Source organism: Prionailurus viverrinus, chromosome B2, assembly GCF_022837055.1.
Source record: "Prionailurus viverrinus isolate Anna chromosome B2, UM_Priviv_1.0, whole genome shotgun sequence".
NCBI classification, from domain to species: Eukaryota; Metazoa; Chordata; class Mammalia; order Carnivora; family Felidae; genus Prionailurus; species Prionailurus viverrinus.
Genome location: NC_062565.1, coordinates 75,749,732 through 76,038,089, shown reverse-complemented (window position 1 = coordinate 76,038,089; position 288,358 = coordinate 75,749,732). Strand labels below are relative to the sequence as shown.

At 38.9% G+C, this 288,358-nt stretch overlaps 2 protein-coding genes and 1 pseudogene across 9 annotated transcripts; 1 reads left to right on the top strand and 2 right to left on the bottom strand.

Annotated features, from left to right (window-relative positions):
* Positions 1-10,117: 10,117 nt before the first annotated feature.
* LOC125166466 (putative teratocarcinoma-derived growth factor 3) lies at positions 10,118-49,223 on the bottom strand (annotated as a pseudogene).
* Positions 49,224-75,579: 26,356 nt separating this feature from the next.
* Positions 75,580-192,847, top strand: CEP162 (centrosomal protein 162). Of its 5 annotated transcripts, none has more exons than XM_047860648.1 (28): positions 75,580-75,816; positions 76,860-76,975; positions 88,865-88,979; positions 91,947-92,093; positions 92,424-92,607; positions 94,991-95,055; positions 101,719-101,834; positions 104,028-104,058; positions 115,616-115,729; positions 120,191-120,382; positions 120,970-121,051; positions 125,748-126,030; positions 126,907-127,168; positions 134,653-134,786; positions 135,042-135,269; positions 135,800-135,940; positions 137,700-137,812; positions 139,440-139,545; positions 146,260-146,386; positions 147,591-147,754; positions 148,733-148,837; positions 156,512-156,724; positions 160,276-160,726; positions 160,811-160,928; positions 164,240-164,381; positions 166,659-166,757; positions 175,639-175,773; positions 191,237-192,847. In XM_047860648.1, the coding sequence occupies exons 2-28, from the start codon at positions 76,919-76,921 to the stop codon at positions 191,444-191,446; spliced, it is 4,134 nt and encodes a 1,377-aa protein (XP_047716604.1). In that variant the 5' UTR covers positions 75,580-75,816; positions 76,860-76,918; the 3' UTR covers positions 191,447-192,847. The 5 variants fall into 5 exon arrangements, with proteins under 5 accessions (XP_047716604.1, XP_047716606.1, XP_047716602.1 ...); XM_047860650.1 differs by having other exon boundaries at positions 75,581-75,816; positions 160,276-160,501; XM_047860646.1 differs by having other exon boundaries at positions 75,581-75,816; positions 160,276-160,928.
* Positions 192,848-210,974: 18,127 nt separating this feature from the next.
* Positions 210,975-266,535, bottom strand: MRAP2 (melanocortin 2 receptor accessory protein 2). Of its 4 annotated transcripts, none has more exons than XM_047860656.1 (4): positions 266,447-266,535; positions 241,956-242,089; positions 229,124-229,223; positions 210,975-212,511 (listed from the first exon to the last, which is right to left on the bottom strand). In XM_047860656.1, exons 2-4 carry the CDS (start codon positions 242,080-242,082, stop codon positions 212,118-212,120), a joined length of 621 nt encoding a protein of 206 aa, XP_047716612.1. In that variant the 5' UTR covers positions 242,083-242,089; positions 266,447-266,535; the 3' UTR covers positions 210,975-212,117. The 4 variants fall into 4 exon arrangements, with proteins under 4 accessions (XP_047716612.1, XP_047716610.1, XP_047716611.1 ...); XM_047860654.1 differs by lacking the exon at positions 266,447-266,535 and adding an exon at positions 266,032-266,106; XM_047860655.1 differs by lacking the exon at positions 266,447-266,535 and adding an exon at positions 252,952-253,116.
* Between the last annotated feature and the right edge of the window lie 21,823 nt (positions 266,536-288,358).

Sequence of the window (288,358 nt, the reverse complement as noted above, 5' to 3'; positions counted from 1 at the left end):
CCATTTTCTTCTCCCCCTCCCCCTCCCCCTCCCCATCCCTATCTCTGTGCCTCCATTCATGACTTCACAGTAGTTCATACAAGAGGTGATGACCATGAAGATGGTTTTGGGCAGGCTTTCCTGGCAAGGTGAGGAGGGGCAAAATAATTTAGCCATTGATGTCAAAGGAAGACAGGAGTTAGGAATGACTCCGGTAAAAATTGAAGGAATTTAAGATTTTCATCTCAGTCTCGTAATTTGGGGGTAAACTTCCTCAATCCACAATGAAGTCCTATTTCTTGCCAGTTATTAAAGTTTTTTGCCCTGTCAATCAACGTCACTTTGGTTGAATGTAAGCCATGTGGATTTCATCAGGACCTCTATTTTAAACAGGATCTCAAGGAAACTTCTGTTTGGGTTTTGAACATAGACCCTGTACGCTCTCACAAAGAGTAAGCCTAAGATAGAGGCTTGTTTTATAAGAAGGAAAATTTGTGTTATGATCTCTAGATCTTCCAAATTGTTAAAATAAAATGGTGTGACCGCAGTGATAAAGCTTATGCTTAATTAAAAGTGATTTCTGACTGCGATGTTCCTTTCACACCACAGAGACAGAGGCCACAATGGGCACAGTCCAGAAGAAGAAGATTGTGTTATGTTTCCCCTTGAAGTAGATTTGTTTCTAGTGAGAAGTTAATGAATTTTACTCTATTTAGTTTTGAGATTCTTTCCTTGATGGGTGAAGTGCCAGGATGCCTTCCCTCCACCCTTCAGCAGCGTGAAACCCCAGTGAACATCTCCTAAGAGAGGGCACTAATTCAGCCTTCAGCGAGTCTTCACATAATTCTGAGGTGAAAAACACTAATTTTTAAAAATTTTTTTAATGTTCATTCATTTTTTGAGATAGAGCGTGCACAGGTTAGGGGCAGACAGACAGGGAGACACAGAATCCGAAGCAGATTCCAGGCTCTGAGCTGTCAGCAGAGAGCCCCGCATGGGACTCATGAGATCATGACCTGAGCCGAACTCGGACACTTAATGGACTGAGCCCCCCAGGTGTCCCAAACACTTCCTAATTGAACGGAATTACTTGCATGTCTAGATAAATTGAGACTAACCAGCAGTTTGTTAGCATAAACATACACATTTATTTGTTTGTCCTCTATTTCCAGAACTGATTTAAGGCAGCTTAAAATAAAAAGAACAGAAAACATTGTGACATTGGCCTTGGTATTCCTCTGGTGCACTTTTTTTTCTTTAATTTTCTGAAACTTTTTTTGAAGTAAACTTCACACCCAGTGCAGGGCTTGAATGCCCAACCCTGAGATCAAGAGTCTCATGGTGTACCATCTGAGCCAGTCAAATGCCCCTCAGGTGTACTTTTATTCCATCCATGGTACTTGACTTCATAGAATGAAGAGTTTCCTTTTTTCTAGGTGATGTTATTTTTTTCTCTCAAATTCAATTTATGTACTTAATTTATTGAATGTGTATTACCCTGACATCTTCCGGAAATAAAATGAACAATAAGAAGTCACGCAAGGAAAATCTATCTCCTACCCACCCCTGTCCTGTAATCACCTAGTTCCCTCCTGCCATTCTCAAGCCATCCTAACCAGAAACGCTCTTAAGAATTTTCTTAGGTATCCTTTGTGATTTTTTTAATGCATATTCAATATGCATGTATATGTACACATGTATATGTGTGCACACATATACATACATACATAAAATATTTTTTACACTATGCACCTGGTTTCATGCCTTGTGTTGTTTTCACATAAGGATCTTGGAGGTCTTCCTTCAGAACATAAGAGTGAAGTCATTCTTTTTTAAGTTGGGTAGTGTCCCACTATATACATATACTCTAACATGGGTATACCCTGATATGGGTATAGTCTCTTTTAAATGAACATTGGGTTACCATGTCAATGTCCATAACTTTATATTTTTCATGTATTTTATATAATCGTTGCATGTATAATTTTGGCAACTTTTGCTGAGTTGTTTTCTGTAAATGGTTGTCAGTCTACACTCCAGCCAATATGAGTGAGCCTGCCTGTTTCCTCACAGCCTCACCAAAAACTTCGTGTCAATCTTCTATTGGATTGTTAGTCTAGGGCTTTTTCTTGATAATTTCTAGGAACTCTTGGTATGATCTTCCATTGTTAAAATCCATTGTTAAAAAAGTGAAATGGTTGAACTGCAGTGATGAACTTTATATAAGGAGATCAGCTTTTTATTCCGTGATTATAATTGTGTGGGTTTTCCCCCTATTTTGTTATATTTTACTTTGCAGAAGGGATTATTTTTACTTGTTTTTTTTTTCTCTCCGCCATGCAGAAATCTTTTTTTTTTTTTAATTTTTGAATATGGTCTGATTACTTATCAATCTTTCTTTTATGGCTTATAGATCCTAACATAGTTACAAAGATCACAAGATCACAAATGAATGTTGCTATTTTTTTCTATTACATTTATGGTTCCACTTCTACACTTAAATTTCCTATATCCATTTTGTAGTGTATACTGATGTACATGACATGAGGTACAGTTTCTTTTTTTTTTAATTTTTTTTTCAACGTTTATTTATTTTTGGGACAGAGAGAGACAGAGCATGAATGGGGGAGGGGCAGAGAGAGAGGGAGACACAGAATCGGAAACAGGCTCCAGGCTCTGAGCCATCAGCCCAGAGCCCGACGCGGGGCTCGAACTCACGGACCGCGAGATCGTGACCTGGCTGAAGTCGGACGCTTAACCGACTGCGCCACCCAGGCGCCCCTGAGGTACAGTTTCAACTTTATTTTTTTCCAGATGGTTATTCAGATGCTCCAACATCATTTAATGAAAAATTCATTGTTTATCATTAATTTGTGATGCAACTTCAGCTTTTTCCTCTATCCTATTGTTCTACCTGTTCCTGTGCCAGCACCAGAATTTAATTATTAACGTTTTCATGATACATTACCTGGGAGGTATAATCCCTCCTTATTGCTGTTTTAAAATTTTCCTGGCCCTTCTTTTTTTGTATTGCTTTCATTCAAACATTAGAAGTTTCAAGTTTAAAAAAAGATCTATTGGCATAGGGGTGCCTGGGTGACTCAGTCAATAAAACATTCGACTTTGGCTCAGGTCATGATTTCATGGCTCGTGAGTTCGAGCCCCACGTCGGGTTCTGTGCTGACAGCTCAGAGCCTGGACCCCACTTCGGATTCTCTTCTCTCTGCCCCTCCTCTGCTCACTCTCTCTCTCTTCTTCAAAATAAACATTAAGAAAAATCCATTGGTACAGTTTGGAGAACATAATCATCATGTAAGTTAATTCAGTGTGTGTCAACCTCTTTGTGGTAATTGAGGTTTCCTATCTAAGAACATGATATGACTTTGCATTTATTTATATCTTCTTTGTACCCTTCAGAAGTATTTTAAAGTTTTCTTTATGTGTTTTGCATATTTATTGTCATATTTATACCTCTGGATGTTTCTTTGCATTGTTTCTATAGGAAATGGGATCTTCTATAGTAGCTTCTAAATTTGCTGATCACTTATTGTTTGTCAGGTATAGTAATAAGCACTGGAGTATAGCACCAAACAAAACCAACAAGATCCCTGCCCTTGTGAAGCCTTACAGTAAACAAATAATCACACCAGTAGTCATATGATTATCATCATAGTGATAAAGCCCACAAGAGGGAACTACTGTGGCTGAGTTTAAATAGGAATATAATCTAGACTAGAAATTCAGATAAGATTTCCCTGAAGACACGTTACTTTAGTGGTCAAAGAGAGGTGGTCCAACCTGTGTAATTAGGAAATCTTGAATAACTTCTTGTGATCCATTTGTGCTCCGTTTGTGTATACCTTTTATATTTGAGACTTAGTCCTTGAAATACTGAGATATTCAGAGAAGAAAAATCCTTGTATTGTCAGCGTTCGTCAGTTTGCCAGGTTCCAGAAACGGTTGTGTCAAGGCAAAGCACCTCAACTCCTACTAGAGTTGCCAGATAAAATACATACTTACGCAGAAATAAGTTGTACCTGGCAATCATTCTCATGTACTATTAGAGATATTTATAAAGAAGATTTCAGGGGCACCTGGGTGGCTCAGTCGGTTAAGTAGCCGACTTCAGCTTACGTCATGATCACCTGGTCGGTGGGTTTGAGTCCTGCATTGGGCTCTGTACTGACAGCTGGAAGCCAGGATACTGTGTCTCCCTCTCCCTATGCCCCTCCCCGGCTCACACTCTGTCTCTGTCTCTCTCTCTCTCTCAAAAATAAATAAACATTTAAAAAAAATTATGAGGATTTCACTAGGAGCATCTGGGTAGCTCAGTCAGTTGAGTGTTCGACTCCTGATTTTGGCTCAGGTCATGATCCCTGGATCCTGGGATAGACCTCCATGTTCCACTAGGTGCTAAGCCTGGAGCCTGCTTGAGGTTCTCTCCCTCTCTCTCTGCCCGTCTCCCCCACCCACTCTCTCTCTTTCTCTCTCTCTCTCTAAAAAAAATTAAAAAAGGAAAAAACAGAGTATTTACTTAAAAAAAGAAAATTCACTAGTAACTAACAACTTTAAAAGAAGATCCCTAAGGTTGTTTTGTTGTTGTTGTTGTTGTTGTTGTTGCTGCTGGTTGCTCAGTGAAATTACCAAGACTGGGGAGAAATATACCATAAGGAAAGTGAGAAGAAATTTCAGAATAAACAAATAAAAACATGCCTAAGTGATAAATCTGCTTTAAATGTTCTATATTGAAACCTCACTATTGAGTTCAGGCTCGTGAACAAGACTGGGCTGCCCTTGTGGGAGACAACACTGAGGGAAAGACATGAAAGTGAGGTATTTCAGGCTGTATGAATTAAGGGCACAGTTTCTCCTTGATGCCACTACAGGTATCCTAGGAAACGAAGCCAAGGATCAGGAGCTTGAAGGAAGTCAATGTTCTGTTTGCAAAAGAGAGGACATGGAAGAGGTGAGACAAAGATTCTGATAAGTGTAGAAGATGAAGAGGGGAGCAGAAGGGAACTAGGTACCAGCTGTATGAGGAAGGGGGTCAGTAATCAGGCCAGTCAACACAAGAGTCTATGGGGTAGGAGGTTACCTATTTTCTGCTAAGTCCAGAGTGAGCCCTTTAGATCTCTCCTAGGAAAAACAAATTCAGAACAATTGGGTGAAGACTAGCCCTGGTTATGGAAAAGTCTACATTAGAGAACATTTTATTATTTTTTTTTGAAACGTTTGTTTATTTTTGAGAGAGAGAAAGTGTGCATGAGCAGAGGAGGAGCAGGGAGAGGAGACACAGAATCTGAAGTAGGACCGGGCTCTGAGCTGTCAGCACAGAGCCCGAAGCCAGACTGAAACTCACAAACCTCGAGATCATGACCTGAGTCCAAGTCAGTCACTTAACTGACTGAGCCATCCAGTTGTCCCAGAGAACATTTTAAATAAAACACAGTTTTTATATTCTCAAGTTTATTCAACAGCATGTGTTTTTCTAAATGTGTAAAACAATCTGTTCTCTTATACAACATAATCTTATTTACCCTCCTAATTTACCCTACATTCTTCATAGATAGGACAAAAATTAACTGTAGTCCCTGGCTTATTTAAATGAGCAAAAGTATTTTATTGATGAAGTGCAGTTCATGAGGTTTTCCATGCTGTCTAGCTGCCTCAATCTCCCTCTTTTCATTCTGACAGACAGCTATAGTCTGTTTTGCTAATTCTAAGCCTACCATTGTCTTCCATAAACTCAGGTTTTGTAGTAGGGGCATCCTGGGTTATATCTGAGTCCTTTAAAGAATGGAGATAAATGATGCTCAGTTAAACAAGAAATCACAGCAGGCTGTAAGACCAGTATTTATGAGACTCTCTTGCTGGTTGTCTCCTCCCAGCTTCTTGGAATTGAAATTCCCTATGGCTGGAAATGACTTCCCAGATGTTATTCTTCCAGAATCCCTAAAGCCAGGTGCTTCTTTGATTCAGGGAGCTCTGGAAATAAATATTTTTGAAGCACCTTCCAGCAAGGGGATTCCTGTTTCTCTCCTTCCACCCAGGAGAGCTAGAGTAGGCAGCTGGGCTGAGGCTGACCAGAAACACTGGGGCCAAGGGCTGGCAAAGAAGAGTGCTTTTTTTTAATGTTTTTTATGTTTATTTATTTATTTTTGAGAGAAAGAGAAAGCGCACAAGCAGGGAAGAGCTGAGAGAGAGGGAGAGAGCAAATCCGAAGTTGGCTCCAGGCTCTGAGCTGTCAGCGCAGAGCCCAACATGGGGCCAGAACCCACAAACCGTGAGATCCTGACCTGAGCCAAAGTCAGATATTTAACCGACTGAGCCACCCAGAGGCCCCAAGAAGAGTCCTTTTGTATACCAGCTCTGATTGGTCATAGTGGTCTGGAGCACGCCACTGGAAGATTGTGAAGCACACTCAAAATCTGTGGGGAGGTGTGCCACAGTGGATAAGTAACATCTGCCACGGACATTGAGGAGAAGTGGCAGAATATGGGCTAGTAACATGCCATTACAAGTCAAAATTGCCCCACAGATTACCTTCTGAAAAATTCTTCATGAGCATCTGGGACTCTCCTGGATAGAATTCACACAGAAACAGGAAATAATAAGGAGCTATATCCTATGGGGAAGATATCTTCCCACTTGAGAAGATTTTGACGGCCCTGATTTTGAGGAAAAACACTTTGTGAATTGTAACAAACCTAGAGAGGAACGTTTGATTAAAGAGGGGAAAAAGGGGCACCTGGGTGGCTCAGTAGTTAAGGATCTGACTTCGGCTCAGGTCATGATCTCTCAGCTCTAAGTTCGAGCCTCGCATTGGGCTCTGTGCTGATGGCTCAGAGCCTGGAGCCTGCTTCAGATTCTGTGTCTCCGTCTCTCTCTCTGCCCCTCCCCCACTCATGCTTGCACAGGCTCTCTCTCTCTCTGTCTCAAAAGTAAATATATAAATATTAAATATTTTTTTAAATGAGAGAGGGAAAAAAAGGGGGCACTGGATGGCTCAGTGGGTGGAGTGTGTGACTCTTGACCTGTGGGTTGTAAATTCCAGTCCCAGGTTGGGTATAGAAATCAGTTAAAAATAAAATCTTTAAAAAAAAAGGTAGAGAGGAAAATCTTGTTTATAACTTTTGGTGCAAAGAGGAAGAAAATAAAATAAAGGCAAGTGTGATGTTTTTTATTTGCTAAAATCAGGGAAGCTTGCAGCACACCAAAACATTTAATCCTACAGCAGTTTATGCTAATTTATGTGGAAAAGTCCCCAGAGAAAAAAACAAGGAACTGCTTCGTGTCATTCCGTGCCTCCCTCCCCGCTTTGCCACCATTTGAGGAACGGCACAAACGTTTACTGATTGGTTTGTTCATTTCTGCAGTGTTTCCATTTTCTCCTGGTGCTGCTCCTGCTTAACACAATCCATATTACTTAATAAAAGAATGAATAAAAATACTGAGATTTTTTTGAAAACTGGAAAACCTAGACAAAGACTTGCACTTCATCAATGAGTGCTGCAAAGCTTTTAAATTAGGAAGTAGACTTCCAGGTTGTGAATGCGCAGTACTTAAGTACTGCCCCACTCCTCTGACACCAAGCTGCCGCACAGACCCAGTTGGTGTGGACGGCGTGCCAGCAACAGCCCCGGACTACTGGCCACTTGGCCCAAATGTTCCTCCACATGGCATCAGTAGCAAGCAGCAGTTCTCTTGGCCGGTTGGGGTGTCTGACACATCACTGGATGTTTTTTCCACACACAGCGCCAAACAGTGTGCTCAGCTACTCAGAATACATGTGTGTTTCAACACACGGTATTACGAAAGAAAAACAAAGTATTATCAAGTGTCTTTTTTCATTTTAAGTTCTCATTTGTTCTTCTGCATTCTTTTAGCATTTCAACATGTTTTGGAGGGTGCAGCAGGACAGGGAAAGAAGCGAGAGGAAGGAGGTAGAGATTTCCCCTGCAGGCTGGAATCCATTATTGCTGAGTCATCTGCCTGATGCCCAAAGTGGGTCAAACCCATCACGGTGTGGGACATGAGCGCCAGGACTGAGCATGAAGACCCAGAAGGTGGTAATACAAGACTCACTGCAAAGTGGAGGGCTCTCCTTTGACATTCAGAGAGCGTGTTTGAGAGAGATGAGAGGAAACCTTACAAGGTAAAAAGGAAGGATAAATGGGAGGTATGGTCACAAATCCTGAAGTGTGTGTTTTACTGGGATGTTCCAGGTGTGTTGAGTGATTCCAGGTGTTTGGGTTTTGCTAATTATGTCTAACTTTTTGCCTGTATCTGGCAAGTTGAAAGCACAACCTTTCAAGTTTACAGGGGAAAAAAATGCTTCAATACTTGATATCCTTGTGAACTCTACATTTCTGTAGGCTCCTAAACTAAATGTCTAATAGTGTCAAATGCTGCTTCTCTATCAAAAAGCATGGGGGAGTTACGCTAACATCTATCACCCTCTTCACAGCCAAACCCCTATGTGTGTGCTGTCGTATTTGATTCACCAACTACTGCCCAGACCTTCAAGCCAGATACATAATCCTGAACTTGATTGACCTCACAGAACATGAAACTTGTTGGCAGGTTCCAAGATTTATCAGATTTTACTCAACCCCTTGTTTCAGATTTCACTTGCAAATTTAGAGAGTATATTGCATATCTCCATTCCAGAGTAAGAAGGTACGTATCATAGCATCTGCCCATAAGGGTTGCTAAATACATCTGTTATAGTATTAATTACCATAATGCCGATTATTTTGTGAAAATGCTGGTCTAGCTTGACAAGTAACCAATACGTCAGTTTCTTAATTTGAGACTGGAGGGTTTTTATTTCTTTATTTTTTTGGTTTTGTCTTTTATTTTAAGCAGTCTGTCACTCTCAAAAGACCTGGCCCCAAACCAAATATCAGCCTACATGGCAGGCTGACCCATTCAATGCTCTTCAGCCTCAGCAATCTAAATACACACCACATCGTAGCCGTTGGCTGATCCCACTGAACCAGAGTCAGGGTTTGAAAATGGCAGTGATAAGGACCACACCAGCCCCACCCCCAGTGGCTCTCTTTCCTAACTAACTATAACAGAATGAGGTACCTCCTGGGATAAAACACAAAATAAATAGAACAGTGTCAGTGACTGCATCCATGCAGACATGTCAGCTGAATTTGGAAGACCAAATGAGAGCCAAATAAAACCAGAGATGGGATAGTTGGGATACCTAAGAGTTGTCTCCTTACAGTGGAAGGAAACTGGTGCATGAACTATCCTGCTGTGGAGCCCAGAGAAGACAGGCAGAGGGTTCCCAGGTGTAGAACCTGGCTTAGGTTCTCCAAAGACAGGTGAATGTGGCCACTGAAAGGGTGGTTTCCACTCTATTTAGTCACAGCTTGGGGCTCAAGGAGCCTTGCTTTGAAACTTCTAAATGAAAACACAGATTGGAGTATGTTCTCTCTTCATGTTCAGCAACCTCACAGAGCAATCAGACCACTTCTCACAGACAATGGCTCCCCTGCCAACGGATTTCAGGCTTAACTCACAGTGAGAGCAGCAGAGCCTCCCTGAGCCACTGCCAATATCGCAACAAAGAGGGACAACCCAGACCAGCTCTAGAGGCACTTAAGGATCCCTCTTGGGGCTCCTAAAAATACTCTGGGGAAAACTCTTTAAGAGGGCATTACATTATTCTCATTTAATAAGATCTTTGGGATTGCAAGTGATGGAAAAACAACTCAAATTGGTTTAAACAAAAGATTTATTAGCTTACATTATGAGTAATCAAAGGGGATGGTACTGGCTTCAAATATTGCTGGATGCAGCCTCTCTGTCTCTATCTCTCTGGCTCTGTCTCTGTACCTCTCTGGCTCTGTCTCCCTATCTCTGTCTCTTTACCTCTATCTCTCTGTCTCTCTCTTTCTCCCCTCTCAGTTTTGCTTTCCATCAATAAGTCCTTCCATATCAACAATACATCCACCAGGCTTACATCATCTTTGTAGCCAGTGTTCCTAAAAAGGAGTGCAACCTGCCAGTGTTCACATCAGTTTTCAGAAGGGCTTGGAAATGCCTGGATTGTGTAACTTGCTCATCCCAGAATCAATTATTAAGGCCAAGGTTTTGAAGTCCTGCAATGCTCCAGCCTGATTCAGATGTCTACTCCAGGGTTAGAAGTAGTCAATGCCTGTTGATTGACAATGCCTGAAATGGGAAAGACATCCTAAAAAGGAAGAAGCAAAAAAAGGAGGCCCAAAAAGTTACAAAGAACCTAATATTGTATAAGCAGACTGGGGCTTAGAGCGAAAATATTTTGAGATTAACTACGAACATAGAATCAATAACACAAATACCATTTCCCCCCTAAAGTGTGTGGATTTACCAAAGCACACTTGGGGTGAATGCACATATCTATTTTCCTGTTTTGATTATAAGAAATGAAACAGTAAGCGGACCTCTTTGCTGATCTTTAACATGAAAAGCAGCTTCTGCCTCAGGGCCTTTGCATCAGCTGCTCCCTCTTATGGGATCACTCTTCCCCCAAATATCCATATGGTTAACTCCCCCATCTCTTCAAGTCTTTGCTCATCCTGACCATTCTGTATAAAATTATAAGCTACTATCTTCACCCCCACCTACTCCCATGCTTTTGCTCTGCTCTTCCTTTTTTTCAATGGCACTTATTACTTTATAAATCATTATTTATTTATTTATTTTTAAATGTTTATTTATGTATTTTGAAAGAGAGAACAAGCAAGCAGGGGAGGTGCAGAGAGAGGAAGAGAGAGAGAACCTAGGCATCTTTGCACTGTCAGCATGGAACCTGATGCGGGGCTTAAACCCAAGAACAGTGAGATCATGACCTGAACCGAAACCAAGAGTGGGACACTTAACCACTTAACCAGGTGCCCCTATAAAACATAATTTAAATAACATATTTATTATTTTTCTCTTATAGTCTTTGATCCTTATTCAAATGCATGCTCCAAAGAGCAGGGATCTCTGTTGTATCCCAAGCACTCGGAATGGTACCTGGCACAAAGTAGATGCCCAGTAAATATCCATTAAATGAATACACTTCCCCAAAGTATCAAAGGCATAAGAAGACTGTTAAGATTTGGAGAATTTTAGCATAATACAAATAGCAATGTCTAATTAAATATTATATATATGTTCTAAGAACTCATTAAACAATTCTTGGCTGCAAGGAATTTCTCTCCTATACCCCAGTTTATTGCCCTCATCATAGACTTCTTTTTTCTAAGCCTTTTTTTCTCTCTCCTTCTTCTCTGCTTTAGGACAACCCCTGGAGAACTACACATTTTCCTCTTTATTAGGTAGAACAATTCAGTTATTTCTTTTCTCACTTATTCAAATATGATACACCCGAGAAACCTCATCAAGAAACATGATGGTGTTAATAAAAGTATTCCCTATCTCTGAAATGGCACTGCCCCTCCCCAAACTGTGGACTGAGTAGTAAGGTTTTTGCTCTAAAGCTCTTTTCTGCTACTTAAGTCAGTATGTCAGAAAATGCCAATGTCAAGACACTAACCTCAATATAGAAGACTTAATGGTGATTTTTGCTTTCTTCTTTTTGCTTATTTTCTACTTTTTCTGAAATAAATATGTAGTACTTGTGTAGTAAGGAAACCATTAAAAAATTATTCTGCTATTATGAGTATGTACATGTAGTAAGTAAGCAAGCAGCTTTCAAGACATCTGAGTCACAGATAAGGTAAGTAGAGCATGTGTGTGCTGAGCATAGGTAGGAAAGGGTGAAAGGAGCAAATAGCCACCCAAGATTAATGAGGCAACTACCACTTCTGGTTAAAAGGAAGGAACAGAGACTTCTCTCTTTAAACAATTAAAAAACTGAACAAAACACATGAATTAATGGTTTTCAGACACTGGACAACAGGCAGCACAGGGCAGTGATCCCTGGGGAAAAGAAAACAAATGTGGTGAGCCTTACACAGATGGGAATAACAGGAGACTGGAAGGGAATCTATAGAGAGAGTTTTGAGGCCACAGAGTAGGGAGGGAAGATTCAGAGAGAGCCCATCGGCTTCCCTGAGTTGAAGATAAAGACTTAAGAATTCAGGGAGACCATGGCAGCTGGAATTTGGAGGGTAGAGAACTAGAGAAGAATTGCTTCATGAGGAGGAATGAGTTCTGTGGAAAGGAGAGAGCTTCACGGGAGACAGCCAGAGAATTTCACAAAGTCCCCCTGGGTATTCAGCTGAATTCTGGTCAGCACATGTGAGAAAACTGCCTCATTCTGGGGAATGAACTGTAGAGAAGAAGCAGGCAGAATACTAGAGCTCATATAAGATTGAGAAGAGTTTGTATTATCATCAACCATTAAAAAAAAAATACTCCACAATAGACAAGAAATCAGATACAGTGCTCAGAAAGGTACTGATTGCCTCAGTGGGTCAAAATTAGCTCTAGACAAAAATGGTTTTCTTTTCCCGCCTAATAAAGCATAAAAACATGCCTTGAAAGATCAAACTATGTCCAAGTACTTAACTGTATGCTGGAACAAAGCTCAACAATATTTAAATAAGTAGAAAAATATCTCGAACCCAACAAGTAACATTACAATATCTGACATGCAATTTAACAATTACCCAACAGGCAAAGAAAGAAAAGAAATATAATTCATAACCCAAAGAACAATTGGTCTATAGAAATAGACTTAGAAATTATATGGAAGACAGAATTAGTAGGCAAAGAAATTTAAATAGTTATTATAACTATTTAACATATTCCATATGTTACAGAAGACAGAGAAAAACATGAGCATGATAGAGAGACATGGAAGACCAAAAAAAAAAAAAAAAAGACCAAAATTGATCTTCCAGAGTTGAAAATGACTGGATAAAATTAACAGCAGATTAGATAGTGTAGAAGAAAAGGTTAGTAAATTTGAAGACAGAGCAATAGAATCTATTCAGAATGAAACACACCAAGAAGAGTGACAAAAATGAATAGAGGATCTGGAAATGGTGGGACAGCAACTTCAAGCAGCTTAATATACCTGTAATTGCAGGCCCCAAAGAAAAGGAGAGACAGGAAGATATGGAAATATTTGCAATAGTAATGCCTGAAATATTTCCAAATTTGGCAAGATCTGCAAGTCCACAGATCCAAAAAGCTTAATGAACCCCAAGCATAAGAATAGTGAATAGGAGCACCTGGGTGCCTCAGTCGGTTAAGCATCCAACTTTGGCTCAAGTCATTATCTCATGGTTTGTGAGTTTGAGCCCCATGCCAGGCTCTGTGCAGACAACTTGGAGCCTGGAGCCTGCTTCGGATTCTGTGTCTTCCTCTCTCTGCCCCTCTCCTGCTCATGCTCTGTCTCAAAAATAAATAAACACTAAATTTTTTTTAAATAAGTGAATAAAACTATACTAAGGCAAATAATAATCTCATTGTTTAACTAGTAATAAAGAGAATATCTTAAAAGTATCAGAGGAAGAGATAGATATATTATTACAGAGGAAAAAGGATGATAGCCAAATTCTCGAAGCAATGCAAGCCAAAAAACAGTGAATCAATCTTTCAAGTACTGAAAATAAAAAGTCAACCTAGAATTCTAAGTATATCAAGTATCTTTAAAAAATAAAGGCAAAATAAAGATTTTTTTTCAGATATGCAAGAGCTTATAGAATTCATCAGAAGAATTTAAACACACACACACACACACACACACACACACAAATATGGAAGAGGAAACTGAAATCAAGTAGAAACCTGGGTCTACACAGAAGAAGGAAGAAAATTGGTGGTAGTAAACATGGCAGGAAAAAAAACCTTATGAGATAGCAAATATTTATGACAGTTTAGACTCCTTTCATCAGCCATTGATGACCTCATTTGGCCATGGATTCAAAGGTAAAGGTTGTGTCTGGTCATCAGTTATCAATGAGCTTCTGAACTCAATGAACTCTGAACTTTCTGGCCTTGTGTGCTTTCTCCTGCATCTTTGCAATAGAGCAAGCGTACATTGGTTCTGGGCATCTCCTGTCTTTGGAGCCCCCTGTTCACTCTCAGCTCTGATCCTTGTAACCACTCAGTCAGCAGGGAAGGTTGATGTGGCAAAGAGGATTCAGATAATGATATCCTTCCACCCCCCCTGGGTTCTATCCTAAGTGTGTTAATCTACCCCATCTTTCCCCCTTGTTTCTGGCTAGAGGTTTTAAATTGACTCAATATATCATGTGATTCATGCATCTAAACTTGGCTGGTGAGTCTTTGTGTGTCTGGTCAATGAGGCTACTGTAACACCACAGTATTTTCCACTGCAATATACTAAGAGGTTTATTTGAGGGGGAACATTTACCCCTGTATTAATTCATATTGACTGTGACCCACTGAGCATTATTTTTTTTTTGTCAAAGTAGTCAGCTTCTTTCCAAAGATATTCTATGTGCTTTGTCAGATGAACTCCTTACTAGGAAATTTTTTTTCTGTAATGAACTGCATTTTCATGGGCTATACGTAGATCATTGGTCTTAAGAACAGAATTCTGGGTTCAAATCTTACCCTGTTCTCTTGCTTCAATTACAAGGGTTCTCCAAAACTCATTATCTGGAAATCTATTAGAAATCTAGATTTCTCAGATATGGAGATGTATGGAGTGGGAATCAAAATTCCCTTTCTTGTCAAGTTGTTGTAATGATTAAACGGCTTAACACTTTTCTAGTGCCTGGTATGAAGCTTAACACATAATAAGTAACCAACAAATACGTTCACTCTATTTTTCTTCTTTCCTTTCCCCCTGCCTTTGCAACATTTCTGCTGAGCAGCTATCCTCACCCTTTCATTTCAGCTCCAGAAATGGGGCATAGCAATCCCTGCCTGCATGCCATCTGCATCACCTTCTGTCTCCAGTTAGCTTCCTCCTCCACTCTGAGACACTTCCATTTGGGGGCTCCACCCTCTACAGCCTCTTCCCAGGCTGGAAGCTGTTTTTGTGGTCCACACACTTGTTTATGAAGAGCGCTGAGAAAATGCCAGGGCCCACACTTTCTGTTCTTCAGGGCTTCAGTATCATTGTCTTCTCCCTCTACTACTGAACCAGTTACATCTTTCCTAAGGCAGGAACCAAAGGTCTGCCACAGGCCTAGGCCAGAGGAACAACTGTAGAAAAATACATAATAGTTCAAGACCCTGCAGTCAGCTATTTTAGCATCGCTGGGAGATGATTTTCTCAGAGACTCTCTAAAACTTTGGGTGCCTTGGCCACTCCCACTCAATTTCCATGCTGAGAAAATTACTACCTTGTTTCTACTGAGAAGAAAACTTTATCAGAGATAGTGTTGTAATCCTATCCAAAGAGAAGAAATGGCTTTCAGAAGGTAAGGGCCGTCTTGTGATTCAGTGAACCCAAACTCAATTTCAAGAAGGCTCCCCCATTTCCTAGTTGGGTTTGTCACTGCTAGTATGTCCTTTCTCTCCCCTGGATCTAGACCCAGTCTTGCTCTACCAGACAGATAACTGCCTCCTGTTTTTGAACTTGTTACTCTAGTTCAATGAGGGAAAGAACTCAGTTGAATTGATATTTATGTTGAAGTCCTTCACCTCTATCATTGTACTCACATACTGTTTGTGTTTTATGGGATATTCATCCTTTCTAAGGCAAGCAGACTTATAGTGTGTGACTGTAAAAATGAGAGATAAATACACTGGAGAAGAAGAAGAAAGGAGAAGAGGAGGAGAAGACAAAATAGAAAATACATATGGAGGGAAACAATTTCCTTGGCCAATAAGAAAAGCATATTATCAAATTCCTTGGGCATTTTTGTAAATTCCCGGGTTCCTTCTGGAAATTTAACCCCCCTAAAGCAGTAATTGCACACACAACTAGAAAGCCATTTCCTTACTGTTCGTTTTCATACATTCACTGGACTAGTCACCAGAGCTTCTCAACTCAAAGCAAAAGGTACCAGATCCTCCAGACTTGGCCAATCCATGTTTGTGTATTAGAGCCCCTTGTCCAATTCAATTCAGTTAGAGCCCCTTGGACACACACACATGCATGTGCACACACACACACACACACACACATACATTTTTCTACATGGAAAATGACACGTTCTCCAAATTACCCAGTTACAGATTAAAAATTTGAATACAACTTGAAGCATAAAAAATGACATAGCCTCAACTCTCTAAATGCGCTCCTGACTATATTAATTTATACTGAGGCCAGGAAAATCAAAGAATAAATTATAAAAGAAGTCTGTAAAACCTGAGCTTCATACTTGTAACTTGTTGAGAATAAAGTGGTCTTACTTTTTTTAACCTGAGTCTTCCTTCCAGGTTAACTGTGCAATACCTTTGACAATCAGTTCTCAGATTAGGGAACATATAAACTGAATGACTGAATTTTTCACTCTTTTAATCTTTTTCTTTCTTTTCAAAGTGTTTCTTTTCAAAAACCGCATTTGTAAGCCACATTTCTAGATGGACTAAGTTGCCTCTAGAGTAGGAGTTAGATGAGCAAGGAATCCATTCAGATGTAAAGAGGTCTTCAGGAGATCTTCAATTTAGTATACTGGTGATACAGTGAGGTGGATAATGGGCCTAAATAGAAAGGAAGTTACAGGAACTACATCATCCCCACAGTTCTTATACACCTATCCTGCTCTCTCTGTCCTTCCTTTCCTGAGCAGAGAGGAGGCAGGATCATTGTATGGAAACAAAGATGAGGCAAGCAGGGGACCTCCCACAATTGTCTCTACCTACTCTGATGGAGACATAGGATCTTGGGATTTGAAAGCCAGAATGCATAAACTGGTTGTAGAATCAGTTCATTGTTTTGGCAACTAAATCACTTGAACTCTCACCACCCATTTCAGGGAACCAACTCCAGACCATCCTGGCAATAGTGACATGGTTATCAATCTCATCCCATTAGAATTGGTATCTGTATTTATTTTTTTCAGTAGGAAGTTTTAGTAGGAAGTTTTAAAACTGTTAAAAATTGGTACTCATGATTTTTTTAAGGTGAGGACACAACATCATTGGAAAGATGGGATTAAAGGGTGAAACTTGTTCTGTGAGAGCCTCGTTTGTTTGAGAGCCATGCTAGAAGCCAACTGCATCTAGTTGCCTTTCCTTTCTTTTCCCTGAGGAAAGTGCAGGGAAAGAATAAAGGTTGATAAAGGGAGGTCAATAAAGGGATGCCTGAGAATCACAAGAATTCATTGTTCTAGTTTGTATTATAAGAAGAAAAATGCTAAGAGAGAGAGAACATCTTATACTTGTAAAGCTAAAATAGGATGGAGATTCTTTCTTAATCTCTGAATAAACTCCATTTCCCCACTTTGTACACCTAGAGAAGCTTTCTCTCAGCTTCCAGCAAGTGGAGGACAAGTGGAGAGAGAGGACTATAGACTGGCAACTACGATGAAGGACAATGAAGGGTTTTAAGAGAAAACCGTTGTAAGACAAATGAAAAACTGCAATAAAACTGCAAAAAGTACTTATTTGAATAAGATAATTCAAATATCAAAACATGCATGGCTCAGGGATTTCCTTTTTTTTTCTTTAAAGAAAGTTCATTTTAAAAAATGTCCTTGATATTTGAATAGAATCCTCAAAGCAAAAACAGTCTCCATGGCAGAATCTGGAGAATCGCGTGAAATAAGAGCCTTCTGGCTACTGGGAGGTATTTGATGGAAAGATTAAAAATGTAAGTCTTTATAAGGTACTGATTTTTTCAGAGTGGCTAAAATTAGCAACTCGGGAAACAATAGGTCTTGGCAAGGATGCGGAGAAAAGGGAACCCTCTTGCACCATTGGTGGGAATACAAACTGGTGCAGCCACTCTGGAAAACAGTGTGGAGGTTCCTCAAAAAATTAAAAATAGAGCTACCCTATGACCCAGCAATTGCACTACTAGGTATTTATCCAAAGGATATAGGAGTGCTGATTCAAAGGAGCACATGGCCCCCAATGTTTATAGCAACACTGTCAACAATAGCCAAATTGTGGAAAGATCCCAAATATACATCAACTGATGAATGGATAAAGAAGATGTGGTACATATACAATGAAATACTACTCGGTTATGAAAAAGAATGAAATCTTATCATTTGCAACAATGTGGACAGAACTGGAGGATATTATGTTAAGTGAGTAAATCAGTCAGAAAAGGACATATATATGTTTTCACTCATATGTAGAATTTGATCATAGGCAAAGGGAAGGAAAAATAAGATAAAAACAGAGAGGGAGGCAACCCATAAAGGCTCTTTAATACAGAGAAACTGAGGTTTGATAGGGGTGGGGGTGGGGAGAATGGGCAACAGGCATTAAGGAGGGCGCTTGTTAGGATGCGCACTATTATATGTAAGAGATGAGTCACTGGATTCTACTCCTGACGCCAAGAATACACTGTATGTTTGCTAACTTGTGAATTAATTTTTTAAAAAAGTACTGATTTTTTTATTTAGTATGTTTCTATCTTACTTTTTAACACAAATTAAAGTACTATTATGCTTTTTCTTTTCTTTGAGATAACTGACAATTTTTAACACTTTTAGCTTGCATTTAAGCATATTTTATTTTAAAGTTTTCTTTATACGAGCATTAGAAGTTTTTAAGAGTTTAAACCTTTTAAAGGTGTTCGTTCTTACAAACAATATTGATGAGAAAAGTAATGCTCCTAAAATACAGTTAATCTCGGACTTCCTTTGAGGGCTTGGGAGAAAAACATAATTTTGTAAAACACTTAACAAATTTTATTATTTCTAGCCACATTTTGGGCCTTATACCGCTGGTAGTGTCTATTCCATTTCATTTCAAAAGAGTTTTGATTTGGAATCCAAGACCCATTTCCAGAGGAAAAGGTATCATTTTGATTGACTTTTCTGTACCACACCACACATCTCTTCCCATGACTTTCATCTTATACTTTCCTGGGTGACTTCTCTCTATGGAGAACCACGTCCTGGTAATTCTGATTACTCAGAGTCTCAAATGGCCTTCTTCTAAGAAAATATAACCTTCTTCAAATTGAAAAGAAAACCAAATTCAAGCTTCCAAATTCTATTATGATAATTTATTTTAAAAATAAAACATTCATTTTATTCTTTTTCTTTTAATGAGAAAAAAAATTTTTAAAGCGCTTAACTAGAAGCAAGACAATTAATTATAGCCATTTAAAAACAATAAACTGGGGCGCCTGGGTGGTGCAGTCGGTTAAGCGTCCGACTTCAGCCAGGTCACGATCTCGCGGTCCGTGAGTTCGAGCCCCGTGTCGGGCTCTGGGCTGATGGCTCGGGGCCTGGAGCCTGTTTCCGATTCTGTGTCTCCCTCTCTCTCTGCCCCTCCCTCGTTCATGCTCTGTCTCTCTCTGTCCCAAAAATAAATAAACATTGAAAAAAAAATAAAAATAAAAACAATAAACTGGTTATCTATAACCAACAGATATGTCAGCTACGCTTGTGTGTGTGTGTGGGGGGGGGGTAGATTTTCATTTTTTAACCTAATTCTGATTTCCAAATTGTTTTTAACATGTTTGTATTATTTTTATAATAAAAACACCCATAAATATTTCAAATAAACATTAACTGAATGAGTTAACTGTTAAGTTTCCTCAAGTGTTTGCTATAATTTTTTATTCATAATTCGGATGCAGTAAAGCATGCCAATTTGTATTCACAGGTGTGAAATTCCCTAAATGTCTTTCAGGTATCCTATTCTTCAACTTAGCTAAGACTTTTAAGAGTTAAAAATGGCATTTTACATAAACAGGAACATTAGCTTCTTAACATCGTTGATGAAAAGGAGATCTGTGCTCAGAAGAAAATACCCAGTGGCACCAGAAAAGCAAGAGGTGTGGATACCAGAATTGACTATAGTTTCCATAGGAACTTGTCCTCCCAAGGACGCAGGCTGGATGGGTTGTTATAAGTCATCCTAGTTGCCACCTGACCTTCTATCATTGTTGAAAATATCCGAAGCAGGTCAAGCATTTTTTCCATTCCCCCCAGTGGTCTCCTCTATGGGGAGGAATACATCCCGTTATTCATGAAGTTACATGATCCATGGCTACGGTCTTCTCTAGAGACCAGGAGAGAGCCTGCCATTAGTAGATACTCTATAAATACATGTTGAATGAATATGATATTGACGAAATGTAGTATTTCATTTACCGGTTTTGTGTGTGTGTGTGTGTGTGTGTGTGTGTGTGTTCTGTCATGTTTATGTGTTTTGTTTTGTTATCTATTTGTGCTCATTACAAAAATTAACTTTCTTAGGGGCAAGAACATGATCTTTTTGGCATCTAGTAGAGTATTGGTACCCAATTAATTTTAAGGAAGGTCCAAAGTTTTAAGTTCCAGGATAACACTGTGGAAATAAGCAGGTTAGTATAATGGTTAGATGTTTAGTATAATGGTTAGGGACCCAGACTGTCTGGTTTCAAATCCCAGCTCCATCCTTAGGAGCTGTGTGACCTTTGGGCAGGTAACTTAAATTCTCTTTTAAAGTAGAGATGGTAACAGCACCTACCTCATGTGGTAGTTGCAAGAATTAAATGAGTGAAAACACCAAAAATGCTTAGAAGAAATCAAGCAATAGTAAGTATAACATTCAGCCTACATTTGAAGTCTTCTAATACTAACCTTTAGGTTTTTTTAGTTTACTCTTAGAAAAACACGACTTCCTGTTTCTAAGGAGGGAAAAAGCCTTTTAAAAGTTATAAAAAGACTCAAAGTCTCCTTGGACATCAAATAGCTCTTACAAAACAACATTTTGATGAGTTAAGTGTAAAGGAATCAAAAACATACGGATTAAATTTCCTTTATAATACACATGGGCTTAAAATGAAGAGAAAAGTGCTTAGCAAAACACACTTTGGGTTTGCCAAACCCAAAACATTGAAAAACACTTCAAGACATTCTGCAGGCCCACAACAGAACCAGGTCTTTCCCATCCACAATTAAAATCCTCACTCATCTGGATTCTGAGCTTCAAACTGGGCCACAGCTTGTCATCTTTTGATCCCTCTCCTCAAAGGGTAACCTTCCCCGGATTTATGAGGAAGTATACTGCACCTTGGAGCAGTACATAAGCAGTTTATAAATTAGAAGGCAACAAATAGATTGTCATCTGCATATGATTTTCAGCTTAATATTTTATTGAAGATCTACACTATGCACGTGAATGCAGTAATATGTGTTGCAGATACGGAAACTAAGATGTAAACAAACATAATAGGTTGCCATTATATTGTTCTGTTTGCAACATAACCGTGAGAAAGAGGCAACTTGGACATTTGAAAGTATTATTCAAGATTGAATAATATTCTAAAAATTGTTTTCTGTATAAAATATGCTTTTCTAAAATTATTTTGAATTTGAGAGTCTTGATACTATTCTGTCCACATGTTACAAGGATTGGAAAACATCTAATTGCCTGACCTGGACACTCTTTCTCCCATGTATTAAGCCTATGAAGTGTTCTATAGCTGTAATTTATAAAAGCAAGAAGCTTCAGGTTTTAGATTTCTTATGAAATAGATAATTTTCTACACTGAACTGTTTACAGGCTTTCATAGAGGAGCAAAGAAAAGCAACCTGCAAAACTAACAGATACTCCAGAAAAGCAGACAGGAATCAAAAACCAATGTTAACATTAATGACCGGTTCACATCTAAAAAAGCAGTTTTTTGATAACACAGGCAGATAAAATGAACTATTATTTTTTCCTGCTAAGCCCTGCTATGTTTGATTACTTCCTATAGCAACCTGGATCCAATATCATAAAACTTAATGCATCAGTTAGTAAGTTTCTCTGTAAATAAAATACTAGGGTAAAACAGAAAAGAATATAATGTTTCTGAATATATCTTAAATTGAGACTGACAGTGGCAAAACTAACTTAAAACATTTTTTCTCTATTTTGAAGTGTATTACTTTTAAATTGTTTCTATTTTTTTTCTTAAAACGATATTAGCCTTCAATGTATTTTTCCCTGTTTAAGAGCAATGGGATGACCCCTTCCTTTCAGGACTGTCAGATTCCCTTTGAGTAGGAAGTTCACCACTAAAGATCAATCTTAAGAACAAAATGTTGCTCTGATATGCACTTGTGTCATCTCATTTTTAGAACAGATTAAAAATTTGATGAATATAGACAGTAGTTTACATTTCATTAATTTTGTAGAAATGTCACAGAAGAACTCAGTGCAGGACCTTTTATAATCGCCACCAGTCCCCTACCCAGAGGTGGAGTTTGCCTAGGAACCTTCCTTTTGATGAATTCTTAGTCAGATTTTCTGCAGACAGGTTATCTTGGCTTACAAAGAGACTGATAGGTTCTTGATCAGTCATGGAAAGTGTTTCAGTTACAAAATAAAAATTACCACTTTGAAAGTAATTTTTTTAACTTTTTTTCTTTTTCTTTTCTGCACTTTCTTTTCATTTTGATTTCTCATGATAAAAGGGATAACCTGTCTCTGATTTTTGCCACAGTAAAGTTTGTCACAATTTTCAAACATTTCAGTGTTCAGATAGGAAGACCAGTCAACATTAGTGAAAACCCTGCATTATAGATTATTTTCAAGAAAATGCACTTGAATGAATTTAAATTTTTTAAGTGATTCAAAATAACCTTCTAAAGTTACCTATACTGTAGCAATTGGTTTGACTGTGTTTATGATTATTCATACATAAGTGAGATTTTCTGGAATAATTAATAACAAATAATGCATAATAAATAATAATGCAACTGTTCTTCAATACTATAAACATTTCCCAGAAATCTTTTTTTAAGTTTGTTTATTTATTTTGAGAGAGACAGAGACAGTGCAAGTAGAGGGATGGCAGAGAGAGAGGGACAGAAAGAATCCCAAGCAGGCTCTGTGCTACCAGCACAGAGCCTGAAGCGGGGCTCAAACTCATGAAACCTTGAGATCATGACCTGAGCCAAAACCAAGAGTCGGTCCCTCAACCGACTGAGCCACCAGGCTCCCCTCCCAGAAATCTTGATTAGGACACCTAAGAAAGAGTTAATTAAGGAAGAAATACAGCCCAGCCACTATGTAAACCATCAAAAGCATCAAATAAATGAAAATCAAATGAATGAAGCTTTAATACAATTAACATACATTATATAAAGGAAATGACTACAAGTGCTCACTACTTGACCTGTTTCATATTTCATGAACTGCGTTGACTTAAAATCAATAGCTGTAAGAATATCTGTAGTCTCGGGGCGCCTGGGTGGCTCAGTCGGTTAAGCGTCCGACTTCAGCCAGGTCACGATCTCGCGGTCCGTGAGTTCGAGCCCCGTGTCAGGCTCTGGGCTGATGGCTCTGAGCCTGGAGCCTGTTTCCGATGCTGTGTCTCCCTCTCTCTCTGCCCCTCCCCCGTTCGTGCTCTGTTTCTCTCTGTCCCAAAAATAAAATAAAAAAACAAACAAACAAAAAAAAAACGTTGAAAAAAAAAAAGAATATCTGTAGTCTCTGATTACTTATTGTCACTTAGGTAGACAAGTATAATGGCTATTTGATCATTTAGAGATATTTGAAAAGCATAATGGCACTCATCAAAATAAAATCTATAGGTTTACTATGTCTGTGGACAAAGACTCTAATTAACCTCCCTTTTCTTGTAGAAGCTGGTGAAAAGGACTCTAAGTTCATCAAGCATGTACTAAAGATCCCATTGCTGCTGGCCACTGAGGAATCTAAGACAAATAAGATGTCACAGTTTAATTATAGGTTATTTACTTATTTATTTTTAAATTAAGACTTAAAGCCTGAAAAATTAGAGTCAGAGACCTAAGAGATCAATCTAATCCAACACTCCAGTTTTAAGTTCCAAAACAGTCAAAAGATTTGCCCCAATTCAGGGTCATTTGGTATGTTTAAAAACTTAGAAAAGAATGATACATAATTTATGCTCTTTTGACATGTATGTAAAATCTAGTGAACTAGTTTATGTAGCCAATATTTATTGTTTTATTGCCTCATAGTTGTCTGTGCCATTCTTTGGTTCAAAATAGGTTTGTTTGCGCTTTCCTCTGGGCAAAATCTCTAAACATCGCATTTGGAACAGTGTTAATTAAATCAAGGCTATGTGCTAAATCTTGTTTGAATCAGTTAATTCGGTTATGTGCCAAGGTCTTAAGTCTGACCAAGCATCTCATAAATATGCTTGAGGTAATTTGGGCAAGCTATTACAGCTAAATCAAACAAAATCCATTAGCTTTGCCAGAAAAACTACTGAGCCTAAATATCCTATTGAAAATGAATCTGCAGGCAGAACAGGCCTTGCTGATAGCTAGGTGAAATTACTCATTGACCTTTCAAGAATCATTCAATTTTCTCTCTCTTTCTCTAATTATCTCCCTATCAGCTTGCCTTGCAGGAGCAGCTGAAGTGACATCCATTCTCTGCTCATGTTCAGCTGAGTGTAACTATTTTGAAAAAGACATTGGTCATAGTGACTAGGAGACCCCATTGGTTGGCCTCTCCCTTCTGCGGAATCCCAGTTTTACTCAGATATTCATTATTCAGGGTCCAGTGTAAGCAATCTTGGGTTTCTAGGGACTATCTGAGTTGGAGAGGCCCAGGAAAAGGACTGGATTTCTTGCTAGTCTGGGTAGATGGGGGCTAAACAGTCATTCTGATTTCATCTAAAAATAAATATGATCTTATTTTATAAACCACATTGGTGAAGCAAAACATGTCAAGTATATTACTGTAATCATTTTTTGAAATTTGGAATACTGGGCATTTTTTCCCAAGAACAAAAAGTTATTTGGGCACAAAATATCTTCTTTTTAAGTCAGGTGTAGTTGCATAGGTGGAATAAATCTGGATGCATTATATACCTATTATAAAAAGATTTGGTTAGTGATAAAGAACAAATTAAACTGGGCACTGCTGAATAAATAGCAACCATCTGTAAGAATATTAAAGACTTACAGAATTTTAATGACTATCTTAAAAAACTAACCATACCTACGTGCTCTCAGATAAAATCAAATTAAAGTAAGTCTAATTTACCCACGGTTATTGTTCTGTCAGTTCTATAGTTGTATGCACACAATATTCTTTATCACATACAGAAACATATAAATATTTGGTCAGCTTTCAAGAGATTTAAATTTTAAATCACTTCACTTAGCTTTTAGCAACCATATCCTACAACATGAAGATTAATAGTGACCTTAGATAAGAGTAGTTTCATGGAATGGGAGTATAAGCCTGGTTGGAATGTGTTCAAAATAAATGAAAGATGAAGAAGGCATGATCCTGAGCTGATGAGTGTGAAAGCTTGGTAAAGTATCTTCAACCACAACCTTGGTACTCCTGCCCCTTTCTAATGTTTGGATAAAAGAATATATTTGAATAGAATAGATGTATATGGATTGGATGTATGTATACATACATATACACACATGCACTTCCCCCCACACATCTTAAATGATCATGCATTGCTGTATCTCCTATGATTCACCAAGGGAGATAGTAACTTAAGTTTCTAAGTGATTCCCTCATAGACAGGTTCTAAAGACTTCAGTTAAATAAAAATAGCAGAGGATTTATAAGGAAAAAATAGATTATCGTTAGAATTTTTGACAGCAGCACATTATACCAGGAAAAAAAAAATGAAGTAACACATTGAAGACACTCGAGGGGAGAGAATGAGAGTGTATAAAGGCCATAGACAAACTGTTGTCAACATTGACATATGTCAGAGGGGGGTATGAACAAAATTGAGCAGAAGAGGAACAATAGACACAAAGGAGAGAAGATTTAGATACAGTGTGAGAGAGCAAAAGAGCCAAGAAGCCTCAGAGAGCAAGCCACTGTATTTTTTAATACTACATGAAAACAATAAAAGAGGGTGCCCTTTATTGGGTTTTGTTTATTTATTTATTTTAAGACAGAGAGAGAGAGATCATGGGAGTGTGAGCGGGGGAGGGGCAGAGAGAGACTCCCCAGCAGGCTCCGTGCTGTCAGAACCCAAGGCGATTTGGGGCTTGATCTCACAAACCATGAGATTATGACCTGAGCATCAAGACCCAGGTGTTTAACCGAGGCCTTCTGAGGGTGCCCTTTAAATCTAGAAAATTTTATCTGAGGGGTGCATAGGTGCTCAGTCGGTTAAGCATCTGACTTCGGCTCAGGTCATGATGTCTCAGCTCGTGAGTTCGAGCCCCGTGTAGGGCTCTCTGCTGACAGCTCAGAGTCTGGAGCCTGCTTCAGATTCTGTGTCTCCTTTCCTTTCTGCCTTCCCCTGCTCACGCTCTGTCTGTCTGTCTCTCTCAAAAAATAAACACACACGAAAGAAAGAAAGAAAGAAAGAAAAGAAAGAAAGAAAGAGAAAGAAAGAAGAAAATCTATCTGAACCAAGCCTCCTCCAGAGGTTTTGGAAAACTGAATTCACATTTAAAAAAAAAAAAAAAGCGGGGCGTCTGGGTGGCGCAGTCGGTTAAGCGTCCGACTTCAGCCAGGTCACGATCTCGCGGTCCATGAGTTCGAGCCCCGCGTCGGGCTCTGGGCTGATGGCTCGGAGCCTGGAGCCTGTTTCCGCTTCTGTGTCTCCCTCTCTCTCTGCCCCTCCCCCGTTCATGCTCTGTCTCTCTCTGTCCAAAAAAAAAAAAAAAAAAAGCAACAGGAAACTATGAAGGTCAAATCCCTTAGAAACCATGAAGGTTACTATAAGAAAAAAGAGGAAAAGAGGTAGAATCACAGTCCCATAAATAATTACAGTATTCTATAAACATGCTCGAAAAACAGGTCAGTATATAATGTAGCATTTCCAAATACGCAAAAAGGCATTAAGGAAATGATGACACAAGATGTGCAAAACCAACATAAATCAGATTAAGAAAATTCATAAATGAGGTGACAGATTTAAAGAAAAAATTGAAAATAAAAGAAACATATCATTTTAGAAATGAAGACAAGAGCCAAAGGATCACAAATATAAATAAACACAACAAAAAAGTGCCTAAAGAGATATAAGTGAAGAGAATGAAGCTTTTGAAAATCAGAAGTAAATGGAAAGGGAAAGGGGAAGAATGGGTAGAGAGTTTCAGTTTGAGACCATGCAAGCATTCGAGAGATGGTGGTGATGGTTGCACAACACTGTGAATGTAGTTAATGCTACTGCATTGCACAACTTAGACTAGTTAGATATAGTATATTGAATGCAATGTGTATTTTACCCCAATTTTAAAAAGCAGATTAAGAATGAGATTAAAAAGGGAAAGGGAAAAAAGATATGAATAAATATTGTCGGTAGTCAAAAAGTTTCTGCTAAAGAGAAAAACAAAACAAGAAAATGAATAAACATGAACAGTATAATTCAGGAAAACTTACCTAAAATTAAAACAAAATGAAATTACATATTGGAACACAGGTACTTGAGAATATTGACTCAGAACAACCAATATCTGCACATAATTTAGTGAAACTAATGGACTTTAGAAAACAGGAAAAAATACTTTTTTGCATCTATGTAAAAATAGCAGAGGATTTATAAGGAAAAAATAGATTATCATTAGAATTTTTGACAGCAGCACATTATACCAGGAAAAAAAAAATGAAGTAACACATTGAAGACACTCGAGGGGAGAGAATGAGAGTGTATAAAGGCCATAGACAAACTGTTGTCAACATGTAGGAACTCAAGGAATATTATTCCCATGGATCTTTCTTTGGAATCTATGAGAGAATGAGCTTCAGACATCTAAAACGACGAGGACATTGACATATGTCAGAGGGGGGTATGAGCATTTAATACACCGTTACCTATAGAACTAAGATTTAATGAGAAAGGTATCCTAGAATATAAAGGACATATGACCTGATAATATAGATACAACATAATTACCTTTAAAAAAAAGGTAGGGGAAGAATAGAGACTGCATATGGCAATACATCTAAATGGCTTTACATTATCATAATAGGGACCTTAATATAAATTTTGTTATTCTGAAACTATCCCCTGTGTAACATGGGATAAAGGAACTGAGTACTATCGAATTCTATCATCTCCTCAATCTTTGATAACCAAGATTTTCAGTGTAGACAGAAGAAAATACAGATATAATACAGGAAAGGTAAAGTACAAACCCTGTAGCCCTATATTTGAATTGGAAATATTAGAATGAATTCTCTGAAAGAGCCTAGAAATGATGATAAGCCAGTGAGTGATCCTAGAGCTAAGATTGTGGTTTTTATGTATCATTTCCTATTAAAAGACGTTGGGGCTTCTTGGAGAAATGGCCAATTCCAGGTCAGAAGCATACATAAGATGACCTAAAATATCTTGACATACCAAAGAGCAAAAGAAGACCATTCTATAATATCAGAAGACTTTAGAGCCAATTTGAAAGAAGCTCCCACCGGCCAAATACAGGACAATGAATATCAAGAAGGGTAAAAATGATAATCAGTTAAAACCCATCAAACATATTTATATTTTGTAACAATATTTACAAAAACTAATTGGTCATCTCCTGAGAATAACAGATAACTTCTCCATTATCTAAAAATTGAGTAAATAAAAGAAAACAATCAAACATTTATACTGCCACTCCTTTATGAACTGTATGTACCATTGGGTAGCCATATAGTAGATGAAGAAAGCATTTTCTTACAAAATTATGCCAACCAGTAAATGAAAAAGAAGTAATAGAATTAAATATTACCTTTTTGTAACCCCAATAAAATAATATATCTACGCTTTGAACATCCACTGCTATAAAGATTAAAAAAGAGCAAATAGCAGACGTTATGTGTCTCCTGATGAAAACCATCATATTGCCAAAGGAATTGAACCTGAGTCTCAATAAGTATTTGGATCCAGCTGCCAGTCTGAAAGAGTACAAAAGGACAGAGAAACACGTTGAACAGCACCATGAATATGCATTCAGCAAAATTCAGATTGTTGACTCTGGAAAGGTGAGATGCTCTGGATTCTTCACAGATATATTGTAAGAAATGGCTGAGAATCCTGTAGACTACTGTAGATTAAAAGAGGTGTAGAAGATGTATCAATTGTTTTAAATGGGAAAGACTGTGCCATAGTGTTCAAAGTTGCTCACTTGAGTGTTAAAACCAAAGGAAAACGCAAGGGGGTCTTTACCACACATATCAGGATCCTCATTACTTGTAGAGGGAGGCGGGTGTTATGATTGGGATAGCTCCATGAAAGTTGTTCTGGAGAGGCTGCTGTTGTTAGTCAGGGTTCTCTAGAGAAACAGAACAGGTAGGACATATAGATTATGGATATAGGCATAGGTGGTATAGATACACATGTACATATACATATGCATATGCATACACAGGCTCATGTGATGATGGAGGCTGAGAAGCTTCGCCCATCTGCCTCCTGCAAGCTAGAGTACCCAGGAAAGCTGGTGGTATAATTCAGTCCAGTCAGAAGGATTGAAAACCAGAGGAGCAAATGGTGTAAATCCCAGTCTATGAGTTGGTGAAGATGAGATGTCTCAGCTCCTGTCTCAGCAGGAGAAAAGGGGAAATACTTCCTTCCTCCAGTTTTTGTTTTATTCTGGCCTTCAGTGGATTGGGTGATGCTCACCTACATAGAAGAGGGCGATCTACTTTACTGAGTCCATAGATTCAAATGTAACTATGTCTGGAAGCATCCTCACAGACACACCTCTTAGCAATGTTTAATCTGGGCATCCTGTGGCTGGTCAAGTTAACACATAAAATTAATAATCACAGCTAGTAATATTCTATTTCTTAACATGAGTGGATATTTCAAGCTGTTTGTCTTATAATAATTTTCCAAGCTATACATTTTGTGTGTGTTTTTCTGTACCTGTTTTATTTTACAATAAAAGGAATAAAATAAATAAAATACAAGCATATCAATTATAGTTTATATATCTGCATGAAAGGTACATTTTGTAGGTAGGAATATTTTTTATATTGATCATGTGTAATGTTTCAACCTACTACACAGAGCCCAGGTTCTTAATATAATAGAAAAAAATATAACTAATATTATAATATCTTCAAAAATATAGGCAGCGTCTTAAACATCTTTTATGTTAGCCCATGGACCTAGCATAATGGTAAGACTAGATACCATTATTTTTTATTTTTAGAATAGCTACCATTTACTGAGAGTTCACCATGTGGTAAGCACTATACTAATTGCTTTACATGAATTATTTCACTTAATCCTCCTGCCACCTTAAACGCAGTGATTGTAATATCTTAAAGAATATTCCAGATAAGGTGGTTGAGGCTTATAGAGGTTAAGTCCCATATGTGAGGTACCCCAACTCTACATGAAACAGTTAGAATGAACCCTAGCAGTCTGACTATAGAGCAAGTTGTACCTCCAGAGCAGATGTTCCAAAAATACTTGCAGCATTGAAATTTTTTTATTGAAGTATAATTAACATACAGTGTGATATTAGTTTCAGGTGCAAAATATAATTATTCAACAATTCTACACATTACTCAGTGTCCATCACAATAAGTATACTCTCGATCCCCTTTATCTATTTCACCCCTCTCACCACCCCCTCCTCTCTGGCAAATAACAGTTCTATTTTTTGAGTTCCACATATTAGTGAAATCATCGGATATTGGTCTTTCTCTGGTTAATTTATTCCACTTAGCATTGTACCCTTGAGATTTATCCATGTTATTGCAAATGACAAGATCCCATTTTTTATGGCTGAGTAATATTCCATTATACATATATATATAATTTTTTTATCTGAAACTAGATTACTTTTTAACACCATACACAAAAGTAAACTCAAAATGGATTAACGACTGAATGAAACGTGAGATCTGAAACCATAAAACTCCTAGAAGAAAACATAGGCAGTAATTTCTTTGACATGGGCTATAGAAACATTTTTCTAGATATGTCTCCTGAGGCAAGAGAACCAAAAGCAATATTAAACTATTGGGGCTACACCAAAATAAAAGCTTTTACGCAGCAAAGGAAACCAATAAAACAAAAGAGCAATCTACTGAATAGGAGAAGATATTTGCAAGTGATAAATCCAGTAAAGGGTTAATATCCAAAATATATAAAGAAATTATGCAGGGCAACTTCCAAGGGAAAAAAAAAAATCTGATTCAATGAAATTTTTCTAAAAAGTGAAATTCACTTTGCCTTCCTAATTTCTGTTCATTGCATCATTATAGATATCTAAAAAGTCAATTATAGTTGTGTTTGAGTTGAATATATTATACCAAATAACATAGATAATAAATAATAATGTAAATAGTACATTACATAAAATTAATGAGATACCATATATCAAGAACATATGACAATTTTCACAAAGTATATATAATCCCATGTAAAGTGAGCGTTTGGGCCGGTAGTTTAAAAACAAAAGGAAGAAAAGGACCTATCTTCAGATTTATAATCCTTAAGAAAATCACTTAATCTCCCAGAGCTTACTTCCTCGTTAGCTTCCTTTAATTTCCCAGTGATTTTCTTAATCAACACTAAATGAACAAAGTGAGATGGACCCAAAGGGTACTTAGGAGAATCAATGATCACATTGATCATACTCTCTACTTTTTAAAGTACTTAACATGTTAAAAATAAAATACTGTGGGTTTTGGCTACATTGCATATGCTACATTAGCGTTAGTATGAACCTTTGGTCCAAGTGATTTTCATAGTTTTAACTGTCTATTCAAGCAAATCTAGGCAATCAACATAATACAGAAAAAATGATGCAATTGTTTTTATCAAATTATTAAACATAAAGCTTTTATGTAGGAACACCTTAAAAAGTCGTTCTACTCAAAACAGCATTTATATCACCCAGTTTAACTTTAGGTTTTCTAAGAACAATTCATATAGACTAGATAATTGGATAATGAACTTATCCAGAAGAATGATGACTCTAGAAATACCCTTATTTGCGGTTGTCTGAAGATAAGAAAAGTTAGTAGTATTATTGAAAAAGGTAACCCAAGGACCCATGAATGTAAATACCTGAACTAACCTCCTCAACTAATAGATAGCTGATGCATTATTGAGAGGAAGAGAGAGACGGTAGTGGAAAAAAAATCCATTCAAGCAAGAGTCACAACCGGAATTATGAGTTAGCATTGTGATATCTGAATTTCGGTAGGATATATGATTTTAATAAAATTGTACATGAAACTCTACATTCCCGAACCTTGCTATTATAAGAACACTTTTGGGGTGCCTGGGTGGCGCAGTCGGTTAAGCGTCCGACTTCAGCCAGGTCACGATCTCGCGGTCCGTGAGTTGGAGCCCCGCGTCAGGCTCTGGGCTGATGGCTCGGAGCCTGGAGCCTGTTTCTGATTCTATGTCTCCCTCTCTCTCTGCCCCTCCCCCGTTCATGCTCTGTCTCTCTCTGTCCCAAAAATAAATAAAAAACGTTGAAAAAAAATTTTTTTTAAAAATAAGAACACTTTTACATTATGCAATTAAACTATGGAATCTACACTATCAAAGGGTCTCTTCACTTTACAGTGAGGTTTATGGTTATGTTACATGTTTGCTATTGCAAATATTATTACTAACCTCATTAAAAACAAATTGCTTTCTGGGGCACCTGGGTGGCTCAGTCCGTTGAGCATCTGACTTCAGCTCTGGTCATCATCTCATGGTTCGTGAACCTGAGCCCCATGTCCGGCTCTCTGCTGTCAACATGGAGCCCACTTTGGACCCTCTGTCCCCCTCTCTCCCTGCCCTTGCCCCACTTGCATTCTCTCTCTCTCTCTCTCTCTCTCTCAAAACAAACTTTAAAAATATATTTAAAAAAAGAACAAAATTGCTTTTTGTTGCCATCATTTGTATTGGATCATACCCAGCAATGTTCTGTGTGAATTTTTTTACTGTTGTTATTACCAGATTCTGTATCAGTTTAAAAATTCACTTACCGTCTAATTTTTTTTTAAATATTCATTTATTTTTGGGAGAGTGCAAGTGGGGGAGGGGCAGAGAGACGGGGACAGAGGATCTGAAGCAGGATCTGTGCTGACAAGATGACAGCAGAGAGCCCAGGTGGGGCTTGAACTCACGAACCGTGAGATCATGACCTGGACTGACATTGGACACTCAACCAACTGAGCCACCCAGGTACCCCACCCTCTAATATTAATTTACTACTCCATGACACCTTTTTTTTTCTTTTTTTCTACTTGCCCTCCTTTCCTTCTATCATCCATTGAAGGAATAATTATTGACTGTCTACAGTATACCAAACACTATGTTAGACAACATAGTGTGATCCTGCCTTCATGTTGCTTGACAAGGGGACATAAACAAACACACAGGTAAATATCACCAAATGTGATATTTGCAAAACAGAAATAAACTCTGAATGGTTTGGGAACACAAGGAAGAAGCATTGGGCTCATTGGTAGGGGAAGTGGAGAGTGACACGCTTGTTTCAACATCACCACCATCAGCAGTGAGGGGAACTGTTCCAAAGCTGGTAGATAGAATCAAAAATTTTCCCATAGGATTGTCTGCAACCAGACCCATTTCCTTCCATAGCTCCAGCTCATTGCTCTCCTGAGCTGGTCTCCCCTATTTAAAGCACCACTTAAAAAATGTTGCCCTTAAAGGACTAAGATCAGGAAACTGACAGCTCACAAAGCAGTCTGCTGGCACCAGGGCTCCAAAGAACAGCCTCTAAAAGCAGAGGCTCCACTCGTTAGCCCAAACACAAGTTGTTATAATCCCTTTCTGCCTTCTGTGCTTATATAATACAGGCCTTCTTCGATTACAAGACACTTTGAAGATCTCACCTTCTCCCATTACTTGTCTTCTACATAAAATGCCCACAGATGTGAGTCTGTTAGAATGTGTGAGAACTGCACTTGATAATTTATAAACCAATACTTCCTAAGGTTTGAAATCCGTTAGGATTCAGTGGCATTGAAACAGGGCATGTTGCTGCAGGAGCACCCCCTACTGACCACAAGGAGAGATGTTGTAAAACTGGAGGTAGAAGCTGACAGGTCTGGAAATAATACTTAACTCTTCCCATCTAGTCACAACTAGTTATTAAATAGTATTCTGTGATACAAAAGGACTGAGATTATACACTCAAGTGGCCAAAGCAATCATCTTATTTTTTAAAAAATTTAAAAACTAATACATTTAATAAGTTGACCTCTCCTAGAAAAAGTCACAAAAGAGACATGTGGTTTGGCCAATTTCAAGCATTGTGGAGGTGTTTTATTTTCTTGTTTCTCCTCTAAATGTAGTCTACACCTAAGTAGACCATGTTCTTATACGGGAAGATTCAATAACATGAAATTTCCAATTGGTCCAGATACATCTATAAATTCAACATAATCTTAACCAGAACCTAAATGGGATTCCTTAACAGATATGATAAGTTGATTTTAAAGCTCATCGCTAAAAGAATAGACAAGAGGTTTTTTATTTGATATACAAAATATGAAAACACAATAGAAAGCTACGATAATTAAAACATTATGGTATTGGCAAAGTCAATGCACCAGAAACAAATCCAGGTATTTAGGGGGGAATTAGAATGAGGTAAAAGTATCTTGTAAATTAACTACAAGAGGATTCAATGAATGATGTTGAGACAATTGGATATAATGCCTATCTTAAGAGATGCCCAAGAATATGTTACAGCTGGGTTAACAAACAAAGCAAAAGAATAAAAACAACAGAAGAAAATGTAGGACGACATTTTTATAAAACTAAGAGAACATAGGCTTTCCTAAACCAAACATAAAGTGATCCATAGTTTCTAGCTCTAAGAAATATGTATTATTTTGCACCTTACATAATATTTAACACGTACAGAGTATATTTCCTCTGTTGTGATCTCTTTAGCCTCACTCTTAACACCTGTTTTGTTATTGTTATTGGTCAGGATCTTTTTTCTTGAGATGATAAGATGAGGCAAATGGAAACGACTTAGGCTGGCTAATAAATGTGGGGCCGTGGACATAGTTTCAGGAATTCAGAGACATTACTTATCCTTTCAAACCCTTGGATTTCCTCAAACTAGTTCAAAACTCACATGTGAGCTGGAGTATCTAGGTATCTGGCACGTGCTTTGAATATTCTATTTTTCCCTGAATACTTATATCTCAGTCCAGAAAAACAACCACCAAAAAAGCAAGGAGCAGAGACAACATCCTCTCCATTTCTAGGGAAAGAACAGGTGAGAGGTAAAGAGCTTCAGCTGCCAGAAAACTCACTTTTAAAGCTAATGTGAAGAGGCACGTTAATGACCATACTAATCTGTGGAAGAAGGCCACTTAAAACGCCACTGTCTGAACCGGGTTAGGAATGTGTTGAAGAAGCCACTACCCGCAATTTAGCATTCCAGTAATTGCTCTGTAAAAAGACCCTTGAGCCACTGTGTGAAGGAAATGGTCTAGACAGCCCAGCACCAGGAATGTGCCATTGTGTGTGTAGCAGATTGAGTTTGCACTCTATTCCTGATGCACAAAGGGGGCGAGTGTGCCAGTGGGCCGCGGGCCAGGATGTGGGTGGTTAAATAAGTGTTCTCGGAGGAAGCAATGTTCTTTTGGGATCTGCATCAGCACACCAGCTGATCAACAAATGCAACAGTTTTGAATGAAGTTAGACAAAAAGATAAATTGGACATACTCTTTTCCAATGTGTAAAGAGTGGGTACCCACCAAGTTTCAAAATTTTTACAGATGGTTAAATTGCCAGGTGATTCTGAGTAAGTACCAATGTTTCTCTGCAAAATTCTATGCGGAAGACTTGTCTCTGCCAATTATACATGGGAGTTCTGTGACTATACCTACACTACTATATTTTCTAAACTACCTACGTGATTTGATTGCACTTGCATAACTACATTCACTTTCTACTCACATTCAGACGAGCAGATAAAATGGGGACAGGAAAAAATCTAGCTGTTTCTAGTGGATTGGCAATACATTAGAGAAAAAGAGCTTGCTGCCAGAAACAATTTTTTGTCTTCATTCATTGAGAAGAATCTTAAATCACTTTTAATGTTTATTTATTTTTTAAAGACAGAGACAGAGCATGAGTGGGGGAGGGGCAGAGAGAGAGACACACACACACACAGAATCCAAAGCAGGCTCCGAGCTGCCAGCACAGAGCCCGATGCAGGGCTTGAACCCACGAACCATGAGATCATGAAATGAGCTGAAGTTGGACATTTAACAGACTGAGCTACCCAGGCACCCCTCATTACAAAAGAATCTCAAACCCTACCTCTTTCATGAAGAATGTCGTTGCTTAATGAAAAAGAGTAACTACTCCCAGACCTCAACTTGTTCGAATTGATTTCCCAGGATTATCTATTTACTATTTTGCCTATTATTATTATAATATATAATATATAATATAATATAATATAATATAATATAATATATAATATACTAATTTGCCTATTATTAACATAAATGCTTTTATATTCCAGGTGTTTAATCTCATGATATTGCAATATTCTCATATTGCATCCTGGGTTTTAAAGAAAAAAATAATGGGAAAAAAAGATTTACTTAAAAATTTCCCCACCATTTACTTTTTCCCAGGTTTGGCAGAAACAATACTACCATCATGAAATTCAATTATGCAAACTTCTTTTCCCTATCAGAACAAACACAGGATTTTTAAAAAGATCTTTATTCCAGTGAGATGCAGGGTCAGACATCTAACGTATAGAACTGCAAGAAATTATTTTATGTGACTATGCTTGTGGTAACATGTTACAGTCAACAGTAAATGGATCCAAGGTCCTACAGAAACCCCTCAGTCACAGAGCTAAACACACAGGCCAGGCTCAGGAGACAGAGAAGCTGATGGAAGACCGGGGGAGGCAGAGCAGTTACAGACCCAGCTACTGCTTCATGTCAAGGTGAGTCAGCAGATCAGCAATCACGTGTGTGTGTGCTACAAAATAGCTTCCTTTCCACTTCCAAATCTCTCAAGCATCTCCCCTGTGGCCTATGTCATACAAAGAAGAAGATCTCGGGAAATTCAGTTCAGCCTGGCCAAAATGACATTTTAATTAAAAGCCATTTTATAGGTTTTCCGTGCCATCGACTTCACTGCTGATTTTTTTCTCCTTCCTTCCCCTTGAGAAAACGAGTATCAAACTGACTGATTTTAAGATTTTAATCTGAAAATGTTTAAATGTACCAGGATGTTTTCTTTAAAAATAACAAAGGAGCAAAATAAAATATTCGCCATGACCCTAGGGTACCAGGCATAAATATTATGTTTCATATCCACATTTATTTGTTTCATGACTTGCAGGAGGCAAATTAGGTTCCTAATTGAGATCTGCACAGTTTCATAATGAACATTTTATGAAAAGGCACTCAAATTGTCACTATCATAAAAAAAATTTATTCAAAGATGCAATGCATCTGTATTTTGATGTGGGAAAATGAGTAAAGTTATAAAAGGCAAAAGGTGTATTTATGTTCTAGGCCCCCTCCACTCTGGATTGGGTGGGCTTATAAAAAATCATCTTATTTATTTGATATTTAATTACCTCATCTGTAAAACAGGAATGAGCTCTTTAGCAACCTTCAATTCCAGGAAACTTGTAACTTTGAATTATCTATGATTTTCTAAAGTCCAGAAATGTAATAGGAACAATGGTTCCTATGAGGTGGTTGTCCTGAACAGATTTCCTGTTTGATATAATCAGACTCTACTCAGGCAGAAAACACCAGAAGAGTAACTGGATAGTTAGCAGCCATCAAGACCTGTTTTTTGTTTTTTGTTTTTTGTTTTTTAAGAACTTAACTGAGAAGAACAGTAAAATGCCTGGACATGCTAGGATTATCATCTATTTGGGGAAATCCTAAGCCTTTGAAACACACAGCAAGGAAAAACTGACCTTACCTGAAAAATACCTTACCCTGAAAAATAATGTAGCTGTGTTAAAAGAACGACAGGCATGGAGTAAGTGAATGCTTTGAATCTCTATTGTTTTACAATGAGCCTTAGTGACCTCAATCAGGCTTGTGCTTTTCTGATCCACAACTCTGAAAAAGCAAATTTTGACTGTAAAATGTATTAAGATTTTAACTTATTTGCCATATGTGTTATCTGAAAGAGGGGGAAAAAAAACCCTGCTGTGAAAACCTTTAAAAAAAGTTCGACCACATTAAAAGAGTAAGGCACAAAAGGACAAAAGGATAATGATTTTTTTCCCCCTAAACGCCTGGCCTGAACATAAGTCCTCCAAAAGTCCCCCTTACCAGATGGCTAACCCAGCAAGGGAAGAGAGCCAACTTGATTTCAAATGTGAGAGTGATTTTTTATTTAAATGAAAGATAGAAACTGTCTCAATTTTATTATATCTAAGAGGGGAGCTCAAGTGTTCAGCATGTGGGTCTGGTTTGAGTAAAAGTTTGTCTTTTTTTGAATAGAAATCATATGTAATCCCAGGCAGTGGCCTGAACCATTTGCTAATACTAATTGTTGTTGGTTGAAAGTGGAGTAGGAGATTGTTAAAGTCTTCCCTGGCAGAAACCTGATCTGTGGAAATGTACTTCACAGGAACTGTGATGAGGTTTGCAGCTGGCAGGGGAGTATGACAGTGTGGCCACATACGTCTCCATCTTTCCTTTGGCAACCAAATCGAGACTCACATGAAACAACTCTGGGAGTTAGCTGATGGCCCGAAATGCAGATCTGGCATTCTTTTCCTCCCTACCCCCTTCTCAGCCGGTGATTTGACAACAAAAACTGAAGCGGGTGTATGTCCCATTTCTAAGAACATATATTTTCAAAAAATTATTATTTAATGATGTGGCTATTTTGAACTATGATTAATATAAGTACATTTAAGATATAACATTGGCAAGTTAGAAAACCACCAAGTAAGGCCAGATGTGTAAACTGACTTGATGTTTAAATTTAAAACACCGGCATCAGACTGAAAGGTCTGTTATTCTATGAGTCAAATCACAGAGAATTCATACACAAATTATGCTTACCTGTTATTCCCGGAACCTAGAAAGAATTGCTTTTTAAAGTCATCATTAACTAATCTATCCATCATCAAGATAAGTGGATTTTGTTAAAAATATTGAATTATAGAATGAACTTTAGATTTTATGGTAGTCTTGACAACACTTGAGAATCCAGTTATGTTCTAGAAACTGTACTACAAATTGTGTTATGCTTTAAATTATTGTGAGATATGTAAAATTGTTGCTAAATTACTGTTATATTCTTTCCTTATTTAGCTTTGTTCACTAATACCTAGATATCCTACCCCCATCAATACTGTAGGAACTCTGTAGAACTCTGTCATTTCAGTCATTACCACGACTACTTCCAGATCATGGAGAAAGGAATGAGCAAAGTTCATTAAGGGGAACTAGCACATAATATCAAGTAGATATTCTAAATGCACTTCAGAGAAGAACCACGTTCCCACTACGCATGCACCTACTAGCATTCACTTAATGAGTATAAAAACCTGTGTATGGTCCTTTCACATTTGTTAGAGTTAATAATACTCTATTAATAATAATTAATAATAATACTCTAGCTTTTCAACCATTTACTATCACCATTTCACAGACAAGAAAACACAGTCCCAGGGATCCCGAGCAGACCTGGGGCTCAATACCCACCCCTTTCCAGACACCTACTCATCTAATAACAAGAACAAGTGCAATTACAGATCCTACCTGGGGAAAGGTGTAGAGTAGCCCACCCCATGAAATAAACATAAAATAAAAACATAAAAATAAAAAGAACCCATGGCTTATCATTTATCAGGTATCTTATTATCTTTGGAATATTATAGAATAAAACCCTATCAGAATGCTGCCATTGGCCTATACAATAAAATTTTGTCCTGCTGCCTGGCAAAAGCTCTTCAATTCTAACCATTTAAGAGAAAACTATGTCTTTTACAAGTTAGTGTTCTTTTTTACAGCGTATTTTAAACAAATTATATTATGTAAATTTTATCTAGAAGTGTATTATTCTTTTTAAGCAATTTTATAAAAAGGCTTCTTGAGTTGGTTTTGGGTTTTTGTTTTGTTTTGTTTGTTTATTTGTTTTTAAGTCCTTAGGAGAGCCTGGAGTAGATAAGCAAAAGTAATGGTGTGCTATCCACAAGAATGGTGTCCTAGCTTCTAATCCCCTCCTAAGATAAAATTTTCCTCTAATGAGTCCTTCTAAATGTATGTTCCAGTTTCTTCAGCTACAAAGCATGACTATTATCAGATATTTGCTATGATCTTCTCTTCCTTTCACTGATGCACATTTGAACCAATTTTACCCCCAGTCTATGGCCCTTCACCACCGCCCCCTACCCCCCCATCCTCCAGCCCTGCTAAGCTTAGCCTCTCTCCCAGAGCAATGACACAGTTGAAGCCAGAACCCATGTCTTAGCCCCCAAGACCAAGCACGGTGTCTGGCATGTGATTTAAATGATTAAATCTGAGCTGATTAACTAGAACTTGCTGTTTTCATATAGCAGGTAATCCTATCTAATAGACCAGCGCTTCCCAAATTGTGCTGTGAATTGGAGTCACCTAGGGAGCTTTAAAACATGCTGGTGCCTGGGTCCTACTTCCTGAGATTAATTGGTCAAGGGTATGACCTGAGCATCAGAATGTTTTAAAGTTCCCCAGGTGATTGTACCAAGAAGCCAAGAGTGAGAGTCACTCCAATAGCCAAATGCTTCCCAAGTTGAGAAATGCCCCAAGTGATCCCATGTTTGCAGGGTAACTGCAATGTCTTAGGTTATAACATAGAGCTATTTTCCCTCCCTCAATGGCCTCATTCCCTGTTCTTTGGGAATAAGCAAAGTTACTGCTCTTTAGTCATTGGCTTTCAAACCAGTATTTAGATCAATGCAACAAAAGAAATGCTTCCGAACTTTTAATGAGATGCATTTAGATGGAATTTTAAGTTGGTTTTTGAGCAACTTTTCTTCTAGAAAAGAATATCATTTTACAAACTCAGGCAAAAAGGGACAAAGGGACATACATAATTTGCAACTCTCACTGCCTGTGATACACTGAATTCCATGCCAAGAAAAGTGACTGTGTCTTCACACAGAGCCAATACATTAAAACACCTGACCTTAAATTATATTACTGAGTGTGGCATTATTTTAAACACTTTCTTGGTAGAGGCATTTTAAATGATCATTATCTTTATGTTTTAATTTACTTTGAAAACTGTTTAATATTGATCTGTTTAATCTCTTTTATTTCTGCCAAAGAAGGAAAACTAGAGCACATGTCAAGGTTTACCCCAAAGTGCTGAGGCCATTATCTTACTGGAAATCCTCTAGTGCTCATTCAGCTTGACTCATTTGTTTATCTTGAGTTGCAGTCCTGTGGTTCTTGTTTGTTTACTTATAATTAGTCACTTGCAAACAATTTGTACCAACAAGTAGCTACTTAGCACCCTTACGCCCATCTGCTGCAAAGACTGCTAGCTGACCACTAAAGCTACTTCCTCTTCTTCCCGGACAAGTAACAAGCTACACTTTCCACTCCTTTGCAGTCCCATATGGTCACATGACGTGAGCCAATGCTCTATGAGCAGAAGTGATGGGAGCCCCCTTCCAGGCCTGACCCAATCTCCAATGCACATCCTCCGGTAGCACTTTTGTTTCCCTCTTCCACCAGTGCTAAACTTCTACAGTGTTAAGTGACTGAAGATTCAGGGGTATATCAGTGACAGGGATACTACCCAGCTCAGAGCTGGGTCCCCTTCCTTTTTTTTTTTTTCCTTTTCAAGTCTACTTATTTTGAGAGAGAAAGAGAGTGCAAGTGGGGGAGGGACAAAGAGAGAAAGGGAGTGAGAATCCCAAGCAAGCTAACTCCACACTGTCAGCGCAGAGCCCAATGCAGGGCTCAAACCCACAAATCTTGAGATTATGACCTGAGCCTATGTCCGATGCTTAATCGACTGAGTCACCCAGGTGTCCCGAGCTGGTTCCCCTTCTAAAAGAGCTCCACACAATATTGATGCAGAAATGGCTGTCACAGCTGCCACTAGTGTCTGGGACAATTACCACCCTTGAGTCCTCACTGCTCCCCTTTCGGGAACTGGTTACTCATCAGGGCAACACACCCACAAGAGCCTCTTAGCTCCTAACCCTTGCTCTATAGACCCAGAAGGAGCCCCTTTTTACCCATTTTGCTTCAGAGTTTGGTGGTGGTGGGAATGTGGGGAGGGGGATCCAGAGAACATTTTTGAGTGTCTGCTGTGTGCTCCTTCATTCATTATCACATTTTAGTCATCACAAAGCCCCATGAGGTAGGCATCACTATCCCCACTCTATATAAGGGGAAACTGAACACTCACACAAGGTTACCAGCTGGTGAGTGGAAGGTTCCAGCTACAGACTGGTTCTTCTGACTAGAAAGCCAGGGATGGCGATGCTCATCATGGGCCCTCTTGTGCTGACATATACCCTCTCTACCTCCCTGTCTCAGGGTCTCCCTTGGAGCGGGCGCCTCTGGAAAGGTCAGTGTGGGAGCCTGTCTGTGGAAGCCAAGTCATTTCATGGAGACCAGAGTGGGTGGAGGATGTGTTCCTGGCCTCCTCATTTAAAACTTGGAACACATTTTTCCATGGAAAAAATATTAGGCAGAGAGAATCCATTTTTGTAACGTATGCAAAAGCACTTTGCAAACCATCAAGGAGTATGTAATATGCCTAAAAGGAGTTACTACTCTGCAGTGCATTTGCACTGTAATTCCGACACTTTGTGGATTAAATAGCCTGTTGTGAAGCAGAATTTAACCGCTAACTGTTATGCTGACTGTCTCAAAGGAAAAATACATTCCAACGGCCAAACAACTGACTTACAACAGACATTTGGAACCCAACCCATTCATAAACTGAGAACTGCCTGGATTAACATGAAGAGGACACATCATCACCATCTTCATCAAGTATTATTTATTAAGGGCAGTGCATGGGGTGAAGGCTTCAGCGTAAAGGAAAAAAAGAAGGGAAGTGTTAATCTAATTTTTAATGGCTGCAATTCCACGTCCTGGTTGTGAATGAACTCAAGCTGTTCCAAAACATCCCACTCATCTTTCTTTTTACTTCCTTCCCCTCAATTTAGCACTTATCTTTTACTCTCCTTTCTTTTTATTTTCCCCTTGCCATTCCATTTTTTTTTTGTCTCTCTTCCACATCTATTCAACATTTGTTCTTGCACTAAACAAACTCTTTGCAAGGGCTAACTATATTCTCAGACTCTGTCGTAGAGTCTAGAAACAACCAAGATGAGCAAAATGCAGTTCTCAGCATACTCCTGACCTGACAGTCAGAGAGGGGACCCTGAAAACAAACCAGATTCTGTCCTGAAAAATACAGAGAGACACAGAGTGAGTAGAAAGTGTGTTTTCTAGGCAGAAGTTAAAGGAGCAATGCCATTTTCTTTTTTGCTCATCTCACACCTGCATGCCCTTTTCCTCCCTTTCTTGGTCCACACCAGTGTCCACCTTCATCACTTCTCTTCATTACTTCTCTTTGCTACTACTCTGCAATTGTCCTAACCAGTCTCCTTGCCTCTGTCCCTCCCTACTGTAATCCAACGAATATATTGTTGCCAGATGAATGTTCCTTTGGAATGGCTCCAATTATACAGTGCCCCCTAATTATCTCATTGATACTTCTTGCTCTCAGAATTTTATGATAATTCCTAGCATTGCATTTGGAGGCCTTCCTTGGCCTCATCCCTACACAGAGCTCCCTCATTAGTTAGTCAAGTGGAAATGCATACTATTCCCCAAATCACTTCCTTCCTTAACACTATTCCGTCTTCCTTCCTCTACAGTGCTTCTCATACCACGTAGACTGAAATTCTATGCATCCTATAATACTCCTCTCCAAGGCCATTGGCAGAGCTTTCCTTATACCCCCAGCTGTGGATCTTTTATTGCTTATTTGGAGGAAGGGACCAGTGTTTGCTGAGCATCTTTTATATATCAGGCCCAGTGCTGGGCACTTTTCATGTATTAACCTGTTTACTGTTCATCACATCTCTGTGAAGCCTGTTGGTTTCCCACTTTCAGATAAGGAAACCTAGGTTCTGAGACGTAAAGTGTGCTCTAGGTAAGGAAATGGCAGAGCCAGAATTTGAAGCCATACACCCGTGGACCGTGAAGGCCATGTTTATCTCTTTCCATCAAGCCTCATTGCTTCCTTCATTATTTCTCCTGCAGCAACAGACTTGAAAAGTGGTACGTGCATTCCTCAATACCTCCATAATATTGTGGATACTTTTCTCTCGAAAACATCTTTGCCTATTAGACTGCCTCCCACCATGACTGGAATTGTAGAAACTTTCAAGTAATGTGACATTCATGTGAAAGTGCCGCACTGGCATGACATTGCAGGATTCAGTCAACAAGACATATGCAACTTAACTCATCAGCAAGCAACCAGTAGAATCACATGTCCACAGATATATTAATACAAAGAATCAGATATGGAGTTCTCACTGGTGCAATTCTCTAAAGAGATTCTGAATAGAACAAAACCTAGAGATACTGGCCTTTGGTGTTTGCATCTGGCAAAGTTTGAGGATAGGATAATGAGTGTCAGCAAATACTGAAAATGCTTTGTTTATTTGCTTAGATATTCAAAGTGAGCCATTTGCCAAATTTGTGGACCCAAGGACAAGACTGAGACACAAACAAATGTTTCTTCTCAGCCAGTAATAGCTTCTAATACCATCTGGAAACCTACACCAGTTAAGAAAGAAACAAATATGCCTTTTTTTGCTTTCCTTCTAAGACCTCAAAGCTTGTAAATTTGGGGTCTGTTGGGGAGGGAAAAGAAGAGAGTTCCAAAAATGGAGGCCCTCCAGAAACTCAAGCCCCCTGGCAACCAAGACTTCAGATTGCAGAAGCAATCAGAGAGCATGTTTACGCTGATCTCAGTGGCTCAGGAACAAAATAGAGGTTGCTGCTATCTCTGTTCACACTGAAAGAGCTTCCCTGTGACCCAGTTTAGAGTTTAGTCCAACTCCGTAAATTACTAAGATATTTTTATTGATACCATGAAAGTGCACCCTCATTTCTCTATTGTCACAAAAGCATGTTGTTGAAACACTTAAAATATCTTGGCACACTTTAAAAGTGCTTTTTACAAAAGAGACATGAAATTAATGGTGCATTTCAGTCAACACGTCCTTTGCAGTGCTTTCTTTCCTCTTCCTCAAAGCCACGGAATAAAACAAAGTGGGTCCAAACAAGACCTCTGAACATTTCTGTGATGGGAATAACATCTGGGTAGTCAGGAATGGGAATCGATGTTGCAATCTCCTCTCCTACCCTAATGTACACGTGAACAGCATTAAGCTGGTTTTATCATTAGATTTCACTTTTCAGTGAAGTTTTAATTACCAACCCTTATAATGTCATTTCTGGGAGGGGGTCTTGCAGTTTACCTCCTATTTTCTTGCTTCCCAAATCTTTCTCTTGCTGTGTTCCAGCCTACTCTGTTTCCTGCCCCCATTCAGAAAGCTTCAGATCCAATGTGATTGCTCACCATTCCATCACCATCATTTTTTTTTTTTTTTTTTGAACAGTGTATTATCCTAACCACACAACAGTTTCCAGCCATCAGGCACATAATCTTAGCTGCACATTAGCCTGGAAATGGGCTTTTCCCCCCTTTGGTTATCTTATCCATAACATGTGCAACTATTACCTCATTCACCCTTGTGCTGGTTCCAGAGATTAACCCCAAAACTGTCACGATAAATGCACAATTTAAAAAATAGTCAGTTTCCTCAAACTTCTTGTCAGTCTTGTTTTATATTTCATCCCCTGTTATGACATGGCTACTAGAACTTGCCATCTTTTATACTGTCTGGTTTCCAAACATTAGAGCCAAGTATGATGTCATATGGTCTAGTAGCATAACACTTATCTAAAGGAAAAAGCACATCCAGAGCTTTTCCCAATGTTTTTATTTGTTATAATAACACACAGAGCCCAAGTTAGAAAACATATTTTTAAAGGAAACCAATGAGACAAGCTTTAACCTTTAACCATGAAAAAGATTCCTTAAAATTTCAAAGGAAAGACAAATTCTATCCCTTAGACACATTAGGCTTTGACTGGCAGAGGCTTTTTCATCCGCATTCAATATTAGCAAGATCACTCCGCTAGTCAGCCTGCAATTTTGTCATAAGCACTGTGCAGGCATTATGGAAAATGTTAAGAAGTGTTCATGTCCAAACCAATTTAATATTTATTCTTTTTTAAAAAGGAAAATAAAACAACAACCAAGGTTCTCCCATTTTCTAATTAGCACCAGTGGCGTCATATTTAAATGCCATAAAGGGAAGATGGTGTCATGGGAAACAGAAGGCGCGGACCTAGGAACATGAGATGGGGCAAGTCTCTTATGTTTCCTCATTTATTAGAGATAATCTGTTCTATCTCTAAGTGCTTGAGGAAGAGCAAACAAATAATGCATGCAAACACACTTTAAAACTATAAAGTACTCTACAAACATATGGTGTCATCTCGGTCAATTTTCAGTCCCCACTCTTAATTTTTAAGACTATTGGAGTTGGCGCCCTGCATGCCATTTGCACTATGTACACCCTTCTCTCCGAGCATTGACCACACAGCAGTATGATCATATCTACGTGATTGTTCCCCCTACACGCTTGCAAGCTCCCTCAATTCATCTTTATAGCTCTGCTGCCAAGGGCAACCTTGGGTCATGTCTGTTGATTGATTTACTTGCTAAGTGAGTACCTATATAAGGCCCCCAATTTTTATTAATTCATTTCTCATTTTCTCTGTTTTCATTAAAGCCTGAAGCTCTTGTCTTTGCCTCATTTTTTTTACTGTCTACACAGAATGTTCATTTTTGTTCCACCTCCCCAAACTGCCTCTAGTGTTACTTTTCTGTGGAGGAAGCACGGGGGGGGGGGGGGGGGCGGAAGTAAACCTAAGAACCTGGGGATGAAGAACAAACATCTTCTAGTAGCAAAATTCCAAAATAGGAATCCAAAGTTGCAGACTACAGATACCTAACTTAGAGAGAAGGGAGTGGCTCTGGGGTGTGGACTTCACCGTAGCTGATTACGGGTGTTGATATGGCTGAAGAAAGGATATGTCAGTCAGAAGAAGACAGTTATCACCAATGGATACATGGAAAAGAGAACCAGAAAGATGGATATTGACAGAATGACTACAGCATTGTTGGAGAGAGAGGAAAGATACCCCCCAGTGGAGGGGGCCGCATCACACTTGGGTGAGGCAGTGAGAAGCACAAGAGTGTGAGATCCAAAATCACCTCAGGCTAAATCCCAACTCTATCATTTACCAGCTGTGTGATCTTTAAAAAAATTTTTTTTCAAAATGTTTTCCAGTTTTACTGGGCATATTTACATGCGCAATGTATTTAAACAATGGGTTTTACAATACATAGTTACATCACTTGGTTTACAACCAAATATACTGTGAGTGTTCTCTCTTTTACAACAGTTAAAATACTTGCAAGGTACGGAGAAAACCTAATTTATTAAGCTCCTTTGTTGGGGAAATTTAGATAGAATTTTTTTTTCCAAAGACACTTCAATCTCTTTGCCACGCATTGAGAAGAAAGGGGCGTCCTTGTCTTCTATAGCTTTCTATAGATAGAAACTTGCCTTCCAACTTAGCTTTTCAATTTGCTTCTCAGACCCATCTAATCATCAACCAGGTAATCCATTTGGTTTGCCCAATTTCTTCCCCATTTGCTTCCTCTTTTCTAGTATCCCTGGTACACATGCGCACTTCCAATACTTCAGTGTCCTGTCCCTCACCTCTAATATCTGCCCCCTGCCCTCTCATCTGCTCACTTTACAGAGGCTTCCTTTCCTTTCCTTTTAAAGATGAGTTCTTGATTGATTTTGATCAACTCTCTACCCAAAGCTTTAGCCTCAATTCCATGTTAGGAGCAGCCTTTAATGATCTGAAGATAGAGTTCACTTGTTTAAAGGAAAATAAGAAGAAAAAACCCTTGGTAGAGATACATGTATTAAGAAACATAGAACTTGGTCACAATGTAGAAATGGCTGACTTTTTTTAAAAAAAGTTTTTTGGAGAGGGCAGGCAGAGTTTGTACTTTAAGAAATGTTAGGGAAATGTTAGGGACCATGATGAAAATCTGTCCACTATTGCGAGGCAACTAACAAATGATTATCTCCCAGTTAGGGAATTGGAGTGACAGCCTTTACAAGTTATGAAATTGTATGACAAATATTGCATATGCAAGTGTCCTTTAACAGTAACTTTGAATTTAAAAAAAAATTTTTATGTTTATTTTTTTTTAATTTTTTTTTAACGTTTATTTATTTTTGAGACAGAGAGAGACAGAGCATGAACGGGGGAGGGGCAGAGAGAGAGGGAGACACAGTATCGGAAGCAGGCACCAGGCTCTGAGCCATCAGCCTAGAGCCGGACGCGGGGCTCGAACTCACGAACCGCGAGATCGTGACCTGAGCTGAAGTCAGACGTTTAACCGACTGAGCCACCCAGGCGCCCTTTATGTTTATTTTTGAGAGAGAGACAGACAGAGCACAAGCAGGGGTGGGGCAGAGATAGAGGGAGACACAGAATCTGAAGCAGGCTCCAGGCTCTGAGCTGTCAGCACAGAGCCTGACTCAGGGCTCAAACTTATAAAATGCAAGATCAGAACCTGAGCTGAAGTCGGACGCTTAACCGACTGAGCCACCCAGGCGCCCCAACAGTAACTTTGTATAGCAAGGCAGATGCCAGCTAGCAAAAAAGTGGTGCCCAAGATGCTTATTAATTCTGGAGTCCTGGAAACCAGGAAGTGCTCATCCATCACATGGGCCTCACACCCCGGTAGAAATGTCTGAGGAAAGCAGTGAAGTTGGCCGCACCAGCATTTACACATGGAACGTCTCTTGGAGAGCCAGGTGTCATGGGGCACAGACTCACAGTTGTCTTTGTGTGAATCATGCTCACAGTTCCAGCCATAGAAGGAGGGGGGCAGGCAAAGAAAGACCCCAGCATGTAGGTTCCCCCATTCAGACAGCAGGTTTTCTTTAGCTCTTTACTGTCCTGGATTCCTATGGACAGCACAAACTGGAAAACCAATGATGAATTGAAGGCTCCTCCTGGGACCAATTGCAGTCATCTCTTAAGGCTGGGGTCTCCCTGGAGGGACATGCAAGTTCACAGTGGCTCAATGCAGCAACTAATTCCAGTTCAAATGCTTTGGAAATGGCCATGATGAAAATCACACTGCAAGAGAAATGCTCTTTCTGTGGTCCATGGCTCGCTTTCCCCAGAAGGTCTTAGAGGAAGCAGGAGCCAGGATGTCCAGAGACAGGGGCTTATCACCAAGTTTTGTCCTAAGGAATGCTTTGAACTCAGCCAGGGACTCAGCCTTGCCTGGGACTCTCCTTCTCAACAACTACTACCTGTGTGATCTTATGTAAGTCACCTAACTGCTCTGATCTTTGTATTTTCATATGTAAAATATGAGAAACAGAGTGTTTATATGGGCACAGAGTGTAAGTGTGTTGGTTGTTTGCCCTTGGTGGGAAATGCACCTCACTGCCCCTACTCAGCCTCACGAGAGGATCGTACCACATATCGCCAGCTCAGGAAAAGATCCAAATTCAAAATTCCAAGTAGGTTTTCTACTATATATCATCAGTAGCTATTTATTTATTTATTTATTTATTTATTTAAAGTGTATTTATTTTTGGAGAGATAGAGAGAGCAGGAGCAGGGGAGGGGCAGAGAGAATCCCACGCAGGCTCCGTACTGTCAGTGCAGAGCCCCACACAGGGCTCCAACTTATGAAACTCTGAGATCATGACCTAAGCCAAAATCAAGAGTTGGATGCTCAACTGACTGAGTCACCCAGGCACCCTTCAGTAGCTATTTATAAATGATGTCTGAATCATTCAACATATGTTGTATAGAAACATCAATGAATATGTTTCATTTCCAGCTAAGAAATAGCTGAAGGGTTCTATGCCAGTGATAGACTTACTTTATGTATTATTTGCAGAATTTTTATGTTATGTTTTTTACATGAAAAAGAAGTAGACATCCCCATATTGACACACAAAACCTTCTGCATACAAAAAGAATAATAGCATTATCTGTGAGGAAATATTTATTTATTTATTTATTTATTTATTTATATTTGAGAGACAGAGAGAGAGCAGGGGAAAGGGGCAGAGGGAGAAAGGAAGGGAATACCAAGCAGGCTTCACACTCAGCGTGGCACCCAATGCAAGGCTGGATCCCACAACCAGGTTCAGAATCTGACACAAAATCAAGAGTCAGACAGTCAACTTACTGTGCTACCTGGGCAAGCCAGAGGAAACATTTTTTAAAAAGAAATTATTTATATGCGTTTCTTATTGTTATGTTGTTGCTTTCGTCACCTTGGAATCTGACTGACAGAAAGAAAGGAATGTTAGCGGGATTTTCATGTATCCGTCTCCCACTTTGCGGGCTCTACGCCTTGTGCAGACTCTGGTGAATGCTACAGCCTTTTCTCCCACAATTAACAGACACAAAATTTTGCTTTCAGTTTCATCAGCTTATGGACCTACACACCCAGGGTCAAGAACTCTGGGTCAATCTATAAGATTTCTGGTCATAGTGGGCTCATGATCTTAACTGCAAGGGAGCCAGAGTCACATGACTTAGCTTATTTGCTTTTGCCAGATTTAACTTGTAGATAACTACATTAATCTCCACCTTGTAAAAGAGGGAAAACTAGGCACTCAGTCCATGAGCTGATTCCTCCTAAGAAAGACAGTTGGGAGCACAAACCTTATGGTGCTCACAAAATTGGAAAATTATGTAAACTAGCAAGAGCCATATCAACAGTGTGCACATTTGTATTCACAAAAGAATATAAAGAATACCGCTAATGTATGTTTTATTATATTTGGTCACTTTAATCCTCCAAATTGAGAGAAAGCCCTGTAATATAAAAATAATACTCCTACACGGGCAATTATTGAAATTGTATGTCTATATGACTTGAACATGAAGAGCCTGGGATATGCAGGTTTTTCTCTCCAACCCACTGCCATAGGAACAGTGTGATGCTTTCCACGCTGGTCCCTGCTTGTAGTCTCTTATCTTACAAGTAGCTGAGTCTAAAGAGATAGAGTCAAAACTAGAAAGAAGAATATTTCTGAGAGTATGGATTTTTACTTCCTGCCAAGCATTCTATTCTCATACACCCTTGTGACCCTATGGAAATGGGAACCATAAAAATATTTTCTGGCTTGGAGGTTAATCTGTAGTTCACTTTCTCCAATGTGCTCCACCAAAGACCAGATGGGATACTAAAATGAACTAGGTTCTGACTACAAAGCACCCTTGTAGCCTGAGGCAGGGGAAGGCATTACAAATATGTATGTTATGTGGAAGTCCCAGCGGGATTTCCACAAAGAGCCTGTCTGAAGGCGCATGTCCACTCTGGGAAGCAAACCACTCTGAAATTCCCAATTCATTCTGAGCACTGACCCTGCAGCATGGGTACGGAGGCCAATTGGAACCATGTGTATGGGCTACCGCTCTGGACAGACCGCAGTGCCCTTGCCACACTGACTTCAGATTGTGGCCCCAGAGCCTTCCCAGTCACACAATCATAGGCAAGCTCTCTAAAGGTGTTGATTTAGGCTTCCAGAAAAAGCGTAGCTCTTGTGACGGAGAAGCACAAGCTTTGGCATCATTCAGTCCTGGGCTGAATTCTGGCTCTACCAGCTATAGAGTGCTATATTCTGGGGGAAGCAACTCAGTTGCTGAACTTCCTCTGTCCTCTTGTGTATGCAAAAAGAATAATTATGCCCATCTTGCAGGATATTATAGATATTGAGTAAGAGAATAGAGTAGTATAGGCAAGCAAGCTAGAAACTGCTTAAGAGCTCTAAATTCTGTCTGCTTCAGTTTCTTCCTCTGCAAAGTGAAATAACAAAATACTTACCTAATCAGATTCCGGGTAAGGATTCAGGGAGTTAATATACTTAAAGGGCTTTAGCTAGAGTTTGACACATATTAAATGCCCAATAAATGCTCACATTATTGGATAATGTACATAGAATACTTAGAAGTATGCTATGGTTAGGTGGGAGATCAAAAATGGCAATATTATTATCTTTTTATTTTTCTCCCTAAACATAGTATGAAGGGAAACTAATGTTTATTTCTCTTGTCCTACAGACAAATTCAGTATGTTAAGTGTCCTCAAAACCATCTCTTTTAAAATGCCTAAAACTTTGTATACCATATCCAGATTGTCTCTACCAAACTCAGTCTGTGTCAACTCCCCAAATTTTCTGAGAACATTAAGCATAGGCTAAATTAAATGTATTTGGTGAAAGCTAAAGAAAAATGCACAAGGAGAGAAGGTTGGCCCTGGATTAAAGATGTGTGACAGAAGAATTTGGTAACCTCTACCAAAAATACTATGGTACTTCTTGTAAATCTCAGGAAAAAAAAAATGTTTTCCAAAAAAAAAAAAAAAAAAATCCTTTTTCAAGTGGCCAAACGAAAGATTTGTATAGTACTTACTCAAAACAGCAATTTTCATTCTGCAGCCAGGATACTTTAAAGAGGAGAAAGACCAATTGTATGTACTGCCATGAAAATGATTCCAGGTGCAACGAGCCCTCAAGATTTATATAACTCAGCTCTTAATTTATTTCCTTTAATCCACACAATATTTCCCAGCTTCTCAATTGTCAGCCACATGTTTCTCAATAAAGACCATGGTGGCACCAAACTTCCAAGTTAGATGCTATGATTGTGTTTCCTGAGTGCCCAATATAAAATGTAGTTAGTGTTTTTAATAATCATTTCTCTTATAGTATTTCCAGCAAAAGTCTGTGTGTAATGCCAAACCTTGGTCTTCTGCATGGAACCGGTCAGTCTGAGTGTAGTTTACTAGAAAGCCGGGTTTTCAAACTCTGGTGTTAATTTCAGTCACCATGTTTTAGACCTCAGTAAGGAGCAGGGTTAGAATTGATAAAGAGCTATCTCTTGGGTGTGATGCATGAGGAGAAAGTAGCTAATTAGAATAGAAATCCATTGTAATCTCAAAATAGAGGCTTGCTTTGAAAAAAAATGCAATATAGGCATATTATCCAATAAGCAATGAGCTCCTATTGTCTATCTAAGAAGGAAAAGCAATATAAATCTGTGTAGATAACACAAAAGGTCTGTAATATAATAAGTTTCAGTGAACAAAAATTCAAACTCATTTATCAAAAATTAATTTTTGAGAGAAATAAACTTTTACCTATCTATTTTTACATTTGTCCTGTTTGTCCTTCTTTACATGCAAGAACAATTTCTTGCAGCCAATTAAGTAGAGATGATTATGCAGACAGATAGAAAAATTACTGTTACATTTGTTTTACATTAGATTCATACAAAATAAACTACGTGAAATTGAAAGTTCAACCCTTTCCTCTAAGGGGTCTAAATAAGAATTCATTAGATTGGGAAGGTAATTTATGAAAGTTTTATGTGAACAACAATGACATAAATTCTTTCTTTTAATATTCAACATGAATTTGTAACATCCTTCCTTCCACTAACAAAACCTATTGTACACCATCAGTTACCATTGAAAATTCCAGAAGAAGCCTTTGTTACCTTCTTTGTGGTATTTTAGAGCCTCTGGAAAGATAAGCAGTAGTCATTTCTCATCCTGTGACTTGTGATAATTGATGGAACGTTCAAATGAGCAACTTTTCGTACGCAATGTATACAGTGTTCATGTCAACATCAGGCAGAACAAACATGGCTTATGAACAGAGGTTAAATGACAGATAAATCATTTCATGAGAAACACACATAAAACTCTTGACTCTTCATGTCTATTAGTGCTTTGGTGCTGTCTTTATCTTCACTACAGCCAGCATCCTTCTTTTTCTTTTTAATATGATTCCCAGCGTTTTGATGTCATATGTTTTGTCTTATTCAACCATTTGGAGTACAGGTGTGCCACTGTGTTTTTGATGGAGTGTTGCTATTCCAGAAAGCCCCATCCAAAACACAACCCCACACATGTAATCCAAACCCGAAGATGAGTCAGCCATTGAGACTTTGCTCCAGTTCTTAAGAGAACTCCTCACATAGTTGGACAGAATGTAGAATTAGTAACACACACAATAGTTAGGGAGTAATCCTGAGCTTTAAAAGACCTCAATATTCCTCTATGAATTTTCAAGGGAAAAAAATTTGTTTTCCAGTTCTGTGTCCATGCTACTAGAATTACAGTCAATGTTTTTAGACTGTAGAAGTCTTTCCTTAGCGAGAAAAACCCCATATGCGTGCATTCCTTATACCACCTCAAAAATTCCTTATACCACCACAATACTGATTAAATGATTTTCCGAATCTGAATGAGGAGCTTGAGCTCCACTTGCAGTAAAAACATTTCCTAAAGTGCTGGCCATCAGTCTATTGATCCTGACCAAATTCTGATTTCTTTGAAAATGTTTCAGCTTCTTATCACATTAAGGAAATGAACATTTTTGAAAAGCTTGCAACAACAAAGAGAACAGCCTGGTCTTTAGGCTTAATCTGGGTATTATTTTCAAGACACATTTTGGAGAGAGTCTTTGAGTGTTCTGCCGGAGGCTGGTCTCGGCCAGTGTTTATTTCTTGTACTGATGCAGTTCAGAGGTGATTAGTGAAAAAGATGCTGAAAGAAAGGGAATAAACGAGAGGACAGGTGTCATATTCTTTGTGTTCTCTTTCAGAGCTTGCACAGACGATTCCATGGTGGCAAATTTGGCACTATGTGGGTGGCTGCGTGACTTCAAATGCTCAGCTGCTCCGGCTCCCAGGGCACTGACAGACTGTCTCCTCCACTTTGGAACCCCCAGATGATGAGTCTCTGACCCTTTAAACAAAAAGTCTGAGCACCATATGGTGATTTTTTTTAAGTGCTATCTAAAGATACAAGGACTTTATGAACAGCGTTTGGACATCACTCCACTGCATGGTGTCGGTTCATTCTACTGTTTCTGTTGTTAGAAACCACCTTCCAGTCTTTATCCTATAATAGAAGTATCGCCAGAGACTAACAGAAGTTTAAAGTTGGAACTTATAAACCATCTAGCCTAAACTTCTAGAGGATTAAAGAAAGAACATGTGGAAAACACTTTGCAAACTGAAAAATTCCCCCTAAATGTATTTTGTTTTGAAGATGGGAAAACAAAGGACTAGAAAGTTATGACTTACCTATAATTCCTAAGGCTGAGAGGTAACTGCATAATCAATTTTAACATTGTCATGCGAACTTTTAATACGAAGTTCATATAAAGTTTAAAATTAGGCCATGGGTCCCATGACTTCTTTTTTGAATGTATATTTTAACTGAGAATTCAGGATTTTTTAATGCAAATCTTATAAGCAATACACGAAACTTCAAACAAAGTAGGTGTCAACTGCAGCCAGAACTCTGGTGTATAGGTGAGCATACAATTTGGCCTAAGGAAAGTGCAAACCAGGAACCAATGTTATATGTTTCACAGGGCAGACAGACGCGCTTGGTCAAAGTGTTTTCTTTGGGTAAAAATAAGAGTATGATATAAAAAGTTGTATCATATTTTAATACCAGAAGTCTCCCAATGCCTTAGTGTAGGAGTACTGCAATCCAAAAAGCAGAAAGGTATAGGCGGCCATCTAGAGGGGTCATCAGATCTCCGAGTCTGATGCCAAGGACGCCTAAACTAACAGAGCCACAGTGGGACTGAGAAGCAAGTTCGTACATGGCATCACATAGCGGGGGCACAAGAAAGAGACAGAACTGAGCTCAGACCAAACAGTTGATCTCAGGCCTGGTTCTGGATGCCATGGTGACAGGGAAACCAGGAGGATCTTTACCTCTATGCTTAGGGGCCATCAGTGGGGCTCTCGGGTTTGAAAGAATGGAGTTGAAGTAACAGTTTGTTTACTTCAGGATCCCCCATAGCATCCATTCTGAGGCCATACACAAAAGACCTGCGTGTCCACAGAGAACAGCTTCACAGAGACTTGGCTAAGAGGCAGAATCTGGTGGAATGATGGTCCCTGCTGGGATCTTGGCTGAGCCTACCGTCCTGTTTCCTCATCCTCTCATATAACCCGAATGCCTCCCAGCTCTCTGCACAGACTGTAGGATTCCCTGGCCCAAACGTGCTCCAGTTCCTCCACTAAAACCCCCTTCCACATTTGCCACGCTTCCTTGCAGCTGCCCACACGGTGGCAAAGAAGACTCAGGGTATTGCTGAAGAGAGAGGTTGAGAAATTCAAAGAGGAAAAGGAAGGAAATGTAGCAGGGTTAACTTTACTCATGGCTAAGATTCAAATTAAATGCCTTGTTATAATCTGACCTTTCTTTAGCTTCTTCAGTTTTAACAGGGACGTCAGCAATAGGAGGAAATGTGCAAGAACTGGAGTGATTTTCAAGTTATCAAATGAATGTGACATGCAAGACAATCCCTCCATCTTAAACAGTGAGATTGAAGTACAGGGCACGTTCGTGATTTCCCAAGCCTGAAAGATGCCAGATGTCTACTATCTTGTATTTCAGTACTCAGCCCCTTTTATTTGTTTTCTTTCATGAAGTGGTGACGCTGGGGACGGGGACGCCTAACGTTGCTTATTCAGTAGCCCTGTCAAAGCTACTGATGACAACTGTCAGCACATCGACCCCCCATCCCACCCCTCTCTGGTCAGACTCTGCCTCCTGTTCTCCAGGCTAAAATCTGGCAGACCCAGGAATCCAGTGGTAGAACTGCGATAGACTTTATTTCTCGACTCCCCCCAAGGGAAGAACCTCTACCCACACTTACTCCCGGCATCCGCTTCCATTTTAGTAACTGAGCGAAAGGACCGCATTAAATTACTCCAATATCAAATTCGAAAACTTGAGACAAATATCCACTTTTATAACTAAAATATTGCCCGATTTACCTTCTAAGCTCGTAAGAGGGATGAAAAATGGTTAACATAGAGCACAAACACTACCAGAGAGCGAATATCTCTCTCAGTGTGGTGCTTAGGATAAACATACATTCACATACTGTTTATTATACTTCAAAAATTAAAAAAAAAGTTTAGTGTGGGGAAAATTTTTCTAGCTGTATTTAGAGAGTGACCTGAGATGTGGGAAAGTTGTCTAGTGCTTATGTTATTTTTTTCACCCACTTTTGAATTCTTTGAGGCTACATTTCCCCTGAGTTGAGCAGAGATTGCCACCCACCTTGGCTCTTCCTGCCTCTGCCCTGACAGAACCTCTTTGTTGTTTTATCTAATCAGATTCAGAGGCCCTGCTATGGTTGGCTCGCTTGGGTTTTTCAAGGAGGTTATATTTCTCATTTCCCAGGCTTCAGAAGAACTAAAAATAACTGGGTGAAAATCTGAAAGGCAAAACTGCTCTGTCTGCCAGCATTGTAAGGAGATAGGATCAGCCAGCCTTCACCAAAAGAGAGCATCTCTGTCCTGTGATGATTAAAGAAAACTTCTGTCTCATACCAGTTTGGTAGCTAGAGCCTCCGCTTGGTTTGATGTCTCTATTTCATAAATGTGTTTTTCCTTATTTGCCACCTAAAAATATCCATCTGAACACCTATGCTTCCGTGACCATCTTAAAAGTAAAATTGCTTGGCCTTCACGTTGGTGCATGTAATATTTAAAAACAGAACACAACAAAACAAAACAACTAGTTGAGTAAATTTAAAGTGGCACCAGTAGATGTTTTATCCGAATGGCCGCTCCCACCATTGGTATACTTGCAGCTACTTTCTGAAATTTAGTCTCATGCTAGTTTTTTTTGCCACTCAATGTAGACTTTCCTCCAGCAGCCTGAATAGTATAGGGCCCTATGATTCATTATGAAGGATTTACTAATCAAGACAACTAGTCCTCTCTTTTCAAGAGGCTTTGCTGGCAGCAATATCCATCTCCATGTTTTCAAAAGCCGGATTATGCCCATGAAACATGGGTGAGGGAACATCTGTCATACATGAAAGATAAAATATATCTGGAGTTGCCTTTTCATGTTTTATTTTTTAGAGCCATAAAAAATTAAGAGACTAAGTCAGGGAAAAAGTTCAAAAAAAGGAGTTTGTACCATTAACTCTGCTAGGGCGTCAGAGGAGATATAGGATTTCAGTTCTGAACTTACAAATATGTGAAACTAGAGATTATGAAAATAAATATTTAGCCATATTCCTAGTTGTCTTTTTGTAGAGGTTAACAGTTTCATACTGAATTAAAAGCAAACAAACAGTGGTGAATTAAGAACTTTGTTCAAACTCCTCTCTTTGTCATGTTCGCAGTGATAACTCCTCCTTATAAAGCTAAGCAATAAAAAAAGATAAAGACTTTCTAAGATAACACTAAAAAATGACATTATTATTGGTAAGCATTTCCATGCGACACTGAAATTTTAATAAGTAATTCATCTTAGATATAACACATGAATATATATCACACATAAATGTAAATAACTGAGTTCAATCATCAGGTTTACCAGACAAATTGTTTCATATATCTGAGCCAAGTCCCAGCTAAGAAGTTCGAATAATAAAATTGATTTAAGTGTCAGACCATCAGTCTATGGGAACAGGAAGGGTATCATTCCCAATGTCTTTTGTGTTTTTCCTACTGAATACAAAAATGGTGGGCAGAGATTCTGGGTTCTCTATGTGGTTTTTGCAAAAATTTTTTAAAATTCTGACCACTGTTAAGCCCTGCCAGGGCAAGGATCATCTCTACCTTATTCACAGCTCTTCTGCAGAGCCTATCAGTCACCGGTGCTCACAAAATATTTGTTGAATAAATGAACAAAAGAATGAATGTATGAACTACCTGGATGGAAATGGTCTCATTTCCAGTGATAGATTTTACATGAGGAATATAGGAAACATTCAAAACTTTTTGGAAGCGTAGATGATAACATTTTACCGTCCCTCTCTAAAACATTTTTTCAATCTAAAGCTTTGCAAACAAGGAAATAGAAAACTTAAGCCATTATCTGAAAAAACTGAAGCCTTCTGTTACTAAATAGTTATTCCATGCAAGGCTTTGTTTAAGAGAAAGAAAGGATGAATGGATTAGCAAGGAGCAGGAAATCTCTTTGAGGAAATTTCTGTGTCTGATATAAAATGAGACGAAGAGAAGAACATATGGTGCAAAAAGGTCACAAACAAACTGACAAAATACTATTTTACAAAATGAAAATGGTCAACATCTGCATGATTTTTCCTGTCCAATAGCTCTTGTGCTTATTTTCATTCCAAAATCTTGTTTTGCTGAAAATGCCTTTTTAAAGCATAAAAGTTCATTCCAAACCATGTTGTTCCAACAATCGTGCCTGTTCCAAAAATTTGTTCAGAGTCAAAAGCCACAAATGCTTTGGTACAATATGTCTATAGGTCCACCCTTGCTCACAGATTGTTATTTGGGAATATCTTGAAAATATTTATGCAGTTCAAGTCAATTTGAAGTGGGATCTTGTACACACAAAGTTTAAAAAAAAACCACTTGATCTCCAGAATAAAGAGAAGATATAGTTCCTCATCCATATTAAATGATTTCACATACTTGACATCTGTGTCACCTGTAAGTGCATAGCTCTCCTATAATACACATGTGCACACACGCAGGGAAGGTCAGTTTTGAATGAAAAGGACAAAACAGAACACAGTGGAAGCCCACTTCGAAAGGCATATACTAAGTACACCCATTTTAATTTTCTAGGTAAATAGATCAGACCCATTTTCATAATTATTTGCTAAGCACCTACCAGTGCCAAGTACATTACCAACACCATCTTGTGTCTTAACAACCCAGAGAGATAGGTATGGTGACAAAACCATCGTTCTTTCCCAAACTGTCCAATGATTTTTTAAGCTGTGTTCCATGTGTAGCAGGTCATTTTTGACTGGATATCGACGCATGTAGATACCCTTCACCTTTTCCCCGAACACATATGCATGCATATGCATATACACGCACAAGCACACCTTTACAAATATATGTTTGACTTCATTTATTCGCCTTTTTTTTTTAAATCAGGGTGAGGTTCGGTAAAAGAAGGTATAGATGGAAGGGATGGTATGGTGTCTGTTCCCCTCTGGACTAGTAGACAGGATTTACTCAAAAGGCAATGAGTATAGGCAGATGGAAATGTTCAAATGTGCTTTGGACTGTGGAAAAAGGCATATCAGAGTGTGGGAGAAAGGGCCCTTATATTCACCTGTGTGGGCACCCAACATTGTTCTGGCATCCAGGTTAGGGGGCTTTGAGAGTACCTGAGACTACGTTGGTGTGGACATCAGGTCTTCATGGAGGCAGTGGCAGTGTGTAGCTCCTCCACACGGTATTGCAAGCAGCTACCAGGGCAGCAGAAGAGAAACAAGGCAAATCCACCTTAAGCACAGGTGAGGACTGGCGGACACTTTGGAGGGAGGCTGTGAGTCTTCTGTTATAGCTCCACACATGCATACATACAGATGTATGTTACACCTGGAGCCTTTGGATTCTGAGGAGGTGTCCCAACGCTGTCTTGGGACTTCTGGCCTCTGTGCCTGTTTTGACCAGAGCCTCTTTATCTTCAAATGTTTTATAGATCGGGGTTCTGATCTATAGATCATATAGATGGCATATGTCCTTTGAAAAAGTATTCTGCTGCTTTTAAAATGTAAACTACAAAATTAAACCATAATGTACCTCGTTTCTAACTAAAACTGAGGTTGAACATCTTTCATAAGTTATGCAACAAAAAAGCTTGTCATGGATGAAAGAAGTTGTAAAGTAGCTTTGAGAGTAGTTGCTGTTGATAGTCTGAAGATACTTTCATTAGCCAGCTATTTAGCTATCTGTAACTCTCAAAGTTCCTTTAACTACTCTGAGCACCCAAAAGGTCATTCATACCTTTCCATCCCTCACTTTTCTGCTCCAGTTAAGTTCTGTATGTGCACCTGCCTACTGGGTAACTCCAATTATACCTTAAATTCAGTAATTCGACATAACCAAAACCTCTTTGGTCTACTTAGTCAATGGCCCCATCACCCTTCTATCCATCCATTTTCCCAAGCTAAAAGCCTTAAAGCCTCATCAACTTCTCCCTCTACCCCAAAGTATAAGTCACCCAAACACATACATTTAGCTTCTGGAAAATCTTGCAAATCCTCTTTCCCTCTCTTTTTGTCATTGCACTTTTCTTTTAAAGCCTTCATTATCTCTTGCCTGACCATCACAATAGTTTTCTATCGGAACTCCTATCTCCATTCTTTTCTTTACCAATCACAACATCAGCAACAGAATTATTTTTTAAATGCAAACATGATCATATCATTCCCTTATTTTAAGCCTTTAATATGAAAAATATATTTGGCACAGCAGGAGATCCTTCACACTCTACCCTAACTTTCTCAACTCAAACATGAACACCATTGACCTAAATAGGGTCATTAGTTGCAAGAATTATGGCTGATAAAAAAATTATGACAGGATATATTGAATAGCTCATAGAAACCTTGGGAAGATTAAAGAACCAGACTAGAAAAGGCAGGAAGAAAGAGAGACAAAGCAGAAAAACCACAGCCAAAAGCAGACTACAAAACCGAGGCAGCGGAGACTGTTACTACAGCCACCACAGGACAATGGTCCTGTGCCTTGTACCACTCTCTCTGGACACTGTCTCTGGACAGTGTGTGCGGCACTAGCCCCACAACCACGGCCCCTGGAAATGTCAACCCCGATGATGCTATTAACACCAGAAGGATTGTCCACTCAACGTGTTTTTCTGCTTCCCTTCCTTGCTCCATCTGAGTGGCAGAGCCTAAGTTAGATAGCCATTCCTTGCCAAGAAAGGGGGAGGTGGTAAGGACTGCAAAAACAAGAGTCCGAGTTTTGAGCTTCATAGGGAGAGCCCGGCCATAAAAAGTGAAATTAGATGTTGGAAAACAAAAATCAACAGAGGTACAATCTCTGCTTCAGCTACTCAGGATATGCAACATTTTCCAAAAGAGACAGTGCTGTTCTCAATATTTGAAAGATGGTTCCCTGTTTCTAATAAAGCAGCACGTATCTCCTTTATTAGAAAGGAGTTGGTGCTCCTGTAATTTGAGGTCACTATGCTTTATTGTAGCACTTCCCACAAGGTATTGTAATTATTTTACCACTTCACAAGTCAATGTCCCATGCCAACAGGGAGTTCCTCTTGGCAGGGACTATGTCTCCTATCTCTGTGCCTAGGCATTATGCTCAGGACAAATTATGTCCTCGGTAAAATTTGTTGAATAATTTTTGTGGCTTCCCTAGGAAGAATGTTTGGGGTCTACAGGTGACCCCTAAAAGACCCTGGCCTCCACTGTCAGTAGCAGAGGCACCATCTTCCTCTTGCCCAGTGACAGGAACTTAAAGTTTCTAGAACTTTCTTTACAAGACAATTGCAAGCTGGGAGGCACTCCTGACATGAACAATGGCCATCAGTCTCATAATCAACACCTCTCAACTCTGCTCTCGGTCCTAACGTTTATTATGGTGTAGACTTTGGTATACTGCTAAGGTGTTACATTTGTACTCAAGCTTATTGCAATTGTTTTATTGCCGTTTTAGTTATAAGCTGGATAATATAGCAATCGTGTGAAAAGTCTTCTATTATTTCATAGATGAAAGTTAAAGCAATTTCAAAAGTATTGAAATCCCGTTGGGTAGTACTCATTCACACTAAAATATATGTTGTCTTCTCTGTGCAATGAAGATAGTAAAAAGCCCATTGTCTCTACCTAGATTTCAGATTGCAAATAAGACAAAATTCTTCAAGCTCTTTAATGTCACGCAATATGTCAGCATAACAACATAAACTGATAATTTTCAGCATATCTTTATATGCTTATATTTATTTTTTAAATATATTTTTAAATGTATTTATTTTTTAATGTTTATTTATTTTGAGAGAGGGAGAGAGAGTGAGAAAGAGTGGGGGAGGGGCAGAGAGATACAGGGAATCCCAAGCAGGCTCAGAGCTGTCAGCCCATTGCAGGGCTCAAACCCACAAACCATGAGATCATGACCTGAGCCAAAATCAAGAGTTGGACACTTAACTGACTGAGCCACCCAGGCACCCTTATAGTTATTAAATTTCTAAAGACAATAAATGTCATGCTAAGCATTCAATTTTTTGATCCATAACATAATGGAAGATAGCGTTCTTCATACTATTAGTATTAACTGCGAGGTAAAGTATTTGTGAACAATGTTCATTTGTTTGACAGATGAGATTTTTTACTTGGTATCCACTTAGAGGTTGGCATAAAAGCAACATGATTCTTCAATAAGCACCACTGTTAGTTATCAGCTGGATACCTGTTGGAGGTTCAGAGAACTATTGTCTCCCAGGTATTTAAGAGATAGTGGTCAAAAGACATGGTAATTATTCCTCCAACATGCATCACACTTGCTCAAAGGAAATCAAACTGAAATAGCTAATTGGAAAGAGAAATGATAGAATAGTTAAAATAAAAAAAAATTTGTGTGAGGAATAAATATACATAAATTCCAGGAGAAATGTAATTATTCTCTTGTAAGAGTCATGATATATTGTTTGTAATATATCTAAACATATTTTTTTTCATTGTACAACTTAAAGCTTTCATCAGTGTGCCTGGGAAGGTTGGGCAGTCCAGCCATCCTTTATTTTAATAAAATCTTTCAACTTGGCTTTTTAAAAGAACCTTTCTATTCCATTCAGTCTTGCTTGTTTTCTGTCATATGTTCTGCCAGTTAAGGTGTGAGCAGTATTTTTATTAAGATGTATCTTTGTCCTTTCCTTACTTCTGTCTCTAAATTGCCTTCTCATCTTCACCTTGGGCCCCTGCATTTTGTCCAGTACTCTAAGAAATCAAAGAATATGTGAGTTTCCAGCCTTATGAAGAAAGTATCTAGATTCACTGTGACCTACATAAAGGCACAACGATAGAAAGAAGAAGTTTTGTTACAAGTCTCAATCAGCAGCATATCTATCATTTCTGTTTTAATATTCATTTATTTTATTATTAAGGCATTATTACTTTGGACCCCTTCCACATGAAATCTTAATTATACATGTACAACTTCCTTTATCTTCATGTAAGCTATAAGTGACCTTAAACGTTTGATTATTCAGCATTCTGTGGATTTTTTAAAATAGAAAACTCTCACATTACGAACTGCCCGTGGAATGGGGATAAACATGGGAAGTGGAGGCCTGTCAACAACCGTTTTTCAGAAAGTTAAAGTATTTCCTTTTCTGATTATAAATGTACTTTTAAATAGATATTAAACAGAGAACTTTAGTTTTATCTCTGATAATTTATTTCTATTCCAAAAAATCCCAATCAAAAAGTTTAAAAATATAAATAAAAGTAGTGAATACTTGCATGTTTCATTTATTACTTTGTATTTTCCCTTTTTCAAACTTCAAAAAAAATTGCACTCCCCATGCCTATAATTAGAAAAATGTAATAAGATATAAAGAAAATTAGTCAAATATGTGCCCCAGCCCAGATAACCTTCATGTATAGCCTATGCATTTTTTCTACGATATATATATATATATATACACACACACACACACACACACACACATTTAACAAAATTCAAATTACAAATTCTAAGTTTAATATTTAAAATTCTATCATATACTAAGGTTTCCATCTTTAAAAACCAGACAAGTTTTCAAAAATTAGAAAGAAATAGAAAAGAAAATAGCTTTTTGTTCATGAAGAGTTGTCAGAACTGCAAATGTAAAACAAACTCAGATTAGCAGTATATTCTGGATGTGTTGTCCAGACCTTAAAAGACTATTGATCTGAGCCAAAAGTACACGATTCTCTTCTAATGTTCAGATGTTACTTTCTCGGTAGCCTGTCCCTAACTTGTTTCCATTCCTGTTCCTGCCTACACTGCCAGCACCCCTTCTCCACCAGTGTGATTCACAGGGCTGTGGGTCTGCTGCAGAGGGCCGTGAGTTCTTAGGCTTTCCAACTTAATCTCCGTGATGGTAGACATCTCTGGTCATTGGTCTGCCATGTTCCTAGATGTTTTGCTTCAGAGTATATTTGTGATGGTGACGCTTCTAAGCTCTATAAAGGGTCTGCCTCTCATAGCTGAGACTCTCATGAGAGGCCTTCCCCTGAATCAGCCTATGGCTTTTTCTTAGATTTACATATAAAACATGTTTAAAAACCCAGGGTTAATGTTAATAATGTTAATATGTGACTATATCTTTATTTCTTACAGTGTGTGTTACACATTTTAAAATAAAAAATTCAATTTCAATTAAAATTAAATCAAATTTATCTTCTTTCAAAGAGTATCAAGAACTCAGAAACAACCTTGACATATGGAGGTCATAATGTCATGGATTCTATTCTACTTCTTAAGAAAAACAAAACATTAACACCTTTCTTCCTGGGGAGGAGGGACAGAACGGGGAGTATAGATCCTGCATCTTAACCTAGGTATTACAAGTAGCTTTCAGAGTAGGTGAACAGCCTAAATGTGTTTATTGTTGTAAGAGGAAGGAAATGAAACTGCTGGAGAAAGTTACTTTAAGTTACATTAATTTATGAGAAAAATGTGGCACAAATAGTAGAGCTTCCTGTGGCTTCTCAAAGACATTAGGGCAGGTAACTTATCCAGAAGGTTAGCACCAATGGTCATAGCTGTTCTAACTCTGAGGGACTCTATTCTTGAGCAGTAGGCAATTAATCAAGATTTTTTATTTGTTCTGAGCGCTTCAGAATTAAGATACAAAATGAAAGAATTTCCCAATTGATGCATTATTCGTTCAGATTAAAAGAAGCAACTTAGTCATCCATTCACTAGACCCTGGGAGGGTAGAGCACATACAGATTGGTGCTGAGCAGCTACTGAGCTGATAGAGGGGATTCTACAATTCCCACATCTCATTGTATTAACCCTAGACATGCGGCTACCATTGCTCTCATTGGGATTATAGAGAGTAATAACAGATCACCACATTTATATTGGAATTGTAATTACTCCTGCCTAGAAGTACTATATTTGCCTACGCACAGGCCAAGGACAATCTCTCTACCTAATACCCAAGGATGGGCTAGAAGGTGGGGGGGGGGAGGGCACGGGTAGACCATTAACCCCATCCATGTGACAGCCATAGAAAAGCTTTAAGCGATAACTTAAACCAGCGGATAATAAAATGGGACCAAGAAATAAAGCCAATAGTTTCGATGAGTAGCTATGGAATCTATCTGTGCAAAATATTTGTATAATACAAAAATTAATAATGCAACACCCAACCTCAAGGAGTTTATGATACGCTAAGAGAAAGGAAAAAGAGGAAGAGTAGAAATTCAATAAATCAATTAAAATATAAAAACATAAGAAAAATATTTTCTATTTATGATACAAGCAAAAAAAGAACTCGATTCCAACTTGAAGTATCAGAATGTCACTGAAAGCTTGGCTGTAGGCATGAAATAAATCTTAATTGGATGTCCTTTTGCTCCTTATGCAATTTTCCCAAAGTCAAGTAGATCATTTAATAAGGCATTAGTGTTATAGAGCTATTTCTATTCTCATTGTCCTTGATTATTAAATGTGGAATAATGCAGGTGGTGGATTATTCCGAATTTTTCTTCCTTTGGCTTTTACCATGAGAACCAGTTCATTGCTCATTAAAACCTGCTGCAGAGGCCAAACAAGGGAAGGGATGGAGATGAAATTCATTTTGGAACTTGTTAGAAGCATTGGTGAAAGATTTGGTGGAATTGTAGAAACAGTTTCTTCATATTTTCTTTCTCTTTCAAAGAAACCTTGTTTTCCATCCATGAGATTTATATGGTGACTAGAAAATGGCACGTGCATTTTGACTTTCTGAATAAGGGAGTTCTTCAAAAAAGAACTTCAAGAAAAAAAATCTCTCCCATTTCATATCAACTGTTAATTTATATTTTTCCTTTTAACATTGATTACATAACCAAAAACAAACAAAAATAGAATACGGTATTTCTCAACTAACAGAACACACCAGTATTTACACAAGTACCAGAATGTATTTTCATGTTAAAATTGATGGACCTTAAATTTACTAATGAATCAAGCAAGTGTGAACAACAAAAAGTCTAAAAGTAATATTTGGAAAACCCAAAGAATGACTTTAGAATAGTTATTATTATCAAGAAAGGAGCATGGACTAAAATAATAAAATCTGTGAAGATTGCTGAAGCTCCAGCTTCTAATCAACCTCTCCCAACCACCACACATCATGGTTATTGTATGTAGAGAGTGATTTCACGTAGGAGTAGGCTGCACATGTAACAGTATGGAGGCTTCCAGAACTTGAAAGCCACTGGAAGATTAAAGAGTAAATCCAATAAGACATAACTGACTCTAAAAGGAGAACAGGGCACCTGGGTGTCTCAGTCAGTTAAGCATCTGACTCTTGATTTTGGCTCAGGTCATGATCTCTGGGTTTGGGAGATCAAGCCCCACATCAAGCCCTGTGTCAGTCTCCACGCTCAGCATGGGATTCTCTCTCTCCCTCCCTCCCTGCCCCTCCCGTACCCTCTCTCTCCTTCTCTCTTTCTCTCTAAATAAATAAATAAATAAATAAACATTAAAAAAAAAAGAGGAGAGAAGTGAGGGGAGGGACAACTGTACGGACATTAGTAAAGACTAAGGAGGTTTAGCTATTGACAAAAATAGCCCATGAAAAAGGATTCCTGTATTAGTCACAGAAATGTGTTCTTACTATTTAGAAAGACTTTCTGATAGATGTCATGTGCCTGACATTCCAGGAGATGAACAATACGCTATATTGGAAAAACAGAACAATAATAATACACTATATTGGAAAAACAGAACAATAATAATGGCTATGATAATAGGTATCAAATCATTGTTTACCATATATACACTATGACACCTCACAAATAATACAATAGCTAACATGTATTGAGCGTTATGATACATTAGTCACCATTCAAAATGTTTACATGTTGTAACTCATTTATTCCTCAAAACACTATGATGTAGATCATATTGTTGTACCTGGAATTTTGAAGGGCGGTGTCACATTCAAATCTAAGTTTTTTGTACAAGTCAAATACAATATCTCTCAACCAGGTCCCCACACTGCAGGGGTTCCTTTTGCCCACTGGCATCTCCTTTGGCTGCCCAGACTCAGCTGTTGAGAGGCAGCACAGGTGACTGCAGGTGCTGGTGACATTGGACTCCCAACTTCAGTGGAAAGAATTTTGATTGTCCAATGTCAACTCATGTGCCACAGTATTTTTTATCCCCATTTTTTAAAATTGTGGTAAAATATACATAACATAAAATTTAACACCTTAAATATTTTAAGTGTATAGTTTAGTAGTGTTAAGTTCATTCACGCTGTTCATTCATCTCCAGAACTCTTTAAATCTTGCAACACCGAAACTCCATCCCCATTAAATAACCCCAAGACCCACCATTTTACTTTCTTTCCCTATGAAAATGCCTACTCTAGATACTTCCTAGGGGGAAATCACACAATATTTGTCTTTTTATGTCTCACTTATTTCATGTGCCACAGAATTTTTTGAAACATTTAACACTTTGCTAATGCAAAAATATTAATAATTATTGTATAAGGAGGTTTTATTATTATTACCAAAAAAAGGGCAATGGCAACAGATGATTTGTGTGTTTTCATGACCCAAAAGCAAATTTTGAATTTCTAATTACTTACCCAGAGCAAGAAAAGTTTAGAACCAACACATACTACTAATGATTAAAAAAAGACCTATCAACAGTAGATATTTAAAATAAATTTATTGTCTGTAAGATATTTGAGATATTCTGCATTGCCAGTTTCTCAGATACAAAGTTTCTAACACTTCACTAAGCCATGTTATGAAGTATATGCCATGTTCACTAAAAAATGTATTCCTAGACCTTTCTAAATTTTAATGTTATTTATTTTCTCTTTTTAATAAATTGAACATTTTTGTCAATTATAGGCCCCCCCAAATCCAGTTGAAATTAAATATTACATATTTCCAAGACAAATAGTCATCAATACTTTCCACTTAAATTTTTATTCTTAAACTAAAAATTGAAAGGACTGACGTCAAATAATAGCCTGATGTTCTTGTAACCCATCAGATAATTTTATTCTTCAAAATTATTTTTCTTCCTTTATAAACTACATTGGAATTAAAACCAAAACTTAATAAAACTATAGTACGAGATCATAATTAAATTAAAAAAAACATGATCCGATTGCAATTTTTTCTTTTCTAAAACCCTTAAAGGAATGCTAGTTCAAATTTCAAACTAGTTTATTTTCAACAAAGTTCTAATTTTCTGTTCAACGTTGTCCTTTCATGACCTCTGATGGTGAAAGCATAAACTGACATTACAAATACCAACAGAAATAATGTCACAAAATCCATTTACCTTATTATTGAAGATCCTTTTCCTTTTCATATTTATTTACCTTGAGAATGTAATGGTATCAATTATTCGACAATATAGAAAGTGTTGGACAATTTCATGCTACTTCAAAGCATAAAAAAACCCTTCTTACAGTCTGTAAATGTCTGTGTGTGCACTTTATATAGCAGAATGAATATTTCAATGATACAGCAACTTATTACTGTGACTACTAGCTCTCAAATACAAATTGAATAAAGTTTGATAAGTTGAACCAATTAGGTTAATTTACAAAAACATCACTCTTCCTAAATCTCTGTACATATGAATAATGAAGCATAATTGTATATTAAGACATGAATTATTTGGATGAATTTATTTCAACTTATTTAATAAGATTAATGTCTTAGCCTGAGTTCCTCCTAAAAAGGCTTTCCCACAGGTAATTTATCTGGGAATATGACTCCAGGGAGCAGGAATAACGAACAGGGGAGTAAAAACAAGGAAGAAGGAAAAGCTGGATTAGGGATGCATTATCAAAATGACTATGGCTATGGCCAATCTGTGCTGCACTCCATAGACTTTCTTAGAAACTTTAATGAAATCTATGAAATAAAACAAGAAAGATTTTTCTATGGGCTTCCATCCCCCATGGGTGGAGGTGGCCCCTTGAACTTTGACTACCTACTGCATAACCACTTATAGGTTGCACATGTATGGCATTTCAATGGACATTCCACACTTCTATGTTAGTAAAGTTCCAGGAAAGGAAGCGAGAGGCTCATACCTTGAGCAGAGGTGAGGCTTTCTCAAGTTGCACCTGTAGGAAGCTGGTCAAAACCTATGAGAACTGGTTGTAGCAACAATGACTTCAGTAAAATGTAGGGCTGAGAGGATTTTAAGTGATGCACAAAGTGGCAACTGATGCAGTAAAACCTTTGCACTACTCAGATTCACCCTTTCTCACCATTAACTCCAACCTGTCACCAAGTCTGTTTCAATGTGCTAGCCAGCTACAATTTCTGCAAGTGGCTCTAGGGAATTAGCTACAGTCCCTACTGCCACAGCTGGTTCCAAAGCCTTGTTGATAATCATCTCTCTCCTCCACTGCTGATTTTAAATTTCTCTCACCTTTGGCCAGAAGCTTACTGATCTAGAGTTGCTTGCCCAGTAGAGTGACCCAGACCTTCTTATTTTAGGTTTGGTTTACTTTGCCCTTATCAGTACATAGCTGCTGTAACTGTCCATTCACCATTATCACCTATCACAAAAACATCAGGAGGTGCATCAGTCAAGTCCTTGGATATTTCTCCCTGCCTCCATTATATAACAGTGACCCAGGCTATTTATGTTAATCAGGGCAAATTAATCCTGTAAACATATTGACATATTAATTCCCTTTTGCTTGATGACCCAGGAATGAGGAGCCCAACCATTGGAATGAGGAGCCCCAAATGACCAGGTAATAGTCAAGTTCTGTGGAACTGTTTTACTTTGTCCTCTGGTGAAAGTGTTCTCCTTTCTGGAAGCCAGAATCTCTAATTCAGAAGGGCCTAAGGTTTCAGGTACAGAAGAAATAAACTTGAAAATGGGTCATTAGGAGTAATGGGGACAGGGACCAATTTTATTTCCATCCCTTGCTTCCTGAAGGGACATAGCGCCACATGTTAGCTGTTGATACAGCACATATATCTCATCCTTTCTCCAGCCTGGAACTTTAGCTGAGCCTTCAACAGGTCATTCCACTATTGCATTAGTTCATCTGCTTCTAAGTGACGAGATATATGGTAATCCCAGGGGCTCCTGTGGTCATGCACCCATTGTTTCACCACCTTTGTCAAAAATTAATCCCTTGAACAAAACCAACACTGCAGGGAATGCCATACCATTGAGTAAGGCATTCTGTAAGCCCTGAGTTGGGGCACTTATGAAGGCTTTTCTGGCAGAGAATGAAAATTCATGAGCATAGTAGGTTTAAATTCCAGTAGGGATGAATTGTTGCCATCTCTAGGGTGGAAGGGATCTAATGAAGTTAATCTGATATTAAATGGCTGGCTGGTCATCCTTGAGGGGTGAAATCATATCAAGGACTCAGTTTCAGTCTCTATTGCTGACAAGCTGGGCATTCAGAAAAACGGTAGTAGCTAGATCAGTATTGGTAGTGGGAGCCCATTCTGTTGTGCCCTTAAACAGCCTTCTTTCCAGACACGGTGTAATGTTTATTCATGGACCAGTTGTCCAAACAGTGAAGTCTCTAAAGATTAAGGGGGAGTGTAGCTCATATCCACAGGGCAAACTAACCTATTTGGTTTTTGCCTTCTATGCAGAGAATGCTCTCTGGTGGGCAGTAACATGAGACACAATGATCTGCATGTTATGTGCCCACTCCTCTCATAAATCTATCCACAAGCTTCTTTATCCAGATTTCCTTGCCTCTGTTTTATTGATCTTGGTTTATCAAGGCCTCTGACCAAATGCCCAAGCCATTTGTCACTATCCAGTAGTCTATGTATACCCATACCTCAGGCCACTTCCACCTCCAAATAAAGTAACTGATGAAGTGTTCTGCTTGGGCTCTTCCTACTGGGAGGATTTCCCTTCACCATATTCTTTTAGGGATACCTATGAGTGTGGCAGTAGTGTGACAACAGTCTATTTATGGCTACCATCAATATGCCACCCTAACCTATATGTGAACAAGGCCAGAGTATTTTTCTCTGTCATCCATGGACACAGGTATTTCTAGCCATGATCAGATCCGCTGGGCCCAAGCTTCCAACAAGCTTGTACAACTGCTTGCACATACAACCTATTGCTCTGGGTAACATTCAAGTACAATAAATGGATTGGTGCAATATTCTCCAGTACAATACATGCTGTCTCTAAAATCTAAGCCTACCTAGCACTTCTGATATGTACCGATTTATTCTTTACCTTTATCTTTTTGGTACCAGCATGTCCCAAACAATAGATCAGCTAAAACTTCACCAAAAGGGCAGAACCATAAAGTTTTGTGAGGTTTATCTTCTACTCTCTGGTTTGAATGTGCCTAGGTAGGATAACTTAGAATAATTTCCACTTCCTACTCACCAACTACAGTCAGTATTATGCCATCAATATAGTAAACCATAATGATATTCTGCAAAATGTCAAGACATATTTCCTACACATTACATTCTGATAGAGCACATAAGAGTTAGTTTAGCCAATGGGGAAAACAGTGAATTCAACTGTTGGTCTCCTCAGGTGCATGCCAACTGCTTTCATGCTTTTTCTGAAGGGAATTTAAAAGACCATTTTTTCCAGATAGGTAGTGGCATACCAAGTGCCATGAATTCTGTTGATCTCTTCCAATTAAGCAACTATATCTGACACGGCCACTGTAATTGGTGCTCATACTTGCTAAAGTTTACCGTAGTTCATTGTTATCCAAGATCCATCTGTTTTTCTGCAGGAGCTAAATAGATTGAAGAGCTTTATGCAGGGTTTACTACCCCTGTGTCCTTTAAATCTTTAAGTGGTGGTGCTAATCCCTGCCATTCTTCCTAGGAAGTAGTATTGTTTTGGATTTGTTCATGTGGATGGGGGTGGGGCATTTTCCGGGCTTCCATTTGGTTCTTCCTACCATAATGGCTTCACAGATCAGGGAACCAACACAAGGGTTCTTCCAGTTATAAAGTATACTTGGAGATTTTGTATATCCCAATTACTCATTTGGAGCCTGGGGATGCAATCACAGGGAAGGCCACAGACCCATTGTACCCCTGTGAAACATACTTGGTCTAGAACTATAATTTTTATCTGGCCTCCCTATGCCCCTACTCTAACCGGAAGACCATAATGGCATTTCAGGCTCCCTGGCACCAGTGTCAGCTCACACCCCTTACCCAACAGTCCTTGAAACCAATTTGACAATAAATTTCATATTAAAAAAAAAAGAACTAAAAAAAAAAAGAAACCAATTTGACAATAAATTATATATTTAAAAAAGGGAAAAAAGAAAAGAAAAGCTTAAGAATCCTTCTTTCAAAATTTGTATAAAAAGTGGATCATGCTGGGGCGCCTGGGTGGCTCAGTCGGTTAAGCGTCTGACTTTGGCTCAGGTCATTACCTCACAGTCCGTGAGTTAGAGCACCACGTCAGGCTCTGTGCTGACAACTCAGAGCCTGGAGCCTGCTTTGGCTTCTGTGTCTCCCTCTCTCTCTGCCCCTCCCCTGCTCACACTCTGTCTGTCTCTCTCTCACAAATAAATAAACATTAACAAAAAAAATTTTTTTAAATGCATCATGCCCTCTATCCATTCCAACGCTCTCCAAATACAGAGACAACTATGAATTAGTTAAGAGATTTCAGTTTTTTCTTTGTTTTTTTTTTTAAACGTTTATTTATTTTTGAGACAGAGAGAGACAGAGCATGAATGGGGAAGGGGCAGAGAGAGAGGGAGACACAGAATCGGAAGCAGGCTCCAGGCTCTGAGCCATCAGCCCAGAGCCCGACGCGGGGCTCGAACTCACGGACCGTGAGATCGTGACCTGAGCTGAAGTCGGACGCTTAACCGACTGAGCCACCCAGGCGCCCCTAGGAGATTTCAGTTTTAAACTATACTGGCTAGTTTTAATATCTAGAAATTACTATAAAGTTATGGAATCTAAAATTTGTCTAAGGCAGTAAGAAAAGGGATAGGGATAGAGGTATTCAACACAGCACTATTTTAAAAAAAGTGATCATTAAAAATAACTTCAGGTTTATACTCCAAAAAGTTGAGATGTCTCGGAGAACTGGATATAGTCAAACCTGCTGGGTGATTTTCTTGAGCTATATTCAATGGCTCCAGAGCAGGTGTTTCTTTGGATAGGCATGCTCTAAGTGCTCTGAGGCAAAGCAGTTGAAAGTATTTGCAAAAGGCCTTTGGAAGGATGATAGAATGGACGCTGGATAAGAAAGGAAGTGAAAACAAGTCTTGAATTCTGGTTAGGCATTATTACTTTGAGCAGGTCTTTTAACCTGTCTGCTTCAATTTTCTCGTCTATAAAATGAGGATAATAATTTCATAGTGACCTTGTGCATGTTTTTAAATGGATTCCTTCAGACTGAATACTGCCTCTTTTCACCAACCCTTGCTACCTTCTACTTACCCCTCTGATGGTCTAGGTTTCATTTTAAACTTCCTCTAGAAAGCCTTGTCTAACCTCCCAGGGGGTGAGGAGACCTTTAACATCTTCTAACTGCACCCTATGTCTATCATTGCTGTTGTCATACAGAATTGCAATTGTCTGATCACTTGTCTATCAGCTCCATTAGACCAAAGACTCTATTAGGGCAGGGACTATGATCATTTGTTCATTTAGTACATATTAGAAATAAAAATATAAGCTAAACTGAATTGACTTGGAGAGTATAACGATTAAGTGAAATAATGCTCGTGCAGCTCCTATCAACCTACATGTTCAATAAATAGTAGCTTTAAAAACTCTCTATTATTATTCAAATCTTTATCTGAGGGCACAGCTCCTGGCATGTATACATTTGTATCACAATAAACACTTGCTGAATGAAAAGTTTAGACTGGTGATAATGACATCCTTAGCCTATGTCTGCCAGTGGCAATTCTTTCAACTGTTGTTGATTTTACTTTCACGATCCCAAACGGTCCTCTGAAACTCCAACTTGTGCGTGTACGTGTGTGTGTGTTTTAGAGCAAGAACGGGGCGGGGTGGGGGTGGGGGGTTAAAATCCAAGACAGTAATTGTAAGATGCCACTATAGAGGGGGAATAAGGGAGGGGCAGAGGGACACCACAGAGAGGCTCGGGTTGGGGCGTGTATGTGTATTTTCAATTTCTTGCCCACTAGATGGTGGAACAGAGCCCCTAACCTGATAACCGTATGCTTTCTCACAGATCTGAGTTTCTCTTACAATGCCCACTCAGCAGTTTGCACGTGGAAGAATCCAATAAATTGTTATTATGTTTTTCAAAACTTCCGCTTGGAAAACAGAGCCGAAACCACAAGGGCGGGAAGGTTAGGAAGAGTAGAGACTTGCGGAAATACACGACTAGGGGAGCTAAACTACATTTCCCAGGAAGCCACGGGCTGGGCCTACAACACCCAGCATGCCATTGTTCCGGCTCTCGTGACCTGCTCGTGCCGTCCACTTTCCCAAGGAGCGCAGCAAATCTGTGCATTCTCTGTTGGTGCGGCAACGACGGCTCTTACCTCCGGATTATCCTGAGCCGCAGCAATTCCTACTTTCGCTCGTAGAGCAAAAAAGACACTAACCACTATTCCGTGGAGCCCACAAGCCACGTGACCAGCTCGGGTCATGTGACTCCAGAGCCAGGCGGCAGAAGTGTGTTACCCTGGTAACTGTTGAGCCCCGCAGACCTTCCCGGAAAGCGCGGAATTCAGAGACCGAGGTAGGTGAGGCGTAGACACTTGTTTCCCACTCGGTTGACTCTGACCGAGACTGTCCTCAGACCCCCTCCCCAGGGCTTTAGTTTCCCAGGTCACTCCCCTCCTCCGCCTACACTCTACTTCCAAGTGCGTCTTTGTCTTCTCGCCACTCTGGAACCCGCGCTTCCTGGAGCAGGGCCCCACCGAACGGAGCCGGTTTGAGAGGATCCGTCTCCGACCGAGATCTTGGGGCTAAGACCTTAACCGCACACATCCTCAACTGATCAGAAATGCTAATGAGTCAGGGAGGTGTTATTCTGCAAATTGGGCAAAATATTGTCCAGGGTGTTCACACACAGAGCCCCCCTCCACCGCTTCTGGAAAATGAAGCTGCGGTTTGAGCAGCCTCAAGGAGGCCCCGAAACTGGGACAGATTTGAAAGTTGGTTGGGTTCATTAGAGGGACAGAGAGAGCTTTGCTCCACGAGTCACTATTGTATAGTTTTGTTGGCCTTCCCACGCTCCAAAAGAAACGTAATATGTTCTAATTTGGATACTTCATTAACTTTATCTTAGGTAGATTTGAACCGTAATGAATTGCATTTTGTCTGTATCTGGAAACAGTCTGTCTTGCAAAACTATTACTAGGGACTGATAACTAGCTGAATGACAAGGCAGCACGTACTGTCCTGTGCTTTGCAAAAAAGAAACCGTCTTTTGAATTTGCTCATTTATACTAAATTTTTGAAAGATTCCTTGAGAGGACCTGCTTTGTTTCAGGAATGTTATGTAACACACACACCATAGAGTTAGGAAATATTGTGGTCACCCTTTAACACTTGGATGTTAACAATGAAAATGTAATCTTGGACCCTGAATACAAAGCAAACTGTGAAAGCTGCTTTTCCAAAGCAGTTTTATTCATGAATTTGGAATCTTTTGTCCAGGTTATTGGTCAATAACTGCATATATGCTAAATCGTAAGAGAAATGTCTGAGGTTTAAGTTTGGTTGTTCTTATGATGTGTTGTGAATTTCCTCAAAGAATATTTATCTCTTGTTATTTAGTGTTTCCAGTGTTGTAAATACTTTGGAATGTTTACTTTGGGAAGTGAAAATTATTGATTATGGCTCACTATTCCAAAGAAGAGCTGGATGAAGAGTTTGAAAAGTTCATGAAAGAGGTAAATTTATCATTTTAAAAGCTGTATTGTAAATTTGTGTCACAAGAAATTCATCCTTCAATTCTTTCTCCTCTACTGTGCAGTTTGACCACCTTGAAAATAAAACAGCCAAGTTATTTTACCAGCAAAATGGGTTTATTTTTTAATGGCAGAGGAACTGCATTTCAGACCTTGCAGGCTATGGCAAAACTATAGGCAAGACCTGAGATCAAAGGAGAAGAACTATTACCTTTATAGAGAAAACGAGGAGAAAGGTGGGAGGGGATGCTTTGAATGAAAGTCCATTGGAGGAAAAAAGTAGTCACTGTATTTTCTTGTTGGCTGATCTAATTGCTAGGCCTGGAGAAATTCATTATTCCCCCTGTTGGAAAATGCAAGGTACATTTCTTCCTTTTGGGGTCTGAAATTGATGAGTTGATAGGGCATGAGAGCTCCCCCTTCTGGCCTCCTGACTTTTTAAAATGTAGTTTCCTTTATTTGGTTTCATATTTTTCCCTTTGGATCCAGATCTTTCCTCAAAAGCATCACTGACCAAGAAATACGTCATCTGTGCCTCTCTGTGCCAGGAAGGACCTTTTCTGGGTGTCACGTCCCACCAGAGAGAAAGCGTATGGCAGTTAGAACCCATTTAAGACCATATCTGAATAACAAGCTTAGGAAGGAAAACTCTCAGGCATTTCCCATCCAAAGTCTATATCTATATCTGTATCTTGTTGAGGTAATACATGTTGGAGATCATCTTGAAGTGTTGAGCTAGCATCACCTTATTGGGTACATGGTTTCTACAAAAGTTTGACGACCAACACGTGCAAAACTTAAAAATTACTGTACAAAACGTAACTAAAAGAAACATGACAATTCCAAATTGTGTACTGGTTCTGAACCATGACCCTAGGCCTGAAGGTAGCCAGCTAAATAAAAGATCTTTGAGAATCATGTGAAATTTGTTGTAGTTAATGTGCTTATTCCCTAATTTTGTGCAGTTGGGTTTCTGCTTTTCCAGAGTAGTTTATCCATGTGCAGTAGGTGGTGTCTGTCACACAGACGCATCCTTACTCAGCAGGTAGGTAATGCGAACTCTGTGATTGTCTAAAACTACTTTAGCCAGTGATTTGAATGATCATTGTTGGGCTGCTTCTGCTTTGGCTATAGAACTGACCAGATCTCCTAATTTAAGGAGAGATTTCTAATTGTGTCTTTTAGTACTTGCTCTACTGAAGGGAGAAAGGCTCTCTCTATGGAGGCAAACCTGGAGTTGTGTATGCCTCTTGGAAGTTCTCATTCAAGGTTGCCATGAAGGTTTAGTGAGGTGGACCAGTGGGAAGCTGCTAGTTATGAAGCAAAAGCAGAACAGTGAATATAGCAAGAGCACATTGTCCTTTTATCCTTCAGCTGTCAAGGCGATGAATTGCTCAAGCATCGGGGCCATTACTAAAACCTCCATGTATAGAAGAATAGCCAGGAGCTGCACATGGGGCTCCCTCAGAAGAATTAGCATTTGTGGACCCATTTGTGGGTATAAAGGCATTATTCAACCAAGACTCAATGTTATCACATACTAAAAGTCTTCCTAAATATATAGGTATCACAGCCAGCTTACAAATGGTCCTACTTTGGCTCTTTTACAATGTGTTTTATATATGTATTCACGGGATTTCATTTCTCCTACCCAGGGTTGGGTTAAATTGAGGCAGGGAACAAGTATGTGTGGATTTAATATTCTAACCTATAAAAGGGACCTGGGCAACAGCTTAGGCATGAGTGGCAATTGGGATTCCAGTGAAATTGCTTTTAGGGGGAACTAAGGTATCCCTGTTCCTATGGACTCGATCGAGGTTTCTGGTGACAAATCCAACAACCAGTTATTGGAAAATGTGAATAAGAGCAATATCTGTCCATGGAAGAGGAAAAAATAGAGTAAGAAGTAACAGCGAGAAAAGGTATGCAAGCCTGCTTCAGTCATGTCGGGAAGGTTGTCTTTATCAGATGTCTGCTTTAATTCTTGGAAACTTTACTTGCAGGTCACCAATTGGTATGCAGGTGCAGCCTGGATTTAGTGCTGTCTTTAGATGTGACATGTGAATCAGGAGTCTATTTCTTGAAAGTTGGTGGCACAAGGGTTGGTTAACAGTACCTGATAGGGCCCCTCCAGTGAGGTTGAAGAGAGAACTTTTTGGTGTGTCTTGCAGTAGACAAAATCTCTGGGTTGCGAGTCATGGTGCTTAAGGCTTTGTCTCCTGGGAGTAAGCCATGAGGACAGTTTTACTAAAGCATAATTATTCTCAACAGAAGGAATCAGGCCTTTACAGTATTGGAGTATATCTCCTTTTATCAGCTGTGGATCAGAGGAGGCAGGAGCCAGGTGCATCAGGTGCTCTGTGACTGTCTTAAAGGGTCAGAGTTAATGAGTTACAAAGGGGATGGATCGCAGATTTAGAAAGACCCAATCACAGTGCTTTTGGCCAAGTTAGTTGAAGGGTTTCCACAAATTTTGCTAGTTGAGTCTTAATGGTGCTGTTAGTGCCTTGCACTAGCCCAGAGGATTGAAGGTTGTGAGCATAGATAGTGCTCTAGAACCGGCCAAACAGCGCAGACCTATTGACAAACTTGACCAGTGAAGTAAATGCCTTGATAACTTTGAAGCTTGAGAAGGACTCCTTAGGTGGGAATACTCTTTTCTAATAGGATTTTAGCTACAGAAGGGGCCATACCCTCTCTGCAAGGGAAAGCTTCAGTTCAGTGAGAAAACAAACCATGACCAAAACATTTATATTCATGGGAAAGGAGCTGAACTTCGAATGGTCTATTGGGCAACTTAAAATGCCAGTGGGTGGTGTGGATGGGTTTCCCAGAGTTGTGTTTTGGACAGGTAGAACAAGCAAAGTAGGCACTTTTGTGGGCTTGTTAATATTTCTGTACCAGAATTGATTCATAAAGCCTATCATCTTATCGGGAGAGCAATAATTAATGCTTGTACAATGGTTAGTAAAGAGATTTTGGAGTGTCTGGCAGGACTGGGTTATTATTTGGCTCAAGATAGAGTTCTCTCTTTTTATCAAACCAACAATTACTAGATTTCCAATATAGTTTTTCCCTCTCTGGGGCTAGTTTTTGGATATATCTTGTCAGTTTTTCTAGATTATCATTTGGGGCAACATCTCTTAGGACCAAGACAGAGGATTGGTTATTGGTTCCTTTAAGAGCAGCGTCTTTAATGGAAACATCAGCAAGGTAGTTTCCTTTGGCTTCCAGGGAGTCAAGTCTGGAATGCACAGGAGCCTTAATAGTAGCCAGGGCAGTCGGCAAAAATTTGACATCTAGTAAATTTAGGACATAAGAGCCATTTTTAATTTTATTCCCATTAGAAGTAAGGAAAGTTGGCTGTTTCTATAATATCCCAAAGTCATGGGCTGCCTGAAGGACATATGGTCAATTTAAATATTTTCAGTTTTACCCTTGGCTAAAGTACAAGTCTGAGTAAGAGCATATAATTCAGCCTGTTGGGTGGAAGTAGCCAAAGGTAAAGGTGCTGCCTTGATGATTTCAAAAGGTGTTGCAATTGCATACCCAGGGCAATACCATTTTCATTCTTTAAATAAGACCCATCAGTAAACCATGAAAAATCTGCATTGGTTAGGGTTATCTATTAATTGTCATGGATAGTCAAAAGGTGATCTGCCCACATCAAGTGGTGGTGAGAGGTTTTATCAGAAGGATAAAGGAGTAGAATAGCAGGGTCAAGGTTATTACAGTGAGGAGGAGTTACTGAGGAGCAGTGAGGAGGATTTCATAGGAGGTGAGATAGCTGGCCAAAAGGTGTTGAGTGTGGTAAGGATTCAGAGGGGCTTTTGCATGGGGCACAAGGGTGGTTAAAGGGGTTACCATGATTATTTCTTCAGTGGCCCTATCCAAAAGGGCAGGCTCTGAGGCAAGGGGGTTATCCCCGTGCCACAGTGTCCGGTTGTTGGCTATAATATCCCATGGGTTGATGACAGCTTCCATATTTTGGGGTGAGTACTTCAAAGGCATTCCATTCTCATATGCAAAAAGGAAAAGAGGAGCTGATAATTAGGATGTCCAAGGGCAGAAGGCTTTATTAAGATTTTCTTTAAGGCCCCAAAGGCTATGTAATTCAGATCTTACCAAATAATAGATTCATATTTGTTGTTTTTAAGTAAGATATACAGGGGTTGGACCATAGGAGAAGTTTGGAGCCCAGTTTTTGACAGTAGTCACCTAGCTGGAGAAAACCACATAATTGGCTCTTATTTTTAAGTTTCAGGATACCACAAAGCCTGTCTCGATCTAAATGAACCCCTATTCCAAGATCAGGTGTCTTAAATATCAAACCTGAGTTTGAGCAAACTGCAGTTTTTCCTTGGAGACTTTATGTCCCTTTAAGGCTAAAAGTTTTAACAGCTACATTCTGTCCTCCTGTGAAGAGGCTTGGGAAAGGGAGCAGAGAGGCAACTCCTCTACATTTTGTAACAAGGTAGGTTCTCCAGAAAATTTTATATCATTTAGTCAGCTTTTAAGGTTTGCAAGAAGTAAGACTTTCTATAAAACCCCAGGGCATTACTATCGAAATGTATAGTCTTCCTTCCCAAGTTAAGGCAGAAAGATACTAATTTATCAACTGGAATACTAAAGAATGCACACAGAGATCAATTACAGTGAAAAGTTTGCTTTCAGTAGGACTAGATGCTAGTAGCATATTGGGTTAGGAACAGCAAGGTGCTAAGGGATAATATTTATTGCTGGAGGTCCTGGACAAACCTCCACCCTCAGCCACTGGGTTTTCTTACAGGTAAAATAGGGGTGTTACAAGGACTAGTGCAGGTGATAATGAGTCCCGGGGCCTTATAATCTTCTATTTTGGGCTTGATGCCTTGAAAGGCTTCTTTCTTTATAGGGTATTGATTAATTTGGGGGAGATCTTTTGTGGGGTCTATTTGAGTCTTAGTACGAGGTGCTTTGAGGATTTTACCCATAAGAAGGGTGGTAACTGATCCAATTGGGACAATGGTTAGTGCCCTTAGAATTAGTTCCAATGCTGTCAGAAGTGAAGCAAGTAAAAGATGTTGAAAGGTCACTTGATTCACCAACTTGGCAATCTTGGTTGCTTCTATCAAATTCTAGAATTGCTTACCCCTTTTTGGAAAAAGGAATTCCAGCAAGATACTTTTCTAAGAAATCTCAGCCCAGTAAGTGAATTGGAAGAGAGAATTAAGGAAAAAAGGGTGGGTACCTCTTAAAGGACCTAAACCAGAGGGAATAGATTTATTAGAGGTAGGAACCTCACCGCTTAAACGGTTTTGTTCCTCTGAGGCACGGGCTGCTTTATAGTGGTGGGTTGAGCACCGGGAGTGTAGCTCCAGTGGCAGTGAGTACAGATAGAAATTCATTCCCAGTCTGGAGGGTTGTTTCTCTGAGCCAGTTGAGACAGAGAATTGGGACAAGCCCCTTTTGTTCCTCAGAGCCCAGTGTTTGGGAATTAGGAGAACATTGGAAAGAGTGGTTAGAGGGCTGACAGCATCTGGAGCACTTGAGTTTGTAGCAGCCTTTTTTCCAGTGTCCTGGTTTTTTAAAATAATGGCAGGCATCAGGAGGGTTTTGGTTTTGTTTAGGGGCCTACATTTGTTGGAGATGAAAATTAAGGATTTTAGTGGTCTTCTAGTTGAATCATCTAGAATGCGGGTGAACTGCTAAATTAACTAAATCTAAGGCAGATGTAGTTTCCCATTCCATTCTGGTCATTTTAACTGGAAGGGAAAGATCCGATTTAGCCAGTTAATGAACACAGAATTAAAGGCTACCTGAGTGGACTCAACATCTACAGGAAGACCGAAGTTTTCATTAAAAATAACCTGAAGTCATTTGTAATAATAACAGGTTTATTGAATTTTTGTGCACAAGCCTGAATGATGTTCCAATTAACAAGTTTAGGAAAAGCTTTTGCAATTTTTCTGTGAAGACCTCTAGTGAGTGTCCTGCCAAAAGTCAGAGATCTGTTTTTCTAAATCTCTTTCAGGATTTTTCTATCAGGCCAGTTTCATCCAATGTTAGGCCTGGCCCTCACCGACAAGCGTGTGAACTAATTGATATAACTCTGAGAAACTAAGTTGATAAGTTTGAATATGTATGTTAAATTACTCAGCAAATCTCTGAGGATCCTCAGTAACTTTGGCAAAGTCTTCGACTCTAGCTTGTAGTTCAGCTTTAGTCCAGAGAACATAAGAAACTAGGAGTTTAGCAGTTGGATCCTCAGGGGGCTTAACTTTAAAGGAGGAGGTTCTGCTAGGTTCAGAGGAAGAGAGCAGGGAGAGATAAGGAGGAAAAGGGAAATCCAGAGAGAAGAGTAGAATGAGGAAGGGAAAGGGTATGGAGGGGCTGGTATGCTGCTGCAGGGAAGTAGGAAGATGGCCCCAGAGGAGTGGCCAGAGCACAGGATGACTGCTGTGTGTCTGGAGATGAAGAATCCAGGGAAGGGAAAGAGCACTCAAAAGCCCTTTTGAATTCTCTCAATTGTTTCGTAGCCTCAGTTAATTTAGAAATGGTATTTTGCAAAGGGGTAATTTTAGAGTCAATATGTATGGAAGACTTTGGGTACTAATTAAAACAGGCATTCCATGCAGTTTGTTTAATTTTAGAGCCATGGTCTTCTAATTTGGGTTTGAGAAAATTAAGTTGGAGGAGATCAAAAGTTTCCCCATGACAGTAATTGAACTTCTAAATTTAGTTAAGTTGGTCTATTTTGTTAGCATTGTGCATGCAGGAGGATCATAGTTTTTAAATATAAAGCCAGCCAGGATCCCAGGAGGAGGAGGGCTGTCCTGAGAGAGTTTAGAGGATTATGATCCCATTAGTCAATACCAGAAGTTCAGAAAAACATGAGTACTCACCATATAGGACAAAGCCTTCGTAAAAAAGAAAGAATAAAGCTTTTAAATAGATCCTAAATAAAGTCAGAGAACTCAAAATGCAAAGTGAGCAGAGCTTGGAACCAGGAGACACATACTCTCAGACTCCAGGGTCGGGGAGAAAAGAATGAGCTCATTTGGCTCAGTGGGTACAGGCACCTGTTTGCTCACCAGCCTCGTAGTTGTTGAGAGTCTTCTCTGGATCCCACTTCTGATCACCAAGTAATGTTGACCTCAAGGTTAAAACAGCCCGTTATTTTATCATTTATTTGGGAATGGCAAAGGAACTGCAATTTGGGACATGCAAATGATGGCAAACCCATAAGCAAGACCTGAGATCAAAGGAGAGGGACGTTATTTTCTAGAGAAAAGGAGGAAGTTGGGAGGGGCTGCTTTGAACGAAAGTCCACTGGCGGAAAACAGGAGTTCAGGATGGTGATGGCTTCTCATTGGCAGGGCTGTTGCTGGGCATGAAGAAAAACCTTCCTTCTTCCCACTGGGGTAGTAGAGTAGGCTTTGTTCTGTTAGGAAATGCAAGATACACTTCTTTGTTGGAGTCTGCAATTGATGACAAATTGATGGAGTGTGAGAGCTCCCCCTGCTGACTTCCCCATTGTGTTCTAAATGAGGTGTCCTGCATTCAGCTTCACAAGTCTGTCACCACACTCTGTCAACTCTTCCTCCAGAATATATCTGTCATCTTCCTCATTCTCTCTCCTTTCATCTGCCATCATCCCAATCCATGGTGACATCTTCTCACCTGAGGTACTACAACAGTTCCTACGTACTGTCCCAGCATTCCTTCACCACATTGCAGCCAGTGCCGTCTTTTACGTAAATCAGACTGTTCCTCCTCTTTGTAAAACACTTTATTGGCTTCCCATCACAAATGGAATAAAATCCAAACTCCTTCCCATGGTTTACAGAGCCCTGGGTGATTTTGCTCATGTCCTCCTCACTCGCTTTATACCCCTCTTCTCCCTTATTCACTTATGCTACAGTGAATACAGTGAATTCAGTGAATACAGTGAATACAGAGCTTGTGCTCTGTCTCACCCTGTCTCAAAAATAAATAAACGTTAAATTGTTTTTTATATAGAATTAAAAAAGAATTAACGTTTATTTATTGTTGAGAGAGAGAGAGCAAGAGACAGAGTGAGCAGAGAGGGGCAGAGAGAGACAGGGAGACACAGATTCTGAAGCAGGCTCCAGGCTCTGAGCTGTCAGCACAGAGCCTGATGTTGGGATTGAACTCATGAGCCGTGACATCATCACAAGAGCTGAAGTTGGACGCTCAACCAACTGAGCCACCCAGGTGCCCCCAGGAGAGTCACATTTTAAATGATTATACTAACATTCTTGTTCATAAAGGGAGTTTGATATACGATGTAGTAGAAAACCTCAGTTTAATTAACAGGAAAAATAATGCCTACCTTGTAGGATTGTTGTAAGGTTTAAAAACCGCATTTAAGAATTATCCGAATATAATAGATACTCAGGGTAAGAATCTCACTTCTCATTTGGAAACTGATTTTTTATTTTCAAATATGGGCACATTTTGAAAATTAAGTTTATAGAAAGTGTTTTCACTGTAAAAGATAAAAGCAGTGTAGACCAGTTTTTTTTCCTTTTGCCCTTTATTTGCCATCCCTTCAACACTCTCCCTCCATATCTTTCTCTCATATTCAATCTCAACCCATAAAAGCTTTTATCTCATGTTAGAGATTTGGGTCATTTTTTAATGTCTCACTTTTTAATAATAAAAACCATGATTTTAGAGTCATGGTAACTTCTTTAGTCATTTTGCTAAATTGTTCAGTAGATTGTTCAACGATATGGCTTACATATCTTTATAAGGAGATTGCTAGGACCAGCTTTTTTTATTCTTTTTACAGATTTATTGAGTTGTCATATACCATACAATTCACCCATTTAAAGTGTACAATTCAGTGGTTTTTAGCCTATTCGCAGCTATGCAGCCATCACCACAATCACTTTTAGAACATTTTTATCCTCAAAAGAAACCCTGTACCTGTTAGCAGTTACCCCTTCTCCAGCCTTGCACACCACTATACTTTCTGTCTCTGAACATATGCTTATGTTAGACATTTCACAGAAATGGAATCATACAGTATGTGGTCTTTTGTGACTGGCTTTTTCCACTCAACATAATGTTTTAAAGGTTCATTCATGTTGTACATCTTTCAGTACTTCATTCGTTTTTATAGCTCAATGGCATTCCATTTTTTGGGTTTATCCACATATCAGTTGATGAACATTTGAGTTCTTTCCACTTTTTGGCATTTATAAATAATATTGCTATGAACAATCATGTACAAGTTTTTGTGTGGGTGTGTGTTTTCATTACTGTTGTGTGTATACCTAATAGTGGAAATGGTGGGTCGTATGGTAACTCTGTGTTAAACCTTTTGAGGAATGGCCAGATTGTTTTCTAAACTAGCTGTGCCGCTTTATGTTCCCACCAGCCATGTTTTAGTATATTAGGTTTCCAACTTCATATGCTCAGCAGCACAGTTACTCTCTGGGGACTTGCTTTTGTGTATTGTTTTGTTTTTAATGGTAGTAACCTGAAAAGCATTGTGGAAGATTATCAAAAGTGAGAATACCTAGTATATATTAGACAGTAGAGTGAGCACTCTCCATTTCATTTTCTGATCTTTGTCACAAGCCTGCAAGGTCAGTGGTTTTTCAACACATGAATAAACTGAAAAGAGAGGATAATTTTTTCTAAGCAACAGCTAGTATATTTTGAAGTTAAAATTTGAACTCAGATCTGTCTGGCTCCCAAAACCTCTACTCCTTCCATACTCTTAGGTGGCTATGGGGCTTAAGAGGAATAGACCAAGTCTGTGGCAGATTGTCAGAATTTGGTAAACAGCGAGATATGGGGAAGAGAGAGGATGGAACATTTCTAGGTGATGACCAAGTTTAGAGACCGAGTAGAAAGTGATAAAACTAAAATTCAGATAGACTCCTTTTCCTTCCCTTTTCCCCGCTTCCTGCTTGATTGTCAGGTTGTCAGGGAAGACCGTGAGTTCTTTTGGAACACTTTAAAGTTGACACTATTATAAGTCATTGAGATAGAATTGTTTGGTTGGCAGGTGGAAATTTGTGTGTTGTCATCTTGGAAGTAACCTGGCACTTACTAGAGTGAAAGGGCACTCTGGTGCCAGTTGGGGGATTACATAGTGTAATGGAAAGTGGACAGGTGTTATCAGACCTCCGTTTAAATCCCAGGTGTGTAACACTTACTAACAGTAACAACTGAAGCAAGTTGCTTAATCTCTCTGAGCTTGTTTCCCCTTCTGTAAATCTTGATTGGATTGCTTAAACATTGAGATAACCTGGGGATAGGTCCTGATAAAGAGCAGGTATGGAATAAACGTTGGTTTCTTCTCCAGGAAAGTTGTGTAGGATGAAGATAAAGGACCAAGAACAGAGTCCTGGGGAAGTCTTGTAAAGAAATGGGCAAAAGAGCCAAGACCTATTAAAATAGACAGGTGGGAGAGGTCACAGAGCTGAAGTATAACTTGGAGGAAGTGATGCTGTGAAATCAAAGGTAGAGACATTCGAGAAGAGTTGGTCACCGGTATCAAGTTCCATGATGTGATCAGGAAAGATGACTAGCAGTGGTCCTTTATTTGTAACATTTAGGAGGCCTTTGGAACTTGGAGGAGAGTGTTTTGGATGGGAACCAGATTCTAAAGGGTTGAGCAGTGAACTCACGATGCTAGTATGTAAAGGAAAAGTGGTAAAGAGGAGGGAGGAATAAGGATCTTAATCTTGTTTGTTTTGTTTTGCTTTGCCTTTTTTTTTTTTAAGTTTTTTTTTTTTTTCAACGTTTATTTATTTTTGGGACAGAGAGAGACAGAGCATGAATGGGGGAGGGGCAGAGAGAGAGGGAGACACAGAATCAGAAACAGGCTCCAGGCTCTGAGCCATCAGCCCAGAGCCTGACGCAGGGCTCGAACTTCCGGACCGCGAGGTCGTGACCTGGCTGAAGTCGGACACTTAACCGACTGCGCCACCCAGGTGCCCCTTGCTTTGCCTTTTTAAGAAAAGTGGAGTAGACTTGAATGTTCATTCTTTCATTCCACAGTTGTGCGAGGTGCTGTGCTAGGCCCTGGCGAGGCAGAGATGGGCAGGTTTATAACCTGAGGGAAGGAGGGAGTGGAGAGAGAGGAGGGGATGCAGAGACAGAGATAACATGAGATGACCAAGAAAGTAAGGACCTAGAAAGGCAGGAAGTGACCCCTCTGCAGGTTCTCCCAGGAGTGGAGGAAAGAATTTCTTTTCTGAAAGAGGAAAGCAGTGTCTAACAGGTGAGTGTGATGGTGGAGTGAGGGAAAGGAGGGTGGTTTTTGAGTGAAGGTCTTTATTTTCTCTGTGAAGAGAGAGGGCAGGTTACTGACCACGTGGTGGAGGTGGTGGGTCGATTAGGGTTAGAGTAGGGGATTTAGGATCGTAGTAAAATTTGGACTTGAAGAGTAGAAAAGGACAATAAAAGTTGATTAAAGTTTATTAATCATTGTGACAAAATGTTGATTTCTCTGGTAAACACCTGAAACTCAGTTCTTCTGGTCTTAGAATTCTGTGTTCTTCTAGAGTGATATCAGGTAATTTTGCTGAATCATTATTTATTCTTAGACCCTAGAGGATGTCTAGAAGGGGATTGTATCCTTCTCTTTTTCTTTCTGATCAAGTTTCTTGATAAGTTTTATTTCTTTGTTGTTATCATTGATTTTTTCTGGTTAGTTTACTTGTTTAACTCTGGATGTGAAATTGATGTTCAGAGTTGTATATTTGATATTTAAGTTATTTTAGCCACATATCTGAAAATAAGAATGTATACATTATTGCTGAGAAAATTGTTTATGTACAATGAAGAGAAACATTTTTAGTGATGAATCTGGGATTCTTTAAAATCAGTGGCTTATATCCGATTTAGCTTTCAGATGATTCTTTTGAGAATTCAAACAAAACACGTAGACAACCTGAAAGAGAAGTGAAGAAGAAAGATGCATTGCCATGGTGGATAACTGAAGATGATTTTGAAGATGGTGGTAAATATTGCTGGGTTTTTAATTTCAAATTATTTGACCACAAGGGGTCAGTCAAGCCTTTTAATTCTGGGATTTTGTTGTTGTACTATAGGTATTTAAAGAAAATAATACTAGTATTGCGACTTTTTAAAGTTTGAATTACATATTACTTCATTTTATTATGTATTACGCAGTTGAGAATCTATGATGATTCTGCATTATCAGGTTATATTGTTATATTGGGATAATTTATATTCACTCAAATTAAGATGATATTTGTGTATTGTCATATTTCATGGCAGATTGATTTGAGGTGATTTAATAAAATGTTCTGACAGTGTATTAATGTCTTTGCACTGGGTAGATTTTAAGAAATCTATAGATTTTGGTATCACAGTCTGTTAATAACAATAGCAAGAAAGTAATTTATTGCCTTGGTAAAGAACTCATTGTTGATCCTATCTGACATACATGTATAGCTTTCCCAGAACTAGTCCTAGTCACATCTTTACAAATGGAAAACTACTCTCTGGTACCTGTGCTTTGGTGTACATGCTATATAGGAAACTGCCATTATCCATAAGGAACCCCAGACCATGTCTATTAACCTATGTTCAAACTATTTGTGGATCTTTAAGCACCATTTTGTAAACCCACAGGATTTCTGTATCCCTGGAGGAAAATTTGCCCTGTAGCTTTTGTTTTTTCCCCATGCAATTAAGCCCAGATTCCTTAATGTGACAGCTAAGGCTTGGTATCATCTGACTAGGACCCTCCTTTCTAGCTTTCTGTGCTCCAGCTATACTTACTCCCTATCTCCTGGAAACATCATTGACTATGCCTCTGTGCATTAGCTCATGCTTGCTCACCACAAGGCTGCCTTTGCTCTCATCCTTCTTGTCCAGTAAAGCTTGACATTACCTCCTTCCAATCCTTTCCTAACTCTTCTAAATCCCTTTTCAACGTAATTATTTTCTCCTTCGTTTTGATTTCAAAACATAGCAACAGCACTTACACATTGTGTTGATAGTTATAACCCATAGGGCTACTCCTGAGGTTGTGAGCTTTGTGAAGGCAGGAAACACTTCTTTTTGTTTGTATCCCCTGACCCTCAACAGTAAGTAATAAATGTGTTTAATAAATGAATGTTAGAGTGAATTTGATAGTCATTTCTCTGTTCTTAAAATTGTAAATAAGGAATTGCCCTACTGAAAAATACAGTGCATTTTTTCAGAAGTCCCCCAACCATGTAACAATGCTAAAGTTTGCATGCAAAGAATTCTTTTTTAGAATTTTGCCCCCATTGGTGCTTGGAAAGGATATTTATTATATGATGAAGTACTATTGGAATTGTTTACGAAGATTTGAGACTTAATTAGCATTCAAGTCTCTTTTCTAGAAAGTAATGAATTAGAGATAGAATGTGCATACTCATCCTAAAGGAAAAGAATAGGCCCTGGACCAACACTGGAATGTAACCTGGCAAAATTATTAATTTTTAAAAAAGAATTTATCAATCAGAAGTGGATTTGATTAGTAAAAGATGCAAATAAGGATACTTAAGCAAACTTTGACAATATGCGTTTGAACACAGAGGAGAGGGTTTTTCTACCCAAGGACATAACGTGGTCCCTCGTTCAATCACAAACATTTACTGAGTTCATGGTATATTGTGCATACCAGACACTAGTATACAGACAGGGTATGAGTCCTGCCATCAAGAGTGTAGAAGCATCACAGCGGGGAGGTAAACAGCCTCAGGAGGAGAGGAATGCATTGCCAAATTTGGATAGGCATCAGGAAACATCAACATTGAGCTACTTCAACCTTAGAATTTTTCTTTCAACTGCCATAAGGATAAATGTTCTGCCTAGAGGATGAAACAGTCTAATCCTTCTACAGGTTATACTCTTCACTATGAATGATCGAATGGATCTTGGTTTTGGTTATTAGTTTCTTGTAAGATCAGTTAGTCTGGTCATATCCCTGAGTCCAGCTTCAGAGCCAGGGTGAGACTCCGCAGACACCACAACAACACCCCAACCTGTGGCATGCACTTTTTCATTGGAAGTGTCTGTAGATATGTCTTTTGACACTCTGCAACCGTAGAAGTTACTATTTGATGTATGAAACCATTATTTACACAGAGCCATGAGAAATAGATGCTGAATCCTTTCCAAGAGGACACTAATTAAGATACTGAAGGCAGAATTTGTGACTTCTTATTAAGACTTCCTTCTAAGCAAAAGTGGTATTCTAATCTTAATATTTATACCACACAATGTAATTATTTGACTTTTCCATATTTCAGGTTTTTTTACAACAAATGTATGCTATTATGATAAATGTTGATATTGCGTAACTTTTTCAGTGTTTTCTAATGTTTTTGGAATAAAGAGCGAAACCCTACTTTGGGCTATGAGTACCAGCCTGGTCTGTCTGACCCATCGATCCTGCTCTGGGCTTATTTCCACCTGGACTCACTCTCACAATCTAGATCCAACCTTACTGGCCTTTTTGTGTCTTCCAATGTGGCCTGCCCCTCCTGTTGCTGACCCTTTCTTTGTACCTTTCCTTCTTCCTACTCAGAATGGTCTCCCCTTTCTCGTTCACCTAGTTGTTTCTTACTCTTCCTTCACATAAGGCAGAAGATATCCTTACAGTGGCATGGTATACTGTATTAAATAGTTGTGCTTTCAAGTAATTTTTAAAGTTTGTTTCATTATGTATAAACTTTTGAAATTACTTCATAAGATACACTGCAAATAAATAGTACTGTAATTTTTCTTTGAATTTTATGTTTGATGGATTTTTATTAAATGGTGTTGGATTTTTATCAAATGGACCAGATTTATTTTGTAGCTACTATCCACAATATTAGTATGACAGAAAAAAAAGTTAGTGTAACAATATCACTGGGTAATACATTGTGGTCAGAACAGTTTTGTGAACATAAATATCCAACTGTATCTTAAATCCCACCCCTAGGACAGCTTGGAACAAATGTAAGCTATGTGAAAGCTAAGAAGACTTCTCAGCCTATTATGGAAATAGAAGAGGAGTGTCCTGAAAGGATTCAGTTTCTTCAGAGCAGTGGAACCTCTATCTTAAGTATTGACAGCTTAGAAACAAATGGTAAGAAATATGAGGGATACAAATTGACAGGTTAATTACTATGCTTATAATTAAAATTTTTTTAAAAATTAAATTGTATCTTCGAGCCTCCTTTACTGAAGTGTGTAGACGTACTTAATACCTTCCTAGAAGGTTTAGAATTATATCTCGAGAGAAACCTTACAATGTTACATATTGATTATGAATATAAATCTGTATTTGGTGGATAAGAGATAAAGTATTTTTAAAAATTTTAAAGTTTTATTAAGAACATCAATAAATGCACCATTAAAATTAATTTTGTCAAAATTCTGCATGTTAATAAAAATATATTCATTCTTTTCCATTTAGAGATCATAGTTTCTGAACTCAATCATAGTGTTCTTGGATTGGGATTGGACACATTAGAGGAACAAGAGGAAAAGGAGCAATTTTTTGCCAGGCTTGAGGAAGGCTTAACATCTTCCATTGATTATTCAAGATTAAATAAGGAATTGGATTCTAATGACTCCACACAATTTAAAGCTTTACATAGGTAATATATATACAATATCAACTATCATTAAATGATTTTTATGTTTTTCCATATTTTTGGAAGGCTGGTATATGCATGGACTTAAATTGATAAACATTGTAACAGGTACATGTTGAATCTTATTTTATCTCTTTTTTCTCTGTTCATTTTTTTGGTCATGGTTTCTCATATATGAATGGAATATGTTAATTTGTGTTTGAGAGCCCACTCTGCATCCAGCTATGTGAAATGTCATGCCTGAGATGCTACTGAGACTAATGGCATACTGCAAAAAGACCTTACTAGGAAAGTAGTTTATTTATTTATTTATTTTTTAAGTTTATTTATTTTGAGAGAGAAAGAGAGCGCGTGCACATAAGCAGGAGAGGGGCAGAGAGAGGGAGAGAGCGGATCCCAAGCAGGTCGAGATCAAGAGTTGGATGCTTAACAGACTGAGTCACCCAGGTGCCCCACAAAAGTAATTTATTAAGCAATTTTCCACAGATAAGGTAAATAAGAAAGTTCAGGTAGCTGTTGTAAACTCAGAGAAAATAGGGACAGAAAAGAAAGGAGGAACCAGGGAGTAAAAGATAGGTTTTGTTTCTGTCCTATCTTTGTGTGTGGTTGGCCCTGATGATTATCAGGAAACTTCATTTATCCTGGAAATCCTGCTAGCTGACTGAGCTGGTCATCTGTAAATAGAGCCGACCTTTGACCTTTTAAAATTATAAATGGAAGTCATATCACATCTTCAAGGTTTTAAGAACACCAACTATAATTAAGACTGAGGAGAATCATAACCTTTGGTTATTGGAGTACCTGGTCTTATGATGCTTAGTTTCTCACAGACCAGGGGTAAAGCAGTATAGTGACTGTCACGAACTGTATAGAGTTTGAGATTTTTACCCTACTTATAAACTAACAAATTAGCTGATCAGTTTTATGGATGCTGAGTATAGACACAGTTTCCTGGGTCAGAAGCAAAGGACTTTATTTCTCACAACAAAAGTCCAGTCTACATCTCACATTTATTTGCCTCAGTTCCCCCATGCTCCACATGGCCTGCAGAGGCAACATGGAGAGTCCATAATGGCTCTCTGCACAGATGATGGGTTGCTTTACAGGAAAAGATCACTGAGATTGGGGAATCTATTGCTTTTATAGTAAGAGGAAACAAGCCTGCTCCTTTTCTGGGAGGAGATACTGCCTCATCTCTCAAGGTTGCTTGATGCACACACAATCCTGGGAAATGACCTAGGAATGAGGGGTTTGTGCCTTCCTTTCTTGGTGTACCCCACAAGAACATGCAAGGACACTCAGGGCCCGTGCTGATTCCCTCTCCCAACAGTGACAACACAGATTAAGCATACACAGGATCATTGGCCACAGGTTTTTGCACCTTTGCAATATTTCTTAGCTTGTTTTATTTCTTAACATTATTCCTAACTACTGATATTTCTTTTCTAGAATAGGCCAGTTAGTGTGCTAAATAGCATTGAGTACACAATAGTGTTTGCTGCTGTTATTATTATTACTACAGTTCTATAGCTTCTTGGATTTGTTGATCTCACTAAAGAGAGGGTTCATGGACTGGAAAAAGTAGAAGGGAGTCCTTGCTTTGAAAGCAGACAGTATATGAACTAAAAGTATACTCAATTTATTTAAAACTTGCTCAAGTTCCTTTGTCACCTTGCTGAGATTTTATAGGTTTAGGCCTCGTATCCAGCCTCCATTTCATGATTAAATTGCTTGTTAACATGTAAATGCTGAACCTGGCATTCTTTTCTGGCCTCTATGTAGACTTAACTGGTTCTCATAACTTACAGTCAGTTTCTTTTTTTTTCTTTTGTTAAATGTTCACTTATTTTTGAGAGAGAGAGACAGACAGACAGAGTGTGAGTGGGAAAGGGACAGAGAGAGAGGGAGACACAGAATCCGAAGTAGGCTCCAGACTCTGAGCTGTCAGCACAGAGCCCAACACGGGGCTCAAACCCACAAACCACGAGATCATGACCTGAGCCGAAGTCGGATGCTTAACCAACTGAGCCACCCAGGCACCCCCGTGGTCAGTTTCTAATCTTTAGTTTATAAAGGATATCTGAGCCCTGAGACATGTAAAGGCACACATTTATGTGTAAAATTGTGTGTATTCGTGTATAAAGTTAAAAAATACGGCATTTTTTTCTCTTTGTGTTAATTGATAGCGACAGTCTTAGGCTTTGAGGATTCTTTCTTTTCAAAACATTTTCTTTATAGCTCCTAAATTTTTAGTTTTTGATAGAATAGGAGTACTTGAGAAGAAAATATATGTTAGGGATTTTTAAAAAATATACATGAAAGATTGCATGGGAACCTATTATTAACATGTAATACTAAATTAGGTAATTTTTTTTTTTTTTTTTAGTAGTCAAGCTAATGTAGAACTAACTGAAGATAAACATGAGAATGAATCGAAACATGAACTAGCAGGTAATTTTATTGGTTTTAAAATTTACAATATTTGTAAAGGTAGTATAACTTTTAATAAAGACATTGATAGAAAAATAATTAAAAGGAAAATGGTATCTTGGAAAGAGCTTTGAATGGGTAGAGTGAACTGCCTATGTTACAATCTGAGCTACTAAGAAATTGTTGAAAGTGCACTATTGCCTCATTTGTTGGGAGTGGGTGGTGGACCAATTAGGAAGATAGAAGAAGGACCATGGGAATCTGTGGAGCCAGGACCAGTATCTCTAAAGCATGGCTCTTCAGGTATTTCTTTTTGTCCTTTGACTTTTAATGTGTCTTTGTCTTTGTTTTTATATTTAAAACGATTTTCTCATGGATTGTATATAGCTGGATTTTACTTTTCTATCTAATAATCTGACAGTTTCTGACTTCTGACTGACATGTTTCTACCCTTTATAAAAGTAAATTCATTGGTATGGTTGTTTACTGTTCTGCCATTTGTTTGTTTTGTTGCTTTTGTCCTGTAGCCTGTTGGATTGAGTACTGATAGCATTCCATTTTATCCCTTGTTTGGGCTTGTTAGTTACACTTCTTCGCTGTATTATTATTTTTTTTTTTTTTAGTTTTTTTTTAAATTTTTTAAAGTATTATTTATTTTGAGAGAGACAGCGTGAGCAGGGGAGGGGTAGAGAGAGAGGGAGACAGAATCTCAAGCAGGTTCCACGCTGTCAGCTCAGAGCCCGACACAGGGCTCAAACCCACGAAACCATGAGATCATGACCTGAGTTGAAACTGAGAGTCGGACATTCAACTGACTGAGCCACCTAGGTGCCCCATTTTCTTCTTAGTTTTTCTATGATTCACAGTGTGCATCTTTATCTTATTAAAGAAAGTACATTCAAATAACATTATACCACTTTATGTGAGTCTTAAAAACAGTAAACTCCCTCCCAACCTTTTTGGTATTTTTGTCACATATTTTTCTTCTATATGCTAAAACTCCATGATGCATTATTATTATTATTATTATTATTATTATTATTATTTGTAACTGTCTATTTAAAAAATTTTTCAGGAAGATAAAAAATTTATATACATGTAAAAACATTTATCCACTTAGTTATCATTCCTAGTTTTTTGTATTTTGCATAGATTTGAGGATTTTAAATTTCTTATTTGAAATGGATTTTTAAAAATTAATTTTTAAATTGAAGTATAATTGATATATAAGATTATTTTCAGGCATACAACACAATTATTTGATACATTGTGAAATGATCACCATAGCAAGTCTAGTTAGTATCTATCACTAGCACAAAACATTTTTTTTCTTGAGATGAGAACTTTTAAGATTGATTATCTTAGTAACTTTCAAATACAGTTGAACCTTGCACAACATAGGGGTTAGGGATGCTGACCCCCTGCACAGTCAGAAATCTGTGTGTAACTTTTGGCTCCCTAGAAACTTTACTGTTAGCCTCCTGTTGATTGGAAGCCTTAATGAGAACCACAACAGTTGATTAACATATATTTTGTATGCTATGTGTATTATATACTGTATTTTTAAAGTTAGCTGGAGGAAATAAAATGTTATTAAGAAAGTTGTAAGGAAGAGAAAATACATTTACAGTACTGTACTGTACTGGAAAAATATCCTCATGTAAGTGGAGCCAGTTGTAGTTCAAACCCATGTTCAAGAGTCAGCTGTGGTAACTACCTAGTATTTTGAGTTTCTATGTAGTAATTTTTTTCAGCATGAAGAACCTGGGTCTACTAGGAAAAACTTCTAGAGTTTTGTTTTCTTTGATCACTTTAGCAATTTCATTTTGTCTTATGGTATTAGTTCTCATGAGAAATCAATGATAATTCCTATTATGATTAATGTATATTGGGTCTTTTTTTTTTTTTCAAGATTTTCTCTTCAGCCTGGTTTTGAGGCAGTTTGATAATGTATCTTGGTGTGCTGTTCTTGTATTTATCCTCTTTCGAGGTGGTTGAGCATCATTGATCTATGGATTTGTACTTTTTTTTTTTAATTTTTTTTTTAGTGTTTATTTTTGACGGAGAGAGAGACACAGCATGAGCGGGGGAGGGGCAGAGAGAGAGGGAGACTCAGAATCCAAAGCAGACTCCGGGCTCTGAGCTGTCAGCACAGAGCCTGACGTGGGGCTTGAACTCACAGACCTCGAGATCATGACCTGAGCTGAAGTCGGATGCTCAGCTGACTGAGCCACCCAAGGGCCCTTATGGATTTATACTTTCCGTCATAATTAAAAAAAATGTTTTGTCCATGGGGTGCCTGGGTGGCTCCATTGGTTATGCATCTGGCTCTTGATTTCAGCTCAGGTCATGATCCAGGGTTGTGGGATCAAGCCTCATGTCCAGCTCTGCACTAAGCATAGAGCTTGCTTGAGAATCTCTCTCTCTCTCTCTCTCTCTCTCTCTCTCTCTCTCTCTCTCTCTCTCTCTCTCTGTGTCTGTCTCTCTCCCTCTCCCTCTCCCGCCCTCCCTCCCTCCCTCCTCCCCCACTTTGTCTCTCTCTCTCTCTCTCTCTAAAATAAAAAAATAAAACATTTTTTAAATTGTTTTGCCCATTAATTCTTCAAATATTATTTCTGTCATCCCCTGCCCTCTGACTTTAATTATAATTATGTGAAATGACTAAATTTTGCCCCACAGGTAACTAAGACTTTCATTTTTTAAAGTTTTTTTCCTCTCTGTTCTTCAGTTTTTATTACTGTGTCTTCAGGTTCACTGATTTTTTTTCTTCTTTCTTTTGATCTTTTGTTAATTCATTGAATCTTATATTTTTTTTCTTTCAGTCTAGAAGTTCAATCTAAAAGTTTTAGGTCTTTTTAAAAAAATTTCTTCAGTATCTTTTCTCATGTTCATTTTTTCAAGTTCTTAGCATTAAGCATATTCTGCTGATCCCAATGTTTGTGCATTTGTAGGTCTCTTTCTATTGACTGCTGCTTCTCCTTGTAAGTCTTAGTGATTTTTTTATTGGGTGTTGGATGTTGCAGACTTTTACATTGTTGAGTGTCTGCATTTTGTTTTTCTTCTTATAAAGAGTGTCGAGCTTTGTTCTGGCAGATAACTGATTTTGCTAGCTTGATCCTTTCAAGGATTTTCTTATGCTTTATTAGAGGAAGTCTAGAGTAGACTTCCGCAGTACAGTTTGACACTAGGAGTAAGGCACAGCCTTTTTGAGGTTCCTACTGAATGACCCTATTAAACAATGAGGATTTTTTCCACTTCAGCTGGGTAGAGTTCCAGAGTCTCACTACCCCTTGTGAGCTCTGTGAATTTTCCAGCCTGTAGCTTTTCAGTTACTCAAACTATACAAATATGACTTAATATTTAGGAAAGACTCAAGGAGACCTCATGCAGATCTTTAGAGCTCTGTTTCTACATAGATATTTCCTCTGTTACTGCCCTACAATTTCCGATTGCCCAGCTTTTCTGCTCTTATCTCTGTCACCTTAGCACAGTGAGACTGTCCTGATCTTCCCCTCCCTGCTTAACATTCATGAATGTATGTACCTTCAAGTTCCATAGGGCTCACCTCACTTGTTTTTCTTTTCTTAGGAATCATATTTTTGTGCTGCCAGTTGTCCAATGTCTGTAAATAGTTTTTTCATATATTAGGTCCAATTTACTCATTGTTTACAAAGTTCTTGAAATCCAGGATAGTAGAGGAGAAAGTCCTGTAGGTTGCATCGTATTCAAATTAAAATTATCAGGGAAATTTTCCCACAAAGAATGAAAATGTCTACAAAATCTATCATTCAGATCTTATACATTGACTGTTATTTACTTTATCTGAATTTTAAAACACTTCTTCTATTTATGCAAATAATTTCAAAGTTGCAAAGTTAGGGAATATAATAGAAATAGTACCTTGAATGTATAACATCTTTGTCTCAAAAGGTTAGAACACTACAAATGAATATTCTCATTGTTTTCCAAACAATATGGAAGAGCCAGCATATTATTATCTCTGGGATTTCTCATATGAAAACCACCTTCTCAGTGTGGTTTTACTCTTTCATTTTTATATAAACTTAATTTGCCTTAATGTTTCTGAAATCTCTGATACGCTGTTTTATTTCCACTTATTTCTCATCTGTTGTCATCTCTGTATCTACCAATGATTTTTCCTTAGTTTACTCATGACAAATTCCTGGAGAAGGGATTGGTTATTTATATGTTATAGTATTTGCCTGTAGATGATTCAGTTACAAAATGCAACTAACAAAATGTAATTTTGAAAAGTGCACATTAGGGGCGCCTGGGTGGCGCAGTCGGTTAAGCGTCCGACTTCAGCCAGGTCACGATCTCGCGGTCCGTGAGTTCGAGCCCCGCGTCAGGCTCTGGGCTGATGGCTCAGAGCCTGGAGCCTGTTTCCGATTCTGTGTCTCCCTCTCTCTCTGCCCCTCCCCTGTTCATGCTCTGTCTCTCTCTGTCCCAAAAATAAATAAACGTTGAAAAAAAAAAAAATGAAAAGTGCACATTAGCACTTTTTCCAATCCAAAATAATATTTGGCCTTACTAACTTTTGATTCAGATTAAATGCAACACTAGCTATAATAATGCTAACAAAGATAATTATTACTAAATGTAATAGCTAACACTTTTAAATAGGGCATATGATATACCAGCCACTCTTCTAAACACTTTAACTCTTAATCTTCTCAGCAACCATTTGAGATAAGTGCTATTAGCATCCTCACTTTACAGATGGGGAAAATGAGGCAAAGAGGATTTGTGACCTGCCAATGATTCTATACTATAAGTAGTAGAACCAGGAATTAAATCCAAGCCTTCTGGCTCCTGGTCATGCTCCTTTTTTTTTTTTTTTTTTTTTTTTTTAAGACTTTATTTTTAAGTAACCTCTATACACAATATAGGGCTTGAATTTACAACCCGGAGATTAAGAGTTGCATGTTTTACCAACTTGAGCCAGCCAGGTGCCCCTCCTGGTTATGCTCTTAAGTGCTATGGTATACTGTCTAAACTGTTTGGCATACTGCCTCTTTGTAGTCAAACAAACACTATTTTCCTTCCGTTGATTTCAAGTAGTTCTCAAATCCCACATAGTTGTTTAAGTTCATTGTCATACCCTCCCATATTTTCTTTCCCATGTAGAATATTAGAATTTTAATCATGTTATACTGGTTCTGGAATCTAGAAGTATGTCTAATACAAAGTAATTTCTTGATAGCTGTTTTGTGAATTATGTCTACTAATATTTAAAAAATAACTGTGTTGCAAATTTAATTATGTCTGCTAATATTTAGAAAATCTCAGTGTTCTTTCTTATGTGGGAGAGAAACAAAGGTCAGCTTCTCAGCCTCAGAATATAGATAATTGATGTAGTTAACCAACTAAACTAGTTTATTTACGTAATGTACTGTACCCACTTTGTATTCTTATGAACTAATAAAACAGAGATGTTTACCTTCAGAAACATCTCTGTTTAACTTGTAAGCCCTCTCAAATTCATTTCCAGATTTTCATTATTAATTAAACTCAAGTTTTCCTCTCCATTCTAAAAGGCAGTCGTTCCAGAAGCAGACTCTCTAGTACCACATACAGTCTTTCATTCATCAGGCCATCTTGTTTCTGAATGTTATCTAATTTTTGAAATACAGTTAAGGTCATGTTTATTTCTGGAATGATGGTTTCCACTCTGAAAAGGTCACAGATCTCAGTCATTCCTTTAAGGGCAATAAATAAGTTAGAAATTGGGGAAGTGGGGCACCTGGGTGGCTCAGTCGGTTAAGCATCTGATTTCAGCTCAGGTCATGATCTCACAGTTTGTGGGTTTGAGCCCCATATCAGGCTCTGTGCTGACAGCTCAGAGCCTGGAGCCTGCTTCAGATTCTGTGTCTCCCTGTCTCTGCTCCTCCCCCACTCACATTCTCTCTCTCTCTCTCTCTCTCTCTCTCTCTCTCTCTCTCTCAAAAATAAACGTTAAAAAAATTGTTTTTAATTGGTGAAGAAATCCTGCCCAGATAGTCCCTTCCACACCTTCTCCAGAAGTAGTCTAATGGCATCATGTTAAAATGGACACACTTTCCCTTCTGGTGTAACATAACTGAGATATGATTTGGGACATTAGCTGAGAAGTGCCCAGGATTGGGAAATGTTAGGTCATGTAGAGCCAGTATTTACCCAAAGGAAGGGCTAGAGATAGACCTTTCATAGGTACTGTTTCAGGCTTACATTGTAAATAACCTACACAGACAAAAAAAAAAAAAAAAAAAATCAAAAAAAATAAGCAAATTTAACAATTGTGTTTAACAACATCAAGATTTCAAAAAAGTACTGCCTTTTATAAGTAGGGTGTTTGAGACTTTGTCTTTAGTGTTAAACTTTGTTTTAAAGATATAAAAATTTTTGGACAGTTCTAGAAATTTTTAGTCTGTTAATTTAAAAGATTAAAATTTAAAACTCTTATAACTATTTGAAAGTACAAGATGACAAAATAAACTTAAGTCTACGGATTGAATTCTGATTAAATCTTTGCAAAAAAAAATGTTCTCTAGAGATATCTTTATGTAAATATTTCAGCAAATTATTCTTATGCCGTCTCCTTTCTTTGGAACTCAGCAGTCTTTTATTGGAATATGACTTTTTTAACAGTGTGATTCTTGTATCTTTTTAAATTATTTTCTTCAGAAAATTACAGTGATGATTTTGAAGATGAGGAGGATATTGATGCACCTTTGACCACTAAAGAAGAGACTAATTCCAAAGAAAATCCCAAATCTGAAAAAATACATGTACCCAAACAGGTGATACATCAATTATATATTTGACAGTTTTGAAATTCCTTTCATCATCTTAGCTGACTGTCACTATATGGAGAGCTCAAAATACAAAGTTCTTTATTGTCTTTCTCATTGTTATAAAGCTATAGGTCTCTTAACACTCAGACATTTTCTTAATTCAGGATGTCAATCGTAATAAATTTGGCAATTGATTTTCTTTCTTTTTTTAAAACTTTTTAACATTTATTATTTATTTTTGAGAGACGAAGAGAGACAAAACATGAGCAGGGGAGGGACAGAGAGAGAGAAGGAGACACAGAATTTGAAGCAGGTTGTAGGCTCTGAGCTGTCAGCACAGAGCCCGATGCAGGGCTTGAACCCACAAACTGCGAGATCATGACCTGAGCTGAAGTCAGATGCTCAACTGACTGAGCCACCCAGGTGCCCCTGGCAATTGATTTTCTAAAGGATCTGTTTTGGCAAGTAATTTCCTTAAGCTTTAAAAATTAAAATTTTAATTGAAATCTCAAATCTAATTTTTAAACAGACATATTAAGCTACACTTTCTTTGGTAGATCTTGTCCTTGTGAAATACAAAAAACATCCCCCCTCAGTATTTATGCTATCAGTGACATTACTGTCTGAAACTTATTAGACTAAGATCATGAATTAATTCATTACTTCATTCATATTCAGTGTTGCTATACTTCAGATCTCTTCTTAGTTCTTAGCAAGATTGGCTAAGGGTATTACTACATAATGTCTGCCATATAGAACTCTCTGAAGCTACCTATATTAACAAGTAGGATAATTACTATTTGTTATGTTAGTCTTTTTTTTTTTTAAACGTTCATTTATTTTTGAGACAGAGACAGAGCATGAATGGGGGAGGGTCGAAGAGAGAGAGGGAGACACAGAATCTGAAACAGGCTCCAGGCAGGCTCTGAGCTGTCAGCACAGAGCCCGACACGGGGCTCGAACTCACAAACTGCAAGTTCATGACCTGAGCCGAAGTTGGACACCCAACCGACTGAGCCACCCAGGCGCCCCATTATGTTAGTCTTGATCTATATAGTCAGGTCTCTTTGGGGACTGCATGTTAGGATTACATGTTTTAAACATGTGTGAAACCATAGACTGTCTAAACAGAAGCAAGAAATACTTTCCAGGTATCAATAGATACTCTCATTTTAAATATACCTGGTGCTTTGTCACTAGTTGTCTCTATATCACTCAGTTTAGTGGGGAAAATAAGAAGACCTCTAGAAATACATGAAGATTAATGTGATCTGCTGGCTTTCCTTAGAAGCTTACTAGCATTTATATTTAGAATATGGCAATTTAAATATTTTATGAAAAATAAGTCAGTAGAAGACACAGTGGTTTGATATATTAAGAAAATATAGGGGTGCCTGGATGGCTCATTCAGTTGAGCATCCGACTCTTGGTTTTGGCTCAGGTCGTGATCCCAGGGTTGTGGGATTGAACCTCACGTCAGGCTCCACGCTGAGGGTGGAACAGGCTTGAGATTCCCTCTCTCTGTCTCAGGCATGCACTCACTCTCTCTTAAAAAAAAAAAAAAAGAAAAAAAAGAAAATATAAGCCTGCATAAAAATGTGTCAGTGTAGAAAGAATTAAAGCTCTGTTATTATGGAATAATCAATCCTACGTGTTGCCTATCCAAGTGGAGAACGTAGGTGACACTAATTATAAAACTCTAACGGAACTTACAATTTTGATAAATTTCAATTATCTTGCCATTTGGTGGCCTGCCTCTTTGAAAATTTTGTCTCTCAAAATGTAACTGAAACAGACTACAAATTATAGTTGATCATTAATTTTGAAAAGAAGAGAAAAATTATTGATGATGTTATAATAGCAAGAATCTTCTATAAAGTATCCATGTTATCTTGGAGTTCAAAAAATAGAATTTCTAAGCAAGGTGAATGAGCAGATGGCATTGAGATTCTTTAAACAAGGCTTATAAAGGCCTAAATTAATTGGTAATTGCTACAGTCCTGAAGTTCTTTCATAGCTATGTTCTCTAGTCTTGTAAAATTATTAGTGAATGGGAGTAATAAAAGAAATCTGGAAGGTACATTTCTTTCTCATGATGGAGTAAAACACTGGTTTTCAAATTTTGCTACTGTTTGCATTATGGTCATTTTATATAATTTCGGTTTCAAATAATATGATTATTTTCTTCTTTTAATTTAGGAAGAAGAGAAAACTGGCATGCTGGCTAACGGTAAATATTACATATTCACATATTTTAGATAGCAAAAATTGGTCTGTTCAGAATAGTATCAAAATAATTCTGCACAAATTGCTATCTCTCTTTTGTTTTTAAATATCTTTAATGAATTAAAGTCCACAGATTTTCTCAATGATAGGTCCCTTATGCTTGTCTTGAATCCTTCCTGTTATATGTAAGAATATATTATTTTTCTAAACACTAGGAGCAGATGGCATTATGGGTAAATTCTACCAAATATTCAAAGATGAATTCATATCAATTCTTCTTAGAATCTTCCAAAAAAAATGGAAGAGGGAATTCTTCCAAACTCATTCTATGAGGCTAGCATTACCCTGATAACTAAAACCAGACAAAGACACCTCAAAAAAAGAAAACCACAAGAAAGCAATCCCATTTACAATACCATGAAAAAGAATAAAATATTTAGGAATAAACTAACCAAGAAGGTGAAAGAGGTGTACACTTAAAACTATAAAACATTGATGAAAGAAATTAAAGAACACACAAATAAATGAAAAGATACTCTGTGTTCATTGATTAGAAGAATTAATGTTAAAATGTCTGTATTACCTAAAGTGATCTACAGATCCAATGCAATCCATATCAAATTCAAATGGCATTTTTCACAGAAATAGGAAAAATAATCCTAAAATGGAACCAAAAAAGACCCCAAATAGCCAAAGCGATCTTGAGTAAAAAGAATAAAGTTGGAGGTATCACACTTCCTGATTTCAAATATATTACAAAGCTACAATAATCAAAATAGTATGGTATTAGCATAAAAAAACCACATAGATCAATGGAATAGTAATCAAAATAGTATGGTATTGACATTTTATTTATTTATTTTTTTTTTTTTAATTTTTTTTTTTTTTTTTTTTTTCAACGTTTATTTTTGGGACAGAGAGAGACAGAGCATGAACGGGGGAGGGGCAGAGAGAGAGGGAGACACAGAATCAGAAACAGGCTCCAGGCTCTGAGCCATCAGCCCAGAGCCCGACGCGGGGCTCGAACTCCCGGACCGCGAGATCGTGACCTGGCTGAAGTCGGACGCTTAACCGACTGCGCCACCCAGGCGCCCCGGTATTGACATTTTAGAAAGACTCATAGATCAACGGAAAGTCCAGAAATAAATACATACATATGTGGTCAATTAGTTATTGATAGTGGCACAAAGAATACACAGTGAGAAAAGGAATAGTTCTTCAGTAAATAGTGTTTGGAAAGCTGGATAGCCACATGCAAAAGATAAAACTTGACCCTGTCTTACCCCATACACAAAATTGAACTCAATGGATTGAACACTTGGGACGTAAGACCTAAAACTGTAAAAGCCATAGAAGAAAACATGGGGTAAGCTCTTTGATACTGGTCTTGGCAACGGTTTTTTAGATTTCATACCAAAAGCAGAAATAAATGAGGTTGATTGCATCAAACTAAAAAGCTTCTGCACAGCAAGGGAAACCATGAACAATATGAAAAAGCATTCTGTGGAATGGGAGAAAGTATTTGCAAACGACATATCCAATACAGGGTTAATATTCAAAACATACAAGGAACTCATACAAATTAATAGCCAAAAAATGGCCAACAGGCACATAAAAAGATGCTTAACTTCACTAATTATCAGGGAAATGCCATTAAAAACCACAGTGAGGGACACCTGGGTGGCTCAGTTGGTTAAGTGTCTGACTTCAGCTCAAGTCATGATCTCATGGTTCGTAAGTTCAAGCCCTGCGTTGGGCTCTGTGCTGACAACTCAGAGTCTGGGGTCTGCTTTGGATTCTGTGTCTGCTTCTCTCTCTGCCCTCCCCTGCTCACTCTCTGTCTCTCTGTCTCAAAAATAAATGAACATTAAAAAAATTAAAAGAAAAAAACACAGATATTACATCATACTTGTCAGGATGACAGTTTTCAAAATGATTAGAGATAACAAATGCTGACTAGGATGTGGAGAAAAGGGAACTCTTATTTGCTGTTGGTGAGAATGTAAACTGGTATAACCACTACAGGAAACAGTATGAAGACTCCTCAGAAAATTAAAAATAGAACTATTACGTGATCCAAAGTCCCACTTCTGGATATATATCCAAAGAAAACAAAATTATTATCTCAAAGAGATATCTATAGTCCCATGTTCTTTGCAGCATTATTTATAATAGCCAAGTATGGAAACAAGCTAAATGTCTGTCAGTGGATGAATGAAAATGTGACACATATATACTAATGAAATGTTGAGTCCTAAAGGAAATTCTGTTATTTGCAACAATAATGTATCACTTGGCTATATTAAATAGCAAGACAAAGGTGAATATTGCATGGTATCACTTATAGATAGAATTTAAAAATAAAAGTTGAACCCAGAAACAGTAGAATGAGGTTGCTAGGAGCTGAGGGGTGGGCAAAATGAGGAGAGATTAATAAAGTATAAACTTTCAGTTATAAGATTAAAAAAAAAAAGTCTGAGAATCTATATAACATAAGTACAATTGTGATTGTTATATAATTAAAATTTGCTAAGAGAGTAGAACTTAGCTGTTCTCACCAAAAAGGTGATACATGCCTTAATTAACCCAGTTGTAAGAATCCCTTCACAATTTACATAAATCATCACATTTTCCACATTAAATATATTACAGCTTTGTTTTTCAATTATACCTCAATAAAGCCAAAGAGGGGAATAAAAAGATGGTTAATTAACAATAGAAAGTATAATTTACAGAGTCTCAACCAGTGGTTATGTTGGTATATGTTTAACAGCTATATTCTGGAAGAAAAGAAAAAAGCCTGTTTTGGACAGCCTGCTTGTGTTTATGGTGTAAACACTTACATCATAGATGATTTTAAGACATCAATATGAATATGCAAATCAGTCAATATGTTAAAACACATTAACAAAATGAAAGAAAATACATTGCTCCGCCCATGTCGTTGCAAATGATAAGAGAGTATTATGCTAAGCGAGATAAGTCCGAGAAGGACAGATATCGTATAATTTCACTCCTATGTGGAATTTAAGAAACAAATGAACAAAGGGGGGGGGGGAAGAGAGAGGGAGGCAAACCAAGAAACAGACCCTTAACTATAGAGAACCAACTGATGGTTACCAGTTTGTTGGGGGGATGGGTTAAATAGCTGATAGGGATTAAGGAATTCATTTGTTTGATGAGTTGTATGGAAGCATTGAACTTCAGCATTCACTGTATTGTACAACTGAAACTAATATTACATTGTATGTTAACTAACTGGAATTTAAATAAAAACTAAAACAAAAAAAAAAAACCCTGAGCATCTTACACACACAAAAAATCCATTTGACAGAGTTCAACATCCATTCATGGTTAAAACTCTTAACAAAATAGAAATTACACAATAAAGGCCATGTGTGAAAACTCTGCAGCTAACATTTTAATCAAAGGTGAAAAACTGAAAACTCTCTTTAAGGTTCAGTATAAGGCGAAGATTCCTCCTCTTCACACTTCTGTTCAGCATTGTACTAGAAGTTCTAGTCACAGCAAACAAGAAAAAGAAATAAAAGGCATCCAAATCAGAAAGGAAGAAGTAAAATTGTATTTATTTGCAGATGGCATGATCACATACATAGGAAACCCTAAAGACAACTGGCAGAATTAATCAATGAATTGAGTAAAGTTTCCAGATTAAAAAAAATCAACATACAAAACGTAATGTTGTTTTTATAAACAAACAAACAGAATAAAAAACTTAGGAATAAATTTAATCAAAGAAGTGAAAGATTTTTACAGTGAAAATTAGAAAACATGAAGAAGACATAGATAAATGGAAAGACATCCTGTGCTCATGGATTGGGAGAATTAATACTATTAAAATGTCCCGACTACCTAAAGTGATATACAAGTCTACAAGGTAATCCCTATCAAAATCCCAATAGTGTTCCCTATAGAAATAGAAAACAATTTTAAAATTCATAGGGAACCACGAAAGACTCCAAATAGTCAAAGCAAGCTTGAGAAAGAGCAATGCTTAGAGGCATCATCCTCCCTGATTTCAAAATATATTACAAAACCATGGTAATCAGAACAGTATGGTATTGGCAGAAAAGCAGACCTATAAAACCATTGCAACAGCATAGAGCCTAGAAATAAATACACACATCTGTAGTCAACTGATCTATGATCTACAAGAAGAGGGCCAAGAATATACAATGAAGAAAGGATAGTCTCTCTTTAATACAGGCATACCTCATTTTATTGCTTTTTGCTTTATTGTGCTTCACAGATACTATGTTTTCTACAAATTGCTTTATTGTGCTTCACAGATACTATGCAGTGTGGCAACACTGCATCAAGCAAGCCAATATATCGGTGCCATATTTCCAACAGCATTTGCTCACTTTGTGTTTCTGTGTCAAATTTTTGTAATTTTTGGAGTTTTTCAAACTTTTTCATTATTATATTTGTTGTAGCAATATGTAGTGATCTTTGATGTTACTTTTGTAATTGTTTTGGGGCACCATGAACCATGCTCATGTAATATGGCAAACTTAATCGATAGATGTTGTTCTGATTGCTCCACTGATTGGCTCTTACCCCATCTCTCTACCTCTCTTCAGCATTCCCTATTACCTGAGACCAACAATACTGAAATTAGGCCAGTTAAGAATCCTGTAGTGGTTCTAAATGTTTTAAGTAAAAGGAAGAATCAGATGTCTCTCACTTTATTTATTTTTCAAAAAAAATTTTTTTTTTCAACATTTATTTATTTTTGGGACAGAGAGAGACAGAGTATGAACGGGGGAGGGGCAGAGAGAGAGGGAGACACAGAATCGGAAACAGGCTCCAGGCTCTGAGCCATCAGCCCAGAGCCTGACGCGGGGCTCAAACTCCCGGACCGCGAGATCGTGACCCGGCTGAAGTCGGACGCTTAACCGACTACGCCACCCAGGCGCCCCTCACTTTATATTTTAAAAATTGATTTAAGTTTTATTTTGAAAGACACCAAGACAGCACAAGTGGGGGAGGGGCGGAGAGAGAAGAGACAGAATCCCAAGCAGGCTCTGTGCTGCCAGCACAAAGCCTGATGTGGGGCTCGAACTCACAAAACCATGAGGCCATGACCTGAGCCAAAACCAAGAGTCAGATGCTTAACTGCATGAGCCACCCAGGTACCCCACATGTCTCTCACTTTAAATCTGAGGGTAGAAATGATTAAGCTCAACGAGGAAGGCATGTCGAAAATCGAGATAGGCCATGATACACTTGATCATCCAAGAGTTCTGATAGAGATATATGATGAGATTCATGTTATTCCCATGCCCGTGTTTCATAACACAACATCCATTCTACAGCCCATGTATCAAAGAGTAATTTTGGTGTTTAAGTCTTACTTAAAAATTACATTTCATAAAACTATAGTTGGGCTAGTTAGTGATTCCTCTGATGGATCTGGGCAAAGTAAATTGAAACCTTCTGGAAAGGATTCACCATTCCAGATGTCATTAAGAACATTAAGGATTCATGACTTAGAGGAAGAATGTTCCCAATATATAACAGGATTTTGGAAGAAGTTGATTCCAACCCTTGTGGATGACTTGGAGTGGTTCACAATTTCCGTGGAGAAAGTTAAGTGCAAATGTGGCGGAAGCAGCAAGAAAATAAGAATTAGAAGTGGAGCCTGAATGTGTGACTGAATCGTTGAAACCTTAGGGTCAAACTTGAAGGGATGAGGAAAAGAAAGTAGATTCTTGAGATAGAATCTCATCCTGCTGAAGATGCTGTGAAGTTTGTTGAAATGACACAGCACAGGATCTAGAATATTACATAAGCCTCATTGATAAAGGGGCAGCAGGGTTTGAGAAGATCACCTCCAATTTTGAAAGAAGTTCTGTGGGTAAAGAAGTTCTCTATGCTACAGAGAAATCATTCGTGAAAGGAAGAGACAATTAATGTGTCAAACTTCATTGTCGTCTTGGTTTAAGCAAGTACCATAGCCACCCCCACCTTTAGCAACCACTCCTGATCGATCAGCAGCCATCAGGACTGAAAGACCCTCCACCAGCAAAAAGATTACAACTTGCTAAAAGCTCAGGTGATGGTAGTTTTTAGCAACAAACTAAAAATTTTTAGTTTAATTTTTAAAAATGATATGTACACTATTTTCGATGTAATGCTATTGCACACTTAATAGAGTATAGTATGGTGTAAATACACCTTTTACATGCACTGAGAAACCAAAAAAATTAATTTGACAGGCTTTATTGCAATATTTGCTTTATTGCAGTGGTCTGGAATTGAACCTGCAGTATCTCTGAGTTATGCCTGTATATGATATTAAAAAACTAGATGTAGATAGTTACGTGCAGAAGAATAAAATTAGGCTCTTATCTCACCCCACATACAAAAGTCAACTCAAGATGGGTCAAAGGCTTAAATATAAAACCTGAAACTGTAAAATAACTAGAAGACATGAGAAAAAAGCTTCTTGGCATTGCGCTAGGGAATATTTTTTTAGATATGACCCCCAAAACACAATCAACAAAAGGGAAAATAGACAAATGAGATTGCATCAGGTTAAAATGTTGTCTAGCAAAGGAAATAATCAGGTGAAAAGGCAACCTATGGAATGGAAGAAGGTATTTATAAACCATATTTCTGATAAGGAGTTGATACCCAAAATATGTAAGGAGCTCATGCAACTCAATATCAAAAAACCAGAGAACCCAATTAAAAGTGAGCAAAGGACCTGAATAGAAGTCTTCAAAAGAAGACATACTAATAGCCAACAAACACATGAAAAGATGCTTAACTTAACTAATCATAGGGAAGTGCAAATCAAATTAGATATCCCCTCCTACCTGTCAGATTGGCTGTTTATCAAAAAGACAGAAAATAACATGTTCGCCAGGATTTGGAGAGAATGGAATTTTTGTATGCTATTGATGGAATATAAATGGGTGCAGCTACTATGGGAAATTGTACGGTGGTTCCAGAAAAAAATTTAACATGGAACTACCTTATGATTTAGTAATCCCACTTCAGGGTATATATTTTAAAGAGATATCTGTACTCCCATGTTCACTGCACCGTCACTTACAATAGCCAAGGTATGGATACAACCTAAATGCCATTGACAGATGACCAATAATATGATAGTACACTGTGGAGGACATACTGCTAAGTGAAATAAGCTGGATGCAGAAAGACAAATACTGCACTGTTCTGTGAAAGGGAGGTATATGCAAATCAAGCTTCAAAGGCCAAAAGAGTCCTAAGACCAAAGGAAAAGGCTGACAAGTCCAGCTTGACAAGAAATGGTTTGTTAGGGAAACTTGGAGAAGCCTGTTTGTGCACCACAAGATGAGTAGATCTCCACAACCCTCCTCCTTAGGACCTGCTTTTATAGCCCTCAAGGCTGGGAGTACATGCTGAGGGATGACTCAAGGGGAAAATGTTTAAGAATATGTATGGATCAGCTTTGGTTTTCTTTTTCAACATTACTTTGGCTATTCAGGGTCTTTTGTGGTTCCATACAAATTTTAGGATTGTTTGTTCTAGCTCTGTGAAGAATGCTGGTGTTTTTTTGATAGGGATTGCATTAAATATGTAGATTGCTTTGGGTGCTATTGAATTTTAACAATATTCTTGCAATCCATGAGCATGGAATGTTTTTCATTTCTTTATGTCTTCAATTTCTTTCACAACCTTTGTATAGATTTCAGTGTAAAGATCTTTTCACCTCTTTGTTTAGGTTTATTCCTAGATATTTTATGGATTTTTGTGCAATTGTAAATGGGATTGATTCCTTGATTTCTCTTTATGCAGCTTCATTATTGTTGTATAGAAATGCAACTGATTTCTGTACATTTATTTTATATCCTGTGACTTTGCTGAATTCATGGATCAGCACTAGCAATTTTTTGGTGGAGTCTGTTGGGTTTTCCACAATTCCAGACTTCAAGCTGTATTACAAAGTGTAATCAAAACAGTGTGGTACTGGCACAAAAACAGACACATATCAGTGGAACTGAATAGAGAACCCGGAAATGGACCCACAAATCTATGGCCAGCTAATCCTTGATGAAGTAGGAAAGAATATCCAATGGAAAAAAGACCGTCTCTTCAGCAAATGGTGTTGGGAAAACTGGACAGAGACATGCAAAAGAATGAACCTGGACCACTTTCTTATACCATACACAAAAATAAACTCAAAATGGATGAAAGACATAAACAAAAGACAGGAAGCCATCAAAATCCTAGAGGAGAAAACAGGGAGCAACCTCTTTGACCTCAGCTGCATCAACTTCTTACTTGACATGTCTCCAGTGGCAAGGGAAACAAAAGCAAAAATGAACTGTTGGGACCTCATCAAGATAAAAAGCTGCACTGCAAAGGAAACAACCAACAAAACTAAAAGGCATGGAAGAATATATTTACAAATGACCTATTAGATAAAGGGTTAGTTTGCAAAATCTATAAAGAACTTATCAAACTCAACACCCAAAAAACAATCCGGTGAAGAAATGGGCAAAAGACACGAATAGACACTTTTCCAAAGAAGACATCCAAGGGCTAACAGACACATGAAAAAAAATGCCCAACGTCACTCATCATGAAGGAAATACAAATCAAAACCACAATGAGGGGTGCCTGGGTGGCACAGTCGGTTAAGCGTCCGACTTCAGCCGGGTCACGATCTCACGGTCCGTGAGTTCGAGCCCCGCGTCAGGCTCTGGGCTGATGGCTCAGAGCCTGGAGCCTGTTTCCGATTCTGTGTCTTCCTCTCTCTGCCCCTCCCCCGTTCATGCTCTGTCTCTCTCTGTCCCAAAAATAAATAAACGTTGAAAAAAAAATTTTTTTTAAAAACCACAATGAGCTGCCACTTCACACCTGTAAGAATAGCTAAAATTAACAACTCAGGCAACAACAGATGTTGGCAAGGATATGGAGAAAGGGGGGAACTCTTTTGCACTGCTGGTGCAATTGCAAACTGGTACAGCCACTCTAAAAAACAGTATGGAGGTTCCTCAAAAAATTAAAAACAGAACTACCTTACAACCCAGCAATTGCCCTATTAGGTATTTATCCAAAGGATACAAAAATGCTGATTTGAAAGGGCACCCCCCCCCAATATTTATAGCAGCACTATTGACGATAGCCGAAGTATGGGAAGAACCCAAATGTCCATCAACTGATGAATGGATATAGAAGATATTGTGTGTGTGTGTGTGTGTGTGTGTGTGTATACACATACACACAATGGAATATTACTTGGTGATGAAGAAGAATGAAATCTTGCCACTTGCCACAATGTGGGTGGAATAAAGTATATTATGCTAAGTGAAGTCAGTCAGAGAAAGACAAATATATGATTTCCTCATATGTGGAACTTAAGAAACAAAACAATGAACATAGGAAAAGGGAAGCAAACATAAGGTAAAAACCTAGAAGGAAACAAAACCATAAGAGCCTCTAAAATATAGAAACTAATGGTTGCTGGTGGGGTGTTGGGTGGGGGAGTGGGCTAAATGGGCAATAGGCATTAAGGAGGGCACTTTTTGGGATGGCACTGGGTGTTATATGTAAGTGATGAATCACTAAATTCTTTCCTGAAATCATTAAAAAAATTAATAAAAATAAAAACTACAAAAGCTCACTCAAGGGGCGCCTGGGTGGCGCAGTCGGTTAAGCATCCGACTTCAGCCAGGTCACGATCTTGCGGTCCGTGAGTTCGAGCCCCGTGTCGGGCTCTGGGCTGATGGCTCAGAGCCTGGAGCCTGTTTCCGATTCTGTGTCTCCCTCTCCCTGTGCCCCTCCCCCGTTCATGCTCTGTCTCTCTCTGTCCCAAAAATAAAATAAAACGTTGAAAAAAAAAAAAAAGCTCACTCAAAAGAAATAAATAGGACATCCATAGGAATGGATGAGTATGAAATTCCCAAATCCTCTCCTCTGAAACAGTAATAAGAATATTGGCTAAAACTCAACATTTGGGGGGTCCCTGGGTGGCTCAGTCAGTTAAGCTTTTGACTCTTGATTTTGACTCCAGTGATGATCTCACCATTCGTGAGATCAAGCCCTGTGTTAGACTCCAAGCTGACAGCAAAGAGCCTACTTGGGGTTCTGTCTTCTCTGCCTGCTCCCCCTGCTCATAAGTGCTCACGCTCTCTAAACAAACAAACAAACAAACACAAACAAACAAACAAACACTAAAAAAAAATTGGTGTGGGTCATAGTCCTATCTCCAGGGCAGATCAAGGACACTATGCCCCAAGAGTGTTCTTAAGGATGTGGTTAAGGAAAAGGAGAGAATGTTGATGTTGGAAGGCAGCTGTGCTCAAGAAGGTTTCAGGTCACAGAACAGTTATCATGGCAGGTGTGTCATGTTAGTTTTGTTCACACATGCATGATCTCATTTCTATGTGGAATCTAGGGGCACCTGGGTGGCTCAGTCAGTTAAGTGGCCAACCGGCTCGGGTCATGATCTCACAGTTCGTGGGTTCAAGCCCCAGGTCAGGCTCTGTGCTGACAGCTCAGAGCCTGGAGCCTGCTTCAGATTCTGTGTCTCCCTCTCTGTCTGTCTCTGCCCCTGCCCTGCTCATGCTCTCGCTCTCTCTCTCTCTCTCTCTCAAAAATAAACATTAAAAAAAAACTTTATGTGTGGAATCTAAAAATGTTACACTTGTAGAAATGAGAGTAGAATGATGGTTACCAGGAGCTAGGGGAGGGGGATATGGGAAGATGTTAGTTAAGGAGTACAAAGTTTCAGTTATACAAGAGAAGTAAGTTTTGGAGATCTAATGTACAACAGCATGATTATACTTAATACTTGAAATTTGATAAGAGGGGAAATCTGAATTGTCACCATATGCACACACAAAAGGTAACTATATAAGGTAATGGATATATTAATTAACTTGATTGTGGTCATTATTTCACAGTGTATACATATGTCAAAACATCAAATTTACACATTAAATATATACAATTTTTTGAGTTTATTTATTTATTTTGAGAGGGAGCGAGCCCGCACAAGTGAGAGAGGGAAAGAGAGAGAATCCCTGTCAGCACGGAGCCCATCACGGGGCTTGAACTCAGGAGCCATGAGATCATGCCCTGAGCCATAGTCAGACGCTTAGCCAACTGAAGCCACTCAGGTGCCCCAAATATATACAATTTTTAACTGTCAACTATATCTCAATAAAGTTTAGCTGTCAACTATATCTCAATTTTTAACTGTCAACTATATCTCAATAAATTTTAGCTGTCAACTATATCTCAATTTTTAACTGTCAACTATATCTCAAAAAGGGGTGGGGAGAATACCTTTTTGTTATTTTTCACGGGCCCTTTGCACCCCACACATAAATGTACATTAGATTTGTATATAAGTATAGTTATGTGTGTTAATGTGATCATACTTATTACAGATATATGATTATATACTCCTTACATGTAAATATCTTTGTTTTTATACAGCTTGCATATGATTAAAATACTAAATTAAAGGAACTGTACAATTCCTCTAATTTTTTTTTTTTTTAATTTTTTTTTATTTTTTTTTTTTATTGTTCTAGTGGTACTGCTTGATTCCTTAGACTCTGTTGCAGAGGTCAACCTTGATGAACAGGACAGAGCAACTAAGCCAAAGTCCCTGCCAGAAATGACTGATAATGAAATGATAGGAACAGGTAAAAGTGAAAAACTGTTCTCTAAATACGTAGGAGTTTATGACTAAATGACTTTATTTCTAGATAAGGACATATAATATATAATAATATATGTAATAGCTATATCAACAATAAAAATTTAAATCCCACATTTTTTACCATATTTAACAACCTAAGTAATCTGAATTTGATAATGGTGACACTTAATGCTACTAGGCCAAGTAAAGTCTGTTTTTAATAAAAACTTATTAATAAATGGATGAAAGCTGTTGATACAAAGTGTAATACTATAGGTAATATTAAATAATTTTCTCTGCCCCTCTAGAGTATTCTGTTAAATTTGGAACATGTAGGAGAAATGAGATTTTGGTCTTACTTTGCTTTTCCATTGTTTCCTCTGTGCAGGAAAAAGTTAAATCACATTCCAAAATTCTAATGTACATTGAACCATGCCTTTTCAAACTTGTAAAGCGGTGGAATCCTTACCTGCAAATGAAATCTCATGTACTATTCTCTGTGTGGATAAAAATGGTGTTTTATCAGTATAAATTTAAATGTTTACATTTATAATATTTATTTAAAAAGTTAGAACAGTAATGGTATTTTGAGTTTTTTTAAATCATAAGTTTCAGATATTTGTTATATTCTTTTTTTTAAGTTTATTTTTTTTGAGAGAGAGAAAGAGAGTGTGAGTGGGAGAGGGTTAGAGAGAGAATCGCAGACACTGCACTGTCTGCACAGAGCCCATCACAGGGCTCAAACTCACGAGTGGTGACATCATGACCTGAGCCGAAATCAAGAGTCAGACGCTCAACTGGCTGAGCCACCTACGCACCCCAGATATTTGTTATATTCTTTTTTTGTTGTAGTTCTTGTATTATCATCAGACTTCTGATATGTTTGTATATCTTATGTTTGTTGTATAATGTAAAAAAAATCTTGGTTTACTGCATAAATGTTGCAAATGAGAACTTTTTAATCATCTTGCTTTGAAAGTCTCAGTTGACCAGTATGGTCAATTAAACCAATCCAGATACTTGGAACAAAAGAGCAATAGAAATGATAAATCACTAGTGAACTCTAAACATCTGCTTGCATTTTATTTTTATTTTATTTTATTTTTTATTTCTTCTTTTTTATTGGAGTATAATATACCCATAGAAAAGTTCATGTATCATAATAGTGCCACCTGATGAATTTTCATAGCATGAATACACCCATGTAACCAGTAACCAGATCAAAAAACAGAGGACAGAGTCCACTCAAGGTCTTATTTGTAGTTACTGCCGTTCCAAAAGTCACCACTATCTTGTTTCATCCACTTCCATTTAAAAATATAAGTATGAAAGTAAAAAAATTACAACAAAATCATGTTACTCATTTTCTTGTTATTACCCAGTTGAATATTCACCATAATGAAAGCATGTGCTGAGCACATGTTCTTCAGTCTTACTGTTTAAGTAGATGTCACATATGTGTTATGATAGTCAACCTTACATGCAGTTTTCAGTAAGTTGATATGAATTCTATAACTCTTACATTTTTAAAAAAATATTTATTTTTGAGAGAGAAAGAGGGAGTGAGGGAGGGGCAGAAGAAGGGAGAGGGCAGAGGATCTGAAGCAGGCTCTGTGCTGACAGCAAGAGATCCCTATGCAGGGCTCAAACTCATGAACCTTGAGATCACGACCTCAGGCAAAGTCGGACACTTAACCATCTGAGCCACCCAGAATTAATTTAGAATTTAATTTAATATAGAATTAAAGCTTTTCTAATCAGTGATATGTTAGGAAATTCATTCAGAGGAACTGCATTCTAAGATGTACATGAAAACAAAGCAGGAGGCCAAAGTTATCACTCTGATGGTTTTCAAAATATTCCACAAATGGCACATTGGAATGTGCAGATTAATTTCTATTTTTATGTGTTAAAGAACAATTTAAAATGAAATTTCAATCAAACATCTGTAGAATCCATGATTTTCTCTGAGAAACTATGATTTTGTAAAACATGGTATGAAAACCACTGCTGTAGGTTATAAACAATTTTTTTTAAGGTATTGCTGAATGTAAAAACTCTAGTAAGATGATTCAAGCAGTTTTACAAAGGTGTAGTTTTCTGGTCTTATTTCTTAAATGTTCTTGACTCAGAAATAATTTGTTATTACTGGAGGATATGTGATCTTATTGTCATATAGCCTTAGATTTGTATTTCCAGCCTTGCCAGTTATCAGCTGTGTGACATTGGACAATTAATGCTTCTAAGCCTGTTTCCTCTTCTTTAAAATGAGACCTTGTGTTGGTCAACTGAGGGAATGTGTAGTGCCTAGTATATTGTTAAGATTCAACAAGCAGTAGCAACGATATGGTTCTCATCACTGTTATTTATATCAACCCTTATTAATGGTAGAAATCATAATAAAAAACCTGAAGGCATACAGTATAAATACTTATTAGTTGTGGGATATTGAGTTTACCTACTATTTCAAAAATACACTTGAAAATCTTCAAATCAGCATCTGAACTTGGGTTAAGAATGGAAAAATGAGAAGGTTGTTTTGTAATTTTTACCACTTTCTTCTAGAATTAAGAAACCTCAGTTTAGTTGATACATTCTCAAAGATCATCTTTTTAAAAAGGTATTACTTTTGAAATTCTTTGTGCTTTATTGTTTTAGAAAGGTTGGTAACTGTGAAAATGGGGGCCAGATCCAGCTTTTTGCTTATTTTCATTTGTCTCATGGGCAGGTACCCTTTTGTGCGATGACTGCATGACAGGAGCAGTCCCAGGATGACAGTATTACTTCACGACTAGATCCTTGTCTCTGCACCAGAGGATTTGACATTTGTCAACTTCCTAAAGTAGAAAAATTAGGGAGCTTTTAACTTGTAATAATATATAAAATAACTACATAAAGTCCTTTCTTTGTAAGGTAAAAAGCAGAGAAGTCAGCCCTTTGCTGATGAAGCTACATCTATTTTATTTTTAAGCACTATATGATTAATCACGAGTATCAGCAGAAGAGGAGACTACTCACCCTTTTTCTTTTCTTTTTCCCCACTCTTCTATGACTCTTTTATCCTTTTCTCTAATTTTGAAAATTACAGCATTGGTAGTAAAAGGTACAAAATGAGTAAGAAAAATACTTATAAAATTTTAGATCATTATTGTCATATTGTCTTAAAATTCTTTTTTCCAGAATTTATTTATCAATTGGTAGGAGGAGAAGGTTAATAGGGAAGGAAGAGTGAATGAAGGCATCAGGTTTTCTATTTTGGATGACTGGGTGAATAGTGATACCATTCCCAAAATACTGATAGTAGAACAAGTTTTGTTGGGGAATACAATTAATTCAGTTGGGAATATGCTAGATTTGATTTACTTATAGAACAGTGTACATATCTGTTAGAAGGTTTAATATTCAAAAAAGTGTTAAGGACAAAAGACATAGATTTGGGTGTCACAAGCATATGGGTAATAGTTGAGCTAAGGGTCTTGATAAAATTAGCCAGCTCAAAAAAAAAAAAAAAAAGTGAGAGGTTTAAAAAAGAGGGCTAAAGATGGGACCCTGAGATGAACCATTTACCAGAAAGCACAAAAGAGGTAGCCATCAGAGTGCTGGGAAGCACAGGAAGAAGAGGCTATACAAAAGAAGCAGTTTCCAGGAAAGCACAGTGTCAGACGTCTCACAGGGTTGGAGAAATTGAAGATGGCTAGATGTGACTATTAGAAAATTACTTTTGATTATAACAGCTTTAGCAGGATATTGGAACACATACTGGATTGCAGAGTTAGAGGAGTGAATTTCAGTTAAAGAAATGCAGACTGTAGGATACTTGGTGGCACTGGGAGCAGAGAGAGAGTACAAAAGTGAGAGAGAATGGTAATGGTAAGGGAAAGACAGAATTCTTGAACAATTTTGTCAGGAAATTTAGGGATAGTTGTATCCAACGTAATGAGGTTGATTAAGGGTAGTAGGAAGAGAAGGCAGTAATCAGTGGAATCAGAGTTCACAGTTATCATGTCAGGACACATCTTACCTTGCTAAAGAGTTTTTGAGGGGCGCCTGGGTGGCGCAGTCGGTTAAGTGGCCGACTTCAGCCAGGTCACGATCTCGCGGTCCGTGAGTTCGAGCCCCGTGTCGGGCTCTGGGCTGATGGCTCAGAGCCTGGAGCCTGTTTCTGATTCTGTGTCTCCCTCTCTCTCTGCCCCTCCCCCGTTCATGCTCTGTCTCTCTCTGTCCCAAAAATAAATAAACGTTGAAAAAAAAAATTAAAAAAAAAAAAGTTTTTGAGCGTTACGTTTTCATGCTGGTAGGCTATAGCTACGTATTACCAATGTTTGTATTTAACTCTTGTGTTTATAATGTTGCTGTTGTCCTACAACCTTGTTCACCATTCCTAACACACTAACGGATGCTATTAGTGGTTTATGTTTCTCACGTATTTGTGTGATTATACTGGAGATTACATTTATTTCAACAGGTGTTTCTTATGGACAAAGCAATAGTGACATTGAAGCTCTACATCAGGCTTATTGTCAGGTAGCCCAGTCTTTGGGAGATACAGATGAACAAAGGATTGAGAGTAATGCATTGGAAAATATCAAGAGCTCAGTGAAAGATTATCCTCAAGAAAATGAAGAGTCCTCTAAAAACATCTCTACTACAGAATCTGGTAAAAGTTAATTTGAGACCCTCTGAAGAGTTTCTCTTGTGGTATGATTTAAATAGTTTGCTATAGTGATTGTTTCTCAATCTCTGAATTTAATTTAAAAGGTTTGCTGAAATGAAATTTGGCAATCAGTAGTTTAACTATAAAGTTAGAGCTGAACACAAGATAAAATTTCACTTCCTCTTTCAGTATGCCTTGACCAAATCAGAAAATCACCTGTTTGCACATTTTTTATGCTTTTCATTATGCATATACTAAAGTAATTTTTTAAATAGAGAATAGTATTTGGGGATCAACTAAATAATATATTTAACAAATGTGTGTGCATGTATGGACATACCCATACGCATATATTTGATATTCATGTAGATGGATACATCAAATATATAGATATATATATTTCAAATATAAAAATCAAAGGAGATTTTCTTGGTACAAGTAAGTTTATAGTAGGAAACTGGGTTTACTGTATATATCATTTTGTTAGTTCTGTTGGTCAGAAAAAAATGTAATCTTAGTGGGATTAGACATTAAATTAAGCAATTCACATAATTTCGGGGGTTGCTATTTTAACTTTTTTTCCCTCTTAGATCTGCCCACGGTAGAGGAGTTGATGAAACCTATCAGAATAGATTCTTTTGGTGTCAGTGGTTTTGATTTACAACCTGTCAGGTATGAGATTTTTTGGAATGGATTATACAGATTGTTTATTTGCTTATTGTTTTACTACTGGAAACTTTTAGAATAATTTTTCTGCATGCTCATTCCTAGTGAATGATTTAACGAGTAGCTTATATGAGTCTACCTTTGAGTCACTGCTCTCCTTATTAGTAGTTCTTACTCAGTTTATCAAAATTCTTCTAGTGCTAAAATTAAAAAATACTTTAAAAATAGATGCCACTAAAAAAACGTTTGCTGCCATCAAGTATTCTGAAGGCTTTTTTACTGAAAACTAAAATCCTTTCAGCTTTAAATAGCTCAGGGCAGTTGATTTGAATTCTATTCTGTATGAGTCATAGATTTGCTTATTTATAAACCAGTTAGCTTTGTACTTAGTCACAGACCAGCCATCGTTTTTCAGGGTAAGATTTTTGGTCACAGGAGCAGTGGGCTTCATGAAAATGCACCAGCGCCAGTACATCTTAATGGAAGCTTGTGGGACCTTCCTGTCATTCTCCAGCACAGAGTAGCACGTTACAGTAACCTTGCATTTGTGTCACATCTATTAGAGTGTCACATCCATCATTTCATGTGATCCTCATAACAAATAGGTCAGGCATCTTTATTCGCATCATTCAGGTGTTGGAACTGAGGTAAATCAGTTTAGTAGTGGAGCTCTCACAAGAACCAGGTCATGAAGATGGTGGTGGTGGCAGTGGTGGTGATGATAATAATGATAACAGCTGACGTTTTTATCACACACTTACTGTGTGTGCAAAGTTCTTTACATCTTTGCATTTTAGATTTCTTTTAATCTTACAGCAACTCTATGAGTTATATTTTATTATTATCCCCATTGCATAGATAAGGAAACTGAGGCTTAAAGAAGTTAAATAAATTGCCCAAGATTGTATGGTTATGTAGGGGTGCCTGGGTGGCTTTGTTGGTTAAGTGTCCGACTCTTGATTTCAGCTCAGGTCATGATCTTCTGGTTTGCGAGAAGTTGGGCTCTGCACTGAGAGCATGAAGCCTGTTTGGGATTCTCTCTCTCCCTCTGTCTCTGCCCTTCACTCAATCACATGCGTTCACGCTCTCTCTCTCTCTCTCTCTCTCTCTCTCTTTCTTTCTCTGCCTCTCTCTCTCAAAATAAATAAACTTGAAAGAAAAACAAAGATCATGTGGTTATAACCAGGAAACACAAGAAATATTTGTGTGTTTTAACAACTTACATTGTCAGATCTCTGATCTCCATGAAATATTTCTGTGAAAAGCCTGTCATCCATTCCTGTATTTATCTGTTCATTTGTGTTTTCAGCAGACACAGTTTGAGCCCTTCCTTGTACTACATCCTCATCATGTAAATCCACTTGTAGTGATTTCTCATCCTGTTTCTGCGTTTGTGCTAGTTGAGAGAAAGTGACACAATGAAGCTTACACTAAAACCCATCTACTTGAATGCTTAGTATTCTCCCACTGATCTGCAGTACTAGATAGTATTTTTTAAAGGGCAGACTATTCTCCCTTACTGCTGTTTGGGACTGTGTTGGTGTTAATGAAGAGATTTTTTTTACACATCTTGTGTGTTTGCTGGCATAGGTGGAATCATTTTACTACTGTAAATTCTAAATATAATTTTTTCGTTTTTGTTTAAAAGCTAAAAACAAGTATACTTACATTAAAGCCATAACAATAATTACTAAAATGTCAGTGGTATAAGCTAGTACACATATCTGAAACCTCTTTAGTAAACTGTAAATAATCTCAGCTGATATAGCAAATAAGTCCTTAAAATTTTAGTAGCTAAACATCATCGAAAATGTATTTTTTGCTTGTGTCATAATCCCATGTGTGTCAGTGGGGTTGGAGTAGGACTCTACTCCACATAGTCATTTAGGGACCCAGGCTACTTTGTCATTAACACATGGTTTTAAGGTTGTCATGGCCTCATTCAACCAGTTGATAAAGAAAAAAGATAATTTAGCACAATTCTTTTTAGCTGCCTCAACAGAGAAGTATTACATCACTTCATATTCTACTGGTAAGAACCAGCACATCTAGCAAATTGGGTCCAAGAGGGCTGGGAAATATGATCTGCTTGTGTGCTCAGAAAGAGAAGTAAATGAGTTTATTAGGCATCTAATTAGTCTCTACGAGAATCTGCCCTTTTAATAGCCAAATATCCATTTTACTCACCTTCATACAAAGACCCACTATCCCCTCCCCAAAGCAAATAGCCCAAAGTCTCATACAGGACCCTGTCCATCTAAAAGGCCAGGATTTTCAGGTGGAGCATAGTCTTCTCCATCAGGTTTGAATGCAGCTCTTCAATGTTTACTAATCTGTGAATTAAAAGCACAAGTTCTGTACTTGATCCAATATATGATGGCGAAACTGCAACAAATACTCCCATTCAGAAGGGAAATATATGAGGAAAATACAGCAATCAGTAATGCAACCTTGAAGTCCACTGGAAACGCCTTGTAAGGATATTTACACCCTTGGCCACAACTGAAGTCGGTTTTGCAGGGAGGCTGTGCCCATCTTGGAGGATGCATTCCTTTTTTAGTCCACCTCCTACCACCAGGTGGTTTTAGGTCTCCCAAACAAATCTCTGGCTTTTTTTTTTTTTTTAAATGTATGGTTGTAGTTTCTTTATTATTATAGTTTGTTCAAAAAGTTTAGTGGGTGGTGAGGGGTGGGGCGCCTGGGTGGCTCAGTCGGTTAAGTGTCTGACTTTAGCTCAGGTCATGATCTCACAGTTTGAGTTAGAGCCCCGAATCGGGCTCTGTGCTGACAGCTTAGAACCTGGAGCCTACTTCAGATTCTGCCTCCCTCTCTGTACCCCTTCCCTGCTCACGCTCGCTCGCTCGCTCTCTCTCTCTCTCTCTCTCTCTCTCTCAAAAATAAACATTAAAAAAAAGTCTTAAAAAATAAATTTAGTAGAGCTTCTGATCTATTTGGTTCCAGTCAGTCCCTTGTGCCAGTAACTACACTTAATTTTCTAGACAGAGGCTTTAAATCTGCTTTAAGTCTTTGCTTTTTTTGCCCCCCTTTTTTTCCTGTCAATTCAGTTGCAGCTGTTTGGATATTATTGGGAACAATAACCTTAAGTGAAGATGACGCCTTTAATATGATCTTTGTCAAAGGACTGAGTAACTCTTTTCAACTGAGAAGTCTCATGAAATCCTGCATTTTTCAATGCCAAATCTTACTCTTTTGAGTCTATGCTCTTTACAAAGTGAATCTATGAGGCCCTTAATTTCTCGACTCTCTCTGTTCCCTTTTATTTTTTCCTGCAAACTGGCCCTTTTTAAATCTGAGCTCATGTCTTTCTTATAATATCTAGTCAAACGTAGCCAACAGTAGCTAGTGCTTAGAAATTCTCCTGCTATTTTTCTTAGTATCCCAGACTCAGTAGCTATGTGATCTGCCTTATAAACTATTGTAGGTAACAGTTTGGCAAATGTTTTGTCAATGTAAAACATGGGTTGCCACTTCTCCAGCTTTTAGCATAAGTTTCCTTGCCACCCCAAACCCAGCCACTAAGCCAATGACACATATCTTAGGTTCTTGTCACCATAGCGCTCACGTTCTAAAGGCAAGAACTAGTAAGCGGCCCCACCTAGATGCAGGATGGCAAGGAAACATAATTTAGTTAGTATGCAGGAAGAACAGGAAACAGTTTTGATAACTTCTAGCCAGATTCTGCTACCATGAAGAAGGAAAGAGCTATTATATTTTCTGATGATTCCAACTACTTTAGAAAATTCTCACAATTACTGAGAAACCAATCTATCTCATATGAAAATAGTAGCCTCTTAAACTTTATTTTATAAATGACATTATCTTATAAATTATAAAATTAAATGACCTAATAGACCATGATTATTAATAGACCTAATAGATATTGAAAATAACAATGTCCCTATTTTTGGAGCCCCTATAATATACTGATATTTAACCACATTTAGAAAATGTCCTTAAGGGATATTTTCTCTATTTTAAAAATTGAATGGTCTGAAATGTTGCATTGTATTTAATTATTTTAAACCACAGAAATGATTTTTCTCTAAATACTAGTGATTTTCATGTTTTACTTAAAAATTTTTCCTAGACTGTGATGAAATTTATGCTTTTTAATATTTATATTCTATTTCTCACTGACATAAATTATGATTACTTCTTTAGTTTCTTGTAAAAATGTGTAAAATCTTTTTCCTGCCTCAAATGCATGTTGACTTTATAAGGTATTATGGATAAATGATATATTACACAAAGGTGATTTAGAGATTCATTTTTTATTTTTTCTTACACTAAAACCATCTTAGTCTTGTTTTGTTTGGCTTTCCTTTGAAGTAGGTCTCAGAGTTATCCATGTAATTCTTTATATTATACTGCATTAAAATTACATTATCTGAAATTTAAAACAGTTATATGACACTATGTGAGCATACTCTGTCAGCCAGAATTACAAATAATGTATTTAACATTCAGGACATAATTTGAATAGTTATAAATATCAAATGTATTTAATATTATGTATAAATAACATTATACATATTAAAATATAAATCTTATATTTTGTGTGTGTGTATATGTGATATATATAGTGTGTGTATATGTATATGTGTGTGTGTGTGTGTGTGTATGTGTATAAAACTGGTATTTGAGGAGTCACCTAAGGTTCATGCTCTGTTTTGTTTTATAGCTATAAGAAACTGGCTGATAGTAAAGAAACTGAATTTGTTAGCCCTATACCCCTTAAGAGGAACCCAAATATTATATCTCAAGAACCACAAAATGTAAACCAACTTTTTGACAAAAATGAAGAGAATGTGGTTTTACAAAAGACAACAAATAAAGATAGAGAAAATAGCTGTCTAGGAGTAAATGCTACGGAAGAACATATAGATAAAATGTACCTTGATATTTTGAGGAAAAAAATATCTGTTGGTCCTCCATTATTGCCTCCGGATGACAAAGTAAATAAAGTAAGTGTTTATAATCTAAGTTGATTAGACATATTGAGAAATGAAGTTATGTAAATACTATTGATAAGTAGGTACTTCTTAAGCTGGTGGGACTGATTACATACTAATCTCCACATAGATCCTGGATATTTGTGAGCAGTATTTATTACAACATCCTATAATCCCCAAATTGTAAAATACCACTATCTAGCATTCACTTTCTTTTGGAAGCCATTATTTACATTCTTCCTTTGTTTTTAGTAAGCATAGTGTAGAATTTGAGTAGCATAAGAAAATAAAGTTTATTCTTCATTCTAATGCTTTTTATTTAATCTATCCAGTAGTGTGTATTTTGCAAAAGTAGATAAGTTGTCATTTACAAAAATGCTATCAGCAGCTGTTGAGAAAGTTATATTTTACTGCTCCATTTTCTTCTGTTCTTGATCTATTCTGATTTATAGTTTCTTTGATCTTGGTATTGTAGTTTTATGGTTTTGAGTTATATGTTTACCATAAACCATCTGAAGTTTTTTGTGGAATAAGGCAGGGTATTAATAAATTTTTATCTTGAGAATTCTAGGGAAAAAAGATAAAATTTTATGTTATTTCAAAATATATTCCTCTCTGCTTTCCTCCATCTTAATTCTAGTAATTACACGTCTTGCTTTCTGGCAAGCTTATTTTGTTTTATTCTTTTGTTTTACTCCTGACTTTGAAGATGTGCTTCAAAATATTAAAATTCTGATGAGTGAGACTTTGAGAATTCTAATATGTAGTGGTTTGTCTTCTACAAACTATTATCTAGTAATCACTATGGTTTGCCATCTGTTAAATCTCCATTCACAGCTGTAGTTGAAGTTAATTTATATATCCTAAAGAGTTTCTACTTGCGTGCAGACTTTTAGATCTCAACTCAGTTCTGGCGAAGAAGGGGCTGTAACTGGTAAACATGAACCACACAAGAAGGCCAGAAGTGCACCTCCTGTACTTAAAAGAAAACCCCAGAGTGGATTATATGCATCAGTTAGGAGCTCAGGCTATGGCAAACCCAGTTCACCATTCAAGTCTTTTTCTACTCTTGAAAAGAAAACTTCAAAGGACATTATGAAAAGTAAAACTGTGAGATCCATTCCTACTTCAAATCAAGCTAGGAAAAAAGGTAATCATATGCTCTTTTCATATTATAGTTCTGTGCATATAGTGTATTATTTTATGGTCCTTGTTCTCTACGTTTCCTATTTATTTCTCTCCTGTGAACTTTTCTTCTTATAAAAAAAATTAATATTCAGATAGTATATTCCATTCTGAAAGATTCATTAGATTTTGGCTTTCCAGAATGACACTTGTGAAGTATGGGAAATGAATAGACGATAGGAGAGTCAAACTTAACCTCATCTGGTTGACTTTGGAATATCCGTTGTTTACCAGAGAAGACCTACAAATTCAGAATGCAAATGGCAAGCTACAAATGAAGGTTGATATAGAGATTATTTGGATATTAGTTTCATATAGGCTGAGATAGGCAGGATGTTTTATATATCACATAATGCGTATTTTTATATATTGCAGTGCCTCTGTTATTTCCTAATGCAGTTCATTTACACTGACAGTAGGAAAGGGTAATTTTCAATTTAGAAGTCTATGCAGCTATTAAAAGAAACAAATGTTCATATCAAACCATTTCTGCTGCCTTTAAACTCCACTGAGGGGGGCACCTGGGTAGCTCAGTCGATTGAGCGTCTGACTTTGGCCCAGGTCATGATCTCACAGCTAGTGAGTTCGAGCCCCACATCAGGCTCTGTGCTGACAGCTCAGAGCCTGGAGCCTGCTTTGGATTCTGTGTCTCCCTCTCTCTCTGCCCCAACCCACTCGCATTCTGTCTCTCTCAAAAATAAATAAACATTAAAAAAATAAATAAAGAAAAAAAACTCCAGTGAGGAAGGGGGAGCAATGGAGCCAGAAGCATTTCATCCTTTCCTTTATGATTAAATGTAATAGGTGACCAGTTTCATCATTGTTATATGGTGATAGTTGTCATGAGGAGAATTGTCCTCACTGGAAAATTCATTTCTAGCTTAAAATGTCTTTCCTTGCTTTTCCCTAAGACTATTAATTCCAGGACCACTTTGACTGTGTTTTAAATTCTTGAGGCATTAAATAGACTCTCTCCTGCCTTTGTATTTGTATGCCTTTGTATGTATTTGCTGCAGCAGCCTGTGCATCTCAGATGGAAAAGAAGGCCTGGGCTGATTTATGTGAGAGTAAAGGAGAAAACAGCAGCAGAAAGTAGTTATTCTGGACAGACAGGAATATGATTCTGTAGGATTAATGCAAGCATCCTTTCCTCCTGTTCTTAACCTGTGGACCTCCAGTTCCTTTCCCTACAAGGTCTTTTGTATTCTCTTATTTTCCTGTGGAACACCAACTTGTACGTTGTCATCTACTTGTCACTAATTAACCATTCATTGGAACTAGTGCTTAATATTAAAAAAATAAACACTTGGGACATTTTTCAAATTTTAGTATGATCAAGAGAAGGATGAAAATTTTTCATTGATGTTTAGGAGTATTCATGCTAATTTTGTTTTTAGTATTATTTATTCTATTATATTTATTTTAGATAAATTAATCCCCAACATTTTTGAAGTTTATTTTATCCAGATTCATTCATTTAACAAATGTTTTTGGAGCACCTGCTTTGGCCCAGGCACTATTAGGCCCTTGGGCTACCTCAGTGAGGGGCTACCTCACTTCCCCTCCCCCATCTTTGTGGAACTTTCATCTGATAAGGAGAGACATTTAACCGTAAGCATAATAAATAAGTAAATGATGTTACATGCTAAGGAAAAGTAAAAAGTAGAGGAAGTGTCAGTGGTGGAGTGCAGCAGGTCACAGCTTTAAATAGGATAGAGTAGGCCTCATTGAGAAGGAGCCACTGAACAAAGACTTGTAGGAGATAAGAGTATTGGCCATGTGGATACCTGGGGAATCATATTCCAGAAAGGTGAAATAACCATGCAGAAGTCTTAAAGTAGAAAAGAATATCTGGCATGTTTAAGGAACAGCATAGAAGCTTGTATCATGAGGGCAGAGTGAGTAAAGAGGGTAGTAGGAGATGAGATCAGAGAATCAAAAGTGCTGGAATGTATCAGTTTTTCTAGGGCACTTTAAAGACTTAGATTTTACGCTGAGTAAACAGGTGAGCCGCTGAAAAGCTTTGACATGGGAGTAACCTCATCTGACCTCTTTAGACAGATTTCTCTGGCAGTTGTGTTAAATATCATATACATATAAATACATTCACATAGCATACAGGGCATGGGAAGAAGGACAGAAACCAGTGAGATGGTGATTTTAGGAATGAATCTAGGCTAGAAGTGATGGGGCTCAAACCAGAGTGGTGGCAGTGGAGGTAATGAGAAGTGGTTGAATAAGGATATATTTAGAAGGTAGAACCAAAGGGCCACCTGGGTGGCTTAGTCGGTTAAGCGTCCGACTTCAGCTCAGGTCATGATCTCATGGCTCATGGGTTCGAGCCCCACATCGAGCTCTGTGCTGACAGCTCAGAGCCTGGAGTCTGCTTCAGATTCTGTGTCTCCCTCTCTCTCTGCTCCTCCTCCGCTCATGTTCTGTCTCTCAAAAATAAATAAACATTAAAAAAAAGTAAAAAAAAAAAAAAAAAGAAGATAGAACCAAAAATCTAAAAGATTGGTTTGGGGTTGTGAAAGAGGATTTCTGAATGATGCCAAAATTTTTGGCTTGAGTAGCTGGAAAAATAGAGTCACTGTCCAGCTGGGATGGAGAAGGCTTTGGTAGAGTAGATTTGGGGGTGGAAGGAAGATCAAGAGTATAGTTGATGAGATGATAATTTTGAAATGATCGTTCTATATGCAAGTGGAGACAACAAGGAGCCAATTAGATTGAAAAGTCTAGACTATAAGAGGGAGGTGTGGACAGCAGATATGACTTGGGAGTTTTTATTAAAACTAATATAGGTAGTTTTTAAAACATGAGACTGACAAAGATTATCAAGAGAGTGAGCATAGCTAGAGAAAAAAGCAAACCAAGGCCTAAGGAGTAACCTACAAAGAGAATAAAGTGAGATTGGAGGAAACCTGAATATGTGGGATCCTGAAAGCTAACTGAAGAAAGGAGAATTTATTTCTCTATCAGTTGCTGCTGAGAGATAAAGGAAAGTAGAAACTGGGCACCGACCCTTGGGTTTAGCAAGGAGGAGGTCATCAGTAAACTGGACAGTTTCCATGGATATGTGGCTGTAAAATGCAAGTTGAATGAGAATAGGAGAGATTAGGAGAAATGGAATTGGATACTTAATTTATAGACCACCCTGGAGCACAGCATGTAGGGAGGTGGAGTCAAGAAAAGCTTTTTGTTTTGCTTTTTTTTTAAGTGGCTGAAATAATAGTATGTCTAATAGTATGTTTATGCTTTTTGGAAAGATTGAGTAATTTATGGTAGAGGGGAAGAATTGCTACAATAATGTCCTTGAGTAGAGGAGCTATAAGCAAATCTACTGTTCAATGGAAGGGTTGGCTCTAGATAGAGGCATGGACAGTTTATCTGTGGAAACAGATGGGAAGAGAGAAATGTAGGTACAGATACTGGTGGGTAGGTAGAAATGGTGAAAGAATATGGATGATTTCTTCTGATTGCTTCCATTTTCTCTAAGAAATAAAACATAATATCATTAGCTGGCATTGAGGATGGGGTAGGAGTGTTGGAGGAGAGAAGAGAAGATGGGAAATAGCCATCCTGAAGGACTAGAGTGCCAGCAGCAGAGTTCTCTTGTAGTTAGTGATTATGCATTTAAGTTGAATCAGGCAGCATGTTTGTGTGTGTGAGTGTGCGTGTCCACATTTTGCTGCGTGACTACAGGTGTTGGATAGTTGTATAGTTGGATTTATCAAGAAGAGTGGTTCCTGCCAAATGAGTGCAGTGTATGGAGAGAGGAGTAAGAAGGGAGCTTAATGGTGTATGTGGAATTCAGGTAGAGTAAGGAAGGAAAAAAGGAAATCGAGGGATGTAGTACAGTATGAAACAGGTAGGATCAACTGACTGTGAGTCCTTGAGTAGAGGAGCTGTCATGGAATCTAGTAATTGGTCAAGGGATTGTTGGAATCCAGGTACCAGAGGGCATGAAGTGGAAGATAGGAGTGATAGAGAGTAAATGCCTAAGACTGAGATCAGGAGTGATTATGTTACTGGTAATAGAAAAGGTCTAGACTGTACCAATGGAAGTAAGTAGCTGAGGTGGAGAATTGGAGTATAATGACCCAAAAGCCAGAGTTTGAAAGGATCACCTATGAGTGTATTGAAATTACTAAGAATGGGGGTGCCTGGGTGGCTCAGTCGGTAGAGCATCCGACTTCGGCTCAGGTCATGATCTCACGGTTTGTGAGTTTGAGCCCTGTGTCGGGCTCTGTGCTGACAGCTCGGAGCCTGAAGCCTGCTGAGGATTCTGTGTCTCCCTCTCTCTCTGCGCATCCCTTACTAGGACTCTGTCTCTAAAATATAAAAATAAAAAAAATAAAAAGTTTAAAAAAATTTTTTTAAAAATTACTAAGAATGAAGACAGAAGTAATGTCACAGTTGATGGAAAAGAAACGAAGGGCATGCTTTAGAGGTTGATAGATGAAGACAACAATATTTTTATGAGTATTTTTTCCTGTTTTAAAATTTTATAGTCTTTGTGACTATCAAAATAGAAGTAAAACACTAAAATTTATATTAGAGTACAATGATAAACCATGACTGTCCATTTTTAAACTGTTTTTCATTAGACCATTAAGTGTAATATCTTTTCTATCTCTTTTTCTTATAAAATTCCCTCAGAGAAATTTTACTTTTATTCAGAAGAATTTTAATTCTTTTGGATGGTTGTTACTTGTCACAGGTTGGGCTTTCCAACAAGCAGACTCCGAGATAGATATTAGTGTACAGAAGGTGCATTTTCTAACTGAGCTTAGAATCAATATTGGTTAAGATGAAAAATAAGCCAGCTGCTGGGGCTTACTCAGAATTTCTCTTTTTCATGTAAAATGAAGTCAGGGATAGGCCGTTCAGAGCTAGTGCCACTGTGCAAGGAACAGATCCCTTTTCTTTCCTGCTGCAGAATCCTTTATATGTGACTTTTGTCTTCATTGTCATAAGATGGCTATTCAGCCTCCATGCCCTGTCAGGAGGAAAGGTGAAAGGTAAAAGGTTCATGCCAGTTAAATCAACTTCTTAATCAGGAAAATAGTGTCTTTTCTGAAAGCCCCAGGTAAGGAACTTTTGGTTTCATCTTATTAGCCTGAATTTTGATCTTGTGGTCACCCCCAGTTACTTGGAGTCCAGGGAGATGAGTATTTTCAACTGGCTACATTGCTGCTTGGGCAAAATTAATAAGGAAGTTTCTAATTAATAGGGAGGAAGAGGAGATTGGCAATTAGCAGTGCCTGCTATGCAGTTGTTTTCCTTTTTATTTTAAATTAATTTTCTTTGGCTGTTAATCTATGTTTTTATTTTTAGACTAATAAGTTTCTTGTTACAAAAGGAATAGTTGCTCATTTTTTAAATTCAAAAATACATAAAAGTAAAGCAATTGCTTAGCAAGAAACAACTAGTGTCACACTGGGTTAGCATCATTTCATGCTTCTCATGTGTATGTCCTCATACAGATAGAAGGAAGCATAGATGGGTGGATGGAAGGAGAGAGGCAGACATAGCTAAATGGACAAAACATTTTATAAGAACAGGATCACTCTTTATAAGTTCTTTTTAAATAAAATATTAAATTTAGTTTTTCTTAAATCTGTAAGAAGAAAATGAAACTTCATCCTAGGAAATAGATCTCAAAAGATCCCTTTAAGAAAATAAATTTTGAAAACTACTCAAATGTTGCCAAAATCATGCTGTTTTTAACTACATTTTCAATTTTATGCATTATCAGTTTCCCCTTCTATGAAATATAAGATAGTAAAACTCTTACATCTCCCACTCACATGCCTTTTACTCATTCTTGTTGATTTCATTTTTACTTGTCCAAAATGTATTTAGTCTCTCCTGCAACCCCCTCAGCTTTGGAGTTTAGATCTTGGTTCTGGTTATTAAAGAGATGGAATGCTTTTCACAGGTCCCTTAGCCATAGCTTCTTCATTCTGGAATTATAATGATTGGTTTCTTATTTGACTAAATTTTCTTAATCCATTGTTTTTTTCAAGAAAGGTTCATAAAGTCCAACTTCTGCAGCGTTTTCACATTTGAATTTTATATCCAGGCAGATTTTCTCTCATATGTGAAGAAAAAATATACTGTCTGTGTACCATTACTGAAAATAATTACTTAGAGAAATCATAATTAAGAACTCAGGAAGAGAGAATTCTGGTATAAAAGCACTGGCTGACTACAACTTGACTAAGAACCACCTGCCACTCTTAGCTGCCACTTCCTAGGGAGAATGACAGTCCTAGCAGATCACTCCCCATTCATTGGCCATGTTAACGGACCTCCAGTGACCTGGAAAGATGAATGCCAGCTTTCACAATGACTCAGTTTCTTTGGGAACACTTCAGGAAATTTCTCCAAAAAAACCTTTTACATCAGAGAGTACAATTAAATATGACTAGTGCTCTGTAAGGAAAACCTCTGCATGCCTGGAAAAAAGATGAGAAAGAAATCTTTGGGTGAGGTGCTATTGGTGACTTGTTTCTTCTTTTGACTCTTCTATATTTTCCAGATCTTCAATAATCATTTATTTCGCTTTTAATGAAAATGTAAACTTTACACTTAAAAAGTTAGCACCTTGAGGAAATTATATTTAAAAATATAAATTTCAAATTCTTCATTTACCTCTAAGGCAGATAAATAAATGTTTACTGACTGTTGAGCTCAGAACCTGTAGTATTTGAATATGGGCCTCAAGATCTCTTCCAGGTATTTGTCATAAATGTTTTTTTTATTATTATTAATTGAATAACTTATTGGCCTTAGAATTATTCATACTATTTGGGGATTTATGAAGTACCTTAAAATAGCTAAAAATTTGACTAGAATATACATTTATCCCTTTTTTTTCTAATGTAATATATATTATCAGGGTTTTATAGCAGTATAATAATTTTATTTTTTAATCAAATTTAGACTAGCTGTTATAAAGTTGCCATGCAATTTATATTATTCCATTGATCCTGTATCTTGATACACACTATTTATGAAAAGTGTGCTTTGAGAGCACACTTAATCTGAACTAAAATGCTTTATAACGTTACCAGCTGCTCTTTGATTCGTCATTTAGATATTATTATTGCTGTGAATATTTAAAAGGATAGTTTATTTAAAATTAGTAAGGCCTGAAATTATCCCTGTCCACATTCTTCTCACATTTTTTAGCTCCATTTATCATTTGACGTGAATCTTGGGTCAGTTAGCCTTCTCTGTCAAATTGAGTGAAATGTTGATTATGGGCATCCGTGAGCACGTAGTGAAACAGCTGTGTTCTAGTGTTATACCTCAGCCTATTTTGAGATCCTCATTTATGTTAGTGTTCCCATTGTATTAGTATTTGTTGTTACATAATTGCTGAATAAACATTCAACTTTGTTTGCATTTGTGGTGCTTTTGTCTTTTGTTTACAATATTCAGAAATCTTATCTGAAACAAAAGTCATCAAGCCTGTAGCTCTGGGTAAACCAGCTCCCAAAATTGAAAATTGCCTGGCCACCCCTAAGAAGGCTGAAGATTCTACAGAAACCGATTACTGTGTTCAGTTTCAGAATGTAGGTATTGAATTTCAAAATCACATTCATAATTTTTTTCTGTTCTGTAATATTAAAACTCAAGTATAAGTAATATGTGAAATTTCTTTTGCATCATGTGATGTTCTAATCTTACTGAACATTTATTGATTTCCTTATATAGTAGAACATTGTTAACCATGTCATTTTTATTCATTGTGGGTTTTTTTCCCAACCACCTATGTTCAAATCTACTATGTAAATATACTATAATGAAGTGATGCTTCTCCTTAAAAGGATTCTTCAGGATACTGTGGTGGGAACAAGGAGACAGAGTTACTTATGTTTAAAAGAGTTCAGGAAGCAGAGGAAAAATGGAGGGGTGCACAAGCCCTAATTGAGCAAATTAAAGTTACATTCTCAGAAAAAGAGAGAGAGCTGGAAAATAAGATGGAAGAACTAAGGAGACAACAGGAAAAGGAACTCTTCAGACTAAATCAAGATAATTATATTCTTCAAGCCAAGGTACTAGACACATTGTCCTATTTCTCCTTTCATTGATTAAAAAAAAAAAAAAAAAACTTTTACTCCCTGCAAAATGCATTGTCATCCTTTGTTCCTGTGGCTGTTTGACTTGCTGTATTTGCTGTGTAAAATATGAACAGGGTTCCGAAGACTGCCTCCTCACAGCAGAGCCTAAATCAAACCCAATGGGGAAAAAAAAATCAAAATTTAAATTGGCCCATTTTGATAATTTTCTTCTGTTAGCAGTCCTTTCTGAGAACAAATCCCTTAGTTCACTCTGATCTTCAAAGAAGATGATTTCAGAAAGAACTGCTATGGAAGGGCCTAGATTCAGAGAATGACACTGTGGCATTCCTGAGTTACTTTCATCACCAGAACCATCAGCATAAAACTGATTTAACTGTAGTTAGTGTTATTCCATTGTGGTTATGGGACAGTTTTATATATATGCACCTTGAGTTTTCTGTTATTCTTCCTTATTTCTCATTTCATCATTTCCTTACTTAAATAAAACGTCTGTTTTCTCAAAGTTGAGTAGCTTTGAAGAAACAAACAAAAAGCAAAGATGGTTACATTTTGGAGAAACAGCTGATCCTGTCACTGAAGAAAAATTGAAGCAAATTCAAAAAGAAATACAAGAACAAGAGACACTTCTTCAAGGATATCAACAAGTATGGTGATTCTTCAGCACTTCGTGAATTTGTTCTTGAGATCCTTTAATTGTAAAAATAAGGCATATTTAAAAATGTGCTCATGTAACAGGTAATAGGAATTCTGGCAAATATGAGGAAGTAATAATTTGACTAGTCTGAACATTTTTAATGGGTATAATTAAAGTGGTTAAGAGCATGGGTTCTGGATTCAAAGAATCCTGTGTTAGTCTTTGCCCCACCACCTGCTGTGCTGCTTTGGGCAAATCACTTCACCTCTCTAAGCCGGTTTCCTCATCCTTGAAATGAGATGGTAATAATGGTAGCTGCCTCATAGGATGGTTGTGAAATTAAAATAAAGTGTAAACCAACCTGTTAGTACCTGGCGCATACTAGCCAGTTAGTGAATGTCACCTGTTACTATTTTTAATAGCCATATTCCTTAGAAACTGCCCTGTTTTTCTTTAGTTTTGTGTAATGCTTTTCACTGGATGGTATTGACTAGTTTTGGTATTCTATTCAAAAATACAAATCTGAAATTAATTGCCAGTGTGCCAAGAATGAAAAAATTTGAATTAAATGAGAGAAAATCTGTGTGTCCTACAGAGGGCAGATACTTGCCATATGTGATTGAATCTTGGTGATGTTGACTAAGCCAGTCAGCCAGGACAGGTTTAGTGATCTCCAGCATAAAACTTCATCTTAGTTTCCTCCTTTTCCCCTTACTGTCATCTCCTTCTCTTTCTCTTTCATTACCTTTTTCTCTTTTGACCTTTAAGCATCAAGCCTGTCAATAACAAGCATTGTCATCAGAGGACATCCAGAGAAAGCATTGTCACAACTTTTCCTATAAATGAATACTGGTTTCAGAGGACACACTGCCCTAGAGTTAGAACCTTCTAAATCCTTCGCCTGCCATTCTGATCTTGCTGTGTAGAGCACACATTTTTAAGGAGGATTTCACAGACCCAGAAGGATGCCAACTACCTTCTCCCACAAAGATAACACAAAACTTGTGTATCTATGTACATTAAATTGCAGGTATTCAGGCACAGACCATCTACCAGGCACTAGGCCAGACATGGTGAGAGAGTCCGTGGTTTTTATTAGATCCTCAAAGGTCATTGGTTTTCATAGGATTCTTAATTTTAAAAAGGGTTAATAAGCCACAGCACCTAAGCACAGATGGGTACTTTCTCCTTCTGATCTCACTGTTTGAGTCACTCTTTAGTCCAAGGCTGGTGGAGATCTGGGCCTAGTCTCTGCTCAGCCTTGTCCTTACACTTTCGGAAACACCTGGTGTCTAACTTCCTGCTCACAGAAAGTTCCAAAAACAAGCATGGAAGCCTGTCATAGCTAACTATATCCAATTACTTCACTGCAGGGAGCCAGGTTAGAAACAGAAAAAAGAGAATGCAAACAGTCCCAGTGGGCCTTTCTGACCCTGTTTCTCACAGTTGGGATGTAGTTATTCCTACAGCCACTCCCCCACTTCTGTGAAATACAGTGCCTTACACTGACTTTAGGATCTCTTGCTTTGAGAGTTTTTGCACCTTTTTTTTTCTTTTTTTCAAGTAAGCATTTTGGAAAGAATTGTTTTCAGATTAACAGGTTTTCTTCTGAGATAAAGAGTTTAATAAAAGAGTTTGCTTACTCAAAAACTGAAAAAATTTAAAAGACTTTAAGAATGCTTAAAGGATGTATCTGTTGTGAGCATATATATTTGCTGTATAAGTACTGATGACTTTTAACTAAAATGTAATTTTCTGTTTATGAAAAGGAAAATGAACGATTATATAGTCAAGTGAAAGATCTGCAAGAACAAAATAAGAAAAATGAGGAGCGAATGTTCAAGGAAAACCAGAGTTTATTCAGCGAGTTAGCTTCCTTAAAGTGAGTCTTTTCTGAATTCTTAAAATCAAATATACTTAGGCTATTTCTAAGCATTTTATTGTTATATTAATAATACATTTTATTTTTACTTAGAACTGAAAGAAATTTTACATTGATTTATAGTTCATAACTTTTATAGGTTTAATATTCAATGTATTTTTCCAAAGTACAAAGTTTAGTATTTTCAGCATACTCATATTTGAGTTTTATATCAGTTTTAGGAAATTGAGTATATAGTATTCATCTTGGTCAGTCATTAAGCCTGAGGTGCTTAACCATCTCCTAAAGAACCATGTGATAAATAATACAAAAAATATGATACAATGTCACTAAATGCTTTAGGTTAGGTCCTATAGAAGTAGAACCTGAGGTAGGGATCCTTATGGAGGTGATTTCCTGGAGGATAACTGTCAGGAGAAGGGGAACAAGAGAAGCAAGATGGGAGGATGAGGGGAGGGAAGGTAAGTAAGAATGTGGTCTTAGCCAGAGACTGGCTTCATTCTCTTCTCCCCAGAAAGCTCAGGAGAACAGATTGTACCACAGAGTTGGCCCCACTTGAGGCAAGAGGAGCAGGCTTTCATACCCCCAAATTAGTCGTCACTGGAGGAGGTATGCTCCGGGAAGAGGGTAGGGGATATCTTCCAGGCCAGCGGGCAGAGGCTGCTATTGAGAAGGAGAACTAGTGAGTTATTAACCAACATTCAACATGGCAGGCTGATGGAGCACCAGCACCTACTAAGAATCATATTTCAGACTATAAGATCTTTAGGATATTACTACATTCAGCTTTAACATATTAAGTGAAAAAGCTGAACTCACAAACATGGGCAAATTAGGGTACTGTCTTCTTTTAGGAAATGACTAATGGTTTTGTGTCACTTCATATAAACACCTAATTACTCAGAAAGGACTGCTATTAGAAGAAACTTCTTAGGCCATGAATGTATGACCCGAAGCCAGGTGTGATAAAATGCACAGTTCTGATATATGAAAGCATTATATCTGATTTCTTTCCAAATGCTTCAGTAAAAGTATTTTAAAATGCCACTTCTTCTACTGCCTGGCTTTTAAAAGAGATCTATTCCCCGATCCCAAATTGAAATTTTAAATGAATTTTCACAATGAAATACATGGTGTCTTCACTGCATTAGGATTACATGATCTTATATAGATTCCTAAATTCCTTGTATAATATTTCTGGAAAAACAAAAATTTATTCTAACTTTAGATAATAGACTATTTGGTTTTGTCAGTCTCCATGTGTATGATTTGTGCTTCTTAGAAAGGAGTCTAGAATGATGTGACAAGGAGGGCACATTACCAGAGGAAAAATGCAGCACATCTTTCTGGGACATAGGGTTTTTTCCTCTGAGAATTAGGAGAAAATATTTTTTATTTTATAAATAAAGCAAGGTGTTGGGGTTTCAATTCTTTTAAATTAAACAGACATCTCAAAGTATATTAGCATTTTAATACTTTAAATTTTAGAGTAAATAAACTTTTTCTCTTCAGTGGCTCAGATAGTTCCAATGTCCATCAGGTTTTTTTAAATTTTAAGAATTGTATATTTTTCATTGAAAGGAGTACTTTGTTAAAAAAATTTTTTTTTATTTTCAAACTAAATCAGAGAACAGATGCACAAAAGTCGTTTCCTATCTGAAATAGTTGAAGATTCAGAACCCACCAAAACCCAGAATTTTACAGATCTGTTAGCAGAGCTACGGATGGCACAGGTAAATTTCATAAGGATTTTACCTACTAGATTATTATAAAAATTTCCATATGTTAAAAAAGTCTGTTTTTTAAATTTATGAATAGATAAAATTTATTTATAAATTTCATGCCATTTAAAAATTAAGGCATACCTAAAATTAGCATTTATTATACATGTGAACTTCATATAGAAAAAATGACACAATACTGGTTTTAGATAGCATCCTCTTTATAACCCAGCTTCTCATCTAGCATTCATCACATGGAGCCGTATTAGAGGTATAACCTTACTTAGGGCATGTACACTTTATTTCAAACAAACAAATTCCTTATTGGAAATGTACAGCTAAAATAGGAAAATAATTTAAAGATGATTATTCACCTTAAAATGTTAGTTGGCTTTTTACCCTTCTTCAATGGACTGTGCATTTATGGAAGGCTGAGACTATCTACAAATGTTTGCATCTCACGTACCTAATGCAGATGCAAAATGAAACAGCTGCTTTGTAACGTTTTTTCTTATTTGTATTTAATTGTATTATAAAGGATATAGCTTACAATTTTCTTTTTTTAGGTTTTATTTTATTTATTTTTTATATATAATTTATTGTCAAGTTAGCTAATATACAGTGTATATGGTGTACTCATGGCTTCGGGATTAGATTCCTGTAATTCATCACTTACATATAATACCCAGCGTTCATCCCAACAAGTGCTCTCTTCAATGCCCATCACCCATTTTCCCTGCATCTTACCCCCCCGCCCCCAAACTCCCTTCTACCCTCAGTTTGTTGTCTATATTTAAGAGTCTCTTATGGTTTGCCTCCCTCTCTGTTTGTAACTATATATTTTTTTTTCTTTCCATTACCCCATGGTCTTCTGTTAAGTTTCTCAACTTCCACTTATGAGTAAAAACCTATGATATCTGTCTTTCTCTGATTGACTTATTTCCTGTAGCATAATACCCTCCAGTTCCATCCACGTTGTAGCAAATGGCAAGATTTCATTCTTTTTTATTGCCAAAGTAGTATTTCATTGTGTATATATATATATATACCACAGCTTCTTTATCCATTCATTTGGGCTCTTTCCATAATTTGGCTATTGTTGATAGTACTGCTATAAACACTGGGGTACAGTGTGCCCCTATGAATCAGCACTCCTGTATCCTTTGGATAAATTTCTAGTAGTGCTATTTCTGTGTCATAGGTTAATTCTATTTTTAATTTTTTGAGGAACCTCCACACTGTTTTCCAGAGTGGCTGCACCAGTTTGCATTCCCACCAGCAGTGCAAAATAGTTCCCTTTCTCTGCATCCTCGTCAACATCTGTTGTTTCCTGAGTTGTTAATTTTAGCCACTCTGACCGGTGTGAGGTGGTATCTCAGTGTAGTTTTGATTTGTATTTCCCTGATGATGAGCAGTGTTGAGCATCTTTTCATGTGTCTGTTAGCCATATGGTGGCTTACAATTTTCTAAAGCAGTATTTATTAATGGGAGACATTTGGGAGTTTTGGTCAGGTTAATTCTGTTTTAAGCAGAACAATTCCATGTGTTGCATGATTTTTATCATCCCTGTCCCCAGAAAATACATACTCATAGCACCCACCAGTGATTATAAGAATCAAAAGCACTGCCACATTTCCAAACTTGTACCCTGTGGAAGGGCAGTTAATTCTCCCCACTCCCTCCCATTGAGAACTGTATTATGAAACTATATGAATGATTATGTGAATTAGAAAAATTCCAATTATGTACCACTTTTTAACAAGAAACTATATAAAGTTTTGTTATATAGAAATATACACATACCCTAGGTTAATAACTGATGTTTAACAGGTTTTTAAAGTATATAAAATGTAGCTGCAAATATGAATCCATTAGGGTACTTTCTTCAGGCACATGTATGCATGTATAGCATGATTAGATAGGTAGATAGTTAGGCAGATAGGTTAGAAGAAGGAATGAATGGTTGGACTCCCCCTAACTCCCTTGTCAGTAGGCCTCAAAAATTAGGAAGGTAAAAGAGAAATTATTATTGCTGTGTTTTATGAAGGCTTGGGAAAATGTGGTAAGGTTTCAAGCCTAACATTAGCTTTATTTAAACTGTTATTAGCAACTTTTTAAAAGTGCTGTTTTGAAAATATTTTTCTGAAGATAGGAAACTAAAACTGCCACTAAAAACATCAGAAAAGGCTGGATAAAATATAATAAACATCTTATAAATGCATAATGTAACAGCTCTCAAGAAAGTAAGAATTCTTTAGGGGCCAGAAATGAGAAGGGATACAAACTGGTCAGTAAGCTGCTAGACCAGTAGTTCAGTAGCCATGGGCTTGAGCTTTAACAGCAAAGTGGAGACAGGACACTCAGATTTCAAAGAGCCATGTCCTTCAGTATAACAGTGGACTAGGAAAAAAATCCACCCACCTTCACAAGGGGCTAAGATGTCAAGAACCTTTTCTTGTAAGAAGTTTCTGTCTTAACTTGATTGGTCAATATAATGTCATCCGTCTGCCTTCATTTGTGTTATAGTATTTGAATTGACACTACCTGCAAGGGTTAGTAATGCTCAGACTGAAAAAAAAAAAAAACCAAACCATATAATGTGGTCCTGAGTCAGTGAGAACCTCCAGTGTGTCTAGAAGAAACAAATGCAGAAAGCTCTTAGAAGTATACAACCTTAACCCAGCTTACACAGTATTTCTACAGATAAAAACCTGCTGATGATATGCTCACAATGCAAAATTACGAAAACACGGAGAAACTATCCACAATCGCACAATGATTTAATAAACAGCAGTTTTTGAACCTCAATAGAATTATTGGATAAACATATAAATAGACTAAAAATGGAGAATATCAGATATATGAAATGCTAAAATATATTTAAATATATTATGGCTGAGGATTTCCCAGAAATAATAAAAAAAAGATGAATTCTCAAATTTAGGAAACCCAGTGATTCCTGCTCAGGATAAAGTAAAAATCACCATCTAGGCCCCTGATGGTGAAACTACCAAAGGCAGGAAAAACCTAAAAAGAAATTAACAACAACAAAAAAAAGAGTGTTAGTTTAAGATAATAGTAAAAACTTTGAGGATTTTTTTATTTCTGAAAATATTGTAAGGTTGAATGTAAATATACCTTTTATTTTCATTTGCTATGGTATTCTGGGTTTAGATGGTTTTAGAGCAAAATTTCATACTGGGATAAATCTATAATATTCACATTGAGTATACTTGTGTAAAGTCTAATTCATACCTTAAAAATTAATAGCAATTATTGAGTTGGTTCTCTATAAAGCATAGATAGAAGCATAGTAAAAGCAAAGGTTCTGAGCTCTTTCTTTTTAGTATCCCAAGGTAGGAAGAAGAATGAAGCTGACCACAACTTACTCACTGAGTCGTCCTTTATGAAGCACCTGCCACATGCCAGGCACTCATTCTGGCATTGTAAATACAGTAGGTAAACAAGACAGGCACAAACCTTGCTCACTAGGACATGTATTCCAGCAGGGAAGACAGATAGTAAGGTAACAAATGAAGCAATATACATAGAAATTTGTGCTTTGAAGAATATTAAAATAGAGAATAAGGGTGCGTGGGGCAGAGAGTAAGGCACCAGTCAATAGTGCTCTAGGAGACACTCTGAAAAAGTTTTGTCAGAGTTGAGAGCTAAAGAGAAGCAGCAGCCACTGGACAAAGATGGAGCCTCCCAACCAGGAGAAAAGCATAAACCTTGCATCAGGAAGGGGCTTGTCACTTTCCAGAGTCAGAGACCTCTGAGACAGAAGTGGGTGAGTAAGGACAAGGCCAGAGAGGCAGGCAAAGACCCTCTCTGAATGTCTGCATTGTAATTTACAAGAGAATTAAAGTACTTGCCAGCCACAAATCCTGTGCCCACAGGGTTGACCTGGGACATTACTGGCCTTCTTCAGGGTGAGAAGTGTCAGTCCCTGGAAGGATGCAAGCATGAAGTATCATTTGTTTAAGTGTCAAATGTTTAACTGAACTCAAGATGTTTAAAGTTCCTTTGAATGCTAAAACTCTGTAAGTCCATTTAGTACACTCCACTGGAGAGCATTTCTAAATGATTGAACTAATTAAACAGAAGGTAGTTGCAGAAAGATGCCTGAGCATTCAAATACTTGAAACTCAGTGCTCTCCTGAAAAGACATCTACAGAGGATCACAAAGAAGATTGAACAATGAAATTATGCCATTAAATCTGTGATGCAGTTAGAAACCAGTATTATACAGTGCTTTAATGAATGGATTTATTTTCTTCACAAGACTGCATTTGGGATTATAAAATAGGGAGATACAGAATTTGTTTTATTTTGAAACTTAATTACACCAAGTGTACTTCTGTGACTCCAAGAACTTTTTTTTTTTTTTAGCAGTTATGAGTTCAGTCCAATAAACATTTATTGAGTACCAGCTGTGTGGTTAGTGCCATAAAGTATACAGGTATTAGTAGTAAGTCAGTCTTAGTCTCCATAGAGTTCTCAGCCTAATAACAAGAAGAGGTATGTACACAAATCAATATCATATGACACAGTAATACTATACTAGAGGTACAACACAAGTTTATGGGAGCACAGAGGAAGGGATTATCAGGAATAGCCTCATTTGAACTGTGCTTTGAAGGATTAAGTATGATTGTGTCGAGATGAATGGGGGCTATTGAGAGTAGTGTTGAATGTAAGGCATATTTAGCATTCAGTCAACCTTTTTTACGTGCCAAGCATTTTTTTATGTGTTTTTTTCATGCAAAAATGAGTAAAATCTCTGCTTTCAAGTAAACGTATGTCAGGTGGTAGTGATGAGTTCTGTGACAAGAAAATAAAGCAACATACTCGGGGGTTAGGATGAAAGTTTTTGTTTTAGAAAAAGTAATCAGGAAAGATCCTCCTGGGGTTTCATTTGGGCAGAAATCCTGATGAAGTAAAAGAGTGAGCCACCTGGCTATCTGGGAGCAGGGCACTAAAGGCAGAGGAAACAGTAAGTGCAAACACCTTGGAGTGAGAGTGTGCTGGTTATGTTCAAATAACAGCTAGAAGTCTCTGATGCTGGACTGGAGTGGGAAGAGGAAGATTTATAGTAGATACGCTCAGAGGCATGGGCAGGGCTGGGTTACATGACACTGAACATCATGGTAAGGACTTTGGATTTATCCTGAGAGGAATGGGAGCCACCAGAGAATTTCAGACAGAGGAGAAAAACTCACCATCTCTTTAAAACAATTCCTCTCTTGAATAGAGAGTTCATGAAAGTATCCACACATATGTGGTCAATCCAAGACAGAGGATGCAAGAATGTAAAATAGAGAAAGGATAATCTGTTCAATAAATAGTATTGGGAAAACTGGACAGATACATACCAAAGAATTAAAGTGGACTACTGTCTTATACTATATATAAAAATAAATTCAAAATGGAGTAAAGACTTGAATATAGGACCTGAGACCATAAAAGTCCCAAAAGAAACCATAGACAATAAGCTCTTGGACATTGACCTTAGCTTTTTTTTCAAACCAGTCACCTCAGGCAAAGCCAACAAAATCTAAAACAAATGGGAATATATCAAACTAAAAAGCTTTTGCACAGTGAAGGAAGCCATAAACAAAATGAAAAGGCAGTCTACAGAATGGAAGAAGATACTCGTAAGTGATATATCTGATAAGATATTAATATCCAAAATGTATGAAGGATTTATACAAATTAATATCAAAAACACAACATGATTAATAACAGCCAGAGGACTTGAGTAGACATTTTTTCAAAGATATAGAAATGACCAGCAGACACATGAAAGTATGCTGAACGTCTCTAATCATCAGGGAAATGCAAGTCAAAACCACAATGAGATATCACCTCACACCTGTCAGGTTCTCTATTGTCAAAAAGACAAAAAATAACAAGTGTTGGTGGGGTTGTGGAGAAAAGGGAACCCTCATATACTGTTGGTGGGAATGTAAATTGGTGCAGCCAATATAGAAAACAGAATGAAGGATTCTCAAAAAATCAAAAATAGAACTGTATGATACAGTAATTCCACTTCTGGGTATTAATCCAAAGAAGACAGAAATATCAATCTGAAGAGATAGTCACCCCTATGTTCCTTCCAGCATAAAATACCCAAGATATGGAAGCAATGTAAGCATCCAGTGATAGATAAACACACTGGACATTACTCAGCCATAAAAAAGGATGAGATCTTGTCATTTGTGACAGCATGGGTGGATCTAGAGGGTATTGTGCTAAGTGAAATAAGAAGAAAACAAATACCATATGATTTCATTTATATGTGACATAAACGAGACTCATAGGTACAGGGAACAAACTGTTGGTTACCAGAAGCAGTGGTGGGGAGATTGGAGGGCAGGTGAAATAGGTAAAGGGGATTAAGAGGTATAAACTACTAGTTATAAAATAAGACACATGGATATAATATACAGCATAGGGGATATAGCCAATAATATTGTAATAATTTTGTGTGATGACACATCATAACTTAGGACAGATCCTCGACTTATTGTGGGGATTATTTCATAATGTATAAAAATAACAAATCACCATGATGCATACCTGAAACTAATAGGATATTTATTGTATATATGTATTTATAAAAAATATGTATGAGTATTTATGATAGGTGGGGTGAAACAGAGCCTATGCCACAACTTTTTGCGTCCAGAAATAATTTGCTTTTGTAATTCTATGAATATCAAGAAAGAAAAAAACTGTTTATTGGAAGACATCAAAAGACTGAAGCAAGACAAACAAGCTCTTGAAGTAGACTTGGAAAAAATGAAGAAAGAGAGAGACCAAGCCAAAGATCAGATTGCTTATGCCACAGGTAAAATGCTGAGCTTAAACAGTTTACCTTTATACTCGTAACTGTTTTTAATCTTGAATTTAAGTAATAGCAATTGCTATTACTACTCAAGGAATCAAAATCCTACTTCTTGAAGTATATTGTAGTTTTAGAAACTTTAAAAAAAAGTTATTAATGGTGGGTTAGTTGGTTTTGGCAGGACTAATTGCAGGATCAGAGAATATCAAGGATTGTTTTGAATTTGTGGCATATTATGTCTATTCATTTTCATGTCTGTGACCTTCCTGAGAGTATGGTCTGCCTTTTTATCCCTGGGTCTGAAACAAAGGCTCTTAAGTATTTGCCAAATGAACAAATAACACTACACCTATGTTTATAGAAAACACAAGGATAAATGTGACATTCCCCATCAGGGAAAACAAGGGAAAATAAGAATGCAGAAAAGTTTAATATAAAAAAAAAATACAAATAACATGAGACATGGTACTAAATAGGGATTTCAGGGAAGAGTAGCATTTGAGCCGGGTCCTGACAGATTGAAAGACTCAGAAGTGAAGGAATGAAGGGAGGTTGCTGGAGTGTGCTTGCTTCATGAGCATATATCGAGTGCACCTGTGGATTGGAGTTTAGGATGACAGAACACAGGACTAGAAAAGTAGATCGGAAGAGTCCTTGTAAGATCTCTCCACTGTGATACCATGATCTTCACTGTGAGATATACACCACCTGTTTGTAAGAAAATTATATTTAGTCTCCTCATCTGTAAAATAGAATAATAATAATACCCATCATATGTTTGTTGTGTTAAATGAAATCCTGTATGGCAAGCAGTCTCTAATGTTTCCCGTTGCAATTTATTAATATAGTTCTAGGAATTCTTCATTTTTATTATCTCTTGGATCCAACATTTATTGTCCCATGGAAATGACTTTGCTTTAATAATGAAAGTCGGTGGGAAAACAATTGATTTATCAAAAAAAATTATACACAGCCAACTTTGCTATGAATTTGAGGAGTTGGACTATGAACACAATGTTCATCTCTCTTTATTAACAGATTAAACTGGATACTGCCTTGCAAAGACTAATTTTTTTTTTTGCCTATTATTTTTTCATAATGCTTTCATTAGATTAGCATTGGTTTCTATGTAATTTAATTTATTTCCATATTTTGGGAAATTATAATCAAGTTCAGGAGTTCATCTTATAGGAGTTTCATCCTATAGGTGAAAAATTATATGAAATAAAAATTTTAGAAGAAACACATAAACAAGAAATCAGTCGCCTGCAAAAAAGATTACAATGGTATGCTGAAAATCAGGAACTTCTGGATAAAGATGCATTTCGGCTTAAAGAAGCAAATGAAGAAATTGAGAAGCTCAAACTTGCGGTAATAAGATCATTTGAGAATGTATTTCTGTAGATGTACCCCATTCAACAATTAGTTCTTCTTAGCCTTGTAAGTGTGATTAAATCAGTACTATAAACTCTGCCAATTAAAATAGATGGTTTGGGTTTGCTCACAGATGTGTAGTCTGTTTTAGAATAGACTGAGAATAAATCCAAGCTCCTTATCACAACCTGTCAGGTCCCTGTATGGTCTGAACCCTGCCTGCCTGTCTCTCCAGCCTCATCTGTATCACACTCCACAAGTCACTGTCCTGCAGCCACATCAAAACTCTCTCTGATTCTTGAACATGCCAAGCTTGTTCCACCGGTTGCCTTCACTCGATTACTCTTGGCCTATGTTCTTCCATGTCTCACTCATTCAAGTCTCAGCTCCAAATTCTACTCCTTAGAAAGACCTTTCCTGATCTTGTAATCTAATGGAGCTATCAATCCTGCCCTCTTCTGACCCTTTCACTCTATTTTCTTCTTTTTTTTAAGTGTTTGTTTATTTTGAGAGAGAGAGAGCATGCACATGCAGGCATGTGCACAAATGGGAAGAGCAGAGAGGGAGGGAGAGAGAGAATCCCAAGCAGGCTTCACACTACCAGCACAGAGCCCATCGCAGGGCTCAGTCTCATGAACCTGAGATTATGACCTGAGCAGAAATCAAGAGTTGGATGCTTAACCGACTGAGCCACCCAGGCGCCCCTGTTTTATTTTCTTCATAGCATATGTCACTCTCTGACGTTATTTTATTTACTTGTTGTTTTACTTTATTAGCTTATCATGTGTCTCCTCCATCAGAGTGCAAGCCCTGTTAAAGCGGGGACCTGGCTTATCTTGTTTGCCCTCCGTGTCTCCAGCGCAGCACCCTATCTGGGAATTAATAAATGAATGAATGACCTACCATTATGCTTCTCTCCTGGTGTTTCTCTGGTATGTTTTAAATATGCTTAACAGGTTCTTTACTTATTGACAGGTTGAGAAACTGAAAGCTGAATCTGGAAATCCATGTATTCAGCAGAAGATACGTTTAAAAGAGAAAGCAGCTGATGCCAAAAAAATTCAAGACCTAGAGCGACAAGTATGTGTTCAGGGTAAATTTTAATTAGGGCATTTTTTATACAGAGAGTTTTTGTTTTCTGCTATTTCAGTAGTTCCTACAAAACATAGTCAACCTGAAAATTCTTACTTTTATTCATTTATTTTAATATAGAACTGCCCTCTAAATATTCTTTATATATAATATTTAAAGTGACAGCCATAAAAGTAGTAAACAACATCATTTTGTACAACCTGTGGCTTTATACATGAAGAATTTTTAGGCTGCTGTGCCTCATTTGATGGTAGACCTATGGATGAAAGGTTATTTTCATTCCAGCTCTATTAGACATCTAGAAAGAAGGGAGCAGCATTTTAAAACTCTGGGTATAGAATTAGGATTCCTTCTCCTCATAAAAGTTTGGTGAGAGAGGAGTACAGGAAAGGAGACTTTTAAATTGGGAACATGTTAGAAGTGCTTGAGAAGTGTTGCAAACACCCTGGAAATAAATGGAACATTTAGCCTTCCAAAAAGCTCCGTCATTTTGAGTTCTTGCTCACCATCAAGCTTACAAGTATTCATTTTACGGTCAGTGTAGCTGGGAGACCTTTTCAAAAATTATGTTGTAATGCTTATTAGGATAAAGATTTTTTTCATTAAAGTAGTCATATGTGGGGTGGAATATTAACTTTTTCCTTTTGTTTTGAAAACTCTGTAATTTAGCATTTGTATTCATAACTCAATTATTAAAATGAAAGAAGGATTTCCAGCCCTGTGCATAAGGGAGCATAATTCTATAGTCAAGTCATGACACTTAAATATACAGTTATTATTCCATCACAAACCCAAAACTGTGAGGTCATCACTGGGCTCAATATTACCCCAGTTTTCTGAGAGAAGGAAAACTAAAAAATTAGCTTTTTGTAACTTTTACAGGACCTGTTCTTACAGTAGAAGGTATGGTCGGTAACTTGGCTTAGTAGCCAGGAGAAGAATAGGACAGAGGTATTTTAAAGAGTTAGAAGTATTCTGAAATAACTATAGTACAGGCTTGCTTGCCTATTTTTCAGTGCTTTTGATTTAGATTAGCTAATGTAGACGAAGCCATCCAGAATTGTGAGGGAGAAAAGACCAAAGCAACTACTTCCCTATTTGATGACTTTAAGAGAAATAATTTAGAAAGTTATTTTATTTACTTGTTGATTTACTTTATTAGTTTCTCTCCTCCATTGGAGTACAAGTGCTGTTAAAGCAGGGATCTGGCTTATCTTGTTTGCCTTCTGTATCTCCAGTGCAGCGCCATATCTGGGAATTAAAAAATGAATGCAGAACTAAATGTATCAGGGTGAAAACAAATGAAGCATGCTTAAAAGCAAAATTAAGACTTGAAATGGTAAATCATATTGACTAGAAATATAGCACTGAATACAATTTATCTTCCTCTTTTATTAATGCTTTCATTAAGGGGTGCCTGGGTGGCTCAGTTGGTTAAGTACAAACTTCGGCTCAGGTCATGATCTCATGGTTTGTGAGTTTGAGCCCCATGTCAGGCTCTGTACTGACAGCTCAGACCCTGGAGCCTGCTTCAGATCCTGTGTCTCCCTCTCTTTCTGCCCATCCCCCAATCACACTCTCTCAAAAATAAAAAAATAGGGGCTCCTGGGTGGCTCAGTCGGTTGAGCGACCGACTTCAGCTCAGGTCATGATCTCGCAGTCTGTGAGTTTGAGCACCGCATCGGGCTCTGCACTGACAGCTCAGAGCCTGGAACCTGCTTTGGATTCTGTGTCCCCCTCTCTCTCTGCCCCTCCCCTGCTCATGCTCTGTCTCTCTCTCTCTCTCTGTCAAAAATAAATAAACATTAAAAAATTTAGGGGCGCCTGGGTGGCGCAGTCGGTTAAGCGTCCGACTTCAGCCAGGTCACGATCTCGCGGTCTGTGAGTTCGAGCCCCGCGTCAGGCTCTGGGCTGATGGCTCAGAGCCTGGAGCCTGTTTCCGATTCTGTGTCTCCCTCTCTCTCTGCCCCTCCCCCGTTCATGCTCTGTCTCTCTCTGTCCCAAAAATAAATAAACGTTGGAAAAAAAAAATTAAAAAAAAAATAAATAAATAAATAATTAAAAAAAATAAATAAAAATAAAAAATAAAATAAAATAAAATAAATTCTTTTGTTAAAAAATGTATTGGCTTACCATTTTAGACTATATCTTTCTAAAATACTGTTTATTAATAATATTTTGTATAGTTTACTGTGTGTACATTTCAGATCTTACTCTGTTCCCATGAACATTTCCATCCTAATGATTTTAAACCTTACTATATATTTATTGTTTTAATGTTTATTTATTTTTGAGAGAGAGAAGAAGAGAGAGAGAACATGGGGAGGGGCAGAAAGGGAGGAAGAGAGAATCCCAAGCAGGCTCTATGCCGTCAGCACAGAGCCTGACAAGGGGCTCAAACTCGCAAACTGAGATCATGACCTGAGCCAAAGTCAGAGGCTTAACCGACTGAGCCACCCAGGCGCCCCTAAACCTTAATATATATTTTAAAGTAAAGGTATACCGCAGTGTATTCAGAATCATTTTGGAGCCATATTCTGAGATAGGTTAATTATAGAATAAAATATCTCATTTTCTAAATAGTTCATAATTAAAAATGGGGCCAATTAATTAGATGCCTGTTATAATGAAAATTTCAGATTATGTGCATTTTTTAATTCATACTTTTATTTAATGGAATATTCCATAGTTTAATTTCCAATGAGAATTTTTGAAAAAGCAGTTACTTTTGTGTATGGCAGCCACACGGGTATCAGTGACCAGCATTTACTCATATCAGTGACCGAAGAAAAATATTAAAAAGCAAAATTAAAGAAAATATAAAGTAAAATCTAATTTTCCCCAAAAATGTAATAAGCACTTCAAGATATCAAAATTAGGTTGAAATATTTCTTAAAATTTTAAGTGAATGCATTAGTTATAAATATGTTAAAACATTCTTTTTTTTTCTTTTATTTTTACATTCAAGTTAGCATATAGTGCAATAATGATTTCAGGAGTAGAATCCAGTGATTCATCACCTACATATAACACCAAGTGCTCATCCCATCTGTCTTCCTTAATTCCTGTTGCCCATTTAGCCCATCCACCCACCCATAACCTCTCCAACAACCCTCAGTTTTTTCTCTATATTTAAAAGTCTCTTAAAAACATTCATTTTTTTAAAATCTAGCTCTTCTCTTTTCAATATACATTTTGTATATGTGTATGTATGTACCTTTGTATGCTTAGCTCTACTTCAAATAACTAGATTTTTAATACCAGAGAAAGCGAAACTTTGAAAATGTCACAGTTGAAGTTATCAATATTTGTATCTGGATATATTTCAATTTATGGTACATATATGAAAGTGCAAGCAGTCTTCATGACTGGAAATATTTACTATAAATGTTATAAATGATGAACAATATTCAATGCCTAACATGAACAATATTCAAGTTATATATAGGATTTTAAGTACCAGCAATGCATCTTGCCTTAGGGAGGGTAGTTTTTGAGACCAGATCGTAATAAAAGCCAACATTATCAAGCCCTCACTGTATACCGGATGTTCTGCTAAGCACTTTACTAAGATAAATGTCATTTGATCCTCACTTAAGTGTGCCAATGCCATGAAATTGGTATTGTCATTCCCATTTTACCAGTGAGGCAAAAGAAATGTAGTTTGAGGAGTAGACACAGGTCATAAAGCTGGTGGCACAATCTGAACTCCAAACAAGCTCTAACCAGTGCACTAGACTGCCTCTCAGGTGCTACTTTATTTTATTGTATGCTCAGAGGTAGAAAACTATTCAATAAAGAATTTAGTATTTTAATATATGTTTTCAAACACATCTAAACTGTAATTTAACAAAAACAGGTATAAACATATGTACATATATAATAGCAAGCTCTAATTTCTGTAGACCCTGCACAGTTCTTTCTCACAAAAAGACCATAAAATATGTTATTGCTTAATAGACTAAATGAAAAGTAGTGTTTTGTGAAGACTTCATTAAATATCATCTAACCCTCCTTGCTTTCTAATTGAAAGACGTAACTGTAATTTTAAAAATAGATTAAACTTGGGGCACCTTGGTGCCTCAGTCGGTTAGACGTCTGACTTCGGCTCAGGTCATGATCTCACAGTTTGTGAGTTTGAGCCCCGTGTCAGGCTCTGTGCTGACAGCTCAGAGCCTGGAGCCTGCTTCAGATTCTGTGTCTCTGTCTCTCTCTGCCCTCCCCTGCTCGTGTTCTGTCTCTCTATCTCTCTGTCTCTCTCTCAAGAAATAAACAATACCAACACAACAGAAAGAAAAGCAATAATAGAATATTATGGGCAATTATATGCCAATAAAATGGGTAATCTGGAAGAAATGGACAAATTCCTAGAAACATATACACTACCAAAACTGAAACAGGAAGAAATCGAAAGTTTTAACAGACCCATAACCAGGAAGGAAATTGAATTAGTAATCAAAAATCTGCCAAAAAACAAGAGTCCAGGGCCAGATGGCTTTCCGGGCGAATTCTACCAAACATTTAAGGAAGAGTTAACACCTATTCTCTTGAAACTGTTCCAAAAAATAGAAATGGAAGGAAAACTTCCAAACTCTTTCTATGAAGCCAGCATTACCTTGATTCCAAAACCAGACAGAGACCACGCTAGAAAGGAGAACTATAGACCAGTTTCCCTGATGAACATGGATGCAAAAATCCTCAACAAGATATTAGCCAACCGGATCCAAAAATACATTTAAAAAATTATTCACCATGACCAAGTGGAATTTATACCTGGGATGCAGGGCTGGTTCAATATCTGCAAAACAATTAATGTGATTCATCACATCAATAAAAGAAAGGACAAGAACCATATGATCCTCTGAATTGATGCAGAGAAAGCATTTGACAAAATACAGCATCCTTTCTTGATAAAAACCCTCAAGAAAGTAGGGATAAAAGGAGCATACTTCGAGATCATAAAAGCCATATATGAATGACCCAATGCTAATATCATCCTCAATGGGGAAAAATTGAGAGCTTTCCCCCTAAGGTCAGGAACAAGACAGGGATGTCAGCTCTCACCACTGTTATTCAACATAGTATTGGAAGTCTTAGCCTCTGCAATCAGACAACACAAATAAAAGGCATCCAAATCGGCCAGGAGGAGGTCAAACTTTCACTCTTTGCAGATGACATGATACTCTATATGGAAAACCCAAAAGTTTCCATCAAAAGACTGCTGGAATTGATTCATGAATTCAGCAAAGTTGCAGGATATAAAATCAATGCACAGAAATTGCTTGCATTCCTATACACCAACAATGAAGTGACAGAAAGAGAAATCAAGGAATCGATCCCATTTACAGTTGCACAAAAAACTGTAAAATACCTAGGAATAAATCTAACCAAAGAGGTGAAAAATCTACACACTGAAAACTATAGAAAACTTATGAAAGAAATTGAAGAAGACTCAAAAATTGGAAAAAGATTCCAGGCTCCTGGATAGGAAGAACAAATATTGTTAAAATGTCAATACTACCGAAAGCAATCTACATATTCAATGCAATCCCTATCAAAGTAACACCAGCATTCTTCACAGAGCTAGAACAAATAATTCTAAAATTTGTATGGAACCAGAAAAGACCCTCTATAGCCAAAGCGATCTTGAAAACCAAAGCAGGATGCATCATAATCCCAGACTTCAAGCTATACTACAAAGCTGTAGTCATCAAGACAGTATGGTACTGGCACAAGAACAGACACTCAGATCAATGGAACAGAATAGTGAACCCAGAAATAGACCCACAAACGTATGGCCAACTAATCTTTGACAAAGCAGGGAAGAATATCCAATGGAATAAAGACAGTCTCCTCAGCAAGTGGTGCTGGGAAAACTGGACAGCGACATGCAGAAGAATGAACCTGGACCACTTTCTTACACCATACACAAAAATAAAAACATGGATGAAAGACCTCAATGTAAGACAGGAAGCCATCAAAATCCTCAAGGAGAAAGCAGACAAAAACCTCTTTGATCTTGGCCACAGCAACTCCTTACTCAACATATCTCCAGAGGCAAGGGAAACAAAAGCAAAAATGAACTACTGGGACCTCATCAAAATAAAAAGCTTCTGCACAGTGAAGGAAACAATCAGCAAAACTAAAAGGCAACCAACAGAATGGGAGAAGATATTTGCAAATGACATAGCAGATAAAGGGGTAGTATCCAAAATCTATAAAGAACTTACCAAACTCAACACCCAAAAAACAAATAATCCAGTGAAGAAATGGGCAAAGACATGAATTGACACTTCTCCAAAGAAGACTTCCAGATGGCCAACCGACACATGAAAAAATGCTCAACATCACTCATCATCAGGGAAGTACAAATCAAAACCACAATGAGATACCACCTCACGCCTGTCAGAATGGCTAACATTAACAACTCAGGCAACAACAGATGTTGGCGAGGATGCGGAGAAAGGAGAACCCTTTTACTCTGCTGGTGGGAATGCAAGCTGGTGCATCCACTTTGGAAAACAGTATGGATGTTCCTTAAAAAACTAAAAATAGAACTACCCTACAACCCAGCAATTACACGACTAGGCATTTATCCACGGGATACAGGTGTGCTGTTTCGAAGGGACACATGCACCCCCATGTTTATAGCAGCACTATCAACAATAACCAAAGTATGGAAAGAGCTCAAATGTCCACCGATGGATGAATGGATAAAGAAGATGTGGTATATATACATACAATGAAGTATTACTTGGCAATCAAAAAGAATTAAATCTTGCCATTTGCAACGATGTGGATGGAACTGGAGGGTATTATGCTAAGTGAAATTAGGGAAAGACAAAAATCGTATGATTTCACTCATATGAGGACTTTAAGAGACAAAGCAGATGAACATAAGGGAAGGGAAACAAAAATAATATCAAAACAGGGAAGGGGACAAAACAAAAGAGACTCATAAATATGGAGAACAAACTGAGGGTTACTGGAGGGGTTGTGGGAGGGGGGATGGGCTAAATGGGTAAGGGGCACTAAGGAATCTACTGAAATCATTGTTGCACTATATGCTAACTAGTTTGGATGTAAAGTTTAAAGCATAAAAAAATTAAAAATAAACATTAAAATACTTAAAAAAATAAACTTCAGTTGGAGGGGGACATTTGTAGGAGGGTTGGGGTAGGGTGGAGATTGTTGCACATAGGGGCAGGTGCTTAGGAAGCTGTGTGTTTATTGTACAAATTCTGTACATTCATATGCAGAAGTAATTTTTCAATCAATAGATAGTATAAATACAATCATCAAAGGGAGTCTGTGGGAAAAAGGGAAGGGAAAAAGCTTTCTCTTCAGAAAGATTGGTTATTACTAGTAGAGTAGAAAGTCCCAAGATCTGTTTCAGATAAATGTAAGAGGATTTCTGTAAATTAACCAGTAACCAGTACTAAATTAGACATTAAACTATAGGGTTTTAAAATCAGATAATCTAGGTATGTAAAATTTGATATTAATCTGTGTTTCTGTGAATATGATTCAGTCTTGTGATGTGATATAAACATCTCTTTGAAATCTAGACATGACTGATAGAGCATAATCTCAATTTATACATGAAACTGCTTAATTTTAATATATTTGTGATCTTACATATATGCAAAAATATTTTACTAGGTTAAGGAAATGGAAGGAATTCTAAAGAGAAGATATCCCAATTCTTTACCTGCTTTAATACTGGCTGCATCAGCAGCTGGTGATACAGTGGATAGAAATACAGTGGACTTTATGGAGAAAAGGATAAAAAAACTAGAGGCTGATTTGGAGGGCAAAGATGAAGAAGCAAAGAAAAGCCTTCGTACCATGGAACAACAGTTCCAGAAGATGAAGGTGGGTGCCATCTAGCCATGGACATGGGGCTCAGATCTCAAGGTTTCAGTATTGTGGGAGCTGGGCACTTAGGTCTCATTTTTACAAATAATTGTAAACATCCTTCCCTGTAAAACCTTTACCATGCATGTCAGTAGATGCAAAAGAAACCTAGACCCATCCTATCTTTCTTGCTCTCCTTTATCTACTTTTCTTTTTATTTCAAGCGTAGAAAATCAAGCACAGTGTTCCTCTCAGTGATGCTAGAATTAGTGGTAATCAAGTTATGAAAAGGCAAAGTAAAACATGTCTGGTGTATATTCAGTATAAAATTGTTTTTTAGTTACCATGGGTGAAAATACTTTTTTGAGGGATGCCTGGGTGGTTCAGTCGGTTAAGCAGCCCTCTCTTGATTTTGGTTCAAGTCATGATCTCAAGGTTCATGAGATCAAGCCCCATGTTGGGATCTTGCACTGTGGTGTGGAGCCTGCTTGGGATTCATTCTCTTTCTCTCTCTCTCTCTCTCTCTCTCTCTCCCCCTCCCCCTCTGCCTCTCCTATCCCTGTTGCATGTGCTCTCTCTCTCTCAAATACACATTAAAAAAAAAGAAAATACTTTCTTGAAATTTCCCTAGACAAGGGGGAGGAAATGAGACAGGAGTATCTTTGGAGTAGAGCAGGGAGCAGGGCAATGTTGGTTGAAAATGTCTTAACTTTCTGAGTTTTTTAATCCTTTGTGAGGAATGAATTAGAAAATACAAGTAGTAGGATGACCAAGTATGAAAGAAGATGTGATATTTAATTTACTTTTAAAAATTTGTTTAGCACACAGTTTCTGCAGTAATTCTTGCTAGATGCTTTCACGAACATTTTAGTTCATCCTGCATCATCCTTCCAATCACCAGTGAGAAACAGATATTGCTACTCTGCTTCACAGATGAGGGAACGGATGTTCACAATTTAATTTCTTGCCTGAGGTGCTATTGCTGGTGAGTGACAGAGGCCTCAAATCCACAGGCCACAGATTTCTATCTTGAGAGAAGCAACAGATGATAGAATATTAGATTCCAGAAACAGTAAAAGGTTGAAAACCTGGAAGAATATTGGCCTGCTAGTTAAGGTCATGTCAGGGAAGTTGGCTTTACTTTATTTCATACTCTTTCAAATCTCTCAGCCCCCTACCTGGTTTTCTTTGTTCTCCTGTCCTAAATTCCAAGGCGTACTTCTCTTTTAACTACCCTCTTTTCAACCATACTTACCTCCCTTACCTTCTGCTCCAGCTCACCCATCTCTTCCTCTGCTCCTCCTCTCACACAGATCTCTATGAGGAGGTGGCATAGATGAGAGAGGAGAGCTGTCACGGTGTCTAGGTGTCTGATCCTAGGAATTTGCTCGGTGCTACTTGGCAATCCTCTTGCTGTGACTGATCAGTTTCTTCCATTCCCCTAAACACTCACCACAGACCTCCTTCCATCAGGTTCATGTGACCCCCACACCACCTTTAGCAGACTGCCTCCTATCCATAGGAGACTGTGGCATGATGGAAAACACACAGGCTTTCTAGGATCAGACCAACCTCCAGTCCCCAGACCGGACTTTGTGCTAGTTACTTTACCCTCTGAGCCTCTGTCTCCTCATATGTAAGAGGAGTTGTTATCTACAACTGACTTATTGCCAAGTATGCCACTTTTTCTCTTGAATTTCTTTCAGTTCCTCTGTTCCTTTTCATCACCGTGTTACTCGGCTGCCATCATTAAGAAACAATGACCTGGATAACTATTGTAATCTCCTGACTAGTTTACACATACCCACATCACTCCATCCTCTAATCAGCTCTTGATGCTAAAGCCAAAATTATATTTTCATATCTGTGTCTTATACACACATACACACACACACACACACACACACACACACACACACACACACCTACCTTTATTTATATCCCTCAATAACTTCCTGTTCCTCTTAGGTTAAATAAATGGCCTATAAATCCATGTATAGCCACACCCCTCTTGCTGTCCAGTGTGTTCTCACACTGCTTTCTCATCCAGTCATATGTGTTTCTCCTACTTGCCATGTTTCCTGCAGCCACAGAAGTTTGTACACTTACCTCTGACTGGTATGCACTGCCCACCTCTTTCAGTTGAGATGTTCCTGCCCTTTAGCTCTTAATCCAAGCATTGCTACTCCAGTGAAACCTTCGTGGACTCCCTGGTAGACAAATTATCTTATAGGCACTTTCCATGCACTTCTCCATTGTGTCTACCATGTTCACAGCTTTTTTGATTGGATCATGAGTGATCTCTCTCCCCATCTAGCTTCTGACTTCGTGATGGCTGGAACTGTTCTGCTTTTACTCACCATTGTGTTCCGTCATTCAAGACACAGAGTAGATGTTAAAATATTTTAATTAGTTAATCCTTAATTCATAGGATATTGGGAGGATTGAGTGGCAAAATATATGTAAAGCCCCACGGCCTTATGTGGAGTATAGCAAACATTCAATAAATGATTATAGTAATTACAGCTACTATTAACATTCCAGTGACCACATAGAGGCTAGAATTCCAACTCTCTACCTGATTTTTATATATCTAAATCTCTTCACCCTGATTTTTCTCTTTTTGTGCTTCCTTAGCCCGTCCCATTCCTGTCTCTGCTCACTCTTTATCACTTCTTCCTTTCATTCTGGTTCCCAATACACACCAAGCATTAGATTGCCTTTGCAGGTGTTCTTCCTACTTCCGTAATGTCCCTGCTTCCACTTATCCCCAAATTTACATTCCTCTCTCAAGCCCAAACCTAAATGTGCTCCCTCTATTCACTCTTCCCCCTTCTCTCAGGCACACAGGGGGAGCCTCGTCCTCTTTGCACCATATTCATAGGCCCATTATCACAGTTATCATAGGACACTGAAATTTTCCATCGCTCTCCTGACCAGGCTATAAACTGTTTGAAGGCATGAGCTGGACTTCTTTATCTGTAGAATCTGGTACAGTGCCTGGCACACAGTGGTAGCTCAATAAATATTCATTGAATGAATGAACACTGCTGTGCCCCCTCTGCAGAGTAACCTGCTTAGGTTATTTTGTTTATAATAATAAAGCTGCAGTGTGACAAATCCAAGCTGACTTACTCCCTATGAGATTCCTAAATTGATACTAGCAAGTTGAAAACGAGCTATCTCTTAAAGATTTCAGCGCCCCCGATATCTTTCCCTGTTTATCCTCAGTATAGTTTGTCAGTTTGCATAGAGAAAGGTACACAATAATAGGTTTGATTGTGATACTTAAAATAAGTTTTGGGGTGTACAGAAACGTGTTATATAATGTTTATAAAGCAACACGTTAATTATTAAATTATACAACATATTGAGAACATATAACGTTATGCTCTTTAAAGATTAGGACTTCAGCCCATTGGACTGACTCAGGGAACAGAGCTAGAAGCATCAGAACATGTAATGAATGCCTGAATGAAGGAATAGGTAGGACCTAGTAGAATGCTGGGCTTTGGGAACAAGTGATATGCTTAGCAGTGGTTTGACGTTACATGGATTCCTTTCTGCAGATCCAGTATGAACAGAGACTAGAGGAGCAGGAGCAGCTACTTGCCTGCAAATTGAAGGAAGCACCCCAGAACCAGCCTGACAGCTCCTCTAGGGTTGAAGCACTAGAGAAGGAGCTCGACAACATCAAGGAAGCCCATCAAATCACTGTAAGAAACCTTGAAGCTGAAATAGACATTCTTAAACATCAGAATGCTGAATTGGAACTCAAGAAAAGCGATAAAGAAGGTAACGATTTCCAGTCTATAGAACTCCAGGTAGAACAGGCTCATGCTAAAGCTAAACTGGTGCGACTCAACGAGGAGCTGGCTGCAAAGGGGAGAGAAATACAAGACCTTTCAAAAACTGTGGAGAGGCTCCAGAAGGAGAGAAGGATGATGCTGTCTAATCAGAACTCTAAGGGTAGAGAGGAAGTGACTGCAAAAAGGGGGAAGAAAGATGGTTTGCATTCAGGTAAAGGAAGTGCTAACGCATTCCCTGGAACTCTGGATGGCAAGCGTTACCAACCACACACTTTTACTGATTCCCATGTTTCAGAGGTTTTACAAGAAAACTGCAGATTGAAAAATGAACTGGAGAGATTAATTGTGGAGAGGAATGAGCTGAAGATGAAATCTGAAGCAGCAGTGACCCAATTTGAAAATTCCATGAAAAGGTAAAATGTGAATTTGTAAATATATGGGGATATAAAAAGATAAAAATGCCAAAATTATAAGATAGATTTCCTCTAGATTATCAATTTTACCCTCAACTGAATTCATCACCAAATTTTATGAAGTTGTATTGCATTGCTAAGCATAGATCTCTTTCAGAGTAGGATCCTCTACCTGTTGAAGGCCAAATCCTGATAAGCCTGAATCTCTGTGTCAGCCCAAACCATGTGCTTGGGCTGACTGATCTTGTCTTTCTGCAGTTTTCCAGATGGTGTTAATAAGCTGACCCACTGGGCCTTCTTATAAATGAATGTCATCATTTATGACTGCCATGGGCAGACTGCAGAAAACTGCTATTATTAAAACTAGCTGACATTCTAAGAGGAAAGGTCCTGTTTTCCAAAATAACTCTTAAAGTTAATCTAGTGATCACATCCATTCATGCCTTAAAGAGCTTTTGTGCTCATTCCTTCTCAGAGTCACCAGGTACTGTATACTGTCTTTCCTCTGAGCCTTCTAACATGCTCAGATCTTTTTGTCCATCATCAAACCAAGTCTCTACTCATCTTTCTGTCAGGAACACTTTTCCACAAGTAACGTCTTATTTGCAACTCACTTCCTCTTAACCGGGACTCTTATCCTCAGCACTCTTTTAAATGTGATCTCTCAGTAGTGCTTTCCTGGTCCAGTGGTGTTTTCTCCATTTTCACTCTCCTTGACATTGTTCTTTCTTGAAATGGTTTCCTCCCATAACCTCCATGACTCACACTAGGGAGTGTGACTAGTACGCCTCTCCTGTACCTTTAACGACTCCTGACTCTTCATTCTCCTTCCACAAAAACCAGACTTCTACCAGGGTTTATTTTCAACTTTCTGTTTATTCTCTGTTCTTTATCCATTGCTAAATTCATGTATTCTTATGGCTTCTATGAACCACCAACCCGATTTACTTTTCAAGGCTGTTTTCTTCCCTGAGCTCAGATGTTAAATCTACTGGGGTTTTTTGGATTATTCCTCTTGGACTCAGTAGTATCTCAAATTTTATTCCTTTTTTTACCTATAAACTAGCTCCCCTCACAGCTTCCCCATCTCCATCTAGCACCATATTTTTTCAGTTGTCAAGTCCAGCTTTTACCTCCTTTATTTCTTGGGCTCACAGTTTATGGGGGTGCTCCCTTATAAATAGGTCTCCTTTCACTTTCTACCTTACTGTAGTGCAGCCTTACTTGCTTTACTACAGCATCCCACCCTATCTCCCTGATTTTAGTTTCTGTCTCCCTTAATCATTTTGCTTAAAAACCATTAATATTCTTAAATATCCCTGTATTTGAGTTACTCTGCCCTCCACTGAATCCCAGCTTCCTGAAGTATCACGACTAACTTACTCCATGTGGCTTCTCAAGTGCCATCACCATTACAAGACTTCTGTGTGGGCCTTAGTTGCTGAAAGTCTTTACTACATTTTGCTCGTTCATGTTTCAAGTGCTACCTCTTCCACAAAATATCTCCTAGAGCCTCTCAGGAAATTTCCTGCTCTCACTTCCAACTCCTCCATAACTTATATACCATGTGCCAGTATTGAATATCAAGAAAGCACTAATCAGACAATGCCTGGTAACTCCTTGAGAACTGATATAAAATTATACTTCTTTGCAACGTGGTAAAGGAGCAGAGTGAGCATAGCAAGCACCAGACAAATGCTTATTGAATGATGGGCAGCTGTGTCTGAATGCTTCCAGATTGAAACCTTGTGTTTTTAGTTCTCAATGTGATAATAAAAGCTATTTGGAAAGAATTGCATTCTTTCCTAGAAAAAATGGAAATTTATCCTATAAATTTTCCTATATATAATTTATATATATATAAATAATATATAATTATAATAAATAATATATATATATAATTTATAATTTTTTAGTATTAATCTGTTTTTCAGGCAGCTCTGGGCCTGATAAGTAAAGAATAACCTTTCCTAATCCCAGATTTACGCCAGTGGGGTATTTTGTTTATTTGGTTTTTTGTTTTTTACTTCAGTTGTGTCATAAGTGCTTTAGATTTTTATGCTTTTCCATACTGTTTCCATGAATAAATGTTCATATAGTCAAATAAGCAACTGATAAATTTGTTTATAGCAACAGTGAGTCACTAAATATCTGCTTTGAATAAAATCCTATCATTTTTTGGGGTGCGTGGGTAGCTCAGTCACTTGAGCATTTGACTTCAGCTCAGGTCATGATCTCACAGTTTGTGGGTTCAAGCCCCACATTGGGCTCTGTGCTGAACACTTGCTCAGAGCCTGGAGCCTGCTTCAGATTCTCTCTCTCTCTCTCTCTCTCCCTCCCTCCCTCCCTCCCTCCCTCCCTCTCTCTCTCTCCCTCCCTCTCTCTCTCTCTCTCTCTCTCAAAAATAAATAAACATTGGGGCGCCTGGGTAGCTCAGTCAGTTAAGTGTCCAATTTCAGCTCAGGTCGTGATCTCACGGTTCGTGAGTTCGAGCCCTGCGTCCGGCTCTGGGCTGACAGCTCAGAGCCTGGAGCCTGTTTCAGATTCTGTGCCTCCCTCTGTCTGCCCCTCCGCTGCTTGCAGTCTGTCTCTCACATTGTCTCAAAAATAAATAAACATTAAAAATAAATAAATAAACAAACATTTAAAAATAATAATAGGGGCGCCTGGGTGGCTCAGTCGGTTGAGCTTCTGACTTTGGCTCAGGTCATGATCTCGCAGTCAGTGAATTCAAGTCCCGCATCAGGCTCTGTGCTGACAGCTCAGAGCCTGGAGCCTGCTTCAGATTCTGTCTCCTTCTCTCTCTGCCCCTCCCCCACTTGTGCTCTCTCTCTCTGTCTCTCAAAAATAAATAAACGTAAAAAAAAATTTTTTTTAATAAAAAAGTAAATAAACAAAAGAAGATAAAATATTAGGCCCTTGCTTTAAATCCAGACAGAACATTTAGAACCTTCCATTCTCTCAGAAAGTACAGCCCCAGGCTAGGGAGCCAGTGGAAGGCCCAGATTTTGAGGTCTAACACTGTGCTGGGCTTGAACCCCAGCTCTGCAACTTCCTAATCTGAACTCCAGAGACATCACTCTTTCCAAAACTCAACTCTGCCCTTATAAAATTCAGTAAATAATAGTGAGCTCATGGTGTGGTTGTAAGAACTCACAAGCAATAATGTATAAAGCACCTGACAAAGTGCAGTAAGTAATGGTGTTCTTTCCCTATGCCTCTTTAATTTCCAAGCTTCCTACACTATTTTTATGCTAACTCTGAATTGAAGAGCTGTTTTTATGTGTGATTTTGTTTGATTTGCTCTACAGGGTCAAGGAAGATACTGCAGCACACATTGCATCTCTCAAAGCATCTCATCAGAGGGAAGTAGAGAAACTCCTTTGCCAAAATGCAGTAGAAAATTCTTCTTCCAAAGTAGCTGAACTAAATCGTAAAATAGCAACTCAAGAGGTAGACAACTTTAACAAACTTTCCTTGGCTTTAAAATTATTTTTTTCAGGACTGTTACAGAACATTTAACTTCACTTTCTAGTAGAAATGAGAAAATATTGACTTGATTTTTTTTTAGTAGGAGAGGATGCCATTACCATTTAACTATTCTACTTTAAAACTATTCTCTCTAAATAAGTGGTTTCACAGTTTTGTCCCTGTATTTTTCAAATAGTTCTTCTCCTAAGTCATTTGTAACAAATGGTAGAAGTATGGTCAATCACATTTTGTGGTTGAGAACTGAGTACTTGAATGTTGAATCATTTCCCTCTACCCAAGTCCCAGCTGACAAGTAATTATCCTAGTCATTCTCTTGCCCATTTATCTTTCATTCATTAAACAAATAATGATTCGGGGTCTATAGACAATGAAGCACTAGGGATAAAATAATGAACAGAGATATGCACACAGCTTGTAGCCATTATGAAACAGTCTTCTTAGAATTATGACAGAATATGCTGAAAGCTCATCCACATTTCTTTAAAAAAGTGTATCTTCCTTTTTGGTTAGTGTGTATATCTTCAAGGAATATCTATGCTTATCTACTGTGATGGTAGCAAGTTGAAAAAAACAGCATTAAAATAGAATTTGTATCTGCAACTTACTTTCAAATGGTGTATCCCAGGAAAAGAAAGAAAAATAAGGCAAATATGGCAAAAATGTTAGCAGTTGGTAAATCAAATTAAAGAATATAGGTCCACTGTGTTCTTTTCTCTAGGTTTTAATTTTTAAAAACAAGCTGAGGGAGAAAGACTTCAAGAAACAATTATCTTACCATTATTTCTCCCTTTAACAATCATTTAATAGTATCTTGATTAAAAACAAATTGCTCAACTAAGAAGTTTAAGTATGGACTGGGTATTAGATATTATGAGATTATTGTAAATTTTTTAGGCATAAAAATGTTGTTGAGTGGCTTAACCAGTTAAGCATCCAACTCTTGATTTGGGCTCAGGTCATGATCTCATGGGGTCGAGCCCCAAATTATAGTTCTGCACTGAGTGTGGGATTCATTCTCTCCCTTTCTCTCTGCCTCTCCTACTCATGGATGTGCGTGCACACACACACACACACACACACACACACACACACACACACACTTTCTCTTTCAAAATAAATAAACATTAAAGAAAATGCTGTTGTGGTTTTGTGAGATGTCCTTGTAAAAAGATGCATGTTGAAGCATTTGGGGTATTTTAGTGTGAAATGAGGTCTGTAATTTAAATTCAAACAAAGAACTTTGACTGTTTTAATATTTCAATGAGAAAGTGCTTTTTATTTTTTTTTTAACATTTATTTATTTTTGAGAGAGAGAGGGAGAGAGAGAGCGCGCGAGAGCATGAGTGGGGGAGGGGCAGAAAGAGGGAGAGACACAGAATCCGAAGCAGGCTCCAGGGTCTGAGCTGTCAGCCCAGAACCCATGAACAGCGACATCATGACCTGAGCCCAAGTCGGACGCTTAACCGACTGAGCCACCCAATCTTTGTACAGCAGTTGCAGATAACTTCTCTGGCTTTTTTCCCCATAGGAGTAGGGTGTCAGTGGGCAGTATAAACATTATATCAAGTTATTATATATTATGTAGTTGGGAGAGGTGGGAAAAGTAGTGTCATTATGCCATAGTGCCTGCCCTAAGTGTTACTTTCCCAGAGTTCTAAATGTAATATTGTAAATTATAAGTTAAATGGAAGTCAGCATAGTCTGATGGTAAAAACAGTAAAAGTATTAGAGGTAATAGATGCATATTTTCCTAAGTTTTAAGATCCTTGATGAAAGTATCTATTTCAGGTTGCCAAAAATATATAAGCATGACATTTATTTCATGCTTATTAATAGGCTTGTGCTATTATTCTACTTAATCACAAAGTAATAAAGACAGTATTGGCTATCTTCAAAATGCTTAGACTTTACAGAGGTTTATTTTAAAAGGTATTTTTCAGGCCTTCAGAAGAAAAGTATTAGAGATAAAGAAGCCAAGTAGTTACACAGCCATTATTTGTCATACATGTGATACTTTCCATTAAATATTGAAAGAAAATAATGACTGTATTCAATCAGCTTAATTTATTCAATGAACTTGATTCCTGTGACATTTTATTTTTGTTAGAATTTGGTAATTTAAAAATATTAGGATTTTTTTTTGCTACAAAAACACGTCATTAGTTGGTTTTCTGATATTTTTCAAATAATGTTTGAGAAGACTTCTATTAACTCAGTACTTCTAACATAATTTCATAGGTACTTCTAAAACATTTCCAAAATCAAGTTAACGAACTGCAGGGTAAACAGGAGTCTCTGGTAGTTTCTCAAGTTCGAGAAGAAATCTTACAGAAAGAGGTAAGAAGTAACAAAAATATTGTACTAAAAAGCTGTTTCTTAGCCATTTCAATCATATTCTTATTTTTGTATTAATTTTTGTTAACTTAAATGTATAAATGGAAATAACCTGAAAGTATCACATCAAAAAAATAATAACTTGTTTATGGTAAGTCTGCTTTGCCCAGATGAAACTCTTCAATGGGTAAATAAGTTTCTTATATATTTGTATTTGATTTTGAGATTTTTCTGGGCAGTGGGGAAATAGGGAGAGGGGCATTTGGTTCTTTTGATTGTTTTAGGAGGAAAAATTGGATGGTTAAGGTCATTTTTGTATTAAGTACTTGATACTGTTAAGAAATAACTAAAGTAGTCATTACAGTGATGCTGGATCCCCAGTAACATTATAGGAGATAGATCTTTCTGGAAACTCACCGTTTTTATTACTCTAAGATCGCTTTGATTCTAGAAAGTGTAAAACACCAGACAACTGTGCATTCCATTCTTTGAAGTGTATCCACCACATTTTATTATTCAAGAATTTATTAAACCATACAGGAAAAACATAATTGCATTATGAAAAGATTAATATAAAAATACTCCACAGTTACATAACTGTCAATTTAAAAAATCTTGTTTCAGTAATTGAAAGGCTGTGGTTCAACATGTGCATTCTTTTCAGTGTTTAAGATGTACATAAACTTTGTTGTATAAGCAATAAGTTAACAGAACTTCACAGACCTAAGGTAAAATTTTGGGGAAAAGCAATAAAAGGAAGTATGTTCTAATGTTTGCAAGATAAAGATTAAGGTCACTTTTAGTTAAGTTACAGTGTGTTCTTAGTTTAAGAATAGCTAAAATAGTTTGGAAATAAAAAAGCTGCAATACATGATTTTCAAGCCTGTTTACTAGAAAACTAAAACACTCCATCTTTTGAATGAAATGACAATCTGCCTTTCAATAAGCAGTATATCTATAATAGTTATGTTAACAGGGCTTATTTATTCCCACTACTGATAACCTCCTGAGGGTCCTCAAAGGGATTTTCTCTTAGGCTGATGGGAACAGCTCATTTTCCCAGCCCTACATTAGCTCCCAGATTGTTCAGGCTGCCATTTCCACTGGCTTAGAAACCCTCTGGGCAGCAAAGTAGGCAGTCATTGAGTTCATCTATTGTGTTTCCCTTCTCTCATGAATCACCATCGTGCAGTGCTGTTAAGTTGATGTTTGAGAACAGTTTCATATGTCCTTGATTGTTCTGGTTAAGAAAGGAGGGTAAACCCCTGTCTCTTTTTGACCACAGAGAAACTACAATATACGTCTTTTAACACTAGCAAATACTGTTTTATTTGGTTACTGCTTGTTTGTAATGCATCTCTGCCTTTCTACCTCTACTCTATCTACCTTTCCATTTATTTGTATCTACTTCCATTATCAATGTCTTGTAGATTTAAGTGTAGAAATCTTTCACCTTCTTGTTTAAATTCACTTTTAAGTATTATCCTGTTTTTTGATGCTTTTTGAATGGTAGCATTTTCTTTTTTAGGTAGTTCATTATTGATGTACAGAAACAGTACTGATCTTTGTTAATTTTGTATCCTGCAACTTTACTGAATTCACTGTTTAGATCTAACAGTTTTTTGGTGGAGTCTTTAGAATTTTCTATATATAAAATCATGTCACCTGCAAATAGAGACTATTTTAATTCTTTCCTATCCTGATGCCCTTTATTTTTCTTGCCTGATTGCTCTGGCTAGGGCCTTTTGTACTATAATGAATCGGAGTAGTGAGAGTGAGCACCCTTGTATTGTTTGTGAACTTAGAAAAAAGCTTTCAAGCTTTAGCCATTGAATATGATATTAGCGGGGCGCCTGGGTGGCGCAGTCGGTTAAGCGTCCGACTTCAGCCAGGTCACGATCTCGCGGTCCGTGAGTTCGAGCCCCGTGTCGGGCTCTGGGCTGATGGCTCAGAGCCTGGAGCCTGTTTCCAATTCTGTGTCTCCCTCTCTCTCTGCCCCTCCCCTGTTCATGCTCTGTCTCTCTCTGTCCCAAAAATAAATAAACGTTGAATATGATATTAGCTGTGGATTTATCATATACTGTATTATTGTATTGAGGTACATTCCTTCTATACCTAATTTAATAGCTTTTATCATGAACAGATGTTAAATTTTATCAAATGTTTTTTTCTGCATCTATTGAGATGGTAATATTATTTGTTTCTTCATTCTATTATTACCTTGTAATGTATTACCTTGATTTTTGTATGTTGAACCATCTTGCATCCCAGAGATAAATTTCACTTGATCGTGGTGAATATTTTTAATGCACTGTTGAATTCAAATTGCTAGTATTGTATTTAGAAGTTTTTCATTTATGTTCATCAGAAATAGTGGTCTGTAGTTGTCTGACAGTGTCTTTGGCTGGTTTGTAAAATGAATTTGGAAGTGTTCCCTCTCTTCTGTGTTTTGGAAAAGTTTGAAGAGGATTAGCATTAATTCTTTAAATGTTTGGTAAAATTCACTTATGAAGCCATCTGGTCCTGGACTGTTCTTTTTTGGGAGATTTTTTATTATGGATTCAGTCCCCTTAGTAGTAATTGACTGTTCAGATTTGGGTTTTTTTTTTCCTGATTCAGTCTTGTTATGTTGTATGTGTCTAAGAATTTTTCCATTTCTTCTAGGTTGTGCAGTTTGTTGGCATATAGTTCATAGTAGCCTTTTGTGATCTTTTGTATTTCTGTGGTATCTGTTGTAATGTCTCCTTTATCATTTATAATTTCATTGATTTGAGTCCTCATTTTTCCTTGGTTAATCTAGCCATAGATTTGTCAATGGACAAATGTCAATGTCAATGTCTGTCCTTTCAAAGAACGAATTCTTAGTTTTGTTCATCTTTTCTATTATTTTCCTGTTCTTGGTTTTGTTCATTTCTGCTCTGATCCTTCTCTCTTCTACCTGTGGGCTCAGCTTATCATTCTTTTTCTGGTTCCTTAAGTGTAAACTTAAATTGTTTATTTGAGGCCTTCTTGATTTTTAATGTGTGAATTGCTGTGAATTTCCATCTTTGAGTTGCTTTTGCTACATCCCATTAATTTTGGTTTCTTGTATGTTTCCATTTTTGCTTGTCTCAAGACACATTATTTCCCCTTTAATTTCTTTTTTGACCCATTGGTTGTTAAGGAGAATCATGTTTAATTTCCATGTATTCGTGAGTTTTCCAGTTTTCCTTATCACTACTGATTTTCACACCATTGTGGTCAGAGAATATAGTTGGTATGATTTCAGTCTTCTTGCATGTGTAAGTTTTATTTTGTGGCCTATCATACAGTCTATCCTTGAAAATATTCCATGTGCACTTGAGAAGAATGTTTATTCTGCTGTTGCCAGATTCAGTGTTGTGTATGTGTCTATTATATCCATTTGGTCTATAGTGTTGTTCAAATTTGCTATTATTCACTGCCTGGATGATTAATATGTTGTTGAGAGTTGGGTATGAAGTCCCCAACTGTTATTGTATTGCTGTTTATTTCTTCTTCTGGCTCTGTTACTTGGCTCTCTGAAGTTGAGTGCGAACGCAATTACTATGTCATCTTCTTGGATTGATATTGACCTCTTCATCATTATGTAATGACCTTTTTTTGTCTCTTTTTACTGTCAGTCTATGTGTGCCTTTAAGACTAAGGTGAGTCTCTTTCAGGTAATGTGTCATTAGGTCTTACTCATCCATTCAACCATTCTGTTGATTGGATAATTTAACCCATTTACATTTAAAGCAGTTATTGATAGGTAATGACTTATCACCATTTTGTTGATTATTTTCTGGCTGTTTTGTAGGTCCATTTTTCATTGTTTCATATCCTGGTATCTTTTTTGTGTTTTGATGTCTTTTGGTATCAGTATGCTTTAACTTCTCTTATTTTGTGTAAATACTATAGGTTTTTCCCTGATGGTTACCATGAGGCTTATATAAAATATCTTCAAATTATAGTACCTTATTTTAAATTGATAACTTCAATAAAATTCCTAAACTTTACACTTTTCTCCTTTCCCTCACATTTTAGGTTATTTATGTTACAGTTTACCTATATTTTATATCCTGTAATTTATAGCAGATTATTATAGTTATGGTTATTTTTATCCCTTTTGTCTTTTAATTTTTAAACTACAGTTGTATGTGGATTACACACCACTGTTATCATGTTATACAATCTAACTTTGATTATATATTTACTATTACCAGTGAGTTTTACACTAACTTCTTATGTTTTTACAATGTTAATTTTCTTTTATTTATACTTAAAGAGCTCCTGTTAGCACTTTTTGTAAGGCAGGTCTAGTGGTGAAGAACTCGTTCAGCTTTTATTTGTTCAAAAAAGTCAGTTTTAGCCATTGTTGCTTTAAATATACTCTGTCCTTTTCTCTTTCTCTTGTGGAATTACCATAATGCAGATACTATACTTGTTTTGATTGTGTCCCATACGTCTCATAGGCTTTTTCATTCTTTTTGCTCTTTTGACTGTATAATTTTAAATGACTTGTCTTTTAGGTCACTGGCTTTCTTCTGTATGGTCAAGTCCCTATTGAATTCTTCTTTTTTTTTTTTTTTTTTTTTTTTCCAATGTTTATTTATTTTTGGGACAGAGAGAGACAGAGCATGAACGGGGGAGGGGCAGAGAGAGAGGGAGACACAGAATCAGAAACAGGCTCCAGGCTCTGAGCCATCAGCCCAGAGCCTGACGCGGGGCTCGAACTCACAGACCGCGAGATCGTGACCTGGCTGGACGCTTAACCGACTGCGCCACCCAGGCGCCCCCCCTATTGAATTCTTCTATACAGTCATTGTATTCTTCAGCTCTGGTATTTCTGTTTTGGGGTATTTTTTTCATGGTTTTTATTTCTTTGTTGAACTTCTTGTTTTGTTCATGCATTGTTTTCCTAATTTTGTTTAGTTGTCTGTATGTTCTTGTAGTTGTAAACTTTTTAAAGAGGATTATTCTGAATTCTTTGATCATAGAGTTCATAGATCTCTATTTCTTTAGGGTTAGTTTATTGGAGCTTTCTTTTCTTTGGTGGTGTCAGATTTTCAGATCCTTGTTTCCTTTGGTTGGTGTCTGTATTTGAGTAAGTAGTCTCCTCTTCCAGACTTTACAGATTCACTTTGGCATAAACAGTGTTCAACAGTCAGTGCACTTTGGGTTTCTGGATGTGTCTGGTGGTGATGTCCTTGGGCAGGGGTGGCTTGCTGTCAGGGTTTGTTTTTTGGCCAAGGCTACTGCCCAGGTAGCTACTGCCCAAGACCTCACTCTCTGAGGTCAAGAGTGGGGAGGTGTCACTAGTTGAATATAGTTGGATAGAAATTTTGGCTTGGTTCCCTGCCTAATAAGTCTTTAGGAAGGACTTCATGGTTGCCCAGCTTCTCTCGTAAGGTTTTTATTAGACTCTTGGGAACTGGATATATACTCAGCAATAGATGGGGCTATGAATTAGCTTCTCTGCCCTGGTGGAGTGACAGGATAGGCCCCAGTGCCTGTGTAGTTCATTGTCTGGGCACACAAATCAGGCAAGATTGTGTACTGAATTCTCTGGCTGACAGGGCCACATGCTCTGTTGATGGACAGAAAGCATAGCCTGTGGCTCTCCCCAAGTGCCACTGTATGCAGGGCTCTCATGGGTTGCTCTGCAGCTTCCCATATGCTCTGGTTAGGTTCTTTGGTTGAGCAGCCAGAAAGCTGTATTCAGCAATGGGCAAAGCTTCAAATGAGTTTCCTGGCCCAGGAGCAATGTAAGAAACTGCTCTAATGCCAGTAAAGCTTTTTGACTGTAGTCTTGACTCAAGCCAACCAGCGCCCCAGGTTCCCTGGCCAGATAGGCCATTGGCTTTGCAGACTATCAACTCTGACTGCTGGACTCTATTCTAGTATTGCTGGGCTACCCAGCTTTTCAGGTGTTCTACTCAGGCTTTCTGGTCAAGCAGCACTGTGATCTTCACTCAGCAGTGTGCCAAAGTGTGGCTTAGCTTCCCTGCCTGAGTGGATGCAGTCCCAGCTTGAGGGCTGGCAAATCTTTCTGTTTGAGGACCTGAGTCAGGCAGACCTGCACCCCACCAAATTCCACAGTCAGACTATACCACCGACTTGGATCTCTAGGTGAGCAAAGCTGCTGGTTGGGATTACTACTTGGGCACTGCAAGTATGAATTCAGTCTGCCAAGATCTAACTGCCAGTTGTTACAAGCCCTTTCCCACATCTCCATCACAATCAGATGCCTAGTGATTAGTCCCCGTGGGATAAAGACATGCGGGGGCTCTCAAGAAGTGACCCACAACACTGGGGGAGTTGGATGTCCAACCCAGGCTGTCTTTTCCCATGGAGAAATGGTAGTCCCGGGGAGACCTCTCCATATTGTGCTGCCTGGGCCTGAGGGAGGGGCAGTGCAGCCAGCATGTAGCCACTCTGCTTACCCTTATGATGTAGTCTGTCTTGGTCTCTGTGATGCAGGGGGATGCTTCAGCCTCACCCTCATATTATATCATTCTCTCAGTTGCATCTAGTCCATGAATAATTGTTAGTTCTTATGAGGGGAAACAGCATCAGGAACTACCTATGTCACCACCTTGATGACGTCACTCTTCCTTTATTAACACTTTTTTTATATTACTTTATAATAGTCAAAATCATGATAGTTATAGTTTATTATTTAGTATGTACTAAGCACTGTGGTAAGTGCTCTGTGTAGTTTTCACCATAACCCAAAAGGGTAGGTACTATTATTCCCATTTTATAGATGAATATTGATGCTAAGAAAAATAAAATAATTTGCTTCAGGTTACCAAGCAATGTGTAAAAAGTATCAGCATCAGAACCCAAGACCTCTTACTCCAGGTCCCAGGCTCTTAATTAGTATTTTACTAATGCTGTATTTATGGACATCAGGTATTTGCCAATTTTTTTTCCATAGTATTCAAGAAGCAGGAATAATTTTTGATCATTCATCTCATGTATCCAGTTACTCCCATAGGGTAAATTCACTAAAATACAAGGATTTTAAAATACATACATTCACTTTAATTATACTTTTAAAGATGCTTTTAAGTAGGCACTGATGAAGGGAAATTTTTCCTACTTTTTTTCTAAATATAAATTTCTAAATTTATATAATTTATAGACTAATGTTTAATCATTGGTGAATTCATTAATTCATGAATAATTATTAAACACCTGTGCTCTGGCATGCTTTATGTGCTAGGAATACTGAGAACAAGATAGACAAATCTTTGGTCTTACAGCGCTTATATTTTACTTGGTGAATCAGAAAATAAATGTAAAACTTGATAAAATTAACAGAGACAATATCTGTAAAGTACTTAGCATAGCACCTCACACATGATAATGTCATGACTCCACTACTTACCCTTTAAGACTTTATTCAAAGACAGCTGCCTCAGGTTAAGAGTCCTGCAACCTAGCTCTGCTTCCAGTTAGGTATTCCCCACTCATCACCTCATTGCTGCTTGGTCATCTCTCCATAACAACATACTATATTAGAATTCTCATTCACTTGACTGCTGCTTTCACTAGAGCAGAACATCCCAGCTGGTATACCAGGAATGGATTCCCTATGGATCATAAGATAGCAATTACTGGAAATGTTGTCTCATTATAAACCCAGAGTCACTTTTCAGTCATTAAGTTTACAGAAGCTGAAGTGATATTTGACCATTACGTGTATGACAATGCCTCTTACAAATTTCTTAGTTCAGCAATCACTGGTTTTGTGTTACAATTTTTAGTAATCATTGTTTTGACATAGAAGATTTTATGCCCAGCACTCATCACTGCAGCATGTTCCCTAGGGTCTCTCTCCCTAACCTTTCTGCAAATCATCCCAATTAAAGTCTGCAAATTTCTGTGGTCACTGATGATATCCCATGGATCTCCCACATATAAATATTTAGACTTATGTAGGCTTATAGTTTCACATTTGAAACTAGAAAGAGTGGCAGTTTTGGGAGGGGTTGGGTTTTTTTTGTAGTGTTATTAGGTACTGGGTCTTTCCATGGAAAATTTGGTTGAATTTGTTAATTTTAGCCATTTTTACTTGTTAATTATTTTGCTTTTTGATACTAACAGGAAATAATTATGAGTATATGGTATAAAGAAAATGCAGTTGTTTCACCAAGCCCAATATAAAGATATCTCAGATCCCCTCTATTTTACTGACTGGCATGAAAATATCACCATTTTCTCTGCAGACCATGGTATAAAAAAGGAGGTACCACACAAGACTGTAACTTCCATGACTAGGTCATCTCTGTATCCTCAAGACCTAAGACAAAGCTAGAACAGAAAGAGTTCAGTATATTCTCTCTTTTATAAACATAAATGTATTTGTGGAATGAATTATTATAAAGTGATAAGAGCCAGAAGAGGATTACAGATAGAATTATAGAAAGTTGACAAAAGGAGGATTCATATTTACTGAACTCTGTGTGTGTTGGAAGCTATACTGGGTAGGGTGCTTTAAATGTTTGATTAATCCTAGAAGTAATCAACCTTTTTAAATGTTTTGTAGCAAAGCTGAATATACCACAGACCGTACCCACCTTCATTTTTAATGCTATAATCAGCCTGGCATACATGGGAGGAAGTGATCCAGTCATCTGGAATCATCTGGATTGTGAGGTCACTTCAGAGCTAAGAGGAGCCTTTTCTTCTTGTAGATAGAATAATTAATAGCTTGCATTCCCTAACAACTCAAGATATCTTTCTTATTAGCAAGAAGCCTCTTCCCTAGAGAAATTTTATACAAAGAGAATATGGTGAACATTCTTAAGACTACCTGGTAAAAATAAATGATTTTTCTTGTTACCAGTTTTTCATTTACTTCATACCTCAATTTTAGATTACAAAACTCCTAGAAGAATTAAGAGAAGCCAGAGAAAACCATACACCAGAGATGAAACATTTCATGGGCTTAGAAAAGAAAATTAAGCAGATGGAAATGAGACATGAGCAAAGAGAGCAGGAACTTCAACAGGTAAAGTAGTAAATCATATTTACATATTTGTATAGCTCTTCACTTTTAAGTACCTCCAGTTTGATATAGTTTTGCCATCCCTAGCAGCACTTCCTGAAATGTTTCATTGTACATTGATCTTATTAAGAATAAATACAGTGTTTAAGAGCACATAAGACTTTAAATTTCAAATACCTGAAGATTGGTTTGCCAACTTATATCATGTTCTTAAAATGTTAGGCATTTTACCCTGGGAATTGGTCTTTGGAAGCCATATCCCATATTCCAGCCATTTCATGTTTGTAAGAAATGTTTGTAAGAAATAGCTATATTAAAATGTAATTGTTTAAAATATTATATGTCTAGCACTAGTGATATCACAACAATTAGTACACTTAATGACAGATAAATAGAAATTAAAAATGGCAGAAGTAAGGGCATGATGTTTTTAGGCATTAGCCTTTCTGCTAGTATTTACCTTTGCTTGAAGAGTCTATTGGTCGGCTTGAGCTGTTACAACAAAATACCATAAACTGGGTTACTTAAAAAACAAATTAGTTTTCTCACAATTCTGGAGGCCAGAAGTCTAAGATTAAATTTCCGGCTGATTCATTCTGGTTGAATATGCTCTTTCTGGCTTGCAGAGGGCCTTTCCTCAGTGTGTGCTTTGGGGTGAGGGAAGGAGACTAGAGAGAGAAAGAGAGCTATCTGGTATCTTTTCTGATAAGGACATTAATCTACTCTGAACAGGACCCCACCCTTATGATTTCATTTAACCTTAATTAGTTCCTTACTCCAAAAATAGCCATACTGTGGGTTAGGGCTTCAACATATGAAAAGGGAGTAGGGGAACACAGAAAAAATTCAGTCTAAAACAGTATAAATATATATATTCTTTGAAAAAAACACAAAAAGATATGCAATGGTTTATGGTTGACCTAAGTTCCAGAGAAACCCTAGCTCTATTTAATCATATCAAAGTTTTAGGTCTTCATCATTATAGGAACTACAAAATGTAAAATAGAGGACAAAAAGATTAGTGTAATTCATTTCTCATTTTTACGTAAGGTGACTGAATGGATTAAAAAAAAAAAAAAAGACCTCTGAATGCTGCCTACAAGAATACTGCCTCACTTCAGACTTAAAGATACATTATAGATTGAATGTAGAGATAGAAAAAGATATTCCATGCAAATGGAATTTTTTTGAAAAGGTAGCAACACATATCAGTCATGAGACAAAGAAGGACATTATGTAATGATTAAGGGATCAATCCAACAAGAGGATATAACAGTTGTAAATATTTATATTTACATAGCAGCACCTAAATGTATAAATCAAATATTAACATCCATAAAAGGGGAAATAGTAATACCATATTAGTAGAGGACTTAAACACCCCCACTTACATTAATGGATAGATCATCTGGACAGAAAATCAATTAAAAAAAAAAACAAAACAGTAGCTTTGAATAACACGTTAGACCAGATGTACTTAACAGATATTGGATGTAATGGGCTGTGAATAGCAGCAGCATATACATTCTTTTCAAGTGTGCATGGACTGATCTTTAGGATAGATCACATTAGACCAAAGAATAAGCAAAATTAGTGTACAGAAATGCAACAGATGTCTGTACATTAACTAGCAAGAAGAAATTAAGACCATCACTTTATAACTACATCAAAAAGAAGAATATACATAAAAATGAATTTAACCTAAGAGTTGCAAGACCTGTACTCTTAAAACTGTAATACATAGGTGAAAGAACTTGAAGATAACACAATAAATGGAAAGATACACATGGATTGGAGGCATATTATTGAAATGTTCATAATACCTAAAACAATCTGCAGATTTGGTGCAGTCCCTATCAAACACCAGTAGTAGTATTTTTCATGGAACTAGAACTTATATTCCTAAAGTTGATATGGAATCACAAAAGACCCCAAATACGCAAAGCAGTCTTGAGAAAGAACAAAGCTGGAGGTATCACACTCCCAGTTTTTCAAATGTATTACAAAACTATAGTAATGAAAACAGTATAGTCCTGACATGAAAACAGACACACAGATCAATAGAACGGAATAGAAAACTCAGAAATAAACCCATGCTTATATGGTCAATTAATCTATGACAAAGGAGGCAAGAATATACAATGAAGATAAGATCATCTCTTTAATAATGATAATGGTGCTGGTAAAACTGGACAGCTGCATGCAAAAAAAAGTAAGATGACCACTATCTTACACTATATACAAAACAAAAGGAAACAAACAACACCTCAAAATGGATTAAAGACCTAAATGTAAGACCTGAAACCATAGATCTACTTTAAAAAACAGTAAACTCTTGGACATTAGTCTTGGCAATGTTTTGGGGGTTTTTTTTTTGTTTTGTTTTTTGTTTTTGAATAGGCCTCCTTAGAGAACAAAAGCAAAAATAAACAATTGGACTACATCAAATTGTAGTAGGCATGGGGTGCCTAAGTGGCTCAGTTGGCTAAGCATCCAACTTCCATTCAGGTCACGATCTCATGGCTCCTGAGTTTGAGCCCCGCATCAGTCTCTATGCTGTCAGCACAGAGCCGACTTTGGAGCCTCTGTCTCCCTCTCTCTTTGCCCTCCCCCACTAGTCAGAAATAGACATTTAAAAATAATTTTTAAAAAATTAAAAGCTTTTGCACAGCAAGGAAACCAACAAAATGAAAACATACTGAAGGAGGTATGTGAAGAAGTCAAACTGTTAGGAGGTATTTGCAAATGATATATCCAGTAAGGGGTTAATATCCACAACAAATGAAGAACTCCTAACTCAACACCAAAAAAAAAAAAAAAAAATCTAATTTAAAAATGGGCAGTGGAGGGGAAGGGCCAAGATGGCAGAACAGCATGGAAGCTTTTTTTGTGTGTCTGTCGTTCCTGAAATGGAGCCAGATCAACACTAAACCATCTTGTACACCTAGAAAATTGATTTGAGGATTAACACAACAATCTGCATAACCTGAACCACAGAACTTGGCAGGTACATGGCATGGAGAGGTGAACTGGGGGAGAGAAGCTGTGCAGGGCAGGGGGCTGTTTTTGCTTGTGGAGAGAGGAAGGGGGGAAGGGGAATGGGAAAAGCAACCCCACACTCCCCTGCCTCCCCTCCGCTGAAAGCAGCTGGAGAGAAAGTGGAAGAGTGGAAACAGCCACAAGGGACTGAACAAAAAAGGGAAAAAGGAGAAAGGAGACAGTTTAAATTCCATTAAGACTCTATAAACGGGGGGGGCACAAGAGAGTCTGAAACTCCACAGCTCGATACCGCGCAGTGCCCTGGAGGGAAGAGCAAATCCTGAGGAACAGTGAGCAAGGTCCAAGGGGTTCAAGGTCCACACAGGAAGTGGCGGTTCCCCTACTGGGAGGATATTTGGTAGAGACTGTGCAGCCTCCACACAGACAAAGGTCCCAGGGGACCCTGGAAAACAACCACATTCGCTGGTGTTGGAACAAGGACATTAAAGGTGAAGCCTGGTACCAGATGTGTGTTGTGATTTTCCATAATCCCTGAAACACTGCTGCTACACGATCATGTAAACTTTTTTGGCAGTAGGCTGGCACCCAGCCACAGTCTCTAGGCAGCAGCATGATCTCACGAATGTTTTCTAGGGGCAGACTGGCACCCAGTCATTGCTCAGGGAGACCCTCCCACAGAGAGGCTGAATGGGTCCAGCCACAGTTCTTCAGAAGTGAGGGGTTGGGAAAAAGCCACATCTGAGATAAAACTCAGGAGGGAGGTGTTGGGAAAAAGCCACATCTGAGATAAAACCCAGGAGGGAGGTGCCACCTGGCAGCCTCACGGCTTGGCCAAAGACAGTGCAGAAGAGGAAAATGGACAGAAGCCAGAGACAAAGGAGGGGTGCTTGATTGCTGCATGGAGAGAACACAGAGTTCTGATACTAGAGAGTAGGTAGCTGGGGGATGCCATTTTTACCCCTCCCACACAAGGGCATACACACCCACATGCATCACAACAATCAACCCCAGTAAGCCAAGCAGTGCCATCTAGTGGAGAATGGAGCTGTTACATTAAGCCCTGCCCAACCAGGCCAACCATGCTCTTGAGGAACACCACAAGACTCTCTGCCAGCTTATAGACTATAAAGGGCTTCGTAGTTTGACTTCTGGGGAAAACCAGATGTAATTTCAGTCCTATTTCATTTTGTTCACTGGTCCATCTATTCAATTTTTTTTTCTTTTTCTTTTCTTTTTCTGTATTCAAGAATGAGGAAAAAATTTTTATTTTCCACTTTTCTTAAAAACATTTTTCTTCATTTTTTTTCTATTTTTTTACTTTTTTGTAAATTTTTTATTTTTTTGAAAATTTTTAAAATTCTATTTTACTTTCATCATTTCATTCTATTTTGTATTCTTTTTCAAATTTTCAAATGTTTTCTTTTTATTTTTTTTCTTATCTTTCCCTTTTTTCTCTAATCTATCAAGCTTTTTTCAACAACCAGACCAAAACACACCTAGTATCTAGCATCCTTTATTTGATTTCTTTTGTGTTGTTTTTAATTTTAATTTTTTTTATTTCATTAATTCCTTTTGTTCCTTCAAAATGACAAAATGAAGGAATTAACCCCAAAAGAAAGAACAGGAAGAAATGACAGCCGGGGACTTAACACAGATACAAGTAAGATTCTGAACCAGAACTTAGAATCATGATAATAAGAATACTAGCTGGGGTTGAAAATAGAATCCTTTTCTGTGGAGACAAAAGAAGTAAAAGCTAGTGAGGATGAAATCAGAACTGCTGTAACTGAGCTGCAATCTCGAATGGATGGCATGGCAGCAAGGATGGATGAGGTAGAGCAGCAATATAGAGGACAAAACTTAGGGAGAATAATGAAGCAGAAAAAAAAGAGACTAAGGCAAAATAGCACAATATAAGCATTAGAGAACTCAATGACTCATTAAAATGGGATAACATCAATCATAGGGGTCCCAGAAGATGAAGAGAGAGGAAAAGGGGTAGAAAGTTAATGTGAGCAAATCATAGTATAAAACTTTCCTAACCTGGGGAAAGACACAGACATCAAAATCCAGGAAGCACAAAGAACTCCCATTAGCTTCAACAAAAAATGACCATCAACAAGGCATATCATGGTCAAATTCACAAAATATTCAAGCAAGGAAAGAATCATGAAAGCAGCAAGGGAAAGTAAGTCTTTAACCTACAAAGGAAGACAGATCAGATTTGCAGCATACCTATCCATAGAAACTTGGCTGGCCAGAAAGGATGGCAAGAGATATTCAATGTGCTGAATCAGAAAAATATGCAGCCAAGAATTCTTTATCCAGCAAGGCTGTCATTCAAAATAGGAGAGAGAAAAACTTTCCCAGACAAACAAAAATTAAAGGAATTTGTGACTACAAAACCAGGCCTGCAAGAAATTTTAAGGAAGACTCTGAGGGGAGAAAAGATAAAAAAACAAAACAAAAAGACCAAAAGCAACAAAGGTTGGAAAGGACCAGACATCACCACCAGAAACTCCAACTCTACAGGCAACATAATGGCAATAAATTCATCTTTCTGTACTCACTCTAAACGTTAATGGTCTAAATGCTCCTAATCAAAAGACATGGGGTAATAGAATGTATAAAAAAATATCCATCTATATGCTGTTTACAAGAGACCCATTTTAGACCTAAAGATACCTTCAGATTGAAAGTAAGGGGATGGAGAACCATCTATCATGCTAATGGTCGCCAAAAGAAAGCCAGGATAGCCATACTTACATCAGACAATCTATATTTTAAAATAAAGACTGTAACAAGAGGCGAAGAAGGGCATTATATCATAATTGAGTCTATCCACCAAAAACATCTAACAGTTGTAAACATTTAAGCCCCCAGTGTGGAAGTACCCAAATATATAAATCAGTTATTCACAGACATAAAGAAACTCATAGATAATAGTACCATAATAGTAGGGCACTTCAACACCCCACTTACTGCAATGGACAGATCATCTAATCAAGAAATCAACAAGGAAACAATGGCTTTTAATGACACACTGGACCAGATGGACTTAACAGATGTATTCAGAACATTTCATCCTAAAGCAGAGTACACATTCTTCCTGAGTGCACATGGGACATTCTCCACAATAGATCACATACTGGGACACAAGTCAGCCCTCAACAAGTATCAATAGATCGAGATCATACCATGCATATTTTCTGACCACAACGCTATGAAACTTGAAATCAGCCACAAGAAAAAATTTGGAAAGATAAATACCTGGAGACTAAAGACCATCCTACTAAAGAATGAATGAATGGGCTAACCAAAAATTAAAGAGGAAATTAAAAAGTACCTGGAAGCCAATAAAAATGGTAACACCACAGCCCAAAACCTCTGGGATGCAGCAAAGGCCGTCATAAAAGGAAAGTATATAGCAATCCAGGCCTTCCTAAGGAAGAAAGGTCTCAGATACACAACCTAACCTTACATCATAAAAAGCTGGAAAAAGAACAGCAAATAAAACCCAAAACCAGCAGAAGACAGGAAATAATAAAGATTAGAGCAGAAATCAATGCTATCGAAACCAAAAACACAGAACAGATTAATGAAACCAGAAGCAGGTTCTTTGAAAGAATTATCAAAATTGATAAATTCCTAGCCAGTTTGATCAAAAAGAAAAAGGAAAGGATCCAAATACATAAAATCAAGAATGAAAGAGAATAGATCACAACCAACACAGCAGAAATATAAACAATAGAATAATCTGAGCAATTATACGCCAATAAAATGGGCAATCTGGAAGAAATGGACAAATTCCTAGAAACATAGAAACTACCAAAACTGAAACAGGAAAAAGTAGAAAATTTGAACAGACCCAGAACAAGCAAAGAAATAGAATTAGTTATCAAAAATCTCCCAAAGAGTCCAGGGCCAGATGGCTTTCCAAAGGAATTCTACCAAACATTTAAAGAAGAGTTGACACCTATTCTTTTGAAGCTGTTCCAAAAAATAGAAATGGAAGGAAAACATCCAAACTCATTCTGTGAAGCCAGCATTACCTTGATTCCAAAACCTGACAAAGACCTCACTAAAAAGGAGAATTACAGACCAGTTTCCCTGATGAACATAGATGCAAAAATCCTCAACAAGATACTAGCCAACTGGATCCAACAATATATTAAAAGAATTATTCAATATGATCAAGTGACATTTATACCTGGGATGCAGGGTTGGTTCAATATCTGTAAAACAATCAATGTGACACATCACATCAATAAAAGAAAGGACAAGAACCACATGATCCTCTCAATAGATGCAGAGAAAACATTTGACAAAATACATCCTTTCTTGATGAAAACCCTCAAGAAAGAAGGGATAGAAGGATCATATCTTGGGGCACCTGGATGGCTCAGTCAGTTGGGCCTCCAACTTTGGCTCAGGTCATGATCTCACTGTCTGTGGGTTCAAACTCCATGTTGGGCTCTGTGCTGTCAGGTTAGAGCCTGGAGCCTGGTCCAGATTCTGTGTCTCCGTCTCTCTCTGCCCCTCACCTGCTCACGCTCTTTCTCTCAAAAATAAATAAAGATAAAAAATAAATAAAAAGGATCATACCTTAGCATCATAAAAGCCATATATGAAAGACCCACCACTAATATCATCCTGAATGGGGAAAAACTGAGAGCTTTCTCCCTAAGGTCAGGAACACGACAGGGATGTCCACTCTCACCACTGTTATTCAACATAGTATTGGAAGTCTTAGCCTCAGCAGTCAGACAACACAAAGAAATAAAAGGCATCAAAATTGGCCAGGAGGAAGTCAAACTTTCACTCTTTGCAGATGACATGATACTCTATATGGAAAACCCAAAAGACTTCACCAAAAAACTGCTACAACTGATCCATGAATTCAGCAAAGTTGCAGGATATAAAATCAATGCACAGAAATCAGTCACATTCCCATACACCAATAATGAAACAACAGAAAGAGAAATCAAGGAATCCCATTTGCAGTTGTACCAAAAACCATAAAATACCTAGGAATAAATCTAACTAAAGAGATGAAAAATCTACACACTGAAAACTACAGAAAGCTTATGAAAGAAATTGAAGAAGACACACAAAAAAATGGGAAAAATATTCCATGCTCATTGATTGGAAGAACAAATATTGTTAAAATGTCAATACCACCCAAAGCAATCTACATATTCAGTGCAATCCCAATCTGAATAACAACAGCATTCTTCACAGAGCTAGAACAGTCCTAAAGTTTGTATGGAACCAAATCAATGTTGAAAAAGAAAACCAAAGCTGGAGGCATCACATTCCTGGACTTCAGTATGTATTACAAAGCTGTAATTATCAAGACAGTATGCTACTGGCACAAAAACAGACACTCAGATCAGTGGAACAGAGAACCCAGAAATGGATCCACAAATATATGGCCAACTAGTCTTTGGCAAAGCAGGAAAGAATATCCAATGGAATAAAGACAGTCTCTTCAGTAAATGGTGCTGGGAAAACTGGACAGTGACATGCAGAAAAATGAACCTGAACCACTTTCTTATACCATACACAAAAATAAACTCAAAATGGATGAAAGACTTCAATGTAAGACAGGAAGCCATCCAAATCCTAGAGGAGAAAATAGGAAGCAACCTCTTTGACCTCAGCCGCATCAACTTCTTATTTGACATGTCTCCAGAGGCAAGGGAAACAAAAGCAAATATGAACCATTGGGACCTCATCAAGATAAAAAGCTTCTGCACAGTAAACAATCAGCAAAAGTAAAAGGCAACTGACAGAATAGGAGAAGATATTTGCAAATGACCTATCAGATAAAGAGGTAGTGTCCAAAATCTATAGAGAACTTACCAAACTCAACACCCAAAAAACAAATAATCCAGTGAAGAAATGGGCAAAAGACATGAATTGACACTTCTCCAGAGAAGACTTCCAGATGGCCAACCGACACATGAAAAAATGCTCAACATCATCAGGGAAATACAAATCAAAATCACAATGAGATATCACCTCACACCTGTCAGAATGGCTAACATTAACAACTCAGGCAACAACAGATGTTGGTGAGGATGCGGAGAAGGAGGATCTCTTTTGCACTGCTGGTAGGAATGCAAACTGATGCAGCCATTCTGGAAAACAGTATGGAGGTTCCTCAAAAAATTAAAAATAGAACTACCCTAGACCCAGCAATTGCACTACTAGGTATTTGTCCAAGGGATACAGGTGTGCTGTTTCAGAGGGGCACAGGCACCCCAATGTTTATAGCAGCACTGTTGACAATAGCCAAAGTATAAAAAGAGCCCAAATGTCCATCAACAGATGAATGGATAAAGAAGATGTGGTATATGTATATACACAATGGAGTATTACTCAGCAATCAAAAAGAATGAATTCTTGACATTTGCAACTACGTGGATGGAACTGGAGAGTATTAAGCTAAGCAAAATTAGTCAATAAAGACAAATATCATATGACTTCACTCATATGAGGACTTTAAGATACAAAACAGATGAGTATAAGTACAAAAGGAAGCAAAAATAATAAAAATCAGGAAGAGGGACAAAACATAAGAGACTCTTAAATATAGAGAACAAACAGTGTTGCTGGAGGGTTGTCGAAGGGGGGATGATCTAAATTGGTAAGGGGATTAAGGAATCTACTCCTGAAATCATTGTTGCACTATATATATGCTAACTAACTTGGATGTAAATTAAAAAAATAATTAATTTTAAAAATAAAATAAATAAAAATGGGCAGTGGACCTGAATATTCTTATAAAGACATACAGATGACCAACAAACACATGAAAAGATGTTCAGTATCACTAATCATCAGGGAAATATTTTCAGAATGGAAACACAATATACCAAAACTTAGGGGAGGCAGGAAAAATAACTGATACAAGTTCATAGCAATAAATGCATATATGGAGAACCAAAAAAGATTTCATATAGACAACTTTAAACCTCACAGAACTAGAGAGAGAAGAATAAATGAAGCCCAAAGTTGACAGAAGGAGGTAACAAAGATCAGAACAGAAATAAATGAAATAAAGACTAAAAATAAACTAAGAGTTGGTTCTTTTAAAGATAAAATTAACAGACCTTTAGGTAGACTAAACAAGAAAAGAGAGAGAAAACTAAAATAAATGATCTCAAAATGAAAGAGGAGACATTACAACTGATACCACAGAAATACAAAGGATCATAAGAGACTGGCATGAATAATTGTACAGCAACAAATTGGACAACCAAAAGAAATGGATAAATTCCTAGGAACAAAACTTAACAAGAAGACATCATGAAGAAATAGAAAACTTGAAAAGACTGATTATTATTAAGGAGATTGAATTGATAATCAAAAACCTCTCAACAAACAACATCCAGGACCAGAGGGCTTCCCTGGTGAATTCTAAAAACATTTAAATAATTGGTACCAATTCTTTTGAAACATTTGCAAACAAAAAGGAGGGAACTCTTCCAAACTTATTTTGCAGGGCCAGCATCACTCCAGTGCCAAAACCTTGCAAGGATGCCACAAGGCAACACTGGCCAATATCCCTCATGAACATAGATGTAAAAATCATCAACAAAATATTATCAAGTCAATATCAGCAATACATCCTAAGAGGGTCATACATCATTAAGTTGGATTTATTCCAGAAATGCAGAAATTGTTCCTCATCCACAAATCAGTGTGATACACCTCATTAACAAAATGAAGAGTAAAAAGCTTAAGATGATCTCAGTAGATGTAGAAAAAGCATTTGACAAAGTTCAATATCTTTTCCTGATAGAAACTCAACAAATGGTATAGAGGGAAGGTACTTCGACATAATGAAATCCACATAACAAAAACCCATACCTATGCTTATAATCCATGGTGAAAAGCTGAAAGCTTTTCCTTTAAGATCATGAACAAGATAAGGATGCCCACTCACACCACATTTATTCAAAATAGTATTGGAAATCTTAACAAGAGCAATTAGTCAAGAAATAAAATGCCTCTGGGGCACCTGGGTGGCTCACTTGGGTGAATGTCCGTCTGACTTCGGCTTCATGATCTTGTGGTCTGAGTTCGAGCCCCACATCGGACTCTGTGCTGACAGCTCAGAGCCTAGAGCCTGCTTCGGATTCTGTGCCTCCCTCTCTCTCTGCCCCTCCCCTGCTCATGCTCTGTCTCTCTCTCTGTCAAAAATAAATAAATATTAAAAAGAAATTTAAAAAAAAAGAAATAAAATGCCACCAAATTAGAAAGGAAGCACAACTACCACTTTTTGCAGATGACATGACATAATATATAAGAAACCCTAAAGACTTTACCAAAAACTATTAGAACTAAAAAATTCAGTAAAGTTGCAGAATACAAAATAATATACAGAAATCTGTTGCATTCCTATACACTAATAACAAACCATCAAAAAAAATTTTTAAGTTAATTTTAAAAATTTAAATGCCATGCTTATAGATATAGAGAATAGATAGGTGGTTTCCAGGGGTAGGGCATGGGAGGTAGGAAAAATGGGTGCCAGGAGAAAAAGGTACAAACTTCCAGCTAAAATAAGTTACACGGATGTAATATACAGTGTGGTGACTATAGTTAATATAATAAACTGTATATTTTAAGGCTATTAAAGAGCAAATCTCAAAAGTTCTCCTTACTAGAAAAACAAATTTTGTAACTAACTATGTATGACAATGGATATTAACTAGTATTATGTGGTGATTTTTCTGCAGTATTCACAAATATCAATCATATGTCACACATGTGAACCTAATGTTACATGTTTATTATACCAATACAATAAACATAAAAAGCTAAGTTCATCACCTCTAGACCCACCTTAAAATAAATGCTAAATGGAATTTGTCAGGTGGAAATAAAATGAAGCTAATTAACATATTTAAAATGCATGATTATTAGGTATAAAACTCACTGGAAATGGTAAATAGTCCCAAGTCAGATTCACTAAGATTGTAGTGGCAATTCATAATTCATTTACAACTCTAGTTTAAAAGTTAAAAAACAGGTGTGCTTGGGTGGCTCAGTCAGTTAAGCATCCGACTTTGGCTCAGGTCATGATCTCACTGCTCATGAGTTCGAGCCCTGCATCGGGCTCTGTGCTGACAGCTCAGAGCCTGGAGCCTGCTTCAGATACTGTGTCTCCCCCTGTCTCTGCCCCTCCCATGCTCATTCTCTTTCTCTCTCTGTCTCCCGATAATAAGTGTTTTTAAAAAAAAAGCTAAAGGACATTAAAAATAACCATAACTATACTAATTTGTTATTGGATACAAAATATAAAAAATGTTCATTTTAACATCAATAACCTGAAGTTGAGGGGAGGGGTGGAGTAAAAGTGTAAAGTTATCTACTTAAATTAGGTTGTTATATCATATTTTATGTAAGCTTCGTGGTAACCACAAAAGAAAAACCTGTACCAATTACAGAAAAGATTATGATAAAGGAGTCAAAGAATACTACTACAAAAAGTTATCACATCACAAAAGACAACTGTAAGAGATAAGCAAGGAACATAGGATCTACAAAACAGTCAAAAAATAAAATGGCAATTGTAAATCTTTATCAGTAATTCCTTTAAATGTAAATTGATTAAATTCTCCATTCAAACCACGTAATTGCCAAGTGGATGAAATACAGATCCAACAATATGCCCCTACATGAGACTTTAGCTTTAAGACAAACATCATAGGCTGAGGGAAGGGATAGAAAAATGTATTTCAATCAGATGGTAACAAGTAGAAATCAGGAGTAGCTATAATTATGTCAGACAAAATAGATTTTATGCTAAAAATCTACAAAAGAGACAAAGGTAATTTAATAATGATAAAAGGGTCAATCCATCAATTAAATATATCAATTGTAAATATTTATGCATCCAACATCACAGCACCTATGTATAGAGAAATAAACAGCAATACAATGATAGAACAGCAATACAATGGATAGATCTATCCAAACAATCAGTAAGGAAACAGTGGGATTTAAACAGTGGGATTTAAACAGTGGGATTTAGGGGCGCCTGGGTGGCTCAGTCGGTTAAGCGGCTGACTTCGGCTCAGGTCATGATGTCGCGGTCCGTGAGTTCGAGCCCCGCGTCGGGCTCTGTGCTGACAGCTCAGAGCCTGGAGCCTGTTTCAGATTCTGTGTCTCCCTCTCTCCGACCCTCCCCTGTTCATGCTCTGTCTCTCTCTGTCTCAAAAATAAATAAAACGTTAAAAAAAAAAATTAAAAAAAAAATAGTGGGATTTAAACAGTGCTATAGACAAATGGACCTAACAGACATACACAGTACATTCCTTCCAACAGCAGCAAAATAAACATTCTTCTCAAGCACACAAGGAAAATTTTCTAGTATAGATAATATGGTAGGCCACAAAAGCCTTAGCAATTTTAAGATTGAAATCATAGCAAGTATGCTTTCTGAACACAATGATAGGAAACTAGAAGTCAACAGGAGGAAGAAAACTGGAAAATTCACAAACACATAAAAATTCAACATCACCTCCTAATTAACAATGGATCAAAGAAGAAATTAAAAGTAAAATAAAAAGTATCTTGAGGCAAATGAAGATGGAAACACAACATACCGAAACATATGGGTATCAGCAAAAGCAGTTCTAAGAGAGAAGGTAATAGTGATAAATGCATACTTCAAGAAAAAGATCTCAACTTAACTTACCAGCTCAAAGAACTAGAAAAAGAACAAAATAATCCCAAAGTTAGCAGAAGGTTAGAAATAAAGATTAGAGCAAAAATAAATGAAATGGAGTATAGGAAGACAATAGAAAATATTAACAAAAGTCTAGGAGTTGGTTCTTTGAAGAGATAAAATTGACAAACCTTCAGCTAGGCCAACCAAGAAATAAGAGAGGACTTAAAATGATAAATAGAAGAGGAAACATTACAACTGATACCATAGAAATGCAGAGGATCATAGGAGATTACTATATACAACTATATGCCAACAAACAGTACAACTTAGAAGAAATCAGTAAATTGCTAGAAAGATACAACCTACCAAGTCTGAATCATTAAGAAACAAAAAATCTGAACAGACCAGTTACTAATAAGACGACAGAATCCAGAATCGGCAATCAAAAATCTCCCAACAAAGAGAAACCGAGGGCCAGGTGACTTCACAATTGTATTCCACCACACTTTTTTTTTTTTTTTTTAATTTAAATTCAAGTCAGTTAACACAGTGTAGTATTGGTTTCAGGAGTAGAACCCAGTGATTCATCACTTCCATATAACACCCAGCACTCATCTCAACAAGTCCACTCATTAATGCCCATCACCCATTTAGCCCATTCCCCCACCTTCCTCCCCTCCAGCAACCCTCAGTTTATTCTGTGTATCTCTATTTTTATCTTATTTTTCCTTCCTTTCCCCCATGTTCATCTGTTGCTTCTTTTTCTTTTAACTTTTTTTTTTTAATTTTTTATTTACTATTGAGAGAGAGAGAGAGCATGAGCAGGGGAATGGGAGAGAGAAAGGGAGACACAGAATGTGAAACAGGTTCCAGGCTCCTAGCTGACAGCACAGAGCCCAACGTGGGGCTCGAACTCACAAACTGCGAGACCATGACCTGAGCCGAAGTCAGACACTTAACTGACTGAGCCACCCAGGCGCCCCTTGTTGTTTCTTAAATTCCATATGAGTGAAATCATATGATATTTGTGTTTCCATGGCTGACTTATTTTGCTTAGCATAATACACTCTAGTTCCATCCACATTGTTGCAAATGGCAAGAGCAGGGACACTGAGGCCAAACTGCTTGGGTATAAACCCTGACTCTGCCTCCAATCGGTTGTGTGTGAATCTTGAGCAAATTATTTTTTGCTTATCTGTGCCTCTATTTCCCTACCTGGTAAATGGGGGTAAATATATAGAATTCACCTGCTACTATGTTTTGCAGGGTTAAATGAGTTAACATATGTAAAATATTATATGTAAAACCAAGCCTGGCACATGATAGATGCTACATGCATGTACTTTTATCATTTTTACTGCTGTAATGTATATTAATGACGTGTGTTGTATATTAGAACTGTTTTGATTGTGTCTCAAGTGCTAATCTTGAGGAACTACATTGGTGGGGGGGGGTGTTTGGATTCATACCAAGGTATTAGAAATTTCTGATGCTTTGAATGCCACATTTTTTTTTACAGCTTTGAGTTAAAAAAAAAACAAAAAACCAAAAAAACAAAACTCAAGCTCCCTAACTCCTCCCTATCAGAATGAGAATTCCTGGTTCTTACCCTCTTCTTCCACAAGCTTATTGATGGACACAGGCTCCCTCTCCTTCTCCCTCCCCTCTACTACAGTCAGCATTGTCGCACTTGAGCTTTCTTGGAATGTTAAATCTTCACCCCCACGATGAACTGTAACAGTAATAATAGATTTTTATTTTTGTTTATTTTGTTTGCAGATAATACAGCAAACACACCAAGTAGTAGAAACTGAGCAAAGCAAAGAAATTGAGAAATGGAAAAGACTTGCACAGTTGAAGAATCGTGAGTTGGACAAGTTCCGCACAGAATTAGACTCAATATTAGATGTTCTTCGAGAACTGCACCGGCAGGGGGTGGTTGTGCCGGTTGCTTTTGCAGAGGAAGTGAATGCACCGGAGTATTACTAGCAACTGGGATTTTCTGTGACCTCATGGAAAGGCCTGATGATGGATGATGAATGGGATTGTGCCACTGTCAGAAAAGGGCTTTTGAAAACCAATGTTTCAGTATGTTGCCAGAAAGCAAATAGTACAAGAGCAACATTTCAAAATAAACTGCCCTAAACCAGTAAAAAAAAAAAAAAAAAAAAAAGAGAGAGAGAGAGAGAAAGAAAGAAAGAGAGAAAAAAAACATTATGCTGTATTTTACTGAAAATCATTAACCAGTCACATTTTAAGGAACTTCTGGACAAGTCCCTTTATGTCAGAGGATTAGAACTAGGGAGATGAGTTGTAAAAGGTCTAACTTAAATTCTAGATATGAAAAGAAAAAAACTGCTCATACTCCGCCATTTTTGACTAAGTGTGTATTAATCCTTGGTACCAGAAAAACAGCTCCTCTTTCTCATGGAAACATGGAGAAGAATGTGAGCACAGTGGTTTGAACAGTCACATCCACAGCCACCTGAGTGGCAGAGCTTCCACAGTATTTGACAAGAATTATAACTTTGTACAGGCAGACAAACTCACTTGTGTTCTCCCAGATTTCCACTTCTACCTCCGGGTGCCTCGTTTTCTCACCTGATATAAAAGGTGCAAAACGTATTTCACATTTTAAGAGGGGAATTTGATTTATTGTTTTAATCTTTTACGCTCCATGTCTTAAATGCTAGTCCTTTTTCGTAAGTCTGAGATTATAAACAGAATATAACATCTTTACTTTCTCTATTTAAAAAGTAATATATGTTCATTAGAAAAAAGTAAAAACATGCACATAAGTAGTTGGATTGTTATTTTTTACAATGCCCTTTTCCAAAAGCAGATAATATATGGAATACTGGTGTGTTAAAGCTGTAGCCACCTAATTTTCAAGTGTTTGGGCCTTGTGCTGTCCTATAGAAGTATAATATGAGCCACATGTAATTTTCAGTGTTCTCATAGCAACATTTAAAAAGATAAAAAGAAATGAAATTAATTTGGGTAATTTATATAATCAATCTAAATATCAGTATAAAAATTGAGTTTTTACATTTTTCCCCATACTTCGTCTCCAAAATCTGGTATATTTTACATTTCAGCACAACTCAGTTTGGACTAGCCACATCCCAAGTGCTCAATTACCATATGCCAGTAAGTGCAATTCTGAAATAATAATTAAAGGGTGATATACTATGTAAAAGGCAGGTAAAACAGATCTTGGTGAAATTATGAGTAGCAAGTATGAAATGTGGAAATTAAATATAAGGAATGCAAGTAAAGTCTTAATGTTCAACATTTCTTATGTCCTGAAGATGGTAGAAAAAGCATTATTTAAAGGTAGCTATTTTTTATGTGAAAGAATATTAAGTTATAAACTATTTTGGTTATTAATTGAGTGTATTTTTGTCTGGTTTTTTATCTGTAAACCTATTAATTTATAGCTACACTCATCCCTCCCTCTGTCCTTTTGACTATCCATCAGCCATTCGTTCCAAGCACAAACATGGTTAATTCTGAAACACAAGGAAGGGCAAACATCAAATAGATTATTACAGAGAAAAGTACATCCTGTGTTGATGAGGTTTCTTTATTCTTTTGGAATAAGCTGTGCATATGGCAGGTGTTCAGTTCTGTTTAAAGATCCCTAAGTACTATCAGAACTATTAGTTACACCTAAAATCCTCAGGAACCATACTCCATTCCTTAGTCATTGCCCTAAGGGTCTAGGATGAGAACACAGAAGATAGAGTACACTTAGGCTATCCTGAATAGGAAGACTTTCATGAAGAATTAATCTCCAGAAATGATCAGTCCCCTGCTACCAATTACATCCCTCTCACAAGGTCACAAGTTACCTGCATCCACAGTGCAGGAACCTCACCAGGATATATGGCTTGCTGCTGACACCACTGCTTTTGTGCAGAGGGATTTCTGATTCGATTACTTTGAGCCCATAGCATTCTAGAACTAGTATCAACCCATCACCCTTGGGAAATCTAGGCTTTAGTATTAGGGTCCCATTCCCTGTTACAAAAATCCTAAATTTGTGACTAAATGCCAAGAAGGTGAAAACGAGTATTTCTCTTTCCCACCCATACTGCTAAAAGCTCTGATTAAGTCGGATCCACAGGCACATTATGTATGGAGGTAATCCTATTCAGAGTAAGACGCTTTATAGTTACATAGCACTTCACGCTATCCTGCTTTGAAGAGCTCTTTAGCAATAGGTAGTAAGAGGAGTGGATTTGAAAGTTTTCCAAACCTCCCAAGTTACTGTAATTCTATTTTGGTATTTGAACCCATGAATTAGAGCCTTCCCTTGCAGTTTCTGTAGAAAAGTCAAAAATGGAAAGCACATATATTCTCTTTTAGCACCTGTCCAGCCCTAATTAGCCTATTTACTACTCCCCTCTAGTCTAAACCATAGCAGATCCATTTGTCTCCAGGTTTGCTGAAAGCTTCAGTCACAACCACCTAAATATACAAATGGCGGTTGTGGGAGAGGAAGATGGAGGCATAGGAGGACGCTGGGCTCACTGTGTCCTGCTGGCCACTTAGATTCCACCCACATCTGCCTAAATAACCCAGAAAACTGCCAGAAGACTAGAATGGACTCTCTGGAGCCAAGTTTAGATGAGAGGCCCATGGAAGAGGGTAGGAAGGGCAGAGAAGCAGTGCATGCTACCCGGACTGGCGGGAGGGAGCTGTGGTGGTGGAGGGGCAGCCAGCCCACCCGGCAAGGCAGAGCCCCCAGTCTGGCTTGCAAAAGTGGAGGGGCTGGACGGAGTGTGTTCTGACAGCCAGCAGGACTTAACATCTGGAATGTTATAACTCAACAGCTCTGCTCAGAGAGTGGGAGAGTTGTTGAGCCTTGGAGGACAGAGCTCAGCTTGGTAGGGAACAAAGGCATTGGGAAGCGCCATCTCCCTCGCCCATCCCCCAACCAAAATTTCAAAGGGAATCAGTTCCCCTCAGGGAATTTGCTTGCACCACGCAAACACCCAACGTTGTGCTTGTGTGGATCCATCCCTCCGACGGGTCGGCCTCCCTCCCAGTGCCGCAGGGCCCCTCCTGAAGCAGACCACCGAAGGTAAAGCGAGCTGAGCCTGCCCCTCCCGCCCCTGTGCACCTTGCGGATCCACCCCGGCTAATATGCCAGATCCCATGGAAGCAGTACCCCAAGACTGGCAGTGTGCAAGTAGCCCAGGCAGGGGCCACACCACTCCACAGTGAGGCCTGCCCCTGGGAGAGGTGAAGATAAGGTACACACCAGTCTGACTGTGGCCCCAGTGCTGGGCTGGGGGCAGACATCAGGTCTGACTGCAGCCCCGCCCACCAACGCAAGTTACTCCAGACAGCACAGAGGAAGAGCCCTGCAGTTCCGCGCCACCCCAGGGACTATCCAAAATGAGGAAACGGAAGAATTCCCCTCAAAAGAAACTCTAGGAAGTAGCGACAGCTAAAGAACTGATCAAAAACGACTTAAGCAATGTAACAGAAAATGAATTTAAAATAATAGTCATAAAATTAATCACTGGGCTTGAAAAAAGTACAGAGGACAGCAGAGAATCTATTACTACAGAGATCAAGGGACTAAGAAACAGGAGGAGCTAAAAAATGCTATAAATGAGATGCAAAATAAAATGGAGGCGACCACAGCTTGGATTGTAGAGGCAGAGGAGAAAATAGGTGAATTAGAAGATAAAATTATGGAAAAAGTGGAAGCTGAGAAAAAGAGAGATAAAAAAATCCAGGAGTAGGAGGGGAGAATTAGAGAACTGACACAATTAAATGTAATAACATACACATAATTGGGATTCCAGAGGAGGGAGAGGGAAAGGTGCTGAAGGTGTACTTGAAGAAATCATAGCTGAGAACTTCCCTTATCTGGGGAAGGAAAAACACATTGAAATCCAAGAGGCACAGAGAACTCCCTTCAGACATAACTTGAATAGATCTTCTGCACGACATATCATAGTCAAACTGGCAAAATACAACGATAAAGAGAAAATTCTGAAAGCAGCTAGGGATAAACATGCTCTAACATATAAAGGGAGACAGATAAGACTAGTGATGGATTTATGTACTGAAACTTGGCAAGCCAGAAAGGAATGGCAGGAAATCTTCAATGTGATGAACAGAAGTATGCAGCCAAGAATCCTTTATCCAGCAAGTCTGTCATTTAGAATGGAAGATAAATGTCTTCCCAAACAAAAAAACTGAAGTAATCTGTCACCACTAAACCAGCCCTACAAGAGATCCTAAGGGGGATCCTGTGAGACAAGGTACCAGAGACATCACTACAAGCATGAAACCTACAGACATCACAATGACTCTAAACCCATATCTTTCTATAATAACACTGAATGTAAATGGACTAAATGCTCCAACCAAAAGACATAGGGTATCAGAATGGATAAAAAAACAAGACCCATCTGTTTGCTGTCTACAAGAGACTCATTTTAGACCTGAGGACACCTTCAGATTGAAAGTGAGGGGATGGAGAACCATCTATCATGCTACTGGAAATCAAAAGAAAGCTGGAGTAGCCATACTTACATCAGACAAACTAGACTTTAAATTAAAGGCTGTAACAAGAGATGAAGAAAGGCATTATATAATAATTAGAGGGTCTATCCATCAGAAAGAGCTAATAATTATAAATGTCTATGCGCCGAATACTGGAGCCCCCAAATATATAAAACAATCACAAACATAAGCAACCTTATTGATAAGAATGTGGTAACTGCAGGGGACTTTAACACCTCACTTACAGAAATGGATAGATCATCTAGAAACATGGTCAATAAAGAAACAAGGGCCCTGAATGATACATTGGATCAGATGCACTTGACAGATATATTTAGAACTCTGCATCCCAAAGCAACAGAATATACTTTCTTCTCGAGTACACATGGAACATTCTCCAAGATAGATCACATACTGGGTCACAAAACAGCCCTTCATAAGTATACAAGAATTGAGATCACACCATGCATACTTTCAGACCACAATGCTATGAAGCTTGAAATCAACCACAGGACAAAGTCTGGAAAACCTCCAAAAGCATGGAGGTTAAAGAACACCCTACTAAAGAATGAATGGGTCAACCAGGCAATTAGAGAAGAAATTAAGAAAAAATGGAAACAAACGAAAATGAAAATGCAACAATCCAAATGCTTTGGGATGCAGTGAAGGCAGTCCTGAGAGGAAAATACATTGCAAACCAGGCCTATCTCAAGAAACAAGAAAAATCCCAAATACAAAATCTAACAGCACACCTAAAGGAAATAGAAGCAGAAGCAGAGACACCCCAAACCCAGCAGAAGAATAGAAATAATAAAGATCAGAGCAGAAATAAACAATATAGAATCTAGAAAAACTGTAGAGCAGATCAATGAAACCAAGAGTTGGTTTTTTGAAAAAATAAACAAAACTGATAAATCTCTAGCCAGGCTTCTCAAAAAGAAAAGGGAGATGACCCAAATAGATAAAATCATGAATGAAAATGGAATTATTACAACCAATCCCTCAGAAATACAAGCAATTATCAGGGAATACTATGAAAAATTATATGCCAACAAACCGGACAACCTGGGAGAAATGGACAAATTCCTAAACACCCGCACACTCCCAAAGCTCAAACAGGAAGAAATAGAAAGCTTGAATAAACCTATAACCAGCGAAGAAATTGAATCAGATATCAAAAATCTCCCAACAAATAAGAGTTCAGGACCAGATGGCTTCCCAGGGGAATTCTACCAGACATTTAAAGTAGATATAATACCTATCCTTCTCAAGCTATTCCAAAAAATAGAAAGGGAAGGAAAACTTCCAGACTCATTCTATGAAGCCTACATTACTTTGATTCTAAACCAGACAGAGACCCAGTAAAAAAAGAGAACCAATATCCCTGATGAATATGGATGCAAAAATTCTCAATAAGATACTAGCAAATTGAATTCAACAGCGTATAAAAAGAATTATTAGCCATGATCAAGTGGGATTCATTCCTGGGCTGCAGGGATGGTTCAACATTCACAAATCAATCAATGTGATACATCACATTAATAAAAGAAAAGAACTATATGATCCTGTCAATCAATGCAGAAAAAGCATTTGACAAAATTCAGCATTCTTTCTTAATAAAAACCCTCGAGAAAGTCAGGATAGAAGGAACATACTTAAACATCATAAAAGCCATTTATGAAAAGCCCACTGTAAATATCATCCTCAATGGGGAAAAACTGACAGCTTTCCCCCTGAGATCAGGAACACGACAGTGATGTCCACTCTCACCACTGTTGTTTAACATAGTGGTGGAAGTTCCAGCATCAGTAATCAGACAACAAAAGGAAATCAAAGGCATCAAAATTGTCAGAGATGAAGTCAAGCTTTCACTTTTTGCAGATGACATGATATTATACATGGAAAATCCAATAGACTCCACCAAAAGTCTGCTAGAACTGATACATGAATGCAGCAAAGTCGCAGGATACAAAATCAATGTACAGAAGTCAGTTGCATTCTTATACACTAATAATGAAGCAACAGAAAGACAAATAAACTGATCCCATTCACATTTGCACCAAGAATCATAAAATACCTAGGAATAAACCTAACCAAAGATGTAAAAGATCTGTATGCTGAAAACTATAGAAAGCTTATGAAGGAAATTGAAGAAGATATAAAGAAATGGAAAAACATTCCATGCTCATGGATTGGAAGAATAAATATTGTTAAAATGTCACTACTACCCAAAGCTAAATACACATTCAATGCAATCCCAATCAAAATTGCACCAGCATTCTTCCCAAAGCTAGAACAAGCAATCCTAAAATTTGTATGGAACTACAAAAGATCCTGAATAGTCAAATACTGAAGAAGAAAACCAAAACAGGAGGCATCACAATACCAGACTTTAGCCTCTACTACAAAGCTGTCATCATCAAGACAGCATGGTATTGGCACCAAAACAGACACATAGACCAATGGAATAGAATAGAAACCCCAGAACTAGACCCACAAACGTATGGCCAACTAATCTTTGACAAAGCAGGAAAGAATATCCAATGGAAAAAAGACAGTCTCTTTAACAAATGGTGCTGGGAGAACTGGACAGCAACATGCAGAAGATTGAAACTAGACCACTTTCTCACACCATTCACAAAAATAAACTCAAAATGGGTAAAGGACCTGAATGTGAGACAGGAAACCATCAAAACCCTAGAGGAGAAAGCAGGAAAAAACCTCTCTGACCTCAGCCACAGCAATTTCTTACCTGACACATCCCCAAGGGCAAGGGAATTAAAAGCAAAAATGAACTATTGGGACCTCATCAAGATAAAAAGCTTCTGCACAGCAAAGGAAACAATCCACAAAACTAAAAGTCAGCCGATGGAATGGGAAAAGATATTTGCAAATGACACATCGGACAAAGGGCAAGTATCCAAAATCTATAAAGAGTTCACCAAACTCCACACCCGAAAAACAAATAATCCAGTGAAGAAATGGGCAGAAAACATGAATAGACACTTGTAAAGAAGACATCCAGATGGCCAACAGGCACATGTAAAGATGCTCAATGTCACTCCTCATCAGGGAAATACAAATCAAAACCACACTCAGATATCCCCTCACTCCAGTCAGAGTGGCTAAAATGAACAAATCAAGAGATTTAGATGCTGGAAAGGATGTGGAGAAACGGGAACCCTCTTGCACTGTTGGTGGGAATGCAAACTGGTGCACCCACTCTGGAAAACAGTGTGGAGTTTCCTCAAAAAGTTAAAAATAGACCTACCCTATGACCCAGCAATAGCACTGCTAGGAATTTACCCAAGGGATACAGGAGTGCTGATACATAGGGGCACTTGTACCCCAATTTATAGCAGCACTCTCAACAATAGCTAAATTATGGAAAGAGCCTAAATGTCCATCAACTGAGGAATGAATAAAGAAATTGTGGTTTATATACACAATGGAATACTACGTGGCAATGAGAAAGAATGAAATATGGCCCTTTGTAGCAACGTGGATGGAACTGGACAGTGTTATGTTAAGTGAAATAAGTCATACAGAGAAAGATAGATACCATATGTTTTCACTCTTATGTGGATCCTGAGAAACTTAACAGAAGTCTATGGGGGAGGGGAAGAAAAAAAAGAGGTTAGGGAGAGAGCCAAAGCATAAGAGACTCTTAAAAACTGAGAACAAACTGAGGGTTGATGGGGGGTGGGAGGGAGGGGTGGGTGGGTGCTGGGTATTGAGGAGGGCACCTTTTGGGATGAGCACTGGGTGTTGTATGGAAACCAATTTGACAATAAATTTCATATTAAAAAAAATAATAATAAACATACAGATAGGAGGGAACATTCCTTCCCACCCACACTCACTTTGTAGGATTGTTGTTAAGAAATAAGTTTGAAGGGCAGTATCTACTCTATAGATAGGGGAAATATATAGGAGGAAAGGAAACATGGAGTTTCATCAGAACAAAATGAATTAGTAAATTCAGGAACAAGCGAAATGGACAACTTTGTGGAGAAGCAGACAAAACAAAACAAAAAAAAAAGTAATTGTACCAGTTAAGCATCTCTAGAGCACAAAAGTGAAGAGGCAAGAACAGCAGGACTCTGATCCAGCAAGCTATTCTCATTAAGCCTTCCTTGCACTTGAACTCTTAACGGTCACTTGCCAATGGTCCCCTGCCAATAATCCCCACCTCAGGGTACTGATATTACAATGAGAAAATCCTGATGCAGGGGACAGATGGTAGCAGACTGCACATGATCTGTGTTTAAGTTCTTGGAGAAAGGTCTGGAAGGGATTTTGGAGAAGAATTTGTAAGGTAGGCAAAAGTAAAGTCATAAGGGAAAGAATATTCATAAAAGGGTTAAACTGAGCCTGCTTATTAGAAAAGACTAAGTGGAATGAAGCCCAGGGACAGGGTTTCCTCACCAGCTCTGGGCAGTAAGTGTAAATAATCACAGATTTGCATGCCCATGTCTTACCTGTTAAGCTCATTATCATGGCCACATTGTAAGGATCCCTAATAAGAACCAGCAGGTGCTCATCCCCTGGCTTGGGATCAGAGCCTTCACAGCAACTCAGTCCCTCATACATTGTAGGGGCTTAGTAAACAAATTGCTTTTTGTTCCCTGGCCTTCATCTACAAGTACAACCCTCGCCTCCCTCCAGTCCCTAGGGACTATATCTGCACTCTACAACAGGATAACGTTGGGTCTGCAGCTCTACCTTTCCTCTCTGAGTGCTGGCCCCTATTCCCAGTTCCTGCCAGAATTACCCACTGTTCTCAAAAAGTCAACTTGTTTGAAACCAGCTCCTCACATTTCTTCCTGAAACCAGCTGCCCACTCCCCTGGGTTTCAACGTTCTCCAGACAGTTCTAAACCTTGAGGCATTCTCAACTGTCAATTCGGGATGCTAGAACAAATTACCATAGATTAGGTGGCTTCAACAACAAACATTCATTTCTCATAGTTCTGGAGGCTGGGAAATCCAAGATCAAGGTGTGCGATGACAGTTTGCTTCCTGGATTGAAGAGGTCTGTCTGCTTGTTGTATCCTCACAGGGTGGAAAGTAGAGAAGCAAGTTCTCCAGGTCTTTTATAAGAGCACTACTCTCATTCATGATGGCTCTGCCCTTACAACTTCATCTAATCCTAATTACCTCGCCAGCCAGGTAACAACATTGCCAGGCAGTTCTTTCTAAAGCTTTGCTTGATGCATACAGGCTTCCCACTTGACCCAGTTGCTTTTTAGGTGTAAATGTTAGAATCCTTACCCTAATCCTTCAAGGCACTACTCGGTGTGACCGAGCCTTCCTCTCCACACTCCATTCCAGACCTCTAATCTTTTACACAAATACTCCCTATACCAGTTTTCTATTACTGCTTTAACAAATTACCACAAACCTGACGGCTTAAAACAGTACAGATTTATCATCTTACCATTCTGTAGATCAGAGTTCCAACACAGTTCTCATTGGGATAAAATCAAAGTATCAGCAGAGCTGCATTCTTTCCGCAGACCCTGGGAGAAAATGTCTCTCTGTTTCGTCCTGCCTTTCCTTCTTTTCCACCTACATATGTTGGCATTGCCCCTCCCTCCATCCTCATAGCAACCTTGCATCTGAGCATTCTTCCATACCTCTGACTGAAGGCCCAGCTGGGAGAGGTTCTCCTCTTTTAAGGACCCAAATGATTAGATTGGTTCTACCTGGACAATCCAGATGCTATTCCCATCTCCCCACTTCAGGATCCTTAACAACACCTGCAAAGTCCCTTTTTCCATGTGAGTACCTTTTCACAGGTGGCTACCTTGGGGAAAGGTCAGCAGAGAGCATTATTCTGCCTACCACACTCCTCTCATTCAAACCAATCTTCTAATCTTCTAACCATGCCGTCTATACTAACACCTTTGTTTATGTCCTCCTCCTTTCCATTTGACTATCTCCCCCCTACCATGTCCTTTGTTCACCACACCAGATTTTCACGATCATATTCTTCTCTAAATGGAACACATATTCTACATCTACTGCCTGGTTATAGCTCTCCTTGTATACATACACATACACTCATCCCTGTTCATCTCTTTATTTTCCTAGGATCTTCTAGAGGAATCAGTTCCATGATGATAATGGCAGCAATGGCACAGGCCTCTTAAGGACTCTAATAAAAAAGGAATCACTGCAGAGCTGTCACAGAAATAGGCTTAGAAGTAAATAACTGCTATAGTGTTTATGGAACCTAATAGTCAATCATTTTTTAAAAATTTTATGTCAATATATATATAAGGTTTTAAGGCAAATTTTCTTTAACCACTAACAGATTTTTAGAAAAAAACAAGGAGATTTCTATCTTCTAACAAATTGCCTTTGAAACATGATGCTTTAAGCAACATTAGTGCTCTCTTGCAAATGAACAGGATTTATATAATCTCACCAGATGTAATGAATATGGAAAGACTAAGGGAGAAAACCAAAAAGCCATTCATAAGTGTGAATTTGAACCTCAAATTCCTCACAGGAGAAACCATTATTCAAGGTGAGTATCACAACGACATGATGCCTGATTATGAGATAGCTGATTTCCCTACTCATATAATTATGCTGCTAATGTGTTAGAAACTAAAACAATTTCCTTGTTGTATTTGTTCCTAATAAGTATGGAACAGTTTAGACTCTATAAAATCAGACTAAATATATCCCCATACTGCCAGATCACTGAGCTAAATCTCTCCCATAAGAAGGACATGACTATACTCCTAGAAAAAAATCTTCCTGAGAATAATAGGCTTTTAGAAGGTAGGGGCATTACTACAAGTTCCCCCCAATTGAGGACTAGAATAGAGCTGAAGGGGACCAGTGGAAATTTAGTAGGTCTGAGTCAAGGTATCCCTGCCCTAGTAGACAAAGATATCATTGCTATCTTTAAAGATATGACATTCTCCCAAAAGTTTAATGAAGAGGGACTCTGTGAACAATAGATTGACACAGCTGCATAATTATCAGCACAAGTCAATTAGAATATGTTTTGATATTTGGACAATGATTATCCTATTAATCTTTGAAAGTGCAGTAATAGCAACAAGTAATCAGGCCTGACAGAACATGGAGATAACAAACAATAAACCATTCTAAATCTGTTGGACTCCTTGACAATATGCAGGAGATGAGCTAGATATCTTTGCAGATCTCTCTTAATGCAGGGCTCACACCTGCAAAGGCTAAAGCTCTTTTTTCAGCAGAGGGAACAAATCAAGATTTCTGATCCTGTGAAGTTTACTAGATGGCAAGAAGATCAGAAAAGTACACAGAGCCAAGTATGAATAAATGCAGTTAAGTGTCATATGGAGTGTGAATGGAGCACAGGAGAAAAAGAAGAAATCCCTTTCACCTGGGACCTGGAAAGCTTCTTTTGGAAAATGTGGCTTTGGGGATGGATCTTAAGAAATGGGTGGAATTTTGGCAGAACAGGATGTAAGGAAATTCCAAAAACTGATTCCAAAATTCAGACAGAAACACAAAGGACCCCAGATAGTCAAAACAATTTCAAACAAGAAGAACAAAGTCGGGGACTTACACTATCTGATTATAACACTAACTATAAAGCTACAGCAATCAAGAAGTATGATTTGGCATAATATAGGCAAATAGGACAATTCAACAGAATAGAATATCCAGAAATAAGCCAACACATGTACACGCATGCTGGAAAACTGATTTCAGTAAAGGTGCAAAGGCAACTCAGTACAAAAGGTTCTTTTCAACAAGTAGTGCTGAAACAATCAGATTCCTAATGCAAAAAATAAACTTTGATCATACATCACAATATATGTAAAGATGGACTCAAAATGGATCATAGACTTTAATATAAAACCTAAAACTATAAAACTTAAAGAAAAAAAGATTAAACATTTATGACCTTGAGTTTGGTGAAGATTTCTTTGACATGACACCAAAAATATGACCTATTTTAAAAAGAATTGATAAATTCAACTTCACCATAATAAGCAACTTCTGCTCTTCAAAGACACTATTAAGCAGACAAAAAGACAAGCTATAGGCTGACAGAAACTATTTGCAGATCATATATCTGATCAAAGATTTATACGCAAAATAAAGAACTCTCAAAAGTCAGTAATAAAACAAACACCCCAAATAAGACAATGAGCCAAAGACATGAAAAGACACTTTACCAAAGATATCCAGGTGCAAAATAAGCTTATGAAGAGATGCCAAATAGCATTGATTATTAGTGAAATGCAATTGAAAACCATAATGAGATAGGACTAAACACATATATTAGAATGGCTAAATTTTTAAGAGATTGATCTTACAAAGTGTTGGTAAGAAAGCAAAACAAACCAGAATTTATACACTGTGAGGAATTTAAAACTATATAACCATTTTAGAAAATGTCCAGCAGTTTCTTAAAACAGAAACATCTGCCATATGACCCAGATGTTCCTCTTCTAGGTGCTTAAGAAAATAAAAGCACATGCCAATATAAAGATTTGTAAACAAATATTCATAGAAGTTTTATCTATAATAGCCAAAATTGTAAACCGAAACATCTATCAACAAGTAAATGGATAAAAAAAAATACAACATGGGTGATCTCAAAATAATTATGTAAGAAGCCAGACAAAACAAGAGTGCATACCACATGATTGCATTCATATAAATATCATGAAAATACAAACCAATGTATAGTGACAGACAGCAGATCAATTGTTTCCTGGGGAAGAGGTGGGGAGGGAGGGATTACAAGTGTGTATGAGAAAACTTCTGTGGGTGATAAACATATTTATTATCTTGGTTGTGGTGATGGTTTCTTGGGTGTCAAAGTGTATTAAAAAGTACACTTTAAATACATAAAAATCATTCTGTCAAGTATACCTCAAAGTTGTTTTTGAAAAAGCAATTGAGTACTGACCTACCTCAATGGCTGACTGGAGCAAGATGATCACCCCAAACTCTACCTGCCTAACAGGAAGTAGGGAAGCTTCTCTCATGGAAGACAACATCATTTGTAGCATCAATCTATTTCATTCACAATGTCTGCCAAATAAGTAAACAATTTCCAGACATGCAAAGTGTCCAGGCTATATGATTTAATAATATGAGAATAGGAAACATTAGCAAGTGCAAACACAAGTGGTCCAGGTATCAGGGTTAGCAAATGAAGACTTTTAAAATAATCACTTTCAATGTGTTCGATAAACTAGAGGAAATGGTGGACAAAACAGATAAAAGGATAAAGATTTGCACCTACGAAGTATACTGAAATGTATTTTTTAAAAGAATCAAACTGAGGGGCACCTGGGTGGCTCAGTTAAGTGACCAACTTTGGCTTAGGTCATGATCTCACGATTCTCCAAGCCTGAAGCCTGCTTTGGATTCTGTGTCTCTCTCTCTCTCTCTCTCTCTCTCTGCCCCTCCCCTGCTTGCTGTCTCTCTCTCAAAAATTAACATTAAAAAAAATAAAAAAATAAAAAAAAAATAAAACTGATATTCCAGAACGGAAGCTTTTAGTTCTCGAAATATGGGAAACTGAGTTAATTTGGATCCCTTTACAAAGGAAAACGTTCAGTAATACTGGGTAAAATAAAACAACAAAAATAATATAGAGCTAACCATGAAGAAAAGAATTCTCAGATGACAAAAATAAACAGGAAACTTTTAAAGCCAGAATGGTAAGCTTGTGAGCTGATGCCACAGCACCCCAGGGACAGGGTTTTAATCTGCATCCTCAAGTGGGTTAAAATACCCACTCAGAAAAAAGGGGTTCATACCAGGCATAGAAACTGTCTTGCTTTCCTGAGACCCTTCAATGCAAGGGAGGCAAGGAACTCCATACACTGACATAGGTAAGGGATGAGGACTGGTTGTACCAGGGTTCCTAAGAAAAACAAAACCTCCCTTAAAAAACATCTAAACTCCAAGCTCACGCTTCATGTGGAGGTGGGATCCAAATTTATACTCCTATTTATGAGACAGGAAGCCCCAAGCAAAAGTTTAAAAATAACATAATTCCAGATTGATCACTCAGGGAAATTTTTATTTTTTATTTTTTTTAATAATTTTAAAAAGTTTAATGTTTATTTATTTTTGAGAGAGAGCAGGGAGGGTCAGAGAGAGAGAGACACACACACATAGAATCCAAAGCAGGCTTCAGTCTCTGAGCTGTCAGCACAGAGCCCAACACAGGGCTTGAACCCATGAACAGAGAGATCATGACCTGAGCTGAAGTCAGAAACTTAACCAACTAAGCCACGCAGGCACCCCACTTAGAGAAATTTTTATAAAACCAGGATGCGTGAGACAATCATAGAAAAAAATACTGCTCACTGTAAAGAAGCTCATGCAACTACACACACACACACACACACACACACACACCCCAGTTGGAAACAATTGACTATAAGAAGTAGCAAACCCCCAACCCCCCAAGATGATTAGTATTCCAGAGCCTAAATTATGAAACAACCGGGGTGCCTGGGTGGCTCAGTCAGTTAAGCGACCCGCTTCGACTCAGGTCGTGATCTCAAAGTTGGTGGGTTTGCAGGCTCTGTGCTGCTCAGAGCCTGGAGCCTGGAGCCTGCTTCAGATTCTGTGTCTCTTGCTCTCTTTCTACCACCGCCCTCCCCGCTCGCGCTCTGTCTCTCTCTCTCTCTCTCTCTCTCTCTCTCTCAAATAAACATTAACAAGTTTCTTAAACTATGAAACAATAAAAGAGAGCATAACATGACTATGGCTAAATCCTCCTTTAAAAATATAAATCATAGAAAATTTAATGGAAAATATTAGGACCTCATGAGAAAAGAACAGGTGGGTTGTTTTAAGAGCCCAACAGAACTTATGGAAACAAAATATATACAACAATTGGTACATCAAATTCAACAAGTTAAACAACAGACTTGAACTTTCAGTATCCAGTATGTTTATTAAAATTCAAGAATAATCTCTCAAACAGTTATTTAAAAAATAGATAAATAGTTTAAAAATAAAATAAAAACTACATTAGAATTAAATTTTAAAAAGAGAGAGAGAATAAAAACAAATGAGCCAAAATCAGCATGTAGAATAGGTTAATCACTATTTTAAGTGCTTTATATGATTTATCACTTACTGCTCACTAACTTTTAGGTGGATGTTATCCCTTCTTGTTTACGAGGAAACAGTATCTAGGCACCCTGGCGAAGATGGCACAGTTAGCCAGTAATGAAACCCATCTCAAACAGACTATTTCCAGACCACGTACTCTTGAGCACGGCTGCATGGTGTAAAGAAAAAAGGAGAAAAGCAGAGCGAAGTAAATAGAAATCACAAAATAAGAGGCTAGAAAGCAAACATCATCAGTAATCACAATAGGGAACAAACCTGCAAGTTAAAAGATTTACAGATTGTTTGCCTGAAACAAAGCACAATTAAAATTTAAAACAGATTGAAAGTTACAAAGAATACATAAAGAGGTCAAACGTTGGAGACAGAAAAAAAAAATCAAGTAAATACTAACCAACAGCGAGGGACCCATTGAAGCCTTCACCAGGTTCTCCGTTTCTTGGAACCCAGTTTGATGTACCCCCAGGCAACTCTGCACCTGAGCAACAGACCGAGTCTCCCAGAGCCTTAGTTCTCCCGCCTGTAAAATAAATATAAATACATATAAGAAACAGTCCATCCCTCCCTCCAGCCAGTTTCTACCGGCTGCCTCCTGTGTTTCAGGCACCTGTCTGGCCCTGGCAGAGCTTACATTCTAGTAAGAGGGACACGAAGGAAACCGCAGACATCGTAATCATGCAAATTGTACAGTATGGTAGGTGATAAGTGCAGTAGAGAAAGAAAAACAGAGTATGATCAGGGAGATAGGGTTCTGGCCAGGAATAAGGGGAAGGCAGTGCCCAGTTTGAAAGAATGGCCAGCGTAAGCTTCACTAAGAACATTGAGGAGGGGGCTGTTGCTACTCAGGATCCAACAAAGCACTACAACGAGGTGATGTCAATGCCAGAGATTTGCTGTCTCTCAATTCTGAGGCTGAAAGTCTGAGATCAACGTGTCAGTCAGCAGGACTGCTTCCTTCTTAAGGCTGTTGAGGGGAAGTCTGCTCCAGGCATCTCTCCTTGGCTTATCTTCTCTAGACTTTTCTTCACGTGGACTTCGTCCTATGCGTGTCTCTGTGTCCAAATATTCCCTTTTTATAAGGACACAAGTCATATTGGATGAGGGCCCACCCTCGTGACCTCTGCTCCAACCCTGTTTCCAGATAAGGTCACATTCTCGACCTTTAGGGGATAGGACTTTAACATGTGATTTTGTCAGGTTGGGAGGGGGCACGATTTGACCCATAACAGGGGGCATTTGAGGAAAAAGCTAAAAGAGGTGAGAGAGTGGGCCAAGTGGACATCTAAAGGAAAAACATACCAGACAGAGAGACTGGCCAGGGCAACAGCCCTTAGACAAATGTCTGATGTTTTCAAGGAATAGCAGGAAGGTCAGTGGGCTGGAACAGGGTGAGCAGAGTGAGCGGGGGGGAGAACAGATGAGATCAGCTGGGGAACGGAGGGAGGAAAGCCTTGAGGTCAGTATAAGGACTCTAGCTTCTTTGCTGAGTGACACTGGAAGCCATTGCAGAATTTTGAATGTTTATTTATTTTGAGAGAGAGAGAGAGAGCAAGCACAAGCAGGGAAGGCACAGAGAGAGAGGAAGAGGGAGAGAATCCCAAGCAGGCTCCATGCTCAGCATGGAGCCCAACACAGGGCTCAGTCCCACGACCCCGGGATCAAGACCTGAGCCGAAATCAAGAGTCAGACACTTAACCGACTGAGGCACCCATGTGCCCCCATTGCAGCGTTTTGAGCAGAGAGGTAATTGGACTTAACTTATATTTAAAAGGATCATTTAAGCCTCTGTATTGAGAGTTCTCATAGTGGGGTTACAAAAATTAAGTTAGCACAGAGGCTGCTTGGTACCCAATAAATGTCATCTGTTACTGTTTATAAGGGTGCTGGCGATGTCCCACCCAGATTCCTTTACTAGCCGGTTTGTCATTCCCAGCTTCAGGGGCAGTGTTGGTCCACTAGTTCTCCATTCTCTGGAGAATTGTCATTGATCAAAGCAAAAGCCACCTTCCCCTGACCAGCTTGGAGTTACAAAAGGTCATGCCCCAGCCTCAAGAGGGAATGATTCTGTGGTGCAATTTGTGCCTCTTGTCTAATGGAATGAATACATGTGACACAGTGAGAAGTCTCACAATGTTCTTGAGAATGTGACACCTGGAGAAACACTGCCAAATTGGGCTTTAAGGGACAGAGAGAGGACAAGATGAAAGTAGGCTGTGAGATACACCCCCCCCAAAGTTCTACATGCAGGAAACAGGTTGATAAACTACTCCATTACAAATACATTTAAGAAAAAGAAAGGATGATTGAAAGGGCAGAGCTGCAGGCCCAGAGGGCAAAGCCATGAGCCACAGAGGATTATTTCCAGGACAACTGAATGGAGTTAGCCCAAATGAATTTCAAAACTGCTTAGGACTGGTGAGTCCTTTTTTCCTTCCAGTTTCTCCCTTTTGGAACAGATGTCTATAACTGGTCTGATGTGCTTGTCCCACCATTGTATTTTGGGAACAAATTACTTGTTCTCTAGTTTCACAAGCCACAGATGGAGAATTTTTCCCAAGATGGATCGTACCCAGGGTCTCACCCATACCTGAGTTAGATAATTATGATGATGAAATTGGGACTTTTGAGCTAATAAGATTTAGACTATAAATTGGACTTTGAGTTGATGCTTTATAATTGAGACTTTGGAGGATGTTGGGTTGAGGTGAATATATTTTACACGTGAGGTGCTCATGAATCTTTGGGGCCAAAGGGAAGACTGTAGGCTAACACCCTCCCAAAACATGTCCAAGTCATAATCCTTGAATTTGTGAGTATGTTACCTTACATGACAAAAGGAATTTTGCATATGCAATTAAGAATCTCAAATTGGGAGATTATCACGGGTAATCTAATGCAATTGGATTATAAGGGTCCTAATGGGTCCTTATAGGAGAGAGGCAGGATGGTCAGAGACAGAGGTATAAAGTAGGAGCAGAGGATGGAGTGATACAAAGTCCTAAGCCAAAGAGTTTGAGTAGCCTCTGAAAGCCGGAAAAGGCAAGGAAGTAGATTTTTCTCTAGAGCTTTCAGATGGAATACGGCTCTGATGATACCTTGATTTTAGCCCACTGACACTGATTTTGGACTTCTGTGCTCTAGAACTATAAGAGAATAAACGTGTGTTGCTTTAAGCTAAATTTGTGGTACTTTGCTACAGTAGCAACAGGAAATGAATTTAGGATCCAACATGACCATGAAGAACATGTTGCCTGCTGTGCTGTAAGAAGTTCTTTGTCTCTGAGCCAGGAGTCTCATGTCTTCTGCCAGCATCCACAAAACTGGACCTGGCTTACATTGATAGCTTGCAGGAGGTGTAAAATCTTATACCCTTCACAGTTTTTGACATTTAGTTAATAAGAATGATGGTATGGTCATAGGTATTTTTCCAACTTCTAGTAACACTCTTCTAATGAATCTATTTCTAAATAAGATACCACTTAAATAGCTTTGAATCTTAAGAAATAGCCTATGGTTTATATTTGGTTGTTTAAGTGATGAATAGTAATATTCATATTAGTAAAAGTTAATAAAACCAGCATTCTTTAATGAAAATAGCAAGTATCTATTTGCAAAAATGTGCTAATTTCAAGAAATGTTCCATGCTTTGTTCTACTGTTTAACGTTAGAGTCTTAAAGAATAATATTTTCCTCAAAAGATATTATAGAAAAGGGATTTATTCTGGTGGTATAACTCCCAAATGAAATCTGGTGCATGACTCAGACCAACTGGGCTCCTAGAGATGACAGAAATTAGGAAGCATTATAAACATGGAATAATTCTTAAAGGAAATGAAAAATTTGGATGTGTGAGAACAAAGAACCAGAGAAAATTCCTGTGCAAATGCATTTATTTTTTAGCTTTAGCAAGACAGGTGGTAAACAAACTCATGATGAAAATGCCACCCAGAGATTAGCAGTTGGCCATGCAAGCAACTGTGTGCGCAAAACCAAGTTGTTTCCAATACCAGTGTGCAGACTGGATTCTTTCATGAAATTAACTCTGTGTTGCACCAGGCCACCCTGCATATCTGTTGGTGGGGATTTACAACCCATTCACCATCTCAGCTCAAAGTCCATACACTAGTCACATGACCATCACCTACACATCTGCCAAGTAAATAGCATGGCAAGTACTCTTCTTGTGATGGACGCACGCCAACACAGAGATACAAAAGGCACCTCCTCTCACTGAGGTGACAACCTTTTCTACATTTCTGGGAACAAGAGTGCCATGCGATGTACCATGAATTGGTACTCATTCTGGGAGAAGAGGGGCAGGGCTGGCCCTAGCTTTTAGCATGGGTGGCTGGAGGTTCTCAGAAGAGCTGTTTCAGTACAATCAAAGAAATGTTGGCCATGGTGACTGAGAGATGTGTCTTCTGACCTCCTCATAGATGCTTGGACCTCTGACCAAAGGTGGGCTCAGTTAAGGGCTGAGTGGAAGGTACTGACATAGGGCATCCTACAAGAGATAGGAGGCAGTGCCCTGGTTTATACTGCGTTATGTACATTCCAGCTTCTTCTGGATGCAAAGTCACAAATTCACAAAATATTAGAGCTGGGATGAGTCATCTACTTCAAACTCCTCATGTTACAATGAACAATGTGGCAGCCCAGAGAGGTAAAGCAACTTGCTAAAAATAGAGCGTGGTGGTGGCAGGGCCAGACTGGAATGCAGCATGCTAACCCCCATTCAAGAACACTGACACTCTGTGCAGCCAAACTTTTCAACAAGGAAGATGAGACCATGCAAATACTTTATTCTCAAAAAAGCCTGAACTGTGTTTAAAGGCACAGAAACTCAGCTTCTTCAGCTCTTTTCTGAGGGGGCTCTCTTCTCTGTGTCTTTCTTTCTATCTCTGTCTCCCATGTCTCCCCCCCAACACACACAAACAACTTTGGTCAGTGGAGATTTCTCGCTTTACAAAGACGGATCCAACATCTCCAGGAAGACACTTTACAGAGTACGTTTCTCAATCCAGGTCTTTGTGTGAGGTCTGGGAAACTGGCTTATTTTCTAGAACAATAGGTGGTTCTGAAATCAGAAGATCATCCTCCCCAAAGGAGGAGTTCTGGTCTGTGTTCACGAAGTTGGGGATGTCAAACTTCATGAGCCTGTTCAACTCCTCCTCTGGCCGCCCGTTGCTTCTAATGGCTTCCTGCAGTTGAACACAGCTGTCAAGGGCTGTGGTCTGGTGACAAGCTTTAGCCCTATCCAAGTGTTCCACTTCGTTGATGTAGCAGTGAAAGAGAGACCTCGATTCCTCATTGCCCTGTCGAGAAAACACCTTATCTGGCTCCAGCGGTCTTCCGAAGTCTGACACAAAGCTATTCATTCTGAATCTCTTCTCTGAAGACTCTGCATTGCTGTAGAGAGAAGGAAAATAAAAGAGTGCTTACATACCAGCTTGTTCACCTACAGAAATCGTGGTTTTTGGCATGTTGGGCAGACCAGCATGTTTCCACTGAGCCTCGAGCACGTGCCTCTGTACAGGACAAAGAAATACCACAACGGAGAGATATCACTTCTGAACATGTAAATAAACCCAAGACAACTGGACCATCCCGAAAAGACACCTTGCTGAGGAATCCCCCCAATATTCTGGATCAAACAGCCATGCTTCTCTGGGACTCTTGGATCACCTGCATCAGAATTAGTTGACGTGCTTCTCAAAATGCAGAATCCTGCAGGGCAGGCACTTGGGTGGCTCAGTCGGCTGAGCGTCCAACTTTGACTCAGGTCATGATCTCACAGTTCATGAGTTGGAGCCCTGCATCGGGCTCTGTGCTGACAGCTCGGAGCCTGGAGCCTGCTTCAGATTCTGTGTCTCCCTCTCTCTCTGCCCCTCTCCCACTCATGCTCTGTCTCTCTATGCCTCTCAAAAATAAAGAAACGTAATTTTAAAAAAATGCAGAATCTTGGGTCAAGACCTTTAGAATCTCCAGAGGTAGGGGCTGTGTTTTCATAGAATCGCCAGGGATCACCACCGATGGTCAAGTTTAGGACCCTTGACCTACATCAGATCAGCCTGAACAGCAGTGCTATCTTACAGGGTAAGTTTCATATTTGTCAAAGTGCTTTAATGTCCATGTATCTCACTTGATTCTCAAAACTGACCAGTGCAGTCACTTAGGGCAGGAATCATGATACCCATTTCACAAATACATGAGCTAAGGTAAAGAGCCATCAGATTGCCCCCCTGACTCACAAAACCAGTTAGTAATGGCAGTGAGAATAAAACCCACTTTCCTAATTCCTTGTTTTATTTAATGTGGAACCAATTAGCAACTCAATGGTAATAAGTCAGTGAATGAATGAATAAAATAAGTGTTGATTAACCCCATTAGAGCTTTGAATAACCTGACACCCATCTATTTTAATCATCATCCTTTCCAGGTTTCTACAAAGGTTGCTCACACACAGGTAAGTGATTCTTTAAGGGTAAGAATCATGACTGAACACATTTTCAAATCCAGAATAGAAGCTGACAAAAATTAGATTCTAGAAGTCTGTTTAACAAGCATGTGATCTCCATGATTTTAGTTCTAAATCTCTTCCTTCCCACCCTATCACTCAGGATAAAGTTCTTATGACCAAGCTCTCATGGGGCAGAGGGCATGGATGCAATTTTTTTAAGTTTATTTTTATTTATTTTGAGAGAGAGAACATGAGCAAGTGGGGGAGGGGCAGCGAGAGAGGAAGAGAGAGAGAATCCCAAGCAGACTCCACACTGTCAGCACAGAGCCCGATGCAGGGCTCAAACTCACAAACCGTGAGATCATGACCTGAGCTGAAATCAAGAGTCAGATGTTTAACCAACTGAGCCACCCAGGGGTCAGTCCCTGGATGCAATTTACAGTCTGGAAAATCTGACTGTATGGACTCCATATATTACTTCCATATAGACCTCTGGATTTTGGAGGTCAGTTATCCTATAAGCTTTGCAATCCAGCAGCTGAGGGACTTTATACCAGCTCTCCAACCTGATTACCTGGGTGACATCAGACAAGGCATTCTTCTCAGAAGCCTGAGTTTTCCTTTTTTTTTTTTAAAATTTTTTTAACATTTATTTATTTTTGAGACAGAGCATGAATGGGGGAGGGTCAGAGAGAGGGGGAGACACAGAATCTGAAACAGACTCCAGGTTCTGAGCTGTCAGCACAAAGCCTGACGCGGGGTGAACTCACAGACCGTGAGATCATGACCTGAGCCAAAGTCAGACGCTTAACCGAATGAGCCACCCAGGCGCCCCGATCCTTTTTAATTAAAAAAAAAAAAATCAGGTGAACAAATATCATAGCCTACTGAGCAAATGTGATGTGAAGCTCAATGATTTATACAAGAGTACAATGTTCACCAAGTCACGTATTCAGAATTCAGAGAAAAATCACTTTAGAGGGACTGACAACTTCTGCTTTAATGCACATTTAAGAGGTCTTCTTATCTTTCAGTAAGTGGTTTTCTTCTCCTAATTGTCACTTCACCCAGGTTTAAAAGATGTTTGAGAGTAGGAATGAGTGTGCCGGCAACCTGTGACCAAATAAGATAAAATGTCACCTAGGAAAGAAGGGCTTAACACATTTGGAAACGGCATGACTAAGATGCTGGGGCTTATGTCACTTTCCAAATCCAGGACTAAGAAGCAGCTGAGGCTTCTCTGCCTGCCTGGAGCATCTACCGAGTATGAAAGCAGACCCAGAAACCCAGCTGTGGGCAGCAGCTCTTCCATAACCTAGGCTACATTTTCTCAGGATTAAGAAGTGGCTCCATTAATCATCCTTGCTGAGAAATTAGTCAGAGAACTCATATGACTTCACTCATATGAGGACTTTAAGAGACAAAACAGATGAACACAGGGAAGGGAAGCAAAAAGAAATAAAAACAGGGAGGGGGACAAAACAGAGAGACTCTTAAATATGCAGAACAAACAGAGGGTTGCTGGAGGGATTGTGGGAGGGGGGTGAGCTAAATGGTTAAGGGGCATTAAGGAATCTACTCCTGAAATCATTGTGGCCCTATATACTAACTTGGATGTAAATTAAAAAAATAATAATTTTTAAAAAATCATCCTTGCTGAGCCAAGAGGAGACCAAAAGAGTTTTGTCTTCCTGCACAGCAGAGCCAGGAGGTGGACAGTCAGGCCCTGGAGGTGCCTTCTCTGCCCCACCCGGCTCTTCTGACCTTTCTCCTGATGATCTCTTGGTGTGATAACAGTGCAATTTGTCTGATTCTCCCTCCCTGAGAACAAGGCAAAAGTTCACCTTTGTAGTCTTAGAATTTGGTAAATGTTACTCAATAGATCATCCCTTTATTCTTCTTTTCTTTCTTTGACTGGTAAACTAAAGAACCTATATGTGAAAAAATGTAATCACAGACACAGATTGCTTCAATTCCATTTATTCCATTATAGGGTAAAATTTACATATTGGAACTCACAGATCATAAAAGCAAAATCCCACATAAACATCCATATAACTCTCAGTGACCAAGATAGACAATGTTTCCTTTCTCCTAGAAAGTTTCCTTCCATTCAATTTCTACCCACTTTAGATAGCACTGCCTTGATCTGTCTAATGATAAGCTTTGCTTATTCTTGAATTTCTAGTCAATTTCCACCTCCTGTAGGTAAAGTGTGTGGATTTTTATCACCACAGATTAGTTTAGCCTGTTTTTACAATTCATACAAATTCATATAATATATAACCTTCTGTGCCGGATTCTTTTGCTTAGCATAATGTTTTTTGAGAATCATCCATGTTGTTACATATAACAACAGTTTGTCCTTCTTGCTTAGTGACATTTCATCATATAAGTTTGCTACAATTTGTTTATTCATTCTCCTGTTAAAAGATAACTAGCTTGGGACACCTGGGTGGCTCAGTCGGTTAAGCCTCTGACTTCTGGTTTCGGCTCAGGTCATGATCTCATGGTTCGTGGGTTTGAGCCCCGCATTGGGCTCTGTGCTGATGACGTGGGACCTGCTTCGGATACTTTCTCTCCCTCTCTCCCTGCCCCTCGCCCTACTCACCCTGTCTCTCTAAAAATGAAAAAAAAGACATCTGGCTTGTCGACAGACAGCTTGGCACTGTTGTGAGTACAGCTATGAACACTCTTTTTTTTTTAACGTTTATTTATTTTTGAGAGAGACAGAGCACAAGTGGGTTAGGGGCAGAGAGAGAGGGAGACACAGAACCCAAAGCAGACTCCAGGCTCCAAGCGGTCAGCACAGAGCCCAACATGGGGCTTGAACTCACAGCTATGAGATCATGACCTGAGCTGAAGTCAGAAGGTCAGCCGACAGGGCCACCCAGGCACCCCGCTATGAACACTCTTAATTAGTCTCTTTGTAGATACATGTTTTTATTGCTCTTGAGTAAATACCTAAGAGTAGAATTCCTGGGTCACAGAGTAGACATGTGCTTAACATGATAAGAAACTGCAGTTTTCCAACGTAGTTGTGCCATTTTACAACCTCACCACAAAGTATCAGAGTTCCAGTTACTCCCCATCCTTGTCGACATTTGGTGTTGTCAGTCTTTTCAATGTTAGTCACGCTAGTGGGAGGGAAATGGCATCTCGTTGTGATTTTAATGGGCATGTCTCTGATGTCTAGTCATGTTGAATACCTTTGCATGTGCTTATTGGTTATTGGTTTATCTTCTTTTGTGAAGTTTCTGTATGAGTCTTTTGCACATTTTAAAAATTGGGTTATTTTTGTTATGGATTTGTGACAGTTTTGTAATACATTTTGAATACAAGCCGTTTGTCAAATGCATTGTAAACATTTTCTCTTGATCTGTGACTTACATTTTCATTTTCTTAGGATGTCTTTTGAGGGGTGCCTGGGTGGCTCAGTCAGTTAAGCATCCAACTCTTGATTTCAGTTCAGGTCATGATCTCACCTTTCGTGAGATCGAGCCCCATATCAGGCTCTGTGCTGACACCACAGATCCTGATTGGGATTCTCTCTCTCCCTCTCTCTCTGCCCATCCCATGGGTGTTTTCTCTCTCTCTCTCTCTCCCAAAATGAATATTTTTTAAAGGTGTCTTTTGATGAGTGGAAGATTTAAATTTCAGTTAAGTTCAAGTTATCAACTTTTAAAATTTTACATTATGTTTTTTATATCATCTCTAAGAAATAATTGCCTACCCTAAATTCATGAAAATATTCTCCCATGCTTTCTTCTAGAACTATGCTGGCTATTTAAATTTAAATTATGTAGAATTTAAAAAAAGAATCAGAATCTCTGTTCTATTACTCCCATTTCAAGTGCTTAAGAGCTACTTATGGCCAGGGGTTACCTGCATGGACATCACAGAGAACAGTTGCATCATCACAAAACTGCTCTTGGACAGAGTGGTTCTAGGAGCTTTTACTGTGGGTATATGAACCATGTTGAAATAGGGGTCAAGATTCCTTTCTTTGTTTATCCTTTTTTTTTTTAATGTTTATTTATTTTTGAGACACGGAGACAGAGCGTGAGTGGGAGAAGGGCAGAGAGACAGGGAGACACAGAATCTGAAACAGGCTCCAGGCTCTGGGCTGTCAGCACAGAGCCCGATGCAGGGCTCAAACCCACAAACCATGAGATCATGACCTGAGCTGAAGTCGGATGCTTAACCGACTAAGCCACCCAGGCACCCCTTTGTTTATCCTTTTGACCCGGGACTGTTAAGAGACCTTCCTTTCAATCGACCTTAGACATAGTCATAGACAATAAGAAAAAAATCCATTCACAATAGCATCAAAAAAGTAGAATACAGGCATACTTCATTTTATTGCCCTTTGCTTTATTTGCAAGTTCACAGACACTGTGTTGTTTTTTTTTTTTTTAACAAATTGAAGGTTTATGGAACACCGTATCTGGTGAGTCCATCAGTGTCATTTTTCCAACAGCATTTGCCCACTTTGTGTCTCTGTGTCACATTTCAGTAATTCTCACAATAGTTCAAATGTTTGCATTATTATTATATTTGTTATGGTGATCTGCAATCATTTGGGGGCACCACGAACTGTGGCCTCACAGGACGGCAAACAATAAATGCTTTGTGTGTTCTGACTGCTTCACTGACCAGCCACTCCCCATCTCATCTCTCTTCCTCTCCTTGGGTCTCCCTATTTCCTGAGACATAGCAATATTGAAATTATGCCAGTTAATAACCCTACAATGTCCCTAAGTGTTCAAGTGAAAGGAAGAGTTACAAATCTCTCACTTTCAGTCAAAAGCTAGAAATGATTAAGCTTAGTCAGGAAGTGAGTGCCATTACTGGAACTGGAACCCACCTGTCTATCACCTCTTGGCTCTTCATGAATTATGTCTTGTGTCACCTCCTGCTAGAAGTCTTCCCTGAGTCCTCCAGTCTGAGTTAGAATGTTCTCCTGGAAGACTGGGTGCTTCTCTCCATCTGTCTTCTCACTCTGTATTATACTCTTTTCTTATCTGGCACCCTCATTAACATTATCATCTCTTGAAGGCAGGTATCATGTGTTTCTTGCCTATTTCCTAATACTTAGCACAGTACTGGGCATATAATAGCTGCTCAATAAATTTCTTTTAAATGACTTAATGATGAAGAGATCTTGAAACTAAATCAACCCTTGGCTTGGCAGGCAGCCTCTTCTATAGTTTCTACAAGGTCAGAAATTAATTCAAGGGCAGAATACCCAAATAAGGTCAAAAAGTAAGAGCAAGAGAGCCTTAATAAGGGATGGTCTATCGGCGGGCACCTGGGTGGCTCAGTCAGTTAAGTGTCTGACTTCAGCTCAGGTCATGATCCCATGGTTTGTGGGTTCAAGTCCGTGACAGGCTCTGTGCTGACTGCTGAGAGCCTGGAGCCTGCTTCAGATTCTGTGTCTCCCTCCCTTCTCTCTCTCTCTCTTTCTCTCTCTGTCTCTCTGTCTCTCTCTACCCTTTCCCCACTTGCTCTCTGTCTCTGTCTCTGTCTCTCTCTCTCTCAAAAAAATAAATAAACATTTAGAAGAAAATTTAAAAAAAAAAATAAGGAATGGTCCATTAATAGATCCTGAGTGTGGACTCTAGAGTGAGAGATACAGGAGGTCCAGCAAACTAGTCTCCCCCAGGTCTGCCCTGCACCTACTTTCGGTACAAGGAAACAGCCTACCTCTGCCCCCTACAATGCTCTCCACATCCTCAAGCTCTGTTCCATACTCTTCCATGGTGCCTCTCACATAGGTCCTTGGAACTCATATACCGTAGAGTTACTAAAAGGGCATCTTGTACTTTCTACAACTGGCCAGCCTTGGAGGCTGCAGGGCTCAAGTTCCATGGGGAAGATTTCCTGCCACTTATTCATAAGAATGGCTTCAAGGAAAGCCAGTGAAAATACTGCCCCTCAGTGGCTACCCATTTTTTAAAACAGCATAGCCCTAATGAGTAACAGCCAAAAATACTTTTATTTATTTAATGCAGTGAATATCAAAGGATTCTCACCAATTAGGCATGGGAAGTTTGCAGCCAGATGTGGTCTTTTTAAAAATTTATTTATTTGAGAGAGAGAAGTAAGTGAGTGCGGGAGAGGGGCAGAAGGAGAGTGAGAGACTCTCAAGCAGGCTCCACGTTCAGCATGGAGCCTGAGGTGGGGCTCAATCTCATGATCCTGGGATCATGATCTGAGCTGAAATCAAGAGTTGGATGCTCAACCGACTGAGCCACCCAGGTGCCCTTGGATGTTGTCTTAATTTAGTTTTTAGGAAAGAAACACATGCTGTATTGTTAAGGATGCCTTTCCAGCCTGTAGATGGCCTGGGTACCGCTCTGTGGGTTGTTATGCTCCCATGAAAAAGAGAAGACAGCAAGTTTCAACTTTCTCATTCTCTCAAATTCAGTTGCATAGGGAAAAACAATGCTCAATGGCACCTTTTAGATCAGTTAAAAGAGTTTAAAGTCAACTTGTTCTTCTACAGCTTTGGTTACACTTGGGAAAATTAAAAACTACAAGGGCCAAACATCTTAAATTCTACCTTGATTAAAATTACAGTTAAAGCCAGAAGCCAAAAGCTTCAAAAACTGAAACACTGAAAGAATGAGAAGCTTTGAGATGTTGACTGGTCTGGCAATTAATACCATGTTATAAGTTATCATGAGGAAAGGAGAGAATACTGAAGAATATCGTGCTATAGGTTAAATGTCTGTGTCCCTCCAAAATTGCTGTGTTGAAATCTACTCCCTCTTGAGATGGTATTAGGAGGTGGGGCCTTTGGAAAAGGATACTTAACCTTAATGAATGGGAATATGCCTTTATAAAAGAGGCCCCAGGAAGATCCCTTGCGCCCTCCTTCATATGAGGACACAGTGAAAAGTTTGCCATCTATGATTTACCAAATCTATGCCATCTATGATTTACCAAATCTATGATTTACCAAATTTACTAAGTTTACCAAATCTGCTAGCACCTGGATCTTCAACTTCTCAGCCTTCAAAAACTGTAGGAAATAGATTTCTATTATTTACAAGCTTTCTATCCTATGATACTCTGCTATAGCAGCCTAAACAAACGAAGACAGTTTGCCACAAAATTTAGAATCATCAATAATTTTAGCATTTTAAATTGTTTTTGTTACATTCTAGATCTTGTCATTATGAAATTGATGATCTAGCTACTGTGCTCAAGAGAAGGCCTCCTGTGTCATCCTAACTTTTTAAAAATTACAAGAGTTTGAGAGGAAATTGAACCTTGTAATCATTTATTTCATTTATTTGTTTTAAGAATTTGTATTCCAGTATGCCAGAGTGGCTCAGTCAGGTAAGTGTTTGACTCCCTGTTTCAGCTCAAGTCATGATCTCACAGTTTGTTAGTTTGAGTCCTACATAGTCAACACAGAGCCTGCTTGGGATTCTCTCTCCTTCTCTCTCTGCCCTTCCCCTGTTCATGTACGCTCTCTCTCTCTCTCTCTCTCTCTCTCTCACACACACACACACACACACACACACACACACACACACAAAATAAACTTAAAAAAACCTTATATTCCTCATTTTCATCTTGTTTCAAGAAATGCAATTGGCTGGGGGGGGGGCGGGGGGGGGGCGCCTGGGTGGCTCCGTTGGTTAAGTATCTGATTTCAGCTGAGGTCATGATCTCACAGCTCTTGAGTTCGAGCCCCATGTCGGGTTCTGTGCTGACAGCTTGGAGCCTGGAACCTGCTTCAGATTCTGTTTCCCTCTCTCTCTGCCCCCCTCTCTCTCTGCCCCTAACCCACTCACATTCTGTCTCTCTCTCAAAAATAAATAAAACATTAAAAAAAAATTTTTTTTAAATAAATGCAATTGGGGGGTCACCTGGATGGCTCCGTTGGTTAAGTGTCTGACTTCAGCTCAGGTCATAATCTGGCGGTTAGTGAGTTCGAGCCCCACACTGGGCTCTGTGTTGACAGCTCAGAGCCTGGAACCTGCTTCAGATTCTGTGTCTCCCTCTCTCTCTGTCCCTCCCCCACTTGTGCTCTGTTTCAAAAATAAATAAACATTTAAAAAAATTAAAAAATAAGAGAAATACAATTGGGACTTAATCTATTTTTTGCAACATTACTGAAATCCCCCAATCAGAATAAAAAGACTGATCAGACTGTTCTTATTCCTGTTTTTTTTTTCTTCTTCTTACCATGGGTTGTGTCATGTATTTTCCGTACCTGTGGAATATTCTGTACCCGAACAGACAGCCTCTAACTTGCAGTCCTCTGGCACCTGCACTGATTGTCATTACTCCTATGACACTCCCCTGCTCACAAACCTTCACTGAATCCCCAGACTCTCTGCCTGATAGCTCAGACCCCCCACCCTTACATCAGCTGGTCATTCTGGTGTGCTCTCCCACCAGTCCCCTTGCTAACCCTATGGTCCAGCCACATGGCACCAAACGCACTCAGGACTGTCCCTCTCTTAGGCTTGTACTGTTCCTTCTTCCTGATGGGCCCTTCCATGCTTCTCTATCTGTCAAAGTCAAATACCTTCTTCACTGTCCAATGCAAATGTTACTGCCTCTAGGGAGACTGTCTGATTTTGCAATGAGAAGGAATCTATCCCTTCTCTGTGCTCCTGCTGTATTTCACTGACCTTTTCTTATAAGATGCATCCCTTCCTGCCTCGTGTCAGAGCTATTTGTGTATGGCCCATTTCTTCCTATGCACTGTGGTGCTGGATTATGTTCATCCTTGCATCTCCCAAAGGGCCTTGCAGTCATCAGACCCTCAATGAGCGCACTGAACAGCTGTATCTGCTGGTGGTCCAAAGCCCTGGTTCCCATGAAAAGCTTAGCCACCCCCAGTGTATAGCATTGTTGATAGTGGTAGACCTCTCGAACCCTTCTTCTGTGACCCAAGAGACAAATCAGGTCAGGAGGACAGACCCCTCCCACCTCCATTGGAGAAGGAAAACATCTGTAATTCTCTGGGTTATTCCTCCAGAGATTTTTCAGATTTATCACGATGTTTTGCAAACGAAGTGCCTGCTGGTGTGCTGAGTCTTAGTACGTCCACGATTGTCTTCAGGTTCACCCTACTCATGAAAAGTGGTGGGCAGTTCAGCCTGTAGGCACCTGTACTTCTAGAAGTCATTTCCAGTGGTCTTTTAGAGATGTGTTAGGCTAAACAAAGACCCACTAAGAGTTAAACCTCTGTGACTACAACTACTGAGAAAATAATAATAACCACTAATATTTATGGAGCCACAGCCTGTGCTAAAAGCTTCATGTCATGTAACAAGGCCTAGAGGTGGCAACCCAACCCTTCTGTCTGTTTGTGGCAGTGCCTTTGGTGGCTTTAGTTGCTAGTTCTCACTTACCAGGAAGGTGTCAGTCTCTCTGGGGTAAGAAGAGTTTACTGCATTAGAACAACCCTTAGTGCAGTCCTGGGCAAGCCATGGCTTCACTGATGGGAAATTAAAAGTGACTCCTGGAAAAGGGGGATATAAATTGAATCTGATACATAAAATAGTCATATTTTCTACCTGTTGATAGTGGTAGACCTCTCAAAATGTCAGCACTTCTTCAGGAACCACTCACTATGTCTGCATTTTGCCAGCTAGTTCCTGTGGCCTTGGTCATTATCAGAAACCTTAAGCACTGACATTTCTTGCTATTAGCTTTTAGATGTACTATACCTATCCTTTAGTGAGTGCCATATTCAGGTAAATTGCAACTCAAAGTAAAATGTAATTTCCTTTTTTATAAGGTCATGAGCAATTCTGCACTCAGGCCTAAAAGTACATCCCCACTCGGACAAGATGCACTTAGCCAAGGCTACAAAAGGAGGGTATTTGAGACATATGATATCTGGAGTTTGATAGTTTTGGGGGGAAGTTCAAAACATTCAACATAAAAATGTGATCCAAGGCTTTCCTGTTGCTCTCTCTCTGGCAGATTTATGATAATGGGGCTATAATGCTTTCACAAGACAGCCAGAGTAAATGGCTCCTTAGCTGAGAAAGCAGGGGGAAATGGTTCTTTTATCTTCATTGTCCATAAAGGATCCAGGTAAGAGGGTTTTTTCCCTACACACACAATAGCGAATATTCCAGGAGGAAAATAATCCCCATTAAAGCTGTTCCTTGGGCCTAAAAGCTTTTAGGAAAGGTGATGTCAGCTTTATAATAGTCTTTCTCCCTCTGCAGTATACTTTACTTGCGTTCGCCAGTATCTGGTTCTCTTCTGGGCACACAGATTACCCTTCTCGGCCTGGGCAGTCAGGGGGTGTGGCTAGTTCTGGCCAATGAGCTGGGAGAGGAAGGGATGTGTGCCACTTCCTGGCTGAAGAACAGAAGGGCAGGCTTGAGATCTCCACAGGTGCTCTCCCCCATTACAGTAACCCAGAAGGCTGAGTGTTGGAGACAGTGCAGACATAAGAGGAGAAGCTTCCGTCCACCCACGACGAACATGTAGCTTGAGTAAGAAATAAACTTGTGTTGTGTCATACTAAGATTTGAGGAGTTGTTCGTTACTGTCTCATAAACTCATCTGGTTGTTACACGATCCCTCTCTTCGCAAAAGCCATTGAAAGGTCAGTGACTCCAGAATTGAAGTTCTTAGGCTAATATGATCCCAGTTTGAAGTCTGCAGGGGGAAGAAACTTGCCATTTTATTGTGATGTCATTGGCTCAGTGTAGTGAATGGATCTCAACTCCTACCATCGAACATTGTTAAGTGAAGGTCCAGCCAGGGATGGCAATTACATATACCCTCTCTGCTAAATTGTGATCGATTCCTGATGGATGCCTAAAATAGTGTTTTGAAAACAATTCTGAGGCTAAGTCTTGGCTATGCAGGTAGCACCGCCGATTCGTGATGTCTGTTGTGGGCATGGCACAAGGAGTAGAGCCGTGGGTTGTGGTATCTGCCATCTTTGTGTGTCTCTACTTTCAGAGAGGCACATATGCTTTGCATGTGCCAGCAATAATGAGATCCTTCCCTGAAACACCTCCACGGAGAAAAAGATAGAATTAAGCAGTAGACTTAGCACTAGTGCATTATGAGCTTGCAGACTTGATCAGGTACCTTTGTTGCTGTTGTTCTTGTTCTTGTTGTTTTGTATTTAGATTCAAGTTGGTTAACATACAGTGTAGTATTGGTTTCAGGAGTAGAATTTAGTGATTCAACACTCACATATAACATCCTGTGCCTTCCTTAATGTCCATCATCCATTTAGCCCATGCCCCCACCCACATCCCCTCCAGCAGCCCTCAGTTTGTTCTCTGTATTTAAGAGTCTCTTATGGTTTGCCTCCCTCTCTGTTTTTTTCTTATTTTTTTTCCTTTCCTTCCCCCATGTTCATCTGTTTTGTTTCTTAAATCCCACATATGAGTGAAATCACATGATATTTGTCTTTCTCTGACTGACTTATTTCACTTAGCATAATACACTCTAGTTCCATCCATGTCGTTGCAAATGGAAAGATGTCATTCTTTTTGATTGCCACGTAGTATTCCATTACATATATACACCACATCTTCTTTATTCATTCATCAGTTGATGGACATGTGGGCTCTTTCCCTAATTTGGCTATTGTTGATAGGCTGCTATAAACATTGGAGTGAATGTGCCCTTTCAAATCAGCATTTTTGTATCCTTTGGATAAGATCAGGTATCTTACCCAGAGTGACACAGTCATATTCCAAAAGGATGTTGCCTGATACCTACTTGAGGAAATAACTGTTCTCTGTGACCAATTATCCAGAGAGCCTGCTATATAAAGCAGTCAGAATTTAGACATGTCAGTCCTTCCAACCCAACACCAAGATTCTCTACTTAGTCTCCTTTCTAAAATCATCTCACTGTTTGAGAGACATACTCAAAGTGAGGCTGGAGTAGAATATTGGCAAGTGCAAATAAAACATGAATGCTTAGGGCCTGGATGTCCCATGGGAGGATGGGTTTCTTTTTCTTCTGCCTCCTACTGTTCACTTAGACTCCCAGCTCTCAGCAGGACCTCTACCAGCACCCCAGGGATGGAGTAAGAGTCACTGAGCACCACTGTGAATCCAGAAGTTCCATAGGCATTAGCTCATTTAATCTTTACAATAATGCTAGGAGACAGATACTATTTTATTTGTACAAATGAGGAATCTCAAGCAAAAAGAGGTTAAGAATTCAGCGCAAAGTCTCAGTAGGTAAATCTGGAACTGTTTGACTCTAAAGCCCATGCATAGCCCAGTATGTGCTAGAAGAAAACAAATCTGATGGCTAGTATCTTTGGTTCAATAGAAGGAAGAGATTAAAAATTACAGATATGAGGTCATTTAATGTAGTGGTTAGTAACAGGAGCTTCAGAGTCAAAGAGGCTTTAGTTCGAGGCCAGGGCCAAGAGTTGTTTTTACCTGTGAGACCTCAGACAAATGATCCATTTCTCTCATCTGTACAGTTGGAACACTTACAGGATTTACTTCATCTTCCTGTGAGGACTTAGTGAAATTATACATATAAAGTGATTAGTAGACCCCAGCATATGGTAAACATTAAAAAAAAAAAAAGCTCTTATTATTTTCAATGATTTATCATTCTTTCCTCCATGCCTAATTATCACACAGGCAAGCTTAAATTGGTTGTTTTATATTAAAGTTGACTGGGTGGAAAAAATAATGTCTCCTTTAGAGAAGATTTCTGCCAAATAAACGTCAACATTACTAAGATCTAAAGGCCTTTTTAACTGATCAATTTAGGGATTTTTGCCCCATGTCTGCTTTCTTTCAGTTTTCTATTATGATATACTGCAACCAAATGCCAGATCTTATACTACCTCAGACTCAAAAAAGCATTTCAAATGTGGCCCTGAGGGCTGATCCATTATTTTATTAAAGCAAAAGTAGGTTAGACTTTCTCCTTAACCTCATTGAAAGCATAGAGTTACAATGACCCTTGTTCTTCGATTGAGATTATTCAGAACCACCATCAAAAGAAAAACCATGTAGCAATAGGACTGAACTGCCAACTGAAAGATTGGAAATGCAAGTCTCAGCTACCCAGGGTCACCACGACATATTAAGGAAATGTATCAGCCAGGACTCCAAAGAAAGAAAAACAACAGGCGCGTGCACGTGTGTGTGTGTGTGTGTGTGTGTGTGTGTGTGTGTGTGTGGCTAACTACTGAGAGAGAGAGATGTATTCTGTCTGTCTGCCGATCCAACTACTGAGAGAGAGACCGATTTATTTTAAGGAATTGGTTCATGTGACTGTGGTTCATGTGACTGTGACTTTAGCAAGTCTAAAATGTGAAGGGTAGGCTGACAGGCTGGAGCCCCAGGGAAGTTACAGTTTGAGTCAGAAGGCAGCCTTCTGCCAGGATTTCTTTCTGCTTGAGGGAGGTCATTCTCTTTCAAGGAAGGCCTTCCAATGATTGGATGAAGCCACTAATTTTATGGAGGATGATCTGCTTTGCTCAGAGTTTATGGACTTAAATGTTAACTCATTTAAAAAAATGGGATAAAATGTTATCTCATTAAACACACACACACACAAACACACACCATTTAGAATAACATTTGACCAAATATCTAGGTATCACGGCCTTGACACATAAAATTAATCATTACATGAAGTCACGTTTTATTCAGGGTTAGGGTGTTCTCAACCATAAAGATCACCTGCATCCTATATTAAACAAACACATCCCAATAGTCCTTCAAAAATCTATCTGTCCCTCTGAACAAAAGGAAGATAATAGCGTTGTTATTCCCTGACCACTCTATGAGATGTTCCCTAATCTGAATTAATCCTCAGCTTTTCTTACTACTGTTGCAACCTGCACTATATCTTCAAATTCCTTGGACCAATATAATAGAAGCAAAGGCATGTACAGATTGTTTTAAGGACACGGAAGAAAGCAAAGATCCAGGTCTTTTTATTTAATTTTTTTAAGTAGGCTTCATGCCCAACACAGAGCCCAACATGGAGCCTGAACTCACGACCCTGAGATCAAGATCCAAGCTGAGATCAAGAATCAGACTCTTAACCAACTGAGCCACCCTAGCACCCCAAATGTCCATGTCTTTTTAGTGGTTGTTAAAGAGATTTTCAACCTTATGTCTCCATATGCTTCAATAATATGGTATTTTCCTTTCATTTAAAAACTGTTTAATTTTTTTCTACACCTTAATGTCTGAAAATAGCTAAGTGAAGGGCAGAACTGTTCTCTTTAGCCAGGCATTTGTTACAGTGCAAGTGCAGGCTGAAGAGTGAACAGACGCTGGAGAGTGTGTAATGAAATATAACAATGAGAATCCTGTTACCAGGCTATGAGGATGAAGTGAGCTACCAAATGTGAAATGTTCAGATTTGTGCTAAATTTCTTCCATTTATTCTCCCAGGTGGCTCTCCATCATTCCCCATGCTGCTCTGTGCTCTGTGCCCTAGAAAGCTGACCTCTGATGGAGACTGGCTGCTGGTTGTGCTACTGTGATCATCCAATGGAGATCTGGTGCGAGGTGGGAAGGAGAGAGGAAAATAGGGTCTTGGTATTTAATTTGAGGCTCCCTCCCTGAGAGGTCACATGGGCTAGTTGTGTCCCTCAACTCAAAGTCACAGCTCCTTTTGGCCACAGGACTCCTGGGTCCCCTTCAGATCTAGGGTGGAAACTACTCCTCAGTGTTACTAGCCTGGAGGTCCTGTAATATCCTGTAGGGTTATCCTCCCATCTGGCCACAACCTGTGGATAGTCCCTTCATCAAAAGCACATCTAATTACCTAATTTGAGTGTGCTATTTCTGCTGGCTGGGACTAACTAAAAAGGGATTCAACATGTTATTTTTCCTTTTGTTTGAAGAGTTGGAACAACAAAAATCCTCTAAAACATTTCTGAGTTTTTTGCAATCTATAACTGAGAAAATACCTTCTGATGTTACTCAGTGTTCTTTAACCACCGTGTCATAATTTCCTCCATAAATCCAAAGCCCAACTCAAATGTTCTTTATCCTGCCATGAGAATTACATAATCCTTAGGGTTTCTCTTTTTATCCTAGTTTCAAGGAAGCTCAGTGTTGAACTCAGTGTTTATTGTCAATAATTAATTCATTTAAGTACCCAGTAATAACTATTTCTATGCTCCATGATATGCTTTTAAAACTGGTTTTCATCTGATTTTGCTATTTTCTTTCTTTCTTTCTTTCTTTCTTTCTTTCTTTCTTTCTTCACTGTTTTTGGTCTCGCAAGACATCTAAATTCTTTTGGGAGTAAGGAGAAAATACATCCTAATTAGTAAATATTTCAAAATAAAAATCAGGCCTGGAAGCAGCTTTAATGCTTTAAGAAAGGACCATGAAACCTAGTTTCACAAGGGTCCACTTGAAAACCACAGAGGCAAGAGGCAAAGTGCCAGGAGGAAGATGGGTCTCACCCAAAGGCAACTGAGTTCAGGCAGCAAATCCATAACTAGCCTCTTTTTTTCCACCACTGGAAGCAACCCCAGCCCCAGATATCACATCCATCTATTTAGTTCCCCATGGGGCTTAGTGACATTTAGGAATGGCCCAAACTTACTCTTGGTGTGGAGCTCCCGTCTTGGTCAGCAAAGTCAGCACAAAAAACATGAAAATCACGAAGACAGCAAGACCAACCCAAAATCCAATCACAATGGAATCTGTAAACAGTTAATACTGGGATTAGTATTTCACAGCAGCTTAAAACTTGACCATTTGAAGAAACTGAGCTTTCTGGTACACGAAATAAGAGAGGAAGTCAACAATCTGATAAGATAATCTTGACCCATTAGTCAACTGGGGACAAATAAGATACAGAGAATGAGGGAGAGGGAAGAGTCCACATGCCCCTGGGTTTCTGTCTCAGATAACACTAAGAGACTTTGGCCTTACTGGCTCTTGGTTTCCAGATCTTAGTGAAGGAATCCAGGCCAGAAGGTGAACCATCTAGGTCCTTATGATTCCACTAAAGTGTCCTGAGTTAGAAAATATTGCTTTTAGCAGAGACTGCAATATGAAATTTCAAATGAATTCTGATTCAAACCAACCCATTTTGTATTTTCACTTACATTCATCTTGGAATAATTCAAGTCCTTATTACTTCTTGAGGAGAACATACGAATTGCCTCCCAATTGCTCTCCCTCTCTTCTACCTTTCCTTCTGCCTCATCTCTGTAAGAATCTACTTTACGACAGCTCTGATAATATTTCCCTTTTATAAAAAACTCTTCGGCAAAAATGGACCTGACCTTTTCCAAATTAAAAGAGATTCCATGTATACAGCACTTTATATGGTATCTGACATCTGAGAAAAAGGTACCCCATATTTGTCAGCTATTATTAAAATTATCATCAATTTTTTCATTTACCCCTACTTTAAACCCCATGTTTCCAATTAGACTAGGGAACATTGTGTCCCTGTATTTACCTTAACTCTTAGCCATAACTTCTGAAGACACACACCTTTTCAGGAGCTCTTACCATCACCTGGCTGGAACAACTTTCCCCAACATAGAGCTAATGAAAGTGTATCCATCCTTTGAGGCCCATTCCTTACATCATCCCCTTCACAAAGTCTGGACTAACTTCCCTAACTGATGTGTTTTCTCCCTCCTTTGAACCCTGTGACATTTGTGCTTCTATACAGTGGGCCCTTGCTTGATCCTATCTTGGGTAATAGTCACAAGTATCTTTAGGACAAGGATGAGACTGGATTGTCTACACAAACTGACATACACATAATAGAGTCTCAAATCTGGGGGAAGCACCAGAGTTAAGTTATTTTTCATTTTCTGATCTATTCTAAGAAGTTTAGCTACGTGAGATTATGGTAAGGATGCTTAGAAATATTTTTTTAAATAAATGATTGAGGGGGGTGCCTGAGTGGCTCAGTGGGTTAAGCGTCTGACTTCGGCACAGGTCATGATCTCAGTCTGTGAGTCTGAGCCCCACGTTGGGCTCTGTGCTGACAATCAGAGCCTGGAGCCTGCTTTGGATTCTGTGTCACCTTCTCTCTCTTCAGGCCTGCTCGCACTCTGTCTCTCTCTCTCAAAAATAAACACTGCTCGCACTCTGTCTCTCTCTCTCAAAAATAAACAAAAAAATTTTTAAATAAATGGTTGGCACTTATACATTAAATGTGTTTAAATGTAAACCATCATTCTAATTAAATTATGTGGGGGCACCTGGGTGGCTCAGTTGGTTAAGCGTCCGACTTCGGCTCAGGTCATGATCTCGCAGTTCGTGAGTTTGAGCCCCGCATCGGGCTCTGTGCTGACAGCTTAGAGCCTGGAGCCTGCTTCAGATTCTGTGTGTCCCTCTTTCTCTGGCCCTTCCCGTCTCGAGCTCTGTCTCTCTCTCTCTCTCTCTCTCTCTCTCTCTCAAAAATAAATAAACATTAAAAAAAACTAATTAAATTATGTGTGTATAACCCTTTTTCTAAAATGAAGAAATCAGATTAGCAATTTACTCCGAATAATTCATATTTCATTCCACGTATAGGATTGCTGAGAGGTTAACTTTTGTTCAACAATGTTTATTCAACACTCTGGATACAAAACTAATATAATCTTTCCTTGAATTAAGAGTGCCAAAGAAATAGAAATTGTAGACTTTGCCTTATAATATAGTGGAAATGAAGTCTAAAAAAGACAAAAGGAAAAGTACCAAAAAATACATGTATGCAAGTACAACCAAATGCAACAATAATGTATCAATTGTGGGGGCGCAGCCTATGAAGCACCACCGTACAGGTAATGACAGTTCAGCATGCTGTACCTCATCAATTGCCTGGATACCAAAGGCAAATTCTAAAAGGTCACACCAGAGTTATGTTGAAGTTCTCAGTTAAGAGTTTAACCTAGTCATGCTGATTCACAATGAAAGGTGTTCTCATTAGGACAGCTTTCACATTGGAAACAATGGCTGGATCCCCATCAGTAAGTACTTCACTTCTCTAGTCCAGGGTGGGCAGAGGTGGAGGAGGAGTGCCTTCAACCCAGCCTAGTTCCTTCTCTCTGCCCTTCTAGTGGCCCAGTGAGTTGATCAAAAAGCAGCAATAATGTGGGACATGAGAAGGTCATGGCCCTCCCTTGAAGTCCTGAGGGAGCAGACTAGGGAGGAGCAGGGCTGTGGCTGGAAATTGAGAATCCTAGTGATCCAACAGCATTTCCAAACACTTCCTTAATAACATGCCATCTACATTTCCTATCACAATATGCTTTAAATGGTTCTGTTTATTCACATTGCCCTTCAAATGGAATTTTGCTTCCTCTAATTATTCCCATTAATTTTCCTTTACCTTGTTCTCTGTCACATGACTTGACCCTACGGTACTTTCTTACCCTGATGTACTTTCAGAGGACATCAGAGATCCCCATATCATTCTAGGAATATCCAAACTCTCTTACAGTTTTATTTATATGCCAAGTTTCATGGGCATGGGCATGGCAGGGAAAACAGAGCCTCTGGCCTTCTCCAGAGCACCCTTTCCTAAAAAGGATTCAAAATAAAGGTTTATATAGAGTAAAGCTCCAATGCAGCCAGTTGGTTAAAGAAGCCAAGAGAAACCTTCCAAAGGTGTTTTCAATAGAGCCCAGCATTCACTTTTGTCCTGTCTAGAACCAGAACTATTTAGAGATCATTACGGTAAAAGGGTAGAGAAAATTGCCAAGGGAAATTCTAAACGGAATGTGTCATAATAAAATAACTTCCCTTCAACCTGACCATTAATGAATGGAATGAAACAGAGCTGAAGGCTGATGATGACATGTTTTTTACTGGTGTGATCATTTTTCTCCATGATTATCTTTTCTACTCCCGGGTAGGACTAGAACAACTACCCCATCCCAATACCCTCCTCTCCACCACCTAAGAATAAACTGTGACCTTTCCAACTCATGGTTGTATGAAAAACAAGGATTCATACTTAATTCCTTAATTCACTGTCCATACTTTTTTTTTTGTTTGTTTGTTTGTTTTGTTTTGTTTTGTTTTTTTCAACGTTTATTTATTTTTGGGACAGAGAGAGACAGAGCATGAACGGGGCAGGGGCAGAGAGAGAGGGAGACACAGAATCGGAAACAGGCTCCAGGCTCTGAGCCATCAGCCCAGAGCCTGACGCGGGGCTCGAACTCATGGACCGCGAGATCGTGACCTGGCTGAAGTCGGACGCTTAACCGACTGTGCCACCCAGGCGCCCCTTCACTGTCCATACTTAATTCACTGTCCTCACGCTGCTTCTGGCTTTAATGCATTAGGGTCAATTTTCTGTTGGGAATTCCTGGAAAGGAGTCCACAGTGGTGTTCCACAACTTGCTTTGTGCTCCCAATGACAAGTTGTAGCCTAAGCATTCACAAGCTCTAGCTCTGCTTCTCATCTTGATGACCTGGCTTCTTGCTAACTCATCCATGCACGTGGCTGGCATTATCTGCAAGTTGGCATTGAAAAAAAGCATGGAATATGGTCTCCACTGATGGCTCAGAATAAGAGGATGCTCCTTCAGTTGTTGCTCAACACAACAGCTCAAATGGTCCACTTAAATGTGTCCTAGGAGCCTACTGACTCATAGGCTTTGTTTCTGTCTTACCTATCCAGGGCCTTCCTAAATATCCTATTTCTCTCCTTCCCTTTATAGCAAAATTCTTAAGAGATTTGTCTGTACATACGATTTCCAGTTCTTCTCCTCTCATTTTTTTTTCTTGAACCAATTCCATCAGCCTTTCACTCCCACCCACTCAACACTGCTTTAAAATCATTGCCAATAACTTCTATGCTATAAATCCAACAGTCAAATCACAGCCCTCAATTTACTTGACCTAGAAGCATCATTTGACACAAACCACCGTCTCATCCTTGAAGCTCTTTCTTTCTTTTCTTTTCTCTTCTTTTCTTTTGAGAGAGAGCAAGTGGGGAGGGGCAGAGAGAGAGGGAGACAGAATCCCAAGCAGGCTCTGCACCATCAGTACAGAGCCCATTGTGGGGTTTGATCTCACGAACCATGAGATCATGACCCAAGCTGAAACTAAGAGTGAGATGCTTAACCAATTGAGACACCCAGGTGCCCCCCACTTGAAACTTTAAAAAAAATTTTTTTAAAATGTTTATTTATTTGTGAGAGAGAGACAGAGTGTGAGTGGGGGAGGAGCAGAGAGAGAGAGAAACACAGAATCCGAAGCAGGCTCCAGTCTCTGAGCTGTCAGCACAGAGCCGGATGCAGAGCTGGAACTCACAAACCGCGAGATCATGACCTGAGCCTGAGCTGAAGTCAGACGCTTACCGACTGAGCCACCCAGGCGCCCCTCTTGAAACTCTTTCTTAATTTGGCTTTCAGGAAACACACCTGCCCTGTTTTCTTCCTACCTTTCTGTATGTTCCATTTAGCCTCCTCTGCTATTTTCCTCCCAACATCTCCAACTTTCAAATGTTAGCATGCCACAGGGCTCATTCCTTATACCTCTTCAGTTTTCTGTCTATACTCATTCATCCAGCCTCTTAACTTTGAGTACCATTTATATGCTGTGACTCTCAAATTCATACTTTCATAGCACCTCCCCCACCATCTCCTATTGGATGTCTGACAGGTCTCAATTTAACAGGTCCAAAGCTGAGCTCCTCATGTCCCTACTTCTCCCACATCTTCTCCATCTCAATTAACAGCAATTCATCCTGCCAATTAGATCACAAAACTTCAAACCAGCCTTGGCTCTTCACTTTCTATTTTGCTCTATGGCCAGTCCATTGACAAACCCTATCAGATCTATCTTTAAGAAATATCCACAATTTATGCACCTCTCACCACTCCACTGTCCCCACCATGGCCAAGCTACCATCAACAGCTGGACTATTGAAATAGCTCCCCTGAATGGCATTCTGCTTCCAGTCTCATCCTCTTCCTTCCCCAGCTTCAGAGTGGTCTTATTAAAACCTAAGACAGGGGCGCCTGGGTGGCTCAGTCCGTTAAGCGTCTGACTTCAGCTCAGGTCACGATCTCGCGGTCCGTGAGTTTGAGCCCCGCGTCGGGCTCTGGGCTGATGGCTCAGAGCCTGGAGCCTGCTTCCGATTCTGTGTCTCCCTCTCTCTCTGCCCGTCCCCCGTTCATGCTCTGTTGCTCTCTGTCTCAAAAATAAATAAACGTTAAAAAAAAAATTTAAAAAAAAAACAAAACTTAAGACAGATTCTACTCCTCTTCTCCAAATTACACCTCAGAAAAAGCCTAAGTCCTTAGCATGACATCAGAGGCTCTTCTACCTCTTTCCTCTTCTCTATTGCCTGACTTCTCTTGCTGCTCTGCCTCTTAATCACTCCCCTGGCACCATGCTGGTCTCCTTGTTGTTCCTTGCATGTCCCATTTCATTCTTGCTATGGAGAATTTTCTGGAATGCTCTTCCCCAGATACCTTATAATTCAACCTCTCACTCCCTTCAGGTCTTTTCTCAAATTTCTCCTTCTCAATAAGGCCTTCCATGGCTGGTCTATATATAATTTCACCTCCATACCCGACATCTCCTTTCTCTAATGTATTATTTTTTTCTATCACCATCTGGCATGGTTTGTTTATGTCATTTATTTATTACCTGTCTCTCTCACTAGACAGCAAGATCTATAAGATGAGGTATTTTTGTCTTTTCTATTCACTGTTGTATCTCTAATGCTTAAAACAGTGCTGCATATAACCAGTGCTCAATAAATATTTGCTGAAAGAAAGAGTAAATGAGTGAATGTCCATTCTGCTGGTACCAAATATATGTCAGACATAGGTCCACTTCTGATACATTTCAAGGTTTAATACCAGATGCAAAACTGAGGGCAAAAGGAGAATTCACAACAACCATCAGATTGTCTCTCAGATGAAAGACCCTTTGAAGGTAGGAATCTTTATTTCAGCAGGTAGAAGAACCTAGTCTAACTAAAGATGGAGCTACTATTGCAGAGTATGATCCGTTACAGGTATCGTCACAGTCATTCATATCCTAATAAATGCTTTCCCTTGAAAGGTCTTGCTTCCCTTTTTCTGAAACTGCACCTAAATGGCTTTGAATTTTGCTCTGCAAAAGAAGGAGACACACTTGAAGGTCAGAATCACGGCATATTAAAATGGAAGAGAGTACACCAAAATACACAGGACGATAGGTGGCTTCATCTTTTCTATTTTCCTGTATGGCTGTGTTTTTTGTTTGCCTCTTATTCTTCTCTAGGAGTCTCAGATATTGTCAGGTTGCTGAAGCTAAAGACCCCCACTTTGATCAGATCTCTCATATCAGAACAGTAAGAACTCACCCAGGCATTTTGGTTTTTTCCTGATGTGAATGTTAAAACTAACAAAAGCACTTCTTATTAATAGTATAGTAGGTAAAGTAAGTATGTGATGTGTCACACTTCTGACTACATTGTGCAAGAATTCTTGCCAGCTACAATCATTTTTAGAATGTAATACCCTCAAAAAAGATTTTCAATTGTCTCTAGAAATGTACCAACCAAAGTAATAGCAGCAGGCCTGTCTTCTTGGCCCCATAAACTAAGGAAAAGAGAAAGGAGAAAACAGAAAAATAAAATTTGTGCCACCAGGCTGCAAAAGCATATATTGCAGGGAAATATATGGCAGTTTGCCCCGTCATTTTGATTTCCACTAAAATTCTTAACAAACAAGTAGCCTTACCTAAAGATTGTCCCAGAAAAGTAATAGATTAAAGAATTAAAATAAATGCAGGAGGATGATTTCATACCCTTACAGCAACAGCCTTCCACCAGGTAATCAATGACAGCATATCCTAATGGATTTCATGCACTTTTTGAAATTTCCACAAAGAAATACTGAGTAGACAGCAAAAAAGGAAGGAGTGAAAGCATTTAATTACCACTATTCACTTTAGGGATGAAGGATATATGGTTCAGTTAACGACTTTTCAAGGAACAAATACAGAAAGGCCTTGATTGAGTAAATGAGTCACTCTGAAGCTCTTTGCAGCCCCACTGGTGGAGACAGGAACATGGGAGCCACGGATCACTGCCCCCTAATTGCCCCACTGGAAGCCCTGCCACAGCCACCACCCACCAGCCACCAGCCAGCAGTGGCTTCCAGGCCCCAGGGACTCACTCATGAAGCCTGGGGTCTTGCTGCAGCAGGGGAGTGCGGACATGGGCTAGGTCAGCTGGAGGGGGCAGCTGACCAGGATAGAGATTTAGGAGGCTCCCCTCCTTCCATGAACACACTGAATATACAGCTACATATGGAGGCGTTCCCTCTGAAAGACATCTGGAAACTAAGCCACTCCTACACCTCTGGCAAATGAGGAAAATACATACATGAAAATGGGTAGAAAAGACTGAAACACAATCTTGCCATAACCTCCCCCCCACACACACACACACAGCTACACACAGTTGGAAGGAAACCCCCAACTTCCAGCTTCTCCCTAAGAAGGGAAGAGTTTGGACAGGATATCTAGAGCCCCACTTTTAAGACTCCCGCTATAGAAATGCACCCCTAAAATGTCTAGCTCTGATAGCCAACAGGGCTGACATCCATGAGAACCCACAGACTACAGCAAACAAAGAAGCAGTGATTCCTGGGCTTGCAAGCCTTCACCACAGCCACCTCCCCCAGGCTCAGTGCAGAGGAAGCAGACAAAAACACCCATTTCCCATTCTTTCCCTGAAAGGGGTTTATCTGCATACTTTAAAAGATGTTGCCTCAGGGCCAAGCTTCTAATTTAGCACACATCTAGTGGTGCCCACCGCCATCTTCTCCAGAGGGCAGGGAAGCTGGCAAACACCTCCCCTGCCTTCTCCCTCCAGCCTGCTTCAGTAATAAAACCAAGTCACTAGTATCTCCCTGGAAAGAGCTTGTATACAAGTCTGACATCCTAGCTTTTGTGGCTACAGCCCGAGGCACAGGTCCCCAGTCACCTGGCTCTGATACCAATGGTGTCCACATTCAGGAGTCCCACAGGACTATAGTGAACAAAGAAGCAGTTCTTAACAAGCACAGGAGTACTTTCGCAGCTATGCACTTGGTCTAGAAGAGAGGAAACAGGCAAAAACTGAAAGAGGACTTTCACTACATCCATTTTGACCTCCAACTTTCTAATTAATTAAGTATTTCTTTCCAGCTTTTCTCTTAATTCAGGCAAAAGGTCCTGGGGCAAAGCGTCCCCTGTTGGAAACCGAAACTACCCCATTCTGCAATAAGGACTTCCCTGAGCCAGCAAGAGCCTGCCCATGATTGACTCCAAACCAATGATAACCTGACTCTACTGCCCACATTTGTCACCCATTTTTCTTATATAAACCTGGAAGTATTTTCAGCACTTTGGAGCCAGTCTTTGAGATGCTAGTCAGCTGTCTTCCTGATGATAGGCCTCACTGATATAACTGCTTTCTTGTTTTACTATCACTCACTTCTCTGCCTTTGGATTTTGTCAGCTGCAAGTGGCCAAACCTGGTCTACTCAGGCCCCCCCAGAGCCAGGTGCTCTTACACCCCTGCGCCCCTGTTACAAAACTTCTATCTCCCAATTTCTCCCTGGGAGGGGTTTAATTGCATACTTTCCCAGCTGCTGCCTAAAGATCTAGCTCCTAATCAGGCTACATGTAGGTGCTGATCACGATTTTTCCCTTGAGGACACAGGCAAGTCTTGACATGCCCTCAACTACTAGGAGCCTAAGAACAAAGAAGTTTGCTTTGACAATCATAAACGTTTGAGAGGCAACTAGGAGCTTAGTTGATCTCCCACACAAGACCATTCAAAACTGGGGTAGGTAGCTGTTTTATCTAATGCACAGAAACAAGCCCAGAGAGTCAAGAAAAATGAAGAAAAAGAATATGTTCCAAACTAATGAACAAGATAAATGTCCAAAAACAGATCTTAATGAAATGGAAATAAGAGATTTACCCAATAGAGAGTGCAAAATAATGGTCATGAACATTGGGGGCAGGCTCCATGACATTGGTCGGGGCAATGATTTTTTAGGATTTGATACCAAAAGCAAAGGCAACAAAGGCAAAATTAAATACGTGGGACTACATCAAACTAAAAAGCTTCTGTACAGCAAAGGAAATCACCAACAAAAGGAAAAGGTAACCTATGGAATGGGAGAAAATATTTGCAAACCAAATATCTGATAAGGGGTTAATATCTAAAATATATAAGGAACCCATACAATTCAATGCCAAAAAGCAACCCAATTAAAAAGTGGGCAAAGGACCTGAATATATATTTTCTGAAGACATCCAAATGGCCAATAGGTACGTGAAAATGTGCTCAACATCACTAATCATCAGGGAAATGCAAATCAAAACCTCAATGAGATACTACCTTATCCCTGTTTGAATGTCTATTATCAAAAAAGACAAGAGATAACCAGTGTTGGTGAAGGTGTGGAGAAAAAGGAACACTTGCACACTCTTGGTGGAAATGTAAACTGGTACGGCCACTATGATAAATAGTATGGAGTTTCCTCAAAAATTAAAAATAAAACTACCTATGATCCAGACTTCTCACTTCCGGATATATATCCAAAGGAAATGAAACCATCATCTTGAAGAGATATCTACATTCCCATGTTCACTGCAGCATTATTCACAATAGTCAAAATATAGAAAAAAACCTAAGTGTCCATCACTTACATAGGTGCGCACACACACACCCACACACACACACACACACACACACACACACTAAAATATTAGTTGTCCTTCAGAAGAAGGAAATCTTGGGGCACCTGGGTAGCTCAGTCGGTTAAGCATCCCACTTCACTCTCAGGTCATGATCTTGTGGTTCATGAGTTTGAGCCCTGCTCAGGCTGTGTGCTGACAGCTCAGAGCCTGGAGCCTGCTTTGGATTCTGTGTCTCCTTCTCTCTCTCTGCCCCTCCCCCACTCACTCTCTGTCTCTCTGTCTCAAAAATAAATAAACATAAAAAAAAAAAGAAAGAAACAGAGTAGAAAAGTGGTTGCCAGGAGCTTGGTGTGGAGGAAAAGGGAGAAGTTGATAAAAGGTTATAAACTTTCAGTTATAAAAGGGATAAGGTCTGAGGATCTAACATATAACAAGATCAATATAGTTGACAACACGTATTGCATAATTAAAATTTGTAACAGAGTAGAACTTAAATGTTCTCACCAAAAAATAAATAAATAAAAAGGGAAATATCTGAGGTGATGAGTGTGTCAATTAACTTGATGGATGGAATCCGTTCACAATGTGTGTGTACACTAATCATCATTTGGTACCTTTTAAATATATTATAATTTTATTTGTCAAGTATACCTCAATAAAGCTGAAAGAACAAGTAAAAAGCCTTCCTTGCAAGGGAGGATCAGGTGAAAGTGAAGGATCATGAACACCAAGACAGGTCAGAATAGCAGCATCTAGGAAATCCTAACAGAGCAAAAGCATTCCCTTTACCACATTTGCATCTCCATTTCTAGTCTTTCTTACAGTTCTTAATGTGCCCCATGAAACTGAACTGGTTAAGAACCTAAAATGTTTATAGTGCTATGGATATTCATTCTGAAACAACCTAACATCTCTGGAATATTTAGGGAGTAAACACAACAGGACCTGGGAGTTGGCAGCAGTTCTTAGCCAACAAAGAAGCTTTGTGTTGGCCAGTCAGCATGCAGTATGACTGGAGTTGGACAGTAACCTTCCACAGAATTGTACTTCCTTGCTCTGTGCTGGCTCATCACATGAAGCCAATCACATGTGATTGTGATCGCTCCAATCACATGAAGCACAATTCATGCCTATCACACAGAGTTAGGAATTGTCACAGGCGATTCTAGTCTGTCATTATGAACACACACACAGAATGCTCTCTACAGCCTCAGAAAACCAGCAGGGATGAAAGGATGCCATTGACCATGTGTTAGAAAAGAAGGTTCTTCAAAATAGTTCCAGACTACTTTTTGATGGCCCAAATGTTCACACAGCTTGGGAGAGCTGGAAACATCAATACTTTGAAAAGAATCTCAATTTGTAGGTGAAAGCAGGCAAAAACCTCTTTGACCTCGGCCACAGCAACTTCTTACTCAACACATCTCCAGTGGCAAGGGAAACAAAAGCAAAAATGAACTACTGGGACCTCATCAAAATAAAAAGCTTCTGCTCAGCAAAGGAAACAATCAGCAAAACTAAAAGGCAACCTATGGAATGGGAGAAGATATTTGCAAATGACATATCAGATAAAGGGGTAGGATCCAAAAGCTATAAAGAACTTATCAAACTCAACACCTAAAAAACAAATAATCCAATGAGGAAATGGGAAAAACACATGAATTGACACTTCTCCAAAGAAGACATCCAGATGGCCAGCCAACACATGAAAAAATGCTCAACATCACTCATCATCAGGGAAATACAAATCAAAACCACAATGAGATACTACCTCACACCTGTCAGAATGGCTAAAATGAACAAATCAGGAGACTATAGATGCTGGTGAGAATGTAGAGAAATGGGAACCCTCTTGCACTGTTAGTGGGAATGCAAACTGGTGCAGCCACTCTGGGAAACAGTATGGAGGCTCCTCAAAAAATTAAAAATAGAAGTACCCTCTGACCCAGCAATTGCACTACTAGATTTTTATCCAGGGGATACAGCTATGCTGTTTCAAAGGGGCACTTGCACCCCAATGTTTATAGCAGCACTACCACAATAGCCAAAGTATGGAAAGAGGCCAAATGTCCATCAAAGGATGAATGCATAAAGATGTGATACACACACACACACACACACACACACACACACACACACACACACTAGAGTATTATTAGGCAATCAAAAAGAATGAAATCTTGCCATTTGCGACTACATGGATGGAACTAGAGGGTATTATGCTAAGTTAGAGAAAGACAAATATCACATGACTTCACTAATATAAGGACTTTAAGACAAAACAGAGGAACATAAAGGAAGGGAAGCAAAAAGAATATAAACACAGGGAGGGGGACAAAACATAAAAGGCTCTTAAATATAGAGAACAAACAGTTGCTGGAGGGGTTTCGGGAGTGGGGGGATGGTCTAAATGCATAAGGGGCATTAAGGAATCTACTTTTGAAATTATTGTTGCACCATATGCTAACTAACTTGGATGTAAATTAAACAATAAATAAAATAAAATAAAATAAAATAAAATAAAATATAAAATAGAATAGAATCTCAGTTTGAGAATGACACTGATTCATGTTCCTCCATTAAGGGAATCTTTCAAGTTCTTTGTCCCTCATGTAATACCATCTCTGAGCAACCAGGCTGTTTGGAAGGGGGTGCTTTCTGGGGTTTGGGGGAACAGAGTTATGTAAAAAGAATGTTCAGGAAAATTCATCACTGGGAATTTCACAAGTTAAGACAAATACATTATGTTTACAATGGGGAATTATATAAGACTTACATTTATGAGCCTTCAGTCCTTCAAAGGAAACTGGTCCAATCTCATAATATTCATATTCCCAGGTGTAATCAGAATTAGATGCAGATTGCTGGGATGTTCTGTTAGAAATTAACCTCTGGGCAGACATCTCTACCCTGCAAAAATGGAGAAAGGCAAGTGTAGAACCTGTTAATTCATCCTCAGCTGCACAGTTACTCTCATTGCTCTTGACCTACATTCAAAAGTTTGGAAGGGAAAGGCCTCAGGGAGGTCCCATCCATGAGGTCAGGGAGAGGTCCTTACTGGCTGCCTATACTTCATACCAAATAGCCATTGTTTCCTTTTATCTCTACTAGATTGGAATGTATTTGAAATCAGACACCATGTCTTCTGTTGTTGCCTCCCAGAACTTAACTCAATGCCTGGCACATAACCAACTTTCGATAACTGATAATTTTTTTTAATGTTTGTTTATTTTTGAGACAGAGAGACAGAGCATGAACGGGGGAGGGTCTGTGAGAGGGAAACACAGAATCTGAAACAGGCTCCAGGCTCTGAGCTGTCAGCACAGAGCCCGACGTAGGGCTCGAACTCACTGACCGCGAGATCATGACCTGAGCCGAAGTCGGCCGCTCAAACGACTGAGCCACCCAGGCGCCCCTTTCAATAACTGATAAAAGAAGGAAGAGAAGGAAGGAGACCGTATACCAAAGTCTCCAAGCTTGCAACTTCAGCCCTATCACCTACCTACACCTACATGAGTACATAAAGAACCTACAGAGAATAAATAAAATCAGTACCAGAAGTGAACTAGCACAGTATACATATACTGAGCACCTGCTATGCAAAAATAAAGACAAGCAACTGCTGTCTAATGAAATTGGGGGTGGGGGAGGGGAGAAAAGAGAAGTGGTCAACCAAAAGTCCCATAATGGGAAAAGATCCTCAGTGGAAGCCCGAATCTTGCCTACTGCTTACTCCTGAAATTTGTCCTGTCCTCAGGATGTCCTGAGTGTCTTTGTGATGATTTTAGATTTAAAAACTCTGACTTCATTGAGACAAGAAGTTGCACTGTGCAGCATGGATGCCAAAGTTGACAAGTCAACAGAGCCGGTATTCAATACTGAGCACCTACTGTGTACAAGACAGTACTCATTATGGGATGGGAGGAGATGCTTGAGATACAGACCCAGATCCCACAGACCTTGCTTTATATTGAAGAAATAATACAAAGTGACAAATAGCAGTAATATAAGGGAAAATTTGAATGAAAGATCAGCCAAAACTAAGATTCACTGAGAAGTTATAACCACAGGGTCTCACCCCCAAGATCTTTCTGGTGTTCCCCTTCTCCTTCCCACCTTGGGTCAATATCACCCACTGCTGCCTCTAGGACACAACCCCCAGAGAAGCTGAGGCAAAATCACCACCACCCCTCTGCCCCAAGGCATGAGTCTCATCTTTCCCTTTTCCTTTCTTCCTCATTCCCCGGTCCTGGACCCCATAGAAATAGACTCTCACCCCTCAGCATCATATTGTTCAAAGGATGGTGTGCTCTGATCCAGAGATACATGCCAGTATCAGAACTGAGTGCCCAGTCAAACAAATCATTCTTTCAAAGGCAGATGAGAATGTACCATTTCTCATTTGGGAAAGAAAGCTACACAAATTTTAAGAAAAGCTGACCTTTAAGTAAGTATTCAGTAACCTTTCTAGCACCAGCACAAGAATAACATAAAACCATTACCACAGTATTATCTTTGGTCTTTGTATCGTTTGAACAAGAGATTATTTCTCTCAATAAATTTCCTCAGGAAATGAAAATTAGCAACTCAAACATAAGAAACACTATCCTCACTTATGAGTGCTTCTTCCAGAGGAAAAGAATTGTGTGAGAGAGTAGCTCTTCAGTCGTAGGGTTCAGAGATAAATAGTAGATTGGATAAACATCATGTCCATTTCAGAATGTAGAGAGGGGCCCCCGGGTGGCTCAGTCGGTTGAGGGTCCAACTTCAGCTCAGGTCATGATCTCACAGCTTGTGAGTTCCAGCCCCACGTCAGGCTCTGTGCTGACAGCTCGGAGCCTGGAGCCTGCTTGGGATTCTGTGTCTCCCTCTCTCTCTGCCCCTAACCCACTTGCATTCTGTCTCTGTCTCTCTCAAAAATAAACAAACATTTAAAAAAAAATTAAAAAAAAAATAATGTGGAGAATTTCACACCATGCAGGAAATGACACTAGATTTGAAGCTGGGAGACCTGGGTCTTCATATTTGCTCTACCACCATTCCATATGTTGCCTGGAAATGGTTCTGGGTACAATCAAGAAGACACCATCATCACCCACCCGGTTCCCTTCTTGAGCTGCCTAACTGGTTTTTCTGCTTCTACTCTTACTGACCCTTTGTGATCTACTCTTCACTTATCAGCCAGTAATCTTTGTAAAAAAACAAATTGCCCCTGTCACTCCTTTGCTTAATACTTTTAATGGCTTCCCATTGCCCTAAGGACAAAGCCTAAAATCCTTGAAAGTTCCTACAAGGTCATGACTTGGGTCTTGGTGTCCTCTCATCTTGCCTCATACCCTACCAAACTGCGCTTGTATTTCCTGCAGTTCCTCAAAGACTTCATGCTCTCTGTCCCTGCACACGTGCTATTCCATCTGGTAAGAATGTGCTTCCTACCAGCCCATCCTAACTCATTCCTCCTTCCCTCCCTGCAAACTCTCATCTACACTGGAGTCAGCAAATCTGGCCCACCAACTGTTTTTGTACAGCCTCCAACTGAAGAATGTTTTTATATTTTTTAATGGTTGAAAGTAATTTTCAAATAATATTTTGTGATGTAAGAAAATTCAAATTCAAATATCAGAGTCCCTAAATAAAGTTTTACTGGAACACAGCAGCCATCCTTGTTGCATTTTATATTTTTTTAATGGTTTCTCTAGCATTACAACAGCAGAGCTGAGTAGTGGCAACAGACATAGCATGGCCCGAAAAGCCTAAAATATTTACTTTCTGCTATTTTATGGAAAAAGTTTTCTAACCCTCCTTTATAGCAATGGGGAAAAAAAAGATCTAAGCTTCAATTTTCCCATCAGGAATATGATGATGATAACAGTACCTACTTCATGCAGTTGCTGTAAAGATTATGATGAGGGAGCATGAGGCAGACAGAGGGGAAAAGCACAAGGTAACATTCCCCCCACCCCCACCCACACACACACCCCAGGTAGAATACGTGTGATATTCCTTGGACACTCCTGGCTACCCAAGAACAAAGGAAAGGGGTATAAGTGCTTACCATGGTAATATGGGAAACTAAGGCAAATGAAAAATTAAATTCCCTTACTGCCTACAGTCCACTGATAAACCCTTGAGACTGGCAGAGTGACCACCCTCTAGGAGCTCAGGTGCCTCAAGGATGACACTGAAAGGGCGGGCCTACACCAGTCGACTCCATCTTGTTCTGTGTCCTTCACCTTGACCACACCTCCTCCCCTTGAGTAAACCCTCCCTCACCTGCCGGACCCTTCCCCAGGACCCCTCCCCAGCCAATCGGCTGAGGCCATAGCCATTACGTCACCAACTGCCCCCAGGCCCCAATAAAACCTTTGTCCTTTTGAAACTCGCTCTCTTTCCCTGGTATCTCACCGCTGCGTCGGTGCAGGTAGGGGATTGAGCTCGAGCTAGCTCGAATAAAGGCTCTTTGCTTTTGCATCGGACTTGGCTCCCTAGTGGTCTTTGGGGATCATGAATTCTGGGCATAACAACACTTTGCCAGGGGCAAAAGAGAACCTTAGCTTAACATTATCCCAAACTCCAGGATCCCGTAAGCCAGCTTCCTTTATCTCAACTGCTCCCAAGATATATGCTGGCAACCATAACCCAAGCTTATGCACCACCCCCCATGTACATCTGAAGGGTCTCATGACTGAGGTTTTATTAAATGGTAATAAATGGTGTTTCCCTAGCAACCGCTAGCCCCTCAATGCCCTGGAAACCTTGCTTCCAAAAATTCCTTAGAGACTTACTCTATCCCTGACCCCCTCCCAACCTGAGGGTATATAATGTGTTACCCAACAGGACCCCAGTACAGCTCTTCCTGTCCATGGGTCCTGTCCCCATGCTTTAATAAAGTCACATTTTTGCAACAAAGACGTCTTCAAGAATTCTTTCTTGGTCATCAGCTCCGGACCCCATGAACCCCCATCCCCCCAAAACTTCATCAGATTACATGTGATGTTGCATGAAGTATGGGTAGCCAGGACCCAGTTAAGATCAATACATAGCATGGGGCGCCTGGGTGGCGCAGTCGGTTAAGCGTCCGACTTCAGCCAGGTCACGATCTCACGGTCCGTGAGTTCGAGCCCCGCGTCGGGCTCTGGGCTGATGGCTCAGAGCCTGGAGCCTGTTTCCGATTCTGTGTCTCCCTCTCTCTCTGACCCTCCCCCGTTCATGCTCTGTCTCTCTCTGTCCCAAAAATAAATAAACGTTGAAAAAAAAAATTAAAAAAAAAAAGATCAATACATAGCAGTCAGCACTATTATTATAAGCTAAGAAGTGCAAGTCTGAGATAGAAAAGCTAGACTTCTTCAAGCATCACCAACTCCCCTGTCAGCCAATTCTTATCCAATTCACTATGTGGTTCATTGATCTGTGTGCCCTACACAAATGAACACAATTATAATAAAAATAACTCAAAAGACATTCATTTAGATGTTTTAAAAGTTTTAATGAGAAATAGGGACATCATGGGATTCACGCTATTCCATCAAGTCAAAAATATAGTAACAACCTCTCCAATTTTTTAAGCAAAATAGTATGCAGTCTGGTTTGATCATCTCATTTTTATTGGAAATCAGGCATTATAGCCAACGTATTAAGCGGAGCAAAGAAAGGCAGTAGGCTTCATCTAGTGTCAAAATGGATAACAGAAAAATAGCAAAAGTACATAAAACAATGAAGGAAATAAAAGTGAGTGTTTTCCATCCTCTGTGTCAGCTGCTGTCCCCATCTGCACAGCAGTGACCCCCATCTGTGGCTACCCAGGCCCACAGGCCCAGCAGGTCTCCCTGCTACTCTCTCAAGTCAGAAAGAAGCATTACCACCACCCTCACAGGGTTGGCCAGGAACTAGCAAACAGGCTATATCTGTACAAAAAGGCAGATATCTAGAAATCTCAAGCCCTTACCCACCACAGAGAAAGTGTTTTCCCATTCCTTCTTTTCTCTCCCTTACACTATTCCTGTTCATCTAAAAGAACTATTTAGGGATGGATAGAGACCAAAGCGTAATGGAAGTCACATGTGCAAAGATCCTGAAAGAGGAAAGGCCATCGTCCTTTAAGAGAGGAGTAGAGCGCTGAAAGACACCTGGAGACAAGAAGGAGTGAAAAGCAGAGCCAGCCTATCAGAGGCTCTCCAGGGAAGCAGAAAGACAAGCTAGACAACCTCTCCCAGAGCAGCCACCATTTTAGGCTTTAGATAAAAGGGGGCAGGGGTGAGGCTTCTGTTTTCATGAGCTATTTCATCTTGGTTCTTAAACCCCACAGTTAGATTTGGAGGACCGTGTCTCTGGCCTCTCCTCTCAAGCAGTCACCAAGCACCCTTGAAAAAGCCCAGAAGGCAACATTTTTCATCCACATCCCAAATTAATCAGCCTGGGCCACCAAATCCCCAAGGACATGAAAGAAACAGAAGACTGCAGTCTGGCAGTATTTTGTATAATGTCCATTTTCAAAGCCTGGGGTTGCTTATCTGAGCTTTGCAGAAACACGAGCTGGCACCGTTTCCCCATTTGGGAAATGCCAGCATGTCAGCCTCCAGAGTCTGATATTTTCACATGGTGAGGAACCCGGTGTCTGGGCCCTAACACCTCGTGTGGGAGACAGCACCGCGGCGAGCTCACAGGGGAGCTGACAAGCAGGCAGCTGCTGTCTCCGGAACACAGCAAACACAGCTGCCTTTAGTGCCTCTGCTGCTCCTGACAACCCCCTCCCCAAATTCCCTGAATGTCAGATTTCTTCATAATATTAGCATCACCAGAAACAACTTCTTGAGAGGAAATGAATCTTAAGTGAGCTTCCTGGGGCAGCAGGGAGACCAATTGCTCTTTTGAGCAGCTGAAAGCACTCCTGCCAATAACAGCAACCGTGACGAATTGCGAGGGCACCTCAAAGCCACACCTGAAAAGGAAGTTACCTTTTCCAGGTGCACATGTGGTAGTTTAGGCCAATTCATAGCATTGGAGGAGGGAGAAAGATCTCAAACCCAAACACAGACAGAATGATTAGCAGGCGTCAGACACTCTCACGGCCGTGTCAACATCACCCCTTCTCCCATACACATTCCCAACACTTTCATCCCTTCTTCCAATTATCTCATCTTTCCTCCTCCAACCCAGCTTCCCACACCACTCCTGGGCACACTCTGTCCTTCGTAAAGGCAGGTCAAGCAATTCTCTCCACCTCTTTCAATTTGGGAAGATGCATGTGGACATGGACCTTTCTATGGAGTGAATAAAGGCTCTTCATCGATACCTTTGCAGGGCCATGATGGGTTCATATGCCTATGGGGGCTCTTTCCTTGAAGTTGGACCTTGATTTCCATATTAAGGTGTAAACATCAACAGATGTGTTTTCCAAGTGACCACCAACTCAGCCACAGGACTGGAACATCAAGGAAAGATCCAAAAGATGCTTATAAACCCTAAAAAATGAGCGTGCATGTGCATGCACACACACACACACACACACACACACACACACACACACACCTGAAAGCATGGCCAGAAAGTCACTCCAAGAAGCTGCTGGCCAATGTCACAGATCCAAAGCCCCACAGTAACCAGCATGTGTGGAGGAAGACCTAACAACCCATTCAGATCTGAGATCAAAATTCCCAACTGCAGCCACACTATCTTCTTTCCCGTCAACCCCCAAACTCCAGTAGTGGGCATGTCACCCAGGATGCCAATCTCCATTCCGGTCTGGGCCATAAATTTCTTTTTAAAAAAAAAAAAAAAATTTTTAACATTTATTTATTTTTGAGACAGAGAGAGACAGAGCATGAACGGGGGCGGGGCAGAGAGAGAGGGAGACACAGAATCGGAAACAGGCTCCAGGCTCTGAGCTATCAGCCCAGAGCCCGACGCGGGGCTCGAACTCACGGACCGCGAGATCGTGACCTGAGCTGAAGTCGGAAGCTTAACCGACTGAGCCACCCAGGCGCCCCTGGGCCATAAATTTCTAATTAGTTGTGTGTTCTTATCTCTTTCTTCCTTCTATTCCTAGGAACAACCGTCCCCAGCGAAACACAGAGAAGTCACTCTCTTCACCCATCACCCCTTCTCTCTCCAAGCAAAGGCATTTGAGAAACCAAAGGTAAAGCCTGGGTAGGCCGATTCTGGTGGCTGGGGAGCCTAAGGTTGGAACTTCCGAATCACAGCTTTAGAAGCTTAATTCTCTTATTGCACAGAGATGTGACTAGGCTCCCAAGTCAAGACTAATGGTGCACCCACCTTGCCCACACCTGAGTGGGTAGTACCACACAGAGATCAGATGAGTCTACAAAGTTATGAGTCAGGCTCATGATAGACCAGAGTCCCTGGGTATTCCTAAAGCACTTCTAAAAGCAACATATCCCAGCAAGAAATTATGCCTTAACTTCCAAAATCAGAGTCTCTGTAGTGTCCTCCCAGGACAGTGCTTTAAAAAAATGCAGACATGGTCTTGTTCTCCAGTTTACTTTTCCTTTTTATAGATTCTGTGTGACCCACTACCTTCTACTTGTACTCATCACTTTAAATCTCAAGTTTGCAGATTTCCTTTCTGTGAATCCATTTTAAGTAAGCAACTTCTTTCACATGCTGTGGATTTTTATTTCTTCCAATTAAAGAGATCTTGCTTCTGGGACCTTGAAGTATTCTCTTCCTACTATCCTTTGACTTGAGTGTGCATCTTACTTTTGAAGTCTGAATCTAGCCACTCAGTTCAGCCTAGAGATATCACACACACACACACACACACACACACACACACACACACACACACACATGCACACACCTCTTTCCTTCTGAAATGGACATATTCCCAAATTTCTCTACATTATCAAGTTTTATGCAGTTCTTGGGTATTTCCTAGAAAGTACTCAGCTACCCATCAGACCTCAAAAATGTGGTGACTGACAGCTGGCAGAGAAATTCTGGGTGCATCTTCTTCCTGTCTATCCCCATGTCTCTGCTGCACAGCAGTAACTTGTTTCCAGGAGCAAAACATGGAGCAGGTTTCTCAAGCCTGGGGTCTACCTCGGTCTTAAAATCAGAATCAATGCCAATAGAAGAACAACTTCCAAAACCAGAAACAGGACTTAAGATTTTGTGCAGATAAACTTCAGCCAACACCTGAAATGGAGAGATGCTTCATTAACAAGTGGGCATCCCTTTTCCACCAGCTGGTGCTTCAGAGAGGACAGTGGTTTGGATTCTTAAATCCACCTCCTCCCCTTAATGCTCTGGGAAGCCACATAGTAGTAAATAGACTAGAAAGTAATTTTTAAAGTTAGTATTTCCTGACTCTGTCAGTCTCCCTAGTTCAATCCAGCAAATGCTTACTGCATGACTACTAGGTACCAGGACACAATGACTATCCCTGAGCCCTTTGGAGAATCTTTGGAGATGGTAATATATCTTTGCATTGCACCACAGCACAGACTAAGATAGGACTGCATGGACCAGGCCCCAGTGCCCTCCTCTTCCCTCTTGTCTCTTTTCCATAAGCACCAACAGGGCAGGGCCTCCTCTGCTTTGCTCACTGTTGTATTTCCAGCAACCCACACAAGGCCTCACTCATAGCAGAAATGCAATACTTGTTGAATTAGTTTCTCCTATGGTGGAGATGCCCCCAAATTATCTTTCATTCTCTTAGTCGACCCTGAACTTGAGAGCAGAGTTCTCCCATCCTAACAGAAACTTTGGCTGGACATCGAGAAGAGAAACATACCCACACAGGGGAAAACACACTCCAGAGAGAAGCCATGAAGCCTCTATCTGGAAAGGATTTCCAGAGAAGAGACGAGTCATAGCTCTGAGGTAGGTGTGGGGGCGGCAGGCACACTGCTCCCAGCAATTGGGCTTCAGCCCCAGCTCTGAAGATTTAGGAAGCTAGGTTTTCACAATCCTCCAGGGCTGAGAAAGGTAATGAACTGGGACACACTAACCAAGTGGAGGAGAATGATTTATAACCATGGCATCAATTTGGTGAATTACAATAAGGAATAAAATGGCCAAGCAGACCAGAGAACATGCTTTACGTGGTCTGGGAAACAAACTTTAAGACCCAAAGATTAACTGATACTGTGGAATAGAGCAAAGGAGTTATGCCATATAATAAAACAGGGCTCTACTCTACCCCACTACACAAGTGCCAGGATGCCGTGCTATTTGTTCTATATCCCAACACGGACGTCCTACTGTAGCCACAAATGAGGCCACTCCCATGGTGGGCTGGGGTCCCCACCACAGAAATGCCATAAGTTTAACTCCTACCTCTTTCTGGACTTCACTTTCCTTGGTCTGGACTTCAAGAAATTCTAGGCATATTGAACAAAACAGTGGAACCCCAAGTTGACCACTCTGTTATAGTTAAGGTTTTCTGGGTCCCCAATACTATTTTTGCTCTATTCCTAAGCCTTCAGAAAAAAGTATGTTTTTTATTTGTTATTTGTTTTTTTTTTTAAGTTTATTTATTTTTGAGAGAGAGAGAGAGTAAGAGCAGGGGAGGGGCGGAGAGAGAGAGACAGAGAGAGTCCCAAGCAGGCTCTGTACTGTCAGCATGGAGCCCAAAGCGGGGCTTGAACTCACTAACCATGAGATCATGACATGAGCCAAAACCAAAAGTCTGACACTTAACCGACTGAGCCACCCAGGTGCTCCCAGAAAAAGTACGTTTAAAAGTACTAGAGTCAAATCAAAACACCAGCTATCACAAAGCAGTATTTCACAATGAGTTTTCGCTTCACACCCATTAGGATAGCTGTTATAAAACAAAAACAGAAACAAAACCAGAAAATAACCAGTGTTAGCAAGGATAGAGAGAAACTGGAACACTTGTGCGTTGCTGACGGAAAGGTAAAATGGTGCCGCTGCTAGCTCCTCAAAAATTTAAGCATGGAATACTTTATAATCCCTCAATTCCAGCTCTGGAATTATACCCCAAAGAGTCAAAAGCAGAGACTCCAACAGCTATCTGTACACCAGTGTCCTCAACAGCATTATTCACAATAACTATAAGCGGGGGGCAGTACAAATGCAGACTGGCAGTTGAATGAATAAACAAAACACAGTATATCCATGCAGTGGGTATTATTCAACCGTAAAAAGAAATTCTGACATATGCGACAACATGGATGAGCCTTGAAGACATTATGCTAATGAAATAAGCCAGACACATGAGGACAAATACTGCAGGATTCCCTTTACGCGAGGAACCTAGAGTACTCAATTCACAGAGGCGGAAAGTAGAATGGTGGTTGCTGAGGTCTGGGAGAAGCAGGAATGGGAAGTTACCATTTAGTGGATACAGAGTTTCAGTTTGGGATGATGAAAATGTTCCTGAGGCAGATAGTGGTGATGGTTGCACAACAATGTGAATTTTATGTTATACATATTTTGCCAAAACTTTTAAAAGTTCTAAAAAATTTTTCTAATAAGAAAATAATAAAAATCAGCACTTCCCAACCAATGTCCTTGGGGAAAGCATAACTGAGAGCTCCTGAAGCAAAAGACCACCCCAGGGGACATCCAGGCATCCCTCCCGGTGTGGGTCCTTCTATGGCCAGCTTTCAAGGATTCAGCTTTGTTCTTTTCCAGAGCCCTTGTGGTGAGTCCTTTCCATGTAAAAGGAATATTCTATCCAGGATGTGAGGAATCTTCCTCCTGCATACCAGAGAGAGCCGTAGGCAGCAGGGGGGGGGGGGGGGGGGGTGGGAATACTGGTGCAGCCCTGGCTCGGGTCCCCTTACCTCAACCAGTCCTGGAGACACACTGATTGCTTCACAAGCTCTCCTTTTGACCAGCTTCACCTTCTGTTGTCCCTGTCATTAGCCAACCTCATTTCAGCAGAAGTCCATTACAAGTTACTATTCCCAAGCTTCCAGAGCCTTCTTGTGGATTGCATTTAAAGTCACAAAGAGGAAACACCATAATCTTCTAAAACGGGCTCCAGTCTCTGGGGAATGTTTTCTGGAGACCAGCTAGAATTTATGGATCTGCAAGACAGGACTGCCAATATTTTTATTTTGCCAAATAAGGACATTTTTTGAAAACGACTATTATTAATAATTATCATCCCATAAGCAAAAAGTCATTTTAAGCACCTTCCAAGCGACAAAGAGATAATCTCACAGTAAAGGCAGTCCTCTGCAAGAAAGGAAAGCTGACAGTGACATCAACATGTTCATAGGAGGCAGATACTTTTACGTGAGTCTGTATTACACTGCCTCGGTCCATTGCATTCACATGAAAGCTGCCCGAAATGGCTTAGACATCCATCCTCTCTGAAAGCAAAGGAAAGGACTCGGAGGGATGTGGTGAGATTTTCTTCTACAGAATCTATGATTCTGTAACTGAATAAAATATCAAGTGTTTTCCATTTGTATCCTGAACTCAATGATGTGTGTCTATTTGTAAAAATTGTGTGTGTGTACACGTGTGTGTGTGTGTGTGTGTATACAGTGCAGTATGGATATAGTACTGTCACAGGCTGAACTGTGTCCCCCTAAAATTTGTATGTTGTAGCCCTAACCACCCCCAAACCTTAGAATGTGGCTACATTTGAAGACAGGGCCTTTACAAAAGGAACGAAGTTAAAATGAGGCCTTTAGGGTGAGCCCTAATCCAATCTGGTGTTCTTACAAAAAGTAATAAGGACACAGGGAGGGATGCCAGGGCCACTTGTGCACATAGGGACAGCGAGAGGATGGCCACCTACAAACCAGAGAGAGAGAGAGGCCTGGAACACATCCTTCCCTCAGCCCTCAGAGGAAATCAGCCCCTGATGACACCTTGATCTTGGACTTCAAGTCTCCAGAACTGTGAGGAAATAAATTTCTATTGTTTTAGCCACTCAATCTTTGATATTTTGTTATGAGAGCCCTAGCAAACTAATACAGTTTTGATTATTTAAACTGTCATAGGGGCGCCTGGGTGGCTGAGTCAGTTAAGAGTCTGACTTCAACTCAGGTCATGATCTCATGGTTCGTGGGTTTGAACCCCACACTGGGCTCTGCACTGACAGCTTGGAGTCTGCTTCAGATCCTCTCTTTACCTCTTTCTCTACCCTTCCCCTGCTCTCATGCTGTCTCTCAAAAATAAATAAACATTAAAAAACATAAATAAAAATGAAAAATAAATAAATAATAAACTGTCCTAGAAAGTCCATGAAAATTGACTTACTAAACCAACCACTTTTACTGTAACTAAACAACAGAAAATTTCTGGAAAGAAAACCCTTTTTGAAATGTCATTAACCTACCCCACTATATGCCATCTTCAACAATTTGTGATGTTCTCATCAACATGTCCTTCAAGAAGAACATGTTAAAATGAGTATGGGTCCATTCAGCCCAACGAGGATATTTTAAACACTATGAGTTCCACTATGAAAGATTTTGTGGGGTTTCAAAAGTCAAGGCCTATGCCCTGAAAGAATTCAGACTTCTATTTGAAACCAAACTCTCCTCTGTTAAATATCACCCCTTCAAATACACACACAGAGACGTTAAGGTGCAATGCAAAAGCCTGATGACACAGGCAGACAATACGTGAATGGGATTATCATGAAAGAGAGGCTCATTACAGCAAGGGGCCAGGTAGGGGAGAGCTCAAAGACAGTCCTCTGAGCTTTGCCTACTCTATTCCACCTGCCAGCCTGGACTGCCATCTACCCCCTACTCTGGATTCCTGCCAACCTTTGAGAATAATGCTGTCACCACTTCCCCCCCACCAGAGTCCTGCCCAAGCCCATGAGGATTGTCTCCCTTCATTCAAATCCTGTCATGTGGATTACCTGAATCTCTCACTTTAATAATGAGTATATAAGTCAGATTCCCTCAGGATCAGACTTTGCCTCTCCCTGAACTCTCATGCTGATTTATAGAGCTGTTATTATAAAACATCATGGCCAGGTGAATTACCATTTTAACAATACTAGGGAAACAACCACCCTTTCCATTTTAATTAGTGGAGTTTGTGAAACATTCGCCATAATAGGGCTAAGGAGAATGAGACTGGCCATATCTTAAATCACTTTGAGGACGATCTGGCAAACGAGCCTACTTTGTATTTACTGCTCATGCTATCTGTCTCCAAACAGCACACACTGTTCTTTACAGCCCTGAGCTGAATCATTCTTTTGACAAATAAGCCAAAAGGAGAAGGACCAGGTATTCCAATCTCTGTTCCACGGAAAAGGAAATTTAAACCAAAGCAGTGGTTTATTTAAGAGCTCCAGACCGACCCATAGGAAGGCTACACTTTCTCATGATCATCATATCCTCCTTTGTCTGGGATTCTTAAACTAAGGTGTATGTCTTTGTCTTTTCTAGTTTTTCCACCTACCGTACCCACTGCCAACCTAGTACAGTCCCTAATTACAAGCAGACAGAGTCTGGCAGAGCAAGGCCAGCCAGGCTCCAGGCTCCCCCGGGCCTTCTCAACTGCAAGGAAGGACTGGCCAGAAGACAGCCAGACAGAGCCTTGCACAGCAAGAGTCAGAAATGCCAGTTCCTTGCTCTGCCTGCCGAGGACTGGGGATATCAGCCCCCGAAGTCTCAGGACATACCTGGCTCATCCTCCCGGTTCAATGTTCCTACATCCAAGTCTGGAGTACATGTAAGTAACATCAAGCAAACAGACTGTTACTCTTTACTGTTTCAACCTAAGCATATATAATCCATACTCTGAGCTGGTGCAGCTGTGGGGCCTGATCAAATGTCAATCCTATTTTTCTCTTCCAGTGCCTCTTAAAATGCATTCAAAAGAATGCATTTAAAAGACTTAGAAGGTTATATTTTCAAATTAAATAAGTACAGATATGTTATAGAGTAAACTGCAAATATCAAATGAATGTTCAAGAGAAATACATATTTGCTTCTGGTGGCCTTGGCCTATGCTTCAGACTCGCAGAAACATGGGTTAACTATCCTCTCCTACTGGGGTAATTTAATGGAGACTTTAGAGGAGCACTGGTTGGAATATATGTCGGTTTACATGATACAGCATCCCGATCTTCAGATTCACCTGTTGCTTTGTTTTTTTCTTTTTTCTTCCACACAAGAGAATTATATGGGGGGGGGGGGGTATCTACACAAATATTCATAGAAATACAGATGCTGTTTACACCCACATATCCTCACTTATCTCTAATTTTTCTTTTTTGATCAACTAGGGAACTGTAAAGCTGACCTGTAGGAAGCAGCCCCCTCAGCCTGCCCCACCTCTGCCTTTAATTGTTGTTTTTGCTGTTACCAAGGACATGAAGAAAACAAAGGCACCTTTGAGGAGAGTGATTATTTGAAGCTTATAAATTATTTTCACTTGAAGGGTTACAAAATTTACTAATGTTCTCCAGTCAGGTGAAAATCACATAGATCTTGGTAACAGAGGCACAAGCAACAATTCAACTCAGACTTTAACTAAAATCCATAATTTTAGTATTTCATAAAAAGATGCTCAACTTCTGGTTTTTTACTTCACATCTCAGCAACACCATAATGGATTGAAGAATCATGTTTGCAAGGAAGGAGAAGCAGAAATGCATACTTTCCCCTCTTTCTAATAGGACTAAGCAGTTCTTATTCTCTAGTCAAGAAGAAAAATCACTTTGCACCCTGACATAAGCTAAAAATAACATGACCATCCTGTCTGAAAGTTGGTCCCCCAGATAACAAAACCTTGAACATGTCCCATAAGCCTGGGCTCCCTAAGGGAAACCATTTTTTTCTCCTGGTTGTTTGTTATGGGGTGTCTGAAGATAAGTCATAACTTTGGGGAATACAGTAATCATGTGCGAAAGTTGCTTTCAACCATGAACAAAAGACTAATGGATACTTGAGAACTCTGAAAATCTTATGGGGTATTTTCTTTCAAGTATTCATTGTATTTTTATTTGATGAGTCAATCTTCTGAAGCCTAACACCCCTGCACTCTGGGCAAGTAAATATTTTCTTTCCTTTTCTAAACGCTCCTACCTCCAAGTCTGGAGTACATGTAACATCAAGCGAATAGACCGTTACTCTTTACTGTTTCGACCTAAGCATATATAATCCATACTCTGAGCTGGTGCAGCTGTGGGACCTGATCAAACGTCAATTTTATTTTTCTTTTCTGTTGCCCCTTAAAATGCATTCAGTGGATTCATCCTCCCTGTCTTCAGATGAACACTTGAGTAGATCCTTGGGTAGACCTTTCTGCTCAAGCAACCACTTCAAAGTCCCAAAAGAATTCAAGTTTGCAGTCTGGAAATAAAAGAAACTCCAACCTGGTTATAACATTAAATCTCCTTCCCTATGCCAGCTAGGTCCTGCTGCCCGCTAGTCTCTGCAGGGATTGGGGGAATGTTGATCTCTTTTCTTATTCTCCACTTTATGTGCAACTGCTGGTCAGTTTATCACCCCGCCAAAATCAAAGTAGGGGCCGGGACTACATGGCCCCTCTGTTTATGGGTACTTTAATGATACTCACTTTCCTTCAGCTGACTGCTCACTCTTCCTTAGTCTCTGGATTTCTGGAAACTCTAGCTGTTGGGGTGCCCTCACTCCTGGGCTGAATTTAGAGTGGCTCCAGGTCAGCCCTCTTTCCTGCATGGTCCCACTTGGTCCCACAGGAAGGTCTATGATATCTTTTGCCCTAACAAACTCTGTGAAGGCAGGTGATCCTACTGCCCAGGCCACCACATGAGCCCCAAATGCAAGAAACACCTGTACAGTTCAACTAGTGTTTCTTCAAAAGTCCCCCTTGCTGGATTTGGGATGAAGGAAATGATCTTTCTGAATAAATCTCCTTAATAAAGCCTCCTCTCATAATCCTCATATTCTTGAAGCAGCCAGTGGGGTATGTTATGCAAAAGTTCTCAAATATATACACTAAAATTTCTACTTGGTGGTCTAGCACTGTCTTTTGGAATTTCACATAATTTGAATGTGTGGCTCAGTCAAAACTTTACTTCAGTACCCTACTTACATACCCATACATACAAATGCATAGACTATAATTTCCAATTATTTTTAAAGTTTATTTACTTTTATGTATCTACTAAAGTTGAGGAATTTGAGCATTGAAAGGGGCAGAGACATGGAAGTCAATACTCTCTCACTGGGGGGGAACACTCTCTCAATCCTGACAGAAAATCACCTAAAATTGGCTTGATCTGATACTGGGAACAAACCTACTTCCTCTTCTCCAGATATCTGAGGGCTGGTCTCATAACTGGCCAAGGCTCCTCTCTGCCAGGCTACATACTTATTGTTCCTCACATGGCCTAGTCTTCAGATCCTCATCATCTAGGTCACTTTGCTCTGGATGCTGCAAAGTTAGTTTCTGTCCTCCATTAAGGAGCCACCAGAAGGGGATGCTGTGTGGAGGGAGCCTAGGCTCCCATGATCCAGTCATCACAGGTTTGAGGTAGGTGGTAGTAGTTAAGGGCCCAGGTTCTAATCCCAGCTCTACTGTTTACTGGCTATGTAATCTTAAACAAATTATTTAATCTTTCTGTGCTTCAGCCTTCTCATCTGTTACCGGAGAATGGTGATAATTATATTCCCTACTTCATGAAGTTGTTACAGGGATTGAGATAAAATTGTGAAACACTCATAATTATGCCTGGCACATAATAAGCTCCACACAAATGTCTGTTTAAAAAAAAAAAAGACATGTCATTGTCATTGCAACCCAAGTTTGCGACTGAGTAGCTACTTCACATTATGGTCCTTTCAGGGCTTGGTGAGCCACTGAAATCCTTGGGTTTTTTTTTCTTTTACATTAATTATGAATTGCTTCTCACTGGGGTCACTCCATCTTTTACTTTTTAAATTGACTGTGAACCTAAATGCAGGACTAGGTCTTCAGCCTTCTAGTATTATTATCTCTTGCCCAGATATAAAATGTGTCTCATGGAGTATCCTGCCAGATTTGTACTTGCCACATCTCTGATAAATGTCTCCTCTATGTCTTTCTCCTGATAAATAATACCAAGGAGGTGCAGGGACAGGGAGAGAGCCTTGTTGTACATCCTCTATTCCCTTACTTCATCCTTAGGGATAGTATGAGACTTTGCAAAATGCTTCTGCAAAGGCAGGACACTCTTTGGGCCATCTGTAATGGGGAGCAGGGACCAATGACTAAATTATTTGTATGTCTCTAGCTTTGGGAAGCCCCATTTGTAAAATGTAAATAGCAACATCCACCTAGCTGTGAGAAGTAAAGGAGATTGTGCCCAAAAGTGGGCACTAGGGCACTAGAAAGCAGCTTGCCAAGTCACTGCCATACCGAAAACATTAAAAGGTCAAAAATAAACATTCTCCAGAAGACATAGCATATTGGGCCACAAAATCAGTCTCAACAAATACAAGAAGATCCAAGTCATATCATGTACCTGTTCTGACCACAACACTATGAAACTAGAAGTCAACCACAGAAAAAAATCTAGAAAGACCAGAAAGACATGGAGGGTATATAACATTCTACTAAACAATGAATGAGTCAACCAGGAAATAAAAGAAGAAATAAAAAGATATATGGAAACAAATGAAAATGAACATAATGGTCCAAAATATTTGGGCTTCAGCAAAAGTGGTCCTAAGAGGGAAGTATATAGCAATACAGGCCTACCTTATGAACAAGAAAAATCTCAAGTAAAAACCTAACCTTACACCTACAGGAGCTAGAAAATGAACAACAAATGAAGCTTAAAGCCAGCTGAAGGAAGGAAATAATAAAGATTAGAGCAGAAATCAATGATATAGAGACAAAACAAAAACAAAAACAATAGAACATTAGAACAAATCAATTAAACCAGAAACTGGTTCTTTGAAAAAAATCAACAAAATTGATAAACCTCTATCCAGACTTACCTAGAAAAAGTGAAAAGAACTCAGATAAATAAAATCACAAATTAGAAGAAATAACATCCAACACCACAGAAATACAAACAATTATAGGAGAATACTATGAAAACTATATGCCAACAAATTGGACAACCTAGAGGAAATGGACAATTTCCTAAAAGCATATAACTACCAAAACTGAAACAGGAAGAAATAGAAAATTTGAACAGAATGATACCTAGCAAAGAAATCAAATCAGTAATCAAAAAACTCCCAACAACAACAGTCCAGGACCAGATGGCTTTACAGGTGACTTCTACCCAACATTTAAAGAAGAGTTAATACTTATTATTCTCTGGGAATGCAAGCTGGTGCAGCCACTCTGGAAAACAGTATGGAGGTTCCTCAAAAAACTAAAAATAAAACTACCCTACAACCTGGCAATTGCACTACTAGGTATTTATCCAAGGGATACAGGTGTGCTGTTTCGAAGGGACACATGCACCCCCATGTTTAGAGCAGCACTATCAACAATAGCCAAAGTATGGAAAGAGCCTGAATGTCCAACAACAGATGAATGGATAAAGAAGATGTGGTATATATATACAATAGAGTATTACTCAGCAGTCAAAAAGAATGAAATCTTGCCATGTGCAACTACGTGGATGGAACTGGAGGGTATTATGCTAAGTGAAATTAGAGAAAGACAAATAACATATGACTTCACTGACATGAGAACTTTAAGAGACAAAACAGATGAACATAAGGGAAGGGAAACAAAAACAATATAAAAACAGGGAGGGGGACAAAACAGAAGAGATTCACAAATATGGAAAACAAACTGAGGGTTATGGGAGGGATTGTGGGAGGGGGGATAGGCTAAATGGGTAAGGGGCACTAAGGAATCTACTCCTGAAATCATTTTTGTACTATATGCTAACTAATTTGGATGTAAATTTAAAAAAAATAAAAAGTAAAACAAGTTTAAATAAATAAATAAATAAAATACTTATTCTTCTCAAACTATTCCATAAAATAGAAAAGGAAGGAAAACCTCCAAAATCATTTTATGAAGTCAACATTACCCTGATGCCAAAACCTGAGAAAGAAAGCACAAACAAAGAGAACTATAGGCCAATCAATATTTCTGATGAACACAAATGCAAAAATCCTCAACACAGTAGTAGCAAACCAAATCCAACAGTACATTAAAAAAATAATCCACCATAATCAACTTGGATTTATTCCTGGGTTGCAAGTGTGGTTCATATTTGCAAATCAATCAATGAGATACATCACATTAATATAAGAAAGGATAAGAACCCTATGGTTATTTCAATAGATGCAGAAAAGCACTTGAGAAAGAACATCCATTCGTGATAAAAACTCTCAACACAGTAGATTTAGAGGGAGCATACTTCAACATAGTAAAGGCCGTATATAGCTAATATCATCTTAAATGGAGGAAAAGTGAGAACTTTTCTTCTATGATCAGGAACAAGACAAGGATGTCCATTTTCTCCACTTTTGTTCAATATAGTACTGGAAGTCCTAACCACAACAATCAGACAACAAAAATAAATAAAAGTCATCTAAATCAGGATGGAAGAAGTAAAATTTTCACTATTTGCAGATGACATGATACTATATAAAGAAAACCTGAAAGACTCCACCAAAAACTGCTAGGCCTGATTAATGAATTTAATAAAGTTGCAGGATACAAAATCAATGTACAGAAATCTGTTGCATCTTCATACACTAATAGTTAAGTAGCAGAGAAAGAAATTAAGAAAACCATCCCACTTACAACTGCACGAAAACCAATAAGATACCTAGGAATAAACCTAACCAAAGAGGTGAAAGACCATACTCTGAAAATTATAAAACACTGATGAAATAAATTGAAGATGATGAAATAAGTGAAAAGACATTCCATGCTCATGGATTGGAAGAACCAATATTATTAAAATGCCTATACTACCCCAAAAAACTATACATTTAATGCAATCCTTATCAAAATACCAACAGCATTTTTCACAGAACTAGAATAAAAATCCTAAAATTGTATGGAACCACAAAAGACCTCGAATAGCCAAAGCAATCTTGAAAAAGAAATACAAAGCTGGAGGCATCATAGTTCTATACTTCAAATTATATTACAACGCTGTAGTAATCAAAACAGATGATACTGACACAAAAATAGACACACAGATCAATAGAACAGAATAGAAAACCCAGAAATGAACCCACAATTACATGATCAATTAATCTTCAACAAAGCAGAGAAGAATATCCAATGGAAAAAAGACAGTCTCTTCAACAAATGGTGTTGGGAAAACTGGACAGCCACATGCAAAAGAATGAAACTTGACCATTCTCCTTCACCATATACAAAAATAAACTCAAACTGGATGAAAGACTAAATGTGAGACCTGAAACCATAAAAATCATTGAAGAAATAACAGGCAGTCATTTCTCTGACATCAGCTGTAGCAACTTTTCCTAGATAAGTCTCCTGAGGGAAGGTAAACAAAAGCAAAAATAAGCTATTGAGCTATGTCAAAATAAAAAGCTTCTGCACAGCAAAAGAAACAATCAACAAACGTAAAAGGCAACCTACAGAATGGGAGAAGATGTTTGCAAATGACATATCCAATAAAGAATTAGTATCCAAAGTTTATGAAGAACTTATAAAACTCAACACCCAAAAAACAAATAATCCAATTTAAAAACGGGCAGACGACATGAATAGACATTTTTCCAAAGAAGACACAGATGGCCAACAGACACATGAAAAGATGCTCAACATCACTGATCACCAGGGAAATGCAAATCAAAACTTCAATGAGCTATCACCCCACACCTCTCAGAATGACTAAAATCAACAACACAAAAAACCAAAACAGGCTTTGCCAAGGATGTGGGGATAGGGGAGCCCTCTTGTACTATTGGTGGGTATGCAAACTGGTGCAGCCACTCTGGAAAACAGTATGGAGTTTCCTCAAAAAGTTAAAAATAGAACTACCCTACAATCTAGTAATTGCACTACTAGGTGTTTGCCCCATGAACACAAAAACATTAACTCAAAGGGATACATTCACCCTAATGTTTATGGCAGCATTATATACAATAGCCAAATTATAGAGCCCAAGTGTCCATCGACTGATGAATGGATGAATGGATAAAGAATATGTGGTATATATAAGCAATGGAATATTACTCAGCCATAAAAGAAGAATGGAATCTTGCCATTTGCAATGACATGGATAGAGCTAGAGAGTATTGTGCCAAGCAAAATAAGTCAACCAGGGAAAGACAAATACCATATAATTTCACTCATGTGTAGAATTTGAGAAACAAAACAAATGAGCAAAGGGGGGAAAAAAGAGAGAGAGAGGCAAATCAAGAAACAAACTCTTAACTATAGAGAACTGATGGTTACCAGAGGGGAGGCAGGTGGGGGGAATAGGTGAAATACGTGATGGGGATTAAGGAGGGCACTTGTGATGAGCACGGGGTGTTGTATGGAAGTGTGGAATCATTATACTTTACACCTGAAACTAGTATTACACTGTATGTTAACTATCTGGAATTTAAATAAAAACTCTAAAAAAATAAAAGGTTAAAAATAAGGAATTTATAGAGGAATTCTGATTGACAAAATATCAGGCCTAGAGAAATGGGGAAGAGGAAGGCTACATTTTCCAGAATGTGCAGATGATACAATTTGCAAAGTGAAACCCCACCATGAGCAGAGTGGGGGTAGCCTAGAAGGATGAAGAGGGACATCCAGGGATAGGTATGGACACCCCTACAGAGGCAGCAGGATGGACAACACAGAACAATACACACACACATTTGATAAAACAATACTCTCCCTTGCACATACAATGCACTTGATGTTTTCTCTCCCCTGCTATTTAATTTCACGTAAAAAAAAAAAATGCTGATGATGGAGCACCTGGGCGGCTCAGCTGGTTAAGCATCCAACTCTTGATTTTGGCTCAAGTCATGATCTCACATTTCACGGGACTGACTCTGCATCAGGCTCCATGCTGACAGTGCAGAGCCTGCTTAGGATTCTCTCTCTCTCTCTCTCTCTCTCTCTCTCTCTCTCTCTCTCTCTCTCCCCCAGTCTCTTTCCCTCTCTCTCAAAATAAATAAAATAAACTTTTTAAAAAAAAATTTTTTTTTTCCCAACGTTTTATTTATTTTTGGGACAGAGAGAGACAGAGCATGAACGGGGGAGGGGCAGAGAGAGAGGGAGACACAGAATCGGAAACAGGCTCCAGGCTCTGAGCCATCAGCCCAGAGCCCGACGCGGGGCTCGAACTCACGGACCGTGAGATCGTGACCTGGCTGAAGTCGGATGCTTAACCGACTGTGCCACCCAGGCGCCCCAATAAACTTTTTTTTTAAATGCTGGTGCAACTCACTACATTCATATCATTACCCTATATGAGTTATAACCCACATTTGAAAAACAACGGGGTATGGCATGCCCCAATCTACAAACGGGTAAGTCTCTAGAAAAGAGAAATCGTTTGACATAAATTGTCTTTGCAAATCCTTTCCTGGGTGGTCTTTAGCTTTCTCCTTTAAAAATTTGTTCTGAAACACTGCCAGGATTCAATGTTTCCCTCTTTTGAAAAGTCTGGTTGGGGTTCTCCTCTCTCAAGCCTGCTTTAGGGCGATGGTGAATGCTTTCACTGCTCTAGGATGCCTGTTTTTTGGCCTTGAGCAATCCAGCCCAGTCTTGGGTTTCAAGACCTCTTAAAGGGTCTTATTTCTTTGCTCCCAGAAAGAAACAAACTGGGAGCAACTCTGCCTTCTCCTCCACCTGCTGGTATCCTGTCATCTTCCATAAACATTGGATGATCAGGGCATAACCCCTTGATGTGGACACTCCAACTCATGGTGGCCTCTCCCATCCTGGACCTTACCGGTGGCAGGCCCAGGCCACTTTCCTACCTGTGTTCTTAGTAAGGAACTCCTTGTGATGTACCTAAGGGGCACTAGCTTCACAGTCCTAGTTTCCAGGCCTCTACTCCCACTATTAACTGGAGGATTCGGTTGGAAAACTTGTATCTCAACCTAAGCATTTTTCACGTGCAAACTGGAAATACTATCACTTACCTTTGGGGTTTTCATAAGGATTTATAGATGGAAGTTCCCCTCTCTTCCCTGGAATAGCATTGGCAATTTCTCCCAACCCCCCTTTGCTTTCAGGACACCATTAAATGTTTCCTTATGTCATGAGATTAAATCCAGAGTAATAGCTGGGATTCCTCGAGTCTTCTAAACTGCTTAGGAAACCACAAAGCCTCAAAACAACTTTCTAACGAGACGATCTTTTGTCTTCCTCAATTAATTATGCGGCAAGGATGGAAAAGGAAGAAAAACGAAACCGGTATTTCCCTCTAATCAGTAAAATGACCTGCGGGCAGGCTCCCTAGCGCAAACGAAATGAATTAACTGTCAAGCCAGGACTCCGAGAACCCTGCCCACCGCAGGGGGCGTGCACCCCGGGCCAGCGGACAACGCACTTCCCCTGGATGCGTAGGGTCCCCGCCCCCAGAAGGGCTCTCAGCTGTAGGGCACAAAGGTGGCAGGCAGACCAGGGCGTGGAAAGTTTTCTCACGGGCGGGGGAAGGTGTTCCACGGCCTTCCCAGTGGAATGGAGGAAACCCACCCAAGCCGAAGCCCAAGCCCCGAGCGCCACCGCTCCCAGCCTTTTCGGACGGCCTCCGGCGGGACGCTCACATCAGCGGGCTGCGAGAAAGGTTATAAACTTGGGTGCTCTCCACCGGGTCTCACTCTTCTCCTGCGCACCTCCAAAGCCTCAATTTTCCCCTTCCCACTCCCATCCTCCCAAACATCCCCCAACTAAAGTCCACCCCCAAACCCAACGGAGCCCGACTGCCTGCCTTCTCTCGAGCCTCCCGCACCCAGTGCCTCGGCTCTGCGTGGTCCCGGGCGCCCCGTCCCGCCCGCGGTTACCGGCTGGCGCTCCCCGGCCCGCGGGCGCCGCTCCTCCGAGGTGCGTGAGCTTCGCCACCGCCTCCACCTCCTCCCGCGGCCCCGGGCTTGGCGAGTCGCTCCTGGCGCCGCGGTGCGGCGGGGACGCGCGCTCCCGACCTGCAGGCGAGCTGGCCCAGGGTTGCCGAGGCCCAGAGGAGGCGAGCTTTGCCGAACCCTGCTCCTCGCTGTCTGGATAAGAGCTTTCCGCCAAGAAGGGGAAAAGGGATCCGAGAACTCTTTACCCTCCCCAGCTCTGCAGTGGGTCCCTCTGGCCGATTTTGACTAATGAGCTGAGCAAGGAGAGGGCAGCATGAATGAGATTTATGAGAAATCCTCAGCGTTGGATTCAAGTTCAGTAAGGCCGGGCTCCTCTAGCACGAGCTGCTAGAATTACCTCAATTTCAGTTTCTTCTCTTGCTTCCAGGTACCGGTGCCAACGGACAGTCTAAATGTCCCCCAAAGAGGGCCTCAAGAGGATAGGACTGGACCAAGAAAGAGTAGTTTCAAGTTAGCAGAAGTGGCTGTCTCCTCCCTTCCTGTAAATCTTTACTGGATTCCTATTCCATGCCAGACGCTGATCTGGGTGCTGTGGATTCTATCTCCTGGAGCTTGTCTTCTAGTAAAGAGACACTCGATAAACATAAATAAAATATGCAGTATGCGCCATGGCAATAAATGCTACCGAGAAAGAATAACTCAGGGAGCGGATAAAGAATGTTGATGGCTGTGGTCGGAGGTGGCCCCAAGTGAAGGTGGCTCTTGAGTATGTAAGAAATGGACCACGGGAATCTACCCCAAAAACCAAGAGCACACTGTACACACTGTATGTTAGCCAATTTTGACAATAAATTATATTGAAAAAATATTGAAAAAAAAAACTGAGATAAGAGAGCAAATCCTGCTGGCATCTGGGAGAAAGCCCTTGCTGCATTCCTCTCACTGAGATGTTCTTTATTGTGGGAGGCATTTCCTTTACTATGCATAGGCGCCCTATCAGGCAGTATTATTACCATTTTACAAATGAGGAAAGTGTAGTTTAGGGAGGTTAAATGAATTGCCTGAGGTCACAGATTATGGTAAATGGAGGAGCTTCCCTTCAAACTCAGGAAGCCTGGTGCCCCAGAACCATGGTTTAACCAGAACCACAGGGCAGTGGGGAAAATGCAACATTAGCAGCACGCAGGCAGGCAGGCAGGCTGGCGGCAGTGTGATTAACTTCATCTCTCAGTGTCAGAAAAAGATTCCCCGTGTCACTGACTTTTTTGAAAAAGCTAGTTCCATTATTACGTGTCATATGAAACATCTTGCAAACATCTTTACAGCTGTGTGTGTGTGTATAATCCTCACCCTCATCCTCGGGCAGTGTAATTCTCAATGACATAATCTGACCATCTGTGATGAGATTCTCGAGTCCTTCCCTAACTCTGTGCATCGCTCCTGCTCCTGTTTATGCAGACACGATCTGTCACCCATGCAGTGAAGCCTGCACAGCACGACATCAGAGAGCAGAGCCGCAAAATTGGGGGCGCTGAGAGGCAAAGGGGCAAACCAGTCTCTGCCTCAGAATCAGAATCTGATGGCCGCTTTGGGGCAGAGTGCCAATGGCTCCTGAGGCAGAGAACAGGGGCACATTGCACTATGTGGCAGAGGCCACTGAACATCAGTTTCAGAGGCTAGAACTGCCGCATCCAGTGGGAACAGCACCGTCAGTAGGATGGTCGAACTCCTGTTTCTCTGCTAAGTATTTCTGCCCTCCCACGGCTACACCCATTCCCTTCTCCTCTCCCCCAGTGCCAGCAACATCTTCCTACCTGGAGTTTGGCTCTAAAATAGTCTCCTCTTATTCCTCCATAGCCACCCCCCTCTCTCTATAGATATAGATATAGATGATACAGATATATGTAAAGTTTATTTATTTTGAGAGACAGAGCACGAGTGGGGGGAAGGGCAGAGAGAGAGAGAAGAGAGAGAGAGAATCCCAAGCAGGTTCTGAGTAGAACCCAGCACCGGGCTCCAACTCACAAAGCTGTGAGATCATGATCTGAGCTGAAACCAAGAGTCAGACGATTAACTGACTGAGCCAGCCAGGTGCCCCTGGCCTGATTTATATTTAATTTTTCCACAAGTCTTAGCATAATACCTTGCAGTCAGTGGACCTTTAGTGAGTATTTTGTGAATTAATCTATAAGAATGCAACTTCAGTGTCTCTTACTTTTGTCTTTTCATTCCAAAATAGCTTTCAAGATCATGGTAATTTAGTGACAAGACTGAGTTACATGTAGCTATAGCTGTTGCTTGTCCATAGAAATTGACAACAGTTTACTTTGAGGTAAATTCTATTTGCCCCATCCTAGAATTTGAAAACTGAGATTTAGGAGTCATTGCTCCAAGGTCAGAATACGAATCATTGCCAGAGCCAAGATTTAAACCCAGGGCTCTGACTCCAAAGTGCATGCTCTTCGCCACAAGCTCATGCTGCTCCTTCTTCGGTCATTTATTCACACATACATTCATTGAGCTTTCGATCAATATTTGTATTTATTGTCTCTATTCTGCACCAGGCATTGTCAAAATAGCAATGATTAAAACTCAGTTCTTGGGGAATTGATGGAAGGTGGCCCAAAGGTACAAAACCTCCAGTTATAAGATGAATAGGCACTACGGATGGAACCTACAACGTGATGACTGTGCTGTAGGATACACAGGAATGTTGCCACAAGAGTAGATCCTAAGGGCTCTCATCACAAGGAAAGTTTTTTTTCTGTTTTTGTTTGTTCTTTTTACTGTATCCATATGAGAGGATAGATGGTAACTAAACTTACTGAGGTAATCACTTTGCAATACATGTGAGTCAAACCATTATGGTGGTTTATATACACAGTGATTCTGTCATTACTTAATGTATACAGTGATGTATGTCACTTATATCTCAATAAAACTGGAGGAACAAAGACAAGGAACAATAACAGAGTTATTGCACTCAAAGTTGCTTGCAATCTAGTAGAAGGGACAGACAAATTGGAAAATACTCAGACTTCAGTGTTATAAAGCTTATAAAAGAGATGCATAGAGGTCCTAAAGGGACACTTTGTTTTAGCTTTGATAATGACAATAAGGATTCACTGAAAAGATAGAATATAATTTTAATTTTGAAGGATATAGTTTTTTATAATGAAGAAAAGCATATGGTAGACAAAGGGCATCTGCAAAAATATGGAAGCATGAAAAAATACTGTACATTCAGGGAATGACCGCAATGATTTGGGGTGCATCATGGTGAGAGCAGTACTGAGGGCAAGCTGGAAAGGTAAGCACAGCCAAAACACAAGGGGTCCATGGAGTCCACTACTCTCTTAAAATGTACAAAATCATGAATGTCTATGTACATGCATTTTCCAGGGAAGAGGTTTGATAGCTTTAGTCAAATTACCAAAGGGGTTGACTGACCCAGAGCCAGGAGGTGGCCTGCTGCACAATCCACAGAACACAGGTAACCCCCAGGAGGTTGCAACATCAGGATTGGGGTTGGCCACAAGGCTCACCCACCAAATCACCTCCAAACATGGAGTGCATTGCCAGCCCTGGGCAAGGATGGCTGAACCCTTACCCTTCAGCACCTGCACCCAGTTCCCCTCCAAGGACAGAAGGAAGGCAGAGCTGGGCAGCCAACATACCAGAAGGAGGGAGCTGACAGCTCAGAACTTTTACCAGACAGCAGGACCACAGTGAACCAAGATTCTAAGCCCTCGGTGCATTGCCCCACCAGACTTTTGCCCCTACCCTACCTTCCTATGTTGAAGTCCTAACCCCCAATACCTCAGAATATGACTATATTTGGAGATAGGGCCTTTAAAGATGTAATTGAGGTCAAATGAGGTCATGTGAATGGGCCTTAATCCTATCTGACTTGTGTCCTTATAAGAAGAGGTAAGGACACACAGACACTTGTGTACACAAAGGGATGACCATGGCAAGAGGCACCAAGAGGGAAGCCACATGCCAGCCAAAGAGGGAGGCCTTAGAGGAAATTAACCCTGCTGGCACCTTGATCTTGGACTGCCAGTCTCCAAAACAATGAAACAATAAATTTCTGTTGTTTAAGCCATCAAGTCTGTGGTATTTTGTTTGGCAGCCCTAAACATCTAATACATTTACAAAATGTAGATTCAAATTCAAAGATGAAAATTTTAAGAAATTCAGTATAGTGGCCACAGAGCATTAAATCTCAAATGAGGGCTTTCCTAAGCATGGAATGTCATGCTGCTACACTGGTCACATCCCCCTGAAGCCAGGTCTTAGAAATAGGGGAGTGACAATCTGCAGACAATTTGGGATCTGGGAGTGGAGAGGTGTGGCTAAAGCAGTGGGAACAGATGAGACTGCCTCCCAGAAACACGAAGTGAAAAGACAAGAGAAGAGAAAGAGTTGATATCAGAAACATGGAACACAAACCTGGAAGGAAGACAGAGAAAGAACGATTAGAGAACTAAGGGATGAACAAGAGAAGGTGGAACCTGATGGAGAAATGGGCACTAGTGTCAAAGACCCAAGGTTAGGTGATTAAGAACTTGAGCCCATTGGTCTTTGCACAGAGGTCATGTGGTGGAAACAGGTCAGATTACTGTTGGTTAAAGAGTAAGGACGGCAATTATAGGCTACTCCTCTAAGGAGGCTGGGGAGGGGCTGGAAGTGGGACTGCTGGGGACCTCTGTGCAAGCACAGGAGGAGTCCAGGAGACTGAAATCCAGCCCCACATTCTGTCACCCCATCAGCCTTCAGGTCAATGGGAGGTATTCTAGCAGAGGCACCAAACTGCCTAGCCTTGAATAACAAAGCTGTAGCTGGAGCTTCTCTTTTTATCTGTTTATTCTTGCGGCCCCCTCTCTTGTTCCATGAGAGCAGGAACTGTTCTGTCTCCACCAGGGACTAGCTGCAGCACCTGGCACCCAGGAAGCACAGTAACGTATGCTGAATAAATTAATGGGATGCAGAGTCAAGTGACAGGTTGTGTTTGTTTTGTTTTGTCTTCATTTATTTGTTTCAGATGGAAAAGTCTTAAACATGTTTATAGATTGAGAGCTTCCAGAAGGAAGAGAGAAGTTGAAGAAAGATTTGAGAGAGGAAAGAATTGATGAAATAAGAGACTAGGGAATAGAGTAAGAAAATAAATCAACATAAATACTAGAAGCAAAAAATTTTTTTGTATCTGAATCATCCTTTGGGAAGTTCATTTATTCATCTAGTGGTGACTACCTTGCTTTATCCTGGACCCTACTAGGGGGCACCTGGGTGGCTTAGTCAGCTAAGGTTTCAGCTCTTGGTTTCAGCTCTTGGTTTCAGCTCAGGTCACGATCTCAGTTTGTGAGTTCAAGCCCCACATGGGGCTCCACACTGACAAAGCAGAGTCTGTTTGGGATTCTTTCTCTCCCCCACCCCCCACTGAAGTTCACTCTCTCTTTCAAATAAATAAACTAAAAAAAATTATAACCTGGACTCTACTGGGAATGGAGAACTTTTAGGAAGGGAGGTTGGATACAAAAGAAAGTGAAAGAGCTATTTCCTTCCAGCTATTCAGGATGGCACCATCTAGTTGAAGAGATTTCTCATGGAAAAAGGTAAACAATGATGAAACACAGCAACACAGCAAGGATGGTCCCAACTGTTTGAGTAATAAAAAACAAAACAAAACAAAACAAAACAAAAAAACCCCACAAAGATTCAGAAACAGAATGAATGGAGAGAAACCTGGACACGTTAGGAAAATCTACTGCAGAGAAGGAGAGGAGGGGAAAGGAAGCAGAGAAGAAATAAAGGAAGGTGGATTCTGGCATGACCTGCTGATAATAGGTTGGCTGGCAGCTTTCACCATCTGGAAGGTGGGGGCTCAGTGTAGCCCCAGGACCTGGGACAGCTCCATTTATTTTCCGGTTAACGAGGACCCATGCCAAGGGCCCAGCCAGGAAGCAATAAAAATGCAGACCTGTCTGAGAGAACGACACATCCCTAACGGCTAATGTGTCTGGGTGAGGAAAATTTGGCAGTTTCAGAAAGTTCAATAACATGGCAAGGACGCCCTAAAGGAAATGATGAGAAAGAAAAATAGACATTGTTCTCATATATTGAAGTGTATAACACAGTTACCTCTCTGACTTGATTGTTTTCTTCAAAGAATAGGATAATCCGTCACCAACCCATATCAAAGGCAAAATCACACACAACACACACATGGACGCAGGTGTTCCACCATGCAAAGTTCTCCAAGGGAGAAGCAAGCACAACTCACTTCATTGACATAGTTGTTCAATTAAGCTTCAGAAAATAGAACGTGTTTCGAAATGCTGAGGCTTCTAAGATGTGAGCAGTTCAGGCTGCAGTTGGTCATGTTCTAATCATGAATCTCTCCCAAGTCATTAATAGTGGTACCTCTCCACCTAATTTCCTAGATGCTTTGAGCATTGTCACCTTTTTTCTTATTCTGCATAAACTGTATTTCATTGCCATCTCTTGGCTTTATACTATTGTTGTTTTTAAATTAGCACAATTATTTCTGAGTCTATGCAAACTGCTCTCCCTTGCCAACTGTTTCCTTTTATTCCATGGAGCAAGGACACCAGGGCACACCATACACCTGCATGTGTACAAACAGGGCCGCTCCTCACGGTATCCATCCCGTTCCTCCCTTCCAGTGCCAGCACATTTGCTTGGAGCTTTCCTCTTGCTGCCTATTGTTCCCCTGGAACTGCACAGACTTCCACCTACAGAGCGTGGGACCAAGCAGACAAAACATCTAATGTATTTTTGTTCGTGTTTGGCACTCAGTCAGGAAGATGGAGCTCTGAGCCTCTCTGAAATGTCAAGCTGAATACATTTTACACCACCAGAGAGAGACACAGTGCACCAAGGAGAAACCATAGCCTCATGGTGATAACTTGTAGCCCCAGGCTCGAACGCTCTCGTATTTCTTTTTCTCAAAATCAAATTGTGAGTTTTGGAGTGAATTTCTGGTGGCTTCTTAAGTGTTTACTATCACACAATAATAACGAAGCTTCTGTTTATTGGCTCTGGGCTCACTGACTCACTGACAACAAATGGAAAGCAGAGACTGGTTTGTTCTGGCTCCTTGCTTTCTATTATTCCTTAAATTATATCACAGCCAATATTAGGTATGCATGAATTATTTCAAAATGGAAAAACATATCTCTAGCTCTGCTATTAGAGATTATAGCCACATGCATGTCCCACATATCCATGCCTCTGTCTGCATGCCTGCCTCCATGCAGGAAGGTAGGTGAGGACAAGATGAGATCTTGCAGCCCTGCATGGCTTCACCTTCCGAAGAAGTCTACCTTTCTCCCACTTTTCTCTCTGATCCCTTTGCCTCAGGGGACTATTGCACTCATTATCTTTACATTAAAGATTTCTTTCTCTAGTTTTAGTTTACGACCAAGCCAGTATATCCCTGCCATTACAGAACATAAACTGATCCACATGCAGTCCCTAAAGTCCTACCTGCTTCAACGGCAGCTCACTGCCACCTGCCTTCACTGAATTGCTGCAGGCTCCTTAACACTGCCGGTCTGGAACCTGTCTGGTATATTCCACACCCTCCTGTTTCTCCCTCATCTCCCAGGAGCATCAGACAGTCAGGCCCTGGGGGACTTCCCTGGGGACAGCTGCCTCTACTTCTCAGGCACTGTCTTGTCACCATTGTCCACCTTTCCCTCAAGCCTTCTTTAACAACTAACACGTTTACACACACACACACACACACACACACACACACACACAATTTCAATCCATTGCAATTTTAGAATTATCTTAGAATAGAAGCCAATAACACTCAGCACTACCCCATGCCTTACCAAGTGCTTTGCAGACATCGCCTTTAATTCTTACAATAGTTTTATGAAATAGCTGCTGTTATCATCACTATTCCCATTTTACAGTTGAGGAAACTAAGGCTTAACAAGGATAGAAATGTGCCCCTATGTGCGAAAGCATTCAGCATACTTCTGCCTCTCCTCAAATTATTGCTAATACTATTTTTAATATTTCTGATTCCACCAAAAGGCAGGTCTCTATTTGTAGAAATTGACTCAATGTGAAGAAGGTAGGTAATAATGAGGAGAAGGAACAGAAGGAAGATGTGTGTGTGTGTGTGTGTGTGTGCGCACACACACATGCATGCATGTATCTAGGTATGTGTATTTGTGCATAAAATCTCAAAGAACTGTTGAAATAAATGTAAAAACATTTAAATTTTTATTATTTTTAAAGTAGTATCAGCATTTTATGAAAAGCTGAAAGAGGAAAAGAAAATCATCTATAACTTCACCACCATGAAACTACCAATTTTAGCATTTTTGCATTTGCTTTTAGACTGTTGTAAAACATGGCTGTTTATATACTAATCATATTGTATGTAAAAATGTGTGCATACATATGTGTATTTCACTTAATCTCATTATGGTATAAGCATTTTCCATGTTATTGTATAATTTTGGTAAGCATCACCTTTACTGTAACGGTAATGGTTCATTAAGTATGTGCCATAATTCATTCAACTATCTCCTAATTGATAGACACTCAGATTCTGGTTTTTTTCTACTATAAGTTTTGCTGCAATATTTGTATTTATCTTCTATAATGGCAGATATGACAAGTCACAGCAGTTATCCCCTCTAACCTTAATATTCATTTCACATTTGCAGACATTTTTCAGATGCATACCCACACGTAGTGCCAACAACGACTGTCTTTGTAAAAGCCGCTGTGGGTAACAGAAGATGTACACTCGTAAAGGGTTTTGTTTGGTCTTTATTTATTAACTGTAAATCTCTACTTATCCTGTTAACAAGAAATGTAGTTATTAAGCACCCTGAGTTTATAAATGAGAAACCACTCAATTTAGCCAGGACATGAGAGATCTGAGGGCAGGGAGAGGCGACGACGGTCTTTAAATATTTGAAGGTGAAAGAACTGGGGAGACTTGATCTGTGGCCTCAGGTGGAGGCGGGTTTCAGCTGAGTGAACTTCTGCCAAGTGGCCCCGAGGCCGCCCCCTAGTGGCTGTGATCTGGAACAGGCTGGTGCAAGGGCCTGGCAGGGACTGAGTCAGGGAACTCAGGCGGCTCCACAAGGCTGGGCTCCCTGAGATCTTTTCCAGCCCTGAGGGGCGGTAACTGTTAGAAGTTACACAAAATGACTTTTTTCCTTTTGTAAAACAGAAAATAATCAATTACCATAAATTTGAATTGTTTAAAGTGAAAATGTGAATGTTTTTTTAATGATGGTGTGCATTGTGCATGCAGTATATTTCAGGATTGTTTTATCTTATTTTTAAAGTATTTATTTATTTATTTATTTATTGAGAGAGAGAGAAGGGCAGAGAGAGAGGGGGAGAGAGAGAGAAACCCAGGCAGGCTCTGCCCCATTAGTGCAGTGCCAGATGTGGGGCTCGATCTCATGAACTGTGAAATCATGATCTGAGCAGAAGTTGGATGCTTAACTGACTGAGCCAACCAGGCACCCCTGTTTTATTTTATTTTATTAATGTTTATTTATTTATTTGGAGAGAGAGAGAGAGAGAGAGAGAGAGAGAGAGAGAGTATGAGCAGAGAGAGGGCGGACAGAGAGAGAATCCCAACCTCAGCACAAAGTCCCATGCAGAGCTTGATCTCAAGAACCATGAGATCATGACCTGAGATGAAATCAAGAGTCAGCCACTTAACCAACTGAGCCACCCAGGCACCCCTCGGGCATTGTTTTAAATGCTGGAGATAGGAGTGAGCAAAATAGACAAAACTTTGTACCTTAAAATACCTTCAAAATGTTTCTGCATGTATTTTCTTATTTGACCTCATGATGATTGGGTGAAGTGAGCCGAGCAAGGATTCTCCCCACTATGCACAAGGAAGCTAGGGCTCAGAGAGGGTCAGTGACTTGCCCAGAAACACATGTGGGAGAAAAATGAAAACTGGCCCTATGAGCTCCTGCCCCAGTGCTCCAAGCACTGCCCTGTCACTGCCAGCGGAGAGGAACTCGTGCTCCTGTATTCCCACCACAGACTTCGAGGGTGGGCAACACATCCCCAATTCCCTAAAATCACTGCATTTTTAATGTAGCAAAGAGATTAAACCTCGGAAGCAGTGCTCATTACAAGCCTAATGTACTTTAATTTCTAAGCTATGAGGTTCACAAAGACTGATGTTGTATCTTGCTCATTTTTAAAACTCCATGCCTGACACATAGCATGTGCTTTATCAGTGTTTGTTAATGGATAGCCACAACTCATAAGTATCAAATGCTATTCTTTTTTTTTTTTTAGGTTTGTTTGTTTATTTATTTAAGTAATCTCTGCACCCAAGATGGGGCTAGAACTCACAACCCAGAGAACAAGAGCTGTATGCTCCTTTAAGTGAGCTAGTCAGGTGCCCCCTCAAATGCTATTTTTATGTTGTGTTTTTAAAGTATGCTCTTCTTGGGGCTCCTCAGTGGCTCAGTCAGTTAGGCGTCAGACTTTTGATATTGGCTCAGGTCATGATCTCACAGTTTGTGTGATTGAGCCCTGCATCCAGGCCCTATGCTGGCAGAGCGGAACCTGCTTGGGATTCTCTCACTCTCCCTCTCTGTCCCTCCCCCGCTTGCTCTCTCTCAAAATAAACACTAAAAAATTACAAAAAAATAAAGTATGCTCTTCTTGTGAAATTATAGTACCTCAGAAATGGAAAGTTGTTACATTTCACATGACTTTAAAGAAACTAGAAGGCTAGGATAAGGATACGTGTATCGATTATAGAAATGCTTGGTTGAGACGTGGGTGGGACTGATGCCTTGGAGAAACAAGGGTCTGCCTTAATCTTCATTTTAAAGCATTGGTTGGTTATTTTGAGCATTGGTTGGTTAAGGCACGATTTTTAGTGCATTTCAGTATGTTCTGTTTAATTAAATTCTGGCCTTTGGTTTTCCAGTACTTTAACTAAATTCTTCATTATAATCACTGGGTTGTATTTACCCAGAAGTAGAATCATCTTGTGCCATCACAGGCATTCTCTACCCTTGGAAGCTAAGAAAAGTAAACACATCTTTCCATGGCAGGTTTCTAGTAGCTCTCTGTTTAAAGGGAGAAGTTAATGAAAAGGTAGTACCATGCTCCCTTTTCAAGTCCTCATTAATTGAAGACAAAGCCATATTAGACCTAAAGTAGAAAAGGATAAGCGCACATATATACACATAAATAACAAAAATATAGCATATACATTTATAAATATACATACAGGCACACCTCACAGATATTGCAAGTACTGTTCCAGACCACTGTAATAAAGCAAATATCACAATAAAGTGAGTCAGATGAATTTTTTTGTTTCCCAAAGCACATAAAAATGATATTTACACTATATAAGAGTCTATTAAGTGTGCTATAGCATTATGTCTAAAAAATAATGTACATACATTGATTTTTAAAAAATGCCTTATTCCTGAAAATGGCTAACCATCATCTGAGCTTTCTTTCAGCAAACTAACCATTTCGCTGGTGGAGGGGCTTGCCTCAGCGTTGGTGGCTGTGGACTTATCAGCATGGTGGTTGCTGAAGGTGGGGGTGGCTGTGGCAATTTCTTAAAATAAGACAATGAAGCTTGCCACAATGACTGACTCTTCCTTTCACAAACCATTTCTCTACAGCATGCGATGTTGTCTGATAGCATTTTGCCCATAGTACAACGTCTTCCAAATTGGAGTTGATCCTCTAAAACCCCGCTGCTGCTTTATCAATGACGTTTATATTATATTCTAAATCCTTTGTTGTCTTTTCAACAATCTCCACAGCGTCTTCACCAGGAGGAGATTCCATCTCAATAAACCACTTTCCTTGCTCATTCATGAGAAGCAGCTCCTCATCCATTTGAATTTGATCATGAGATTACAGCAATTCAGTCACATGTTCAGGCTCTACGCTTAATTCTAGTTCTCTTGCTGTTCCCACCACATCTACAGTTACTTCCTCCACTGGTGTCTTGATCCCCTCAAAGTCATCCCTGAGGGTTGGAATCAATTTCTTCCAAATTCCTGTTAATCCTGTTGATAATTTGACCTCTTACAACAAATCATGAATATTCTTAATGGCATCTAGAATGGTGGATATTTTCCAGAAGATTTTCACTTGTCTTTGCCTAGATCCACCAGAGGAACCACTATCCATGGCAACTATAACTTTATGAAATGTATTTCTTAAATAAGATGACTTGAAAGTCAAAATTACTCCTTGATTTGTGGGCTGCAAATGGATACTCTATTAGCAGGCTTGGAAACATGAATCTTGTCATACATCTCCATCAGAACTCTTGGGTGGCCAGGTACATTGTCAATGAGGAGTAATGTTTGGAAAGGAATCTTTATTTTGAGCAGTAGGTCTCAACAGTGAGCTTAAAATACTCAGTAAACCATGTTATAAAGACATGTGCTGTCATCCAGGCTTTGTTGTTCCATTTATAGAGCACAGGCAGAGTAAATTTAGCATAATTCTTAAGGACCCTAGAATTTTTCAGAATTGACTTTAACTTGAAATCACCAGTTGCACTAGCCCCTAACAAGAGAATCAGCCTGTCTTTTGAAACTTTGAAGCCAGGTAATGACTTCTCTTCTCTAGCTATTAAAGGGCTAGATGGCATTTTCTTCCGATAGAAGACTATTTAATATACACTGAAAATCTGTTGTTTAGTATAGCCACCTTCATTAATTATCTTAGATCTTTGGGATAACTTGCTGCAGCTTCTACATCAGCACCTGTTTCTTCACCTTGAACTTTGATGTAATGAAGATGGCTTCTTTCCTTATACCTCATGAACCAACCTCTGCTAGTTTCAGACTTTCTTTCTGCAGCTTCCTCACCTCTCTCAACTTTCATAGAGCTGAAGAGAGTTAGGGCCTTGCTCTGGATTGGGCTTTGGGTCAAGGGAATGTTGTGGCTGGTTTCGTCTCCTATCCAGACCACCAAAATGTTCTCCATATCAGCAGTAAGGCTGTTTTGCTTTAATATCATTGGTGTGTTCACTGAAAAAGGACTTTTAATTTCCTTCAAAAACTTTTCCTTTGCACTTAAAACTTGGCCAACTCATACATGAGGCCTTGCTTTTGGCCTAATTTGACTTCTGACGTGCCTTCTCACTAAGCATAATTACTTCTAGCTTTCAATTGAAAGTGAAGAAGACTTGCAACTCTTAAAGGCCACTGTAGAATTATTAATTAGCCTAATTTAAATATTGTTGAAATTTCAAGAAATAGGGAGGCCCAAAGAGAGGGAGAGAGATGGCTGGTGAGCAGTCAGAACACATACAACAGTCACTGATTAAGCTTGCCATCTTCCGTGGGCATGGTTTGTGGTGGCCCAAAACAATTACAAGAGCAATATCAAATATCACTGATCACAGATCACCATAACAAATGTAATAAGAATGAAAAAGTTTTATATATTGTAAGAAATTTTAAAATGTGACGTAGAGACACAAAGTGAGCAAATGCCACTGAAAACATTGTACTCATAGATAGATGCTCCACACAGGGTTTCCACAAACCTTCCATTTGTACAAAATACATCTGTGAAGTGAAATAAAGTGAAGCATAATAAAATGAATATGAGAGAGGGGGAATATTCAGTGGAAGGGAAAGGGCATCAGGTGAAAATAATTTAAAATTCACATCTATCTATGTAGATGGGAAAATCCACAAATGTTTAGTCCTGAATGCAGCTCTAAACTCATGGCTGTCCGTGCCCTGGCCAAAGAATTGTTCACTCTTGTTCATTTGTGGAGGAAAAAATTTAAATCAATTATTGAAATGAGGTTGTTTGATGGGATCCAAGCTATCGAGGAGAGTCACTGTAACAATCAATGAGAACAGGGGTCAGGGTTAGAGACCTCAGTTCAAATTTCTGATCTGTGCCAACTTGTTCTGTGTCTGTTTCCTCATCTGCAAAGTATGGATTAACACTGTCTCCAGGACTGTTGCAACTAGAATGAGGTCACTTATGTGAAGAGCTTACAATGGAGTCCGTCACAGAGTAAATGCTCATCAGAGGGCAGTAGCCATTGTTCTCGGTTATGCATGATACAGCAGTCACATGGCCACAGTCTCTACCTTGTAGAGAAAAGATGAGATTTTGAATCTGGACTTTTGAGTTTCAGTCCAAAAGTAGATAAGTTTGTACTCTGGGCAAATCAGTGAATCTATTTCTGTTCCTTTTAATGACACAGCATCACTCATCCAAACCTCACAAGTAACAACTGATTCTGCTTCAATTTCAGAGCCACATAAAAAGTGGAACCAACACTTGTTGGTTCCAACAAACTTCACCATAAGATCTGAAGGTGTTTTGCCTCAACTAGGCTTTCCATGAAACCAGAACATCTCCCAGGGAGACAATGCAGCTGCTCCCTGTGGTTCATACTGTGGTTTCTCTCTGTGCCTGAGTGTTTTCTAGAGCTGGATTGCTTTCTTCTCATAAGAAATGATGTAACTCTGGAACACAAGCAAAACAATGAGGGAAAGAAATCTCTGGGCAATCGTGTCCTCAGTTAAAGCAGCAGGTTTTCCAGTATGGAGGTTCCTCAAAAAGTTAAAAATAGAACTGCCCTATTATCCACCAATTGCACTACTAGGTGCAAAGGATTTACCCAAAGGATATAAAAATACTGATTTGAAGGAGACATACACCCCAATGTTTACAGCAGCATTATCTACAATAGCCAAATTATGGAAACAGCCCAAGTGTCCATTGAATGATGAGTGGATAAAGAAGATGTGGTATACATATATGATGAAATATTATTCATCCATCAAAAAGAATGATATCTTGAGGTACCTGGGTGGCTCAGTCAGTTAGACGTCTGACTTTTGGTTCTGGCTCAGGTCATGATCTCACAGTTTGTGAGTTCAAGCCCCGCATCAGGCTCTGCATGCACAGTACAGAGCCTGTGTGGGATTCTCTCTCTCCCTCTCTGCCCCTCCCCAACTTGTGCTCTCTCTTAAAAAAAAAAAAAAAGAAAAGAACAAAATTTTGCTATTTGCCACAAGGTGGATAGCTTATGCTCAGCGAAATAAGTCACTTACAGAAAGACAAATACAATATGATTTCATTCATGTGTGGAATTTAAGAATCAAAACAGATGGACATAGGGAGAAAAAGAGAAAGACAAACCATAAAACAAACTCCTTTTTTTAAAATGTTTATTTTATTTTTGAGAGAGAGTGCGATGAGGGGAGGGTCAGAGAGGGAGGAATAGAGAGGATCCCAAGCAGCCTCTGAACTGTCAGCTCAGGGTCCAACGTGGGGCTCAGTCTCAGGAACCATGAGATCATGACCTGGGCTGGAATAAGAGTCGGACACTTAGCTGACAGAGCCACCCAGTTGCCCCCAGGCTCTTGACTATAAAGAACAAATTGAGGGTTGCTGGAAGGGAGGTGGGAGGATAGGTTAAATAGGTGATGGATATTAAGGAGGGCACTTGTGATTAGCACCAGGTATTGTATGTAAGTGATGAATCACTAAATTCTGCATCTGAAACCAATATTGCACCATATGTTAACTAGCTGGAATTTAAGTAAAAACTTAAATAAAAAGGAAAAGTTTCCACTATCTGCTTTTTTGGTAGGTCTCATAACGTGGCTCTTTCCTTTGATAAGAAGAGTGGACTCCGTGATGTTAGCTTTCATCTTGGATTCCCCAGAGCATTGCTCCCCCAGGCTTTCCAAGTAAGCAGCCACTTTATGTCTGGGACAGGATTAACAGCAGGTCTGTAATCCATTCTCCATAGGGTTATCCCCAGGAAATAAAGAAGGTGACATGGTCTAATTTTATAATTATCTTAAATGAAAAATGACAGGTTTTATGCCAGGTAAAATAATTGAATTGCTAGTGGAAGAGTCTCCCTAAAAAAACTTTTAGCACGAGTACAAGGCTACCTGTATTGCTTCTGGTAAACAAAGTTGGCATCTGTGAATTTGGGGGGCAGAGTTCTCTGAAAAGTCATGCAAGCTACATAACCAGCTGAGTATAAAATGGAGAGTTTTCAAGACTTAAATGGGCTACTTCTGGGTAAGTGATTTGACCAGCACACATCCTATAGAGACCTCATATATTCATCTGGGCCAGAATCAATCCAGTACTTTGAAAAAGGGCTTAGGAACCTTCACTGACAGTCCTAGACTGGCCTATGCTTATGCTATGCCTTTTGATTACTTGTCTCCTTGAAATTATTAATAAAACTTGACCCTAGGTAAGATCTATGATTTGTGTGAGTCTGATGTGATAGTTCCATTTTTGTGATCAGCCAGGAATACAGTAAATAAAGAGAAAGGGGTGAGCTCAAATTTCAAGTAGCAGGCATCAGGATGTGGAGTGAATGATATGCCTTCTTGGGAGGCTCCATAAATGGAACACAAGTGTTCATTTTGACTCGCCTTTGAGATTGGCCATATGTAAGGACCTGGGACTTGGTTTTGAAAGAGATAGTTTAGGTGAATATTAAGAGGAAAAAGGATGGAATTTAGAAACCCAAGTGGAGATACCATTCCTATCCAACAGATTTCTCTCAAATTCAAAATAAAGGGCTTTCATTATAAACTGTTCTTTGACTGAATTAGCTAAGCTCATAACATCAAAGCGGGGATGGTCATGCCAAACACTGTCAAATCTTGCCAGGTGGATGGAATATTTGAATCAATGTAGTCAATCAAGCAGGACAACCGTGTCAAGTATGGATACCAATATCTTCCAGGTAGGAGTATGGATCATTGAGTTCCTGGGCACATATCCCTCCATCTTGCCTCCAGCTCTGCCTCTCGACAACCCTACCACATAAGGTCATATAGTCCACCTTTGTCCCTGGACTTCCCAATCATTTTGACTTTCTAGCCATATCTTCTTATTTTCATTTTCATCCCTCTGGGCTCAACCTTGGTAAGATACCGGCTTGTTTAAAAAACAATAACAACAACAAAGTTCACAAGTACTTCTTTCTCATGACGGAGGGAGAATTACTTTCCTTCAGTCCTCCTGAAAGGATTCTGCTGTACAATTTAAGTGAATCATAAAGCAGTATGTCTACTGATTAAATCCAGAATATTAATGTTCCTGTGATTGCTTGGTCACCTTAGAAACTCTGGAGTGTGGATGAGAACCTGAGCTGTCATTTCACTGCCAGAACCAGGTGAAATCATTTGACTCAAGACAAACTAAACAAGGTATGTCTTTAAATGGCAATTACATTGTTTGAAAACCAGGTCTTCCTCCAGCTTCCGAGGAAAACTCAGGGTGTAGTGCTGATTAGAGAGCAGAAGTTCTGCCAATTTCTAACGGATGTTTCCCAAGATTGTGGAAGCAGAATGAAAACTGAGTTATCAAAGAACAATTGACTGTGGGCTCCATTTCAGATATCTCATTGGGCAAGTGCCATTTAATTCTACACCAGATGCAAGGTTTAAATTGATAACTCAAGTAGATATCGCAAGGAAATATCATGGATATATGCATACTCTAAAGAAGACCTGAAATATGGAATATTTGCAACAGAATAAGAAACTTCAGAGGCTAATATACATGGCAACATCCTTATCTTCCTCCCCGCCAAGACAATTGTTTATATTTAACACTTATATATCATTTACTATTATGAGTACTTTATAAGATTTATAAAGATTAACTCATTTCATCCCCATGACAGCCATATGAAGTAGCATAGGTATTGTTACCATCATTCCAGATGAGGAAACTGAGAAAGAAAGGAATCAAATAACTTGTTCAAGGCCACATAGCTTGCCTAATTCAAATCTAGAGTCTGCTCCAGAATCTACGTTCTTATCCACTCTGCTTTGCTGCCTTTTTGAATATTTTAAACACAAAATTTAAAAGCATTTAATTATTCTCTATCTTTTTTTAAAAAAAATTTTAATGTTTATTTTTGAGACAGAGGGAGACAGAGCATGAACGGGGGAGGGTCAGGGAGAGAGGGAGACACAGAATCCGAAGCAGGCTCCAGGCTCTGAGCTGTCAGCACAGAGCCCGATGCGGGGCTCGAACTCACAGACTGTGAGATCATGACCTGAGCCGAAGTCGGACGCTTAACCGACTGAGTCACCCAGGCCCCCCAAATTATTCTCTATCTTAAAATATTCCTTTACTTAAGAAAATACATGCATGGAAACCTTGGCATGTGGGCTGGGGAACCTCCAGCAGAAAGTGAGCAGAGATCACTCACAAAATAGTAGACAAAGTGAGCAACTGCTGCTTTGATTCAACCATCTTGCCAAAGCCTGGAAATTTCCCTCTTGTCTCAGTTCTGCCTTCATCATTTGGGTCTGAGTGGAGGGTCTTAAATTTGTTTTCCTGTTCTCTGTTATATGTCAAGGGTTCCAAATTAGTATTGCCTATAGATGCCAGATAACCTTCCCAAGATTGTTTATTCATTCCATAAACTCTTTCCATATGCCAAACCTGTTCTTGGCATAAAAAAATAATTGAAAGCATCTTCTAGGTGAGTGGAAATATAAAATGTGACTGCAAATACAAAAAATGGGAATAGGAAAACTTAGAAGTTAATGCAAGTTAATCCAGTATGTATCAGACAGACTAAATATCAGTGATTCATCCCACTTTCCTGAGCACCAGTCCTGGCTACTATGACAATATGAAGAAAAACAAACATTAATTGCCTTTACATTCCTGGCTCTGTAGTAGGTCCTGGGACATATTAGTGGACCAAATAAACTCAGTTCCTGCTTCACAAAACATACAAGTTTTGGGGAAGGCTGACAATAAAAAGGTAATTATAAGTGCAAGTGTAAATTATAGAAAACTTTAAATTACATTTCTAGGGTTGACTTTGTTAAATGCTGAGATTCCTTGATCTGGCAGTTATATCCTGAGGGGCTCCTTATCCAGACTGACAATTCCTCATTTTAGAGCTTTTGGAAAATACATGATATTGAACATTAAGTAATTACATTTAATTTCCAGAGTTGGTATTGCTGGGTAGAGGGAGGGATTGAATGGTCACCCAGGCAGTGTTATGGTGGGGCACACTGGGGGTGTTCTCAATGGGGAGAGATTATTTGTGCCTCAGGTCCTGAGAAACAGGTCAGCAAGAGCCAGAGCATACTGGATGGGAGCAAACCCTCCCTTACAAGCCAACTGACAAAGATTCAGTGCATAAACTGTAATTGAAACAGATTTTAACTCATAACTATAAAAAGACTTTTAAATTTATACCTAACGGAACTAGAAAAAGAACAACAAACAGAGCTCAAGGTTAGTAGAAAGAAGGAAATAGTAAATATCAGAGAAGAAATAAATAAAATAGAGGCTAAAAAAACAAAAGAAAAGATCATGATATAAGGAGCTGTTTCTTTGAAAAGATAAACAAAATTGACGAACTTTTAGCTGGAAAAAGAGAGAGGGCACAAATAAATAAAATCAGAAATGAAAGAGGAGAATTAATAATTGACACCAAAAAATACAAAACATCATAAAGAAATTCTACAAGAAATTAATTATATGCCAACAAATTAGACGACCTCGAAGAAATGGATAAATTTCTAGAAACATACAATCTTCCAAAACTGAATCATGAAGAAATAAAAAACCTGAATAGACTAATTACTAGTAACAAAATTGAATCAGTGATTTAAAAACTCCCAACAAACAAAAGTTCAGGACCAAATGACATCAGGGGTAAATTATACCAAACAGTTAAAGAAGAGTTAATACCTAACTCTTCAAACTATTAAAAAAAAAAAAAATGAGGAGGGAAAGCTTCCAAATACATTCTAGGAGGCCATCATTACCTTGATATCGAAAGCAGACATAGACACTACAAAAAAAGAAAACTACTGGCCAATATCCCTGATGAACATAGATGCAAAAATCCTCAACAAAATAATATCAAACTACATTTAACAATACATTAGAAGGATCATTCACACAATCAAGTGGGATTTATTCTGGGGATTCAAGAATTATTTAATATTTGCAAATCAATCAATGTGATACATTGTATCAACAAGAATAAAAATCATATGATCATCTCAATAGATGCAGAAAAGCATTTGTCAAGGTACAATATGCATTCTGATAAAAACTCTCAACACAGTGGGTTTAGAGGAAACATTCCTCAACATAATAAAGGCCATATGGGAAAAACTCACAGCTAACATCATACTTAATGGTGAAAAACTGAGAGCTTTTCCCCTAAGACCAGAAACAAAACAAGGATGTCGGCTCTCACAACTTTTATTCAACATAGTACTGGAAGTCCTGGCCACAGTGGTCAGACAAGAAAAGAAATCAAAGTCATTTGAATTGGTAAGGAAGAAGTAAAACTGTCACTATATGCAGATGACATGATGCTACAAATAGAAAACCTTAAAGACTCCACCAAAAAACTATAAGAACTGATACCTGAATTCAGTAAAGTTGCAGGATACAAAATTAATACACAGAAATTGGTTTCATTTCTATACACTGATAACAAAGTAGCAGAAAGAAAAATTAAGGAATTAATCCCATTTACGATTATGCCAGAAAGAATAAAATACCTAGGAATAAACTGAACCAAAGAGGTGAAAGGCTTATACTCTAAGAACTATAAACACTGATTGAAAAAAATGAAGATGACACAAATAAATAGAAAGATATTCCATGTTAATGGTTTGGAAGAATTAATATTGTTAAAATGCCCACACTATCCAAAAGGAAACTACAGATTCAGTGCAATCTTTATCAAATTACCAACAATATTCTTTAGAGAACTAGAACAAATAATACTAAAATTTATGAACCAACAAGGATCCTAACTTGCTAACACAATCTTGAGAAAGAAGAACAAAGCTAGAGGAATCAAAATCCCAAATTTCAAGACTTACCACAAAACTACAGCGGTCAAAACATCATGGTACTGGCACAACAACAGACACACAGCTCAATAGAACAGAATAGAGATCCCAGAAATAGACCCATGCTTATATGGCCAATTAATCTATGACAAAGGAGGCAAAAATATACAATAGGAAAAGACAGTCTTTCAATAAATTGTACTGGCAAAACTGGACAACCAAATGCAAAAGGATGAAACGGGAAAACTTTCTCATACCATACACAGAAATAAATTCAACATGGATGAAAAACTTAAATGTGAGACCTGAAACCATAAAACTGCTAGAAGAAAACACAGGCAGTAATATCTTGACATTGGCCATAGGAACAATTTTCTAGATATGTCTCCTGAGGCAAGGGAAACAAAAGTAAAATTAAACTATTGGAACTACACCAAAGGAAACCGTCAACCAAACGAAAAGGCAATCTACTGAATGACAGAAAATATTTGCAAATGATATATCTGGTAAGAGGCTAATTCCAAAATACATAAAAATTTCTACAACCCAAAACCAAAAAAAATCCCAAACAATCCAGTTTAAAAATGGACAGAGTACTTAAGTAGACATTTTTCTAAAGAAAGCATACAGATGGCCAACAGACACATGACAAGATGCTCAACATCACTAATCATTAGGAAAATGCAAATCAAAACTACAGTGAAATATCACCTTGTACATGTCAGAATGGCTAAAATAGAAAAAATAAGAAATGGCAAGTATTGGTGAAGATGTGGGAAAAAAAGGAACCCTCATGCACTGTTGGCGGGAATATAAGTTTGTACAGCCTCTATAGAAAACAATATGAAGGTTCCTCAAAAAATTAAAAATAGAACTACTATATGACCCAATAATTCCACTGCTGACTACTTACCCAAAGAAAACAAAAGCACTAATTTGAAAAGATTTATAAATACCCATTTATTGCAGCATTATTTACAATAGCTAAAGTATGAAAGCAACCCAAGTGTCCATCAATAGATGAATGGATAAAGAAGATGTGGTATACATACACACACACACACACACACACACACACACGAATTGAAATGTCATAAAAAGGGATGAGATCTTGCCATTTATGATTATGTGGATGGACTTAGAGGGTATTATGTTAAGTGAATTAAGTATACAGAGAAAGACAGATGCCATATGATTTCACTTATATGTAGAATCTTTTAAAAAAACTAAATGAATATACAAACAAATAAAAAGCAAAAACAGACTCAGAAATACAGAGAACACACTGGTGGTTGCCAGAGTGGGGGTGTAGAAGGGAATGGGAAAATAGGTGAAGAGGAGTGGGAGATACAGGCTTCCAGTTATGGAATGAATAAGTCACAAGAATAAAAGATACAACAAAGGGAATATAGTCAATGGTA

Bases quoted from the DNA above. Each gene is read 5' to 3' on its own strand.
- CEP162 (XM_047860646.1), top strand. From the start codon at position 76,919: ATGGCTCACTATTCCAAAGAAGAGCTGGATGAAGAGTTTGAAAAGTTC. The intron at 104,059-115,615 runs GTAAATATTACA...TTATTGTTCTAG, and splicing joins AACTGGCATGCTGGCTAACG to TGGTACTGCTTGATTCCTTA. The intron at 156,725-160,275 runs GTGGGTGCCATC...TCCTTTCTGCAG, and splicing joins AACAGTTCCAGAAGATGAAG to ATCCAGTATGAACAGAGACT.
- MRAP2 (XM_047860656.1), bottom strand. From the start codon at position 242,082: ATGTCTGCCCAGAGGTTAATTTCTAACAGAACATCCCAGCAATCTGCA. The intron at 229,224-241,955 runs GTAAGTCTTATA...AACTGTTTACAG, and splicing joins AGGACTGAAGGCTCATAAAT to ATTCCATTGTGATTGGATTT. The intron at 212,512-229,123 runs GTAAGTTTGGGC...TTCTCTCTACAG, and splicing joins ACGGGAGCTCCACACCAAGA to CAATGCAGAGTCTTCAGAGA.